Source organism: Scyliorhinus torazame, chromosome 2, assembly GCF_047496885.1.
Source record: "Scyliorhinus torazame isolate Kashiwa2021f chromosome 2, sScyTor2.1, whole genome shotgun sequence".
Classification (NCBI taxonomy): Eukaryota; Metazoa; Chordata; class Chondrichthyes; order Carcharhiniformes; family Scyliorhinidae; genus Scyliorhinus; species Scyliorhinus torazame.
This window is the reverse complement of record NC_092708.1, coordinates 330,650,457-330,891,667: the sequence shown is the minus strand read 5'-3', so window position 1 is coordinate 330,891,667 and position 241,211 is coordinate 330,650,457. Positions and strand designations below refer to the sequence as shown.

General features: G+C 48.8%; 1 protein-coding gene across 5 annotated transcripts; it reads left to right on the top strand.

The window, feature by feature from the left end:
• Nucleotides 1–119,480: 119,480 nt before the first annotated feature.
• Nucleotides 119,481–232,777, top strand: LOC140401808 (uncharacterized). Of its 5 annotated transcripts, none has more exons than XM_072489823.1 (6): nt 119,481–119,581; nt 130,548–131,924; nt 175,559–175,710; nt 189,648–189,774; nt 224,251–224,379; nt 229,963–232,777. In XM_072489823.1, exons 2-6 carry the CDS (start codon nt 131,031–131,033, stop codon nt 230,098–230,100), a joined length of 1,440 nt encoding a protein of 479 aa, XP_072345924.1. In that variant the 5' UTR covers nt 119,481–119,581; nt 130,548–131,030; the 3' UTR covers nt 230,101–232,777. The 5 variants fall into 5 exon arrangements, with proteins under 5 accessions (XP_072345924.1, XP_072345920.1, XP_072345923.1 ...); XM_072489819.1 differs by lacking the exon at nt 119,481–119,581 and adding an exon at nt 119,868–119,966; XM_072489822.1 differs by lacking the exon at nt 119,481–119,581 and adding an exon at nt 120,105–120,240.
• The last annotated feature ends 8,434 nt before the right edge of the window (nt 232,778–241,211 follow it).

Here is a 241,211-nt window from a genome sequence, read left to right as displayed (position 1 = left end):
GTCAGTCTTTAGCAAGATCCACTTTGACAGCAGACTGAATAGCAGTGTTGTGCAAAATACATTGTACAGGAACAATCTGGAAATCATTCCACAGCTGTACTGAATAGTAAGTCTTAATGTGTTGAGGCACAAAAGTATATCTTCAAACTACTCTTTTATTATGGGCCAGGGTTTAGAGAACCCCAAAGTGTATCATAGAGTTCACTTGACCCACAACTTTTAATAGATTGTGGTATGGGGAGCACACGGCCCACTCTACAGGTGTGGTACAACAGAAATGGAAAAGTATTTTTTAAAGCAAAACAATGTTTATTCTATGAACTCAAGTTAACCTTTTTAAAACATACAGTGAACATCTTAGCAACCATTAATTCATATACAACCCCCAAAGACTACTAAGTAATCATTTAAGCTTTCTTTTTAACATCCATACGACTTAAAAACAAAACCTTTAACAGAAGCACATCAGGTTAAAGTCACTACTGAAAACATTTACAATTCTGAATTCACCAAATGATCAAGAGACAGTCTTTTCATGGCAGAGAGATCAACAATACACCTGCTCTGTCTGGCTTCAGCTCCAACACTGAAAACGAAACTAAAACACACCCTGCAAAAACAGCCTAAAACAAAAGTAAAAAGCTGACAGACAGCCCAGCTCCACCCACTCTCTATCATCACAGCAGTAGTAAACACCCATTTCTTAAAGGTACTCTCACAAAAGATATTTATACACACACCCATTTATAAACACCCATTTCTTAAAGGTACTCTCACATGACACCTCCCCCCAAGAAAAAAATAAAAACCATCAACTTCAAGATGGTTTCATTCTTCACCTTTTCACTATCCTTTAAGAAATGCACAAAGTAAATATACTTTTTTCATTTAAAAAAACCCAACACACGCAAACAGGTATAATAATATAGTCCATTTTTTTCGTTCTTCTTCCTCCAACTGAAATCCTTCTCGATTGACAGTCTCTTTGAACAAGAAGGTCTCTGCACGATCCGTCCATTTCTCTACACCTCGGCATTCTCTTTAAAGTCAGATACTTTAGTTCAATCTGACCACAGAGTCCCTTGCAATTCTCCAACACATGAGCATTGATTATTACAGCCTTCAGGCCGTCAAATGCCTGTTGAAAGTCCGCTGTCCACTGGAATTTGTTACGCTTCTTGAGCAAGTCCATCAGTGGAGCAACCACACTGCTAAAATCCGGTACACATTTCCGGTAAATTCCACTTATACCAAGAAATCGCATTATTTCCCGTCATGTCGAGGGTATCGGAAACTCCCCAATAACTTTTGTTTTCACATCCCGTGGGACCATTCAACCCTGTCCAATTGTATGGCCAAGGAAAGTGACTTGCGCCTTTCGAAATTCACTTTTGGCTAGGTTTATCACCAAACCAGCCTCCTGAAGCCGATCGATTAACTCCATCAGATGTTTTAAATGTTCTGTCCATGTCTGGCTGAAAATTACCAGATCGTCGATGTATACCGCACAATTGGGTAATCCTGAAACAACTTTGTTAGTTAACCGTTGAAATGTGCGTTTTTCATGCCAAATGGCATAACTTTGAATTGGTATATACCATCTGGAGTCACAAAAGCTGAAATCTCCTTCGCCCTTTCGGATAAAGGTACCTGCCAGTAACCTTTAAGTAAATCCAGTTTGGAAATAAAAGCTGATTGTCCCACTTTCTCAATGCAATCCTACAAACGTGGTAGGATAAGAGTCCATTCTTGTAACTGCACTAACCTTTCTATAGTCCACACACAACCGTTGGGTACCATCTGGTTTTGGTACCATCAATGGGTGAGCTCCATTGGCTGCAACCCACTTCAATTATGCCATTTTTAAGCATGCACTCTCAATCTCTTTGTTAACCTGTGCCAATTTTAAAGGGTTAAGTCTATATGGATGTTGTTTGATTGGAACAGCATTTCCCACATCTACATCATGTATAGCCATTTTAGTACTTCCCAATTTATCACTACAAACTTGCCCACGTGATATCAATAACTCTTTCAGGTCAGTCCGTTTGTCCTCTGGAAGGTAACTCAACAATTTATCCCAATTTTTAACATCCTCGTTTTCCAATTTAATTTGAGGTATGTCAAATTCACAGTCATCTGGATTTGGTTCATCACTTTGAGTTAGAATCATTAAAACCTCCTCCTTTTTCTCTCCTTCCCTTTTAAGCATATTCACATGACACACTCGGTGAGTCTTCCTTCTATCTGGTGTTTTTACCACATAATTCACCTCACTTAATTTCCTTTCAATCTGATACGGTCCACAGAACCTAGCTTTTAAAGGCTCACCTACCACTGGTAACAATACTAAAACTTTATCTCCACTGGCAAAACTACGAACTTTGGATTTCTTGTCCGCTACCCGTTTCATCACATTTTAATCAATTTAAGTGGTCCTCTTACCTCATGACCAAAAATTAGTTCAAAAGGACTGAATTTGATTGACTCATTAGGTGCATCCCTAATTGCAAACAGTACAAATGGAATTCCTTTATCCCAATCCTCTGGATAATCTTGACAATAAGCCCTCAACATTGTCTTTAATGTCTGATGCCACCTTTCTAACGCTCCCTGCGATTCTGGGTTGATTTAACTTGTTTTATTCCTAAGCTATCCATAACTTCTTTGAATAATCTTGAGGTAAAACTTGATCCTTGATCCGATTGTATTGCTAAAGTCAATATTTTCCCGCTTCTGTAGTAGAAAGATTCAATACGCTCGTTAAGACAAAATAACAAGACTTTATTTACAAAACGACTGCATGCAGTAATGGCTGAAACTTGAAGTCAGAGAGCAGTCAGTGAAACTTGCTGATTCCTTCTCAAGTCCGCATTTTCACAGAGAATCAGCTCAATATTTATACATTATCATTATCAAGATTGCGTGACAACAGCGTAGTCAGGAATTTGATCGGAAATAGAAACGGAAGCAATGTCATAAAACAGACCTTTTTTGGTCGCATCACTCATATCATTATCTTGACCTTGGAGGGAACATTGAAAGGTCGGAGTAGAATTATTTCTTCCTGAACTTATCTTGTTTTATTCCTACGGCCCTGGGTTATGACGAGTTAATTTTATCAGGAGTTGCCAAGGTCCGGTATTTTGGAATGGCTTGACCTTCTCTGATCTTTTTCAGACTTCAAGTTATGCAGAGTTGGCCTTATCAGTCTTACAGTCTGAAATGATTAGGGCAGCATTTCTTACAGGGGTCTGGTGAACTGTGAGCATTCTTTACATGGGCCTGGTGTGCTGGAATGAGTAGTTCAGCCTTTCTTACATTGTATCAAACATTTTGACCAGTCTTCCCATTGACCAGTTTTCCCATCATGCCATTACTTAATTCGTACCATATCACATTCCCTCCTTTTGCCATATCATGACAACTAGTTAAATAGGTATATCCATGACTCGATTGAAAATGCATTTACACAAGCAACCAAGCAATCCTGTCCCTAGTAGCATTAGTAGTAGTAGAATGAAGGCCTTAAAGATCCAATCAAATAATCCGTGACCCAACCATCTAGCCAACCCGGTGGGTTATAGTCATGAAATTCACTGCCAATCTATTGAATTTGAGCAGCCTGTCTCTTAATATGGTCGGCCAGGTTAGTGATATTTTCAGAGCCATCTGGAATATAAGTACAGCACTCCTGACCTACGATAGCGCACGTTCCTCCCTGCAAGGCTAACAGATAATCCAAAGCCAGTCGATTTTGTAATGCCACGGTCCGGACAGCTACTAGCTCAACTGAGACCTCAGCCAATGCCTGTCCAGTTTCCCTGGCTTCTGCTGCCGTTACGTTCGCCAGTTGTTCCAATGCTGTGGCCCTGTGGATCAGTTTGTCGGATGCCTTGCCCGTTCTGTATAAGGGAAAGGCCATCATAAAGAACTGTTCCATTTTAGAAATCGTCCTTTTTGCTCGCGAGGGGGAGTGCTTAAGGGTGGGTAGGTGATGCATTTGAGGTACGACATATCCCAAAAAGCAGGATCCTGTCCAATCAATGGGGAGCCATGGATATGCTTTAGTGCCGCATATGAAATAGGTTCCATTATAGGCCATAAAATCATCAGCTAATGTCATCCAGGGGATTGGGGATATCTGTCCCCATGAAATGTCAGAGGTTATATTCCATACCCTGGACCAATCACAGTTAAACATGCCCTTGCTGGATATGCCTGGTACTGGTCCTTGCCAGTCAACTGTAAGGTTGCCCCATTAACTTTCCTTTCCCTGATTTATTAAAACACATGGAACCTTGAACATTATACGAGTGGACAGTGAGGGAGGGTGGAGTCAAGGCATGATTATAGGTAGGTTGATACGAAGCTATAAATTTAGTCATGTCATAGCCAGCAGATCTCCATATTTCCATATCCGCACTATCTTCCCTGCTCCCTGTTTGATTTTGTCGTAAAATCCATTCAACCGTCTCTGCGATATGAAAGGGGAGGATTGGAGAGGTATTCCTTCCCTCGAATGGACGGGGATGTGGGTACAAACCCAACACTTCCTTACATTCAATTTTTCGGCATAAAGATATGACATATATAAATAGGTATTAGAAGGCAGGTCGCGTTTAGTTCGTTTTTTTACTACCGAGTGGCCATTAAGGCTAAATAGTCCAGAGAGTCCAAAAATTATAATGAAGATCTTCATCCTGTGTTCTCGTCTGGGTTGGAAACTATCTTCTTGCAATCGGATAGATGTATCCAACTTGAACGTCCTTCAAGCTTGACGGAAGTCGGTGTAGTCAGCAGTACGAGGAAGGGTCCGCTCCAGCGTTGTCCTAGTTTCTTTCTGTCCCAGTTTTTCACCGACACGTGGTCTCCGGGTTTGATCACTGGATATCGAGGGACGGCTGTTCCTGCCGTGACTGGGCGATGTGCCTGTTTTACCTGTGAGTGGAGAAACTTCAGAGAAAGTATTAATTGCTTCAAATAGTTCTGCATTTGTTCCCCCATCACATGGAGGTCTACTCCCTCTATGGGTTTTTCATGGGCATCCCAGGGAGTCCTCATTGGCCGACCATAGACTATCTCTGCAGCTGACAGTCCGTCCGCAAATGGGGAGTTACTCGCATGCAAAACAGTGCCAAGGGTAATCCTTTCAGCCAATTTAACCCAGTTTCTTCAGTTAATTTAGATAATTTTTCTTTTAAAGTCCCGTTGGCTCTTTCCACAATTCCTGCTGCCTGCGGGTGATACACGCAGTGCAGTGCTGTTTAATTACAAGTGCTTCGCACAAGTCAGTATTGATCCGAGCTACAAAATGTGGTCCATTGTCTGAGCTCACCATTTTGGGTACCCCAAAACAAGGAATGACTTCCGTTAACAACAACTTCACCACCGTATGTGCCGTACAATTAGTGGTGGGGAAGGCTTCAATCCATTTACGAAACACATTGATTATTACGAAACAATATTTATAACACTGTGCTTTTGGCAATTCGATAATATCAAGCTGTATACAGGCAAAAGGGCCATCTGGCAAGGGAGTGGTTCCTGGAGGGCATTTAATGCCTTTACCCTTATTATGTTTCAGGCAAATAACGCATTGATCCAGCCGCGTTTGCGCTGCTGTATTCACATCTGGGTGCCACCAGGTTTTTAGGAGTAGCTGTACCATTCCCTCCTTGCCAAGATAGGTACAAGAATGCAAATAATCAATAAGTACCGGCAATAAAGAATTCGGAATACAAACTTGACCAACGGGAGTAAGCCAGAGGTCTCGTGTCAAGGAGTGTGAACACCCCATTGACTTCCGTAGTGTGCGCTCGGAATCAGAGGCGTCCCTCTGTAAATTTTGAACTTCAGTTATCTCTGGCATGCCCTTCATTCCTGGTACCTGGTTTAGAGCCTGATTAGCCCCACTGGGAACAATCAGAGAGGCTGATATAGCCGCAGTCTTAGCAGCCGAATCAGCACGGGCATTTCCTAATTGAACAGGAGTGTCCCCCTTTGTGTGCGCAGCACATTTAATAATTGCCAATTGATGGGGAAGCTGAATAGCATTGAGGAGATTTTTAACCCAAAGAGCAATTTGAATGGGAGTTCCTGCAGAGGTGAGAAAGCCTCGCTGTTGCCAGAGGCGGCCAAAACCGTGGGTCATGCCAAAGGCATACTAGAATCAGTGTAAACATTAGTACTTTTATCTGTGGCCAAAATACATGCTCGAGTAAGGGCGAATAGCTCGGCTTTATGTGCAGAGACAGGGGTCTGGAAGGCTGCTGCTTCCTGCACGTCAGTGTCGGTTACCACGGCATATCCCGACTGTGGGATGCCAGTGAGAGAAATGGAGGAACTGCCATCAACATAAAAAGTTAGATCTGGATTATCAATAGGCCGATCCGTTAAATCCGGGCGAGCGCGGTAAGGAAGTGATTCCGAAGCAAACAATCGTGTGGCGGGTCTGCAAGGTTATCGGGGGGCTATTCGAGGAACACAGCAGGATTTAAGGTAGAACAGTAATGAAAAGAGAGGTAGGGGTTTTGCAATAGTGAAACCTCATAGCGGCTCAAGCGCGCTTGAGTCAGATGCTGGGTTTGCTGAGATGTTAGGAGAGCCACAATAGATTGCGAGGTATGCACGTGTACTGGCTGGTGAAGGGTCAGATTAGAGGCTGCCTGTGCTAACAAATGGACAGCCGTAAGAATTTGGGTGCAGGGAGGTAGACCGCAAGCTACAGGATCCAATTTCGTAGAATAGTAGGCGACCGGGCGATGCCGGTCACCGTGTTCTTGTGTTAGAACACCAGTGGCACATTCATCAAGAACATTAACGTACAACTGAAAGGGTCTGTCATACATAGGTTGTCCTAGCGCTGGGGCAGTAGCGAGGGCGTTGTTGAGAGTAACAAAGGATTGTTTTGCTGAATCAGGAAGTTCAAACTTAAGAGGAGCATTTTGAGAGGAGTGCGGAGTTAAATCTTTAGTATGGACAGTAACATTCGGAATCCATTGTCTGCAAAAGTTCACCAATCCTAAAAAGGCTCGCACCTGCTTGGGCGATGTAGGAAATGGGGTCTGCAGTATAGAAGTAATGCGTTTCTGAGTAAGGGAGCGATCCTTAGCACTTATTAGGACACCCAAAGATTTGACCTGCTGTTGGCCTTTATGCGGGCGGGATCACATATCCCCATGAATGGAGACGGATGAGCAGCTAAACGGTGTCATGCTGGTTAGCGATGAAGTCAGGGCTGGCAAGGGGTAAATCATCAACGTATTGGATGATGGTGCTGTCACCAGGAGGTGATAATGTTGCTAACTGGGAGTGCAATGCTTGTGAGAAAAGGGTTGGAGAATGAATGAAGCCCTGTGGGAGCCTAGTCCAAGTGTATTGGTTGCCCCTAAATGTAAAGGCAAACAAATACTGTGATTCAGGGGCGAGGGGTATCGCAAAAAAGGCATGTTGTAAATCAACAAGGGTGAAAACAGTCGCTTCCGGTGGGACATTACTAAGGATTGTCGCCGGGTTTGGGACAATAGGATGTAAGGGTTCCACTATCTGATTAATACGTCGGAGGTCTTGGACCAAACGCCATTCGGATGGTCTTCCTATCTTAGGAACTGGAAGAATCGGGGTGTTACAGGGCGATTGGCATGGTACCACAATTCCCTGTTGAAGGAACGATTGAATCATGACCGAGACTCCTTCTTCAGCCTCGGGGCGCAAAGGGTACTGTGAAATCGAGGGCAAGGGCATGTCAGGTTTAACTTTAGTAACAACGGGAGGGACATTAGTGAGACCAACTTCATGTTTGGAGGCCGCCCATAAATCTGCGGGTAGTTTAGAAGTCGTAGATTGGACTGACCGATGGTGGTGCAGTGTGCCAATGAGGACAAATGGGCGTTGAAAATATTCTAAAGTGCCTGCGGGTAGGGTTGACTTCCATTAAAGAAAGGATCAGCTTGTCCTCGTAGTGCAACTGTCAGAAATCCCAAGGACTTGGCACTGTAGCCTTCGTTGACAGAAAGGGTCACGTGGGGTGACACAAGTCCCGACTGACGCCAGAGGCCGTGGGGTAATTTGACAAAAAAAAGGCAGTCCCTTCTTTTCCCTTAGCGAGGCCAACAAAGGAAACGGATTGTAGAGAACCGAGGGCGTCTTGGTAAATGCTCTCCAAATCAGGCGAGCATCCTGTATGATCGTAGCAAAGAGTCACATGTGGATCGGGAATATCTAAGGGAGGTGAAAAGTGTGAGGGATCAAAATCAACCGACCACCACTGTGGAGTAGTGAAAAGGGGAACATTTCGAAGCTGGGCCTGCAGGATAGCTGATATTGTAATGCCATTATCAAGGCAAACAATGTCCACCTGCAAGGGACACAGCAAGTCACGTCCGGCCAGGTTGACACCGAGGACGTGGGTAACCGTGAAAGGGAAGCAACATTCGTGGCCCTCAAATTGAACAGAGAGCGGCTTTGTAAGCGGATAAACAGCACCTTCCCCCATGAAACCAGCAATTTCCACATGCCTATCAGAAAGGGGAAAGCCATGTTTCTGAATTAATGTCCAGTCTAGCGTAGAATGAGTCGCGCCGGTGTCAATCAGGAAGGGGATAGGCACGCCCTCTATGTAAATCGTAGCGGTGGGCTCGTTAGAGTGGTCTGTTGAGAGGACCGGAAAGTTCGATCTGACTAGTTAGTAGGGGTTAGAGGTAGTGAAGGGAGTCTGCCGACGGGGTTGAAATCTACCTTGTCGTCGGGGTGCTGGACAATCCCTAGCGTAGTGGCCTGTACGTTGACAGTTGAAGTAAGTGACATTATAATTGGCAGGAGGACGACGCGGAGGAGCGCTGTCGAAATCCTCCATGTGTGGAGTGAAGGGGTAAGGGGCCTGTGAGCGGTAACCAAATTCAGGCGGGTCCGGGCAATCTGGGCGATAGTAATGTGAATCTGTCTGAGAGTTCTGACCTTTAGGAGCTCTTCTTTCAGAGGGACGTTGGACGAATTCGGATTTAATTCTGGGCGAAGTGTCTTTGTAACAGGTCTCACGATTACGGCCATTGCTCCAATAATAAGAAACAGCACGTTTCATTTGAGGTTTAGAATTGTCAGACCAGTCCATGTTATTAGTTTTAATACTGGATGCTACGCGGTCAGGCAAAACCTGCATTAATAGTGCATTAAACTGGGGAGACTGTTGCCTGCATTGAAAGCAATGTCCCCGGAGTAAAGAGTGTACGCGCCACAAAAGCGGTCAAAAAATTCTGGACCATCTTCCTTAGAAGTGGGGGTACATTCAAGGAGTTTGGCGATGTCAACGGGTTTACGGAGAGCCCGTTTTAGTGCGGGGAACATTAAAGTACGCTGATCGTCCTCCGTTTGGTGTGCGGCGCTGAAGGCCGTCCATGTGTCCCCATGAAGTCCTAATTCATTTTTCCATCTTTCCCCTAATTCTGGGGGAAGGGATGAATAAATCAGAGAATATTGATCACGTGCGGTAGCCCCGTACATGGTCGCAGTTCTCCTCAAAAACTCAGTGAACCCCTCTGGGTCACTTTGCAGGAGGAACATTGGGCCATGATCAAACATAGCTCATGGGGTTTAAAAGTCTGCCACACCTCAATGAATGGGTCGTCATTATCACCAGCGTGGGAGTTAATAACACTCCTAATGGGATAATTTGCGGGGGGGAGTTGGTGGCAGAAAAGTTTCCTCCTCCTTAGGTTGGAGTGATAAATCAAGAAGAGCCTGATTAACAGAGGTGAAGGGTTGTTCCATATTAAAGGCTTGCGTATGTGACCGAATGCGTGTTGCTACGGGGGATGCGTCAACAGGAATTTCATTGGCAGTGGGACCATAAGGGGGAGGCTGGACTTGGGACGGTGGAATTGTAGGATCGGGGAGTGCAGGATGAGGGTGGGGTCCAGGGGTCAAATCCTCTTCCTCTCCCGTATCACCTGAATAGGGAAACATCGGCATGTCAGAGCAACTGGGAGGATCCTCCTTTCGATTAATCTGATGGGCTAGCCCTACCTGCCTATTGGTTGGAGATTTTTTATTTTTGCTTTGTTGTTTATGCTTTCTATCCCAAAGCTCACATTCCAATTTTAAAGTCTCCCAATTTTTTGCTTTATCATCCACACAATCATCAATCCCTTTTCTGCGGGCGTTATCTCTCCAACTCATTAATAGTGATTGTTTGTGGCGTTTAGTGGACTGATTTTTACACTCTGAAATTAAAGATTTCCATTTGAAGCCGGCGTTTCTCTGCCAAATAATTTTCTCAGCAGGAATGCAATTATCGTAGTTCCAAATGCCCCCTAGTGGCCAAATATTGTTACCCAATTTATTGTTCAGCGCTGCAGATAATCTCCGGAAATTACGTTCTTGAGAAGGGTTTTCGGAACACATAAAAAATAAAGGGGAGTTGCCCCCGGTTTTGTCTAAACTCTGTCCCATAATGTCAGTAAAATGTGCCCCGGCAACAAAAAATTATCAAAAAACAAAATCCCTGGTACCAAATCAAATTGCAGGGTCCCTGACCCAAACTTAAACCTGTATAACAAGAGGTCTCTGACCTAAGGCTAACCACAATTGGGGTCCCTGACCCTAAGTACTCTACTAACAGTACAATTTAGATTCGAGCACCGTCACCTGTTTAGTTACTTCCGTCAGGGATGAGGGGTCGAACCACCATTCCGAGAGAGAGAGAGAGAGAGACCAAGGTTAATCTTACCTTGTGCCGGCGTCCGTCGCTTCCCTCCGGGTCGTGGCTCGATCACTTCTTCAGTCCCCCCACGGAATTCACTCAGGATATTGGTAACTGCTCGCTTGCGCCAAATGCTAAAGTAAATATTTTCCAGCTTCTGTAGTAGAAAGATTCAACACACTCGTTAAGACAAAATAATAAGACTTCATTTACAAAACGACTGCATGCAGTAATGGCTGAAAGTTGAAGTCAGAGAGCAGTCAGTGAAACTTGCTGATTCCTTCTCAAGTCCGCATTTTCACAGAGAATCAGCTCAATATTTATACATTATCATTATCAAGATTGCGTGACAACAGCATAGTCAGGAATTTTATCAGAAATAGAAACGGAAGCAATGTCATAAAACAGACCTTTTTTGGTCGCATCACTCATACCATTATCTTGTCCTTGGAGGGAACATTGAAAGGTCGGAGTAGAATTATTTCTTCCTGAACTTATCTTGTTTTATTCCTACGGCCCTGGGTTATGACGAGTTAGTTTTATCAGGAGTTGCCGAGGTCCGGTATTTTGGAATGGCTCGACCTTCGCTGATCTTTTCAGACTTCAAGTTATGCAGAGTTGGCCTTATCAGTCTTACAGTCTGAAATGGTTAGGGCAGCATTTCTTACAGGGGTCTGGTGAACTGTGAGCATTCTTTACATGGGCCTGGTGAGCTGGAATGAGTAGTTCAGCCTATCTTACATTGTATCAAACATTTTGACCAGTCTTCCCATTGACCAGTTTTCCCATCATGCCATTACTTAATTCGTACCATATCATAGTATTTCTCTGGGTAGTCCATATCTAGTAAAGAATTTAAGTAACTCCTTCACAATCTTTTTAGCTGTAATATTACGTCCTGGAATGGCCTCTGGAAACCTAGTAGACACATCCATTATAGTCAAAAGATATTGATTCCCACTTTTTGTTTTAGGAAGCGGTCCCACGCAATCAATTAGGACCCTTGTAAAAGGTTCCTCAAATGCTGGAATGGGTATGAAGGGCGCTGGTTTTATCACTGCTTGAGGTTTCCCTATCACTTGACATGTGTGACATGATTGACAAAATTTAACTACATCTTTATGTAGTCCAGGCCAATAAAAATCTTTTTGGATTTTAGCTTGAGTTTTCCTTATTCCCAAATGACCTCCCACTGGTACCTCATGTGCAACTCGCAACACCTCCTTTATATACCCTACCGGCAATACTACTTGATGAACTTCAGCACACTTTTCATCCGCCTGCATATGTAAAGGTCTCCATTTTCTCATCAAGACATCACTTTTATGGTAATAACACTCTGGTATACACTCAGATTCCTCTTCCGTATATGCTTTCTGATACATCCGTTTTATTTCTATATCTTTCTGTTGTAACTCAGTCAATTTTCCTGAACTAAAAATATCCGCCTCATCCTCCACCCGTTCTTGTTCTTTTTCAACCATCTGATCAAAAATCATTTCCGATAATGGCACTTCAACTTCACCTTCACTCTTTGATTTCTCCTCTTGTCTTAACCAGTGACTTTGCGACCTTATTACTACACAATCCGGAAAAATCCCAGGATATTCGTCCTTCAACACTTCAGTTGTCTGATTTTCCACTGGCTTATCAACCACAGTAGGCATCACTCCCACCTGCGATCCAGCTATATCATTACCCAAGATAAACTGTATTCCTGGACACGATCGTTTCTCTATTACTCCTACTACCACTTCACCACTCTTCACTGGACTTTCCAACCTTACTTTACATAATTGAACACTACTCCTCTCACCCTGAATTCCACATATTACCACCTTTTCTGGCAACATTCTTCCCAGACTACATAACTCCTCATCTCTTACCATTAAAGATTGACTAGCTCCCGTATCTCTTAAAATTGTGATTTATTTACCTGCTCCTCCTGATACACATGAGTAAACTTTACCCACACAAGTAAATTATTTAAAAGAGATCTGGCACCTTCTTATCAATCACCTCATGATCAGGCTGTACAATCTTTTGCACCTCCTTCGCTTCACTTGGGCTTTCCTTTACCACTTTAACAAACCCCACTGTCTTATCCTGTTTTACCACATCAGCCGTCCCAGTGTTTTTCTTCAACCACCAACACTGTGACTTTACGTGGCCTAGTTTATTACAGTGAAAACATTTGAAACTTTTCATATCTCTTCCACCCTCCTGGATTACTTTTTAATCTGAGGTACACTCTCCTTATGATCTCCCATCAGATCACCTTTACCTTTACCACTTAAGTATTTCTCATGTCCCCAGTTTCTATCCCTCACAGGCTGAAACTGATGTCGGAAACCAAGTTTCGATTTATGAACTAATTCATAACCATCTGCCATTTCTGCTGCTAATCTCGCAGTTTTAACCCTCTGCTCTTCCACACGAGTTCTCACTACATCAGGGATTGAATTTTTAAACTCTTCCAAAAGTATAATTTCTCTCAGAGCTTCATACATTTGGTCTATTTTCAAAGCCCTTATCCCCCTATCAAAATTACTCTGTTTGATCCTTTCAAACTCCATGTATGTTTGACGAAATTCTTTCCTTAAATTTCTAAACCTTTGACTGTATGCTTCAGGCACTAGTTCATATGCACCTAAGATGGATATTTTCACCTCCTCATACGTCCCAGATACCTCCTCCGGTAGTGATGCAAACACTTCACTAGCCCTACCTATCAGCTTTGTATGAATCAATAATACCCACACGTCCTGTGGTCATTTCGTTTGTTTAGCTACCTTCTCAAATGATATGAAAAAGGCTTCTAACTCCTTCATGTCAAATCTTGCCAATGCTTGGACATATTTAAAATAGATTCCCACCAAGCCTTCAACTGTGACGCTCTTTCCCACTATCCTCATCACTATCATCCAACTGTATGTTTCCCTTTACGTCTGCCAATTTTATCTGACTGTCATGTTTCATGGCCATTTTCCGAAGTTCAAACTCTCTCTCTTTATCTTTATCCCTGATCTGTATCTCCCTTTCTCTTTCTTTTTGTTCTGTTAGGGCTATTCTTTCGTTTCTCCTTTCTTCTCTCTCCTTTTCTTTTTCCTCTCTCTCTCTTTCTCTTTCTCTTTCCACTCTATCTCTTTCTCTTTCTTTTTCCGCTCTCTCTCTCGCTCTCTCTTTCTTTTTCCTCTCTTTCGTATTCAAGCTGCTTTAACTCTTTCTCATGTTACATTTGTTTAATTTGTAACTGAATGTTTGCCATTTCCAATGAGTCAAACTGTATCTCAGGCAACTTTAAATGCTTAGCCACCACCATAATTACCTCATCTTTTCACATTTTGTCAGGTAATGTTAACTGCAATGTTTTTGCCAAATCTAACAGTCTGCTTTTAGTCTCTGTCCGTAAGGTGACCGTCTCCACCCCCAAAAACTTCAGAGCCTCTGAAAGAGCCATTGTCCACAACACACTCCCTACTTAACTGAAATACCACACCTGAAAAGCAACCACAATATGCTCACCCCGCACTGTCTTTAAATTCACTAAGCCAATCCAATAGATATGCTTTTATCCCGGACGAGCCCCCAATTTGTTATGGGCCAGGGTTTAGAGAACCCCAAAGTGTATCATGGAGTTCACCTGACCCACAACGTTTAATAGATTGTGGTATGGGGAGCACATGGCCCACTCTATAGGTGTGGTACTACAGAAATGGAAAAGTATTTTTTAAAGCAAAACAATAATTATTCTATGAACTCAAGTTAACCTTTTTAAAACATACAGTGACATCTTAGCAACCATTAATTCAAATGCAACCCTCAAAGACTACAACACTAAGTAATCCTTTAAGCTTTCCTTTTAACATCCATACGACTTAAAAACAAAACTTTTAACAGAAGCACATCAGGTTAAAGTCACTACTGAAAACATTTATAATTCTGAATTCACCAAATGATCAAGAGACAGTCTTTTCATGGCAGAGAGATCATACGTACACCTGCTCTGACTGGCTTCAGCTCCAACACTGAAAACAAAACTAAAACATACCCTGCAGCAAACAGCCTAAAATGAAAGTAAAAAGCTGACAGACAGCCCAGCTCCACCCACTCTCTGACATCACTGCAGTAGTAAACACCCATTTCTTAAAGGTACTCTCACTACAGATATTTATATACACACCCATTTATAAACACCCATTTCTTAAAGGTACTCTCACATGACACTTTGTATGTCCTATTATCATACACTCAAGCACTTTCAGAATAAAAGGAAAAGCTTATTGACAATGGGTCGTATTTTGTCATCAGTGTGAAGCAAAAGGTGTTCCCCCGATCTCAAAGAAAACTGGTCACACCAACGAAGCCATGGGAAAGGTGCAGACTACATAACCAACTTGGACTTGCAAAACTCAAAACACTGCTACCAACATTAGATGCGATTCAGCAATTTAAAACAATTGCTAAATATTCCTCAGTGCGCTAAGAATTACATTCACAACCAATTTAAGATTGTCAGACGGACTCGAAGTGTGGTGCATTTCTGTGTACTGGACGCTACATATATTATATATTAATAAACAGGAACCTGACCTTTGCAGACAGAAAGAGCATGTACATACATTGCACCTGTTTCAGCTGAACAAAATAAGTGACAGCCATTCGCTGCCCCATTCCTCAGGGCAATGCTTTGACTAATCAGGGTCAAGCTGCCTGGTTTAAATTTCAAACAATGGCAGTTAACTGTTTGTCATCATCAACTGGTGCATTCTCCATGGCAACGCCACTATCAATCAGAGTCCACTTGCCAACCAATGAGTACCCTCTTCTCATATAGTATAAATTGTTGCTCTCCCCTTATATTGACATTCTTGCAAAGTGTCTTGATGAGTACAAGATGAAAAGCTTTGCCGTGTCTCTTTTTTCAGAAATACTCAAGATCTGTACTACCAAACGAAAATAACAAACGTTAATAGTAATTCCGAGCAAAATATCTTCATGAAACATAGGTATTCTTATGCCAGAAAAATGGTCAACAGATCAAGGTATTAGCAAACCTATATTTAATTCAAAGACATGGCCCTTGTTTAACCTATATTAAGATAAAGTTGAGTTCAAACCTTTTTGTTTATTCCTTTAAAGCTGCCCGTGGTCTTGAATTATACAGAGTGTTGTTAAAACAGATGTGGCTGTGTGAGCTGGACAAACTGAGCAGTTTTTCATGGAGACCGTTGATGTGATTACTCTGCGGCGGTTTTAGCTCTTAATCGTCTCACTCAGCAGACAGATTAAACTGGACTATTGAAATGTTAGCGAAGGTAGAAGCATAAAATTCTAATTCTAGTATTAGTAGTATTATCAACATCTTACAGGGAGTCCACACTAACATTTGGACCAGATTGTTTTCAGCGATAGAGGAGGCAGAAGGGGGGCAGAGTGGGATTTGCACATGTGCATTTGAAGGAGGCAGCTGCCTGCACTCATGTCTGATTTTGGTGAAGGAGGAGTGTGAATCACAATGTGCACAGCTTAGACCTGGTTAGGAGCAGGTTTGAACTTTTCAAATCTGTTTAGGTAGCTGAGGTGCCCTTTGCGAGGTACAAGGACCCCTCTGGAAATTGCTCAGTTGTACCAACTCCAAAGAGTAGGAGAGTGGGACTGCTGCGCTAGGCAGGGCATTTTTTTCTTTGCCCCTATTGACTCGACACCAAGGTGGCAGGAAAAACATTGTGCTTGAGAATTGCCCATTTCGCTTTGTGCCAAGGAAAAGACAAGGGCAGTATGGCACCTTCGCAAATAGGTGCTGGAGGCTAGTGGGAGGGCACCAGGTCAGGAGCTGGAGGCAGAGCTGCATGTCCCAGGAAGGAGGATATAGGGGAGAACAGCCAGATATCACCCTGTGGAAAGGGTCTAATGACCTGTTCTGAAGGTGTCCAAGATTAAGCTGGGAAGTGGTCACAGACATATGTCAAATGGTCCAATGACATTGAACTGCATTATTGCCCATGCCCTGCCAATGATCATAAAATATTATGGTGGAGCTCAATTGCTATGCTTCAGGCCCTTTTCTGGGCTCAGCAGGAGACTGGTATACCCCAGTTAGCAGCACACAACTGGACAAAGACAGACACCGATGCCCTGTTTGCTTGTAGAGAGAGCACGTTAAATTTCCCTGTTGATTTGGTGTCACAGATGCACAGAAAAATGGCTTTTTCTCAATTAGCAGGCTTCCCTCAGGCGCACTCAGTTTGCCATAAAGGCTCCACACCCGCATTCGGAAACCTTAGTCAGCCAAAGGTTCTTTCATTGCCTCAATGTTGAGTTAATTTGTAACAACAATAAGGTCCTCCTTTGTGGATGTACAAGTTAGATGCCAATGCTCCATGGCACTGAGGAGTTCCCACCTGCCTCAGCTATTTCAGTCACCTTTGCAGATCAGTGGTTTGCTTCTAGGTGACAAGGGCTACCCCTAACATCTTTAGGAATCCTCAAACTGAGTCCAAGCACAACTACAACGCATCAGGTTGAGAAGCAGTTTTATCACAGCAGCACAGATGGTGGCCTTGCCGCTGAGGCCCATGTCCCAGTTCCCATTCGGTGAGGTGAGTATGTGGAGTACAAAGAACAGTACAGCACAGGAACAGGCCCTTCGGCCCTCCAAGCCGATATCTGAGTGGAAGGTTCACTTAATCTGGCAGTGTGGATGAGGTCATTCATCTTTTTCCTGCACTGCAGGGCTGTCCTTTGGTAAATGCAGTTGCCACTCAACATCGAGGCTGTTGTGTTATGTAATTTGGAATAACACAAGCTGCCACTTGATGCAGTTTTGAGTAAAAGATGCTCCAGACTTTGATGTGAGTTCAATGTGTTTTATTGAACTATTAGCACAGTTCTCAATGAGTTCGACTCTGCTGATCTAAATGTAGTAACTCAGTCTAACTGAACCAGCCTTGCTCTAAGCCACGTGCTGGGGTGTGATGCTGAGGATACACCCTGTCTCACTCTGTAGATGTTGGTATGTGGAAAGAGGCGGGGTATGAGTGCCTCGTCCCTTTTATAGTGAGATACCACCCCTGAGTGTCCTGACTGCTCATTGGTCGTGTCCTATATTATGTGTTCATTAGCTGCATGTTTGCATATCATGACATCTCCTGTTTTTAAAAATGTTTTGTTGGCATATGTGAATGTATTTATATGCGAATGATCTACCCGAACAGTCATCGCGGGGCCGCCCCAGCACCTCGGATCATGCAGCCGGCTACCCACAACTCAGCGCGGTCACCCTGGACCAGTCGCGACCCAAGCACTTCCGGAGCTCCATGATGGCCGTCCAGGTTAACGGGCACGAGATGCCTTGCCTTTTCGACTCCAGGAGCACAAAGAGCTTCATTCACCCGGACATGGTAAGACGCTGCACGCTCCCAATTTTCGCGACGCAACAAACCATCTCCCTCGTCTCTCAATCACACTCTATGCAAATCCAAGGGTGCACTACTGCAACCCTAGCGATACAAAGCGCTGAGTACGCTAATTTTAAACTATATGTGCTCCCAGACCTCTGCGCTCCTCTCCTATTGGAACTTGACTTCCAATGTAACCTCAAGAGCCTTACTCTTAAGTTCGGGGGGCCCCTGCCCCCACTCACCATATGCAGCCTCGCGACCCTAAAAGTCAACCCCCCCCCCCCTCTCTTTGCAAACCTCACTGCCGACTGCAAGCCAGTCGCCACCAGAAGCAGGCGGTATAGCATGCAGGACAGGACGTTCATTAGGTCCGAGGCCCAGCGTCTCTTGCGGGAGGGAATCATCGAGGCCAGCAATAGCCCCTTGAGAGCTCAGGTGGTGGTCGTCAAGACTGGGGAAAAGTTCCGGACGGTAATTGATTACAGCCAAACCATTATCCGGTTTATGCAACTCGATGCCTACCCCCTTCCCCGGATTGCAGACATGGTAAATCAGATCGCACGCTACCGCGTGTTCTCCACGGTGGATCTGAAGTCTGCATACCACCAGCTCCCAATCCGCCCGGAGGACCGCCACTACACAGCTTTTGAGGCAGACGGCCGCCTTTTCCATTTCCTCCGGGTCCCCTTTGGCGTCACAAACGGGGTTTCGGTGTTCCAACGAGCAATGGACCGAATGGTGGACCAGTACGGGCTGCGGGCCACATTTTCGTACTTGGACAATGTCACCATCTGCGGCCATGATCAGCAGGACCACGACGCCAACCTCCACCGATTTCTCCAAACCGCCCAAAAAACTACCTCACCTACAACAAGGAGAAATGCATTTTCCGCACAACCAGACTAGCCATCCTCGGCTACGTCGTGGAGAACAGGGTCCTAGGGCATGACCCTGATCGTATGCGCCCCCTCCTGCAACACCCTCTCCCTCACTGTCCCAAGACCCTGAAGAGGTGCCTTGGATTCTTCTCCTATTACGCTCAGTGGGTCCCCCAGTATGTGGTCAAAGCCCGCCCACTAATTAAGGCCACCATTTTTCCACTGGCAACTTCAGCTGTATCAAGGCGGACATCGCCAAAGCTGCAATGCGCGCGGTGGACGAGTCCGCCCCCTTCCAGGTGGAGTGCGACGCCTCAGAGGTCGCTCTCACCACCACCCTCAACCAAGCAGGCAGACCGGTAGCGTATTTTTCACGCACCCTCACCACCTCTGAAAATCGACACTCCTCGGTCGAAAAAGAAGCCCAAGCCATCGTGGAAGCTGTACGCCACTGGAGGCACTACCTCGCTGGTAGGAGGTTTACCCTCGTCACCGACCAACGATCGGTAGCCTTCATGTTCGACAATACGCAGTGGGGCAAAATCAAGAACGATAAGATCTTGAGGTGGAGGATCGAACTCTCCACCTATAACTACGATATAGTATATCGCCCTGGGAAGCTCAACGAGCCCCCAGATGCCCTGTCCCGCGGCACATGCGTCAGCGCGCAAGATGACCGACTACGGGCCATCCACAATGACCGCTGCCACCCGGGGGTCACCCGGCTCGCCCATTATATCAAGGCACGCAACCTGCCCTACTCCACCGAGGAGGTCAGAGCTATGACCAGGGACTGCCAAATCTGTGCGAAGTGTAAACCGCACTTCTATCGACCGGATAAGGCCCACCTGGTAAAGGCATCTCGGCCCTTTGAACGCCTCAGTATCGATTTCAAAGGGCCCCTCCCCTCCAATAACCGCAATACATAGATGAGTTCTCCCGCTTCCCGTTTGTCATCCCCTGCCCCGATATGACCACTCCCATTGTCATTAAAGCCCTGCATAGTGTCTTCACCCTGTTTGGTTCCCCCAGTTATGTCCGCAGTGACCGGAGCTCGTCGTTCATGAGAGGCAAACTGCATCAGTACCTGCTGAGTAAGGGCATCGCCTCGAGCAGGACGACCAGTTATAGCCCCAGGGGAATCGGGCAGGTGGAGAGGGAGGACGCGACGGTCTGGAAGACCGTCCTACTGACCCTGCAGTCCAGGAATCTCCCAGTTTCTCGCTGGCAGGAGGTCCTCCCCGATGCGCTCCACTCTATCAGGTCCCTCCTTTGCACGGCCACAAACCAAACTCCTCATGACCGCTTGTTTGTTTTCCCGAGGGGAGCTACCTCAGGGGCCTTGCTTCCGTCCTGGCTGAAGACACCGGGACCAGTCCTCCTCCGTAAACACTTTCGGAGCCATAAGACCGACCCCCTGGTAGAGAGGGTCCAGCTCCTACACTCCAACCCACAATATGCTTATGTCGAACACCCCGATGGCCGACAAGATACCGTCTCTCTCCCAGACCTGGTGCCCGCAGGCTCCACCACCACCACCGGAGCCCCCACACTATATCCCGTCCAACCTACCATGTCCAGCGCCCCCACCCCTATATGGCTCCCGCACTCCCTCCCACCCGCCACACCAGTCCACAGGAATGAAGCTCCAGAAGAGCCACTCCTGGAGTCCACGCCCGTGCCCACACCGGGCCCACTTCCACAGCCACCCGGACTGGCTGCAACACCAGTGCTTCGGCGATCACAGCGCACGATCCGTGCGCCGGACTGGCTGAACCTATGAGCCCATCACCCCCGCCGGACTTCATTTTTTAACAGGGGGTGAATGTGTTGAATGTATAGTGCTAATAATTCACCAGTGCATTTGTATCATGTTCTGCTGTTGTGTTATGTTGTTAACCCTGTGGGCTCCACCTATGGGCCATTGTGTGGCTTCACCCACAGGGGGATATGCTGGGGCATGTACGGGCTCCACCCATGGCTCCTCCCCTTAAGAGGAAATATAAAGAGCAGTTGACCTGCAGGCAGTTCCCAGTATTGTACCAGTCACAGGCAGGCACTGTTCTAAGTTGATAAAAACCATTGTTTACTTCACCTCGTGTCTTTGATTGAATTGATGTCGCATCACTGTGCATATCTGGTTTCAGTGGGTGTCATCGCCCTTAATGCGTAGGCTACTGGTGCCCAGGATGATGTGTCATCTCGTTGAAGCAACACCGCACCGATGCCATCCTGACTCGCATCTGTGGATATCTTTGCCTCCCGGTCCGGGTCGAAGAATGCCAGGACTGGTGCAGTGGTGAGCTTGGCTTTCAGCTCCAGCCACTCTGTCTGGTGTGCCGCCTTCCACTCAAAGGCAGTTGACTTTTTCACCAGGTTGCATAGGGCCTGGTGTGTGTGGCCATATTTGGAATGAACTTGCCCAGAAAATTGACCATACCCAAGAAGCGCAGCACCGCCTTTTTGTCATCACCTCGATGGCCTTGATTTTGTCTGTGTCCGGGCGCACACCATGCTGTGAGACCTGGTCGCCTAGGGACTTGAGCGGCGCTGTGCCAAAACAACATTTGGACCTGTTTAACTTTAGGCCGTTGGCATGTACACGGCGGAATACTTTCTGGAGACGGGACACATGTTCTTCAGGGGTCGTGGACCATATGATGATGTCGTCCACGTACACACGAACCCCTTCAATGCCTTCCATCATCTCCTCCATGATGCGATGTAATATCTCCGATGCCGAGATGATGCCAAATGGCTTGCGATTGTAGCAGTATCTGCCAAAAGGCGTGTTGAAGGTGCAGAGCCTTCTGCTGGACTCTTCCAGCTGGATTTGCCAAAATCCCTGTGATGCATCCAATTTGGTGAAGAAGCGCGCGTGTGCCATCTCGCTCGTGAGTTCTTCCCGCTTCAGGATGGGGTAGTGTTCCCGCATGATATTCTTATTGAGATCCTTGGGATCAATGCAGATGCGCAGGTCCCCCGAAGGCTTCTTTATGCACACCATCGAGCTGACCCAGTCAGTCGGTTCGGTGACCTTGGATATGATGCCTTTTTGCTGAAGATCCTTGAGCTGTGCCTTCAGGCGCTCTCTCAGTGGAGCAGGGACTCGTCGTGGTGCGTGGACCACTGGCTTGGCATCAGGTCGTAGCAGAATCTTGTATCGATACGGCAGCGTGCCCATCCCGTTGAACACATCTGGATACTGGGCGAGGATGTCGTCGATGCCGGCCTGAAGATCCACATGGGAGGATGTCGTGGTGTAAACCCTTTGATCGAGGTTCAGCTGCTTGCAGGCGTGCACACCAAGTAGGGATGCCCTGTCCGGCTTAACAATTTCAAAGCGTAACCGTGCTTGTGTGTGTCAGTTGGATACGTGCAGATGGCAGGATCCCAGTGCCGTGATGGCATTCCCGTTGTAATCCAGGAGCTTGCAGGCTGCTGGAAGGACCATGAGGGGCTTCTTAATGCATCAGAGGTCTGCCTGTGAGAGGAGGTTGGCAGAGGCACCTGTGTCCAGCTTGAACTGGATGGGGCAGTGGTTGACCTTCATCACTGCTCGCCATTCGTCCTCGGAATCCACAGCTAGGATTGACTGGATTTGTGATGTGTCTGGTGTGGCATATTCACATGTTGTAATAATGCCAACACAGTACGCGTTATCCAGGCATTCATCACCTGGATCCGTTGCACTGCCAGGATCAGAATCCTGTGGGCGTTGATGCACACTCCGGATTCGCTGTCGTCGGAATTGGGAGCGCTGTCTCCTGACTGGTGGTGCAGATCTTCACAGGGCTGTATAGTGGCCTGGCTTCCCGCAGTTTAAACAGCATCTGCCACTTTCAGGGCAGTGTTTCTTTAAATGGGCGGGGCCACAGTTCGAACACGTCATGACGTCGGCGTCCTGACACTCCGTGCGTCGTTGCACATGCGCAGTGCGGGTCTCAGACATCTGCACCTGCGCAGTGCGGGTTTCGGCCGCTTCGTTATCACGTTCGCATCGCGCATGCGTCGGGCCCTGGGAAGAGCGCGCAAAATGGCCGCTTTCGTCAATGTTGAGGCGCTGCATCCGGGAGATGGCCTGCACACTCTCTGCCTCGTGGGAGGCTAGTTCATAATTTTCTGCGGTTTTGTACTGGAAATAGCGATTTTTAGCGTGCTCATGCACTGTGCATGTTTCAATCGCGACTGGCTTGATCTTCAGTAACTGCTCTCTCAGTGGATCAGAGTGAACTCCAAAAACGATTTGGTCTCTGACCATGGAGTCAGTGATATCACCGAAGTTGCAGGATTGCGCTAGCAGTCTAAGATTAGTTAAATATGAGCTTTACCTTGCAATCGCTGCTTGAATATGTAGCGCTCGAAGACTCCCCCTCTTTTTGAATAATGGAGTTATATTTGCTACCTTCCAGTCTAATGGGACTTTCCCCGAATCTGGAGAGTTACGGAAAATTCAAGCCAATGCATCAACTATCTCACCTGACATTTCTGTTAAGACTTTACAATGAAGTCCATCAGAACCTGGGTTCGTCTCAGCCCGCAGCTCCAACAATTTACTTAGTACCACTTCTCTGGTGACTGTAATTTACCTGCGTTTTGCCTGCTTCTGGGATGTTACTTATATTCTCTATGGTGAAGACTGATATAATACACCTGGTCAGAGTACTTCAGCTGCCAAGATCCTTACTCCTTTTTAATCAGCACAAGAAAATGCAACCAAACTCTGCGTGAAAGAGATATAACTAAAGTTCTAAACTAAAAACTAAAACCCTGATTGCAAATGAAGCCACATCTACGATCTACTCCCCTGGTCAAGGGTCTTGTTGACCCATTTTCTATTGTTTATTCACAGACAACTTGGTCTGATTACCTGCTACTGGCAAGCAAGTTGCTTTATCAGAAATCGCCTAGAGAAACCTAGTCCTTAAAGGGACCATTACCCCAGCAGAAAATATAGTTTTTTTCCCCAGTAGCACATGGGTCATCACACTGTCACAGAAAGTAAACATGGTAAAGCGTCCCACGTGGAAATGTGAATGGACACTTCACTTTCCCTTCCCAATCCCATATGGATTCCTGACAATGTTCCAATAAAGCCCAACACATTCTTCAAGCATAATCAGTGGGATGTTTCTCAATAATTGCATCCAAGTGACAATGAATGATAGAATATGCAAACAGAAAGAATCACCGTGGATCTCAATCCTGTAAAATGCACACAGCCAAAAAAATTCTTATTGTGTCTTTTGTCTTTTTAGATGCTGGATGGTGTAGCCATCTGGGATGGCCACGTCCCGATTACAAAATGGACACTTGCAAAGACTGCAGGGAAAATTGCACAATGCTAAGAAACAAGCAGGTGCAAGCTCTGTCTGTTGATTAGAACCTTAAATGCTCAGACAGGACAGAAACTACCAAACGATTTACATACTAATGGGCCATCTCCAGGGACAAAAGGGAAACATTTAGATACACAATGTTAGGACAGACTCCCCGGCGCCAACAGAAGCTAAGACAAAGCAGACTGACAGTCATCAGGACACGCCCAGCGATCAGGGAACCACCCCTCTATTGGAGGAAAATCGATACCGATGATTGGGAAAGACCCAATTAGTTGAGGCCAAGTTCAAGGCCCACCCAAAAGAGCGTGAACACCTTTGCAGTATAAGAGGTATCACCCAAGGGAGAATCTTTCTCCTTTGGCTTTGGCTCTCACCGAAGAGAGAGACCAGCCTAGCAGCTACGGCAGACCAAGTAAGTTCCAAGTCAACGCACGCTATGAGATAGACACTCCTAGTTGCTACTCTGTAAACAGCTCAACCCAGCAGCCTCAGAACCGAGCAACGGCCATTGTTCCTCTGACTGAGTGGGCGCCCGAAGCTAAGTATAGGCCTTAGTAATAGTGGTAGTTTAGTTTGTAGAGTTTATGCATGAGTAGATTTGACTGTGTAAATAAATGAGCATTGCTTTTGAACTTACTAACTGGTGTATCGAGTCATTGATCAGTATTCGGTTCTGAACCCTGTGGCGGTGTCGAAAGATACCTGACGACTCCTGAGCAAACATGATTAAATAGAGCTAAATTAAGAGCCAACCAAAAGTTAGCAACATTTACTGGCGACATCTGACGGGACTTGATTTAGAAGTAGCCTAACCACTCCGAGAGAACCCAAAATTTGAATTGAGAATCCAATTGGGAACAGAAAGAAAAACCACAAACGTCAAAACAGTACTGATCAAGCCTCTGAGATTCGGAAGTGTGTCAATGCATGCGTACTAACAGGGGTATAAGGTAAACCTGAGAGATTTTGTTGCGAAAAACTGTCGGGTGTTTTGTAGGTAGGAAATTAGCGTAAGCCGTACCCGTGTTTACATCACCGCTTTATCACCCCCTGTTCCATATTTGTTAGAGATCCTAGTAGAGAGAATGGTAATGAAGGCAATGGAATGCCTTATGAACCCCCAGGAATTCGAGGTCGCAGCGACCAGCAGTAGAGTAGGACAGTGTCCCGTTTGGGAAGAAGAGATCAGGAAATATCTCAAAGGGAAAGGGTGGCCCCCTTGGAGTGAATTCTGATAATGAGGAAACAAGACCCAGGAGTATAGGACATACTTGGTGGGAGAACCTGTCAGAGATCCACAAGAAGAGCTTGGGAAAAGCTCGCAAGCCGATGGCAATCGTGTCCTGTTTGGCACAATTGCGAGGCACAGAGGAGGTCGTTAGGATGCTCTGTAGAGAGATAGAGGAGAGAGACTGAACCAGTGAGGTAGACATGAGTGAGGTAGAGAAAGAGAACCGAGATCTGAAAGAGCAGTTAGCAGCAAGGACAGAGAGGTGGATGATGCCAAGAGGGCACATCAGTCTTGTCTTGCGCATTTGAACAGCTTTCAGACACAATACGATAAGGCCTACCAGGACACGCAGCGTGTGGTCTTGGTAAGACAAGAAACAGAACAGCAAATTGAGAAATTGCAGAAACAGTGCAATGATTTAAAAGCAGCCCTACGAGCACTCCATACTTCCACAACGGAACAAAGGCAGAGCTCCGTAGACCATGCAAAGTGCCGGAAGTAAATTGCAGAATTGCAATCTCTGCTGTCCGTGCAAAATGGCTTTCAAAGTACATTCGGATCCCAATTAGATCAAGAAAACGGCCCCGATTGGCAGGAATTGAACGAGGCTGCCCATAGATACGGACATGGAACATGTACGCAGGAAAAACCCCAGAAAAGGAAAGCGCCCCAACCCCCAACCGAACAGGCAGAACACACCCCCATGAATCCTGTGACCACACACCGCAGGGCCGCAGGAGAAGGAGAAGCAGACTTCCTTTACACAACCCCGTTAACCGTGACCCAATTACGGGATGCGTGTGGAAAAATTACACCGTTCCTTCCCACATCCGACCCCCACCAATTTTTCGCGAAAATCAGACAACAGGCAACCATGTACGGCCTGGACGAAAAGGAGCAAGTGAAGCTCACAACAGACACCATTACACTCAGCGGCTTTACAGGCCATTTACAACAGGGACACATCACAGCCCCTATAGCAATACAGATAGGGAACATCGCAACCAAGCACCCCGTAGTTTCAGTTGATCTGCCCCACACAGCAGAACATATCCTTGGGATCGATTTCATGAGCTCTCATAACCTTTCTTTCGACCCAGTGAACAAGTGTGTGTGGAAAATGGCAAAGGCAGCACGACCCCCGCCATGCTCACAGTAGGAGAATATGTAAATAGGATTAGCTCAGTAGGAGACTTCTGGTTCGACCCTCGAGCCATTAGTGCAGACAAACAGGTTAGGGCAGTCCTGCAGGAACACAAAGCAGCATTTGCACAGCACAAGCACGACTGTGGCAGTTTGACTGGCTTTGTGAACATTACAGGTCCCGACCCTAAACCCCAGAAGCAGTACGGATTTCCCCAGGAAGCAGAGGGAGAAATCTCCAGAGTAATAGAGAGTTTGTTGGATCAAGGCATACTCCGATCAGTAGGCTCCACAAACAATGCACCGATTTGGCCCGTCAGGAAACCGGATGGATCATGGCGACTGACCATTGATTACCGGGAACTGAACAAAGTAATCCCAGCAGCAGCCCCCACCGTAGCCACGAGTCCCGAGACCATGCTCAAACAGGGACTCCAGTCAAAAATAAATTCGGTTTTGGACATAAGTAACAGCTTTTGGTCCATTCCATTGGCTAAAGCATTGCCAGTACAAATCCACCTTTATATTCCAAGGACAACAATACACGTGGACGTGCCTTCCACAAGGCTTCCACAACTCCCCCTCCATTTTCCACCGAGAGCTGGCAAATGGATTAGCAAAATCTTCCCGCCCCGATTGTCCGGTCCAATGTGTAGACGACTTGTTACTACAGACAGACACAAAGGGAGAGCACATTTTGCTTCTCGCCGAACTCCTAGCACTCCTAAAAGAAATTGGTTGTAAAGTCAACCCCAAGAAGGCCTAGATTCTGAAAGAAAAAGTGATTTACTTGGGAACAGTGATCACTCATGGTAAACGCGAGATCGAGCACAAGAGAATTGACTCGTTCGTCAAATTGCCCCTTCCCCACAATGTCTCAGCCCTCCGGTCATTTTTAGGACTAGTTGGTTTCTGCCGAAACCATATTGACGGTTTTGCCACTAAAGCAGCGCCCCTTTCCGAACTTCTCAAGAAGCAGGCACCTTGGGAATGGCTTCCACAGCATACAGATGCAGTGGACGCTTTAAAAAGAGCACTCAGCACAGCCCCCGCACTACAGGTCCCAGATCCACATTCCCCGTACGCTATAGAGGTAGCAAGCATCAATGGAACCCTTTCGGCCGTGCTCCTCCAGGAACGCCACGACCAGTTATGCCCCGTAGCATACGCCTCACGCATGTTCGACCCCGTAGAGCAAGGATTTTCTGCCTGTGAAAGGCACCTGCTCGCAGTTTTTTGGGCAGTGTAATACTTCGCCTATATTACAGGACTCAACCCCATCACCATCTTCACAGAACACACACCGACACAGTTATTGTTAGACGGCCGACTTAAAGATGGCACAGTCAGCCAAATTCACGCAGCCCATTGGACCCTTCTTTTGCAGGGACGGGACATCACAGTAAAGAGAACCAAAACCCACACATTCCTTGCCGATAATCTGCAGTATGCAGGCACCCCTCACGAATATGAGATCATCACCACCAAACACAACACAGGCCCATTTATTCCCAAAACACCCCCCAGGAAAACAGGTAGTACACCCCAGAGACCCCAGCCCACAGACACGCGCGCAACCCTGAAGATATATGTGGATGGCTCATCCACAGTGTTAAACGGAAACAGAATTACCGGTTGCGGTATATATGTAGAGGACCCGCAGGGACACGCCCTAGATGAAATTTCCTTGAAGTTGCCAGGCCACTTAGACTCACAGGCAGCAGAGCTGGCAGCAATTGCGTATATTGTAGACCACCCAGACTCGTTCCCGACCCCAGCAGACATCTATTCAGCCAGCTTGTATGTCTGCAATAGTTTGACAGAGTTCCTACCACTCTGGGAAACAAGAAGATTTGTTTCCGCGGATGGTAAACACCTACCCTCAGCCTCATTACTCCACCATATCTTAGAGACAGCGAAGGATAGAAAATACGGAATAATTAAGGTTCGCAGTCATCACCATTCTTCCCCCCCTGGAAACGTTAAAACAGACGCCATAGCAAAGGCAGGCTCCAGGCATGGTTATTTTTGGAACCCCCCCAGAGAGCACCCCAGTACACGCAGTTCAGGTCTCACAGACCAACATTCAGGATTTAGCGAAGTCCCAGAAAGAGGACGAGAAACTCAGGGAACTTTTAAAGGGAACCTTCCCAGCCCCGTACGACAAGTTTAGAAACTCAATCATCACGCACGACGGTGTGATTTTAAAGGATGGCATTTATATAATTCCCAGCCAGGAGAGGAACCAAATCATTTGTCAATTCCATGACAATCATGGACACCAAGGAATTGAACCCACCCTAGCCCACCTCAGACCGCTTTGCTGGTGGTCTGATTTAAAAATCGATGTCACACTACGTAGAGAATTGTTTAATCTGTGCACAGAACAATCCGGACAGATATGCGAAAATGGCTCAACTTAGCAATACCCGCCCCGTTAATGGACCTTGGACAAATCTCCAGATCGATTATATAGGATCCCTAACCCCGTGCAGAAATGGTTACAAGTATGTGTTGGTGGTCATAGACATCTTCACAAAATGGGTGGAAGCATTTCCATCACAAACTAATACGGCCAAGACGACGGCTAAAATATTGACACACAACATCTTTACAAGATGGGGCCTCCCACGCAGTATAGAGTCCGATCAAGGATCCCATTTCACCGGACGTGTAATGAAAAACGTCCTCACGATTTTCGGAATTAGACAGAAGTTCCATATCGCATACCACCCCCAGTCAAGTGGTATTGTAGAATGAATGAATAGGACATTGAAAGCCACCCTCAGGAAAATGGTACAGCAAAATAATAGCACCTGGGATTCAGTACTCCCATTTGCTTTGATGTTTTTAAGAAACACAGTATCTACATCCACAGGATACACCCCCCCACACCCTCATGACCGGACGCCCCATGAAAGGCACTGAGTATTTACTAGGACTGGATTTGGCCAGCCCCGCAGTTACATCCCTCACACATGAAAACGCGGTCACACAACTAGTACAGAACATAAAGGCAGCCCAGCTCGCCGCAGCAGTGAGACTTGGAACCAGGAAGAAACAAAGCAAGGCCTGTTTCGACAAAACAGTACACGCCACTGAGTTTACAGTAGGGCAACAAGTTATGCTTTCCCTTTACAACCCCAGTTCATTCCTCTCCCCAAAATTTTCCGGACCGTACTCCATTTCGGACAAAGTCAGCCCCTCAGTATACAAAATAACCTATCCCAATGGTAAGTCTGCGTGGTTTCATATAAACCAGCTCAAGGCTTATGGCTCACAGATTAACCACACACACCACATCCTGCTCGCAGCAGCAGACAATCACGTCCCGCCCACAGATGAAGTATTCCTACCCTCCCCCAACAACTCCAGCCGCCCTCAGACACAACTTCAACTCCGCCCTCAGAGGCACAACTCCGCCTCTCCCTTCCCTCAACCAGCAGCGACAGCGACAGTGATAGCGATCACAATGACGACAGCCACAGCACACTGCGTTACGCCTACACCCCTGCACCAGGCCCCACTCCCAGCGATTCTGAGCATGATTCTACTGACTCATTTGAGATCACTTATATCAAAGCCCCTGAACGAGACTCACCGACCGACGATTACGGATTGAAGCATAGTAGCTCCAACCTCGACACATGATTCTGGCACCGAGACAATTCGTTCAGGCTCATCCGGAATGATGAGATGGACCCCAATTCGCCCCAAGCAGCTTTAGCACGGTTACTACAGACAAGAGTTTGGCAGCCTGGAGAAGATGATGACTTAGAGCCTTGTTAAAGGTACAAGTTTGTGACTTCCGGGTGCGGCGATGACCAGCTGAGTCGCACGTTTCGGCAGCTCCCGGTGGAACGGACTTTTGGGCTCTTGATAGGAGCCCCAATGGCAATTTTAACGGCTAAAAACACCGTGCGGTAAACCAGAAGGGTGTTCCCCCTGGACACGGATGGAAAAAGGAGAGGAAAGTGGCCGGATTGCAGCGGATCCTTTGGAACAACGGCAAGGAAGGCAAGCAGAAACCAAGATGGCGTCGGAAGGTGGCAGTTTCATATGGGGCCCTGAACAACAAGAGTTCTTGAAACGCTGCGTGGAGGAGATAAAAAAGGAAATGAAGAAAGAGTTGTTGGCCCCGATATTACAGGCGATTGAAGGGCTGAAAGAGGAACAAAAGACCTAGGAGCAGGAGCTTCGGGTCGTGAAGGCGAAAGCAGCAGAGAATGAGAACGATATACAGGGCCTGGTGGTGAAGTCGGAGATACAGGAGGCACACCAGAAACGATCTGTGGAGAGGTTGGAGGCACTGGAAAACAACGCAAGGAGGAACAACTTGAGGATTCTTGGCCTTCCTGAAGGTGTGGAGGGGGCGGACGTCGGGGCATATGTGAGCACGATGCTGCACTCGTTAATGGGAGCGGAGGCCCCGACGGGTCCGTTGGAGGTGGAGGGAGCATACCGAGTTATGGTGTGAGGATCGAGAGCAGGAGAAACTCCCAGAGCCATAGTGGTGAGATTCCTCCGTTTTAAGGATAGAGAAATGGTCCTTAGATGGGCGAAGAAAACTCGGTGTAGTAAATGGGAGAACGCGGTGATCCGCGTTTATCAAGATTGGAGTGCGGAGGTGGCGAGAAGGAGGGCGAGCTTTAATCGGGCCAAAGCAGTACTTCACAAAAAGAAGATAAAATTTGGAATGCTGCAACCGGCAAGACTGTGGGTCACATATCAAGGGAGGCACCACTACTTTGAAACGGCGGATGAAGCGTGGACTTTTATTGTAGAAGAAAAATTGGAATGATTGGATTATGAAAATGAACGTTTGGACAACGTGGTGGGGCGAATGGGGGGGGGGCGAAGAGGGGTTTTATGTTTTAATCCTGCGGTATGGTAACTTTTCTTTCTCCCACAGGTGGTGATGGGGGGAGGTGGGGAGGGAGAGGAGATGGGGCGTTGGCCATGGGAGGCGGGGCCGAGGGAGAGGCGCGGGCTTGGTTCCCGCGCTATGATAATTATGGCGGGAATAGAGAAGCAGGAAGGAGGGGGCGTCGCACGGTGCGAGCCGTGATCACGGGGGGAAGCCGAGGTCAGCCAGAGTTTGCTGACTTCTGGGAGCAACATGGGGGGAGTAATTACGCTAGCGGGGGGTCTAGCAGGGGGGGGGAGGGGGGAATTACTGGGTTGCTGCTGCTGGGGAAAGGGGGGAGTGGGTACGGGAAAGGATGGGCGGGGGGGCACCGTCTGGGAGAGATACAGCTGCGTGGGAACTGGGTGAGAAGCTGGAAAAAGATGATGGCTAACCGGCAAGGGGGGGGGGGGGTGGGAAGCCCCCCAACTCGGCTGATCACATGGAACGTGAGGGGGCTTAACGGGCCAATAAAGAGGGCACGAGTACTCGCACACCTTAAGAAACTTAAAGCAGATGTGGTTATGCTACAGGAAACGCACCTGAAACTGATAGACCAGGTTAGGTTGCGCAAAGGATGGGTGGGGCAGGTGTTCCATTCGGGGCTGGATGCGAAAAACAGGGGGGTGGCTATATTAGTGGGGAAGCGGGTAATGTTCGAGGCAAAGACTATAGTGGCGGATAACGGGGGCAGATACGTGATGGTGAGTGGCAAATTACAGGGAGAGATGGTGGTTTTGGTAAACGTGTATGCCCCGAACTGGGACGATGCCAACTTTATGAGGCGAATGCTAGGACGCATCCCAGACCTAGAGACCGGAAAGCTGATAATGGGGGGAGACTTTAACACGGTGTTGGAACCAAGGCTGGATAGGTCGAAGTCCAGGACTGGTAGGAGGCCGGCAGCAGCCAAGGTGCTTAAGGATTTTATGGAGCAGATGGGAGGGGTGGACCCGTGGAGATTCAGTAGACCTAGGAGTAAGGAGTTCTCGTTTTTCTCCTATGTCCATAAAGTCTATTCACGCATAGACTTTTTTGTGTTGGGTAGGGCATTGATCCCGAGGGTGAGGGGAACGGAATATACGGCTATAGCCATTTCGGATCATGCCCCACACTGGGTAGACTTGGAGATAGGGGAGGAAACAAGAGGGCGCCCACCCTGGAGAATGGACATGGGACTAATGGCGGATGAGGGGGTGTGCCTAAGGGTGAGGGGATGCATTGAAAAGTACTTGGAACTCAATGACAATGGGGAGGTTCAGGTGGGAGTGGTCTGGGAGGCGTTGAAGGCGGTGGTTAGGGGGGAGCTGATATCAATAAGGACACATAAAGGGAAGCAGGAGAGTAAGGAACGGGAGCGGTTGCTGCAAGAACTTTTGAGGGTGGATAGACAATATGCGGAAGCACCGGAGGAGGGACTGTACAGGGAAAGGCAAAGGCTGCATGTGGAATTTGACTTGCTGACTACAGGCACTGCAGAGGCACAATGGAGGAAGGCGCAGGGTGTACAGTATGAATATGGAGAGAAGGCGAGCAGATTGCTGGCACACCAATTGAGGAAAAGGGGAGCAGCGAGGGAAATAGGGGGGGTGAGGGACGAGGAAGGAGAGACGGAGCGGGGAGCGGAGAGAGTGAACGAAGTGTTCAAGACATTTTATAAAAAATTGTATGAAGCTCAACCCCCGGATGGGAGGGAGAGAATGATGGATTTTTTGGATCGGCTGGAAATTCCCAAGGTGGAAGAGCAGGAAAGGGTGGGACTGGGAGCACAGATCACGGTAGAAGAAGTGGTGAAAGGAATTAGGAACATGCAGACGGGAAAGGCCCCGGGACCGGACGGATTCCCAGTTGAATTTTACAGAAAATATTTGGACTTGCTCGCCCCGCTACTGACGAGGACCTTTAACGAGGAAAAGAAAAGGGGACAACTGCCCCCGACTATGTCAGAAGCAACGATATCGCTTCTCTTAAAGAAGGAAAAGGATCCGCTACAATGCGGGTCCTACAGACCAATTTCCCTCCTCAATGTGGATGCCAAGGTCCTGGCCAAGGTAATGGCAATGAGAATAGAGGAATGTGTCCCGGGGGTGGTTCATGAGGACCAAACTGGGTTTGTGAAGGGGAGACAGCTGAACACGAATATACGGAGGCTGTTAGGGGTAATGATGATGGCCCCACCAGAGGGTGAAACGGAGATAGTAGTGGCGATGGATGCCGAGAAAGCATTTGATAGAGTGGAATGGGATTATCTGTGGGAGGTGTTGAGGAGATTTGGGTTTGGAGAGGGGTATGTTAGATGGGTGCAGCTGTTGTATAGGGCCCCAGTGGCGAGTGTGGTCACGAATGGACGGGGATCGGCATATTTTCGGCTCCATAGAGGGACAAGGCAGGGATGTCCTTTGTCCCCATTACTGTTTGCACTGGCGATTCAGCCCCTGGCGATAGCGCTGAGAGGTTCCAAGAGATGGAGGGGAATACTTAGGGGAGGAGAAGAACACCGGGTATCTTTATATGCGGATGATCTGCTACTATATGTGGCGGATCCAGCGGAGGGGATGCCAGAAATAATGCGGATACTTGGGGAGTTTGGGGATTTTTCAGGGTATAAATTGAACATGGGGAAGAGTGAGCTGTTTGTGGTGCATCCAGGGGAGCAGAGTAGAGAAATAGAAGACCTACCGTTGAGGAAGGTAACAAGAGACTTTCGTTACCTGGGGATCCAGATAGCTAAGAATTGGGGCACATTGCACAGGCTAAATTTGACGCGGTTGGTGGAACAGATGGAGGAAGATTTCAAGAGATGGGATATGGTAGCATTGTCAATGGCAGGGAGGGTGCAGGCGGTTAAGATGGTGGTCCTCCCGAGATTCCTCTTTGTGTTTCAGTGCCTCCCGGTGGTGATCACGAAGGCTTTTTCAAAAGGATAGAAAAGAGTATCATGGGTTTTGTTTGGGCCGGGAAGACTCCGAGAGTGAGGAAGGGATTCTTACAGCGTAGTAGGGATAGGGGGGGGCTGGCACTACCGAGCCTAAGTGAGTATTATTGGGCCGCTAATATTTCAATGGTGAGTAAGTGGATGGGAGAGGAGGAAGGAGCGGCGTGGAAGAGATTAGAGAGGGCGTCCTGTAGGGGGACCAGCCTGCAGGCTATGGTGACAGCCCCATTGCCGTTCTCACCAAGGAACTATACCACGAGTCCGGTGGTGGTAGCTACACTGAAGATTTGGGGACAGTGGAGACGACATAGGGGAAAGACCGGAGCATTGTGGGGGGTCCCCGATAAGAAACAACCACAGGTTTGCCCCGGGGGGAATGGATGGGGGATATGGAATGTGGCAAAGAGCAGGTATAACGCAATTGAAAGATCTATTTGTGGATGGGAAGTTCGCGAGTCTGGGAGCGCTGACTGAGAAATATGGGTTGCCGCAAGGGAATGCATTCAGGTACATGCAATTGAGGGCTTTTGCGAGGCAACAGGTGAGGGAATTCCCGCAGCTTCCGACACAAGAGGTGCAGGACAGAGTCATCTCGAAGAAATGGGTGGGGGACGGTAAGGTGTCGGATATATATAGGGAAATGAGGGATGAAGGGGAGACTATGGTGGACGAACTAAAAGGGAAATGGGAAGAAGAGCTAGGGGAGGAGATCGAGGAGGGGCTGTGGGCAGATGCCCTAAACAGGGTAAACTCGTCGTCCTCGTGCGCCAGGCTAAGCCTGATTCAGTTTAAGGTATTACACAGGGCACATATGACTGGAACACGGCTCAGTAAATTTTTTGGGGTGGAGGATAGGTGTGCGAGGTGCTCGAGAAGCCCAGCGAATCATACCCATATGTTTTGGTCATGCCCGGCACTACAGGGGTTTTGGATGGGGGTGACAAAGGTGCTTTCGAAAGTAGTAGGAGTCCGGGTCGAACCAAGCTGGGGGTTGGCTATATTTGGGGTTGCACAAGAGCCGGGAGTGCAGGAGGCGAGAGAGGCCGATGTTTTGGCCTTTGCGTCCCTAGTAGCCCGGCGCAGGATATTGCTAATGTGGAAAGAAGCCAAGCCCCCGGGGGTGGAGACCTGGATAAATGATATGGCGGGGTTCATAAAGTTAGAGCGGATTAAGTTCGTCCTAAGGGGGTCGGCTCAAGGGTTTACCAGGCGGTGGCAACCGTTCGTCGAATATCTTGCGGAAAGATAGATGGGGGAAAAAAGAAGGCAGCAGCAGCAGCCCAGGACTTGGGGGGGTGGGGGGGGTGGGGGGGTGTGTGGCCTGAGACAAGGCAGTTGCCAATTAGGGCTAGTTTTTATTTTTGTTATTTAATATTTATTTATTTGTTGTTGTTTTCTTTTGTTCTTGTTTAAATAAAAAAAAGGTCATTATTATCTGTATTGTTATAATGTTGTGTAAAGGATGCACAATGTACTGTGTTGGTTGACCAAAAATTTTCAATAAAATATTATTTAAAAAAAAAAAAGGTACAAGTTTGTTCCAGACAATAGTTCAGAGGAACTAGTCTGTCTACAGAACCCAACTCATAGTTGCTCTCCTAATTCGAGAGGCAGCCCCCAGAATGACACATTCTTACCCGTTCTTGCCGGTTGCTCAGGCAGTGGAGAAACGGCATTGGTCCCCGCCCTGCCTGAGGACCCCCCTCTGGTCAGCTACGCTCGGGTAGAGCACATACGGCATTGATCAGCCTCCTACCCGGGGATTCCACCCATTTCTAACCCGTCGCGGCCCATACGCACCCCATTTTGGCTCGTTATGTTCAAAATTCTTTGTTTGGTTTAGGCAACCCTTAGGTTGCTTCCCTAGGCTATTCACATCCTCAAACACTGGGATGGTAAATCACACAGGCTGCGAGACGGCTCGCAGTACGGCAGTATTTTTCTTAGATGTCTAGTCCAAATACTCGGTTTTTTTTTAAAATGAGGGAGTCACAGATGGTGACCAATTATAAAGGGAAATTGGCAGTAAAGAGCAGACAGACAGACATACGAGATCTTAAGCAAGATAATAACAGAAATTATGCTTGTGTTCACAGAACTCCAGAAACCCAGGAACCCCAGAGGAAGACAAAGAAGTCCGAGAAAGATGAAGACAGCCTTCGTGTTCACATGGATCTTAGCGGGATCCCTTCAGTTGCGCGTGGACGCTACCCCCCTGACTCCTACCACACAAACCGTAAATGACTCTCACCCCTGTAATACACGGAACCCCGAGTTAACTAGCCCAGCGACAGCTAGTAATACCCCGACCTGGTGTGATAAGTTTATCACCTGGTTCTCACTCTCATATGTAGTCAAAGCACTCCTAGTGCTGGCGATACTTTGCAGTGTCGTGCAAACGTTTAGAGTCAGGAAATGGCGAAACAGAGCATATCGCTCTCGCACCCACCCGGTATACAGGTTTAGGTCCCCCATTTACGGATTTCACCAGACCCCTGAACCCATTGGGATGGATTAAAGAGCATCCATTTTGTTCAATGTTTTCAATGGAATAAAGAGATGTAAACTGAAATTTGTGTGCTGCTATTTTGTACAGTTTAAGATGTATAGATTATTTTTGAATTGTTTGTATTTTTGGATTGTTTAAATGAGGATAGTTTATTGAGAATAGTTAGAGGTTACAGTTTTTTTATTTTTCTGTAATGCATGTATTAATGTCATAGCGCCCCTTGAATTATTTTGATAATGAATGTATTTAAAATGGTTTAAGTAAAGTTGTGTTGCATAGGATAGGACAGTGTAGAGCCTAAGCATGGGTGCCCCGGGGATCAGAGGATGAAGACGCCATGGTAATGTGATCCTTCACGCTTCGTGTTGAGGATCACAAGGAGGGCGTGTAGCCATCTGGGATGGCCACGTCCCGATTATAAAATGGACACATGCAAAGACTGCAGGGAAAATTGGAGAATGCTAAGAAACAAGCAGGTGCAAGCTCTGTCTGTTGATTAGAACCTGAAACGCTCAGACAGGACAAAAACTACCAAACAATTTACATACTAATGGGCCATCTCCAGGGAAAAAAGGGAAACATTTAGATACACAATGTTAGGACAGACTCCCCGGCGCCAGCAGAATCTAAGACAAAGCAGACTGACAGTCACCAGGACACGCCCAGCGATCAGGGAACCATTCCTCTATTGGAGGAAAATCGATACCGATGATTGGGAAAGACCCAATTAGTTGAGGCCAAGACAAGGCCCGCCCAAAAGAGCGCAAAGCCCTTTGCAGTATAAGAGGTATCACCCAAGGGAGAATCTTTCTCCTTTGGCTTTGACTCTCACCGAAGAGAGAGACCAGCCTAGCAGCTGCACCAGACCAAGTAAGTCCCAAGTCAATGCACGCTACGAGATAGACGCTCCTAGTTGCTACCCTGTAAACAGCTCAACCCAGCAGCCTCAGAACCGAGCAACGGCCATTGTTCCTCCGACTGAGTGGGCGCCCGAAGCTAAGTATAGGCCTTAGTAACAGTGGTAGTTTAGTTTGTAGAGTTTATGCATGAGTAGATTTGACTGTGTGTAAATAGCATTGCTTTTGAATTTACTAACTGGTGTATCGAGTCATTGATCAGTATTCGGTTCTGAACCTTATGGCGGTGTCGAAAGATACCTGGCGACTCTTGAGCAAACGTAATTAAACAGAGCCAAATTAAAAGCCAACCAAAAGTTAGCAACAATGGCCGACTGCATATTTTCAGTGGCATTTGTAGTGTTCCTTCAGGAATCTGCTGTTGCTTTATTTTGTATTAATTGCTGGAATAAAATGTTCCTTTAGCAATTACAATTTCATAAACAACGAGCAGATTGTTATAAGTTCTCAGCTGATAATTCAAAAGCAGCTGGCCTGACTGATTCATTCTTGTTGTTTCATTTGCATGCTAGGCAGAGCACTGTACATGTTCTACTCCACCTGCTGGCAAAGAGAAAAATACCAGCTCTCAATCCACGTAAAGACAAAAACCAAACTTCTATTCATAAAACCATAAGACATAGGAGCAGAATTAGGCCACTTGGCCCATTGAGTCTGCTCCGCCATTCAATCATGGCTGATATTTTCTCAACCCCATTCTCTTGCCTTCTCCCCATAACCCCTGATCCCCTTATTAATCAAGAACCTGTCTATCTCTGTCTTAAAGACACTCAGTGAATTGGCCTCCACAGCCGTCTGGGGCAAAATGTTCCACAGATTCACCACCCTCTGGCTGAAGAAATTCCTCCTCATCTCTGTTTTAAAGGATCGTCCCTTTAATCTGAGATGGTGTCCTCTGGTTCTAGTTTTTCCTACAAGTGGAAACGACCTCTCCACGTCCACTCTATCCAGGCCTCGCAGTATCCTGTAAGTTTCACTAAGATCCCCACTCATCCTTCTAAACTCCCAACGAGTACAGACCCAGAGTCCTCAAACGTTCCTCATACGACAAGTTCTTCATTCTAGGGATCATTCTTGTGAACCGCCTCTGGACCCTTTCCAAGACCAGCACAGCCTTCCTTAGATACGGGGCCCAAACTGCTCACAATACTCCAAATGGGGTCTGACCAGAGCCTTATACAGCCTCAGAAGTACATCCCTGGTCTTGTATTCTAGCCACCTTGACATGGATGCTAACATTGCATTTGCCTTCTTAACTGCTGACTGAACCTGCACATTAACCTTAAGAGAATTGTGAATAAGGACTCCCAAGTCCCTTTGGGTTTCTGCTTTCCGAAGCATGTCCCAATTTAGAAAATAGTCTATGCCTGGATTCCTCCTTCCAAATTGCATGACCTCACACTTTTCCACATTGTATTTCATTTGTCACTTCATTGCCCACATGCCCTTCATGGTACATTGTGATTTACCATGTCCTCAGATCGTCCCAAAGCATGTCAGAATCCTGACACTTAGGCACCATTGTGCACAAGAATGACGTGCATCTCTGGAGCAGTTTTAGCATTGGAAACCATCCCAAGGCAGTTCAGAGGTGAGTTTAAAAAAATGTCACCAAACTTAAGAAGGAGCTTTTGGAAAGGTGACCTGCAGCGAGGTTAAGAGAGGTGTTAAAGGCTTCCGGGTGCGGCGATGACCAGCTGAGTCGCACGTTTCGGCAGCTCCCTGTGAAACGGACTTTTGGGCTCTTGATAGGAGCCCCAACGGCAATTTTAACGGCTGAAAACACCGTGCGGTAAACCAGAAGGGTGTTCCCCCTGGACACGGATGGAAAAAGGAGAGGAAAGTGGCCGGATTGCAGCGGATCCTTTGGAGCAGCGGCAAGGAAGGCAAGCAGAAACCAAGATGGCGTCGGAAGGTGGCAGTTTCATATGGGGCCCTGAACAACAAGAGTTTTTGAAACGCTGCGTGGAGGAGATAAAAAAGGAAATGAAGAAAGAGTTGTTGGCCCCGATACTACAGGCGATCGAAGGGCTAAAGGAGGAACAAAAGACCCAGGAGCAGGAGCTTCGGGTCGTGAAGGCGAAAGCAGCAGAGAATGAAAACGATATACAGGGCCTGGTGGTGAAGTCGGAGATACAGGAGACACACCAGAAACGATCTGTGGAGAGGTTGGAGGCACTGGAAAATAACGCAAGGAGGAACAACTTGAGGATTCTTGGCCTTCCTGAAGGTGTGGAGGGGGCGGACGTCGGGGCATATGTGAGCACGATGCTGCACTCGTTAATGGGAGTGGAGGCCCCGACGGGTCCGTTGGAGGTGGAGGGAGCATACCGAGTTATGGTGCGAGGATCGAGAGCAGGAGAAGCTCCCAGAGCCATAGTGGTGAGATTCCTCCGTTTTAAGGATAGAGAAATGGTCCTTAGATGGGCGAAGAAAACTCGGTGTAGTAAATGGGAGAACGCGGTGATCCGCGTCTATCAAGATTGGAGTGCGGAGGTGGCGAGAAGGAGGGCGAGCTTTAATCGGGCCAAAGCGGTACTTCACAAAAAAAAGATAAAGTTTGGAATGCTGCAACCGGCAAGACTGTGGGTCACATATCAAGGGAGGCACCACTACTTTGAGACGGCGGATGAAGCGTGGACTTTTATTGTAGAAGAAAAATTGGAATGATTGGACTACGAAAATGAACGTTTGGACAAAGTGGTGGGACGAGTGGGGGGGGGGGGGGGCGAAGAGGGATTGTATGATTAATCCTGCGGTATGGTAACTTTTCTTTCTCCCACAGGTGGTGATGGGGGAGGTGGGGAGGGAGAGGAGATGGGGCGTTGGCCATGGGAGGCGGGGCCGAGGGAGAGGCGCGGGCTTGGTTCCCGCGCTATGATAATTATGGCGGGAATAGAGAAGCAGGAAGGAGGGGGCGCCGCACGGGGCGAGCCGTGATCACGGGGGGAAGCCGAGGTCAGCCAGAGTTTGCTGACTTCTGGGAGCAACATGGGGGGAGTAATTACGCTAGCGGGGGGTCTAGCGGGGTGGGGGGGGAGGGGGGAATTACTGGGTTGCTGCTGCTGGGGAAAGGGGGGAGTGGGTACGGGAAAGGATGGGCGGGGGGCACCGTCTGGGAGAAATACAGCTGCGTGGGAACTGGGCGAGAAGCTGGAAAAAGATGATGGCTAACCGGCAAGGGGGGGGGTGGGAAGCCCCCCAACTCGGCTGATCACGTGGAACGTGAGGGGGCTTAACGGGCCGATAAAGAGGGCACGAGTACTCGCACACCTTAAGAAACTTAAAGCAGATGTGGTCATGTTACAGGAAACGCACCTGAAACTGATAGATCAGGTTAGGTTGCGCAAAGGATGGGTAGGGCAGGTGTTCCATTCGGGGCTGGATGCGAAAAACAGGGGGGTGGCTATATTAGTGGGGAAGCGGGTAATGTTCGAGGCAAAGACTATAGTGGCGGATAACGGGGGCAGATACGTGATGGTGAGTGGCAAATTACAGGGAGAGATGGTGGTGTTGGTAAACGTGTATGCCCCGAATTGGGACGATGCCAATTTTATGAGGCGAATGCTAGGACGCATCCCAGACCTAGAGACCGGAAAGCTGATAATGGGGGGAGACTTTAACACGGTGTTGGAACCAAGGCTGGATAGGTCGAAGTCCAGGACTGGTAGGAGGCCGGCAGCAGCCAAGGTGCTTAAGGATTTTATGGAGCAGATGGGAGGGGTGGACCCGTGGAGATTCAGTAGACCTAGGAGTAAGGAGTTCTCGTTTTTCTCCTATGTCCATAAAGTCTATTCACGCATAGACTTTTTTGTGTTGGGTAGGGCATTGATCCCGAGGGTGAGGGGAACGGAATATACGGCTATAGCCATTTCGGATCATGCCCCACACTGGGTAGACTTGGAGATAGGGGAGGAAACAAGAGGGCGTCCACCCTGGAGAATGGACATGGGACTAATGGCGGGTGAGGGGGTGTGCTTAAGGGTGAGGGGATGCATTGAAAAGTACTTGGAACTCAATGACAATGGGGAGGTTCAGGTGGGAGTGGTCTGGGAGGCGTTGAAGGCGGTGGTTAGGGGGGAGCTGATATCAATAAGGACACATAAAGGGAAGCAGGAGAGTAAGGAACGGGAGCGGTTGTTGCAAGAACTTTTGAGGGTGGACAGACAGTATGCGGAAGCACCGGAGGAGGGACTGTATAGGGAAAGGCAAAGGCTGCATGTGGAATTTGACTTGCTGACCACAGGCACTGCAGAGGCACAATGGAGGAAGGCGCAGGGTGTACAGTATGAATATGGAGAGAAGGCGAGCAGATTGCTGGCACACCAATTGAGGAAAAGGGGAGCAGCGAGGGAAATAGGGGGGGTGAGAGACGAAGATGGAGAGACGGAGCGGGGAGCGGAGAGAGTGAATGAAGTGTTTAAGACATTTTATAAAAAATTGTATGAAGCTCAACCCCCGGATGGGAGGGAGAGAATGATGGAGTTTTTGGATCGGCTGGAAATTCCCAAGGTGGAAGAGCAGGAAAGGATGGGATTGGGAGCACAGATCACGGTAGAAGAAGTGGTGAAAGGAATTAGGAACATGCAGACGGGAAAGGCCCCGGGACCGGACGGATTCCCAGTTGAATTTTACAGAAAATATTTGGACTTGCTCGCCCCGCTACTGACGAGGACCTTTAACGAGGCAAAGGAAAGGGGACAACTGCCCCCGACTATGTCAGAAGCAACGATATCGCTTCTTTTAAAGAAGGAAAAGGATCCGCTACAATGCGGGTCCTACAGACCAATCTCCCTCCTCAATGTAGATGCCAAGGTCTTGGCCAAGGTAATGGCAATGAGAATAGAGGAATGTGTCCCGGGGGTGGTTCATGAGGACCAAACTGGGTTTGTGAAGGGGAGACAGCTGAACACGAACATACGGAGGTTGTTAGGGGTAATGATGATGGCCCCACCAGAGGGTGAAACGGAGATAGTAGTGGCGATGGATGCCGAGAAAGCATTTGATAGAGTGGAGTGGGATTATCTGTGGGAGGTGTTGAGGAGATTTGGGTTCGGAGAGGGGTATGTTAGATGGGTGCAGCTGTTGTATAGGGCCCCAGTGGCGAGTGTGGTCACGAATGGACGGGGATCGGCATATTATCGGCTCCATAGAGGGACAAGGCAGGGATGTCCTCTGTCCCCATTACTGTTTGCACTGGCGATTGAGCCCCTGGCGATAGCGCTGAGAGGTTCCAAGGGATGGAGGGGAATACTTAGGGGAGGAGAAGAACACCGGGTATCTTTATATGCGGATGATCTGCTACTATATGTGGCGGATCCAGCGGAGGGGATGCCAGAAATAATGCGGATACTTGGGGAGTTTGGGGATTTTTCAGGGTATAAATTGAACATGGGGAAGAGTGAGCTGTTTGTGGTGCATCCAGGGGAGCAGAGTAGAGAAATAGAAGACCTACCGTTGAGGAAGGTAACAAGAGACTTTTGTTACCTGGGGATCCAGATAGCTAAGAATTGGGGCACATTGCACAGGCTAAATTTGACGCGGTTGGTGGAACAGATGGAGGAAGATTTCAAGAGATGGAATATGGTAGCATTGTCAATGGCAGGGAGGGTGCAGGCGGTTAAGATGGTGCTCCTCCCGAGATTCCTCTTTGTGTTTCAGTGTCTCCCGGTGGTGATCACGAAGGCTTTTTTCAAAAGGATAGAAAAGAGTATCATGGGTTTTGTTTGGGCCGGGAAGACTCCGAGAGTGAGGAAGGGATTCTTACAGCGTAGTAGGGATAGGGGGGGGCTGGCACTACCGAGCCTAAGTGAGTATTATTGGGCCGCTAATATTTCAATGGTGAGTAAGTGGATGGGAGAGGAGGAAGGAGCGGCGTGGAAGAGATTAGAGAGGGCGTCCTGTAGGGGGACCAGCCTGCAGGCTATGGTGACAGCCCCATTGCCGTTCTCACCAAGGAACTATACCACGAGTCCGGTGGTGGTAGCTACACTGAAGATTTGGGGACAGTGGAGACGACATAGGGGAAAGACCGGAGCACTGGGGGGGTCCCCGATAAGAAACAACCATAGGTTTGCCCCGGGGGGAATGGATGGGGGATATGGAATGTGGCAAAGAGCAGGTATAACGCAATTGAAAGATCTATTTGTGGATGGGAAGTTTGCGAGTCTGGGAGCGCTGACCGAGAAATATGGGTTGCCCCAAGGGAATGCATTCAGGTACATGCAATTGAGGGCTTTTGCGAGGCAACAGGTGAGGGAATTCCCGCAGCTCCCGACACAAGAGGTGCAGGACAGAGTCATCTCAAAGAAATGGGTGGGGGACGGTAAGGTGTCGGATATATATAGGGAAATGAGAGACGAAGGGGAGACTATGATGGACGAACTAAAAGGGAAATGGGAAGAAGAGCTAGGGGAGGAGATTGAGGAGGGGATGTGGGCAGATGCCCTAAACAGGGTAAACTCGTCGTCCTCGTGCGCCAGGCTAAGCCTGATTCAGTTTAAGGTATTACACAGGGCACATATGACTGGAACACGGCTCAGTAAATTTTTTGGGGTGGAGGATAGGTGTGCGAGGTGCTCGAGAAGCCCAGCGAATCATACCCATATGTTTTGGTCATGCCCGGCACTACAGGGGTTTTGGATGGGGGTGACAAAGGTGCTTTCGAAAGTAGTAGGAGTCCGGGTCGAACCAAGCTGGGGGTTGGCTATATTTGGGGTTGCACAAGAGCCGGGAGTGCAGGAGGCGAAAGAGGCCGATGTTTTGGCCTTTGCGTCCCTAGTAGCCCGGCGCAGAATATTGCTAATGTGGAAAGAAGCCAAGCCCCCGGGGGTGGAGACCTGGATAAATGATATGGCGGGGTTCATAAAGTTAGAGCGGATTAAGTTCGTCCTAAGGGGGTCGGCTCAAGGGTTTACTAGGCGGTGGCAACCGTTCGTCGAATATCTTGCGGAAAGATAGATAGGGGAGAACAAAGAAGGCAGCAGCAGCGGCCCAGGACTTGGGGGGGGGGGGAGGGATGGGGGGGGGGGTGTGGCCTGACACAAGGCAGTTGCCAATTAGGGCTAGTTTTTATTTTTTTTGTTATTTAATATTTATTTATTTGTTGTTGTTTTTGTTTAAACTTAAAAAGGTCATTATTATCTGTATTGTTACAATGTTGTGTAAAGGATGCACAATGTACTGTGTTGGTTGACCAAAAATTTTCAATAAAATATTATTTAAAAAAAAAAAGAGAGGTGTTAAAGAAGTCCTTAAAGGGGGAGAGGGATGTAGAGAGGCAAAAGAGCTGAAGGAAGGAATTCCAGAGAATGAGACCTCGGCAACTGATGGCACAGCCATCAGTTGATGGGAAATGGGTAGGATTACCTTCGAGGCTCGAGTCAGAGATTTGGAGAGTTCAGGTGGGGAGAAGGGGGCTTAGTGCTGGTGAAGATTAAAGGGAAGGGAAACTGAGGACAACTGAGCCCCCACAACTAGCAAACACATGAGTGACCAGATCATTTGTTTTATTTGACTGAGTAAGGATGGTTGACCAGGGCACCAGTAGAACTTTCTACTCTTCGCTGAATAATATCATCGGATCCTGTATGCCCACTTGAAGTCACATCTAGAATCGTTGAAGCGAGAATCATAGAATCCCGACATTGCAGAAGGAGGTCATTCAGCCCATCGTGTCTGCACCAATCCTCTGAAAGAGCACTCTACCTAGGCTCACTCCCCTGCTCTAACCCCGTAGCCTTACCTAACCTGCACATCGTTTTTCACAAAGGGGCAATTTAGCATGGCCAATCCACCTAACCAGCACATCTTTGGACTGTAGGAGGAAATGGAGCATCTGGAGGAAACCCACGAAGACATGGGGAGAATGTGCAAACTCCACACAATCACCCGAGGCCGGAATTGAACCCCGGTCCCTGATGCTGTGAGGCAGTAGTGCTAACCACTGTGCCACAGTGCTGTAATCTAAAAGATTGCATCTCAAAAATAAAGCATTCCTCAATATTGTATCAAAGTGTCAGCCTATGTTATGTGTTCAACTCCTGAAATGGGCTTTGAACTCATCATCTTCTGACTCTGTAATGAGTGACACCAATTGAGCACAGCAGATAGATCAGGAAGTAGCAGTACCTGGAAGGCAATATTTTCTCCATGTTCCACTCCCAAAATAGCTCTCGTTTCACTTTCAGCTCAACACATCCACCTGGCTGCTTTCCCCAACCCGATAGACACATTTATAAACCCTAAAATATAACTGCTGACATTTTACTGGTGAGCGATAATTCCTAAGTCATGCATCAGTCAGGCAAGAAAGAACATCAATACCACCCGCACTGCAAGTCATTGAAACATCTCTCCTCACCTAAGTAACTGACCTGTAGACAGTAAGCAGTAGTGATTGGTTGAAGGTTCGCACTGATCAATTTACTCTTACAAATTTTATGCCACAATTAATTTATGTTGTGACCATACTCAAAACTTGAAGTCAGCACTGGTAGGATATCTAATTCTTCAAGTTCTTTTAATAAGACTAATGTTGACAAACCATTCCTGACTGATACCAGTCTGCAATCCGGACACAGCCTAGAGGACAGCTATATTCTCTTGGGCAAGTGAGGGAGGAGAGAAATGGAGGGGGAGTTGTGGGTGGTGTTGAGAGAACTTAGAAGGCTTATTCCTAGTAGTTTCTTAATAAAATGTTCATCAGTTAGGTTCCTTTGTAATCATATATTTTGCATAATTGGGTTAATTCATGCTCATCCACTGATTCTTGGGAATGCTGATTACTGCCTACTTTTGATTCAGTCACTAGAAAATTTCAGGCAAAATCCTCCTATGTCCCCTCCAGCAGGCTCAATGACGGGTGGGTAGGAAGCCTTGTGGCACCGGGGTAGTGCCCCTATGGCTGGACCAGGGTTCAGATCTAACACCAGAATATGTTGGTCATGGAAGGAACGTTCAAAACGGTTCAGAGGCTGATAATCAGCTCAGAAATCCTTCCGCTCCTTTCCTCACTATTCCCCAAAGGGTAAGAAAATATATAAATGTGAAGATATGCGAACAACATCATTGGTGGGTGGGGGGAAGAATTCGGCAGGAGGCCCAAAAATCGGTTGCATGCTGGAGTGAATTTCCCACGGGATCTTCCACTGGGGCCCGGCATGGTGGATTGGGAAATCAACTAGAGGCTGGACTGAAACTGATTTGTATCCCACGCTCAATTCGCCGGTTTCCTATGGGAAAACCAATTTGGTCCAGAACTTGTCTGGAATAACATGGCATGCAGATGTTGGAATCACCTGAACAATGCCTGGAGCTGCCTCCAGAGTTCGGATTGGAGGTCACTGGCAACCCTGAACCGCCAGAACACCACAGCAGTGGGTGGGGAAGCATCAACAGGTACATCTTCCAGATTCATGAGGAGGCCCACCTTCCAGGAATGTTCCAGCAGATCCATCCTCATTTTCAGGAGGTCTTTCTTCAGTAGCGGTATAAGAACTTTGATTTACTGGAACTACGATTTATGGGGTTCACTTGTTTGCAATAACCCTCCAATCGTAAATCACACCAGGTTCTAGGGACTTAACCACATGACCAGAAAGAACACTTTAAATGGTGAATTCAGAATGTTTATTACCCATTAAAAAGGTTAGAAGTCAGAAAGATAAAAAGCATAGTGTCAATTAACAGTAATTAGAAGTAAGTAACAGTAATTAAAAGAAAGAGGAAAAAGATTAACTTTGAAAATTCAATCGACTTCTTACCGCCCTTCTCCGACTAGGGCATGAAGTGACAGGTGCAATTTAACAGGTTAAAAACACAGCCCCATTTTGGGCACGTTTAGCAGGGTGTTTCTTGGTGCCTGCAGTTTAAGAAAATAGCTACCATTGTGAGAAGTGTGATGGAAATTAATGCCGGGCTGCAGAGTAGTCCTGACTGGGATTGTACTTGCTAATACTTTACTTTTGGGAACAAGCCATTCATCTGACTCTCCTTTTCGGACTCCTCTGTGACTCCTACACTTCGTTACAAAAGTGGATTTAAGCAGTCTTGGTGATTGGCGGCTATGTGATCATACACGGTAGCACAGTGGTTAGCACAGTTGCTTCACAGCTCCAGGGTCCCAGGTTCGATTCCTGGCTTGGGTCACTGTCTGTGCGGAGCCTGCACGTCCTCCCCGTGTCTGCGTGGGTTTCCTCTGGGTGCTCCGGTTTCCTCCCACAGTCTAAAGGTCTGGAGGTTAGGTGGATTGGACGTGCTAAATTGCCCTTAGTGTCCAAAAAGGGGTTAGATGGGGTTACTGGGTTACGGGGATAGGATGGAGGTGTGACCTTAGGTAGGGTGATCTATCCATGGGCCAGTGCAGACTTGATGGACCGAATGGCCTCCTTCTGCACTGAAAATTCTATGTTTTAAAAATATTTTTATTAAGGTATTTGAGTCCCTCTCATGTGCCATCAATAACGACAGAGGACGAGTTGAGAGAGAAACTGTGACTAATTAGCTTAAAGATACCTGCTGGCTGCCGGCCCCAGACCGAAGGCAGGGCCGGAGGTTGGCCACCTTTATATCGGAGCCCGAGGGGAGGAGCCACAGGCGGAGCCAGCAGGAGCAAGCCCAGGCATGTTATATACAGCAGGTATAATACAATACGGTGGTTTACCACATCCTCCACATTAATAAGATCCGTCTCCAGGCTACCAGGGAGGCAAAGGCCAAGACGTCAGCCTCTTTCACCCCCTGAACTCCCGGCTCTTCCGACACTCCAAAGATCGCTACCTCCGGACTCGGCACCACCCGTGTTTTTAGCACCGTGGACATTGCCTTAGCAAAACCCTGCCAAAACCCTCTGAGCTTCGGGCATGCCCAAAACATTGGACCTGATTTGCTGGGCTTCCCGCGCACCTCGCACACCTATCCTCAACCCAGAAAAACTTAGTCATCCTAGCCGCTGTCATGTGTGCCCGGTGGACTACCTTAAATTGTATCAGGTTAAGCCTGGCACATGATGAGGAGGTATTAACCCTGCTTAGGGCGTCCACCCATAGACCCGCCTCTATCTCTCCTCCTAGCTCGTCCTCCCACTTGCCCTTAAGCTCCTCCCCTGGAGTTTCCTCCGCCTCCCAAAGTTCCTGGTAAATATCTGAAACCTTCCCCTCTCCCACCCAGGTACTGGAAACTACTCTATCCTGATCCCCCGTGACGGCAACAGCGGGAAGGCCGGAACCTGTTTTCTCAGGAAGTCTCACACCTGCAAATACCTAAAACCATTCCCTGCTGGCCATTCAAATTTATCTTCCAAGGCTTTCAAGCTGCGAAAGCTCCCATTTATAAATAGATCCCTCATCCTTCAAATTCCTGCCCTTTGCCATCTCCGGAACCCACAATCTAGCCTTCCCGGAACAAACCGATGATTATTATAAATCGGGGTCCAAACCGATACTCCCTCCACTCTCTTATATCTCCTCCATTTTACAGAGACGTGGCTGTAAGGGGATTTTACAGAATTTACAGTGCAGAAGGAGGCCATTCGGCCCATTGAATCTGCACCGGCTCTTGGAAAGAGCACCTACCCAAGGTCAACACCTCCACACTATCCCCATAACCCAGTAACCCCACCCAACACTAAGGGCAATTTTGGACACTAAGGGCAATTTATCATGGCCAATCCACCTATCCTGCACATCTTTGGACTGTGGGAGGAAACCGGAGCACCCGGAGGAAATCCCCGCAGACACGGGGAGGATGTGCAGACTCCGCACAAACAGTGACCCAAGCCGGAATCGAACCTGGGACCCTGGAGCTGTGAAGCAATTGTGCTATCCACAATGCTACCGTGCTGCCCATTGCCCCCAGATTCTCAGAGCCGCCACCACCACCGGACTTGTGGAGTATCGGGCCGGCGAGAACGGAAGAGGTGCTGTTATCAGTGCTCCCAAACTGTGTCTTTACATGACGCCACCTCCATCCGCTCCCACACTGACCCCTCCCCCACTACCCACTTCCTAATCATGGTTATATTAACTGCCCAGTAGTAATTGCAGAAGTACAGCAGCACCAACCCCCCCCCCCCCCTCCCCCCTTCACTCGCGAGGTTTTACCCGCCCTCACAAAGCCCGAAACAACGTTATTCACCCGCTTGAAAAGAGCCTTTGGGATGAAGATGGGGAGGCACTGAAAGACAAACAGAAATCTGGGGAGGACCGTCATTTTCACGGTCTGTATCCTCCCCGCCAGTGATAGCGGGAGCATGTCCCAACTCTTAAAGTCCCCGTCCATTTGTTCTACCAGCCGGGATAGGTTTAACTTGTGCAGTGCCTCCCATTCCCGGGCCACCTGGATTCCCAGATGCCGAAAGCTCTTTCCTACCATTCTAAGCGGCAGCTCTCCCAGTCTCTTCTCCTGTCCTCTTGTCTGGATCGCAAACATCTCGCTTTTCCCCATGTTCAATTTATACCCCAAAAAATTGCCAAATTCCCTCAGGATTCACATTACTTCCCCCATCCCCTCCAACGGGTCTGAAATATACAAGAGCAGATCATCTGCGTAAAGCGAGATACGATGCTCCCCACCCCCCACCCCCACCCACCCCCGCCAACGAACCCGCCCTTTCCAGTTCCTAGAGGTTCTTAACGCCATGGCCAACGGCTCTGTGGCCAGAGCAAACAGTAACGGGGAGAGGGGGCACCCTTGCCTCGTCCCTCGGTGTAGTTTAAAGTACCTCAACCTCAGCCGGTTCGTACGCACACTCACTACTGGTGCCTGATAGAGCAACCGCACCCAGTCAATAAAGCCCTCACCAAACCCAAACCTTCCCAGCGCCTCCCACAGGTAATTCCACTCCACCCGATCAAAAGCCTTCTGCGCATCCATCGTTACCACCACCTCCGCCTCCTCTCCTTCTGAGGGCATCATAATAACATTCAAAAGCCTTCGAACATTGGCCTGTAGTTGCCTGCCCTTTAAAGATCCTGTCTGGTCTTCCCCTATCACCCCCGGGACACAGTCCTCTATCCTTGTGGCCAGTATCTTAGCCAGCAGTTTGGCGTCCACATTCAGTAGAGAACTTGGCCTGTAGGAACCGCATTGCTCCGGATCCTTCTCCCGTTTCAGGATCAATGAAATTGAGGCCTGCAATATTGTTGGGGGGACAACTCCCTTCTCTCTTGCTTCATTAAATGTCCTCACCAGCAGTGGGCTCAATATCTCTGAAAACTTCTTATAGAATTCCATCGAGTAGCCGTCAGGCCCCGGGGTCTTGCCCGACTGCATGCCCTCCAGCCCCTTGATTATTTCCTCAATCTCAATTGGGGCTTCCAGCCCTTCCACCAGATCCTCATCTACCCTTGGAAACCTCAACTGATCCAAAAACTGCCTCAGCCCTCCACCCAGCCAGGGGTTTCGACTCATATAATTTATTATAGAAGTCATTAAACACCTCGTTCACCCCTGCTGGGTCCAGGACAGTATTCCTGCCTCTACTCTTTACTTTACCTATCTCCCTGGCCGCCTCCCTTTTCCTGAGCTGGTGCGCCAACATTCTGCTTACCTTCTCTCCGTACTCATAAATCGCCCCCTTGCCTTCCTCAACTGTTCCACTGCTTTCCCTGTGGTCAACAGCCCAAACTCCGTCTGAAACATCCGTCACTCCCTCAGTAGCCCCACGTTCAGGGCCTCCAAGTATTTCCTGTCCACCTGGAGTATCTCCTCCACTAATCTATCCCACTCAATCCATTCCACCTTTTCTCTGTGGGCCCGAGATTAATTCCCCTCTGCCCACTGCCTTCAAAGCTTCCCAAACCGTCGCTGCGGAGACCTCCCCCGTATCATTTGTTTCCAGGTAGTTCTGGATGGACTTGTTAACCCACCCACAGATCGCTTCATCTGCTAGCAACCCCACATCCAGACTCCACAGCTGGCATTGCCCTCTCTCCACACTAACCCGTAGATCCACCCAATGCGGAGCATAAACCGACACTGCGATTGCCGAGTACTCAGTATCCACCACCTCCGGTATTAGCGCCTGCTCAGGACAAAAAAGTTGATGCGAGAGTATACCTTGTGGACATGTGAGAAAAAGAAAAACTCCTTCTCCCTTGGCCGTGCAAACCTCCATGGGTCTACTCCTCCCATCTGTTCCATAAAACCCTTCAATTCCTTTGCCACAGCCGGCCTCCTCCCTGTCCTGGATTTTGACCGGTCCAATTCCGGATCATTGACTGTGTTGAAGTCCCCTCCCATAATCAGGTTATGTGACTCTAAGTCTGGGATCTCACCTAACACCCGCCTCATAAATTCCACATCATCCCAATTCGGAGAATATATGTTCACGAGTACCACCCGCACCCCCTCCAGCTTCCCACTCACCATTATGTACCTACCCCCCCATGTCTGACACGATTCTCCCTGCCTCGAATGCCACTTGTTTGTTGATCAAGATCGCTACCCCCCTAGTCTTTGAGTCCAGTCCTGAGTGGAATACTTGGCTAACCCACACCTTTCTCAATCTAGTCTGGTCTGTAACCTTTAGCTGTGTCTCTTGCAGCATTGCCAGGTCCACCTTCAGGCCCCTCAAATGCGCAAACACGCAAGCCCTCTTGACCGGCCCATTCAGCCCTCTGACATTCCATGTAATCAGCCTGGTCGGGGGACTTCCAGCACCCCCCCCCCCCACCACCACCACCCTCCCTGCCGACTAGCCATCACCCTTTTTAGGCCAGCCTCTGGCTCGCGCCCTTCGCCTCCTCGAGCCCCCCCTTGGGCATTCGCCATTCCTGACCTCCCATTTGTCCCCTAGTTACAGTTCCTCCCCTGTCAGCAAGGCGGCTCCCCCCCCCCCCCCGCTCCCTCCCCCCCTAGCAACAACACTAGAAACCCAACCCCCGAAGTCAAGCTCCAGCTTAACACCTGCTCACCCCCCACTGCACTTCCAAGAGTCAGCTGACCCACGCTGACTTGATAGCGCACGCTCCTGGCACCAAGCAGTCTTTCTCCCCATTGTTCTCTCCCCTCTCCCCCCACTTGAACAAGCATATTAAAAGCATCACATTCCCCAGTGAACAAACATCAGGGGGAAAAACAGTGAAGAAACAGCCACTTTAGAAAATAAAAAGACCCAAAAAACAGAACCAGCCCCAAAGACCATCCCCCCTCTCATTTTTTGAAGCAGGTGGAGCTCCAATTTCAGATTCAGATCACGTTTCCACTATAACTGCTGATGCAAAACATAACCACTTCACAATTATATTGCTGTCCAGAGGGTGTAGCCTAATTCAGCCCTTGTGAAATACACGCACCGATGTAAACTGATGGGGGCGATGGCAAATTCAAACACAGCCTTCAAAATGGATTTCCAAAAATATGTGTTGTGGAATAAAAATGGCAGAAAGAAATTGAAAGAGTGAGTGAGCGGGACCAACTGCATCGCCATTACAAAAAACCGGTGCAGACCAGGTGAGCCATACGACCTCCTTCCCTGCCTTGTATTCCACAATTCTAGGGTCGTAATTTCACAATTTGCCACTGGAGTCCAAAACCTATTGCATCAGACCATGCTCTCTCTGACCATACTCTCTCTTCCGATAATCTCTCTGACTATGCTCTCCCTTTCTATAATCTCAATGACTATATTCTCTCTTCCCTGTAATCTCGCTGACTATAATCTCTCCGTCTACACTCTCTCTTCCTATAATCTCTCTGACTATAATCTCTCTTCCTACAGGGCAGCACGGTGGCGCAGTGGGTTAGCCTTGCTGCCTCACGGCGCCGAGGTCCCAGGTACGATCCCGGTTCTGGGTCACTGTCCGTGTGGAGTTTGCACATTCTCTCCCTGTTTGTGTGGGTTTCACCCCCACAGCCCAAAGATGTGCAGGCTAGGTGGATTGGCCACGCTAAATTGCCCCTTAATTGGAAAAAATGATTTGGGTACTCTAAATTAAAAAAAAAATCTCTCTTCCTATAATATCTCTGACAATAATCTCTCTGACTATAATCTCTCTTCCTATAATCTCACTGAATATGGCCTCCCTTCCTTTAATCTCTCTTCCTATAATCTCCCTGACTATGCTCTCCCTTCATATAATCTCTCTGACTATGCTCTCTCTTCCTATAATCTCCATGACTATAATCTCACTTCCTATAATCTCTCTGACTATAATCTCACTTCCTATAATGTCTCTGACTATGCTCTCCCTTCCTATAATCTCTCGGACTATATTCTCTCTTCTCTGTAATCTCTCTGACTATAATCTCCCTTATTACAATCTCTCTGACTATGCTCTCTCTTCCTATAATCTCTCTGACTATAATCTCTCTGACTATAATCTCTCTGACTATACTGTCTCTGTCTGTAATCTCTCTGACTATAATCTCTCTGACTATACTCTCTCTGACTATACTCTCTCTGTCTATACTCTCTCTGACTATACACTCTCTGACTATAATCTCTCTGTCGAAACTCTCTCTGACTACTGTCATGATATTCAGGTAAACATCATAGCACATACATACTGATGGACAGATCAACGGACCAATCAACACACACTCAACACCACAGCCAATCACAGGAAAGAGCATACACAGTACAAAACAGGGAACATGACACTTCCTGAGCATTCCAGCAGGAGACAGCTCAGGGCACAGAGCTCATAGCAAGCCACTCAGACACACACCATGTGCTGAGTGCCACTACAAGATAGTATTAGGAATAGGTCCACAGATTCTAGGGTTATGATCGAACCTCAGTAACCAGTTTACCACTGTAAATAAATGTTAGCAATAAAACTGAGTTGTACCATTCACATCCGTGTTGGTTCGGCTGTGTAGCAGAATACCCAACACATCATAGTATCAGGAGTAACTGTGGGACCTACCTACGGATCCTCCGGAATCTGCCATCCTGCGCCATGGACACCGTCAGCACACCGCAGACGCTACAAGTCGCTGGAAACTCGGTGTTAATTGGAAGCTGTTCAAACAGCGCATCCAGCTCTTCCTGGAAGCCAACGAAAAGGAGAGTGCTTCAGACACCAGAAAGATTGCCATCCTCCTCTCCGCGGCAGGTCAACATGCCATCCATGTCTACAGCTCCCTGGTGTTCGCGGAAGGTGAGGACAAGACCAAGTACAAGACGGTCCTTCTCAAACTCGACCAACACTTCAACGTCGAGGTCAACGGGAGTTTCGAGAGGTATCTCTTCCAGCAGCGCCTGCAAGGTAAGGATGAGCCCTTTCAGTCATTTCTCACGCACCTCCGTATCCTCGCGCAGTCCTGCGGTTACGACACCACCTCCGATTCCATGATGCGGGACCAGAACGTTTTTGGGGTCACCTCGGGCACCCTACGCCAGCAGCTCTTAAAAATAAAAGGCCTCACCCTAGCCTCCGCAATCGAAGCCTGTGTCCTTCATGAGAAGGACTAGCCGCTACTCCCAATTTCAGGCGGCCGAATCGGCGCGGCAGGGGTCCTACGCGGCCGGATCGGCGAGGCAGGGGTCCTACGCGGCCGAATCGGCGCGGCAGGGGTCCTACAAAGCCAAACGGGTCCAGGCGATCAAGTTTCTCCCGGCACGCGGCCCGGACGAGGGCGGCCATTTCGCGTGCTTTTCGAGGCCTCCCGCGTTTGTGCGTGCCAAAAATGACATCGACACAGAGGGACGTGATGCGCAGGCGTGCTCGATGCAAGACCGAGCTGCGCATGCGCGGTGGTGCAACGAACGCCATGACATCACGACGTGCGGCAACTGCGGAGCCGCACATTTAAAGCGGCAATGTCCCGCAAGAAACCGACAATGCCTCCGCTGTGGCAAGATGGGCCACTACGCTGTCTGCTGTCGAGCAGCTCAACCTGCTAATGTTCCCCAATTCCGACAACCTCGCAGGGACGTGCGGACCATTCAGCCTCCTCACTACGAGTCGTGCCCAGACGATATCCAGACCAGTGACACAGACGACCGGGACGCCTTCCGTGTTGCGGTCATTGATGGGAACCGGATGTCTCCAGCCAGGACCCACCAGCCGTTGCAAGTGAACACTGTCAATCCGGGTGATGAATGGTGTGCCACCCTAACGGTCAACCCGAATTCGTCGCCCACCTACTAGACTGGACTTATGAGCCTGTTTGTACATTGAACTCATAATACCACTGGGTTAATATGTTTCTGTTCTTCCTTGTCGTTACAGGAGTTCATTTTTGTCGTTCAACATTTCCCTGTTCTTTGTTTATGGTACAACCTCATTGTTATGTCGCACCCGACATCGCCCCTTGTATATAGTTTAGCCCCATGTACATGCTGCAGATATTGCACACACACACATCCAGCTGCACTCAGTACACATCTCTATTTATAACCACATAGGCACATGTTTTTGTACAAAAGGGGGAATGTCATGATATTCAGGTAAACATCTTGGCACATACATACTGATGGACAGATCAACGGACAAATCAACACACACAACACCACAGCCAATCACAGGAAAGAGCAGACACAGTACAAAACAGGGAACATGACACTTCCTGAGCATTCCAGCAGGAGACAGCTCAGGGCACAGAGCTCATAGCAAGCCACTTAGACACACACCATGTGCTGAGTGCCACTACAAGATAGTATTAGGAATAGATCCACAGATTCTAGGGTTATGATCGAACCTCAGTAACCAGTTTACCACTGGAAATAAATGTTAGCAATAAGACTGAGTCGTACCATTCAGGACCGTGTTGGTTCGCCTGTGTAGGAGGGTACCCAACACATCAACTACAATCTGCTGTCTGTACTGTCTCTGTCTGTATCAGTGCTGGGACCTTTGCTCTTTGTAGTATATATAAATGATTTGGAGGAAAATGTAACTGGTCTGATTAGTAGGTTTGCAGACGACACAAAGGTTGGTGGAATTGCGGATAGTGATGAGGACTGTCTGAGGATACAGCAGGATTTAGATTGTCTGGAGACTTGGGCGGAGAGATGGCAGATGGAGTTTAATCCGGACAAATGTGAGGTAATGCATTTTGGAAGGTCTAATGCAGGTAGGGAATATACAGTGAATGGTAGAACCCTCAAGAGTATTGAAAGTCAAAGAGATCTAGGAGTACAGGTCCACAGGTCATTGAAAGGGGCAACACAGGTGGAGAAGGTAGTCAAGAAGGCATACGGCATGCTTGCCTTCATTGGCCGGGGCATTGAGTATAAGAATTGGCAAGTCATGTTGCAGCTGTATAGAACCTTAGTTAGGCCACACTTGGAGTATAGTGTTCAATTCTGGTCGCCACACTACCAGAAGGATGTGGAGGCTTTAGGGAGGGTGCAGAAGAGATTTACCAGAATGTTGCCTGGTATGGAGGGCATAAGCTATGAGGAGCGATTGAATAAACTCGGTTTGTTCTCACTGGAACGAAGGAGGTTGAGGGGCAACCTGATAGAGGTATACAAAATTATGAGGGGCATAGACAGAGTGGATAGTCAGAGGCTTTTCCCCAGGGTAGAGGGGTCAATTACTAGGGGGCATAGGTTTAAGGTGAGAGGGGCAAGGTTTAGAGTAGATGTACGAGGCAAGTTTTTTACGCAGAGGGTAGTGGGTACCTGGAACTCGCTACCGGAGCAGGTAGTGGAAGCAGGGACGATAGGGACATTTAAGGGGCATCTTGACAAATATATGAATAGGATGGGAATAGAAGGATACGGACCCAGGAAGTGTAGAAGATTGTAGTTTAGTCGGGCAGTATGGTCGGCACGGGCTTGGAGGGCCGAAGGGCCTGTTCCTGTGCTGTACATTTCTTTGTTCTTTGTTCTTTGTACTCTCTCTGACTATAATTTCTCTGACTATACTCTCTCTGACTGTACTCTCACTGACTACACTCTCTCTGACTATACTCTCTCTGACTATAATCTCTCTGTCTATACTGTCTCTGACTATAAACTCACTGACTATACTCTCTCTGACTATACTCTCTCAGACTATGCTCTCTCTGACTATACTCTCACTGACTATACTTTCCTTGACTATACTCTCTCTGACTATACTCTCACTGACTATACTCTCACTGACTATAATCTCTCTGACTATACTCTCTCTGATGATCCGCTCACTGACTATACTCTCACTGACTATAATCTCTCCGACTATACTCTCTCTGACAATACTCTCTCTGACTATAATCTCTCTGACTATACTCTCACTGACTATAATCTCTCTGACTATACTCTCTCTGACTATACTCTCACTGACTATACTCTCACTGACTATAATCTCTCTGACTATACTCTCACTGACTATACTCTCTCTGACTATACTCTCACTGACTATACTCTCTCTGATTATACTCTCACTGACTATACTCTCTCTGACTATAATCTAACTGACTATACTCTCACTGACTATACTCTCTCTGACTATACTCTCACTGACTATACTCTCTCTGACTATACTCTCTCTGACTATACTCTCACTGACTATAATCTCACTGACTATACTCTCTCTCACTATACTCGCTCTGACAATATTCTCACTGACTATACTCTCTCTGACTATATTCTCTCTGACTATACTCTCTCTGACTATACTCTCACTGACTATACTCGCTCTGACTATACTTTCACTGACTATACTCTCACTGACTATAATCTCTCTGACTATACTCTCACTGACTATAATCTCTCTGACTATACTCTCTCTGACTATACTCTCTGTGACTATACTCTCTCTGACTATACTCTCACTGACTATAATCTCTCTGACTATACTCTCTCTGACTATACTCCCTCTGACTATAATCTCACTGACTATACTCTCTCTGACTATACTCTCACTGACTATACTCTCACTGACTATACTCTCTCTGACTATACTCTCTCTGACTATACTCTCACTGACTATACTCCCACTGACTATACTCTCTCTGACTATATTCTCTCTGACTACACTCTCACTGACTATACTCTCACTGACTATACTCTCTCTGACTATACTCTCACTGACTATACTCTCACTGACTATACTCTCTCTGACTATACTCTCTCTGACTATACTCTCACTGACTGTGCTCTCACTGACTATACTCTCACTGACTATACTCTCTCTGACTATACTCTCACTGACTATACTCTCTCTGACTATAATCTAACTGACTATACTCTCTCTGACTATACTCTCTCTGACTATACTCTCTCTGACTATACTCTCATTGACTATACTCTCACTGACTATACTCTCACTGACTATACTCTCACTGACAATACTCTCTCTGACTATACTCTCTCTGACTATACTCTCACTGACTATACTCTCACTGACTATACTCTCTCTGACTATACTCTCTCTGACTATACTCTCTCTGACTATAATCTCACTGACTATACTCTCACTGACTATACTCTCTCTGACTATACTCTCACTGACTATACTCTCACTGACAATACTCTCTCTGACTATACACTCTCTGACTATACTCTCACTGACTATACTCTCTCTGACTATACTCTCACTGACTATACTCTCTCTGACTATACTCTCACTGACTATACTCTCTCTGACTATAATCTCACTGACTATACTCTCACTGACTATACTCTCTCTGACTATAATCTCACTGACTATACTCTCTCTGACTATACTCTCACTGACTATACTCTCACTGTCTATACTCTCACTCACTATACTCTCTCTGACTATACTCTCTCTGACTATACTCTCACTGACTATACTCTCACTGTCTATACTCTCACTGACTATACTCTCACTGACTATAATCTCACTGACTATACTCTCACTGACTATACTCTCTCTGACCATACTCTCTCTGACTATACGCTCATTGACTATACTCTCACTGACTATACTCTCTCTGACTATAATCTAACTGACTATACTCTCACTGACTATACTCTCTCTGTCTATACTCTCACTGACTATACACTCCCTGACTATACTCTCTCTGACTATACTCTCAATGACTATAATCTCATCGACTATACTCTCTCTGACTATACTCGCTCTGACAATATTCTCACTGACTATACTCTCTCTGACTATATTCTCTCTGACTATACTCTCTCTGACTATACTCTCACTGACTATACTCTCACTGACTATACTCTCTCTGACTATACTCTCACTGACTATACTCTCACTGACTATAATCTCTCTGACTATACTCTCACTGACCATAATCTCTCTGACTATACTCTCTCTGACTATACTCTCTGTGACTATACTCTCTCTGACTATACTCTCACTGACTATAATCTCTCTGACTATACTCTCTCTGACTATACTCTCTCTGACTATAATCTCACTGACTATACTCTCTCTGACTATACTCTCTCTGACTATACTCTCACTGACTATAATCTCACTGACTATACTCTCTCTCACTATACTCGCTCTGACAATATTCTCACTGACTATACTCTCTCTGACTATATTCTCTCTGACTATACTCTCTCTGACTGTACTCTCACTGACTATACTCTCTCTGACTATACTCTCACTGACTATACTCTCACTGACTATAATCTCTCTGACTGTACTCTCACTGACTATAATCTCTCTGACTATACTCTCTCTGACTATCCTCTCTGTGACTATACTCTCTCTGACTATACTCTCACTGACTATAATCTCTCTGACTATACTCTCTCTGACTATACTCTCTCTGACTATAATCTCACTGACTATACTCTCTCTGACTATACTCGCACTGACTATACTCTCACTGACTATACTCTCTCTGACTATACTCCCACTGACTATACTCTCTCTGACTATATTCTCTCTGACTATACTCTCACTGACTATACTCTCACTGACTATACTCTCTCTGACTATACTCTCACTGACTATACTCTCACTGACTATACTCTCTCTGACTATACTCTCTCTGACTATACTCTCATTGACTATACTCTCACTGACTATACTCTCTCTGACTATAATCTAACTGATTATACTCTCTCTGACTATACTCTCTCTGACTATACTCTCTCTGACTATACTCTCACTGCCTATACTCTCACTGACAATACTCTCTCTGACTATACTCTCTCTGACTATACTCTCACTGACTATACTCTCATTGACTATACTCTCACTGACTATACTCTCACTGACTATACTCTCTCTGACTATACTCTCACTGACTATACTCTCACTGACTATACTCTCACTGACAATACTCTCTCTGACTATACTCTCTCTGACTATACTCTCACTGACTATACTCTCTCTGACGATACTCTCACTGACTATACTCTCTCTGACTATACTCTCACTGACTATACTCTCTCTGACTATAATCTCACTGACTATACTCTCTCTGACTATACTCTCACTGACTATACTCTCACTGTCTATACTCTCACTCACTATAATCTCACTGACTACACTCTCTCTGACTATACTCTCTCTGACTATACTCTCACTGACTATACTCTCACTGTCTATACTCTCACTGACTATACTCTCACTGACTATAATCTCACTGACTATATTCTCACTGACTATACTCTCTCTGACCATACTCTCTCTGACTATACTCTCACTGACTATACTCTCTCTGACTATACTCTCATTGACTATACTCTCACTGACTATACTCTCTCTGACTATAATCTAACTGACTATACTCTCACTGACTATACTCTCTCTGACTATACTCTCACTGACTATACTCTCTCTGACTATACTCTCTCTGACTATACTCTCAATGACTATAATCTCACTGACTATACTCTCTCTCACTATACTCGCTCTGACAATATTCTCACTGAATATACTCTCTCTGACTATATTCTCTCTGACTATACTCTCTCTGACTATACTCTCACTGACTATACTCTCACTGACTATACTCTCTCTGACTATACTCTCACTGACTATAATCTCTCTGACTATACTCTCACTGACTATAATCTCTCTGACTATACTCTCACTGACTATAATCTCTCTGATTATACTCTCTCTGACTATACTCTCTCTGACTATAATCTCACTGACTATACTCTCTCTGACTATACTCTCACTGACTATACTCTCTCTGACTATACTCTCACTGACTATACTCTCTCAGACTATGCTCTCACTGACTATACTCCCACTGACTATACTCTCTCTGACTATATTCTCTCTGACTATACTCTCACTGACTATACTCTCACTGACTATACTCTCTCTGACTATAATCTCACTGACTATACTCTCACTGACTATACTCTCACTGACTATAATCTCACTGACTGTACTCTCTCTGACTATACTCTCTCTGACTATAATCTCACTGACTATACTCTCACTGACTAAAACTCACTGACTATACTCTCGCTGACTATACTCTCACTGATTATACACTCACTGACTATACTCTCTCTGACTATAATCTCACTGACTATACTCTCACTGACTATACTCTCACTGACTATACTCTCGCTGACGAGACTCTCGCTGACTATACTCTCACTGATTATACTCTCACTGACTATACTCTCACTGACTATAATCTCTCTGACTATACTCTCACTGACTATACTCTGACTATACTCTCTCTGACTATACTCTCTCTGACTATACTCTCACTGACTATACTCTCTCTGACTATACTCTCTCTGACTATACTCTCACTGACTATACTCTCTCTGACTATACTCTCACTGACTATATTCTGACTATACTCTCTCTGACTATACTCTCACTGACTATACTCTGACTATACTCTCTCTGACTATACTCTCACTGACTATACTCTCGCTGATTATACTCTCACTGACTATACTCTCTCTGACTATACTCTCACTGACTATAATCTCTCTGACTATACTCTCTCTGACTATACTCTCACTGACTATAGTCTCTCTGACTATACTCTCACTGACTATACTCTCTCTGACTATGCTCTCTCTGACTATACTCTCTCTGACTGTACTCTCACTGACTATACTCTCACTGACTATTCTCTCTCTGACTATACTCTCACTGACTATACTCTCACTGACTATACTCTCACTGACTATACTCTCTCTGACTATAATCTCACTGACTATACTCTCACTGACTATACTCTCTCTGACTATACTCTCTCTGACTATACTGTCTCTGACTATACTCTCATTGACTATACTCTCTCTGACTATACTCTCTCTGACTATACTCTCACTGACTAAAATCTCACTGACTATACTCTCACTGACTATACTGTCTCTGACTATACTCTCTCTGACTATACTCTCTCTGACTATACTCTCTCTGACAATACTCTCACTCAATATACTCTCACTGACTATACTCTCTCTGACTATACTCTCACTGACTATACTCTCACTGACTATAGCCTCTCTGACTATACTCTCTCTGACTATACTCTCACTGATTATACTCTGACTATACTCTCATTGACTATAATTTCATTGACTATACTCTCTCTGATTATACTCTCACTGACTATACTCTCACTGATTATACTCTCACTCACTGTACTCTCACTGACTATAATCTCTCTGACTATACTCTCATTGACTATACTCTCACTGACTATACTCTCTCTGACTATAATCTCTCTGACTATAATCTCTCTGACTATACTCTCACTGACTATACTCTCACTGACTATAATCTCTCTGACTATACTCTCACTGACTATACTCTCACTGACTATAATCTCTCTGACTATAATCTCTCTGACTATACTCTCTCTGACTATACTCTCGCTGACTATACTCTCGCTGACTATACTCTCATTGACTATACTCTCTCTGACTATACTCTCACTGACTATACTCTCTCTGACTATAATCTCACTGACTATACTCTCACTGACTATACTCACACTGACTATACTCTCTCTGACTATACTCTCACTGACCATACTCTCGCTGACTATACTCTCATTGACTGTACTCTCTCTGACTATACTCTCACTGACTATACTCACTCTGACTATACTCTCACTGACTATACTCTCTCTGACTATAATCTCACTGATTATACTCTCACTGAATATACTCTCACTGACTATACTCTCATTGACTATACTCTCACTGACTATACTCTCACTGACTATATTCTCATTGACTATATTCTCTCTGACTATACTCTCACTGACTATACTCTCACTGACTATACTCTCTCTGACTATAATCTCACTGACTATACTCTCACTGACTATACTCTCACTGACTATACTCTCACTGACTAAAACTCACTGACTATACTCTCACTGACTATAATCTCACTGACTATTCTCTCTGACTATACTCTCTCTGACTATCATCTCTCTAACTATACTCTCACTGACTATACTCTCACGGACTATACTCTCACTGACTATACTCTCTCTGACTCTACTCTCTCTGACTCTACTCTCTCTGACTCTACTCTCTCTGACTATACTCTCACTGACTATACTCTCTCTGACTATCATCTCTCTAACTATACTCTCACTGACTATACTCTCACTGACTATACTCTCTCTGACTCTACTCTCTCTGACTCTACTCTCTCTGACTCTACTCTCTCTGACTCTACTCTCTCTGACTATACTCTCACTGACTATACTCTCTCTGACTATACTCTCACTGACTATACTCTCACTGACTATACTCTCTCTGACTATACTCTCACTGATTATACTCTCACTGACTATACTCTCTCTGACTATACTCTCACTGACTATACTCTCACTGACTATACTCTCGCTGACCATACTCTCTCTGACTATAATCTCTGTGACTATACTCTCACTGACTATACTCTCTCTGACTATACTCTCTCTGACTATACTCTCACTACCTATACTCTCTCTGACTATACTCTCTCTGACTATACTGTCTCTGACTATACTCTCTCTGACTATAATCTCACTGACTATACTCTCACTGACTATACTCTCACTGACTATACTCTGACTATACTCTCTCTGACTATACTCTCACTGACTATAATCTCTCTGACTATACTCTCACTGACTGTACTCTGACTATACTCTCTCTGACTATACTCTCTCTGACTATACACTCTCTGACTATACTCTCTCTGACTATACTCTCTCTGACTATACTCTGACTATACTCTCTCTGACTATACTCTCTCTGACTATACTCTCACTGACTATACTCTGACTATACTCTCATTGACTATACTCTCACTGACTATACTCTCTCTGACTATACTCTCTCTGACTATACTCTCTCTGACTAAAATCTCTCTGGCTATACTCTGACTATACTCTCTCTGACTATAATCTCTCTGACTATACTCACACTGACTATACTCTCTCTGACTATACTCTCACTGACCATACTCTCGCTGACTATACTCTCATTGACTGTACTCTCTCTGACTATACTCTCACTGACTATACTCACTCTGACTATACTCTCACTGACTATACTCTCTCTGACTATAATCTCACTGATTATACTCTCACTGAATATACTCTCACTGACTATACTCTCATTGACTATACTCTCACTGACTATACTCTCACTGACTATATTCTCATTGACTATATTCTCTCTGACTATACTCTCACTGACTATACTCTCACTGACTATACTCTCTCTGACTATAATCTCACTGACTATACTCTCACTGACTATACTCTCACTGACTATACTCTCGCTGACTATACTCTCACTGATTATACTCTCACTGACTATACTCTCACTGACTATACTCTCACTGACTAAAACTCACTGACTATACTCTCACTGACTATAATCTCACTGACTATTCTCTCTGACTATACTCTCTCTGACTATCATCTCTCTAACTATACTCTCACTGACTATACTCTCACTGACTATACTCTCACTGACTATACTCTCTCTGACTCTACTCTCTCTGACTCTACTCTCTCTGACTCTACTCTCTCTGACTCTACTCTCTCTGACTATACTCTCACTGACTATACTCTCTCTGACTATCATCTCTCTAACTATACTCTCACTGACTATACTCTCACTGACTATACTCTCACTGACTATACTCTCTCTGACTATACTCTCTCTGGCTCTACTCTCTCTGACTCTACTCTCTCTGACTCTACTCTCTCTGACTCTACTCTCTCTGACTATACTCTCACTGACTATACTCTCTCTGACTATACTCTCACTGACTATACTCTCACTGACTATACTCTCTCTGACTATACTCTCACTGATTATACTCTCACTGACTATACTCTCTCTGACTATACTCTCACTGACTATACTCTCTCTGACTATACTCTCTCTGACTATACTCTCACTGACTATACTCTGACTATACTCTCATTGACGATACTCTCACTGACTATACTCTCTCTGACTATACTCTCTCTGACTATACTCTGACTATACTCTCTCTGACTATACTCTCTCTGACTATACTCTCTCTGACTAAAATCTCTCTGGCTATACTTTGACTATACTCTCTCTGACTATAATCTCTCTGACTATACTCTCTCTGACAATAGTCTCTCTGACTATACTCTCTCTGACTATACTCTCTCTGACTATACTCTCTCTGACTATACTCTGACTATACTCTCTCTGACTATACTCTCACTGACTATAATCTCTCTGACTATACTCTCACTGACTATACTCTGACTATACTCTCTCTGACTTTACTCTCTCTGACTAAAATCTCTCTGGCTATACTCTGACTATACTCTCTCTGACTATAATCTCTCTGACTATACTCTCTCTGACTATAGTCTCTCTGACTATACTCTCTCTGACTATACTCTCACTGATTATACTCTCTCTGACTATACTCTCACTGACTATACTCTCACTGACTATACTCTCACTGACTATACTCTCTCTGACTATACTCTCACTGACTATACTCTCGCTGACCATACTCTCTCTGACTATAATCTCTGTGACTATACTCTCACTGACTATACTCTCTCTGACTATACTCTCTCTGACTATACTCTCACTACCTATACTCTCTCTGACTACTCTCTCTGACTATACTGTCTTTGACTATACTCTCTCTGACTATAATCTCACTGACTATACTCTCACTGACTATACTCTCACTGACTATACTCTCACTGACTATACTCTGACTATACTCTCTCTGACTATACGCTCACCGACTATACTCTGACTATACTCTCTCTGACTATAATCTCTCTGACTATACTCTCACTGACGATACTCTCACTGACTATACTCTCTCTGTCTATACTCTCACTGACAATACTCTCTCTGACTATAATCTCTCTGACTATACTCTCACTGACTATACTCTCACTGACTATACTCTCACTGACTATACTCTCTCTGACTATACTCTCACTGACTATACTCTGACTGACTATACTCTGACTATACTCTCTCTGACTATACTCTCCCTGACTATACACTCTCTGACTATACTCTCTCTGACTATACTCTCTCTGACTATACTCTCTCTGACTATACTCTCTCTGACTATACTCTGACTATACTCTCTCTGACTATACTCTCACTGACTATAATCTCTCTGACTATACTCTCACTGACTATACTCTGACTATACTCTCTCTGACTATACTCTCTCTGACTATACACTCTCTGACTATACTCTCTCTGACTATACTCTCTCTGACTATACTCTCTCTGACTATACTCTGACTATACTCTCTCTGACTATACTCTCTCTGACTATACTCTCACTGACTATACTCTCACTGACTATACTCTGACTGTACTCTCATTGACTATACTCTCACTGACTATACTCTCTCTGACTATACTCTCTCTGACTATACTCTCTCTGACTATACTCTCTCTGGCTATACTCTGACTATACTCTCTCTGACTATAATCTCTCTGACTATAATCTCTCTGACTATAATCTCTCTGACTATAATCTCTCTGACTATACTCTCACTGACTATACTCTCTCTGACTATACTCTCACTGACTATACTCTCACTGACTATACTCTCACTGACTATAATCTCTCTGACTATAATCTCTCTGACTATACTCTCTCTGACTATACTCTCACTGACTATACTCTCGCTGACTATACTCTGACTATACTCTCTCTGACTATACTCTCTCTGACTATACTCTCTCTGACTATACTCTCTCTGACTATAATCTCTCTGACTATACTCTCACTGACTATACTCTCACTGACTATACACTCTCTGACTATGCTCTCTCTGACTATACTCTCTCTGACTATACTCTCTCTGACTATACTCTGACTATACTCTCTCTGACTATACTCTCTCTGACTATACTCTCACTGACTATACTCTGACTGTACTCTCATTGACTATACTCTCACTGACTATACTCTCTCTGACTATACTCTCTCTGACTATACTCTGTCTGACTAAAATCTCTCTGGCTATACTCTGACTATACTCTCTCTGACTATAATCTCTCTGACTATACTCTCTCTGACTATACTCTCACTGACTATACTCTCACTGACTATAATCTCTCTGACTATACTCTCACTGACTATACTCTCACTGACTATACTCTCACTGACTATAATCTCTCTGACTATACTCTCTCTGACTATACTCTCACTGACTATACTCTCGCTGACTATACTCTCATTGACTATACTCTCTCTGACTATACTCTCACTGACTATACTCTCTCTGACTATAATCTCACTGACTATACTCTCACTGACTATACTCACACTGACTATACTCTCTCTGACTATACTCTCACTGACCATACTCTCGCTGACCATACTCTCATTGACTGTACTCTCTCTGACTATACTCTCACTGACTATACTCACTCTGACTATACTCTCACTGACTATACTCTCTCTGACTATAATCTCACTGATTATACTCTCACTGAATATACTCTCACTGACTATACTCTCATTGACTATACTCTCACTGACTATACTCTCACTGACTATATTCTCATTGACTATATTCTCTCTGACTATACTCTCACTGACTATACTCTCACTGACTATACTCTCTCTGACTATAATCTCACTGACTATACTCTCACTGACTATACTCTCACTGACTATACTCTCGCTGACCATACTCTCACTGATTATACTCTCACTGACTATACTCTCACTGACTATACTCTCACTGACTAAAACTCACTGACTATACTCTCACTGACTATAACCTCACTGACTATTCTCTCTGACTATACTCTCTCTGACTATCATCTCTCTAACTATACTCTCACTGACTATACTCTCACTGACTATACTCTCACTGACTATACTCTCTCTGACTCTACTCTCTCTGACTCTACTCTCTCTGACTCTACTCTCTCTGACTCTACTCTCTCTGACTCTACTCTCACTGACTATACTCTCACTGACTATACTCTCACTGACTATACTCTCTCTGACTATACTCTCACTGACTATACTCTCTCTGACTATACTCTCTCTGACTATACTCTCTCTGACTATACTCTCGCTGATTATACTCTCACTGACTATACTCTCTCTGACTATAATCTCTCTGACTATACTCTCACTGACTATACTCTCTCTGACTATACTCTCTCTGACTATACTCTCTCTGACTATACTCTCTCTGACTATACTCTCACTGATTATACTCTCTCTGACTATACTCTCTCTGACTATACTCTCACTGACTATACTCTCACTGACTATACTCTCACTGACTATACTCTCTCTGACTATACTCTCTCTGACTATACTCTCACTGATTATACTCTCACTGATTATACTCTCACTGACTATACTCTCTCTGACTATACTCTCACTGACTATACTCTCACTGACTATACTCTCGCTGACCATACTCTCTCTGACTATAATCTCTGTGACTATACTCTCACTGACTATACTCTCTCTGACTATACTCTCTCTGACTATACTCTCACTACCTATACTCTCTCTGACTATACTCTCTCTGACTATACTGTCTCTGACTATACTCTCTCTGACTATAATCTCACTGACTATACTCTCACTGACTATACTCTCACTGACTATACTCTGACTATACTCTCTCTGACTATACTCTCACTGACTATACTCTGACTATACTCTCTCTGACTATAATCTCTCTGACTATACTCTCACTGACGATACTCTCACTGACTATACTCTCACTGACTATACTCTCACTGACTATACTCTCACTGACTATACTCTCTCTGACTATAATCTCACTGACTATACTCTCACTGACTATATTCTCACTGACTATACTCTCACTGACTAAAACTCACTGACTATACTCTCACTGACTATAATCTCACTGACTATACTCTCTGACTATACTCTCTCTGACTATCATCTCTCTGACTATACTCTCTCTGACTATACTCTGACTATACTCTCTCTGACTTTTCTCTCTCTGACTATACTCTCACTGACTATACTCTCACTGACTATACTCTGACTGTACTCTCATTGACTATACTCTCACTGACTATACTCTCTCTGACTATACTCTCTCTGACTATACTCTCTCTGACTATACTCTCTCTGGCTATACTCTGACTATACTCTCTCTGACTATAATCTCTCTGACTATAATCTCTCTGACTATAATCTCTCTGACTATAATCTCTCTGACTATACTCTCACTGACTATACTCTCACTGACTATAATCTCTCTGACTATACTCTCACTGACTATACTCTCACTGACTATAATTTCTCTGACTATAATCTCTCTGACTATACTCTCTCTGACTATACTCTCACTGACTATACTCTCGCTGACTATACTCTGACTATACTCTCTCTGACTATACTCTCTCTGACTATACTCTCTCTGACTATACTCTCACTGACTATAATCTCTCTGACTATACTCTCTCTGACTATACTCTGACTATACTCTCTCTGACTATACTCTCTCTGACTATACTCTCACTGACTATACTCTGACTGTACTCTCATTGACTATACTCTCACTGACTATACTCTCTCTGACTATACTCTCTCTGACTATACTCTCTCTGACTAAAATCTCTCTGGCTATACTCTGACTATACTCTCTCTGACTATAATCTCTCTGACTATACTCTCTCTGACTATACTCTCACTGACTATACTCTCACTGACTATAATCTCTCTGACTATACTCTCACTGACTATACTCTCACTGACTATAATCTCTCTGACTATAATCTCTCTGACTATACTCTCTCTGACTATACTCTCACTGACTATACTCTCGCTGACTATACTCTCATTGACTATACTCTCTCTGACTATACTCTCACTGACTATACTCTCTCTGACTATAATCTCACTGACTATACTCTCACTGACTATACTCACACTGACTATACTCTCTCTGACTATACTCTCACTGACCATACTCTCGCTGACCATACTCTCATTGACTGTACTCTCTCTGACTATACTCTCACTGACTATACTCACTCTGACTATACTCTCACTGACTATACTCTCTCTGACTATAATCTCACTGATTATACTCTCACTGAATATACTCTCACTGACTATACTCTCATTGACTATACTCTCACTGACTATACTCTCACTGACTATATTCTCATTGACTATATTCTCTCTGACTATACTCTCACTGACTATACTCTCACTGACTATACTCTCTCTGACTATAATCTCACTGACTATACTCTCACTGACTATACTCTCACTGACTATACTCTCGCTGACCATACTCTCACTGATTATACTCTCACTGACTATACTCTCACTGACTATACTCTCACTGACTAAAACTCACTGACTATACTCTCACTGACTATAACCTCACTGACTATTCTCTCTGACTATACTCTCTCTGACTATCATCTCTCTAACTATACTCTCACTGACTATACTCTCACTGACTATACTCTCACTGACTATACTCTCTCTGACTCTACTCTCTCTGACTCTACTCTCTCTGACTCTACTCTCTCTGACTCTACTCTCACTGACTATACTCTCACTGACTATACTCTCACTGACTATACTCTCTCTGACTATACTCTCTCTGACTATACTCTCACTGACTATACTCTCTCTGACTATACTCTCTCTGACTATACTCTCTCTGACTATACTCTCGCTGATTATACTCTCACTGACTATACTCTCTCTGACTATAATCTCTCTGACTATACTCTCACTGACTATACTCTCTCTGACTATACTCTCTCTGACTATACTCTCTCTGACTATACGCTCACTGACTATACTCTCTCTGACTATACTCTCTCTGACTATACTCTCACTGATTATACTCTCTCTGACTATACTCTCTCTGACTATACTCTCACTGACTATACTCTCACTGACTATACTCTCACTGACTATACTCTCTCTGACTATACTCTCTCTGACTATACTCTCACTGATTATACTCTCACTGATTATACTCTCACTGATTATACTCTCACTGACTATACTCTCTCTGACTATACTCTCACTGACTATACTCTCACTGACTATACTCTCGCTGACCATACTCTCTCTGACTATAATCTCTGTGACTATACTCTCACTGACTATACTCTCTCTGACTATACTCTCTCTGACTATACTCTCACTACCTATACTCTCTCTGACTATACTCTCTCTGACTATACTGTCTCTGACTATACTCTCTCTGACTATAATCTCACTGACTATACTCTCACTGACTATACTCTCACTGACTATACTCTGACTATACTTTCTCTGACTATACTCTCACTGACTATACTCTGACTATACTCTCTCTGACTATAATCTCTCTGACTATACTCTCACTGACGATACTCTCACTGACTATACTCTCACTGACTCTACTCTCACTGACTATACTCTCTCTGACTATAATCTCACTGACTATACTCTCACTGACTATACTCTCACTGACTATACTCTCACTGACTAAAACTCACTGACTATACTCTCACTGACTATAATCTCACTGACTATTCTCTCTGACTATACTCTCTCTGACTATCATCTCTCTAACTATACTCTCACTGACTATACTCTCACTGACTATACTCTCTCTGACTCTACTCTCTCTGACTCTACTCTCTCTGACTCTACTCTCTCTGACTATACTCTCACTGACTGTACTCTCTCTGACTATCATCTCTCTAACTATACTCTCACTGACTATACTCTCACTGACTATACTCTCTCTGACTCTACTCTCTCTGACTCTACTCTCTCTGACTCTACTCTCTCTGACTCTACTCTCTCTGACTATACTCTCACTGACTATACTCTCTCTGACTATACTCTCACTGACTATACTCTCTCTGACTATACTCTCACTGATTATACTCTCACTGACTATACTCTCTCTGACTATACTCTCACTGACTATACTCTCACTGACTATACTCTCGCTGACCATACTCTCTCTGACTATAATCTCTGTGACTATACTCTCACTGACTATACTCTCTCTGACTATACTCTCTCTGACTATACTCTCACTACCTATACTCTCTCTGACTATACTCTCTCTGACTATACTGTCTCTGACTATACTCTCTCTGACTATAATCTCACTGACTATACTCTCACTGACTATACTCTCACTGACTATACTCTGACTATACTCTCTCTGACTATACTCTCACTGACTATAATCTCTCTGACTATACTCTCACTGACTGTACTCTGACTATACTCTCTCTGACTATACTCTCTCTGACTATACACTCTCTGACTATACACTCTCTGACTATACTCTCTCTGACTATACTCTCTCTGACTATACTCTGACTATACTCTCTCTGACTATACTCTCTCTGACTATACTCTCACTGACTATACTCTGACTATACTCTCATTGACTATACTCTCACTGACTATACTCTCTCTGACTATACTCTCTCTGACTATACTCTCTCTGACTATACTCTCTCTGACTAAAATCTCTCTGGCTATACTCTGACTATACTCTCTCTGACTATAATCTCTCTGACTATACTCTCTCTGACTATAGTCTTTCTGACTATACTCTCTCTGACTATAATCTCACTGACTATACTCTCACTGACTATACTCACACTGACTATACTCTCTCTGACTATACTCTCACTGACCATACTCTCGCTGACTATACTCTCATTGACTGTACTCTCTCTGACTATACTCTCACTGACTATACTCACTCTGACTATACTCTCACTGACTATACTCTCTCTGACTATAATCTCACTGATTATACTCTCACTGAATATACTCTCACTGACTATACTCTCATTGACTATACTCTCACTGACTATACTCTCACTGACTATATTCTCATTGACTATATTCTCTCTGACTATACTCTCACTGACTATACTCTCACTGACTATACTCTCTCTGACTATAATCTCACTGACTATACTCTCACTGACTATACTCTCACTGACTATACTCTCGCTGACTATACTCTCGCTGACTATACTCTCACTGATTATACTCTCACTGACTATACTCTCACTGACTATACTCTCACTGACTAAAACTCACTGACTATACTCTCACTGACTATAATCTCACTGACTATTCTCTCTGACTATACTCTCTCTGACTATCATCTCTCTAACTATACTCTCACTGACTATACTCTCACTGACTATACTCTCACTGACTATACTCTCTCTGACTCTACTCTCTCTGACTCTACTCTCTCTGACTCTACTCTCTCTGACTCTACTCTCTCTGACTATACTCTCACTGACTATACTCTCTCTGACTATCATCTCTCTAACTATACTCTCACTGACTATACTCTCACTGACTATACTCTCACTGACTATACTCTCTCTGACTATACTCTCTCTGGCTCTACTCTCTCTGACTCTACTCTCTCTGACTCTACTCTCTCTGACTATACTCTCACTGACTATACTCTCTCTGACTATACTCTCACTGACTATACTCTCACTGACTATACTCTCTCTGACTATACTCTCACTGATTATACTCTCACTGACTATACTCTCTCTGACTATACTCTCACTGACTATACTCTCACTGACTATACTCTCGCTGACTGTACTCTGACTATACTCTCTCTGACTATACTCTCTCTGACTATACACTCTCTGACTATACTCTCTCTGACTATACTCTCTCTGACTATACTCTCTCTGACTATACTCTCTCTGACTATACTCTCACTGACTATACTCTGACTATACTCTCATTGACGATACTCTCACTGACTATACTCTCTCTGACTATACTCTCTCTGACTATACTCTGACTATACTCTCTCTGACTATACTCTCTCTGACTATACTCTCTCTGACTAAAATCTCTCTGGCTATACTCTGACTATACTCTCTCTGACTATAATCTCTCTGACTATACTCTCTCTGACAATAGTCTCTCTGACTATACTCTCTCTGACTATACTCTCTCTGACTATACTCTCTCTGACTATACTCTGACTATACTCTCTCTGACTATACTCTCACTGACTATAATCTCTCTGACTATACTCTCACTGACAATACTCTGACTATACTCTCTCTGACTATACTCTCTCTGACTAAAATCTCTCTGGCTATACTCTGACTATACTCTCTCTGACTATAATCTCTCTGACTATACTCTCTCTGACTATAGTCTCTCTGACTATACTCTCTCTGACTATACTCTCACTGATTATACTCTCTCTGACTATACTCTCACTGACTATACTCTCACTGACTATACTCTCACTGACTATACTCTCTCTGACTATACTCTCACTGACTATACTCTCGCTGACCATACTCTCTCTGACTATAATCTCTGTGACTATACTCTCACTGACTATACTCTCTCTGACTATACTCTCTCTGACTATACTCTCACTACCTATACTCTCTCTGACTACTCTCTCTGACTATACTGTCTCTCACTATACTCTCTCTGACTATAATCTCACTGACTATACTCTCACTGACTATACTCTCACTGACTATACTCTCACTGACTATACTCTGACTATACTCTCTCTGACTATACTCTCACCGACTATACTCTGACTATACTCTCTCTGACTATAATCTCTCTGACTATACTCTCACTGACGATACTCTCACTGACTATACTCTCTCTGTCTATACTCTCACTGACAATACTCTCTCTGACTATAATCTCTCTGACTATAATCTCACTGACTATACTCTCACTGACTATACTCTCACTGACTATACTCTCACTGACTATACTCTCTCTGACTATACTCTCACTGACTATACTCTGACTGACTATACTCTGACTATACTCTCTCTGACTATACTCTCCCTGACTATACACTCTCTGACTATACTCTCTCTGACTATACTCTCTCTGACTATACTCTCTCTGACTATACTCTCTCTGACTATACTCTGACTATACTCTCTCTGACTATACTCTCACTGACTATAATCTCTCTGACTATACTCTCACTGACTATACTCTGACTATACTCTCTCTGACTATACTCTCTCTGACTATACACTCTCTGACTATACTCTCTCTGACTATACTCTCTCTAACTATACTCTCTCTGACTATACTCTGACTATACTCTCTCTGACTATACTCTCTCTGACTATACTCTCACTGACTATACTCTCACTGACTATACTCTGACTGTACTCTCATTGACTATACTCTCACTGACTATACTCTCTCTGACTATACTCTCTCTGACTATACTCTCTCTGACTATACTCTCTCTGGCTATACTCTGACTATACTCTCTCTGACTATAATCTCTCTGACTATAATCTCTCTGACTATAATCTCTCTGACTATAATCTCTCTGACTATACTCTCACTGACTATACTCTCACTGACTATAATCTCTCTGACTATACTCTCACTGACTATACTCTCACTGACTATAATCTCTCTGACTATAATCTCTCTGACTATACTCTCTCTGACTATACTCTCACTGACTATACTCTCGCTGACTATACTCTGACTATACTCTCTCTGACTATACTCTCTCTGACTATACTCTCTCTGACTATACTCTCACTGACTATAATCTCTCTGACTATACTCTCACTGACTATACTCTCACTGACTATACACTCTCTGACTATACTCTCTCTGACTATACTCTCTCTGACTATACTCTCTCTGACTATACTCTGACTATACTCTCTCTGACTATACTCTCTCTGACTATACTCTCTCTGACTATACTCTCACTGACTATACTCTGACTGTACTCTCATTGACTATACTCTCACTGACTATACTCTCTCTGACTATACTCTCTCTGACTATACTCTCTCTGACTAAAATCTCTCTGGCTATACTCTGACTATACTCTCTCTGACTATAATCTCTCTGACTATACTCTCTCTGACTATACTCTCACTGACTATACTCTCACTGACTATAATCTCTCTGACTATACTCTCACTGACTATACTCTCACTGACTATAATCTCTCTGACTATAATCTCTCTGACTATACTCTCTCTGACTATACTCTCACTGACTATACTCTCGCTGACTATACTCTCATTGACTATACTCTCTCTGACTATACTCTCACTGACTAAAATCTCTCTGACTATAATCTCACTGACTATACTCTGACTGTACTCTCATTGACTATACTCTCACTGACTATACTCTCTCTGACTATACTCTCTCTGACTATACTCTCTCTGACTAAAATCTCTCTGGCTATACTCTGACTATACTCTCTCTGACTATAATCTCTCTGACTATACTCTCTCTGACTATACTCTCACTGACTATACTCTCACTGACTATAATCTCTCTGACTATACTCTCACTGACTATACTCTCACTGACTATAATCTCTCTGACTATAATCTCTCTGACTATACTCTCTCTGACTATACTCTCACTGACTATACTCTCGCTGACTATACTCTCATTGACTATACTCTCTCTGACTATACTCTCACTGACTATACTCTCTCTGACTATAATCTCACTGACTATACTCTCACTGACTATACTCACACTGACTATACTCTCTCTGACTATACTCTCACTGACCATACTCTCGCTGACCGTACTCTCATTGACTGTACTCTCTCTGACTATACTCTCACTGACTATACTCACTCTGACTATACTCTCACTGACTATACTCTCTCTGACTATAATCTCACTGATTATACTCTCACTGAATATACTCTCACTGACTATACTCTCATTGACTATACTCTCACTGACTATACTCTCACTGACTATATTCTCATTGACTATATTCTCTCTGACTATACTCTCACTGACTATACTCTCACTGACTATACTCTCACTGACTATACTCTCACTGACTATACTCTCACTGACTATACTCTCACTGACTATACTCTCACTGACTATACTCTCGCTGACCATACTCTCACTGATTATACTCTCACTGACTATACTCTCACTGACTATACTCTCACTGACTAAAACTCACTGACTATACTCTCACTGACTATAACCTCACTGACTATTCTCTCTGACTATACTCTCTCTGACTATCATCTCTCTAACTATACTCTCACTGACTATACTCTCACTGACTATACTCTCACTGACTATACTCTCTCTGACTCTACTCTCTCTGACTCTACTCTCTCTGACTCTACTCTCTCTGACTCTACTCTCTCTGACTCTACTCTCTCTGACTATACGCTCACTGACTATACTCTCTCTGACTATACTCTCTCTGACTATACTCTCACTGATTATACTCTCTCTGACTATACTCTCTCTGACTATACTCTCACTGACTATACTCTCACTGACTATACTCTCACTGACTATACTCTCTCTGACTATACTCTCTCTGACTATACTCTCACTGATTATACTCTCACTGACTATACTCTCTCTGACTATACTCTCACTGACTATACTCTCACTGACTATACTCTCGCTGACCATACTCTCTCTGACTATAATCTCTGTGACTATACTCTCACTGACTATACTCTCTCTGACTATACTCTCTCTGACTATACTCTCACTACCTATACTCTCTCTGACTATACTCTCTCTGACTATACTGTCTCTGACTATACTCTCTCTGACTATAATCTCACTGACTATACTCTCACTGACTATACTCTCACTGACTATACTCTGACTATACTCTCTCTGACTATACTCTCACTGACTATACTCTGACTATACTCTCTCTGACTATAATCTCTCTGACTATACTCTCACTGACGATACTCTCACTGACTATACTCTCTCTGTCTATACTCTCACTGACTATACTCTCTCTGACTATAATCTCTCTGACTATAATCTCACTGACTATACTCTCACTGACTATTCTCTCACTGACTATACTCTCACTGACTATACTCTCTCTGACTATACTCTCACTGACTATACTCTCACTGACTATACTCTGACTATACTCTCTCTGACTATACTCTCCCTGACTATACACTCTCTGACTATACTCTCTCTGACTATACTCTCTCTGACTATACACTCTCTGACTATACTCTCACTGACTATAATCTCTCTGACTATACTCTCACTGACTATAATCTCTCTGACTATACTCTCACTGACTATAATCTCTCTGACTATACTCTCACTGACTATACTCTCACTGACTATACTCTCTCTGACTATACTCTCTCTGACTATACTCTCACTGATTATACTCTCTCTGACTATACTCTCACTGACTATACTCTCACTGACTATACTCTCGCTGACCATACTCTCTCTGACTATAATCTCTGTGACTATACTCTCACTGACTATACTCTCTCTGACTATACTCTCTCTGACTATACTCTCACTACCTATACTCTCTCTGACTATACTCTCTCTGACTATACTGTCTCTGACTATACTCTCTCTGACTATAATCTCACTGACTATACTCTCACTGACTATACTCTCACTGACTATACTCTGACTATACTCTCTCTGACTATACTCTCACTGACTATACTCTGACTATACTCTCTCTGACTATAATCTCTCTGACTATACTCTCACTGACGATACTCTCACTGACTATACTCTCTCTGTCTATACTCTCACTGACTATACTCTCTCTGACTATAATCTCTCTGACTATAATCTCACTGACTATACTCTCACTGACTATTCTCTCACTGACTATACTCTCACTGACTATACTCTCTCTGACTATACTCTCTCTGACTATACTCTCACTGACTATACTCTCACTGACTATACTCTGACTATACTCTCTCTGACTATACTCTCCCTGACTATACACTCTCTGACTATACTCTCTCTGACTATACTCTCTCTGACTATACTCTCTCTGACTATACACTCTCTGACTATACTCTCACTGACTATAATCTCTCTGACTATACTCTCACTGACTATAATCTCTCTGACTATACTCTCACTGACTATAATCTCTCTGACTATACTCTCACTGACTATACTCTGACTATACTCTCTCTGACTATACTCTCTCTGACTATACTCTCTCTGACTATACTCTGACTATACTCTCTCTGACTATACTCTCTCTGACTATACTCTCACTGACTATACTCTGACTGTACTCTCATTGACTATACTCTCACTGACTATACTCTCTCTGACTATACTCTCTCTGACTATACTCTCTCTGACTAAAATCTCTCTGGCTATACTCTGACTATACTCTCTCTGACTATAATCTCTCTGACTATACTCTCTCTGACTATAGTCTCTCTGACTATACTCTCTCTGACTATAATCTCTCTGACTATACTCTGACTATACTCTCTCTGACTATACTCTCTCTGACTATAATCTCTCTGACTATACTCTCTAACTGGCTAATTAAACACAAAATAAAGCACAAAGCTGGTCAGAGTATGTACAGGATTGATCAGAACTGTTACTCCTTATTAAAACTCGCTTTGAAATAATCTCCAACAGTACGATGGAAATAAGACATAGGGGCCTTGGACTAGTCTCATTGGCAAGCACATCTGTTGTTATGCACATTGTATCGCACCGAACCATTCACCTAATGAGCTGTTTTCCCATTTCTGAAAACAATTGCAAAATCTTGATTGAATAAAAATGTTCAAAGATTAATTGCAGGGGGCTCATGATTTCAGGCCTTTTGGGAAATGCTGCAACAATAGCGATTTCCTGTTTGTTTGCACGTCCTGATGTGAGGCTGAAGATAAGATAAGTTAATCAGCACGACTCAACTATGTGAACAGTGACTTGAGAAGTGAATTTTAATATTGGTAACTGACAATCTGAAAAGACCTGGTGAGGTCCCGACAGCGCCACGAGTAAATTAGCCGGTGCTGCCTACAATGCAAGAGGAGGTGGAAGACCCATGAATCTCCGGAGCAGAGTAAGACTGGGGTCTTGGGCAGGGACGGTTTGGGCAGGTCAGGGAGGGTAGGTGGATGGGTGGGCTGTGGGTGGTTAGGGTAGGAAGAATGGCAAACCGTGTAGGAAGAAAGAGGGGAGTGCGTTAAATCCGATTGGCAAAGCATAGGCCCCAAAGATCGAAACCCCCTCTTCCTTCCCACGCTTTGAAGAACTTGTTTTAAAATCAGCTGCCATCAAGCTGCCCATGTCAAACCTTCTATGATGCCAAAGGTCAAAGGCTCAGTAACAAGCCTAATTTCTCCTTCACAATTAATTTAAATATGATGGGCCGGCTGCCAGGCTCATTGCTTGCCCACCCCCATATTATGAGGGTGAGCTCAGGGTGGGTGAGAAGGTGGTGGGGTGGGCACCTGCTCTTTATTTGTGCCCCGCCCAAAACACACTCAGTGGGGGGCACGTTAAATACAGCCCAAGATAGAAAAATATCAGGCATTCAAATGTCTTTGTGATTATAGCCCAATTGCATATTCCTTTTCAATTCATTGTTAGTCTACCAGAATAATTTAATATTTGTGAATCATTTGGGAACACGTTGGGCGAGATTCTGCGCAAATCGTCGGGGCGGGAAAAAACAGCGCACACCCTGGCGGGAACCACTCCAGCTTCGAGCAGCCCCAAAGATGCGGAATCCTCCTTCGGGGGCTGGGACGGCGCTGGAGTGGTTTGCGCCGCGCCGCGCCACGCCAACCGGTGCCAAAGGGCCTCCACCTGCCGGCGCGAGTTGGCGCATGCGCGGGGGCGCCAGCGTTTGCTGGCGTCATCCCCACGCATGCGCGGGGGGGTTCATCTCCGCGTCGGCCATCGCGGATTGGTACAAGACTGACGCGGAGGAATAGAGTGCCCCCATGGCACAGGCCCGCCCGCGGATCGGTGGGCCCCGTACATCGGGCCAGGCCACCGTGGGAGCACCCCCCTGGGCCGGATAGCCCGCACCCCCCCCCCCCACACCCGAGGACCCCGGAGGCCGCCCACGGAGCTGGGTCCCGCCGGTAGGGACCAACCTTGATTCACGCCGGCGGGACCCTCGTTAAACGGGCGGGATGTCGACCCCATCGCGGCCCGGAGAATTCGGGACCATTGCGTCGCGCCGGTCCCCGCCATTCTCCGAGGCGGGCGGCGCGATTCACGCCGGCGCGATATTTGGGGGGGCAGGAGAATTTGTAGGACGGCGGGGGCGGGATTCACGCCGACCCCCGGCGATTCTCCGACCCGGTGGGGGGGTCGGAGAATCCCGCCCACTGTCTTCTGACCCTGCAGCCTTTTTTAAGTGAAAAGTTAAGCGAATGCAATAGAAAAGCATATACTTTTATCAAATCATTTGCAAGGTTTTTTAATCGCACAATCAATTCCTGTTAGCATCGACAAACTAGATTTGTTAAAGTGTAAATTTTATAATGTAGATTCATCTTTAAATGTACTGCTGCAGAAATAAGGCAATGTTTACGGAAAAGTACATTGCAGCGGAATGGAGTTACAATGTTTTAACCACTTTCTCGGTTATTTTTCCATGTGTTAACGTGAGAAATACTGCATCATTGCATTGCACAGGAAAAGATTTATTCGAATGTATGCAACTTCATTTATATAGCGCCTCTAATGCAGTTACACATCCTAAGGTGCTTCACAGGAGCAGCATCAAACAAATTTGGGCTGATGGGGAATCAGAGGTCTGGATGGGCAGGATCATGGAGAGTTGTGAAAACAAGGGATGATCATTTTAAAATCGAGGCCAGACCAGGTGCCAACATCGTCCAACGGGCACAGGAATGATGGGTGAACAGGACGTGGAGTGCTATTCAGCTACCGCATTGCGCCCGATTTGGCGCCTGCGAGACCTCGAAAGGACACCCTTTAGGGTTGGTTTCCACAAACTTGGACCAGGGGTGATGGCACCTCAGGGGTCTCACAGTACAGGTGGTGGGGGACAGGGTAGGGTGATACCCTGGCACCCAGGCACAGATAGGGTGCCTGGGTGGGAATGCCAGGGTGCCAGGCTGGAACTGCCAGGGGCCAAGCTCGGAGGGGCTCGGAGAGCCTTGCCCATGTCGGGTTTCAGGAGCTCCATATTGGGGGAGTGAGGGGGGGCAGAAAGTGGGGGGGGGGCTGAAACGGGGTGGGTGCAGAGATCGGGGCTGCCAGTCAATATGGCGCCCTGACCTGTGAGGAGCAATTCCCGGAATTCGACTAAAGTGTGGCCTTGGCGGGGAGAAACTCCCCGGAGCCCAAAAAAACAGGAAAATGCCAGTGAATAGCGACATGAATCTTGACGCAGCAGCCGCCGAGAGACACCCCGCCATACATACCCAAAGCCAGACTTAGTTTTAAGTCCGCTGAATGATGCACGATCAATTGTACAAAGACTCGGGTTGAATACAACTGTGGCTTTATTGCAGTAAGATGTGTGGCCTCCCACAGCAGCTGGTGAAATGGCTGCTGAATAGAGGACACGTATATTTATACTCCTCCTACTGGGCGGTGCCAGCAGGCAGGGGCTACCGGCGAACCTGTAGTACAGGTCCTGCCTTACATCACCTAATACAGGTGTAACATTCACCCCCTGTTAAAAAAGAGTCCGGCGGGGGCGGTGGAGAACTATATACAGTAGTGAATTTATGTACAGTGTTTTATTAGGAGAGAAAAAAAATGTCTTTTGAAAGTCCGGTGCCAGTTAGAGATTCAACCGGTCTGGTGCCGTGACGTTCCGCTGGGAGCGACTAACGGTGGCGGCGATGTCGATGCTGGCGACGTCGGTGCCGGCCTGATGTCGGGTGACCCCGGGAGCGTGCCAAAATCCTCTTCATCCTCTTGCGTGGGCAGGGGAAGGAGGGATGGTCCTGGTGGGGTTAATCTTGGGAGCGCCGGGGGAGGAGAGGGTGGCACCGGGCCGGGGAAGTGGAACCTGCTGGTGCCAGCTCCCTGAGGGAGACAATACCTTGGCGGCCGTCGGGGTACGCCAGCTGGGGGTTGGCATGGAGCAAGTGCACCCTATCCACCAATGGGTCTGTCTTGTGGAGTCGGACGTGCTATGGAGCAGGACCGGTCGTGGAGCTGCGAGCCAAGTCAGGAGCGACACCTCGGAAGTGGACTTCTTGGGGAAGGCAAAACGACGTTCATGGGGTGTGTTATTCGTAGCGGTGCACAGTAGTGACCGGATGGAGTGTAGTGCATCAGGGAGGACCTCCTGCCAGCGAGAGGCTGGAAGGTTCCTGGACCGTAGGGCCAGTTGGACGGCCCTCCAAACCGTCCCGTTCTCCCTCTCTACCTGTCCGTTTCCCCGGGGGTTATAGCTGGTCGTCCTGCTGGAGGCTATACCCCTGCTGAGCAAGAACTGACGCAGCTCATCACTCATGAATGAAGATCCCCTGTGACAGTGGATGTAGGCGGGGAAGCCAAACAGAGTAAGATGGTGCTGAGGGCCTTGATGACGGGGACAGACGTCATATCTGGGCATGGGATGGCGAAGGGGAATCTGGAGTACTCATCGACCACACTGAGAATATACGTGTTACGGTCGGCGGAGGGGAGGGGCCCTTTGAAATCCACGCTGAGGCGTTCAAAGGGGCGGGAGGCTTTCACCAGACACACACGGTCCGGCTGGTAGAAGTGCGGCTTGCACTCCGCACAGACCTGGCAGTGCCTGGTGACTGTCCGTACTTCCTCGACGGAGTAGGGCAGATTGCGAGCCTTGACAAGATGGTACAACCGTGTGACCCCCGGGTGACGAAGGCTGTCATGTGGGGCCTGGAGTCGATCTACTTGTGCGCTGGCACATGTACCTCAGGATAGGGCGTCTGGGGGCTCGTTGAGTTTGCCAGGGCGATACTTAATCTCGTAATTATAGGTGGAGGGCTCGATTCTCCACCGCAAGATTTTATCATTTTTGATCTTACCCCGCTGCGTGTTGTTGAACATGAAGGCTACCGACCGTTGGTCAGTGAGGAGAGTGAATCTCCTGCCGGCCAGGTAATGCCTCCAATGCCGCACAGCTTCAACGGTAGCTTGGGCCTCTTTTTCGACGGACGAGTGCCGAATTTCCGAGGCATGAAAGTGCGGGAAAAGAATGCCATGAGTCTGCCTGCCTGGTTGAGGGTGGCGGCAAGTGTGACGTCTGATGCATCGCTTTCTACTTGGAAGGGCAGTGTCTCGTCTGCTGCGTGCATCCCGCCTTTGGCGATGTCTGCTCTGATACGGGCGAAGGACTGTTGTGTCTCGGCTGTAAGGGGGAATTGGGTGGACTGAATGAGTGGGCGGGCCTTGTCCGTGTAGTTTGGGACCCACTGGGTGTAGTAGGAGAAGAACCCCAGGCAGCGTTTGAGGGCCTTGGGGCAGTGGGGGAGGGAAAGCTCCATGAGAGGGCGCATGCGGTCGGGACCGGGCCCCAGAAATCCTCATAGCCGAGGATGGCTAGGCGGGTTGTGCTGAACACGCACTTCTCCTTGTTGTAGGTGAGTTTGAGGAGAGTGGCGGTGCGGAGGAATTTAGCAAGGTTGGCATCGCGGTCCTGCTGATCATGTCTGCAGATGGTGATGTTGTCTAGGCACGGAAAGGTGGCCCGCAAACCATACCGATCGACCATTCGGTCAATCTCCCTTTGGAAGACCGAGACTCCGTTAGTGACGCCGAAGGGAACCCTGAGGAAGTGACAGGGATGTCCTCGAAAGCAGTGTATGGACGGTCCGATTTACGAATGGGGAGCTGGTGGTAGGCGGATTTTAGGTCTTTCGTTGAGAAGACCCGATACTGCGCAATCTGATTGACCATATCAGATATGCGTGGGAGGGGGTACATGTCGAGCTGCATGTACCGATTGATGGTCTGGCTGTAGTCCACGACCATTCTGTGCTTCTCCCCAGTTTTAACAACTACCACTTAAGCTCTCCAGGGGCTGTTGCTGGCCTCGATGATGCCTTCCCGAAGCAGCCGCTGGACCTCGGACCTGATGAAGGTCTTGTCCTGGGTGCTGTACCGTCTGCTCCTGGTGGCAACGGGTTTGCAATCCAAAGTTAGATTGGCAAAGAGTGAGTGTGGGTCGCCCTTTAGGGTCGCGAGGCCACACACAGTGAGGGGTGGTAGGGGCCTGCCGAATTTGAGGGTGAGGCTCTGGAGATTGCACTGGAAGTCCAGGCCTAGTAGTAGTGAAGCGCAGAGATTAGGAAGGCGTAGAGGTGGAAGCCTCTGAATTATACGTCCTGGACGATGAGAGTGACCGTGCAGAACCCCCGGATCAGGACGGAATGGGATTCGGAGGCCAGGGAGATTCTTTAATTGGCAGGGTGGACCATGAGGGAGCAGCGTCTTACCGTATCCGGTGGATGAAGCTTTCGGTGCTCCCGGAGTCCAGCAGGCAAAAGGTTACGTGGCCGTTGATTTTCACCGCAGTCGAGGCGGTGGCCAGGTTGTGTGGACGAGACTGGTCGAGCGTCATTGAGGCGAGCTGCGGTTGGTCGTCACTGGCGTCCGAAGATGGAGAGCGTGGGGGGCCCATGTCGCGGAATGTTGTCGACGTCCATGCCCCGTGGGGAAGACAAGATGGCGGCGCCTGAAGATCCTGCTGGGGACAAAATGGCGGCGCATATGGGCCGCACGTTGCAGGGCTGGACAAGATGGCGGCACCCATGGGCCGCCTGTTGCGGGGGCTGGACAAGATGGCGGTGCCCATGGGCCACACGTGGACTGTGGGGGGGGGGGAAGATGGCAGCGCCCCCTAGCCACTCGCGGCCCCGGGAGGTGAAGATGGCGGTGCCCACTGGCCGCGCGTGATCCGGGACGAAGATGGCGGCGCCCATTGTGTGTGGGTCAGGGGGGAGGGGCGATAGCGGCGACTGCGCGGGCCTGGCACACCGCGGCGATATGGCCCTTTTTGCTGCAAGCCTTGCAAATGGCAGCGCGGGCCAGGCAGCGTTGGAGAGGGTGCTTCTGCTGGCCGCAGAAGTAACATCGGGGACCACCGGGGTGCGTGGATTGGCGTGTGGCGCAGGTGTACTGGCTGGGTAAAGCCCCGGCTTGGGCGGCCATTTGTGGGGTCCACGAGGGACAGGAGGGGTGGGCCGCACGGCCGGAGGGATAGGCCTGAGCATTACGTGAGGCGACTGTCATGGAGAGTGCTAGCTTCTTAGTCCCCGCTACGTTGAGCGTGGCCCCTTCAAGCAGCCTTTGGCGAATGAGGTCTCACCCAATCCCTGTTACAAAAGCATCGCGCATAAGAAGGTTAGAATGTTCGGTGGCCGTAACAGCCTGACAGTCACAGTCCCGGACGAGTGGGATTAGGGCCCACTAGAAGTCTTCTATGGACTCACCAGGGAGTTGAGAGCGAGTGGCGAGTACGTGCCTGGCGAAGAGAGTGTTCGCTTTCTGTGCGTAGTTTTCTTTGAGGAGCACGATGGCGTCCGCGTAGTTCGGGGCGTCCTGGATCAGCGGAAACACGCTGGAGCTCAACCTTGAGTAGAGGATCTGTATCTTCTGAGCCTCCGTCAGAGGGGTGGTCGCTGAGTTGATATAGGCCTCGAAGCAGATTAGCCAGTGATTAAAGTCCTTTCTGTTGTCGCTAGACCGCGGATCCAGCTGCAGGCGATCTGGTTTGATTCGGAGGTCCATCTTCTAGAAAATCTTACTGCAATAAATTGATGCACGACTCAGGTTGGATACAACTGTGGCTTTATTGCAGTAAGATGTGTGGCCTCCCACAGCAGCTGGTGAAATGGCTGCTGAATAGAGGACACGCGTATTTATACTCCTCCTACTGGGCGGAGCCAGCAGGCAGGGGCTACCGGCGAACCTGTAGTACAGGTCCTACCTTACATCACCTAATACAGGTGTAACAGTGATTTACCACACTGAATCATGCCCATGGTGTGAGTTTGGCAGCCGAGTTTAGGATGAGCCCAATATCACAGAGAGTGGAAGGTAGGAGGCCACCTCGGGAGCACTGGATTTCTGAACTCTAGATGTAAAGAAAAAGCACAGATGAGAGTTTTAGCAGCAGAAAAGCTGAGACGGGAGCAGAGGTGGGTGATTTTTGTTTTCTTTATTCGTTCATTGGATGTGGGCTTTGCTGGCCAGCATTTGTTGCCCATACCTGAGGGCACTTAAGAGTCATTGTTGTGGGTCTGGAGTCCATGTAGGCCAGACCAGGTAAGGATGGCAGATTCCCTTCCTAAAGGAAATCAGTGAACCAGATTTTTACAACAATCGACAATGGTTTCATGGTCGTCATTAGACTTTTAATTTCAGATTTTTAATGAATTCTAATTCCACCATCTGCCCTGGTGGGATTTGAACCCATGTCCCCAGAGCATCATCCTGGGTCTCTGGATTACTAGTCCAGTGGCAATACTAGTGTGCCACTGCCTCACCATGTAATGGTGCAGAAGCAGAGGTGGGTGATGGTGCAGAGTTGGAAGGAGGTGAGTATTATCATGGAGTAAATATGGTATTCGGAGGTTTACCTTTGGGTCTAAGATGGTCTGTTTGAGCCTCAGACTGTGGCCAGGGAGAGAGATGAAGTTAAAGGCTTGGCAGTACAGTTTTCTGGTACAAGCAGTGCCCATTTTGTTTTTCAAAATGAATTTCATTCAGCAATAATCTGTTGCTTAGTTTATGTGTGGATGATGCCACCTGCAGGTTGAGATGTGTATCACTGTTTGCAAAACGCATCCAAATGTATTGGTGTCTTTAACAGTCTTTGCAACCCATTCAATTCATCTAGTTGAGGTTTCTCTGGGGTGCGCCTCATAAATCAGTATACATTACACTTTTATATGATAGTATTTGCTTCATTTTGGTACAGTATTGTATACAAAACTGCTGACACATTATACTCATTTATGGGAAACCTTAGCTGAAGCATTGAGATCTGATGTAAATCTGATGGTAAATGTTCTCTTCCAATTTATGAGGTGGAGCAGTTTTTACTGGGGAAACTATGGAAAATGCCCTCATTGGCATCATTTCCAAGAGTACAAAGAGTTTTCACCGTACCACTGAGAACTGTAAGTGTCAGACAGTTAATTCCAGAGTAAAAGCAAAGTCTGTATGATGTAAGATCGTTCCAAGGTCTATTCCAAGGATTTCACAACCTCCTACATTAGTTGCAGGCATGCAAACATTTCCTTGTAATCTTCAAATTCACAAAAGACTAAGAAATATAATTCCCGGTATAGGATTTTCTATATTGGTAATGGAATGCAAGCATGTTTCTTAACATTGACAATAAATGAAGAGAGAACTTTAGCTACTGTTCTGGGTATTTCATTGAAAGCTCAGATAATGATTAACTATGTGGATCACATTTAAGCTTAGCATTTACCTCTGCATAATATTGCAATGTATGTTAGACGTTTTAGTTGCTGTGATATGAAGAGTCTAAAGTTCTGTTCCTTTTTCACAAACACACATTTATTTCATTCCAACAGCCTTTGCATCATTTAATCCATATACACATTTGTTCAACTTCCAGAGTACCCCTTCTGTGTTAGCTGCTTCTTTAGGAGGACAGAGAAAAATGTCTCTCTGGAGCTGATGCCCCAGCAAAAAGGCAGCTTTTATATCTATAGATTTGCATTCCCATGCCTTTGTGGCTAATGGAGCCAAGAAGATCTTTAAAATAACCTTTCCTGCTGTAGGTGAATCTACCCTTAAATCCTGATCTTCTAAGTTTTCTTCAAATCCCCTTCCCACAAGCCTGGCCTTTGCCTTATAAGTTCCATCTGGAAGAATCTTTTCCGTGCAAATCCATCTGTGGGATAGAGCTCTTTGTCCCCTATCCAGTACTTCCGTGTATACTCCAAATTCACTCCAACTATCCAATTCTTGCTGTTTAGCTTCTTTGATAACTTTTTCATCTCATTTATTTGAAGCCACCAAAATCTCACGTGCATGTGGGCTTCTACTCCTATTAGTATTCGTAATCTTACTCATGTTCCGAGATCTTGATAAACTACGTCCCCTCTCCTATCTGGTATCTCGTTCTGTACTGCTACTGCTTGATCTTTCCCTTCTACTGTGGGATGTCCTTTCAATAGTTCTCGACCTTTTCCTGCGGACCTGTTCACTATCCGATGTACTATCTGAACTGGCACTGCGTTTCTGTGCCCTCTATTTTTGAACTTTGTTTTCCCAATCCATTGTCTTGGCTCCTTCCCCTGAATGCTGTACATTCAACCAATATTTATACTTTCCAGTGGCCTTCCCTGCTCTACTAATAACAGTTGCATCCTTCCATTGACTAGACCCTTCAGGCAAGTATGTCACTTTTGTACCAACTTTTGGCAGTTGCCCTTTTGGAAAAATGGCCTGTTCTAATTCATCAGAAGTGTTGTGTTCCTCCACAGAAACCCTGTCTATATCAGTTAATTGGTCCTCATAGTTCTGTAACACATGCGTACCAGATGACTCTGGTTCCTCGTCATGTCTGTCTGTTCTGTCTAAATTTGAAAATTTGTAATCTGTACCCATTATCCTTGATGAATGTACCCTAACAGTTTGATTACCATGTTGCAAAATAATTGTTTTGCCATCTATGCCTATGATCTTCCCTGGGCCTTTCCATTCATTAGAATTGTCTCTCTTATAGTATACCATGCCTCCTTGCTGAAAAACGGAATCTGATGGCCATACGTTATGTCTTAAAGCTCTGCGAATTCTTTCAGAGACTTCTGCTTCAGAGACTAAATGCTATGTAATGCATTTAAATGTTCAGCAAAACCAGAGCTAATTGTAGTCCCCTCCCAAGCTGGAGGCTGGTCATCCAAGATGGACGGAATTTTAGGATTTCTACCAAACACTAATTGATAAAGACTATAGCCCCCAACCATCTGCAATGAATTCATTGCATGTACTGCCCATGCTAAAGCTGAATTTAGCCTGCAATTTGGTCGATCTGCCAAAATTTTCCGAAGCATGTCATCAATGACAGCATGATTTATTTCACAGACACCATTACTAAATGGGCTTTCTGCAGCCGTATTCATAACTCTGATATTCATGTTTTCACACATATCCCTAAACTCATCATTAGCAAATTCTCCCCCATTGTCCGTAAGGAATTTTGCCGGTGGACCCATTCCTGTCCCTATCCATTTTTCCACGATTTGATCCAGAATTACTCTCTTTTCTTTACTTCGTACAATCGTTGATTGACTAAATCTGGTTGCTAAATCTACAAAATGCAAAATAAATATATTATTTGCTTTATCCCAGATCTTAAGGTCCATGGCCACAATGTCGTTAAAATCACTGGCCAAAGGTAGGATTACTATCGGTCGTGCTGGTGTCCTTCTGTACTTCCTACAAACTTCACAGCGGTCACTAACCTGTTCTATCAGTTTAGTATAGTCATCATCCCTTACCCCTGCATCCTTTAATAAATTTTTCAGCCTCCGAGACAGATGTGCAAATTGCCTATGCAGTTTTAATACCACAAGCTTTTTATCAGCTAAAGTCCCATTTTCAACTGCCATTAACACATCCTTAACCACTCTACTTGAAATATTATTTGTCAGTAATGGAATACAATAGTGTCCCGACTGTGTAAATTGTAAGTCCACCGTCTTTCCAAAAACTGTTGCCTTATCCTGTTCCATATCCAGTTTCATGTGTGCTTTCTTCATCGACGGTCTACTCAGAAGCAAAGATATCTCACTTGATACAAAACCGTGCTAATGAAATGATTCACTCTGGCAATATTGCAAGGGATCACCACTCTTTTCAGCGACTTCAGAGTATTATCATCCCCAAACCTGAAACTTGTGGAACTTTCAAATTCCTTAACCTTGTTACGATTTTCAGCATTCAAAGAGTCCAGGTAACATTTTAACCAGTCAATTCCACACACAGTAGATGTGCAGCCACTGTCCAATACAGCACAGTTGAAGGATTCTGCAACCAACACCCTCATTACCGGCATAAAACTGCTTGTCAATAGGACAATGCCTTCTTTCTGGTCACTATCTTTTTCCTCTTCTGACTCTTCTGTGTCATGTGTCGCTTCAAACACTCTATTATAATGTGTTGGACAGTTGAGAGCATAATGGTATTGAGAGTCACATCGGAAACATTGATTTATCATACCCCGGGCATTTCTGGGGTTCATCTTCCTATTGTAGGTTCTAACTGGGTTTCTGTCTTCATAATTTCCTTGTCTCGGTCTCCTTCTATAGTCTTGAGCCCTGTTCATAGCCATACGATTTCACCATCCTGTTAGTAGTGTATCTTCCATATTCTGCCTTATTGCAGGCTGACCTATTTGGGTCATCAGAGCCATCGGAATCGAATGTTTCCCCAGAAACTTTTGTAAAGCTTTTGTCATCTGTTCGAATAAGGTGTCCTTATCAGTAAACTGAACTCCTGTCAAAACCAGGAGCCTATCCATGTTGCTCACTCTAGCAGTTAAGTAATTTAAAGGCCAACACAGACTGTGGAAATTCCAGGTTGTGTTTCTGTAGCCTTTTATATAGTCTGCCAAATTCCATTATGTAGTCTTCCATGGAGATATCCTCCATTTTCCGGAACTTATCAAAACCCGACCATGCTTCATACGCACTTAACAAGTCATCTTTCTTATAAATCTGATCCATATAATGTAATAAAGTCTCCAGACCTTCTTCTGAGTCTAACTCTTCCAATTCCAGCTCAGAAAACACTTTGTTTTGGATTTTACTGCCATATGGTAGAGAAAGAGCCAATGCCATACCTTGTTTTCTCTTTCCCAAAGCAGTTACCTTAGTCCACATAACTACTGCACTTCTCAATTGGTCGTACGATTCCCTTTCAGAAAGTAAGGGAGGATAGTCATATCCAGCCATCTTTCTTCTCGGTTCAGCCATATATCCCTTTTTTTTTCTTCTTTTCTCACTCATTCCTTGGTTCGATCTGGAAAAGTTGTATCTTTCAACCCTTCACATTTACACAGCAACCATCCTCTGCTACCAATTGTTAGACGTTTTAGTTACTGTGATATGAAGAGTCTAAAGTTCTGTTCCTTTTTCACAAACACCCATTTATTTAATTCCAACAGCCTTTGCACAAAACTCTCACTATACATCACCTGACAGGGGCCATCTGAAGCCCCTTTACATATCAGTGTCAATTAATGGATACTTAACATAAATGAGACAACTAATTGCAATGTCTCTTAACCCATTACTTAACAATGTAAACTGTCAAAGATGGATTTCACCAACATTCATAGTTCTGAATACACTTCTTAAAGTTTTATAGAAACATGTAAAAGTTGGAAAGTCTTACAACAGTACAGGGCATTGCTCAGACTGCTCCTCGAGCACTGTGTACAATTTCAGTCGCCTTACTCAGACTTGCATTGAAAGCAGATCAGAGAAAATTCAAAGAATCATAGAATTCCTACAGCACAGAAGGAGGCCATTCGGCCCATTGAGTGCACTGACCCACCGAAAGAGCACCCAGCTAGGCCCATTCCCCTGTCCCATCCCCGTAACCCCAGCAAACATTGGGCACTGGGGGGCCATTCTATCATGGCCAATCCAGCTAACCTGCACTTCTTTGGACTGTAGGAGGAAACCGGAACACCTGGCGGAAACCCACGCAGCCATGGAGAAAAAGTGCAAACTCCACACAGTAAGTCACTCGTGCTGGAATTGAACCTGGGTCCCTGGCGCCATGAGGCAGCAGTGATAACCACTGTGCTATCATAGCGCCCCAAATCGCTAGACTGACCCTTGAGATGAAGGGATTGTCTTATGAAAAAAGGTTGAGCTGGTTGTGCCTATCCTTTCTGGAGTTTAGAAGAATAAGAGATGACATTTTGCAAACATTTTAGAATCTGAGGATTTATGGTTCCCTACTGGGGAGAGATAAAACGAGGGGTCATAGTTTCAAAATAAGGGGTTTCCCATTGAAGTCAAATATGGGGAGGAAACTTCTTCTCTCAGAGAATCGTTCGTGTGTGGGATTCTCTTCCTCATTGAGGAGTGGAGGCTGAGTCATTGAATATATTCAAGGCTGAATTAGACAGGCTTTCGATTGACAGCTGAGTCAAGGGTTAAGGACGGTAGGCAGGAATGTGGAATTAAGGCCACAAACAGATCAGCCAGAGCAGGTACGAGGCCGAATAGCCTATTCCTGCTGTTATGTTCTAATACTAATGCTTTGGTTCCCCAAAGTTGCCTGTCTTGTAATTGGCGAACACTAAGGGAAATTTTATAGAATTGAAAAACTTGGAGCAAAACAAATGACCGCAGGATTTCCACAAAGGTTTTCAATGTAACCAAACTGAAAGTTCCTCCAGTTGAGAGCAGTCCATTACATATTAATGTAAATTCACAATCTTAACTGCTAGAAATTAACAAGTTTAAAGGCCGGTTTCTCCTCAGTCAATAAGCAGTGGAAAATGACATTGAACTTAGAAGACACACAATGAAAACTTATATTGTTGCTGAATTTTGTGCGAACAGTACGATTGCTTCAATTTTCATATCTCAGATTGAACAGCAAGAATTTCTGAGTTCTAAGCAGCATGTCAGCAATGCAAGGCAACATAATAATTGGCAAATGATTTCTGAAAATGTTAATAAAGTGTCTAAAATTGCACACATTGCCATGAGCTGACGCAAATAGATGACTGATCTTCAACATGTTGCAAGACAAAATGTGTTTTTTGCAACAGGAAATAAACTACACTTTACATCAATTTTCCGAAGGTAAACTGCTAATATAGGACCCAACAAAATGGAAGCATAATGTATTTTTTCTTAATTTGGACATTTGTTCATTCATTCTTGAGATGCAAGCATTGTTGCCCATCCCTAATTACCCTTGAAAGGTGGTGATGAGCTCTTAAAACACTGCAGTCCATCTGGTGTATCCGCTGTCCTGCTTTATGACCCAGCACGAGAGTACAGCAATATAGCTCCAATTCAGAATGATGTGCTGCTTGGGGCAACACTTGCATGTGACAGTGTTCCCAAGCGACTGCCAAAAGTGTTTGATATGTGTGCAACATAACCCAGGCAGACCCATTAAGATTCATATGTCCCAGCAACGTAGACCGAGGGGCCCTGGGAGCAGATACAAACGGATTTCACAGGACCCCTTCCGCCAAGCCAGGGAAAACACTACTATCGGGTTATTATTGATCAATTCACTAGATGGGTAGAAGCCTTCCCCACACAAGACTGCTCTGCCACAACAGGTCAAATAATGTTGGAGATGTGATTCCCCGGTGGGGAATACCATTACAGATGGAGTTGGATCATCAGGGCATATATTTTATTGGGTGATTGCTTAAAGAGTATGGAAGTGGCTAGGAATAAAGCAAGGATTCCATAATCCCTACCATCCAGGACATTAAAGAAAGCATTGGCTAAGGCTAATCAGATCACAGGGTGAGGCTGAGCAGATTTACAGCCCAGTGTCTTGATGGGACTCACGCCAACAGGCAGTAGGATGACTGGATTTAACCCCCTATGAGTTAATGGCCGGAAGGGCTTTAAGATTGCCAGGGGGTGTATTGAAGGATGGCGAAGAAATTGATGTAAAGATGAGAGAGAGAATGAAACAGTTTGTGCGTGAGCTGAACAAGCAGCTGAATAGGCTGAGACAGGAGATCCGAGGCCAGCAGGACTACAACAGAACACGCTGAAGTACCCAGATAATGGTTACGGTCACACCTGACAAACTGGGGTTCGCATCCAAATGGATAGGACCGTATGTGGATATTATTACCAGCGATACATACAATTGTGTGGACATTAGGGTTAGTGGGTGCTGGAAGCAGTGGTCACAATTAAAGTGCTTTATGAAGTGATTCTGTTTTACAGAATCTAACCTCAGTCAACCATTAACAACTGGGATGGTTATCATCTTAATTTACAGACTGTCAATTGCCATATTGAGGGACTTGTCTGTAAAATCCAGACACATCGACCAGTTTATTATTCAAGCGTTTTACCCAGATGCTCTTATTTACGAAATGAGCAAAAGACAAACACAAGTCGGGGGAAAAAAAGAATTGGATACTCTAAATTTATTAAGAATTGTTAATTCAACCCAAGTTTGTTTTATTTATTTTTTCTTTGTTATTCCTTTTTTTTAAATTCCCAATTAAGGGGCAATTCTGCGTTGAGGCTTCACTGGGGAGGTTCCCTGGATACCCCCTCCTTATTCCCCTCTTTGTACCCTTCTAAAAGCTTCTCTGGCCCTCAGCCAATGGGATCACTGGGTGGGGTCACAACACCCAATGGAGTTGTCGATTGCCAACTCTGCAGGACACCAGGGATTCCCCCCAGAGGTCCATCCTCAGGTGCATTGTCTCCACGTAACCGAATCCCATATAAGGTGATCTAGGTGCCAGAAAGTCTGGCTTCATCTGGGAAATCCACAACAATTGAACCATTTGAATGTGGCCGATTATCTTCCGATGCCCTGTTTACAGGACAAGCCAAGACTTGCCCCGGCTGTCTGCCTCTGTCCAGTGTTTCTGAACTTGGCTGTTAGAGTTCCCATCAGGCCTATCTGTGGTTCTGACGTGGTTTTAATTTAAAGTGTTCAATTTTATGTTGGGCCTAAAATTCAGGCCATTGGTCATTTTACCACAGTCCCTCCTCCTGATCCAGTGAGCATTGGCGAACTGGACCACACAACTTTAACCAAGGTCCCGGACAGGTAAAGTCTCAGGCAAAATATTCTAATCTCTAACCCAATATATATATATTTCAAAGACATCATAAATAAAATACAAAATTAAACTGCTTATGTACAAAATAGAGAATACAGATAAATACAAAACAAAACTGGATCACAGTTTCCACATCCAAGTACTGCATTAGTAGTTCCTTCTCCAGATTGTGTTAATCCGATCTTCCTGTTGTGGGTCCTTTGTTTTGTGGGTCTGTGTCCTCATGTCCAATCCAATGCGAAGAGTCCCAAGGAGCACACCACAAGTGCGTAATACATTCTGAAAAGATATCAGGGTAATATCTGTTATTATTCCCCAATGTCTGATTCCTTCTTCCTTCTCACCAAATGCTGGCTCACGCTCTTACTGATCCCCTTTTGCCCCAGAATCTGAGGTGGCCAGGCATCCATGTTTAATTCAGCCCCCTACTGGGGGCGATGTGCTGCATGGTTAATACCACAATGCAGAGTTGCACCACCGGACGTTGCGTGGCGCGTACGAGAAGAGAAGATGGCAGAGGTTTGCAGAATTTGAAGAGTGCAGGATGATAATGGTTATCTAGGAGTATGTTGGTTGCTGGTGGTTACCAATCATACTGTATCATAAGGTGGCATGCTGGTTAATGATACTAATCATATTTGGGTGATGACACTGCAGGTGGAAGCTCGTGGAGGTTTATACTGACCTCCCACAATAACAGGCAGCGAGCTTCAATAAAAATCAAGGGAAAGAAGACAAGGGGCCTGTTCAGGGGAAAACAAATACTGTAAATTTCATTTACAGTTAGGGACTGTAGGGTCCCTGTATTCTTGCTGAGGTGATCTGTTTGAGTGGGTGGGCACTGGCTACCTGGGTCCTGCTTTTCCACTGCCTCTCTGTCGGAGCGCTGTACCAGGCGCCTCCGTGGATCCCTGCACGAGGTGCCCTTGAGTGTACGTGGCTTGATCACGACTTGTTTCTTTCTCCTTCGGGACATGGCGGAGTCTTGCGTCTGGGGTCTGTGGGGGTGGAATTGACAGCAAGGGGTCAGCATCCGGACCCTGGGGGTGAGGGTGGGGGGTTGCTCCCTCAATTCACCTCTACTGGTGATTGTTGTTTCGGGAGTGAAAGGTCTTCATTTGGTTCACATGGTACTATCCGACATTCCCAGAATCCATCAGTACCCGATAAACAGATGGGCTCGCCTTATCTACCACCGGATAAATCCAGCCCTAGCAGGGGTTCGGTCCGTCTCATGGGTCGCCCTGTCGCAAGCACGTGGGGGGTGAACCTGGTGGAATCGGAAACTGGGTTCTACACTATCATGAGCACAAATGGCAGGCCTTTGACCCAAATATGATTATCCTGCCGGACGGTCTTACAAAGAATTTTTTGAAGGTGCGGTTCACCGTTTCCACTATCCCGCTAGATTAAGGGGGATACACAAAATGAATTTTTGTTTGATTCCAAACAACCTCATTACCTTGCACAGTTAGGGACTGTAGGGTCCCTGTATTCTTGCTGAGGTGATCTGTTTGAGTGGGTGGGCACTGGCTACCTGGGACCTGCTTTTCCACTGCCTCTCTGTCGGAGCGCTGTACCAGGCGCCTCCGTGGATCCCTGCACGAGGTGCCCTTGAGTGTACGTGGCTTGATCACGACTTGTTTCTTTCTCCTTCGGGACATGGCGGAGTCTTGCGTCTGGGGTCTGTGGGGGTGGAATTGGCAGCAAGGGGTCAGCATCCGGACCCTGGGGGTGAGTCGAGTGCTGAATCTATACTATGAGGCAGACCCCACCTGGTGGAGATTTGCTGCACTGGGATATCTGCTGTATTGGTTCGAGGGGGGAGGCTTCGAGCCACTTACTAAAAGCGTCAATGACGACCAGGGTGTATTTGTAACATCCCGTGCCAGGCAGTGGGGGACCGATATAATCAATCTACAGATTTATCCAGGGGCCTTCTACGCGTCGGGTGTGCCTCAGTTCTCCCTTGTGGTTATACTTGTCGGAATTGTTTTGGGCACAGACTATGCAGTTTTAGACGTAATGCCGCAAGTCTTTATCTATGTCTGGCCACCAGCACAATCCCTTAATTCACTCACACATGGCCCCTGCCCCTTGGTGGCCCTGGACGTTGTGGTTTTGATGAATAATTCTGGTGCGGCTCCTATCCTTTAAGGACTAGCCCGTCCTTTACTGTAATTGTAACCCACCACTTATCAAAGGAAGCGGGGTGTGCTCCTTCCTGACTCTGTTTCAGGCCCTGGTCGCTGCTCTGAGCCTGTTTAAGGACTCCGACCTTAGTCTGCCTTACCGCCACGGCATTGATCCATTCGGTAAGAGGGGGTTGCCATGGTTCCCCCTTCCAGGCGCTCTGCTTGGCCAAATCATCTGCCTTTTTGTTCCCAATTGGGGAAGTTCTGTGATGGGTCTTAATGTTAATGATGCCGTACTTACGGCCTTGGGCAGTCTGCAAAATAAATTTAAGTATGGGTGCAGTCGGTAAAGGTTTCCCATCTGCCGAGATGAATCCTCTAGATCCCAAAGTGGCAGGAAGTCAGTTAAACTATTGCAGACATACATGCTGTCTGAGCTGTCCAAGTTTATGCCTGCCAGTGCGGGGAACTGGTCAAGGTAGCTGAAAGTGTAAGCTATGGCCGCTAGCTCTGCAGCCTGGGCGCTCATCTAAATGGGAAGTTTTAAGGCTAGCGGCCTCAGCGGCTTGCCTTACCAACCGGTCTTCAATGTGGATGCCTCACTCTGTCTTTCTGTTCCCGTCCTCCACCATAGAGGATCCATCTGCAAATATTTTTAGGGCCTGTTTGTTTGCTTCCTTGGATCCTGCCCCTTTTGTTTTGCCACAAATGGGGTCATTTATTGCTGTTACTGGCACTCATGAGGTTCCCCTCTGTAGCTGAAGTTGACAGCGAGGAAGGTGGAGGCTCGAATACGCTTTACCGCGATGTTGTGGTCCTGGAGCATGAGGGTCCAGTACGCTATACGGTTTTGACTAACCGTTTTTAATCCGACCATCCAACAATAACTCTATGGGGGTGTGCTCCATGAGAATGGTCAACGGATTTAGGCCAAAGATGTAATTGAAATGTTGTACCGCCCAGACAACCACTGAAAGGTGCTTTTCACACACTGAGAAACCCTGTTCGACTGGGGTTAGGATCCAGGAGGCAAAGGCCACCAGCCCAAGCCCCCGGCGCTCCTGCAGATGCACGGCTGCAAGTGTGTCAGTGGCTGCTACGTCTAGCGCAAAGGGGAAGTCTGGGTTAGGTACTTGCAGTGCTGGGGCCTGTTTTAGCTCCGAGACAGCCTGTGTGTGGTGCTCGGTCCACTCTCACGGGTATCTTTCTTTACGAGGTCTGAAAGGGGGGCGGCTTTGATGGCAAAACCGTTGATGTGGTTTTGGCAGTACCCCACCAAGCCTGGAAAGGAGCTCACGTCCCTTGGCAGGGGAAGGCGTGTTACCAACTTGATCTGCTTCCTTTTCACTTTCTGCTTCTCCTCGGTCACTGCTGTCCCCAAGTACAAGATCTGGGCTTTCTTGGGGTTTATTTGAGGCTTAGTGTAGTGAGGAGGTTCAGCAGTTCTTTTAACAGCTTAAAATCTTCCCCCCTAGTTTCAGTCTGGAGGAGGAGATCGTCCATCCTCTGCACCAAACATTCGGGCTTTGAAAACCCTTCCAGACCCTTTGAAAGTCTCTGGTGAAATATGGAGAGTGAGTTATGAAAGCCCTGTGGCAGACACGTCCAAGTACATTGCTGTCCCTGAAAGGTGAAGGTAAACTTATCCTGGCATTGTCGGTCTAGGGGGATTGACTAGAAGCCATTGCTGATGTCCAGCACCGTTTGGTGTGTGGGGCCTGCCTCATCTTGGCTTCGGGGCTGTGGAAAATCAGTCAGCCAAGTCTGTCAAGACATGTCACCACTGATGTCAGTTTATCCTGCTACTGTTTTTTTAAATGAACGGTGTGCAATGCCAGGTGCAGGAATTATAACAGCCAAAAGTACAGGAATTAAAACAGGAACAAGAATCCAACCAGGATTCACAAGAGGATTCCTTACACCACCTATATGAAAGCATTCTGTAATCTCTCTTTATTTAAATAACATTCTGTTCTTCTACTCTCTCTATCAAAGTGGACAACCTCACATTTTCCTACATTAAACTCCATCTGCCAGATTTTAGCCCATTCACTCAATCTATCTATATAAGTTTTAGACTGTTTTTTGTCCTCCTCACCACTTGCGTTCCTGCTTATCTTTATATCACCAACAAATCTGGTTATGGTACACTCTTTCCCTTCATTTAAGTTGCTGATAGATTGTAAATAATTGAGTTCCCAGCACTGATCCCCCAGCACCCCACTGGTTCCAGTTTGGTAACCTGAAAATGACCCATTATCCCAACTTTGCTTTCTGTTAGTTAACTAATCCTCTATCCATGCTAATATAACACCATGAACTGTTATCTTGTGTAGTCATGAAACCATTTACGTGCCTTTTGGAAATCCAAATACAATATATTTGCAGGTTACGCTTTATGTATCCTGCTTGTCACATCTTCAAAGAACTCTAATAATGTGTCAAACACTATTTCCCTTTCATGATTGAATTGTGATTTTCAAATGTCCTGTTATTACTTCCTTAATATTGGATTCCAAAATTTCCCACTGTCAGATGTTAGACCTACTAGCCTATTGTTACCGAATTGCTGTCTCTCTCCTTTCTTGAACAGGGGAGTTACAATTAGTACTGCACTTGACGTGCTAACCTTGAATTTTATGCTGAAATCCTGCAGTTGGACATAACCCACAACCTTCTGACTGAGAGGCATGAGCACTACCAAGTGCCACAGCTACTTTGTCATCTTTCGTTCAATAAATTACTGAGTTAAAATCTAAAATGCGATGAAACTCAACCATTTTTAGGACATAGAAGAAAATCCCCGTGACAGCATAATAGATTGAGTGGCTTTAGTACGTAGAGAAAACATTTCTGTATTGAAAATCTATTGAGGTAGCAGGCCATAAGAAGCTGAGACACGGGCAGCACGGTGGCCTAGTGGTTAGCACAGCTGCCTCATGGCACTGAGGACCCGGGTTCGATCCCGGCCCCGGGTCACTGTCCGTGTGGGGTTTACACATTCTCCCCGTGTCTGCGTGGGTCTCACCCCCACAACCCAAAAGATGTGCAGGATAGGTGGATTGGCCAAACTAAATTGCCCCATAATTGAAAAAAAAAGAATTAAGCACTCTAAATTTATTTTTATTTAATTTTAAATTTAAAAATTCAGTTGATAACCCCAAAATGCACATATTAAAATGTGTCACTAATGCTTTCTGTAAATTGGAGGGAAGTGAATGGTGACCTGGTGAAAATGCACACCTCAGGGCAAGGCAGGAATGAGGAATGCTTTGTTGTGGATGCATGATCTCATTGCTGCCACTGTCAATGAATGGAACCTTTTTGACAGATCATTCAAAGTATTTGGCACAGATCAATTACACATGCCATCTTATTCAATTCCAATACTCCCCAGGTAATTGATATCCTGAGAACGTGATTCTTGACTGATAGCTAAGTCTGTGATGAAGAAATGGATCAGGCCTGTAAACAGGCAAGACCAAGGAACCTTTGTCATTTTTGATTGTTAACTATGTGGCTAGGGGTCTCTCGTCACATCTTTTTGAGAAACCTGTGTTCAATTCATCACATTGGCGAAGACTGTGCAAAGTTAGTGATTTCATTGTTTCATTAAACTTTAATGTCTTTGAAAGCCAACCCAAGGAACCGCATCTTTGCTGTTTTTGATATATCATGAAAAATAATGAGGTTTATAAATGACTGTGAATAAATAGTTTTGTACTGATTACATTCATTTACTTGTTTTGTGCTAAAAAAAACGTTATTTGGTGATCGATTGCCTCAGCATCATCTTAGTAAGAGACACTCGACAGGAGGAGGGGCACATAGGTTCACTAGGATAATGGACTTCTCGATGGTACAACTGCATGCACGTGACTCTGCGCACAACTTCACACCGCCGCCCCCCCCCCCCCCCCCCCCCCCCCACACACACACACACACACACATGTTAATGAGTATACAGCACCTGCAAGAGCTACCAATCAGTCCTCCTCCTCCCCCTCCTGAAATGGCCTCTGGATCCCAGGCAATAGTAGCTGGGCTCTATAATTTGGAAAGCGTGGCCCACCACCATAAACATAGAAACTGTCCTGAGTCTCTACTGGAGACAGCCCTCCTGAATGACCTGAGCAATGACATTACTGCTTTAGGAGAATGGTTTTAGAAGACCAATGGCTTTAGGAGACCAATTGCTTCTTCCACATGTTGTAGGTCGCTCCATAACGTTCGCTGAAATCCAGTGACCTGGAATGGTGGGTTGATGGAAGGGAACCATGAGCCGAGTGTGGAGTAAGTAGCCCTTGTCATCAAGTAACCATTCTGTTGCCTCTGTTGAAGGCCTGAAAACAGTGGGAAGTACTGGCTGTCACAGGATATAAGCATTGTGGGTGTTGCCAGGATAGCGGGCGTTCACTTAGATAGATTTTGTATAGTGGTCACACATCGACTGTACCTTGGCAAAGTGGTGGCCCTTGCCATTACAGTATCACTCCCCTTTGACACAAGGAACCAACAGAGCATTTGAAGGTGCCCTCCACCATCAAGAAGCCCCCTAGTTTGGCAAACCGAAATGTATTTTCATCCTGGTCTTCCTCCGGAAGAAACGTAGGAAGTCACCTCTCCTTCTGTAGAGTGTCCCTGTGATCTCCTATATACTCTTGAGAATGATGAATTGCGACTTCCGGGTGCGGCGATGACCAGCTAAGTCGCACGTTTCGGCAGCTCCCGTTGGAACGGACTTTTGGGCTCTTAATAGGAGCCCCAACGGCAATTTAAACGGCCAAAAACACTGTGCGGTAAACCAGAAGGGAATTCCCCCGGACACGCATGGATAAGAGAGAGGATAGCGGCCGGATTGCGGAGGATCCTCTGGAGCAGCGGCAAGGAAGGGAAGCTCAAAGCAAGATGGCGTCGGAAGGTGGCCGCTTGTTATGGGGCCCGGACCAACAAGAGTTCTTGCGGCGCTGTGTGGAAGAGCTGAAAAAGGAGTTGAAGAAGGAGCTGTTGGCCCCGATATTACAGACGATTGAAGGGCTAAAGGAGGAGCAGAGGATCCAAGAGCTGGAGCTTCGGGTCGTGAAGGCAAAGGCTGCTGAAAACGAAGACGAAATACAGGGCCTGGTGGTGAAGGCAGAGACGCACGAGGCACAGCACAAAAGGTGTGTGGAAAGGTTGGAAGTACTGGAGAATAACTCGAGGTGGAAGAATCTAAGGGTTCTGGGTCTTCCCAAAGGCGCAGAAGGGGCGGACGTCGGGACATATGTGAGCACGATGCTTCACTCGCTAATGGGATCGGAGGCCCCGACGGGCCCTTTGGAGGTGGAGGGAGCTTATCGAGTTTTGGCGCGAAGACCGAGGGCTGGAGAAATACCTCGAGCTATAGTGGTGAGGTTTCTCCGCTATAATGACAGAGAGACGGTCCTCAGATGGGCGAAGAAAACTCGGAGCTGTAGGTGGGAGAACGCGGTGATCCGCGTATACCAGGATTGGGGTGCGGAGGTGGCGAGAAGGAGGGCAAGCTTTAATCGGGCTAAGGCGGTGCTTCACAAAAAGATCCAGTTTGGAATGTTGCAACCGGCGAGATTGTGGGTCACACACCAAGGGAAGCGCCACTACTTTGAGACAGCAGAAGAGGCGTTGACATTCATTGTGGACGAGAAGCTGGAATAGTCTGGCGAGAGAAAGAACTTTTGGGACAAAGTGGTGGGGTGATTATGTGGGGCGAGAAAAAGGGAGGGGGGGGGGATGTTTTTTTTTCTTCAATTTGTTAGTTTTGCGATCCTGTAACTTTTCTCTCTTCCCCATGTTTGGGGGTGGGGGGAGTATGAGGAACTGTGGGCGCCGGCCATTAGGGGCGGGGCCGAGTGGGAAACGCGGGCTTTATTCCCGCGCTATGGTAATTATGGCGGGAACAGGGACACAGGAAGGAGGGGGCCTCGCACAGTGGGGGCCGAGGACAAGGGGGAAGCCGAGGTCAGCCAGAGTTCGCTGACTTCTGGGAGCAACATGGGGGGTGCAACTACACTAGAGGGGGATCTAGCGGAGGGGGGGAGGGGGGGTTAACTGGGTTGCTGCTGCTAAGGAGAAGGGGAGCTGTTATGGGATGGGGTGGTCGAGGCGGGAGGGCGCCGTCGGGGGGATATACGGGTATGTGGGAACCGGGTGAGGAGCTGGGTTAAAAAATGGGATGGCTAGTCGACAAGGGGAGGGTAAAGAGCCCCCCAACCCGGCTGATCACGTGGAACGTGAGAGGTCTGAACGGGCCGATTAAAAGGGCACGGGTACTCGCACGCCTAAAGAAATTAAAGGCAGATGTGGTTATGTTGCAGGAGACGCATCTGAAACTGATAGACAAGGCCAGACTACGTAAAGGATGGGTGGGGCAGGTGTTTCATTCGGGTTTAGAACAGGGGGTGGCTATTTTAGTGGGGAAACGGGTACTGTTTGAGGCAAAGACCATAGTGGCGGATAGTGGGGGTAGATATGTGATGGTGAGTGGCAGATTGCAAGGGGAGGCGGTGGTTCTGGTGAACGTATATGCCCCGAACTGGAATGATGCAGATTTTATGAGGCGTATGTTGGGACGTATCCCGGTCCTGGAGGCGGGAAAGTTGGTAATGGGGGGAGACTTCAATACGGTGCTTGATCCAGGGCAGGACCGGTCGAGGTCCAGGACCGGGAGGAGGCCGGCAGCGGCCAGGGTGCTCAAGGACTTCATGGAACAGATGGGAGGGGTAGACCCCTGGAGATTTAGTCGGCCTAGGAGTAAGGAGTTCTCATTTTTCTCCCATGTTCACAAAGTATACTCACGGATAGACTTTTTTGTCTTGGAAAGGGCACTGATTCCGAAGGTGACAGGGACGGAATATACGGCCATAGCCATTTCGGACCACGCTCCACATTGGGTAGACCTGGAGGTAGGAGAGGAAAAAGAACAGCACCCACTCTGGAGAATGGATATGGGCTTATTGGCGGATGAGGGGATATGTTTAAGGGTGAGGGGGTGCATCGAAATGTACTTGGAGCTTAATGACAATGGAGAGGTTCAGGTGGGAGTGGTCTGGGAGGCGTTGAAGGCAGTGGTTAGAGGGGAACTGATATCCATAAGGGCACATAAAGGGAAGCAAGAGGGTAAAGAAAGGGAGCGATTGCTGAAAGAACTTTTGAGGGTGGACAGGCAATATGCGGAGGCACCGGAGGAGGGACTGTACAGGGAAAGACAAAGGCTACATGTGGAATTTGACCTGCTGACCACGGGTAAGGCAGAGGCACAGTGGAGGAGGGCACAGGGTGTACAGTATAAGTATGGAGAGAAGGCGAGTCGGCTACTGGCCCACCAATTGAGGAAGAGGGGAGCAGCGAGGGAGATAGGTGGGGTGAGAGATGAGGAGGGAGAGATGGAACGGGGAGCGGAGAGAGTGAACGGGGTGTTCAAGGCATTCTATGAGAGGTTATATAAGGCTCAGCCCCCGGAAGGGAAAGAGGGAATGATGCATTTCCTGGATCAGCTGGAATTCCCTAAGGTGGAGGAGCAGGAGGGGGCGGGACTGGGAGCACAGATTGAGATGGAGGAGGTGGTAAAAGGGATTGGGAGCATGCTGGCGGGGAAGGCCCCGGGACCGGACGGATTCCCGGTGGAATTTTATAAGAAGTATATGGACCTACTGGCCCCGCTTTTGACGAGCACCTTTAATGAGACCAGGGAAAGGGGGCAGCTGCCCCCGACTATGTCGGAGGCAACGATATCGCTACTTTTGAAGAAGGAAAAAGACCCGCAGCAGTGTGGGTCCTACAGGCCCATTTCCCTTTTAAATGTAGATGCTAAGCTCCTGGCTAAGGTGATGGCGACGAGTATAGAGGACTGGTCCCGGGGGTGGTCCACGAGGATCAAACTGGGTTCGTTAAGGGGAGACAGCTGAACACGAACATACGGAGGTTGCTAGGGATAATGATGATGCCCCCACCAGAGGGGGAGGCGGAGATAGTGGTGGCGATGGACTCCGAGAAAGCATTCGACAGAGTGGAGTGGGATTATCTGTGGGAGGTGCTGAGGAGATTTGGTTTTGGAGAAGGGTATATCGGATGGGTACAGCTGCTGTATAGGGCCCCGGTGGCAAGCGTGGTCACGAACAGACAGAGGTCTGACTATTTCCGTCTTCATAGAGGGACGAGGCAGGGGTGCCCCCTGTCTCCGTTACTGTTTGCATTGGCGATTGCGCCCCTGGCTATAGCACTGAGGGGCTCCAGGAAGTGGAGGGGAGTACTCAGGGGAGGAGAAGAGCACCGGGTATCCTTGTATGCAGATGATTTATCGCTGTATGTTGCGGACCCAGTGGAGGGGATGCCTGAGATAATGCAGACACTCAGGGAGTTTGGGGAATTTTCGGGGTATAAATTGAATATGGGGAAGAGTGAGTTGTTTGTGGTGCATCCGGGGGAGCAGAGCAGGGGAATAGATGACTTACCGCTGAGGAAGGTAACAAGAGATTTCCGGTACTTAGGGATTCAGATAGCCAGGAGTTGGGGAACCTTACATAGGCTTAATTTAACAAGATTGGTGGAACAGATGGAGGAGGATTTCAAGAGATGGGACATGGTGCCCCTGTCACTGGTGGGTAGGGTGCAGGCGGTCAAAATGGTAGTCCTCCCGAGATTCCTTTTTGTGTTTCAGTGTCTTCCGGTGATGGTCACGAAGGCTTTTTTCAAGAGAATTGAGAAAAGTGTCATGAGTTTTGTGTGGGCCGGGAAGACCCCGAGAGTGAGGAGGGGGTTCTTGCAGCGTAGCAGGGATAGGGGGGGGCTGGCACTACCGAGCCTAAGTGAATACTATTGGGCCGCCAATATCTCAATGGTGTGTAAGTGGATGGGAGAAGGGGAGGGAGCGGCGTGGAAGAGATTGGAGACGGCGTCCTGCAAAGGAACCAGCCTACAAGCAATGGTGACGGCACCGTTGCCGTTCTCCCCGAAGAAATACACCACAAGTCCAGTGGTGGTGGCAACACTAAAAATTTGGGGGCAGTGGAGACAACATAGGGGAAGGACGGGAGCCTCGGTGCGGTCCCCGATAAGAAATAACCATAGGTTTGTCCCGGGGAGAATAGATGGGGGATTTGGAGCATGGCAGAGAGCTGGGGTTGTGCAACTGAGAGATCTGTTCGTAGACGGGACGTTTGCGAGTCTGGGAGCGCTGACGGAAAAATATGGGTTGTCCCAAGGGAATGCATTTCGGTACATGCAACTGAGGGCTTTTGCGAGGCAACAGGTGAGGGAATTCCCGCAGCTCCCGACGCAGGAGATTCAAGATAGAGTGATCTCAGGGACATGGGTGGGGGATGGTAGGGTGTCGGATATATACAGGGAAATGAGGGACGAGGGGGAGATCATGGTGGATGAGCTGAAGGGGAAATGGGAAGAAGAGCTGGAGGAAGAGATTGAGGAGGGGCTGTGGGCTGATGCCCTACGTAGGGTAAACTCGTCGTCCTCGTGCGCCAGGCTAAGCCTGATACAATTCAAGGTTTTACACAGGGCGCATATGACTGGAGCAAGGCTCAGTAAATTTTTCGGGGTAGAGGATAGGTGTGGGAGATGCTCGAGAAGCCCAGCAAGCCACACCCACATGTTTTGGTCATGTCCGGCACTACAGGGGTTCTGGGTGGGGGTGGCAAAGGTGCTTTCGAAGGTGCTGGGGATCCGGGTCGAGCCAGGCTGGGGGTTGGCTATATTCGGGGTTGCAGAAGAGCCGGGAGTGCAGGAGGCGAAAGAGGCTGATGTCTTGGCCTTTGCGTCCCTAGTAGCCCGGCGAAGGATATTGCTTATGTGGAAGGAAGCCAAACCCCCGGGCGTGGAGACCTGGATAAATGACATGGCAGGGTTTATAAAACTAGAACGGATAAAGTTTGCACTAAGGGGTTCGGCTCAAGGGTTCACCAGGCGGTGGCAACCGTTCATTGACTACCTCGCAGAACGATAAAGGAAATGGGAAGGTAACAGCAGCAACCCTGGGGGGGGGGGGGGGGGCGGGCGGATCCTCAGGGGTGTTTTTGTATAGATATTTGTATTAGGCTATGTATATTGGATTGTTTGATTTTATTTTTGGAGAGTTATTATTTTTGATATGGCAGTTGCCATTTAGTTTATATATTATTTATTTATTAAAAACGGCCACTGTTATTTATACTGTTTTACTGTTGTAAAAAGGAAAACCTTTGTATTGTTTTGTTTGGCCAAAAAAAATTTGAATAAAATATATTTTTTTTAAAAAGAGAATGATGAATTGCAACATATTTCTCAAGTCTCCAGCTCCCGTCTGGAAGGAAGCAGTTGCATCGAGCAAGAGAGCGATGGAGATCTCCCCGGCCACTGAGGATCATCCTCAAACTGGTTTATCTTTCATGAGATGTGGGTGGTGCTGGCAAGGTCAGTATTTGTTGCCCATCCCTAATTGCCATGCCATTCCAAAACAAAGTTATGACCAACTACATTGCTGTGGTCTGTAGTCACATGTATGCCAGACCAGGTAAGGACAACAGATTTCCTTCCCTAATTATTGAACCAGATGGGGTTTTTACAACAAGCGATAATGGTTTCGTGGTCACATTTACTGAGACTAGCTTTTACTTCCAGATTTATAAATTGAATTGAACCTCCACCAACATTAGCCTGGGCCTGTGGATTACTAGTCTGGTGACATTACCACTGTCTCCAGATCATCATAAAGGAGTTGACGCTCCCACTACACTCTTCTCAGCGAAGCATAACCACCTAAGGCACTGCTCCTGATTGATCCCAATGTGGGACTGGTACTCCCAGAAACCCCTCATGGCACACGACCTTCAAGAGAGCCCTCCTCTCCTCCATCCTCACAAAGGCTTGCCTATCGGCCTCCTCCACTGCATGTTCTGCTCATTTGGAGAGCAAGTAGCCCCATTACCTATATGCAAGGCAATGTTGCCTTTCTGAGGGGGTCAGCAGAAACCTCCAAACTCACTAAAGAATTCATCATCGCGCTTCCACAAATGTTACCTCAGCACAAGTAAGTCAAAAGCACCATTTTAGTGGAACTTTAAATAGCCCAAGTCTATGGACCATTTTGCTCCCAGCTATTATTATGCTGAAGGAGTGAATTTGGAGGAGGTTTTCTGCGCAATCATTGGCCAATGTTAGTATCCATGCATCGCATAAGCAGCCCGTTGACATTAGTGACCCAACGATCAGACACATTCAGTGACTTTGAATGTGCTCAGGGACACACCTGAGTCCGCTACACCAGTTAACCTCACTATGCGGCCTCAACAGAAAGCAGCCAGGGTCACAATTCAGCAGGCAGGCGTGCAAAGCACCGCTAGAAACGTCTCTCCGCATATGGGACGGGATTCTCCGACCCCCCCCGCCGGGTCAGAGAATCGCCGGGGGGCGGCGTGAATCCCACCCCCGCTGGCTGCCGAATTCTCCGGTCCCTCAAAAATCCCATCAACGTGAATCGCACCGCCCGCCTCGGAGAATGGCGAGAGTGGAGCGACACTCCCTCGGGGTGCCCGATGCCCCCGAGCCTCTACATGGGTCGGGGATGCGAACGGACCGAGCATCCGGTGCCCCCCCGACACCAGCCACTGCCAGTCCTGGAGGCCCCCCCTGGTATCAACAAGGGTCTGCAAGTCTGCAGCCATGGAGCTCAGGGAGTTGGCCATCCCTGTCTGGGGGAAGCCAGCCAGCACCTGGGCAATGGCACCAATGCCCTCAGCGATGGCCCGCTGAGACTGGGCCATTGCCTGCTGGGACTGCGCCATGGCCTGCTGAGACTGGGCCATGGCGTTGAGCGCCTCTGCGATCTGCTGCTGGCTCTGGCTCATGGCTTCCTGTGAGAGGGTAGCCATGTCCTGGGCCACGGATGCCGCCCGCACGGAACGCCCCAGGCCTTGCACACTGCGACCCATGTCTGACACCGTTGCACTCATTGCCTCCACTGCGGACGCCACCCGTGCGGTTTCGGCCTGGGTGGCAGGCATGACCGGCACCACTACCTGCTCATGCACACGGGTGGACTCCTCCACCTGCGCCTGCAGCCGCCGCAAGCCGGCCATCACCCCCTTCGATCGTCCCTTGGTCCGTGACTGCATCGGGTCTATGGGTAGGTGTGGTAACTCCAGGAACCCGGGACTTGTCTGGCCGGCAGATGGTTGCTTGCGCCAGGCTGCCCTCCGACCACCCGGCCCCTCAGCTGCTCCTGCCTCCACCTGCTGTACCGGGACGGCTGTGTTGTGCACATCAGTTAGTGTCCCAGATGCCTCATCGCTAAAGTGCCCAACCGAGGTGAGTGTCGCTGCGATGGTGGAGGAGATAGCAGTGGCGTAGTGCCGTGCTCCTCATCCGACCCGAAGTCCAGGGTCCCCTGGAGTGGTGATTCTTGTCCATCCGTCCCGTGTGTGGTTGTCGTGTGCATCAGTGTCCTGTGCGACGGTGCCCTGTGCGTCGGTGTCCTGTGTGTCGCTGTCCTGGGCGTCGGTGTCCTGTGCGTCACTGTCCTGTGCGTCGGTGTCCTGTGCGTCGGTGTCCTGGGCGTCGGTGTCCTGGGCGTCGGTGTCCTGGGCGTCGGTGTCCTGTGCGTCGGTGTCCTGGGCGTCGGTGTCCTGGGCGTCGGTGTCCTGGGCGTCGGTGTCAGTGTCCTGGGCGTCAGTGTCCTGTGCGTCGGTGTGTGTGCGTCGGTGTCCTGTTCGTCGGTGTCCTGTGCGTCGGTGTCCTGTGCGTCGGTGTCCTGTGCGTCGGTGTCCTGTGCGTCGGTGTCCTGTGCGTCGGTGTCCTGTGCGTCGGTGTCCTGTGCGTCGGTGTCCTGTGCGTCGGTGTCCTGTGCGTCGGTGTCCTGTGCGTCGGTGTCCTGTGCGTCGGTGTCCTGTGCGTCGGTGTCCTGTGCGTCGGTGTCCTGAGCGTCGGTGTCCTGTGCGTCGGTGTCCTGTGCGTCGGTGTCCTGTGCGTCGGTGTCCTGTGCGTCGGTGTCCTGTGCGTCGGTGTCGTGTGCGTCGGTGTCCTGGGCGTCGGTGTCCTGGGCGTCGGTGTCCTGGGCGTCGGTGTCCTGTGCGTCGGTGTCCTGTGCGTCGGTGTCCTGTGCGTCGGTGTCCTGTGCGTCGGTGTCCTGTGCGTCGGTGTCCTGTGCGTCGGTGACCTGTGCGTCGGTGTCCTGGGCGTCGGTGTCCTGGGCGTCGGTGTCCTGGGCGTCGGTGTCCTGTGCGTCGGTGTCCTGGGCGTCGGTGTCCTGTGCGTCGGTGTCCTGTGCGTCGGTGTCCTGGGCGTCGGTGTCCTGTGCGTCGGTGTCCTGGGCGTCGGTGTCCTGTGCGTCGGTGTCCTGTGCGTCGGTGTCCTGTGCGTCAGTGTCCTGGGCGTCGGTGTCCTGTGCGTCGGTGTCCTGTGCGTCGGTGTCCTGTGCGTCGGTGTCCTGTGCGTCAGTGTCCTGGGCGTCAGTGTCCTGTGCGTCGGTGTCCTGTGCGTCGGTGTCCTGTGCGTCGGTGTCCTGTGCGTCAGTGTCCTGGGCGTCAGTGTCCTGTGCGTCCGTGTCCTGTGCGTCGGTGTCCTGTGCGTCGGTGTCCTGTGCGTCGGTGTCCTGTGCGTCGGTGTCCTGGGCGTCGGTGTCCTGTGTGTCAGTGTCCTGTGCGTCGGTGTCCTGTGCGTCGGTGTCCTGTGCGTCGGTGTCCTGTGCGTCGGTGTCCTGTGAGTCGGTGTCCTGTGAGTCGGTGTCCTGTGCGTCGGTGCCCTGTGCGTCGGTGCCCTGTGCGTCGGTGTCCTGTGCGTCGGTGTCCTGTGCGTCAGTGTCCTGGGCGTCAGTGTCCTGTGCGTCAGTGTCCTGTGCGTCAGTGTCCTGTGCGTCGGTGTCCTGTGCGTCGGTGTCCTGTGCGTCGGTGTCCTGTGCGTCGGTGTCCTGGGCGTCGGTGTCAGTGTCCTGGGCGTCAGTGTCCTGTGCGTCGGTGTCCTGTGCGTCGGTGTCCTGTGCGTCGGTGTCCTGTGTGTCAGTGTCCTGTGCGTCAGTGTCCTGTGCGTCGGTGTCCTGTGCGTCGGTGTCCTGTGAGTCGGTGTCCTGTGCGTCGGTGCCCTGTGCGTCGGTGTCCTGTGTGTCGGTGTCCTGTGCGTCAGTGTCCTGGGCGTCAGTGTCCTGTGCGTCAGTGTCCTGTGCGTCAGTGTCCTGTGCGTCGGTGTCCTGTGCGTCGGTGTCCTGTGCGTCGGTGTCCTGTGCGTCGGTGCACTGTGCGTCGGTGCACTGTGCGTCGGTGTCCTGTGCGTCAGTGTCCTGTGCGTCGGTGTCCTGTGCGTCGGTGTCCTGTGCGTCGGTGTCCTGGGCGTCGGTGTCAGTGTCCTGGGCGTCAGTGTCCTGTGCGTCGGTGTCCAGTGCGTCGGTGTCCTGTGCGTCGGTGTCCTGTGCGTCGGTGTCCTGTGTGTCGGTGTCCTGTGCGTCGGTGTCCTGTGCGTCGGTGTCCTGTGCGTCGGTGTCCAGTGCGTCGGTGTCCTGTGTGTCGGTGTCCAGTGTGTCAGTGTCCTGTGCGTCGGTGTCCAGTGCGTCGGTGTCCTGTGAGTCGGTGTCCTGTGAGTCGGTGTCCTGTGTGTCAGTGTCCTGTGCGTCGGTGTCCTGTGCGTCGGTGTCCTGTGCGTCGGTGTCCTGTGCGTCGGTGTCCTGTGCGTCGGTGTCCTGTGAGTCGGTGTCCTGTGAGTCGGTGTCCTGAGCGTCGGTGTCCTGTGCGTCGGTGTCCTGTGAGTCGGTGTCCTGTGAGTCGGTGTCCTGTGAGTCGGTGTCCTGTGAGTCGGTGTCCTGTGCGTCGGTGTCCTGTGAGTCGGTGTCCTGTGGGTCGGTGTCCTGTGCGTCAGTGTCCTGTGTGTCGGTGTCCTGTGCGCCGGTGTCCTGTGCGTCGGTGTCCTGTGCGTCGGTGTCCTGTGCGTCGGTGTCCTGTGAGTCGGTGTCCTGTGAGTCGGTGTCCTGTGCCTCGGTGTCCTGTGCGTCGGTGTCCTGTGCGTCGGTGTCCTGTGCGTCGGTGTCCTGTGCGTCGGTGTCCTGTGCGTCGGTGTCCTGTGAGTCGGTGTCCTGTGAGTCGGTGTCCTGTGAGTCGGTGTCCTGTGCGTCGGTGTCCTGTGAGTAGGTGTCCTGTGCGTCGGTGTCCTGTGCGTCGGTGTCCTGTGCGTCGGTGTCCTGGGTGTCGGTGTCCTGTGCGTCGGTGTCCTGTGCGTCAGTGTCCTGGGCGTCAGTGTCCTGTGCGTCAGTGTCCTGTGCGTCAGTGTCCTGGGCGTCGGTGTCCTGTGCGTCAGTGTCCTGGGCGTCAGTGTCCTGTGCGTCGGTGTCCTGTGCGTCAGTGTCCTGTGCGTCAGTGTCCTGTGCGTCAGTGTCCTGGGCGTCGGTGTCAGTGTCCTGGGCGTCAGTGTCAGTGTCCTGGGCGTCAGTGTCCTGTGCGTCGGTGTCCTGTGCGTCGGTGTCCTGGGCGTCGGTGTCCTGTGCGTCGGTGTCCTGTGCGTCGATGTCCTGTGCGTCGGTGACCTGTGCGTCGGTGTCCTGTGCGTCGGTGTCCTGGGCGTCGGTGTCCTGTGCGTCGGTGTCCTGTGCGTCGGTGTCCTGTGCGTCGGTGTCCTGTGCGTCGGTGTCCTGTGCGTCGGTGTCCTGTGCGTCGGTGACCTGTGCGTCAGTGTCCTGGGCGTCGGTGTCCTGTGCGTCAGTGTCCTGGGCGTCGGTGTCCTGTGCGTCGGTGTCCTGTGTGTCAGTGTCCTGTGCGTCAGTGTCCTGTGCGTCGGTGTCCTGTGCGTCGGTGTCCTGTGTGTCAGTGTCCTGTGTGTCAGTGTCCTGTGTGTCAGTGTCCTGTGCGTCAGTGTCCTGGGCGTCGGTGTCCTGTGCGTCGGTGTCCTGTGTGTCAGTGTCCTGTGCGTCGGTCCTGTGTGTCAGTGTCCTGGGCGTCAGTGTCCTGTGCGTCAGTGTCCTGGGCGTCGGTGTCCTGTGCGTCGGTGTCCTGTGTGTCAGTGTCCTGTGCGTCAGTGTCCTGTGCGTCGGTGTCCTGGGCGTCGGTGTCAGTGTCCTGGGCGTCGGTGTCCTGGGCGTCAGTGTCCTGGGCGTCGGTGTCCTGGGCGTCAGTGTCAGTGTCCTGGGCGTCGGTGTCCTGGGCGTCAGTGTCCTGGGCGTCGGTGTCCTGGGCGTCAGTGTCCTGGGCGTCGGTGTCCTGTGCGTCAGTGTCCTGGGCGTCAGTGTCCTGTGCGTCAGTGTCCTGTGCGTCAGTGTCCTGGGCGTCGGCGTCCTGTGCGTCGGTGTCCTATGCGTCGGTGTCCTGGGCGTCGGTGTCCTGTGCGTCGGTGTCCTGTGCGTCAGTGTCCTGTGCGTCAGTGTCCTGTGTCCTGTGCGCCAGTGTCCTGTGAGTCGGTGTCCTGTGCGTCGGTGTCCAGCGCGTCGGTGTCCTGTGCGTCAGTGTCCTGTGCGTCGGTGTCCTGTGCGTCGGTGTCCTGTGCGTCGGTGTCCTGTGCGTCGGTGTCCTGTGCGTCGGTGTCCTGTGTGTCAGTGTCCTGTGCGTCGGTGTCCTGTGCGTCGGTGTCCTGGGCGTCGGTGTCCTGTGTGTCAGTGTCCTGTGCGTCGGTGTCCTGTGCGTCAGTGTCCTGTGAGTCGGTGTCCTGTGTGTCAGTGTCCTGTGCGTCGGTGTCCTGTGCGTCGGTGTCCTGTGCGTCGGTGTCCTGTGCGTCGGTGTCCAGTGCGTCGGTGTCCTGTGAGTCGGTGTCCTGTGAGTCGGTGTCCTGTGTGTCGGTGTCCTGTGAGTCGGTGTCCTGTGAGTCGGTGTCCTGTGTGTCGGTGTCCTGTGAGTCGGTGTCCTGTGAGTTGGTGTCCTGTGCGTCGGTGTCCAGTGCGTCGGTGTCCTGTGTGTCAGTGTCCTGTGCGTCGGTGTCCTGTGCGTCGGTGTCCTGTGCGTCGGTGTCCTGTGCGTCGGTGTCCTGGGCGTCAGTGTCCTGTGCGTCAGTGTCCTGTGCGTCGGTGTCCTGTGCGTCGGTGTCCTGTGCGTCAGTGTCCTGGGCGTCGGTGTCCTGTGCGTCGGTGTCCTGTGTGTCAGTGTCCTGTGCGTCGGTGTCCTGTGCGTCAGTGTCCTGGGCGTCGGTGTCCTGTGCGTCAGTGTCCTGGGCGTCAGTGTCCTGGGCGTCGGTGTCCTGTGCGTCAGTGTCCTGTGCGTCAGTGTCCTGTGCGTCGGTGTCCTGGGCGTCGGTGTCAGTGTCCTGGGCGTCGGTGTCCTGGGCGTCAGTGTCCTGGGCGTCGGTGTCCTGGGCGTCAGTGTCCTGGGCGTCGGTGTCCTGTGCGTCAGTGTCCTGGGCGTCAGTGTCCTGTGCGTCAGTGTCCTGTGCGTCAGTGTCCTGGGCGTCGGTGTCCTGGGCGTCAGTGTCCTGTGCGTCGGTGTCCTGTGCGTCAGTGTCCTGTGCGTCAGTGTCCTGTGCGTCAGTGTCCTGGGCGTCGGTGTCAGTGTCCTGGGCGTCAGTGTCAGTGTCCTGGGCGTCAGTGTCCTGTGCGTCGGTGTCCTGTGCGTCGGTGTCCTGGGCGTCGGTGTCCTGTGCGTCGGTGTCCTGTGCGTCGATGTCCTGTGCGTCGGTGACCTGTGCGTCGGTGTCCTGTGCGTCGGTGTCCTGGGCGTCGGTGTCCTGGGCGTCGGTGTCCTGTGCGTCGGTGTCCTGTGCGTCGGTGTCCTGTGCGTCGGTGTCCTGTGCGTCGGTGTCCTGTGCGTCGGTGACCTGTGCGTCAGTGTCCTGGGCGTCGGTGTCCTGTGCGTCAGTGTCCTGGGCGTCGGTGTCCTGTGCGTCGGTGTCCTGTGTGTCAGTGTCCTGTGCGTCAGTGTCCTGTGCGTCGGTGTCCTGTGCGTCGGTGTCCTGTGTGTCAGTGTCCTGTGTGTCAGTGTCCTGTGTGTCAGTGTCCTGTGCGTCAGTGTCCTGGGCGTCGGTGTCCTGTGCGTCGGTGTCCTGTGTGTCAGTGTCCTGTGCGTCGGTCCTGTGTGTCAGTGTCCTGGGCGTCAGTGTCCTGTGCGTCAGTGTCCTGGGCGTCGGTGTCCTGTGCGTCGGTGTCCTGTGTGTCAGTGTCCTGTGCGTCAGTGTCCTGTGCGTCGGTGTCCTGGGCGTCGGTGTCAGTGTCCTGGGCGTCGGTGTCCTGGGCGTCAGTGTCCTGGGCGTCGGTGTCCTGGGCGTCAGTGTCAGTGTCCTGGGCGTCGGTGTCCTGGGCGTCAGTGTCCTGGGCGTCGGTGTCCTGGGCGTCAGTGTCCTGGGCGTCGGTGTCCTGTGCGTCAGTGTCCTGGGCGTCAGTGTCCTGTGCGTCAGTGTCCTGTGCGTCAGTGTCCTGGGCGTCGGTGTCCTGTGCGTCAGTGTCCTGGGCGTCAGTGTCCTGGGCGTCAGTGTCCTGTGCGTCGGTGTCCTGTGCGTCAGTGTCCTGGGCGTCGGTGTCCTGGGCGTCAGTGTCCTGGGCGTCAGTGTCCTGTGCGTCAGTGTCCTGGGCGTCGGTGTCCTGGGCGTCAGTGTCCTGTGCGTCGGTGTCCTGTGCGTCGGTGTCCTGGGCGTCGGTGTCAGTGTCCTGGGCGTCGGTGTCCTGGGCGTCAGTGTCCTGGGCGTCGGTGTCCTGGGCGTCAGTGTCCTGGGTGGGTGTGACCTGGGTAGGTGTGTGCTGGGTAGGTGTGTCCTGGGTCAGCTGCGACGGGGGCCTGTTCCCGTGGCTGCCCCCCTCATCACTGGGTCTGGCCCGCCTGCGTCTCCGCACTCGCGCTAGATGGGGCGTCGTCTCCCTGGTGTTCCGGGTCTGTCCGTGGCTCGTGGCCGTCCTGGATCTTCCTGGGGGCGTCATATGCCTGATGGGACGAGTCTGTCTCTGGCTCGTGGTCACCGGGGATGGGTGGGTCGACGTTTGGTCCTGCAATACACAATACAGCATGCATGGTTAGACACGCAGATGGGGATATGGGGGAAGGGGGATATGGGGGAAGGGGGATATGGGGAAAAGGATATGGGGATAAGGGGGAAGGGGATATGGGGGAAGAGGGATAAGGGGGATATGGGGGAAGGGGGAAAGGGGGCAGGCAGTGGGGGGTCTCACTTGGTGGTCTCACTTGGTGGTGCGCCCCCGACCGCTGCATCCGCAACCGCCGGGTCCTCGGGTCCGCCTGCAAGTTCCAGGGCCCACTCTTCATGGATGGTGAGTGGTCGCAATTCGGGTGGACCCCCTCCGGTCCTCTCACACTCCCGGTTGTTGTGAGCGTGCTTCTCCTGTGGGGGGCGGGAGGGTGGCAGGGATAAAGGGCAACAGTGTTAGGCAAACGTATACATGCGGACCAGCGGTTGTGTGTATGTTGGCAGAGGTTCACAACCCATCCTGCCACTGCAGCCTGAATGGGTGGGTGCAGCCATGTCAGTTGCACCTAGGGCTGTGCCGCACATCGGAGGTGGGGGGGGGGGGGGGGGGTACTCAACCTGGCTGCCCTGACAAGGTCATTGATCTTCTTATGACACTAGACGCCTGTCCTTACTGTCACAGCCACGGCACTGACGGTCTCTGCCACCTCCCTCCACAAGCGCCGGCTGAGGCTTGGTGCGACCCTGAGGGGTACAGGGCCTCCCGCCTCTGCGTCCAGGAGCACCTCGATGTCCCGCTCCTGGAACCTCGGCGCTGCGCGGCGGGCGGCCATTTTGACGGGTCTCCGGGGTCTCCTCTGCTGCGACGCGGGGGGGGGGGGGGAGGGGTGTCCTTTGTGCTGCGACGCCTCACGGCGTCACTGACGGCACGCGCGTCCGTGACGGGTGACGCCGTCACGAATGGCGTCACGCCGCTGCTAGCCCTTTCCCAGCTGGAGAATTCGCGACGTTCCGGGGGATCCGACGCCAGTCATTCACGCCGTTTTTGCCGCCGGGTTCGGGCCATCGCACTGATTCACGGAGAATCCCGCCCATGAACTCTGTCACCTTTGTCTCAATGGTAACACATATTGATGCATTGCATAATACTGTTGGGGTTTACCTCCGCTATTTTAATTCGCACCTGCCATCAGCAGCATATTATGTGTGTATGTCACAGACAAGACTGTTAAGGCAAGTAGTTTAGATGCATATGGACGCATTGATCTAAAGCTGGGTATTTGAAGCAGTATATGGACAGGGAGAGGTGGACACATTTTACAGTCATTGTCACACATCCATGTTCTGGATAATTCAGAAATAAACACCTTTAAGCAATCAAATGCATACTTATGAAAAATAAATACTTAGTGGATAAGTTTACAAGTGTGTCAATGAGTGAATGCCACATACTGGTATACCACCCCTCCCCTCCCCCCCTAATTCTGCAGACGTGCAGTAGTATAGAAGCGAGCAAGAAACGTGCAAGAAGCGAGTTGCCCTATCACCTGAGCTGGGTTCAGCAAACCTACCTACAGGCCAGAGGGAAAGGAAAGGCCGGGTCAGAGGGAAAGGAAAGGACGGGGCAGTGGGAAAGGAAAGGCAGTGGGTAAAGCTGTGTTGCAGCATTGCTGCAGAGATGCATCAAGTGCCACTCAACGGATACATGCCACAAAGCAAGATGCCGGAAATACCCAGCAGGTCAGGTAGCATCCGTGGAGAGGTAATAAAACCTTTTGGTCTTGAAAACCTGTGACTCCCAATCAATTGCACGCAACCCATTGCGGCATAAGAGCGAAATCGGTTGCGACTGGTGGAAAACCTGAAACAGAAAATGGTGGAAACACTCTTCAGACCTGAGAAAGAGAGTCTGCGCTGAGATCAGGTCATCCACCTGAGACCAGCTTCCTATTGCCTGGCAATGCTTTTGTGTGAGACTCCAGGCAATGTGTGAGGAGCAGCAGCTCCCTGCTGTCCAGGCGCTCAGAGGGGTTGGGCTGGGTGACGTGTGTAACAAATCCCGGAGTGGAGTTGCTGGAGGCGGACTGCTGATAAACTGTGTATCTCCCGGCTCTTTCCTGGGGAGCGGTGGAGTCGTCCGGTCACAGGTACCATGTAGCTCACAGGCTGGCACAGAGGGGAGGAGGGGGCGCAAAGCAGAGGATGGCATGGGGATTGGGCTGTTCTCCGGGGTTTGTTTCTGTGTGCTCTTCAGTTTTCCAGGCTGAAGGGTCTGCCGGCTCCGCCTGTGCTGGTCCCAGTGCAGGGGCTGCCTGCTGAGCAAGTTCCCGAGCTCCCGCACAGCACCTCTCTCCCTCGCGGGATGCTGGGGTTAAACACAGATCGGCGAACTTTAACTAGTGGAAGCGGCACCGGAAAAATGTAGGGGTTGAATTTATGCAAAAAGAGCTCAATCATAAATTCCTTATTTTTTTCAAGAGTTGAGGTGCTTCTAATCAGCTCACGTTTAACCGGATAATACGGGCACTTCGTTTCAAATAAGTGGGAATTTTACCAGGTCTGTTTTAAGCACTGGCTGGAAAGGTGTGTACTTGTTACATGTCCATTCTTAACAGAGATTTGAAGCAGCGCACAGCAGCATTGGGAGAGAGATTTGTCTTCACTCTGGGGAATTCTTCCTCGAGGGGGTTTGTTAATCTGCCATCATTTCACCCCTGTCGGCATGAATGTGTTTTCTTTCAACTTTATAAGGTAATAGCAGATTGTGAAATTGAACTGATAAACGGTTGTCACTTCCGGGTGTGAGGTGATCCTAATCCTGGACCGATAAGTGCATTCATATCTTGTTTTGCACTGCTGTTTGTAACAATCCTCGTCTCCCAAGATCTAAGAGGTTTTAAGTCAATGCCTGTAATTCTATCAGTTATCATTGGTGAATGAATATCAGTGCAATGTTCTTGGAAATGTCCGATTTAAAAATACAGTAACACTAGTATAGTAAATTGCTAATGAAGAGGTTTCAGTGTTTTCAACGAGGTGTATGTCAAGGATTGAATGTAGCATTTTGCAAATTAAAAATCAAGAAGGTTCAGCAGAAACGTTTGCAAGCTCATGTACCTGTTGTTATCTCATTTTTGTTATACTGGAGCCCAGTCTAGGATGGTGACACAGGTTGAAAGTTTGTCCAGTCTTTTTTTGGCAGAGTTGGGATCGGGCTGGGAGAGAGTGTGTGTGTGTGTGGGGGGGGGGGGGGGGGGAGAAAGGTGGTGATTGATAACAACAAATTAATGACAGCAAATGGGGGAAAACTTTAAATATCTGGGATTTATGTGAAAGTTAGCAGGAGACACTTGTATGCAAAGGAAACCAGATAATATTTTTTGATGATCGTCTTCTCAATCGTTTCTGTTGCATTCCAAAAATAAATGCTGAGGAATTTTTAAAAATAGAAAACGGTGTTACCAAAGTTTGCATGACGAGATTTACCGGTTCAATTCGAAGGTGGAAATAAGATTTATTGTCAAACCTCGAGTGCTATTTGTAAATACAGTACTTACAAAAAGAAAGATTTGACTTTTTTTCCAATGAAAGTAAAACCACCCAAACTTGTGGGAGGATGGTTAGATCTGAAAAATAGGTTAAGGTGCAAATGAGCAGGAAGCATATACAATATTTTAAAGACGACTTTTAAATTCAATTTTTTTAAAGAAAAGTTTTGCCCAGTGCTGAACCTTTTAGAAATATTCTTACTGAAGTTTCTGAACGTTTCCCTCATTTAGTGTGTAAATTACAATCCAGAAGCTTTGGAGTTTATTTTTCTAAGATGCCTTTCATATTTGGCAATTGTTTCATCCAGCTTGTGTAGTCAACTTAGTCATTTATTTTGCTTTCTTTAGTGCAGCTGTCCCACCCTACCAATAAGGTATTTACTAAAAAATACTGCTTCCAAATACCACAATATATTTGAGATTGTCACAAATTTCAGAATCAGAAATAGGCTCAAGCTTAGAATTAGGGTGAACAGACTGTTTTAATTTAACTAGTTTACACAGCGAGAGAGACTATATGGATTGGGAGACTGATAGATTTAGATGTTTGGCAAGAGTGGGCAATTGAAAGTAGTGCATTTTGGGATGAGCCAAATGAGCAGCGATATTTTCCACAGATCTGCGGTTATTAAATTAATTATGTGAGCTTATTTTGAAGTGAGAGCAAAGTCTGCTTTTTTTTAAACATTTAACTTTTAGAAACTTCCTGTTGATGTTCACATACATGGGCATAATCTCTGCCTTGCCTCTTAATCTTTTTAGTAAGTTTGAGTAAATCATCGCCTTCTTGTCTGATAATCAATCTAAACACAATTAGTATAAATCCTCAAAAATGTCAATGTCAGTTGCACATTTTTCTATTTGTTCATTCTTTGCATTGGAATTTGATAACAAGTGTATTCCATATTGAATTTGTGAATCCTCTGGTTGTTCAGGGAGTAATGGGTGATGTCTTCCCTTAAAATAGCCTGACTATTGAATATTTTGAATTCGTAACACCCTTGTGCCATGCATTTCACTGAAGCCAAATTGCAACATTGACCAGCTGGAAAGGTTCCTCTGCCAACTTTGCCCAGTGTTTGAACACTGGAGGAGGGATCTTCGACTTCACCGGGAGCAGTTGTTTCTGGTTACCTTAAACTTGCGTAATTCACCGGTCAAAATAGCTGTTGGCTGTGAACTTTGTCATGCAACAAGTTTCCAAGGGCTCAAAGGTGACATGTGAACATAATGTTGTGATCATTAAAACAAGAGCAGAATACTGTGGATGCTGGAAATCTGAAATTAAAAACAGGAAATGATGGGAAAACACAGCAGATCTGGCAGCATCTGTGGAGGTGAAACCGAGCTGTAGGACGGGTCCCGCATCCCGTTGACAGCAGCCTTCGTCGCCGGGAAACCTGTGCGCCGGCGTGGGACTGAATTTCCTGCCAGTCATGAGACTTCCGGGTGCGGCGATGACCAGCTGAGTCGCACATTTCGGCAGCTCCCTGTGAAACGGACTTTTGGGCTCTTGATAGGAGCCCCAACGGCAATTTTGACGGCTAAAAACACTGTGCGGTAAACCAGAAGGGAATCCCCCCTGGATACGGATGGAAAAAGGAGGGGGAAGTGGCCAGATTGCAGTGGATCCTTTAGAACAGCGGCAAGGAAGGCAAGCAAAAACCAAGATGGCGTCGGAAGGTGGCAGTTTAACATGGGGCCCTGAACAACAAGAGTTCTTGAAATGCTGTGTGGAAGAGATCAAAAAGGAAATGAAGAAAGAGCTGTTGGCCCCGATACTACAGGCGATCGAAGGGCTAAAGGAGGAACAAAAGACCCAGGAGCGGGAGCTTCGGGTCGTGAAGGCAAAGGCAGCCGAGAATGAGGACGATATACAGGGCCTGGTGGTGAAGACGGAGACGCAGGAGGCACATCAGAAACTATGTGTGGAAAGGTTGGAGGCACTGGAAAACAACGCAAGGAGGAACAACCTGAGGATTCTTGGTCTTCCTGAAGGTGTGGAGGGAGCGGATGTCGGGGCATATGTGAGCACGATGCTGCACTCGTTAATGGGAGCGGAGGCCCCGGCAGGTCCGTTGGAGGTGGAGGGAGCATACCGAGTGATGGCGCGAGGACCGAGAGCAGGAGAAATTCCCAGAGCCATAGTGGTGAGATTCCTCCATTTTAAGGATAGAGAAATGGTCCTTAGATGGGCGAAGAAAACTCGGAGTAGTAAATGGGAGAAAGCGGTGATCCGCGTTTATCAAGACTGGAGTGCGGAGGTGGCGAGAAGGAGGGCGAGCTTTAATCGGGCCAAGGCAGTGCTTCATAAAAAGAAGATAAAATTTGGAATGCTGCAACCGGCAAGACTGTGGGTCACATATCGAGAGAGGCACCACTACTTTGAGACGGCGGATGAAGCGTGGACTTTTATTGTGGAAGAAAAACTGGAATGAGCGGGTTATTAAAAAGAACGTTCGAACAAAGTGGTGGGGCGAATGTGGGGGGCAAAGAGGGGGGTTAAAAAGGGGGGAAAGAGGAGTTTTATGTACTAATCCTGCGATGTGGTAACTTTTCTCTCTCCCACAGGTGGTGATGGGGGGAGGAGGGGAGGTGGAGGAGATGGGGCGTTGGCCATTGGGGGCGGGGCCAAGGGAGAAGCACGGGCTTGGTTCCCGCGCTATGATAATCATGGCGAGAATAGAGAAGCAGGAAGGAGGGGGCGTCGCACGGTGCGAGCCGAGGTCACGGGGGGAAGCCGAGGTCAGCCAGAGTTTGCTGACTTCTGGGAGCAACATGGGGGGAGTAATTACGCTAGCGGGGGATCTAGCGGGGGGGGTGGGAGGGGGGAATTACTGGGTTGCTGCTGCTGGGGAGAGGGGGGAGCTGGTATGGGAGAGGATGGGCGGGGGGGCACCGCCTGGGGAGATACAGCTGCGTGGGAACCGGGTGAGGAGCTGGAAAAAGGTGATGGCTAATCGACAAGGGGGGGGGGGTAGGAAGCCCCCCAACTCGGCTGATCACGTGGAACGTGAGAGGGCTGAACGGGCCGATCAAGAGGGCACGGGTACTCGCACACCTTAAGAAACTTTAGGCAGATGTGGTTATGTTACAGGAAACGCACCTGAAACTGATAGACCAGGTTAGGCTACGCAAAGGATGGGTGGGGCAGGTGTTCCATTCGGGGCTAGATGCGAAAAACAGGGGGGTGGCTATATTAGTGGGGAAGCGGGTAATGTTCGAGGCAAAGACTATAGTGGCGGATAACGGGGGCAGATACGTGATGGTGAGTGGCAAACTACAGGGGGAGACGGTGGTTTTGGTAAACGTATATGCCCCGAACTGGGATGATGCCAATTTTATGAGGCGGATGCTAGGACGCATTCCGGACCTAGAGATGGGAAAGCTGATAATGGGGGGAGATTTTAATACGGTGTTGGAACCAGGGCTGGATAGGTCGAAGTCCAGGACTGGAAGGAGGCCGGCAGCAGCCAAGGTACTTAAAGATTTTATGGAGCAGATGGGAGGTGTAGACCCGTGGAGATTTAGCAGACCTAGGAGTAAGGAGTTCTCGTTTTTCTCCTATGTCCATAAAGTCTACTCGCGAATAGACTTTTTTGTGCTGGGTAGGGCATTGATCCCGAAGGTGAGGGGAACGGAGTATACGGCTATAGCCATTTCGGATCACGCTCCACACTGGGTGGACTTGGAGATAGGGGAGGAAACAGGAGGGCGCCCACCCTGGAGAATGGACATGGGACTAATGGCAGATGAGGGGGGGTGTCTAAGGGTGAGGGGGTGCATTGAAAAGTACTTGGAACTCAATGATAATGGGGAGGTCCAGGTGGGAGTGGTCTGGGAGGCGTTGAAGGCGGTGGTTAGAGGGGAGCTGATATCAATAAGGGCACATAAAGGGAAGCAGGAGAGTAAGGAACGGGAGCGGTTGCTGCAAGAACTTTTGAGGGTGGACAGACAATATGCGGAAGCACCGGAGGAGGGACTGTACAGGGAAAGGCAAAGGCTACATGTAGAATTTGACTTGCTGACTACAGGCACTGCAGAGGCACAATGGAGGAAGGCACAGGGTGTACAGTACGAATATGGGGAGAAGGCGAGCAGGTTGCTGGCACACCAATTGAGGAAAAGGGGAGCAGCGAGGGAAATAGGGGGAGTGAGGGATGAGGAAGGAGAGGGGGAGCGGAGAGAGTGAATGGAGTGTTCAAGACATTTTATAAAAAATTATATGAAGCTCAACCCCCGGATGGGAGGGAGAGAATGATGGGCTTCTTGGATCGGCTGGAATTTCCCAAGGTGGAAGAGCAGGAAAGGGTGGGACTGGGAGCACAGATCGAGGTAGAAGAAGTGGTGAAAGGAATTAGGAGCATGCAGGCGGGAAAGGCCCCGGGACCGGATGGATTCCCAGTCAAATTCTATAGAAAATATGTGGACTTGCTCGCCCCGGTACTGACGAGGACCTTTAATGAGGCAAAGGAAAGGGGACAACTGCCCCCGACTATGTCTGAAGCAACGATATCGCTTCTCTTAAAGAAGGAAAAGGACCCGCTACAATGCGGGTCCTATAGACCTATTTCCCTCCTAAATGTAGATGCTAAGGTCCTGGCCAAGGTAATGGCAATGAGAATAGAGGAATGTGTCCCGGGGGTGGTCCACGAGGACCAAACTGGGTTTGTGAAGGGGAGACAGCTGAACACGAATATACGGAGGTTGTTAGGGGTAATGATGATGGCCCCACCAGAGGGAGAAACGGAGATAGTAGTGGCGATGGATGCCGAGAAAGCATTTGATAGAGTGGAGTGGGATTATTTGTGGGAGGTGTTGAGGAGATTTGGTTTTGGAGAGGGGTATGTTAGATGGGTGCAGCTGTTGTATAGGACCCCAGTGGCGAGCGTGGTCACGAATGGACGGGGATCTGCATATTTTCGGCTCCATAGAGGGACAAGGCAGGGATACCCTCTGTCCCCATTATTGTTTGCACTGGCGATTGAGCCCCTGGCGATAGCGTTGAGGGGTTCCAAGAAGTGGAGGGGAGTACTTAGGGGAGGAGAAGAGCACCGGGTATCTTTGTATGCGGACGATTTGCTACTATACGTGGCGGACCCGGCGGAGGGGATGCCAGAAATAATGCAGATACTTGGGGAGTTTGGGGATTTTTCAGGGTATAAATTGAACATGGGGAAAAGTGAGTTGTTTGTGGTGCATCCAGGGGAGCAGAGTAGAGAAATAGAGGACCTACCGTTGAGGAAGGTAACAAGGGACTTTCGTTACCTGGGGATCCAGATAGCTAAGAATTGGGGCACATTGCATAGGTTAAATTTAACGCGGTTGGTGGAACAGATGGAGGAGGATTTCAAGAGATGGGATATGGTATCCCTGTCAATGGCAGGGAGGGTGCAGGCGGTTAAGATGGTGGTCCTCCCGAGATTCCTCTTTGTGTTTCAGTGCCTCCCGGTGGTGATTACGAAGGCTTTTTTTAAAAGGATTGAAAAGAGCATCATGGGTTTTGTGTGGGCCGGGAAGACCCCGAGAGTGAGGAAGGGATTCTTACAGCGTAGCAGGGATAGGGGGGGGCTGGCACTACCGAGCCTAAGTGAGTATTATTGGGCCGCTAATATTTCAATGGTGAGTAAGTGGATGGGAGAGGAGGAGGGAGCGGCGTGGAAGAGATTAGAGAGGGCGTCCTGTAGGGGGACTAGCCTACAGGCTATGGTGACAGCCCCATTGCCGTTCTCACCGAGGAACTACCCCACAAGCCCGGTGGTGGTGGCTACACTGAAGATTTGGGGACAGTGGAGACGGCATAGGGGAAAGACTGGAGCCTTGGGGGGGTCCCCGATAAGAAGCAACCATAGGTTTGCCCCGGGGGGAATGGATGGGGATATGGAATGTGGCAAAGAGCAGGAATAACGCAACTGAAAGATCTGTTTGTGGATGGGAAGTTCGCGAGTCTGGGAGCGCTGACCGAGAAATATGGGTTGCCCCAAGGGAATGCATTCAGGTATATGCAACTGAGGGCTTTTGCGAGGCAACAGGTGAGGGAATTCCCGCAGCTCCCGACACAAGAGGTGCAGGACAGAGTGATCTCAAAGACATGGGTGGGGGATGGTAAGGTGTCAGATATGTATAGGGAAATGAGGGACGAAGGGGAGACTATGGTAGATGAACTAAAAGGGAAATGGGAAGAAGAGCTGGTGGAGGAGATCGAGGAGGGGCTGTGGGCAGATGCCCTAAGCAGGGTAAACTCGTCGTCCACGTGTGCCAGGCTAAGCCTGATTCAGTTTAAGGTATTACACAGGGCACATATGACTGGAGCACGGCTCAGTAAATTTTTTGGGGTGGAGGATAGGTGTGCGAGGTGCTCGAAAAGCCCAGCGAATCATACCCATATGTTTTGGTCATGCCCGGCACTACAGGGGTTTTGGATGGGGGTGACAAAGGTGCTTTCAAAAGTAGTAGGAGTCCGGGTCGAACCAAGCTGGGGGTTGGCTATATTTGGGGTTGCACAAGAGCCGGGAGTGCAGGGGGCGAGAGAGGCCGATGTTTTGGCCTTTGCGTCCCTAGTAGCCCGGCGCAGGATATTGCTAATGTGGAAAGAAGCCAAGCCCCCGGGGGTGGAGAACTGGATAAATGACATGGCGGGGTTTATAAAGCTAGAGCGGATTAAGTTCGTCCTAAGGGGGTCGGCTCAAGGGTTCACCAGGCGGTGGCAACCGTTCGTTGAATACCTCGCAGAAAGATAGACGGAATGGGAAAAAGAAGGCAGCAGCAGCAGCCCAGGATCGGGGGCGGGGGGGGGGGTGGAGGAGGAACCAGAAGGACTCTCAGGGTTAATATATACTGTATAGTATGTATAGGTCGTTGCTACAGATAATTATATATTGGACTGTTAAATTATATTTTTGGAGAGTGTTACTTGTGACAAGGCAGTTGCCAATTAGGGCTAGTTTTCATTTTTGTTATTTATTATTTATTCATTTTTTGTTTATAAAATAGGTCATTGTTATTTGTGTTGTTATAATATTGTGTAAAGGATGCACAATGTACTGTGTTGGTTGACCAAAAATTTTCAATAAAATATTTAATAAAAAAAAAAAGAATTTCCTGCCAGTGTGAACAGATGGTAAATCTCACCCATAAAGACTCGAAATGTTAACTTTCCACAGTTGCTGCAGACCTTCTGTGTTTTTCCAGCATTTCCTGTTTTTGTGTTGACATCATTGTTCTGGTCAACTCAAGATACTGTTAGGACACAACTCAAATACTCCAATTAATATAATAATCTTTATTATTGTCATAAGTAAGCTGACATTAACACTTCAATGAAGTTACTGTGAAAATCCCCTAGTCACCACACTCCGGTGCCTGTTCGGGTACACTGAGGGAGAACTCCGAATGCCCCGTTCACCTAACAGCACGTCTTTCAGGACTTGTAAGGGGAAACCGGAGGAAACCCACGCAGACACTGAGAGAACATGCAGTCTCCGCACAGACAGTGACCCAAGCCGGGTATCGAACCTGGGACCCTGGTGCTGTGAAGCCACAGTGATAACCACTGTGCTACCATCCCGCCTTTAAAAATTGACTAAATTAATTTAAAGATTTTTAAAGATCTATCCTACTGGGTGTTATGCAACATCAATGCAACTTTTAAATATTCATATTGTTTCTTCCAAATTCAAAAATAATTCATTTTTTAAAATATCGATTTAACCTGGTAGCAACACTCTTACCTCTAGTCAGAAGATCATGGATTTAAGTCCAGCTCATTTGTAGTGGTAAGGGATTGTCAGAGGTGCTGCCATTCAGATGAGAAGTTAAACCAAGGTCTTGTTTTCCTTTGCCACTGACTGAATGTGAAAGATCCCACAGTATCACTGTTAAAGAAAAGTGTGGAGTCTTTCCAATGCCCTAGTTAACATACCTCCTTCAGCCAACACCAATAAACCAAGTTTTCTGGTCATTTATTCATCTGCTTTCTTACTGCCACTTTCTATTCTCTTTTTTTCTTACTTTTCAACTCCTTTTTTCTAAAATAGTAGAATGGGAAGCATATTGAATAGAAGTATTTGAAGGACGGAACAGTGGTTAACACTGCTGCCTCGCGGCGCTGAGGACCTGGGTTCGATCCCGACCCTGGGTCACTGTCCGTGTGGAGTTTGCATATTCTCCCCGTGTTTGCTTGGGTCTCACCCCCACAACCCAAAGATGTGCAGAGTAGGTGGATTATCCACGCTAAGTTGTCCCTTAATTGGAAAAAAAAAAGAATTGGGCACTTTAAATTTATTTAAAAATCTTGAGGTTAAATCACTGGTAATACTTCCATGCCAATAGTGGGAGTATTACAAATAATCTCAATACCCCAAGATAGGGAAATCATAGAATAGAATCTACAGTGGATAAGGAGGCCATTTGGCCCATTGAGTTTGCACCGACACTCTAAAATAGCACCCTAACTATGTCTACTCCCCCCACCCTATATCCGTAACCCCACCTAGCCTGCACATCTTTGGACACTAAGAGGCAATGTAGCATGGTCAACCCACTTTAACTGCACATCTTTGGACTGAGGGAGATACTGGAGCACCCAGAGGAAACCCACGCAGACATGAGGAGAAAATACAAACTCCACACGGACAGACACCCAAGGCCGGAATTGAACCTAGATCCCTGGCACTGTGAGGCAGCAGTGCCACCCACTGTGCGACCCCAAAATCATCCCAAGTTTGTATTCCTATTTTGTTTCACAAAGTTCCCTGTTGGAAAATGTTGTGGGCAGCCAGCAAGAATGATTAGGTGTGATTTTGATGTGTCTTATGGATGTACCACAGGCTGATTCATCATCTTTTGGTGCTGAAACTTATACAGGAACAGAGGAGGAAACTAGTGTTTACTTATTGGCAAACTACAGAGTCTCCGCACAAATACAGTTTTCTAAACCTTTCTTTACATTCATTTTTGAGATATGGGCTTTCATAAACCAACATTTATTGTCCTTCCCTTGTTACCCCTGAGAAAGTTGTTGAGAGCTGCCCTCCTTGAACTGCTGTTAGATTGTTTAATAAGCCAGAATTGACGTTGGTCTGGGTATAGAAGTATTTTGTGTACTTCCATAATACCATGCCTGATCTAACAAATATGCAAAGAATGTTTCACTTTGTTATTTTTCATTTCTTTTCACAGACTGCAGGAGACAACTGGCACAACTGCTGAAGGTCAAATGAAAACAACACTAGCCACGATGGGAATACAACCCAATCTATGAAAGCATAAACTCCAAAATAAAGTTAAATGTCTGTTCAAAATTTGCAAATGTGGCTTGCAAATTAATACAAAAATTTCCATGGTATGCAAACTGCAATGCAGTTCAGTAAACAAAGACTGACCTATTTTCCTTTTTAAATCAATTTCATTGGTAACTTTAAACTGAGATACGTGAAGTGAAGTGTATTGAGTGGCACGGAAGCGAGAAACAGAAGAGTAATGGAAGTAGTTTTCCATTTTTACTTCAGAACTATTCAATCCTTTGTGAATTATTTTTGAATTATCTTTGTACGCCTCCATGGTAGTACTGTCATCAACCATGTGCTATCGACATGATCACTGGCGTTACAGATTATCAAGAAAGATTGCCAGCAGTACATTTGCAACAGGAAGAAAATGTAAATGCAAATAACTTTTCCCCAGAACATGGCAGAATGCTTCATGAGACTGACTGGCATAACTGGAAATGTGGAAGCTTCTATCCCTTTGGATGATTGTGGATTAGATGTGAACCAGAATTGTTTGGAGCCACAAGATCTTGGTGAAGTTGTCAAAATCCAAAGAGAGACAACCGTACTGGAAATTCATAAATCTTTCAATTCAGAAGCACTAAATCCCAGTGATTCAATTAATGCCAACCCAACAGGCTACATGGGGGATCCTATTAATGACATGAAGCATAACTTAAATGGAGCTGATTTAGTGGGTGTGAGAGAGGGTACACAGCATAATTCTTCAACAAATGAATCAACATTTGCATCAAAAGATGAAGAAGGCAATGAGTTATGGAGTGACTTTGCAGGTTACAGTAAAACCTCTCAATTTTGTGGTACTTTTCGTGAATTGTCTTTGAGGGAGAAGGATGATTTTTCTGGGAAAAGTTTCTGGGAGCAGAGCTCCATTAAAGGCAGCTTCACGAATCATCACTTTCCAATCCAACGCCATAAATCTTCAAATCGCAAATGTGAAAATGAATTGAACGCCTCCGTTTCAGTTACCGATGTTTGTATTCCAAAGATCAGCATGTCAAAATTAAACGTTTCTGAGAAGGCTGAAGAGGAACTACTTAGAGGCCACAATCCAGGCCAGTCTGCAGCTTTTGTTGATTACAGCTTCACTGATTCTGCAGTAAATGGGACAACTTTTGAAAGGAATGGCCAGTTAGTTGGCGACACACTTCAGACTGATTGTACTGAAACTGAATTTTCAGGCTTTGGTGCAACTGAAGCTTTGTGCCCTATGAACTCTCCGTTTTCAGAAAACCAGGAGATCCTCTCTGCAAGTTCAGCTCTGAAGGTTAGTCTTACAAGTTCTTTTGTAAACAAATGATCATCAAGATAATGGCTTGGGAGAATTGCTGAGGTTTAACCTTTGGAGAATTGAATTAATTACTGGTAGAAAGTAAACATTGAAAATGTTGGAAACACTCATCAAGTCAGGCAAAATCTGTAAAGGAAGGAAAACAGCCTGATGTGGCTTTAAGTTAATTATTTCTTCAGGTTTCCAACATATTTGCAAAAGTGTGTTTTGATTAGTTGCAAAGACAACGTTAAGCTGAGGAATGACTCAACTTTAACCTTTCATTTTGCTTCTTATATGATCTGACCCCAAAATATTTCAACCAGGATATCATCTGTATTTGCCATGTTTAGCAGAAGTCCCCCCAAAAATCTACTGAAACAAAACAATGAGGCAATATAAAAACTGATATTGGAAGAGATGTTGATGGTGAAACTCCTGGAGTGAGTTGCAAGGCTATAATCGCCAGTTTATCTGGAGAAAGGAAGTTAAATTACAAATTCATATCTGTTAACTGATATCTTGTACAGTTGAGATCTTTATTTTCTTCTGAATTTGCTGCAATATTGCCAAAAAATATGCACTGCAAAGGGAGAAGAAATAGATTGTTTCTTTGTCATTTATGTAGCTTTTTTTTATCGCCACTTAGTGTGATTTAGGAATTTAGCATATTCTGGGCAACAGACTAATGATGGCAAAACCCATATATTGAAAGATTGGTTAAGTGAATGGGGGTGACAAAAATGTAAATGCTGGATTTACATTTAAGTACTGAACCTTTCCTCGAAGTTTAGTGTAAGAATAGAAAACATGGAAAAGTGCTGAGGAGCAATTTTCCGCATAAGGGAGTGTGTGAAATGTCAAATCAAGGTGACGCCAAGGTTACAAACCACCCCAGCTGTATAATATTACTAAGTAGGAGAGGATTGAACACCTGCTCCCCAGTTCTCAAAAAACAATGATGAGAGGAGAACAATTTCAATTTGAGGCTCCTATTGTTTCTAATTTACATAAATTAGGATTGGATATGAACTTCATGGAGGTTGGAGGGTAGAAAGCTGGGCAGGAGAGCATTGTGATAGAACATACAGTGCAGAAGGAGGCCATTCGGCCCATCGTGTCTGCACCGACCCACTTAAGCCCTCACTTCCCCCCCCTATCCCTGTAACCCAATAACCCCTCCTAACCTTTTTGCTCACTAAGGGCAATTTATCATGGCCAATCTACCTAACCTGCACGTCTTTGGATAGTCAATTCAGAAGATAAAAGTATGTTTGAGGATTTTGGCAACAGGTGGGCAATTTTTGGAGATGATTTGGGGTTGGAAACATAGATTGGGGTCAAATAAACCATCAAAGTTGCAAACAGTCTGGTTTACCCTTTGAAATGGTCAGGGAGAGAGATGGGGATATAGAGTTCGTTGAGGGATGGGGGACATGGAGTTCATGGCAGGCCCTGATTCTATGGATTCACTCTTTACAAAAGTTTAAATGTAGGAAGCTCACCTTCTACAAGTCTGAATGTCTAAGAACAGGGAGGCAATGGAGCATTCAAGAGAACCAGGGAATGGTGGAAAATAGAATTGAGTATCATTCTGTGAAATTTAATCCTATTCTTTGGAAGGAACAAAATATAGATGGGGAAGGGTCAAGGATTGATCCATAGGAATTCCAGAGGTAATGGCATGGTGTCCAAAGTGAAGCCATTAATAGAAATGCTATGGTTATGATCGAATACTGAAGGGTAGAACTAAGCAAGGGCAGTTCCATTGAATTGGGCAAAGAAAGAAAGGCAATGGAGATGGACAGCATGGTGGCACAGTGGTTAGCACTGATGCCTCACAGCGCCAGGGACCCTAGATCACTTCTAGCCTTGGGTGACTGCGTGGAGTTTGTACCTTAGAATTTACCTGAGAAGGAGGCCATTCGGCCCATCGAGTCTACACCGGCCCCTGAAAGAGCGCCCTACCTAAGCCCATACCTCGACCCTATCCCCCTGACCCAGCAACCCCACCTAACTTTTGGACACTACGGGGCAATTTAGCGTGACCAATCCACCTAACCTCTACATCTTTGGACTGTGGGAGGAAACCGGAGCACCCGGAAGAAACCCACACAGACACGTGCAGACTCCGCATAGACAATGACCCAAGCAGGGAATCGATCCCGGGTGCCTGACACTGTGAAGCAACAGTGCTAACGACTGTGCTACCTTTTCCCCGTGTCTGAGTGAGTTTCCTCCGGGTACTCCGGTTTCCTCCCACAGTACAAAGGTGTGCGGGTTAGGTGGATTGGCCGTGATAGATTGCCCCCTGGTGGGGTTACGGGTATAGGGTGGGGGTTTGGGCCTAGGTGGGTTACTCTTTCAGAGGGTCGGTGCAGACACGATGGGCTGAATGGCCTCCTTCTGCACTGCAGGGATTCTATAATAATATTCTATGATAAGATTGTGTGGCCAACCCAGTCAGAGGCTGCAGGAAGATCCCCTCAGCCGCAGAAAAATACTTTTCACTGTACTTCGGTACATGTGACAATAAATCAAATCAGAAAGAGAAGAGAATGTGCACCTTGTCACAATCACGTGATACCATTGGTAAACTTGATTTGGGCCATTTCAGTGCTGTGGTACCTATTGAGCGATTCAATAAAGTCACAAGAAAAGGAGATTGATGTTGAGATTATTAGTTTAGAAGGATGAAGCAGTCCAGGATGAGATTTTTTTCTTTGCAGAGGCAATAGTTCTGAAAGATGTAGGTTCACTGCGTGTACAGGTATAGCCATTTACAATGTATGTTAACACGGGGGAAACGGGAAGGGAAATTGGTTGGTCAGCATTTTAGTGAGAATGGAGTGACAAGAGCAAGAGGTGGATCTAATGGTTATGATTAACTGAATGAGGACATGAAGGAAAATAGAGGAGAAATTATGGAGTTTGGAATTGGAGAAAAAGGCAGCTTTAGGAGATTTACTGCTTATTGAGGTAAGAGGGAGAGGCAGGAGGTCTCAATCTCAATGACAAAGCCAGTAAGTAAGAAAGAAAACAGGGTTTAAGGAAATGGTCGACAGTGGAGAAAAGAAGCAACTTTACTTTCCAGACTGATTTTTAGAGTAGTGAGTGGACAAATCAGTTGCGCACAAGATGTGGTCAAGCTTGTTTCACGCTCTTGACAGAATGAAATTGGGCTCTATATCAGGGGTGATGGCCAGGGTGGGAGAAAGTAGTGGTTTTACTGGGAGCAAGGATAGCAAAAGGCCAAGTGAGGATGTGGTTGAGCAAATTGACAGCTGCAGGAGTATTGTTGTGAATGAAAGGCCAAGGCTACACTGTTTGTTTGGAGTTTAAAAGTGCAGCTGTTGTGATTTTTGTGGAGGGTTTTTCCAGTGATGAATGTAAAAGGGAACTGCGTTGTAAAGCTATATTGGGATACAATTGCTGAGATACAAAATGAGGTGATCGTAACGTATTTATTTTGTTCTGCTCACGAATATGTTGTTAAGCTTGGAAATATTCTCATTTTTGAGTTAACTGAAGAATTGTGTTTCATTTTACATCCTTCCTACCTTCACTGAAAGATGTTTATTCTTGCTAAAGGTGGTGTGATATATGTCCGTATCACGTTTAACTTCTGACTTTTTAAAATTTCCATTATGGGATGCCTCATCCTGCGTTTGCGTCCTTGCCCGTCCTGCCCATCTATGGTAAGGGGCTGGTTTGGCACAGTGGGCTAAACAGCTGGCTTGCAAAGCAGAACAAGGCCAGCAGCGCAGTTTCAATTCCCGTACCGGCCTCCCCAAACAGGTGCCGGAATGTGGCGACTAGGGGCTTTTCACAGTCACTTCATTTGAAGCCTACTTGAGGCAATAAGCGATTTTCATTTTACTCAATCTCTGTCAGGGATAGGATGATGCTTTCATCACAACCATCAGACTGGAATTGCATCTTTAGCTTAAACCACTTTAGCATCAGGCAGATGCATTCATCAACTAGAGGAAGACAGCACTGCCTGGTTATGTGATTAAGCCATTTCAAGGGCACCAAATCAGGTGGACTTTCAATCATCTGATGAAGAATAGAGAGAAAGCACCATAACCCAGGGGGCAGAGATTCATCTCGGATGCTGGTGCATAACAATCAAGTATTGAATTGTCTGCCTGCTTATACATACCCCCTGATATTTAGTTTTATTGCAGTCAATGGATTAAATATTCGATGCAGTATATACCGGGCAGCTAATTTGATATTGTCCGTTTTCCTCCACCGCCTGAGATTAATTTCTGCCCTTGTACTTTTTAAAAATTCATTTACATGATGTGGGTGTCGCTGGTTAGGCCAGCATTTATTGGCCATCCCTGGTTGCCCTTCAGAAGGTGGTGGTGAGTTGCCTTCTTGAACCGCTGCAGTCCCTGCGGTGTAGGTACACCCACAGTGCTGTTAGGGAGGGAGTTCCAGGATGTTGTCCCAGCGACAGTGAAGGAACAGCGATATGTTTCCAAGTCAGGTTGGTGAGTGACTTGGAGAACCTCCAGGTGGTGGGGATCCCGGGTATCTGCTGCCCTTGTCCTTCTACATGGCAGCGGTCATGGATTTGGAAGGTGTGCCTAAGGAATCTTGGTGAGTTACTGCAGTGCATCTTGTAGATGGTACACACGGCTGCCACTGTTCGGCGGTGGTGGAGGGTATGAATGTTTGTGTAGGGGGAGTAATCGGGGGGCTGCTTTGTCCTGGATGGTGTCAAGTTTCTTGAGTGTTGTTGGAGCTGTGCTCATCCAGGCAAGTGGGGAGTATTCCATCTCACTCCTGACTTGTGCCTTGTAGATGGTGGACAGGCTTTGGGGGGGGGGATCAGGAGGTGAGTTGCTTGCCGTAGGATTGTTAGCCTTTGACCTGCCCTGGTTGCTACAGTATTAATGTGGCTAGTCCAGTTCAGCTTCTGATCAGTGGTAACCTCCAGGATGTTGATTGTGGGGAATTCCGCAATGGCAATGCCACTGAATGTCAAGGGGCGGTGGTTAGATCCTCTCTCCACCTTGTAGCCTAAACCTTGTTAGCAACAGCCGAGGCTGTGGAAACTATGTTGCCATTGTATGTCCCTCAAGTTCTTTGGAACAAGATTGCAGGTTTTACCTCAGTACTATGTACTATTTAATATTAAGAGTTTCAAACAAGTTTAAACTAAACTGTTACGAGTTGTGCTCTGGCAGACATCTGTGTGCCTGATGAAGTGTTAGTAAATTGGATAGTTTTGAACTTGCTGTTGCACAGCTCTAGGTATTTTGTACATATAGTTAGGTTATTTTATACCTTGGATGAGATTTTTACCGAAACGCCAGTTTCACCATATAATATTCCGTACAGAATTCAGTCCCAAAAATACAGTTAAAATGTCCCCACTGAGTGCTGGGGTCAGTTTATGTGCTTGTATCAATCGTGCTGCCCTGCTGACAATCCAAATGCACATAAAAAGCTTTCATGCCTGTAATTAAAATTTGGAATCGGGCATTGATTTGATTTATTTAATGTATCATTTTTTTCAGATGATAGGTTTGTTTCACTTCCATCATCTTTCACCTGGACTGGTGTGTCACAAATCGTTCAGCCAATGATCATGCTGTTATTCTGCCTTCTATTTATATCAAGACATTGTGTGCCTTGTTTTACCTTGGGCTGTCATTGCTTTTCTTTTCTGAATGTCATCTTCTTGCACCTCCTCAGTCCTGCATTGTTGCCTTACAGCCTTTTGGTTTGCCTCGGGCTAACTCTATGATCTACCTTTCTAATACGTACGCTAAGTTCTGCTGGATGCTCCCGCTAAATTAATTGAAATGTTTTTTTAAAAATTGAATGATCTATTTTTGCTCTCGGGGTGATACTCTTAATTCAAGATTGCTACCAGCATTGTTTTCAATCTTTTTTTTTTAAAGAATCTTTTTTTAATATATAAATTTAGAGTACCCAATTCTTTTTTTTCCAATAAAGGGGCAATTTAGTGTGGCCATTCCACCTACCCTGCACATCTTTGGGTTGTGGGGGTGAGACCTACGCAGACACTTGGAGAATGTGCAAACTCCACGCGCACAGTGACCCGGGGCCGGGATCGAATCTGGGTCCTCGGTGCTGTGAGGCAGCAGTGCTAACCACTGCGCCACCGTGCTGCCACTGGTTTTCAATCTTTAACCCGATATTTCTCTCTTGCTACAACCTCATGCAAGATGTTACTCCTGACAAATTAAAGTTTGACCGTAAGTATACAATATACAGTATTATTACCCAGGGATTGAACAGTAACCCTTATTAATGTTCTCATGACCTCCTGGACTTCAGAATTTGAAGGATAAACAACCGAGAGTGTGATTTTTGGTTATGGTTATAAACTAAAGGTTTGTTAATAATAAATCACCAGCAGGTTGGAACATTGCAGCAACTTGCACCATTTTTCTGCAACTCAACCTCCTTTCTTAACAAATAGAACCAATGTGTCGGGGTACGGGGAAAAGGCTGCGGAATGGCATTAAGTCATGATGCTCGTTTGGAGATCCGATGCAGATACTAAGGGCAAATTGGCCACCTTCTGCGTCGTAACAATTCCAATTCTGTGACAAATGATGCGGCACTTGGGTTAGTCATCTTGCTGTCACTCTTCAGAGTGAGGATTTATAATGACCCATGAGACTTACCACCATCACAAGCTGGGGGGCAAGAAGAATTTAGATGAAAGATTTTCTCAAAATATACACGAATATGACACTGTCAATCAGCCTTGCCACTTTGGATGTTATGTTGAACCTTTTCCAGCTATGATAGCTGAGTTAATTGAGTTCAAACCCCATGCAATCCCAGGGCAAAATACTGATGTCACTCATAACTGGGTTCAAATAAATAAAGCTGACCTCCCACATCAGGCAAACAGGGTGACTAACTATCGTCTTTCCAGAGGCATTTGACTGATAATTATACAGAAGGTTACCAGGAAGTGTTTCTGGCGCAATCAACAGTAATGGCTTCACAAATAAAATATCTTCACAGTATAAGTCCTCTGGACTTCAGAAATTGCTGGAGTACAGCAACTTCTTGCCCTTGTAAATTCACTGCATTTATATTGAGGAAGTGCACTTATTGCTAAGGTTCAGTTGAAGTTGGCTGCTGCTGATGTTGCAAGGTCTTTTTGGCAGCATTGCTCAGCAATCGGGTTAAACTTCGGAGGGTAATAAAGATACGGCTGTCATTAGAGCCTGAAGGCCTGAAGTATTGTGACTACCACTAAATTAAATACCAGTTTGTACTAGAATGCAGAAAAGTATAGGCACTAGTATACATTTGAGGAATAACTATTCATGAAGGCCCTGCCTTCTCAACCTTGCCCCTCACCTAAGGTGTGGTGATCCTCCGGTTAAACCACCACCAATCAGCTCTTCCCCCTCAAAGAGGAAAGCAGCCTATGGTCATCTGGAACTATGGCGACTTTACCTTCAGTTAAACACGGTGCCTACCATTTTTCTGTAACAGTACAGGACTCTTGTGGGACATCTTCAACTTTATTTGATTCTTCTAAATATTCTTTCAGGAGCAATTTTCAGAAACTAATTAACACAAAGCAGATCAGCGATTTACAAAAGTTGAACATGTTCATTTTGTTTTGAATAGTTGTCACATCTTTGTCACATCAACAGCCGCACCCGTAAGCAGATATCATATTCCTAATTATTGGGAGCATGCCTAAACCTGCCCAGGATCTAGGTCAGTGATGTTGCAATACCCTTACTCTGTATTCGCTACTGGATTCCCCTCTGCAACAGGGAGGCTGAATATATACACTATTACCAGGAGAACACTTGAGCTGTGAGTGAGCAAAAGTGTTTGATGTGCATAAGACAACATTTATTTTCTCTCTGGACATCATCTGTAAGAGATCATAAACTACCTCCGTGTATAGAAACCTTAAGGTGTAGAAGGAGGCCATTCGGCCCATCGAGTCTGCACTGACCCTCTGATAGAGCACCCTACCGAGGCCCACTCCCCAGCCTTATTCACATAACCTAACCTGCGCACCCTTGGACACTTAAGGGGCAATTTAGCACGACCAATCCACCTAACCTGAAAATTTTTGGACTGTGTGGGAGGAAACTGGAGCACTCGGAGGAAACCCACGCAGACACAGGGCGGAAGTGTAAACTCCACACAAAGTCACCCAAGGCTGGAATTGAACCCGGGGGCGAAATTCTCCGTTATCGGCGCGATGTCCGCCGACCGGCGCCAAAAACGGCGCAAATCCCACCTGCATCACGCCGCCCCAAACGTCGCTAAGTCTCCAGCTCGGAATGGGCTAGCAGCGACGTGACGCTATCCGCGCTGGCTCACGTGGTTCACGCCGTGAGGCGTGACGGCTCAAAAGACGCGCTGCTCCCCCACCCGACCAGAACACCCGACCGGATGGCCGCCCGCCGCTCAGCCCCGAGGTTCCAGTCTCCTGACATTGAGGCGCTCCTGGACGCAGTGGAGCAGAGGAGGGGAGGCCCTGTATCCCGGGCACGGCCGCAGAGTTGCCCCACGCCACAGCCGGCGTCTGTGGAGGGAGGTGGCAGAGGCCGTCAGCGCTGTGGCCCTGACATCACGGACAGGCACCCAGTGCCACAAGAAGGTGAACAACCTCGTCAGAGCAGCCAGGGTGAGCCCCCCCCCGCCCCGCCCGATATCCATATTCCCCCCTCCCCCATATCCCCCCTCCCCCATATCCCCCCTCCCCCATATCCCCCCTTCCCCCCCCCCCCATATCCCCCCTCCCACATTTCCCCAAGTGAATCCAGCCCTAACCTTAACCTCTGCAATACACACGCAGCCGATGGCATGCATTCATATACCTGTCTAACACTGTTGCCTTTTACCCCTGCCACCACCCCCCACAGGAGAAACGCGCACACACCAGGGAGCATGTGAGGACTGGAGGAGGCCCAGCTGATGAGAGGCCACTGACCGAACATGAGGGAAGGGCCCTGGAACTGGCTGGCGGACCTGAGGACCGGGAGGTTGCTGATGCAGAGGTCGGGGGCCCACCAGCAAGTGAGCCACCGACCGCCCGTCCCCATATCCCCCCTCCCGCATATCCCCCCTTCCCCATATCCCCCCTACCCCATATCACCTGATCACTGCCTGCGTGTCTTACCATGCATGCTTCATTGTGTATCGCAGGAGCAAACGTCGAGGCACCCATCCCCACAGATGCAGACCGCCCGCATGATGCCCCTCGGAGACCACGGGAGACGGAGAGACCCGGACCCTCCGTCATGCGACGCCCGCACGATGCCCCTCGGAGACCACGGGAGACGGAGAGACCCGGACCCTCCGTCATGCGACGCCCGCACGATGCCCCTCGGAGACCACGGGAGACGGAGAGACCCGGACCCTCTGGCATGCGACGCCCACACGATGCCCCTCGGAGACCACGGGAGACGGAGAGACCCAGACCCTCTGGCATGCGACGCCCGCATGATGCCCCTCGGAGACCACGGGAGACGGAGAGACCCGGACCCTCTGGCATGCGACGCCCGCAGGATGTCCCTTGGAGACCACGGGAGACGGAGAGACCTGGAGCAACAGGGAGGCGGCGCCCCCGTCTCATGCGGGTGCGGCGACGCAGGCGTGTGCCACCCAGCAACGAGAGGGGCAGCCACAGGCCCCGTCACAGCCGAGCCAGGACACCCCTACCCGGGACACCCCTACCCGGGACACCCCTACCCGGGACACCCCTACCCGGGACACCCCTACCCGGGACACCCCTACCCGGGACACCCCTACCCGGGACACCCCTACCCGGGACACCCCTACCCGGGACACCCCTACCCGGGACACCACTACCCAGGAAACTGAAATACCGGACAGTGACACAGATTGGATGGGCGGAGACGAACCCCCACCCCAAAGTGCCATGGACTCAGAGTGGGACGAAGAGCACGACACAACGCCACTGCTGTCACCAACACCCTCCACCATCGCAGAGACGCTCACCTCGGTTGGGCACTTTAGTGATGAGGCATCTGGTACACTCACTGGTGCGCACAACACAGCCGTCCCGGTACAGCAGATGGAGGTAGGAGCAGCAGAGGGGCCGGGCGGTCGGAGGGCAGCCCAGCCCAAGCGAACATCTGCCGCCCAGATGGATCCCGGGTTCCTGGAGTTACCACACCCACCCATAGGTCCGATGCAACCACCGAACCGGAGACGAGCGAAGAGGGTGACGGCCGGCTTGCGGCGGCTGCAGTCGCAGGTGGAGGAGTCCACCCGCGTCCAGGAGCTGGCAGTGGTGCCGATCATGCGTGCCACCCAGGCCGACACCGCACGGGTGGCGTCCGCGGTGGAGGCAATGGGTGCGACGGTGTCAGACATGGGGAGCGGTTTGCGAGGCCTGGGGCTTTCCGTGCAGGCGGCGTCTGTGGCCCAGGACATGGCTGCCCTCTCACAGGAGGCCATGAGCCAGCGCCAGCGGCAGATGGCAGAGGGGCTCAACTCTGTGGCACAGTCTCTGCAGGCCATGGCCCAGTCTCAGCAGGCCATCGCTGAGGGCATCGGCGCCATTGCCCATGTGCTAGCCGGAGTCGCACAGTCACAGACATGGATTGCCAACTCCCTGAGCTCCATGGCTGCAAACCTGCAGACCCTTGTCGATACCAGCACGGGCCTCCAGGACTGGCAGTGCCAGATGTCGGGGGGGCGTCGGATGGCCAGTCCGTTCACATCCCCCACCCATGTAGAGGCCTGGGGGCCATCGGGCACCCCGAGGGAGGAGGTGGTGCTGGGGCTTGTTCCGGGTCCCATTGTAGGGGAGGTCCCGGAACACCTCAACACCTCGGGCTCCCCACCTTCCGTCCCAGGTGCATCGGGTGGGCAACGGGCAGGACAGGCTGGCAGCTCGCCATCCCAGTCGCCCAGGCCGCAGCCTGGCCCATCTAGGCCAGGACGCCCCAGGAAACGGCCGCCAAAGGGATCCCATGTCAGAGGGCAGGAATCACAGGAGTCCGCCTCCAGTTCTGCTGTACCGTCTGGGGAACCACGTAGGCGTAGTCAAAGGGCCTGTAAGGCCAAACAATTAGACATTGAGTAAGTTGGCACGGGTGCAGGGCACAGATGAGTTTTAGGGGCTAGGGCACGTGCATGAACTCCTTTTGTTATTAAAGTCAATGTTACACCTACAGAAGCTGCCTTTGTGCTCTGTCCAAAGCGTGCGGGGGTGTCATGTACGTTGAGCGCAAGTGTGTGTGTGAGGGGTGGTCTTACCTCAGCCCCAGGTGAGTCTGCCCCCTTCCCCCTGGGCCGCCATCAACATCCCCCCGGGCAGAGGACGGGACCGTGCGCTGCAGTGTCACAGCCGCATGCAGGGATGGTCCGGGTGGATGGTGGTACTGTGGCCATGGGTGAGACATAGTCCAACGATGTGGAGCCAGGAGCTCATCGCAGGGCGGGTTGTCATCATCCTCCATGGCCTGCAATAGACACGCGTCCACCCGCAACTGTGTGAGCCCGGCCCGTTGTGCCGCAGGTGGATCGGCAATGGGGGGGGTGGTGTGCATGCGGGTGGGGTGGGTGGGGTTGGGGAAGGGGGGTGAGGGTGCTGGATGGGTGGGGAGTGTGGGTGGTCGGGTGTTGCCATGGTGTGCGGTCTGTGGCCATACTACCCGATTCCCACGCCCATCTAGTCAGTGAAGCGGGCGTCTATCAGCCTGTCCCGTGCCCGCTGGCCCAGCCGGTAACGGTGGACAGCCACCCGCCCATGTCGAGCCCATCTGCCCTGACCATTGCCCCCATCCCCCTCATCTGGGGAGGACTGCGCCTCTTCCTGCTGCTCCTCCACTCCGCCGTCCTCTGCCTGCGGCACATCGCCCCTCTGCTGGGCTATATTGTGCAGGACCCAGCACACCACAATGATGCGGCCGACCCTATCTGACCGATACTGGAGGGCGCCCCCAGAGAGGTCCAGGCACCTGAAACGCATCTTCAGCACGCCAAAGCACCTCTCTATCACTCCCCTTGTTGCTACATGGGCATCATTGTAGCGGTTCCCCGCCTCATTGCGTGGACTCCGTATAGGCGTCATCAGCCACGATCACAATGGGTAGCCCCTGTCGCCCAGCAACCAGCCCCTCAGCCGGGGATGGCGTCCCTCGTACATGCCGGTGATGTATGACTGCGACAACACGTATGAGTCGTGTACACTGCCCGGGTAACGGGCGCAGACGTGCAGGATCATCATGCGGTGGTCACAGACCACCTGTATGTTCATCGAATAGGTCCCCTTCCTATTGGTGAACACGGCCCTGTTATCTGCAGGTGGCCGCACGGCGACGTGCATCCCATCAATCGCGCCCTGGACCATGGGGAACCCGGCCACGGCAGAGAAGCCCACGGCCCGGGCATCTTGGCTGGCCCGGTCCACAGGGAAGCAGATGTAGCGGTGCGCCATGGCATATAGGGCGTCTGTCACTGCCCGTTGCATAAAAGTTCAGGGCCACCGTAACCTTGACGGACACGGGGAGAGGGTGTCCCCCGCCAGTGCCACGCGGTGACAGGTTCGCCAGCAGGTGGCAGATGTGTGCCACAGTTTCCCGGCTCATCCGGAGTCTCCTCCTGCATTCCCGGTCCGTGAGGTCCTGGTTTGACAGCCGGGGCCGGTACACACGGGGCGTCCTCAGGTGCCTCCGTTGCCGTGGGGCCGCGACGTCCTCCTCCCCCTCCTCGTCGTGTCGGTCAGGTGTCCCTCCAGCCTGGTGGGCTGCCGCCTGCCCCTCTGCGGCAGCCTGCGCCGCCTCTCTGGCACGCTCCTCCTCCTCCTCATCCAGGGCAACATAGACATTAGCGGCTGCCTCCACGGCGGCCAACATCGCTGGCTGACCGGAAAACATGACGGCCTGTGTGGGGGGGGACGGACAACATGTCATCATTGCCCATACCCCCTCCTCCCCCACCCCCCCCCCCCAGCCAGGCGGCATGGACCGCATGGGTCCGACTGTTGGCGGCTGGCACCTGGCCAGGTGTACCAACTCACTTGCCCTCGCACCCCCCCCCCTCCCCGGCATGGACCCCCCCCCCCGGCATGGACACCCCCCCCCCTCCCCGGACCCCCTCCCTGGCACGGACCCCCCCCCCCCCCCCCCGTCATCCTCCCCGGCACAGACCCCCCCCCCCCCCATCCTCCTCCCCGGCACGGACCCCCCGTCCCCCTCCCTGGCAGTCATCCTCCCGTCCCCGGCACTCTTTCCCCCCCCCTCCCGGCACTCCCCCGGAGCCCAGCCCACTCTAACCACCCCCCCCCCCCCCCCCCCCCGCTGCACAAACACACACACACAACCCTACACACACCTCTCCCCCACACATTCAGACTGTGGCCACGCCATCGCCTCTCCAGCGGCCAACCCCCCAGGCCGTCACCCACCTCCACGTTGGTCGGCGTCGACCGTGAGCACTGGGTGACGCCAATTAATAGGTGGTTTGATTTACGCCGACGTGACCCGTGATCACGTCGGCGGGACTTCGGCCCATCCGGACGTGAGAATATCGGCAGCCCCGAAATCCATTGCCTTGCGCCCACCCGTGCCATTCTCCAAGGTGTGCGGCGCCATTGACGCCCCGCCGACTTTTCTCCCTTCGGAGAATTTGGCGGGCGACGGGGGTGGGATTCACGACGGCCCACGGCGATTCTCCGACCCCCCATCTCGCCACGGGTCCCTGGCACTGCGAGGCAGCACGGTGAAAATATTTTGTTTTTTCCAGGGCTCTTTGCCTAACTTAATTTGGGTGGAGAGCTGCTTTTTGATTTGGGGCTACTTGCGTTTTCTTAGATTCCTTTTCATAATCACTATACGTGACGCTATTTTAGCACAGACACACATTTTTATCCATTGCCCTCCCCTCCTCCCTTCCCAAGTATGGGCTGTTGGTTGCTTTTTCATTTCATTGTGAGTTGGTGTTGGCTCTCACTCTCTCTCTCTGGCTTGTTGCTGGGGCCTTGTCGGTTGCAGTCGATGGAATAATCAGATGTCACTCCGAGCGCTGCTTCCCACTCCCCACCGCCGTGACAATGCGAGTGGAGGGGGTGCAACGCCTCAGTTTGAAACACGTCCAGGGATTTCCCTCCTCCTCTGCAGGATTGCCAGGAAAGTGCCGATCTATAAATCGCCGCGGTGTTTACTGTCGAGGGAAGACGAAGGTTGTTTTTTAATTTAATTTTCCATGAGGTATATCAAAAGCAGGCGGAGTGAAACTGGGGAGGAGAGGTCGGCTGGGCTGGGAGAATCGTAGCTGGCAGCCCAGAACTAAAACCCTGACTACTTTACAGATCAATGCCTTCCTGGGAGGGGGAGAGAGCCACCAGCAGCTCACGGTGAAATGAAAATAACGCAAGCAACAGACAGCCCAGACTGAATATGGAGAGAAGCAGAGGGAGGGCAGTGCATGTAGATGCAAATCAGCAGCACCCACACTTCAGCCCAGCCCCGGGGTTGGGCGAGTGCAGAGACCCTGGGGTGGGGTTAACACTGGATACATTGCATTGGATACACAACGCAAGGAGCAGAAATACAGCCACATTTGAAGCAGCCAATCCCCTTCCCGGCCAGAGTTGCAGCTCCACAAGTGGCGAATTGTATAAAAACTGGGGAGGTTAAAGTGTATGAATGAGGGCGACCTTTCTTTAAATATTTTACACCACATGCCATTGATTTTTCGCAGACCATTTCTGAGGATTCGAAGGCGAATCTGCCCATCTCTTTCCCACCCCCCGTGTATTTTGAACTCTGGTTTGACACAGAACTTAAACAGCATCTGACTACAAAACTGAAACGTTTACTCCATAAATCCGACCTAAAACCTTTTGAATTTGCACAACTGGCTGTGACTATATTTCTCGCAATTCATAAGTTATAGGAGCAGAATTAGGTCAGTTGGCCCATTGGGTCTGCTCTGTCATTTGATCATCGCTGATATGTTCCTCATCCCCAGTCTCCTGCCATCTCCCCATAACTCCTGATCCCCTTGTAAATCAAGAAATCCCCTTATTGATCATGAATACCATATTTGTGTTTGGGGTGCTGTTACCTACAGGGCTACAGACCAAGAGCTGGATGGTGAAATCAGCCAGAGTAGTTCTTTCTTAACACGTGAACCAGGAGTAGGCAATTTAGCCTCTCGAGCCCGCTCCACCGTTCAATATGATCATGGCTGATCTCATCCTGGTCTTAACTCCACCGCCCTGCCCATTCTCCATAACCCTTCAACCCATTACCAATTTAAAAATCTCTCCTCTCTTCCTTACATTTACTCACTGTCTCACTCTGGGGCAGTGAATTCCACAGATTCACAACCTTTTGAGAGAGGTTGGGCTGGATTCTCTGCACCGCGGCGCTGAAATCACGGCCAGTTCGGGGGCGGAGAATCCATTTTCCCACAAGGAATTGGGACCGGCACCGGTTCCCCGATTCCGCGGGCCCCGAAAAGCGGCATACTACCGCGCCGCCCGGGACCTACATGGGGCAATTGCCAGAGGCCCGCTCCGCCATTCTCCACCCCCGACCGGCCGATGTCCCGACGGCGTGGATCTAATGTGTGATGTACCATCAGTTACACACGAGGCAAGTTGTAGAAAAATAAGTAATGGTTTTAATACTCTAAGATGTAGCTTGTCTGCTGCTGAAACCAGACTGGAGACAGGGCTACAGATCAGTCAACTATATACAACACCCAGTGGGGGGGAGCCACGGAAGAACAACAATATATAACACAGTGAGTAACAATGGAACAAACAGTAACAGAGAATATATACAGTGCTGTAAGTAACAGTGGACCAACAGCGGAACTACAATAACAGTGGTTCACCACATTCACCCCCTGTTTTTAAAAAAAAAAGTCCAGCGGGGGTGAAGCAAACTTATAGATTAAGTCTATCAGGAGCTTTAACCGTCCGCTGTGATCTCCTCAGTCCCTGCTGTGGTGTGGGCACTGGTGTCGAGACCTGCGACTCCGGGAGCGTGTCGTCCTCGGCTTCTTCCAGAAGTGTCGACAGAGAGGGAGATGGTGTAGGCGCAGGGGCGATGGTAATGGAGGCAGACTGTGGAGGGTCGGGTGGGGAACCGACGGGTGCCAGGTCCCGGAGGGAGACTGTGTCCTGCCGCCCGTCCTGATGTGCCACGTAGACATAATGTGGGTTAGCGTGGAGATGCATAACCCGCTCGACCAGGGGATCGGTTTTGTGGTTCCTCACATGCTTCCGGAGAAGGACAGGCCCTGTGGCTGTCAGCCAGGATGGGAGCGAGACCCCTGAGGTGGACTTCCTAGGGAAGACAAACATACATCCGTGATGGGTCTCGTTGGTGGCAGTACACAGAAGCGACCAGATAGAGTGGAGCGCATCGGAGAGGATCTCCTGCCAGTGGGAGACTTCTAGACCGTAGGGCCAGGAGGACGGCCTTCCAGACCGTCGCGTTCTCCCTCTCCACCTGTCCGTTTCCCCGGGGGTTGTAGCTGATAGTCCTGCTTGAGGCGATGCCCTTGCTGAGCAGGAACTGTCGCAGCTCATCACTCATGAACGAGGAGCCCCGATCACTGTGGATGTAGGTGGGGAAACCGAACAAGGTGAAGAGACTGTGCAGGGCCTTGATGATGGTGGCAGAGGTCATGTCAGGGCATGGGATGGCGAAGGGAAAACATGAGTACTCATCAACGATGTTGAGGAAGTACACGTTACGGTCGGTGGAGGGGAGGGGCCCTTTGAAATCAATGCTAAGGCGCTCAAAGGGGCGAGAGGCCTTTACCAGGTGCACTCTGTCTGGCCGATAGAAGTGCGGTTTGCACTCCGCGCAGACCTGGCAGTTCCTGGTCATGGTCCTGACCTCCTCGATGCAGTAAGGCAGGTTGCGGGCCTTGATAAAATTTTTTTAATGTGTGACCCCCGGTGACAGAGGTCGTTGTGGAGGGCCCGAAGTCTGTCTACTTGTGCGCTGGCACATGTACCGTGGGACAGGGCATCTGGGGACTCATTGAGCTTCCCTGGACGATACAAGATGTCGTAATTGTAGGTGGAGAGTTTGATCCTCCACCTTAGAATCTTGTCGTTCTTGATCTTGCCTCGCTGTGTATTATTGAACATGAAGGCAACCGACCGTTGGTTAGTGAGGAGAGTGAATCGCCTACTGGCCAGGTAATGCCTCCAATGTCGCACAGCTTCCACAATGACTTGGGCTTCTTTCTTGACGGAGGACTGTCGAATTTCGGAGCTCTGGAGGGTATGGGAGAAGGCCACGGGTCTGCTTGCCTGATTGAGGGTAGCGGCCAGAGCAAAATCAGACGCATCGCTCTCCACCTGCAACGGGATGGCCTCGTCCACAGCGTGCATCGTGGCCTTGGCAATGTCTGCCTAGATGCGGTTGAAGGCTAGGCGGGCCTCAGCTGACAGGGGAAAAAGGGTGGATTTGATGAGTGGGCGGGCCTTGTCTGCATAGGTGGGGTCCCACTGGGCATAGTATGAGAAGAACCCCAGGCATCGGGCACATGCGGTCGGGATCGGGCCCTAGGACTCCGTCTTCCACAACGTAGCTGAGGATGGCTAGGCGGGTCGTGCGGAAAACGCACTTCTTCTTATTATACGTAAGATTAAGGAGCTTGGCGGTGTGAAGGAAATGCTGGAGGTTAACGTCATGGTCCTGCTGGTCAGGGCCGCAGATGGTTCATCATCCAGATACGGGAACGTGGCCCGCAGCCCGTACTGGTCAACCATTCGGTCCATCTCCCGTTGGAAGACCGAGACCCCATTGGTGACGCCGAAAGGGACCCTGAGGAAGTGGTAGAGGCGGCCATCTGCCTCGAAGGCAGTGTATTGGCAGTCCTCCGGGCGGATAGGGAGCTGGTGGTACGCGGACTTCAAGTCTACCGTGGAGAAGACTCGGTACTGCGCAATCTGGTTGACCATGTCAGATATGTGGAAAAGGGGGTATGCATCGAGCTGCTTGTACCAGTTGATCGTCTGACTGTAGTCGACGACCATCCGGAGCTTCTCCCCAGTCTTGACGACCACCACTTGGGCTCTCCAGGGGCTGGTACTGGCGTCTATGATCCCTTTCTGCAGGAGTCGCTGGACCTCTGACCTGATAAAGGCCCTGTCCCAGGCACTGTATCGTCTGCTCCTGGTGACGACGGGCTTACAGTCCGGGGTGAGGTTAGCGAAGAGCGGGGGTGGGGCGACCTTAAGGGTCGCGAGGCTACAGACAGTGAGAGTGGGCAGGGGTCCACCGAATGTTAAGGTCAGGCTTCGGAGATGGCATTGGAAGTCTAGGCCTAATAAAAGGGGAGTGCAGAGATAGGGGAGGACGTAGAGTTTAAAGTTAACATACTCTACGCCACGTATCGCAAGAGCTGTGACACAGTACCCCCAGACCTCAACAGAGTGGGATCCAGAAGCCAGGGAGATTGTCTGGGACGCAGGAAACATTCTGAGGGAGCAGCGTCTTACTGTATCCAGATGGATGAAGCTGTCCGTGCTCCCGGAGTCGAATAAGCAGGTCATCTCGTGCCCGTTGATCCGGACGGTCATCATGGAGGTCTTGAGATGACGGGGCCGGGACTGGTCGAGGGTGACGGAGGCGAGCTGCGGAAGGTGGTAGCGGGTGGCGTCGAAGATGGCGGCCCCCACTAGACGCACGTGGCGGGTCGCATAGAAGATGGCGGCCAAAATGGCAGCCCCCACGAGTTGCACGTGGCGAGTCGCGTCGGAGGTGGTGAACAAGATGGCGGACTCCACGGGTCGCATGAGGCGGATGACGGGGCGGTCCCGACAGGCAAGATACCACACAGCGGGATTTGGACGTTTTAGGCCGGGCCTGGCAGACCTTTGCAAAGTGGCCCTTCTTACCGCACTCGCTGCAGGTCGCGTTCCGAGCTGGGCAGCGTTGTCTGGAGTGCTGACCCTGGCCGCAGAAGTAGCAGGACGGTCCCCCGGAGTTGGCGGGCTGCCGCGCGGCACAGGCTTGTGACATCCCCGGATCTGGTGATGGCTGCGCCCAGGACGCCCACAAGGATGCCGCGTGGCCGGGCGTGAAGGCATCCATATTCTGGAAGGCCACTTCCAGGGAGTTTGTGAGCCGCACCGTGTCGTTTAGGTCGAGGGTATGCCCTTCGAGCAGGCGCTGACGGATGTAGTCAGACCTAACGCCGGCCACATAGGCGTCCCGGATCAGGAGCTCGGTATGTTGAACTGTCGTTACTGCCTGGCAGCTACAATTCCGGGCGAGTACCTGCAGGTCACGCAGGAACACAGCCAAAGATTCTCCTGGGCGCTGACGCCTCATGGCGAGGAGGTGCCGGGCGTACACCTCGTTAACCCCCTCACGTACTGCCCTTTGAGGAGTGTAATCGCCTCGTCATACGTGGCCACGTCTGTGATCAGGGTAAATATTCGGTGGCTCACCCGGGCGTTGAGGACCCGAAGCTTGTGCTCCCCTGAGACGATGGCAGTGAAAGAGTCGAGGTAGGCCTCAAAACAGCTGAGCCAATGCTGGAAGATTGCGGTGGCATCGGCTGCCTCTGGGTCCAGGTCCAATCGCTCAGGCTTGAGTGACTTATCCGTCGTACTATCTCAGAGTATTAAATTGATGCACCATCAGTTACACACGAGGCAAGTTGTAGGAAACAAAGTAATGGTTTTAATACTCTAAGATGTAGCCTGTCTGCTGCTGAACCCAGACTGGAGACAGGGCTACAGATCAGTCAACTATATACAACACCCAGTGGGAGGCGGAGCCACGGAAGAACAACAATATATAACACAGTGAGTAACAATGGAACAAACAGTAACAGAGAATATATACAGCGCTGTAAGTAACAGTAGAACTACAATGTGGTCCAGCCGGTCGGGATACTAGTGTGGCGGCTGTAGACTCAGTCCGCGGCCGCCCTGGTCGGGGGCGGGCCGATCGGAGGGCATAGGGGGGCCCGATAAGCGACCGGTAAATGTTTGTGCGGACGTTGAGGGTCGGGCGCACGGCCAATCGGGGCGGTTTCGTTTTTGAGTCCAGCTCCGTGCTCCGAGTCCGCCACGGAGCACGGCGAGGCCGCTGGAGGCCGCAGCTGTGCGCAGCCTCCGACCCGGAAGTGTGGGGGCCCGTATCTGCTGCAAAAGCTGCGAGATCTACGCCGGGTCCATGCTAGCCCCCTGCAGGGCTAGGAATTTGTGGCCATTTCGCACCAGTTTTTCTGGCATGAAACTCCACCGTTTTGACGTCGGCGTGGCGACATGCTCCCAATAATGGAGAATCCAGCCCGTAGTTTCTCCTCGTCTCGGTTTTAAATTTGCTACCCCTTATTCCAAGACTACGACCTCTCGTTTTAGAATGCCCCACAGGTGGAACCATCCGCTCCACATCTACATTATCCATGCCTTTTTATCATCTTGTATACCTCAATTTGATCTCCCCTTATTCTTCTAAACTCTAGAGCGTATAGGCTTTAACTGCTCAATCTCTCTTCATACTACAAACCTCTCATCTCTGGATTCAACGTAGTGAACCTCCTCTGAACTGCCTCCAATGATTGGGTGAATAGCCATTCATTAGTATTGACCGCTTTGGCAATGAGGAATACGTCTGCTGCTGAATGTGAGCGCTACAACCAAATACACCACCGGTCCGATTGTGTGACTGGGGCAGGAGATGCCCTGATGCTGTGATGCAGTAGTTAGCAGGGTGCCTCACAGCGCCAGGGACCCGGGTTTGATTCCAACTTTGGGTGACTGTGGAGTTTTCACTTTCTCCCCGTGTGTGCGTGGGTTTCCTCCGGGTGCTCCGGTTTCCTCCCACAGTCCAAAGATGTGCAGCTGAGGTGGAGTTATGGGGATAGGGTTGGGGAGTGGGCATAGGTAGCATGCTCTTTCAGAGGGTCGGTGCAGACCCGATGGGTTGAATGGCCTCCTTCTGCACCAGGAATTCTACTATTCTATGTAGGATGCAATGCAATTAAGTCAGTGGGTGGAATTTTCCCAAGATTTGGCTTAAGTTTCAGTTGCGGTGCAAAAATCAATGCTGACCCCAGTGGCGTAATCTCGACCGCAATTTTTAGACACCTGCTGAAAAAACGTTTCCCCAATGAAAAACGAACCGCATGATTTTCCTGCCCCAGGGGTAATCTGAACAGTTTGATCAAGGGGGTGCTGCATTTCAACAGCACCACAGCACTCGGTCTCAGTCAAGCCAAGAGGCTGGCAGCCAAGAAGCCAGCTCCCCCACTTCACTGAGGCATCCTCACAAGAATGTTGGATGCTGTGGAGGTGGAAAGGGCGACAATCTACCTTCGTGCTGAGAGGAGACCCTCCAGCAAGGTCACAAACCCCGCCCGGAAGGTTCTGGTGAGTGGCAGCACCCTCCACAAGAGGACCGAGGTACAATGCCAGGAAGAAAAATGAACAACGTCCTCAGGGTAAGTGCTTCATGTCTCCTCTCACCACTCCCCCTTTCAGTCCCCCCTCCCCATGCCATTTAACCGGGCCCCACCACCCGACCTCCTAAGGTACTCCCTTCCTCACAATTCATCCCTGCTCACACGCAGTGCCCCCACATGCCAGGTATCATCGCCATCTCACCCAGCAGGCGGCCTGCTCCCATCATCCCCATTTGTCTCCCTGCAGGATAAGCTTGCTCACAACTGCCGTGAGCGAGCGGAGATGGGCGGGGCAGATGGCTGAGCAGAGGCTCCTGATTCCCTGTGAGGAGAGAGCAGTGGAGCTCGCAGGGGACTAACAAGAGCAGGCCTGTGCTGGGAGCAAGGTGGGCCAGAGGGAGCAAAGTGAGGAGCCTCTTCACTTTAATCCAGCTGCCAAACCCATGTTAGTTCTGTGCGTCCCAGACCTGTGCCCTGGCCATATAGTAATGCCATGTCCCTTCCCTTGGAGGAAAATTACCCGGTCAGAATGGCTTGTCCACAAACCACGATCCACCGCCATCCCTCGATACAAGCTCTGAGGAGATGCCGGAGGCGGACACAGATAATGTGTGACAGCTATCACCCACACCCTCCGCCAGCGCAGAGTCGCGCACACTTCAGTGGGCGATCGTAGCAGGCAGCTTCTGGGTGACTATCTGATGAGCACCACACTGCTGCTGATGTACACCGGGCGGGGGCAGGAACGTCCCAGGGATGGGACAGTTAGAGGTCTGCTGGATCCCAGGACTCAGCTGTGCCCCGACCAGGTGCTGCTGTGCCTCTGGCATCGTTCACCCCTCAGCTGCTGAGATGCAGAGGCGGGAATACCAGGAAGGGGTATTAGTGACACTCCTGCGACTGCAAGACCGACTGGAGGAGTGCCAAACCTTCTCTCGCAGAGGATTGTGCCGGCGATGGGAGGCACCCAGACCAACACTGCCAGGATGGCGGTCACAGTGGAAAGCCTTGTGCCTGAAGTCAGATGCATGATGGGAGATAATAATAATCTTCATTGTCACAAGTAGCTTACGTTAACACTGCAATGAAGTTACCGTAAAAAGCCCCCAGTCGCCACATTCGGGCGCCGGTTCGGGTACACAGGGAGAATTCAGAATGTCCAAATGACCTAACCTGCACATCTTTGGACTGTGGGAGGAAACTGGAGCACCCGGAGGAAACCCACGCTGATATGGGGAGAACGTGCAGACTCCGCACAGACAGTGACCCAAACCGGGAATCAAACCTGGGACCTTGGTGCTGTGGAGCAACAGTGCTAACCACTGTGCTACCGTGCCAACCAGATGTCCGAACAGTGGCTCAGTCCCTGAGCACCATGGCTGACGGCTTCAACTGCATGGTGCAGACACTGGTGGGCATCCATGATTGCCTGTGCCAGAGGACGGCGGTGCTTTTGGATCTTGTTATAACCTGCCCGAGTCCTATTGGCTGGAGACAATCCCATGGTTCTTGGGGAGTAGGAGCTTCCCCAATGAAGGGGGGGCGGGGCAATCACTAGTAATTGCAGCTGTATCAATAGAGTTGGCCAGTGTGGTACCGGCTAGAGAAGGAAGCAGTGGTGAACTACTGCTACTGTGTACATATTGTTTAGGAATAAAGTTACTTCCTGTTTGACTCTACAAACTTGCACTGGATTCTCCGTGGCCCTCACAAAAGATCTCTCTCCAGATGCCCCTCTCTCCCATGGAGTGACCCAGGGACCCACGAGGAAGCAGGAGGATTCGTTGGAGCACAGCCTGGCGCCTTCCACGCAAGAGACCCGGGGACTGACCAGGCAAACTGACTCCCTCCTTCTAGAGCCCGGCACACCTCAAGCACAGCAGACAGAACAGGGTGACGCCCGAAAGTAGGCCGTGGCCCTCGAAATCTCGGCCCTCCAGAGGACGCCCGCCAAAGGCATCTCAGTCATCAAAGCGTGGAGGACAGCAGCCATCTCCGCCTCAGATGTGCATCCTGGGGACTCAGCTAGACATAGTGTGAGGGTACAAAAGGTTAAGGAATTATAGGTTCACAACATGGGCATGGGTGACATTAGGCTCAAGAATCTCTGGGACGCTGTCAACTGTGTAAATTTGGGACGTCACTGTGTTGAATATTATAGCTCTCCACCACTTTAACGCCTCAGAAGCTAATGTTTCTTCCTAATGGCATGGAGCGTCTCACCATCGGGACACAGTTGTTCTCACTGTGCCTCCATTCTCTCCAAAAGATGAGGGCCTCTCCTTGCGACTGTTTCCTTCACAGTGACATGGCTCACTCATGGTGCAGGGAACCCTAAACCCTCACCCCTAATACCCCTCCAAAGCATCAGGACAGAAGAATGTAGTGCTCAACCTCACTTGGACATGAGCCATGAAGTCAGCATGCTGGCAGCAGAAAAAGACAGGAGTCAGACATACGCAGTACCTCTGAGGAGAATCACCCTCCTACATTGACTGGGCAGCAGGTATTCTAGGACTCCCCATCCCAACTCCCTGATTAGTGAGTGATCGGCCATCTTCATCCGCTAGTCACAGAGGGGTGCTGTCCTGGGGAGGCACCAAGTTGTCCACTGAACTAGTCGTCTCCATGAACCAGGAAACGATGAGGGCGTCCTCAACCCTCTTGCTCATGCGCACCCTCGACCCGCCTAGCCTCCATCCTCGGCTTACTCTTCAGGCTCTTCCTCAGTACCCTCCTGCACATCCACCTTGTGCGAGGATACATGGCGCTCCTCAAGGTCATCATCTGGAAGCTCTTCACACCGTGGCAGAGCTAGGTTGTGGAGGGTGCAGCAGACAACAACAATAGGTGATTTGGAGTTGGGGACCAAGTCAAATGTGTCAAAGTTCACAGATGAGTGGTGGAGTAAAGTGTGCAGAGGACACTGAAAGTCTGCAGGGGGATACAAATGGATTACGTGAGTGGGCAAGGGTCTGGCTGATGGAGTACAATGGCGGTAATTGTGAGGTCATGCATTTTGGTATGAATAACAGAAAAATGGACTATTAATTAAATTGTAAAAAAATGCAGTGTGCTACTGTGCAGAGGGCCCTGGGTGTCCTTGTGCATGAATCGCAAAAAGTTGGTTTGCAGGTGCAGCAGGTAATTAAGAAGGCAAATGGAATTTTGTCCTTCATTGCTAGAGGGGTGGAGTTTAAAAACAAGGAAGTTATGTTGCAACTGTATAGGGTGTTGGTGAGGCCACACCTGGAATACTGTGTACAGTTTTAGTCTCCTTACCTGAGAAAGGATGTACTGGCACTGGGGGCGTGCAGAGGAGATTCACTAGGTTGATTCCGGAGTTGAGAGGATTTGCTTATGAGGAAACACTGAGTAGACTGGGACTATACTCATTGGAATTTAGAAGAATATGGGGGGATCGGAAAGAAACATATAACATTATGAAGGGAATAGTTTAGATAGCAGGAAGGTTGTTTTCACTGGCGGGTGAAACTGGAACTAGGGGGCATAGCCTCAAAATAAGGGGGACAGATTTAGGACTGAGTTGAGGAGGAACCTCTTCGCCCAAAAGGTTGTAAATCTGTGGAATTCCCTGCCCAGTGAAACAGTTGAGGCTACCCAGTTGAATGTTTTTAAGGCAAAGATAGATAGTGCGATAAGATTTCCTTAGTCAGCAGGAGTCTCCATCAGCACATGTGTCTGAGTGCCCCATGAAGGATATGGGAGTTTGGTATACCCTGGAGCATCTTTGGTGCCTTCATGCTTCCTGTGAGACTGATACAGCCTGCGGCCTCCTGGTCCTGATCTCGTGTGTCTCTCCGAGTGCCGCCGGATGTTGCTGTTGGAGTCCATCCTCTTCCAACGCTGCAATCAATAAAATTGCCAGCTACACTGAGGGACAAGTTGGTGTTGCAGCTACTGATCCCCTGATTAATTGGCCTCCCTGACCTGGGAGCAGCCAGTCCAGGAACATCGCCGGCAGCAATCGCACACACAAAGCTCTGGTGCTCTCTCGTCACTAGAATGGGGCTGTCCCTTGGATTTCCCTCACCCATTCATAGAACATAGAATATACAGTGCAGAAGGAGGCCACTAGGCCCATCGAGTCCGCACCGACCCACTTAAGCTCTCACTTCCACCCTATCCCCTTAACCCAATAACCTCTCCTAACCGTTTTGGACACTAAGGGCAAATTAGTATGGCCAATCCACCTAACCTGCACATCTTTGGACTGTGGGAGGAAACCGGAGCATCCGGAGGAAACCCACGCAGACACGAGGAGAACGTGCAGACTCCTCACAGACAGTGACCCAGCGGGGAATCGAACCTGGGACCCTGGCGCTGTGAAGCCACAGTGCTATCCATTTGTGCTACCGTGCTGATGCACTCAGACCCGCATCTGGCCTTCAGTCTGGGTGTCCCCTCCCTCAATCTTGAGACCACAGATGGAGATATATTCAGTCATTGTGATTGGCCGTGGACATTTCACCCTGGGGACAAAGCTTCTGACTATCCACTCTGTCCATGCCCCTCATAGTTTTGTAGACTTTTCTGGAAGAAGCAGAGAGGCTGCAGGAGGACCTGGACAGGCTCGGAGAGTGGGCAACAAAGTGGCAGATGGAATACACTTTTGTAAGAAGAACAGAGGCACAGACTATTTTCTGAATGGGAAAAGGCTTCAGAAATCAGAAGCACAAAGGGACTTAGGAGTCCTACTTGAAGATTCACTTAAGGTTAACATGAAGATTCAGTTGGCAGATGCTACGTTCGAGAGGGCTAGAATACAAGACTAGGGATGTACTGTTGAGGCAGTATAAGGCTCTGGTCAGACCCCACTTGGGAATATTGGGCCCCGTATCTAAGGAAGGATGTGCTGGCCTTGGAGAGGGTCCAGAGAAGGTTCACAAGAATGATCCCCAGCATGAAGGACATGTCATATTAGGAGCAGTTGAGGACACTGGGTCTGTACTCAATGGTGTTTAGAAGGATGAAGGGGGAGCTCATTGAAACTTACAGAATACTGAGAGCCTAGATAGGCTGAATGAGGAGAGGATATTTCCACTAGTAGGAGAAACTAGAACCCGAGGGCACAGCCTCAGACTGAAGGGACGATCCTTTAAAACTGAAATGAAGAGGAATTTCTTCAGCCAGAGAGTGGTGAATCTGTGGAACTCTTTGCTGCAGAAGGCTGTGGAGGCCAAATCACCGAGTGTCTTTAAGACAGAGATAGATAGGTTCTTGATTCATAAGGGAATCTGGGGTTATGGGGAGAAGGCAGGAGAATGGGGATGAGAAACATCTCAGCCATGATTGAATGGTGGAACAGACTCAATGGGCCGAATGGCCTAATTCTGCTCCTGTGACTTATGGTGTTAATAAAACATAGACAACGATGTGAAACAATACAAATCTACAATAAGATGCATATATGTGAATGCGAGAAGCAATGGAAATCAAATGCAGGACATTGTGGCAGAATTGAATGACAATGATTTGCAGAAGTCTCTCATTCTAGAAGGTGGAAATGAATTTAATATTCCAAATATAATTTTTGCATTATTTTCTCGAATAAACGGCACAGATAAGGTCAGCATGTGTTACCTTTTGAAAAGGTAATTTATTGTGGCACCTTAATGAACCACTAATGTCAATTGTTGTGAAGTTACTCAAACAATCCTATTAGAGTTCCAGAATTTGGACCCAGTGATAATGAAGGGACGGTGATATATGTGCAATTGTAGGAAGTATACTACAGCCACAGTCTTAAGGGTAAAGGAGGGAGTGGCTGTTTAAGCTCACGGATGGGATGTCAATGAAGCAGAGAGCTTTGTTGTGGATAATGTTGAGCTTCATGTGTTGCAGCTGGACTCTGACCAATCAAAAGCGTCCCATCACCATCCTAACATGTGTCTTGTAGGTGGTGGAGATGGTGACTGCCTAGCACTTAGGTAGTGTAAATGTCACATGCCACTTGATATCCCAAACCTGGGTGTTGCCCTGGTCTTGCTGTACACAGAGATAAACTGCCCCAAATTGAGAATGGAGCAGAGTACTATACGATCATAAGTAAACTTCTGATCGGGCTAAATTCTCCGGTATCGGCGCGATGACCGGCGACTGGCGCCCAAAACGGCGCAAATCAGTCGGGCATCGCGCCGCCCCAAAGGTGCGGAATGCTCCGCATCTTTGGGGGCCGAGCCCCAACCTTAAGGGGCTAGGCCCGCGCCGGACTAATTTCCGCCCCGCCAGCTGGCAGAAAAGGCCTTTGGTGCTCCGCCAGCTGGCGCGGAAATGACATCTCCGGGCGGCACATGCGCGGGTGCGCCGTCAGCGGCCGCTGACTGCATTCCCGCGCATGCGCAGTGGAGGGAGTCTCTTCTGCCTCCGCCATGGTGGAGACCGTGGCGAAGGCGGAAGGGAAAGAGTGCCCCCACGGCACAGGCCCGCCCGCGGATCGGTGGGGCCGATCGCAGGCCAGGTCACCGTGGGGGCACCCTCCCGGGGCCAGATCGCCCCGCGCCCCACCCCCCAAGACCCCAGAGCCCGCCCACGCCGCCTTGTCCCACCGGTAAGGTAGGTGGTTTAATCTACGCCGGCGGGACAGGCATTTTAGCAGCGGGACTTCGGCCCATTCGGGCCGGAGAATCGCGGGGGCCCGCCAACCGGCGCGGCGCGATTCCCGTCCCCGCTGAATATCCGGTGGTGGAGACCCCCCCCCCCGGCGGGGGGTCGGAGAATCTCGCCCCTTGTTCTGAAAGAGGGTCTTTGCTGCATGATCTTCCACTGTTTCATCAGTGCCCAGGACTGAGATGACTAGGAACCACATTCATTATCATTTGTGTGAAATATCACTCTAGCTACTGAAACACTTTCCTTTTGATCCCCACTGACTTCAGTTATACTGAGGTTGGAGCTATATCCTGTCTAATGCTGCCTTGATGTCTAGGGCAGTCACTTACCTCACATCTGCAATTCAGGTCTTATGTACAAGTTTGGATCAATGCTGTAGTGCAGTGTTCTTTGCAGTGGTTCTTACAAAACTAACACTGGGCATTGCTGAATAAGTGCCACTTGATAGCATTCTTGTTGACTTATACCATCACTTTTCTGGCGAATAAGAGATTAGAATCATACAGCACAGAAGGAGCCCATTCAGCATCTCTTGCTTGTAGCAACTCTTTGGAAGAGCTGTCCAGTTAAAAGCATTGGAGATTAGGTAATGGCTTTCTTATTGTCTGCAAGTTGTGCAAGGAAACGGTTTGAATCCGTGATTTAATAACATATCAGTCGCCTCATCGTTCCAACAGCTCGGGCATGATCTGTGAGGAAAATTTTAACATTGGATGTAGGCCTTTTGACTCCTTGAGCCTGTCCCCCACAATAAGATTATGGATGATCTTCTCTGCCAGTTGCACCTTCCCACAATATATTAATCTCCCTTCATTTTCTAAATATTCAAACATCTATCAATCTCTGACTTGAATATACTCAATGTTGTAACTTTGAGTCCACAACTCCGGTGGAGGAGCTCAAGGGCAAGTGGGAGGACGAGCTAGGGGGAGAGACAGAGGCAGGTCTGTGGGCGGATGCCCTAAGCAGGGTTAATACATCCTCATCATGTGCCAGGCTTAGCCTGATACAATTTAAGGTAGTCCACCGGGCACACATGACGGTGGCCCGGATGAGCAAGTTTTTTGGGGTAGACGACGGGTGCGCGGGAAACCTAGCAAATCATATCCACATGCCCAAAGCTTCAAGGATTTTGGCAGGGTTTCGCTAGGGTGATGTCCACGGTACTCAAAACCTGGGTGGTGCCGAGTCCAGAGGTGGCGATCTTTGGAGTGTCGGAAGAGCCGGGAGTACAGGGGGCGAAAGAGGCCGACGTTTTGGCCTTTGCCTCACCGATAGCCCGGAGACGGATCTTATTATAGTGGAGGGACTCAAAGTCTCTAAGTGTAGAGTCCTAGGTTAGTGACATGGCTGGGTTTCTCAGTCTCGAGAAAATAAAGTTCGCCTTAAGAGCATCAATGTTAGGGTTCACCCGGAGGTGGCAGCCGTTCGTCGACTTTCTCGGGGGAAATTAAAATGTCAGCAGAAGCACAGTGCCAAGGGGGGGAGGGGAGCAGGCTGTTGTTTTATGGTTGGGGGGGGGGGGGGCAGGCTGTTGTTTTATGGTTGGGGGGGGGGCAGGCGGTTGTTTTATGGTTGGGGGGGGGAAAGGCTGTTGTTTTATGGTTGGGGGGGGGCAGGCTGTTGCTTTATGGTTGGGGGGGGCAGGCTGTTGTTTTATGGTTGGGGGGGGCAGGCTGTTGTTTTATGGTTGGGGGGGGGCAGGCTGTTGTTTTATGGTTGGGGGGGCAGGCTGTTGTTTTATGGTTGGGGTGTGTGAAGATTGTGATGGGGTGGAAATGTTTATTGTACCATGTTGATGTCACTGTCATTGTTATTATTATAAAAAGTGCAAATACCCTAATAAAAATATTTTTTTAAAATTTTTTTGAGCCCACAAATAAGGGGCAGGATTCTACGAGCCGAAATCGTGATTGGCGCGGGAGCGGAGAAAAGGTATTGATGCCGAAATCCGGCGCAACTCCGCTCCCTCAATTCTCCGGTCCCCAGAGAATCGCCACGAAACACGCCTGCACGGTCTACACGGCACAGGTGAGGGGCCATTGACAGAGGCCCCTGCGGCGATTCTCCGAGAACAACTGGCCGAGTTCCCAACTGCGTGGTTCTAACCACGTTTTGCCTGTCGGGAATGGCCGGTGGCGGCTGCCTCCCTGGTGGGGGGGGCGGGGGGGATCCTTCACCGGGGGGGGGGTCTCACACATGGCCAGGCAAGCGGCACCGACCGTGGGCGTGCATGATCTTGGGGGGGGGGGGGGGGGGGGGGGCTACTTCGTCCATCATGGTCCGCGGTGTGAGTCGTAAGTCCGCCATGTCGCATGGGGCCGCCGCCGCCGTGCACATGCGCGGACTCCCGACCGGAAGCGCAGGGCCCCGTATCCGAAACCAGAGCTGCGAGAAGCACTCCGGGGCTCTGCCAGCCCCCTGCAGGTTGGAGAATCACTCTGGACTTTCCTTAAGAAAGGAACATGGGACATAGCCCCATTATTGAAGAATCCTGCCCAAGGTAGTTGAATGCGTTGCTAATAGAAGGATCTACTTTATATAAATAAATAGCAAAGTTTAACAAAGAAGAAGTAACAATGAAAAACTGGGACACTGGAACAAGTCTGAGCTTGCAGGACTCTCTTGCAGTCTGAAGCCCTGCCCAAAGCCCAAACATGCTCTGAAGGAAGAAAGGATTATAACAACCCACTATAACACCCTCTATAACACCCTCTATAACACTCAATATAACACTCAATGACTTGAGCATCCACAATTCTCAACCTCCCAAGTAAAAAATATTTCTCCTCTCCTCAGTCCGAAATGGCTGAGACTGTGAACCCTAGTTCTAGGGTCCACAGCGAGGCGGAACATTCTCCTGGCATCTACACTCACAAGCCTCTTATCAATTTCATATGTTTCAATGAGATCAGCTTCTAAACTCTGGACTGAGAAGAAATGCCTCATTTTAGATTTGGATTTGTTGTCACTTGTACCGAGGTACAAGTGAAAAGTATTGTTCTGCGGGCAGTCCAGGCAGATCGTTCCAGCCACGAAAAACATAGGATATACGATAAATACACAACGTAAAAAGTGCAGAGGTCCCCTGCAGTCATCTCCCTCCAAAACTGGTATACCGTTTTGGATGCTGTTGGGGGAAATGGCTCACCAGGGGAAGCCAGCAGCAGCCAGGTTCATGGCTCCGTGGTTGGCTCTGCTGCACAGGAGGGCAGGAAAAAGAGTGGTAGAGCTATAGTGATAGGGGATTCGATTGTAAGGGGAGTAGACAGGCGTTTCTGCGGACGCAAACGAGACTCCAGGAAGGTATGTTGCCTCCCAGGTGCAAGGGTCCTGGATGTCTCTGAGCGGCTGCAGGACATTCTGAAGGGGGAGGGTGAACAGCGAGCTGTCGTGCATATAAGCACCAACGATATAGGTAAAAAATGGGGCGAGGTCCTCCATGCTGAATTTAGGGAGTTAAGGGCTAAATTAAAAAGGAGGGCCTCAAAGGTAGTAATCTCGGGATTACTACCAGTGCCACGTGCTAATCAGAGTAGGAATGACAGGATAGACAGGATGAATGCGTACCTTGTGCAGGATTGAGGGTTTCAGATTTTTGGGACATTGGAACCGGTTCTGTGAGAGGCAGGACCATTACAAATCGGAGGGCCTACACCTGGGCAGGACTGGAACCAACGTCCTAGGGAGGTTGTTTGCTAGCACTGTTGGGGAGGGTTTAAACTAATGTGGCAGGGGGTTGTGAACCAATACAGGATTTTAGAGGGTAGTAAAGAAGGGATAGAGACAAAAGCCAGAAAGGAGAAAAGTGGAAGGCAGAGAAAGAGATTGAACTGCATTTATTTCAATGCAAGAGGCCTAACGGGAAAGGCAGATGAATTCAGGGCATGGATATGTATATTGGATTGGGATTGCATATCTACTGAAACCGCAGGTTAAAATTCTAATTTGGGACAAGCCAATTTTGGTGGTATTAGGCAGGAACTTTCAAAAGTAGATTGGGGGAGCCTGATAACAGGCAAGGGGACAGCTGATAAGTGGGAGTCTTTCAAAAAGGTATTAACTAGGGTTCAGGGTGAGCACATTCCTCTTAGAGTGAAGGGTAAAGCTGGTAGAAGTAGGGAACCCTGGATGACTCGGGATATTGAGGCCATGGTCAAAAGGAAGAAGGAGGCATATGACATGCATAGGCAGCTGAGATCAAGTGGATACCTTGAAGAGTATAGGGCTTGTCGGAGTAGAGTTAAGAGAGAAATCGAGAGTGCAAAAAGTGGACATGAGATTGTCTTGGCAGATAAGGCAAAAGAAAATCCAAAGAGCTTTTACAGATACTTTAAGGGCAAAAGAGTGAATAGGGAGAGGGTAGGGCCTCGTAAGGATAAACAGAGGGTCATCTATGTGCGGATCCACAAGGGATGGGAGAGGTCCTGAAGGGCTATAGGGATAAGCCCGGGAACTACCGACCGGTGAGTCTTACTTCTGTAGTGGGTAAGTTGTTGGAAAGTATTCTGAGGGACCGGATCTGCAGGCATTTAGACAGGCAAGGGCTAATTAGGGAAAGTCAACATGGCTTTGTAAGAGGAAAGTCATGTCTCACGACTTTGATTGAGTTTTTTTAAGGGGTAACCAAGAAGGTAGATGAGGACAGTGTGGTTGACGTTGTATACATGGACTTTAGCAAGGCCTTTGACAAGGTACCGCTTGGTAGGTTGTTGCAAAAGGTTAAATCTAAGGGAATCCAGGGTGAGGTAGCCAATTGGATACAAAATTGGTTTGGCGATCGAAGCCAAAGGGTGGTTGTGGAGGGTTGTTTTTCAAATTGGAGGCCTGTGACCAGCGGTGTGCCTCGGGGATTGGTGCTGTTATTTGTTATATATATTAATGATTTGGATGAGAATGTAGGAGGCATGGTTAGTAAGTTTGCAGATGACACCAGGATTAGTGGCATAGTGGATAGTGAAGGTTATATAAGATTGCAACAGGACCTTGACCAATTGGGCCAGTGGGCCGATGAATGGCAGATGGAGTTTAATTTTGATAAATGTGAGGTGATGCATTTTGGTAGATCAAATCAGGGCAGGACCTATTCAGTTAATGGTAGGGAGTTGGGGACAGTTACAGAACAAAGAAATACAGGTTCATAGCTCCTTAAAGGTGGAGTCGCAGGTGGACAGGGTGGTGAAGAAGGCATTCAGCATGCTAGGTTTTATTGGTCAAAATATTGAATACAGGAGTTGGAACGTCTTTTTGAAGTTGTACAAGACTTTGGTAAGATCACACATGGAATACTGTGTTCAGTTCTGGTCACGCTATTATAGGAAGGCTTTAAACTAGTTCAGCAGGGGCTTGGGAACCTGAATTGTAGCTCCAGTATACAGGAGGTTGAGAGTAGTGAGGTCATGAGTAAGGTTTCAAAGTTGCAGGAGTGTACCGGCAGGGAGGAAGGTGGTTTAAAGTGTCTTCTTCAATGCCAGGAGCATCCGGAATAAGGTGGGTGAACTTGCGGCATGGGTTGGTACCTGGGACTTCGATGTTGTGGCCATTTCGGAGACATGGATAGAGCAGGGACAGGAATGGTTGTTGCAGGTGCCGGGGTTTAGATTTTCAGAAAGCTCGGGGAAGGTGGTAAAAAAGGGGGAGGGGTGGCATTGTTAGTCAAGGACAGTATTACGGTGGCAGAAAGGACGTTTGATGAGGACTCGTCTACTGAGGTAGTATGGGCTGAGGTTAGAAACAGGAAAAGGAGAGGTCACCCTGTTCGGGGTTTTCTATAGGCCTCCGAAAAGTTCCAGAGATGTAGAGGAAAGGATTGCAAAGATGATTCTGGATAGGAGCAAAAGCAACAGGGTAGTTGTTATGGGGAACTTTAACTTTCCAAATATTGACTGGAAACGCTATAGTTCGAGTACTTTAGATGAGTCCGTTTTTGTCCGATGTGTGCAGGAGGGTTTTCTGACACAGTATGTAGATAGGCCAATGAGAGGCGAGGCCATATTGGATTTGGTACTGGGTAATGACCCAGGACAGGTGTTAGATTTGGAGGCACTTTGGTGATAGTGACCACAATTCCATTACGTTTACTTTAGTGATGGAAAGGGATAGGTATATTCCGCAGGGCAAGATTTATATCTGGGGGAAAGGCAATTATGATGCGATGAGGCATGACTTAGGATGCATCGGATGAAGAGGAAAACTGCAGGGGATGGGCACAATGGAAATGTGGAACTTGTTCAAGGAACAGCTACTGCGTGTCCTTGATAAGTATGTACCTGTCAGGCAGGGAGGAAGTGGTCGAGCAAGGGAACCATGGTTTACTAAAGCAGTCAAAACACTTGTCAAGAGAAAGAAGGAGGCTTATGTAAAGATGAGACATGAAGGTTCAGTTAGGGCGCTCGAGAGTTACAAGTTCACTAGGAAGGACCTAAAGAGAGAGCTAACAAGAGCCAGGAGGGGACATGAGAAGTCTTTGGCAGGTAGGATCAAAGATAACCCTAAAGCTTTCTATAGATATGTCAGGAATAAACGAATGACTAGGGTAAGAGTAGGGCCAGTCAAGGACAGTAGTGGGAAGTTGTGCTTGGAGTCCGAGGAGATAGGAGAGGTGCTAAACGAATATTTTTCATCAGTATTCACACAGGAAAAAGACAATGTTGTCGAGGAGAATACTGAGATTCAGGCCACTAGACTAGAGGGCTTGAGGTTCATAAGGAGGAGGTGTTAGCAATTCTGGAAAGTGTGAAAATAGGTACGTCCCCTGGGCCGATGGGATTTATCCTAGGATTCTCTGGGAAGCTAGGGAGGAGATTGTAGAGCCTTTGGCTTTGATCTTTAAGTCACCTTTGTCTACAGGAATAGTGCCAGAAGACTGGAGGATAGCAAATGTTGTCCCCTTGTTCAAGAAGGGGAGTAGAGACAACCCCGGTAACTATAGACCAGTGAGCCTTACTTCTGTTGTAGGCAAAATCTTGGAACGGTTTATAAGAGATAGGATGTATAATCATCTGGAAAGGAATAATTTGATTAGAGATAGTCAACACGGTTTTGTGAAGGGTAGGTCATGCCTCAAACCTTATTGAGTTCTTTGAGAAGGTGACCAAACAGGTGGGTGAGGGTAAAGCAGTTGATGTGGTGTATATGGATTTCAGTAAAACGTTTGATAAGGTTCTGTTGCTCTTATTAGCCTTAGTTTATTTAGTTCTGATTACGTCACCTTTGCTCATGAGTCGGCAGGTATCTTTCTGATACCGCCACGTGGTTCAAGCTCAAGTTATGATTAATAAGTCAGCACACCGCTTAGTAAGATTGAAATCAACGGTCATTTATTATATACAACAAGTAATGTTTACACAATAATCCTACTATCTATATAGAAACCTATCACTACTGGCCAATACTTAACTTTAGGAAGAGCCCACGAATGGAAACGAATGGCTTATCAAATCTGATCTGGCCCGCGGGATTCAAAAGGCTGATACAGGTCGATGGCTAGGAGTCTTTATCAGATAGCGATCGCTGGATTCAAACTTACAATTGCTGGTTGATATTCTTGCGAAGGTCTTGAGCAGGCGAAGAAGGGAGAGAGAGAGAGATCTGAACTTGGCCCCTCACTTTATAGGGCCCAGGGGCTTCCCGCCTCCCGGGGCGGCCCTTGACCCTGAGTCCCAAGTGATTGGACTTGTTCCCAATCACTGGGTTCAATACGTCCAATTGCGAGGCGATTCCCCGGTCGGGGGGTGGTCGTTCACCTGCCTTTGTTTCGGCCACTGCAGGCGCCGACAGGTCTGGCCCGGTATTCAATTGCTAATATGTTGCAATTGTTCCCGGGGATAGCCGATTAAACTGCAGATGTCTGGGTTGATGGGCTGTTAATAGTCCTGAGTCTCAGCCCCCCAACCCGGTTGATCACGTGGAATGTGAGAGGGCTGAACGGGCCGATTAAGAGGGCACGGGTACTCGCACACCTAAAGAAACTTAAGGCAGATGTGGTTATGCTTCAGGAGACGCATCTGAAGCTGACAGACCAGGTTAGACTGCGCAAAGGATGGGTGGGGCAGGTGTTTCATTCGGGGCTAGATGCAAAAAACAGGGGGGTGGCCATACTAGTGGGAAGCGGGTAATGTTTGAGGCAAAGACTATAGTGGCGGATAGTGGGGGCAGATACGTGATGGTGAGTGGCAAACTGCAAGGGGAGGCGGTGGTATTAGTGAACGTGTATGCCCCGAACTGGGATGATGCCAATTTTATGAGGCGTATGTTAGGACGAATCCCGGACCTAGAAGTGGGGAAGTTGATAATGGGTGGAGACTTTAATACGGTGCTGGACCCAGGGCTGGACAGATCGAGGTCCAGGACCGGAAGGAGGCCGGCTGCAGCTAGGGTACTTAAGGATTTTATGGTACAGATGGGAGGAGTAGATCCCTGGAGATTTAGTAGACCTAGGAGTAAGGAGTTTTCGTTTTTCTCCTATGTACACAAAGTATTATCACGAATAGATTTTTTTGTTTTGGGAAGGGCACTGATCCCAAAGGTGACGGGGACGGAGTACACGGCTATAGCCATCTCGGATCATGCTCCACATTGGGTGGACCTGGAGATAGGGGAAGAAAAACAACAGCTTCCACCCTGGAGAATGGACATGGGATTATTGGCAGATGAGGGGGTGTGTTTAAGGGTGAGGCGGTGTATTGAAAGGTACTTGGAAGTTAATGATAATGGGGAGTTACAGGTGGGAGTGGTCTGGGAGGCACTGAAGGCAGTGGTTAGAGGGGAGCTGATATCTATTAGGGCACATAAAGGAAAGCAGGAGAGTAGGGAAAGGGAGCGGTTGCTGAAAGAACTGCTGAGGGTGGACAGACAATACGCGGAGGCACCGGAGGAGGGACTATACAGGGAAAGGCAAAGGCTACATGTAGAATTTGACTTGTTGACTACGGGTAAGGCAGAGGCACAATGGAGGAAGGCACAGAGTGTACAGTACGAATATGAGGAGAAGGCGAGTAGGTTGTTGGCCCACCAACTGAGGAAAAGGGGAGCAGCGAGGGAGATAGGGGGGGTGAGAGATGAGGAGGGAGAGATGGAGCGGGGAGCGGAGAGAGTGAATGGAGTGTTCAAGGCATTTTATGAAAGATTATATGAAGCGCAGCCCCTGGACGGGAAGGAGGGAATGATCTGCTTTCTGGATCAGCTGGAATTTCCTAAGGTGGAGGAACAGGAGAGAGTGGGGCTGGGAGCACAGATTGAGACGGAGGAAGTAGTGAAAGCATGTAGGCGGGGAAGGCCCCGGGTCCAGACCAATTCCCAGTTGAATTCTATAAGAAATATTTGGACTTGCTGGCCCCGCTACTGATGAGAACCTTTAATGAGGCGAGGGAAAGGGGGCAGCTGCCCCCGACTATATCAGAGGCAACGATATCGCTCCTCATAAAGAAGGAAAAAGACCTGCTGCAATGCGGGTCATACAGGCCCATTTCCCTCCTGAATGTGGATGCTAAGATTCTGGCCAAGGTGATGGCAATGAGGATAGAGGATTGTGTCCCTGGGGTGGTCCATGAGGACCAAACTGGGTTTGTGAAGGGGAGACAGCTAAATACAAATATACGGAGGCTGCTAGGGGTAATGATCATGCCCCCACCAGAGGGGGAAGCGGAGATAGTGGTGGCGATGGATGCCGAGAAAGCATTTGATAGAGTGGAGTGGGATTATTTGTGGGAGGTGCTGAGGAGATTTGGCTTTGGGGACGGGTATATCAGGTGGATACAGTTGCTGTATAGGGCCCCGATGGCGAGCGTGATCACGAATGGACGGGGGTCTGACAATTTCGGCTCCATAGAGGGACGAGGCAGGGATGTCCTCTATCCCCGTTATTGTTTGCATTGGCGATTGAACCCCTGGCCATAGCACTGAGGGGTTCCAGGAAGTGGAGAGGAGTACTTAGGGTGGGAGAAGAACACCGGGTATCTTTGTACGCGGATGATTTGTTGCTATATGTGGCGGACCCGGCGGAGGGGATGCCAGAGATAATGCGGATACTTGGGGAGTTTGGGGATTTTTCAGGGTATAAACTGAACATGGGGAAAAGTGAGCTATTTGTGGTGCATCCGGGGGAACAGAGCAGAGAGATAGAGGATTTACAGTTGAGGAAGGTAACAAGGGACTTCCGGTACCTGGGGATCCAGATAGCCAAGAATTGGGGTACATTACATAGGCTTAATTTAACACGGTTGGTGGAACAGATGGAGGAGGATTTCAAGAGATGGGACATGGTGTCCCTGTCATTGGCAGGTAGGGTGCAGGCGGTTAAAATGGTGGTCCTCCCGAGATTCCTTTTTGTGTTCCAGTGCCTCCCGGTGGTGATCACGAAGGCTTTTTTCAAAAGAATTGAGAAGAGCATTGAGTTTTGTGTGGGCTGGGAAGACCCCGAGAGTGAGGCGGGGATTCTTGCAGCGTAGTAGGGACAGGGGGGGACTGGCACTACCGAGCCTAAATGAGTACTACTGGGCTGCCAATGTTTCAATGGTGTGTAAGTGGATGGGAGAAGGGGAGGGAGCGGCGTGGAAGAGATTGGAGAGGGCGTCCTGCAGGGGGACCAGCCTGCAAGCAATGGTGACGGCGCCGCTGCCGTTCTCACCAAAGAAATACACCACAAGCCCGGTGGTGGTGGCTACATTGAAAATTTGGGGGCAGTGGAGACGGCATAGGGGAGGGACGGGAGCTTCGGTGCGGTCCCCGATAAGAAACAATCATAGGTTCGTTCCGGGGAGAATGGATGGGGGATTTGGAGCATGGCAAAGAGCTGGGGTAGTACAATTTGAGAGATCTATTTGTAGATGGGACGTTTGCAAGTCTGGGAGCGCTGACGGAGAAATATGGGTTGCCCCAAGGGAATGCATTTCGGTATATGCAATTGAGGGCTTTTGCGAGCAACAGGTGAGGGAATTCCCGCAGCTCCTGACGCAGGAAGTGCAGGATAGAGTGATCTCAGAGACATGGGTGGGGGACGGTAAGGTGGCGGACATATACAGGGAGATGAGGGACGAGGGGGAGATCATGGTAGATGAGCTGAAAGGGAAATGGGAAGAAGAACTGGGGGAGGAGATTGAGGAGGGGCTGTGGGCTGATGCCCTACGTAGGGTAAACTCATCGTCCTCGTGTGCCAGGCTAAGCCTGATACAATTTAAGGTGCTACACAGGGCGCATATGACTGGAGCACGGCTTAGTAAATTTTTGGGGGTAGAGGATAGGTGTGCGAGATGCTCGAGAGGCCCAGCGAATCACACCCACATGTTCTGGTCATGCCCGGCACTACAGGGGTTCTGGGTGGGGGTGGCAAAGGTGCTTTCGAAAGTGGTGGGGGTCCGGGTCGAACCAAGCTGGGGGTTGGCTATATTTGGGGTTGCAGAAGAGCCGGGAGTGCAGGAGGCGAGAGAGGCTGACGTGTTGGCCTTTGCGTCCCTTGTAGCCCGGCGCAGGATATTGGTAATATGGAAGGAAGCCAAACCCCCGGGGGTGGAGACCTGGATAAACGATATGGCAGGATTCATAAAGTTAGAACGGATTAAGTTCGTGTTAAGGGGTTCGGCTCAGGGGTTCACCAGGCGGTGGCAACCGTTCGTCGACTACCTCACAGAAAGATAGAGGGAATGGAAAAGAAGTAGATAACAGCAGCAACCCAGGGGGGAGGGGGGGGGGAGGAATCGGATGGATTCTCAGGGATGTTATTGTATATGTATAGGTATTTGGTATATGTAATTGTATATTGGATTGTCGGATTGTATTCTTGGAGAGTATTTATTTTGGACAAGGCAGTTGCCATTTAATTTTGTTTTCTGTTTTTGTTTATATATTACTTACTTATTTGCTTAAAACTGGCCCCGGTTATTTATATTGCTTTATTGTTGTGTAAAAGAAACACTACGTATTGTTATGTTTGGCCAAAAAACTTGAATAAAATATATATATTTTTTTTTTCAATAGTCCTGAGTATCGATCTGGGCCGACTTCCCCAGAGCCGAATATGATATTCTGCCTGCAGCTGTCCATTTGTGTCCTGTTGCCTGCTTTTCCCATCAGCCTTTTCGGTTAACCATTTTAAATCGGGTTTTGGCTAAATTAATAGGGAAGCAGCCATTTTACGTGGCTACAGTTCCCCACGGTAGGCTACTGCAGAAAATACGGAAGTATGGGATTCAGGGAGATTTAGCAGTTTGGATCAGAAATTGGCAAGCTGGAAGAAGACAAAGGGTGGTGGTTGATGGGAAGTGTTCAGACTGGAGTCCAGTTACTAGTGGTGTACCACAAGGATCTGTTTTGGGGCCACTGCTGTTTGTCATTTTTATAAATGACCTGGAGGAGGGTGTAGAAGGATGGGTGAGTAAATTTGCAGATGACACTAAAGTCGGTGGAGTTGTGGACAGTGTGGAAGGATGTTACAAGTTACAGAGGGACATAGATAAGCTGCAGCGCTGGGCTGAGAGGTGGCAAATGGAGTTTAATGCAGAAAAGTGTGAGGTGATTCATTTTGGAAGGAATAACAGGAAGACAGAGTACTGGGCTAATGGTAAGATCCTTGGTCGTGTGGATGGGCAGAGAGGCCCATCCTTGGCAGTGTGGATGGCCTTTCCTCCAGATATAACTCTCGGTGTCCATGTACATAGATCCCTGAAAGTTGCCACCCAGGTTGAGAGGGTTGTTAAGAAGGCGTACGGTGTGTTAGCTTTTATTGGTAGAGGGATTGAGTTTCGGAGCCATGAGGTCATGTTACAGCTGTACAAAACTCTGGTGCGGCCTCATTTGGAGTATTGCGTGCAATTCTGGTCACCGCATTATAGGAAGGATGTGGAAGCATTGGAAAGGGTGCAGAGGAGATTTACCAGAATGTTGCCTGGTATGGAGGGAAAATCTTATGAGGAAAGGCTGAGGGACTTGAGGCTGTTTTCATTAAGAGAAAAGAAGGTTAAGAGGTGACTTAATTGAGGCATACAAGATGATCAGAGGATTGGATAGGGTGGACAGTGAGAGCCTTTTTCCTCGGATGGTGATGTCTAGCACGAGGGGACATAGCTTTAAGTTGACGGGAGATAGATATAAGACTGATGTCAGAGGTAGGTTCTTTACTCAGAGAGTAGTAAGGGCGTGGAATGCCCTGCCTGCAACAGTAGTGGACTCGCCAGAACTAAGGGCATTCAAATTGTCATTGGATAGACATATGGACGATAAGGGAATAGTGTAGATGGGCTTTAGAGTGGTTTCACGGGTCGGCGCAACATCGAGGGCCGAAGGGCCTGTACTGCGCTGCAATGTTCTATGTGCTATGGTCTATTGTTAAACTAGAAAGAGTGCAGAAAAGATTTACGAAGATGCTACCAGGACTTGATGGTCTGAGTTATAAGGAGAGGCTGGATAGCCTCCAGGGACTTTGTTCCCTGAAGCATAGGAGGCTTAGGGTTGATCTTATAGAGGTCAATAAAATAATGAGGAGCGTCGATAAGATAGATAGTCAACATCTTTTCCCAAAGGTAGAGGAGAGAGATACAAAAGGGACTAGAGGGGAACTTTCTTCACACACAGCGGGTGAGCATCTAGAACAGGCTGCCACAGGCAGTGATAAAGGTGGGTACAATTTTGTCCTTTAAAAAAGTTAGACAGTTAAATGGGCAGGATGGGTATAGAGGGATATGGGCCAAATGCAGGCAAGTGGGACTGGCTTAGCGATAGAAACTGGGTGGCTTGGACAAGCTGGGCCGATGGGCCTGTTTCCATGCTGTAAACATCTATGACTCTATCACTCTATAAATACATAGACATAAACATCGGGCGATATATAGGGAGTGTAGTGCTACAACTGTAGAGAAGATGCGTAGAAAGATCAATGAGTCCATAAGAGTGTCATTCGGGAGTCTGGTAACAGTGGGGAAGAAGCTGTTTTTGAATCTGTTAGTGTGTGTTCTCAGACTTTTGTATCTCCTGCCCGATGGAAGAGGTTAGAAGAGAGAACAATCTGGGTGGGAGGGGTCTTTGATTATGCTGCCTGCTTTTACTCAGCCCCTTCTCCAGAGACAATCCCCTTATCCCTGGAATCGGCCCAGTGAATCCCTTTCCATCTCCCTTCAATTTAAAATCCACGCATTCAGCTTTAATTATTTCCAAATCCTTTCAATGGAATAATGGACAGCAATCTCAAAAGATAACCACAACAAGGTATGACCTTGGTGAAAGAAATGGGTTTTAAAGGAGAAGAGGGAACCAGAAGGGCAAAGGAGAATTTTCAATTGGAGGCTTTGGTGGACTGGGAACTAGTGAAGGCCAGGATTATGCAGGGCAACATTTTGATGATGGGCAAAATATCAGCATCATGGTTTCAGAAGAGTTGATGTCTAAGGGGGTTGGAGGATGGAAGGTCATTGAAGGGAAAGTTGAATTGGTTTGAGTCTGGAGGTGACAGAAATGGTGGCTTCAGCAGCAAATTAGCCGAGAGAGGAATGAAGGCAGCCAATGGGGAATGGGGCCTGAAGTTCCGCATGAGGTTGAATAGGACATGGAGGTTGAATACAATCTGGTTCAGCCCGGCAGCGATAAGCGAGATGTTTTCCTGAACTCAGTTGAAAGATACTGTGGCTCACTGTGCTCTGAATATCAGATCAGCTGGCTAACAGCACCAAGCCAATTGGAGGGGTCAGGAAATATTGTGGGAAGGCAGACTGACTGAGCGTCAGTGTGCATTTGGAAGTTGGCACGCATATCCAAGTATCGCCATATCGATCAGCAAGAGTCGAGAATACATTCTTGAGGGATTACAGCAGTAATGGTGCTGGGGGCAAAGTACAGATGCATTCTGCTTGCCATTGGATAGGTATGAATGGAACCAGATGAGGGTGGTCCCAACAAATAGAGGCTTACTAGGGTGCAGATGAAGCCCAGCTCTACCTCTCCTCCACCTCTCTGGATCCCTCCGCTGCCATGATCAAACTGTAGTGCTCTGAACAAGGCACATTCACACCAGTGCTAGTTGCTTAGGCACAGAATAGATAATCAAGTGATGGAGGTAATGCAGAGAAGAACCATAAGGCCTACTGCCTAATATGCAGGTTTTAAGGAAGAACTGGTGAGCTTGATTTTATTTTTATTTTTAACCTGCACAGAGAGTGTCTGAGAGGTGATCTGATAGAAGACAATTACACACAGCAAACTCCCCACAGCAAACTCCCCACATAGCAAACTCCCACAAACAGAAATGTAATACTGACCAGTAAATCATTTATTTGTGACCTTAAATATTGGCCAGCACAATGCCCCTGCTCTTTATCAGATTAGTGTCATGGGGATAGTTTACATTCAGATGGGGCCTGGGTTTCATTCAAAAGATGACACTTCTGACCATGAGGCACTTCCTCAGTTCTACACTGGAGTGTCAAGCTGGATTTAAGCCCTGGAATGAGACTTGAACCTAAAACGTTGGTGAAAAGGAGGCTAGTGTGCTATCAACTGAGCCGCGCTGACACGCACAAATAAGATGGGCTGAATAGACTTTCTTGTTAATTATCATGTGACCTTGGAAAACGTGAAAGAATATTGCAGCTGAAATATCTTAATTCCTTTAGGCCGATACAAGGGATCTCTTGGAAAAGGTTTTCCTGGACTCGTTTCCATCTGAACCTATGAAACATTCCTTTGAAGACATCCCAACGCTAGACAAACTGCTCCAGGTAAATGGAGAAGAAAGTGATGCCAATAAAGCAAAGACATTAATCAGGTAATTGAACATTACAGTAATAAGTTTTGTGAGAGCAGTTGTGAAACAAAAGGTTTGTAGCCTCACTGCGTAAGAACAATACAATCTATCAGCTTGGCTTGGTGTTAGCAGTACCGTATATGACCATAAGATGTAGGACCAGAAGTAGCCCATTTAGCCCATCATGACTGATCTGATGTAATAATCCTCAACTCCTCTCTCCCACCTTATTCCCATAATCCTCTATTCCCTTACTGATTAAAAATCTGTCTATCTCGACCTTGAACATACTTAACGACCCATCCGCAAACTTAGCAGTAAGTAGTACATTCACTTCCCTCTCCCCAAATCATGAATGTATATTGTAAATAATTGTGGCTCCAGCACTGATCACCGTGGCACAGGTTGCCATCCTGAAAATGCCGCTCTTAACGTAACTTTCTGTCTTCTATTAGCCAAACCTCTATCCATGCTAATACCAATCCTCAACACCATGGGCTCATATATCTTATTAAGTAGCCTTTTGTGCAGTGCTTTATGGTCTGTGAGGCAAACCACGCTCCAGGATTTGAGCATATAGCCTCGCACGCTTTAACATCTTCTTTGGTCAGCTGGACAACTTTGACAACATTCCGGCACACACTGGGACTCATCAAGTGACGGCAAAAAACAATACAAGTTGGAGACAACAATATTATCTAATGATGGAACATTTCTGTTCGAACAAGTCTCTCGGATGTCTTAATTAACTGAATGGGAAACTCGATGGGGCAAATTCCCCTCCTATGCTGGTGCTATTTTATGATCCGTTGCTCTTTCTGCAGTTACCTCTTGTCACAAAAATATTGCAACAGACAAACACAGATTCTCAAAATTGTACAGCTTTGTTCTCTCAAATGGAAGGCAAGTCAGTGTCTAATGCTGAGCCAGATAGGAAAAGTGCAATACCGGGGTCATGTCATCGCTGAAATCCAAGCTGCCACCTGTCAAATTGATGAGAATGGAATCTATACAAAGCTGCTTGTGTAAACTCCTAATCTGGAACACTTTAATTACCTGTTGATGGCTGATTGCAGGGCATCAGCAAAAGATCAATTATCTCCTTGGAGGTTGTTGTCAACAGATAATTAAAGAACTGGAGTTTAATAATCTGCAGGAAAACTCCAGTAAAGATACAATTCTTGTCAATAATAGGCATTGAACTAGGGTGGCATGGTGGCGCAGTGGCTAGCACTGCTGCCTACACCACTGAGGTCCTGGGTTTGATCCCAGCCCCGGGTCACTGTCTGTGTGGAGTTTGCATCTTCTCCCCGTGTCTGTGTGGTCCCACCCCACAACCCAAACAAAATGTGCAGGGTAGGTGTAATGACTATGCTAAATTGCCCCTTAATTGGAAAAACAAGATTTGGATACTCTAAATTTATATAATAAAACAGAACTAGGCATTGAACTAAACTGTAGGTCTGGAAGTGTCCAAACTATAGTCTGCAGGTTTTCATGATTAGGTCCATAAAGTCCATTGGCAAAAAAAAAATCTGGAATTGAAAGCTAATCTCGGTAATAGCAACCACAAAACTATCATCCATTTTCATTTAAAAACCCATCTGGTTCACGAAATGTCCTTTTAGGAAAGTGAAATCTGGCCGACATGTGACATCAGATTCACAGCAGCGTGATCGGCTCTTAAATGCCCTCAAGGACAGTTGGGGAAGGGCAACAAATGCTGGGTTTGCCCATGTCCCATTAACGAAAAAAATAAAATGAATAATTAGTTTGTGTGAGGAGGTTACAAGGCACCTGAGACATCTGGGTGTTGAAAGCTGCAACTCCAAACCAGCTGTTGGGCCACAGCCCTCCACTAATTCAAAACAAAATTGATCTAATGAGAAATATGTCCTTGTACTCCAAACTCTGTGGTTAGCACCATTTATACTTTTTAAAAAGTAGTAGCATTAAGCTTATAATAGCTGCCATCGCCCCCTAGTTCTAGATTCCCCCCACCAAGGGAAACTTTCTGACCGCACCTACCCTGCCGAGTCTCCTCAGAATATTGCGTCAGTAAGACCACCTCTTATTCTTCTAAACTCCAGCAAGCATAGGCCCAACCTTTCTTCATAAGACAACCCTTTCACCCCAGTAGTGAATCTTCTCTGAAAGCTTCCAGTGCAAAACCCCTCGAGTAAGGAGTCCAAAACTGTGCACATTACTCCCAAGTGTGGTCTCACCTATGTGCTGTGCAGCTGTGGCAAGACTTCCCTACTTTTATACTCCATCCCGCTTGCAATAAAAGCCAACATTCTTAATTCTTTGCTGCAGCTGCATGCTGCCTTTTAGTGATTCATGTACAAGGACAACCAGGTCCCTCTACCTCAGAATTCTGCAGTCTCTCTCCATTTAAATGATACAGCCTCGCTTTTTCCCATGTTATATAGAATATAGAACAATACAGCGCAGTACAGGCCCTTCGGCCCACGATGTTGCACCGAAACAATAGCCATCTAACCTACACTATGCCATTATCATCCATATGTTTATCCAATAAACTTTTAAATGCCCTCAACGTTGGCGAGTTCACTACTGTAGCAGGTAGGGCATTCCACGGCCTCACTACTCTTTGCGTAAAGAACCTACCCCTGACCTCTGTCCTATATCTATTACCCCTCAGTTTAAGGCTATGTCCCCTCGTGCTAGCCATTTCCATCCGCGGGAGAAGGCTCTCACTGTCCACCCTATCCAACCCCCTGATCATTTTGTATGCCTCTATTAAGTCTCCTCTTAACCTTCTTCTCTCTAACGAAAACAACCTCACGTCCATCAGCCTTTCCTCATAAGATTTTCCCTCCATACCAGGCAACATCCTGGTAAATCTCCTCTGCACCCGTTCCAAAGCCTCCACGTCCTTCCTATAATGCGGTGACCAGAACTGTACGCAATACTCCAAATGCGGCCGTACCAGAGTTCTGTACAGCTGCAACATGACCTCCTGACTCCGGAACTCAATCCTTCTACCAATAAAGGCCAACACGCCATAGGCCTTCTTCACCACCCTATCAACCTGGGTGGCAACTTTCAGGGATCTATGTACATGGACACCTAGATCCCTCTGCTCATCCACACTTTCAAGAACTTTTCCATTAGCCAAATATTCCACATTCCTGTTTTTCCTTCCAAAGTGAATCACCTCACACTTCTCTACATTAAACTCCATTTGCCACCTCTCAGCCCAGCACTGCAGCTTATCTATATCCCTCTGTAACCTGCTACTTCCTTCCACACTATCGACAACACCACCGACTTTAGTATCGTCTGCAAATTTACTCACCCACCCTTCTGCGCCTTCCTCTAGGTCATTGATAAAAATGACAAACAGCAACGGCCCCAGAACAGATCCTTGTGGTACTCCACTTGTGACAGAACTCCATTCTGAACATTTCCCATCAACCACCACCCTCTGTCTTCTTTCAGCTAGCCAATTTCTGATCCACATCTCTAAATCACCCTCAATCCCCAGCCTCCGTATTTTCTGCAATAGCCTACCGTGGGGAACCTTATCAAACGCTTTGCTGAAATCCATATACACCACATCAACTGCTCTACCCTCGTCTACCTGTTCAGTCACCTTCTCAAAGAACTCAATAAGGTTTGTGAGGCATGACCTACCCTTCACAAAGCCATGCTGACTATCCCTGATCATATTATTCCTATCTAGATGATTATAAATCTTGTCTCTTATAATCCCCTCCAAGACTTTACCCACTACAGACGTGAGGCTCACCGGTCTATAGTTGCCGGGGTTGTCTCTGCTCCCCTTTTTGAACAAAGGGACCACATTTGCTATCCTCCAGTCCTCTGGCACTATTCCTGTATCCAATGATGACATAAAAATCAAAGCCAATGGTCCAGCAATCTCTTCCCTGGCCTCCCAGAGAATCCTAGGATAAATCCCATCAGGTCCCGGGGACTTATCTATTTTCAGCCTGTCCAGAATTGCCAACACCTCTTCCCTACGTACCTCAATGCCATCTAATCTATTTACCTGGAGCTCAGCATTCTCCTCCACAACATTATCTTTTTCCTGAGTGAATACTGACGAAAAATATTCATTTAGTATCTCGCCTATCTCTTCAGACTCTACACGCAACTTCCCATCCCTGTCCTTGACTGGTCCTACTCTTTCTCTAGTCATTCGCTTATTCCTGACATACCTATAGAAAGCTTTTGGGTTTTCCTTGATCCTTCCTGCCAAATACTTCTCATGTCCCCTCCTTGCTCGTCTTAGCTCTCTCTTTGGATCCTTCCTCGCTACCTTGTAACTATCCATCGCCCCAACTGAAACTTCACACCTCATCTTCACATAGGCCTCCTTCTTCCTCTTAACAAGAGATTCCACTTCTTTGGTAAACCACGGTTCCCTCGCTCGGCACCTTCCTCCCTGCCTGACAGGTACATACTTATCAAGAACACGCAGTAGCTGATCCTTGAACAAGCTCCACTTATCCAGTGTGTCCAACACTTGCAGCCTACTTCTCCACCTTATCCCCCCCAAGTCACGTCTAATGGCATCATAATTTCCCTTCCCCCAGCTATAACTCTTGCCCTGCGGTGTATACTTATCCCTTTCCATCCTTAACGTAAACGTCACCGAATTGTGGTCACTGTCCCCAAAGTGCTCACCTACCTCCAAATCCAACACCTGGCCTGGTTCATTACCCAAAACCAAATCCAATGTGGCCTCGCCTCTTGTTGGCCTGTCAACAAACTGTGTCAGGAAACCCTCCTGCACACACTGTACAAAAAACGACCCATCTAATGTACTCGAACTATATCTTTTCCAGTCAATATTTGGAAAGTTAAAGTCTCCCATAATAACTACCCTGTTACTTTCGCTCTTATCCAGGATCATCCTCGCCATCCTTTCCTCTACATCCCTAGAACTATTTGGAGGCCTATAGAAGACTCCCAACAGTGTGACCTCTCCTTTCATGTTTCTAACCTCAGCCCATACTACCTCGGAAGATGAGTCCCCATCTAGCATCCTCTCCGCCACCGTAATACTGCTCTTGACTAGCAGCGCCACACCTCCCCCTCTTTTGCCTCCTTCTCTGAGCTTACTAAAACACCTAAACCCCGGAACCTGCAACATCCATTCCTGTCCCTGCTCTATCCATGTCTCCGAAATGGCCACAACATCGAAGTCCCAGGTACCAACCCATGCTGCCAGTTCCCCTACCTTATTTCGTATACTCCTGGCATTGAAGTAGACACACTTCAAACCACCTACCTGAACACTGGCCCCCTCCTGCGACGTCAAATCTGAGCTCCTGACCTCTATACTCTCATTCTCACTTACCCTAAAACTACAATCCAGGTTCCCATGCCCCTGCTGCATTAGTTTAAACCCCCCCAAAGAGCACTAACAAATCTCCCCCCCAGGATATTTGTGCCCCGCAGGTTCAGATGTAGACCATCCTGTCTGTAGAGGTCCCACCTTCCCCAGAAAGAGCCCCAGTTATCCAGAAATCTGAATCCCTCCCGCCTGCACCATCCCTGTAGCCACGTGTTTAATTGCTCTCTCTCCCTATTCCTCATCTCACTTATCACGTGGCACGGGCAACAACCCAGAGATAACAACTCTGTTTGTTCTAGTTCTGAGCTTCCATCCTAGCTCCCTGAAAGCCTGCCTGACATCCTTATCCCCTTTCCTACCTATGTCGTTAGTGCCAATGTGGACCACGACTTGGGGCTGCTCCCCCTCCCCCTTAAGGACCCGGAAAACACGATCCGAGACATCACGTACCCTTGCACCTGGGAGGCAACATACCAAACGTGAGTCTCTCACGCTCCCACAAAATCTCCTATCTGTGCCCCTGACTATAGAGTCCCCAATTACTAATGCTCTGCTCCTCTCCCCCCTTCCCTTCTGAGCAACAGGGACAGACTCTGTGCCAGAGGCCCGTACCCCATGGCTTACCCCTGGTAAGTCCCCCCCCCCACAAGTATCCAAAGCGGTATACTTGTTTCTCAGGGGAACGACCGCAGGGGATCCCTGCACTGACTGTTTTTTCCCTGTCCCTCTTACAGTTACCCATCTATCTCCAATCTTTGGTGTAACTAATTCCCTGAAGCTGCTATCTATGACCCCCTCTGCCTCCCGAATGATCCGAAGTTCTTCCAACTCCAGCTCCAGTTCCCTAACTCGGTCTTGGAGGAGCTGGAGATGGCAGCACTTCCTGCAGGTAAAATCAGCAGGGACACTAACGGCATCCCTCACCTCAAACATCCTGCAGGAGGAACATTGCACTCCCTTCCCTGCCATTCCTCTAACTTTCTACCAAGATCTGGCTAACAACTAAATTAAATTTTTTATATATTAAAAAAAAAAAAATTATTAATAACAATAATAAAATATGGTACTTACCTCACATCAAAGGGTTTTATTATTAGGTTAGAGGAGGAGGGCGGGTGGGAGACACTACACGTGTAGTGTCTCGGGTTTCCTCTCCACCAGAATTTATTGGTGAGGGTCTTCCCAGAAGTCCGCGGGTCGACTTCCTGTTCCCACCTTAAACACTAGAATTTTTTTAAAAAAATTTTAAAGGAGAAACTTACCTCCCAGAAATCACTTCCGCACTGCCCCCGCTGAAATGGACTAGCCTGCTCCGCTCCTGCTGAAATCGACTTGGCCTGCAAGGTAAGTAAGTTGTTAATCTGAACTCACCTCACCACAGACAGCGACCTTTTAAACGGTCCCCTCTGCCTCGCAGCCCCCGCGCTTTTTCAAAATTCCCGCGCTGATTCTAAGGTCCCAGCTCTCACTCCTGAACTCAACAGCTGACCTGCAAGGTAAGCAAGTTAATCTGTACTCACCTCACCACAGACAGCGACCTTTTAAACGGTCCCCTCTGCCTCGCAGCCCCCGCGCTTTTTCAAAATTCCCGCGCTGATTCTAAGGTCCCAGCTCTCACTCCCGAACTCAACAGCTGACCTGCAAGGTAAGCAAGTTAATCTGTACTCAAGCAAGTTAATCTTATACTCCATCTACCAAATTTTCACCCACTCACTTAACCTTAGGGGCTGGTTTAGCACAGTGGGCTAAACAGCTGGTTTGTAAAGCAGAACAAGGCAGCAGCGCGGGTTCAATTCCTGTACTGGCCTTCCCGAACAGGCGCCGGAAGGTGGCGACTAGGGGCTTTTCACAGTAACTTCATTGAAGGCTACTTGTGACAATAAGCTATTATTATTACCATTACCTTCTAGATCCCTTTGTATCCTCCTCACAACTTGCTTTCCTACCTATCTTTGCATCATCAGCAAATTTAGCTACAATACAGCCGGTCCCTTCACCAAGTCATTAATATAGATTCTAAATAGTTAATAGTTTAATGGCGCCAGTGCTGATGCCTGCAACACTCCACTAGTTACAATTTGCCAAACTGAAAATGACCCATTTTATCCTGCCTCGGTTTCCTTTAATTAGCCACGCCTCTATTATTGCTAATATATCACCCCAACATCACAAGCTCTTATCTTGTGCAGTAGCCTTTCACGTGACACATTATCAAATGCCTTTGGAAATCAAAATACATTACATCTACTGGTTCCCTTTATCCACCCTGTTTTTTTGCATCCTCAAAGAATTCTAATAAATTTGTCAAAGGTGATTTCTCTGTCACAAAACATGTTGATTCTGCCTGATTGACAAGTGTCCTGCTAGTACCTTCTTAATAATGAACTCCAGCATTTACCCAATGACAGATGTTAGACTAACTGGCTGTAGTTTCCTACTTCGTCTCCCAGCTCTATCTTGTACAGTACATTTGCAGCTTTCCAACTTGTTGGGACCATTCCAAAATCTAGAGTTACAACCAATTTATCCACTACCTTTGCAGTCACGTCCTTTAAAACCCGAGGGTGCAGACCATCAGGTCCAGGGGACTTGTCAACCTTTAGTCCCATTAGTTTTCCGAATAATTATTCGCTCGTGATCAAGATTGTTGCTCCTTCCCTTTTGCCTCTTGATTTTCTATTATCCCTGGGATACTTTCTGTTTCTTTTCCTGTGAAAACCGATGCAAAATATTTGTTCAAGGGGCGGGATTCTTCAAAACGGTGGCTAAGTGTTGATGCTGGCGTAAACACCTAGTGTTTCACGCCGGCGTCAACGGACCTCTTGGCCCAGCGATTCCGTGGCCCACGGTGCCAGAGTGCTCCACGCAGCTCCGGCTGCCGATACGCGGCCCTGCACTTTGCGGGTGCCGGCCCACGCATACGCTTGGCGGCCGCTTCTGCGCCGGACCCGCACGACATGGCGGACCCACACAGCGGGCCAGCACGGAAGAAGGTAGGCCCCCCCCCAGATCATGCCCGCCTGCCGATTGGTGGCGCCCGATGGCGGGCCTGGCTGTCGTGGAGCCCCCGACCCCTGGAGACTGATGCCCCCGCCCCCCAGCAGGATGGCACCACAGCGGCGACGCCGAGCTGCCATCGGGTGGAACCATACGTGAACCACGCCGGCGGGAACTCGGCTGGTCGACCATGGAGCATCGCCTCTTTCAACGGCCCCCGACTGGCGGCGATTCTCCGGTTGCCGGAGGTTCGTGTCCTGGCGTCGGACCGATCGCGGATCTGACGTCCCATTCTCCGCCCCCCCGCCAAACGCGATTTCGGCGCGGAGGCTCGGAGAATCCCGGCCAAGGTCTCTTCCATTTCCTTATTTCCCATTCTTAATTCCCCAGCCTCATCCCAAAGGCACCTATACTTAAGCCACTCTTACTTTTAATACTCTCGCAGAAGCTTTAACTAGCTCCATAAATGTCTGCCACTGTTTTTCAGACTCACAGAATTGTTATCCTGAAGAAGTAGGCGGCCATTTGGCCCATTGTGTCTGCACCAACTTTCCAAATGAACGTTGTGACTCAGTGCCATTTCCTGCCCTTTTCCTTTACTCCTACACATTATTTAAAATGAAACAACCATCTAATGCCCCTTAAATGCTTCGAGTGAACCTGCCCCCACCATAATCCCAGGAAGTTCAATTCAAACAACTCACTGTATGAAAAAGATTTTCTCAAATCACATTTGTCCCCTTTGAAAATCATTTTAAATTGGTGTCCTCTTGTTCTCAACCCTTTTACGAGCTGGAACAGTTTCTCCATATCTGCTCTGTCAAACCCCTCATGATTTCGAACACCTCTGTCAAATCTCCCCTTGGCCGTCTCCTCTCCAAGGAGGACAGTACCAACGTTTCCAATCTTACCCACGCTTCCAATCCATCTTCATAACTGCAGTTTCTCCTCCCTGGAACTATTTTTGGAAAACTCTTCTGCACTCCTTCCCAAAGTGTGACGCCCAGAACGATACACCATATTCCAGCTCGGGTCTAGTTATTCTTACCATTTAACCTAATTTTCTCATTTCACTGGGGGGGGGGGGCAGCATGGTAGCACAGTGGTTAGCACAGTTGCTTCACAGCTCCAGGGTCCCAGGTTCGGTTCCCGGCTTGGGTCACTGTCTGTGTGGAGTCTATACATTCTCCCTGCGTCTGCATGGGTTTCCTCCGGGTGCTCCGGTTTCCTCCCACAGTCCAAGGATGTGCAGGTTAGGTGGATTGGCCATGATAAATTGCCCTTAGTGTCCAAAAAGGTTAGGTGGGGTTACTGGGTTATGGGGAATAGAGTGGAGGTGTGGGCTTAAGTAGGGTGCTCTTTTCAAGAACCGGTGCAGATGCGATGGGCCAAATGGCCTCCTTCTGCACTGTAAATTCTATGATGACTTTAGCTAACTCCTGACTCTATACCCTTGTAATTGCCTTTATTTCAGATTAAGATGCTAGTTTCAGATTAAATTTCTCACACTCAAAACTAGACATGAAATTTTATCATGTTATGATCATTCTTGCCAACCGGATCTTTTATTATGAGGTCCTTAATTAATCCTGTCTCACACCACTTTTACCAGGTCCAAAATAGGCTTTTCCCTGGTTGGTTCCAGAAAGTAACTGACCAAAATACATGCCATGAACCCATCCTCCAAGCTACTTTTGTCAATTTGATTCATCCAATCTACATGAAGAGTAAACTCTCTCGCGATTATTACAATACCTTTCTTACAAGCCCCGATTATTTATTGATGTATACGGTGTCCTGTGATGTACCGACTATCAGGGGACCTGTAAACCACTTTCCTTTGCTATTTTTAATCCCCACCCACAATGATTCAACATTTTGATCCCTAAACCAAGATCAATTCTCACTATTGTATTGATCTCAGCCTTTATTAACAAAGTCACCCACCTCATTTTATTTTGTTCCTGTTCTTCCAAAATGTCAAATACCCTTGATGCCTACCTGTGACACCAATAAAGATGATTATTATTATAATATTCAGGTCCCAGCCCAGTCTCTATAATTGCTCTCATATGATACTCATTTCTTTCTGTTTGCGCTTTCAATTTATCCACATTGCCACAAATCCTGTGTGCATTCAGATAAACAACCTTCGGTTCGGTCTTTTTTTTAACCACTTTTCTCCACCTTATTTCCTGTTGCACTGTTATGTTTTGCGCTCTGACCCTTCCTGTTACGTTCAGGCTTCCATACTCCCATCACCACCCTGCACAATTACCAGTCCATTATTTTAACCGTCTAAATTTCTCCTCAGAGGTCCCCTTGGCTTCTCCCCCCCCCTCCCCCCCCCCCCCCCACCCCACAACACCCCACTATTTAGTTTAAATCCCTTTCTCAAGCCCTAGTTATATGTTTCACCAGTACACTGGTCCCAGCACGGTTTAGGTGAAGACATTCCCAATATATGGTTCCTCTTTCCCCAGTACTGGTGCCCTGCCCCATGAATCAAAATCTATTTCTCTCACACCCACCCTCCTCCTCAGCCCCACCCTCCTCCTCAGCCCCACCTTCACCCCCACCCTCCTCCTCAGCCCCACCCTCCTCCTCAGCCCCACCCGCCTCCTCCTCAGACCCACAGTCTTCCTCACTCCCACCCTCCTCCTCCTCCTCCCCCTCCCCCCTTCCTCCCCCTCTCCTCCTCCCCCTCCTCCCCCTCCTCCCCCTCCTCCCCCTCCCCCTCCTCCACCCCCTCCCCCTCCCCCCTCCTCCTCCCCACCCCCCCCCCTCCCCCCCTCGTCACCCCCACCCTCCTCCTCACCCCCACCCTCCTCCTCACCCCCACCCTCCTCCTCACCCCCACCCTCCTCCTCACCCCCACCCTCCTCCACCCTCCTCAACCCCTCCTTCTCCTCCCCATCTCCTCCTCCTGCTCACCCCCTCCTCCTTCTCCTTGTCCTCACCCCCTCCTCCTCCTCCTCACCCTCCTCCTCCTCACCCCCAGCCTCCTCTTACTCCTCACCCCCACCCTCCTCCTCCTCACCCCCACCCTCCTCACCCCCACCCTCCTCCTCCTCACCCCCACCCTCCTCCTCCTCACCCCCACCCTCCTCCTCACCACCCTCCTCCTCACCCCCACCCTCCTCCTCACCCCCACCCTCCTCCTCACCCCCACCCTCCTCCTCACCCCCACCCTCCTCCTCACCCCCACCCTCTTCCTCACTCCCACCCTCTTCCTCACTCCCACCCTCTTCCTCACTCCCACCCTCCTCCTCACTCCCACCCTCCCCCTCCTCCCTCTCCCCCTCCTCCCTCTCCCCCTCCTCCCTCTCCCCCTCCTCCCTCTCCCCCTCCTCCTCCTCCTCCCCCTCCTCCTCCCCCTCCCCTCCTCCCCCTCCTCCTCCCCCTCCCCTCCTCCTCCCCTCCCCCTCCTCCTCACCCCCACCCTCCTCCTCACCCCCACCCTCCTCCTCACCCCCACCCTCCTCCTCACCCCCACCCTCCTCCACCCTCCTCACCCCCTCCTTCTCCTCCTCATCTCCTCCTCCTCCTCACCCCCTCCACCTCCCCCTCACCCTCAGCCTCCTCCTACTCCTCACCCCCAGCCTCCTCTTACTCCTCACCCCCCACCCTCCTCCTCCTCACCCCCCACCCTCCTCCTTCTCACCCCCAGCCTCCTCTTACTCCTCACCCCCACCCTCCTCCTCCTCACCCCCACCCTCCTACTCCTCACCCCCACCCTCCTCCTCCTCACCCCCCTCCTCCTCCTCACCCCCACCCTCCTACTCCTCACCCCCACCCTCCTCCTTCTCCTCACCCCCACCATCCTCCTCCTCTGACCCAACCCCACCATCCTCCTCCTCTGACCCAACCCCATCATCCTCCTCCTCGGCCCCACCCCCACCGTCCTCCTCCTCCTCCTTCCTCTGACCACTCCCTACTCCGTTGTCCATAATGACGTTGCAGGTGAAACACTAGAACTGCACATGCATGGCGTTGGCAACAAATACAGCCATTTCATTATTAATCTGCTAATCCGAGGCATCCTATTACTACTGTTTCTATTACCTGTTAAATACATACTGTCTGTCTGGAAGACATGTCGTCCAATCACTCAAATGAGAACAAATTAAGTGAAAAGATGCCCTAGGCCTTAAACGCACAATAAACTGACAACAGCTGGACCTGTAACAGTGCCTCTTACCTGACATGTGAAGTATCTGATCGACTATTTATCAGTCCAGGTTCGACAGAATTAAATCGACAAATGCAGCTCAGTTCCATGACTGACTCACTTTGCTCCCATAACTATAAGGCCAAAACTCTAACTTACTGTGTGGAAATTATTCTGTGGAAAATATACAGAGACATTTTGTTCTAATTAAAAATATATATATTTTGTTTGTGTGATTATGAAGCCATGCTGACAGGATCCTGTCTAGAGCCCGCCCCTCAGATGGTGATGATGGGTCATCTGTTTGAATTGCTGCCATGTTTGGGTGATGCTTCCACTGTGTGTTGTAGGGAATTCCAGAATTTTGATCTGATGCCGATGAAGAAACAGTGCTTATGTATCCAAAAATAGCTTTAAGGTTGGAGTTCAAGCATCTGAATTCCCATCGTGTACGGAATGTGTGAGATTCTCTCCCAATGGACTGCCAAGACAACACATTTAAAAAGCAGTGCTGACTTCAGTCAACAGTGAATTTGATTCTCACAGAAACTCCTGGAACACAAAGTTCTCTTGGGCTCCTAGAACAGAGCCTGCCCTTTCCCTGCTCCCAGTCTTTTGTCTCATGTGTCTCTCTGATCGTTTTATATGTCCTGTCTCTTGAGTCTCTCCCTTTCTGCTGCCCCTGCGGCTCCTATTCGAGTTTTGCCGTGTTGAATGTGGAATTTGCTTCCAGCTCGCGTTGTTAAACCACAAACTTTTGGATGTTTTTTTTTTAATGGCAGCACACCACTACATCCGGCATCAATCTGTCCTAATTCCTCATTTAACCCACAAAAGGAGACTGCTCACAGTTCAGCTGGCAAGCTCGTCGAGGATGGCATGGGTTCCACTCAAAAATCCACCGTGAATTGGGCAGCATCAAGATTTAATCTTTGCATTGCAAAACAAGTGACAGAGCTGCAGAGGAACAGAAGGGTACAGAAAGACATACAAAACAGCCATTAAACACCATGGGATAAAAGATTAGGGCAGAAAAAGAGCAGGCTGATCGTCAAGAAGCCAGAGAGAACTTTGTGTTCTGAGAGGTTTTACAAGAATCTAATCTCCCATTAACTGAAGTCAGCACAGTTTTTTAAGTGAGTTTTCTTGGCCATCGGTTCGGGGATAATCTTACACACCAGCACAGGATGGTAGTTCAAATGTTTAAGCACCAACCTTTAAACCTATTTTTGGATACGCAACACTGTTCCTTTAGCAGCACTGCGTTGGAATTCCACACCTAACATCACCATGCAAAGTCACATTCTGTCAATGTTTGTCCAGCAAATTTAATTGAGGAGGACTGTTTGAGCGAACGGTCTTCTCGCTGTGCCGGTTAAATGCCAAACACACAAGAGTACAAAATGATCTTGTGTATCTCTTCGTATTGTTGTTCTGTTTCAGTCCTGAATTCTCAAGTACATGGGAAGTCGTTCAAGATTTAAATAAAGCGTATTTACGATCCAGCTGGAATGTATCACATGTCCGACAGAAGCTCCTTTCAACACTGGGAATCGACCAAAATCAAAAGGCAAGATTATTCTGTGCAACTCATTTATATATATTATACCAATACGTTATCTAGCAAATGAAGTTCACAATACGTCTTTCAATAGTTCAACTCTAAATACTTAGGTGCATTCAGCAAGGTTCTAGCACTTGAATCATATCTGTGACTCATAGCTGTAATATATGGTTAGTCACTGAATGAATCCTCCCACCACAGATTTTAAAGACATGAAGATAACTGGTTTGACTAGAGTGTGTGGCGTTGATCCCTGTGCCTGATTAATTGAAATCAATAAATATATATTAACGTAACTAACACTAAGAAGATAAACATTTGTATTTCTGTAGTACTTTTCAAATCTGCAAGACATCCCAAAGAGCATAACAACCAATTAATATTTTTTAAAGTGTAATCACTTTGACAATGTGAGAAAAATAGTCGGCAGTTCCCACAAGCAATAATGAGATAAATATCCAGATCATTCATTTCGATGGTGTTCAAAATGGTGGCTACAAAAACAGGAGCAATCCCATGTCCTGCGATTTTTAAAAAAATATCCACCAGGCTCTTGGTTTAATGTATCATGCAATGCATGGCTCCTCAGAGAGTTGGAGATGGTTTGTACAAGTCTCTGGAGTCAGGCTGGAACATACAATCTTATGACTAGGAAGTAAAAGACTCAGAGGTAAAAACCAAGGTTCAGAGAGAGGGAAACGATGAACACACACTTTTTGGGCGGAACCTTACCGTATTTTTCCAAGTGCCGGTTCTGGTGAGAAAACCGGTGAGAATCCCGCCGATGTCGACAACGGGAAAACTCACCGAATATTGAGCCCTTTTAACAATTTATTTATTCTTCCTACGTGATTCACACCGCTTCCACTCACCTCCCACGCAGGCCAGACATCATCACCACCTGGCCCAGCAGGACTCCCGCCTATACTCTCCCCATCTGTCTCCTTGCAGGACAAACCTGAGCACAACTGGCATGAGTGGGTAGTGCTTGCCAGAGTCATGCCTGAGCGGAGATGCCCAATGCACTTTGAGGAGAGAGCATTCGAGCTGGCTGGCGATGAGCAGGACCACCTGTGCAGAGGTCGAAGTGAGCGCAGCAGCCAAAAGTGAGAACCATCAAGACGAGCAGCCATGGAGGGATGTCGGAGCCCAGGACTCTGCTGAGACCCTGGATGATAATATGGTCATACCAGAGCTGGAACTGCAAGGGCAGAGTCGTGAGCATCAGGAAGGGATTACAGTATCGCTGTTCAGATCTTAAGGTCAACTGGAGGAGTCCCATCGCCTTCTGTCTGGGGAGATTGTCCCGTGACTCCCAACGCGCCTCTCACGCCACCTGGACTCACAGGTCTTCCGACACTCCAAAAATCGCCACCTCTGGACTCGGTACCACCCTTACCTTGAACACCCTGGACATGACATCTGCAAATCCCTGCCAGAATCCCCTGAGCTTCGGGCATGCCCAAACCATGTGGACATGATTTGCGGGCCTCCCTGCATATCACCACACCTGTCCTCTACCCAAAAAAACCTGCTCATCCGAGCCACCGTCATGTGTGCCCGGTGGACCACCTTGAATTGTATCAGGCTGAGCCTGGCACATGACGAGGACGTATTGACTCTGCTCAGAGCAGCCTCCCACAGACCCGCCTCTACCTCCCCTCCCAACTCATCTTCCCATTTACGCTTTGTCTCCCTTATCTGGGTTTCCTCCACGAGTTCTTTGTAAATTTCTGATACCTTCCCCTCCCCCACCCCGTTCTAGAAACTACCTTACTCTGTATCTCCTGTGGCGGAAGGAGCGGAAAAGTAAAAACCCGCCTTCGCACAAAATCCCTTATCTGGAGATATCGGGAGCCATTCCCTCCCGGCAATTCAAACTTCACTTCCAGCCTCTCAGTACCCGCTCTCTGCCAACTCCGAAACCCCCCATCCATCACCCTGGCACAAACCGGTGATTACCACAAATTGGAGCCCACACCGACGCTCCCCTATGCTTCCGCCATTGCCCCAGGGCCGCCACTACCACTGGGCTTGTGGAGTACCAGGCTGGCGAGAATGGCAGAGGTGCCATTACCAATGCCCCCAAACTTGTGCCCTTACACCATGCCACCTCCACCCGCTCCCACACTGACCCCTCGCCAACCACCCACTTCCTAATCATGGATATATTTGCCACCCAGAAGTAGTTCCTAAAATTCGGCAGTGTCAGCCCTCCCTCCCCTCATCTCCGCTCCAGCAACACTTTCTTTACTCACAGAGTTTTACCCGCCCATACAAACACACATCTCATCCTGTTCACCCGCTTAAAATAGGCCATTGGTATAAAAATAGGGAGCCACTGAAAAACAAACAAAAATTTCAGGAGTACCGTTATCTTTGCGGTCTGTACTTTCCCCGCCAGTGACAACGGGAGTATGTCCCACCTCTGGAAGTCCTCCTTCATTTCCTCCACTAATCGACCCAGATTTAATTTGTGTAACTGCTCCCAACTCCTTGCCACCTGAATACCCAGGTAATGGAAACTCCCTCCCACTATCTTAAACGGCATCTCCTCCTGTCCTCTTGCCTGGATCACACAAACCTCACTTTTCCTCATATTCAATTTGTACCCTGAGAACTGGCCAAATTCCCCTAAGATCCGTATAATCTCCCCCATTCTACTAACGGGTCAGAAATATGGGAGGGGGTCGTCTGCATATAGCGAGACCCTGTGTTCCACCCCACCCCCAGTCTAACCCCTTCCAGTCCCTTGACGCTCTCAGTGCCATCATCAATGGCTCTATAGCCAAGGCAAACAATAGTGGGGAGAGGGGACAACCCTGCCTCGTCCCCCGGTGCAGTCTAAAATAATCTGAGCTCTCCCGGTCCGCACGCTCGCCATCGGTGCCTGGTACAGCAACCGAACCCAGTCAATGGAGCCCTGCCCAAACCTGAACCGCCCCAGGAGCTCCCACAAATAAATCCATTCCACCCGATTGAAGGCCTCTTCCACGTCCATAGCGACCACCACATCTGCCTCCCTCCCCTCAGAGGGCATCATGATCACATCCAGGAGCCTTCTAACATTGGCCGTTAACTGCCTACCCTTCCCCTATCACCCCCGGAACACAGTCCGCTATCCTCGAGGCCAGGATTTTGGCCAGCAATTTGGCATCAGCATTTAATAGGGAGATTGGTCTGTCTGACCCACATTGCTCTGTGTCCTTCTCCCTCTTCAGGATCAATGAAATCGAGGCCTGTGACATTGTTGGGGGAAGAACACCCGCTCCCTTGCCTCATTAAATGCCCTCACCAGCAGCGGGCCCAGCATCCCAGAGAACTTCTTATAAAATTCCACTGGGTAGCCATCTGGTCCAGGGGCCTTGCCCGACTGCATGGCCTCCAATCCCTCTAGTATTTCTTCAGTCCTGATCGGGGCTCCCAGCCCTTCCACCAACTCAACCTCGGAAACGTCAACCTTTCCAAGAACTGTCTCATCCCCTCCACCCCAGCTGGAGGCTCCGACTCATACAACCGACTGTAAAAATCCTTCAGCACCCCATTCACCCCCGCTGGGTCCATTATCATGTTTCCTCCTCTGTCCTTCACTCTTCCTATCTCCCTGGCCGCCTCCCTTTTCCTTAACTAGCATCCTACCGGCCTTCTCACCAGAACGCTGAGGATTCTTCACAGTGCCCTGACCCTCAGCCCTCATCGCATTTGGGACAGCCAGCCATGCGCTTCCTCCTATGTGAACACCTTTCCACTGAGCCCCACTACCTCCCCTGTCACACAATAGTCACACCCCCACAGTTGTCCCTCAACTCCACCTGAATGAAGTGCCTTGACCCTGGAGATTCTCCACAGTCCTCAACCCAACCCCCAAATGGGAGGTCCTAGGGCAGTCTTGGGGGCAACGCTTCCAACTATTATAGTCAACATAAATAACCACTTAAACTAAATCAAATAAACTGAGGGACAAACGGGGCACCAATCAGTGTCACACTCATGTATTGCAATGCTGACTTAATTGGTACAATTGATTAGCCAAGAAAGGGTCAGGGAGCTGATCAGGCTCCTGGTTTCTCCCGGTGGCAGGCGAGGCACACCCGATTTGTGTGAAGACTGCAATTAGCATGTCAACTTTATCCTTAGAGGGCACCCTCATTCTCGCAGCTCATATGGGCTGCAGATGAACAAGACTTCCAACTGGAACAGTCAGCCATCCACCTAAACCCTAGTCCCCATCAGCATAACCTATATAACCAGTGGTCTTGAACTTCCGTACACCTCATGGCCTCTGCCTGACTGCGGGGTCCATTATCACTGCAGTCATTCGCCCCCCTCCTGTGTGAGGGTCTTCAGGCCTCTGGAAAATACCCTTTCTCAGAGTCCCCACTCTGCCCATGCAGTTTGGGCTCTCATGGACGCCACCCAAGAACCTCACAGTTGCCCCCTATGGATTCACCAGCCCCTACCCATTTTCCAGCTGCCACTCTGGAAGAACTCCTCAGCGGTTATATTGCCACAAGCCCAGCAAAGAAGACACGGGGAGTGCGTTCAGCCGCCAGACCCCTTTACCCGAGATGCCGAGACTAAACCCCCCCCCCCCCCCCACACCCGGGTTGAACCTCCCTGGATGCCCCACGTCCTCTTCACTACCCCCCTTTGGCACTGGCACCCTGGATGGTAATGGCGACTCGAGCATTCATCTCCGCTATCCCCTCTGGAGGCGAGGTCGCCAGGTTCTCGTTTTTATATTTCTCATCACGCTGCCGCCAGGGGGGGCCTGGAAAATCCGAAATCTCGATCTTGCCGGAGAGAATTGCGTTTTCTGATTCTCGCCGAATTCTCTGCCCCTTCGCCATTCTGACTGACGGTTAACGTGGACTCAAAATTGCTCCCTTTAGTTTGTTTGTAAAAATAACTATTATCATACGTTTGAAACCTCATCACTAACAAAACTGAAATATGTTACCCGCTTAACAATTGCTAATTATTGAGGATATGCACAAGATGGTAGTCCAGTTCTGCCATTCCTAAACAAGTAAATCCATAAACATAAAGGAGATTAGCAGGTACTCGGATAGAAAGGTCAAAGCGAGCATATGACAATGCTAAACTTGCTTGTAGGTCTGATCACTGTGACTAGTCTTGTGAAAAATTTGAATACAAGAAGATTGGAGCTAATTTATGAGATTTAACTTGGAGCTGTCATTTTATGTTAAATAAAGTGCCATCTTTAATGCACCAATGATCTTCAGCAGCATCCTGGGGATTTGACCTTTCATTCCTGGAGACTCCTGGAAAATCCCGGAAAGTTGGCAACCACCTGCGATATGTTAATAAAGTCAGGAATTAGGAAAGTACGTATGCCAGCACCGATGGTTGGCCAGTGTGGCAGCTCCATGAACTTTGCTTATTGTGGACAGGATACAGCACAAGCATTCAATAAATTGAACAACAAAGACGAGTAGTATGACAGCTGAATATGACAGCAAGATTCAGCTACCAGTGGAGGAGTAAAGTGGGGGTGGGTAGAGACATGGACAATAGGCAGAGGAAAAAATGAGATGGTACGGCTGAAGGAGTTTGGAGATTGAAAAGATAATTGGGAAGGAGCAATATACATGCAAAATTGAGAATTCAAAATTGGAGGTGCTAGAGTATTGGGAGACAGTGTTGTGAAGGACAGGGGTGACGAGCTGGAGTGAAGTTTGTTGCTGGATTTAGTATTGATCACAATCTTTGGAGGGTTTACAGAATGGGGAGGAATAGTGGCTAAACAGGTGGGCATTGAAATAGTTGAGTGTGCCACATGTTTTGGGCCTATGCGAAGGTGGAGGCATTTTGACGGGGGTTCGCTGGGTGAAGGTGGTCCTGAGTCTAGAATTGGCAATTTTGATAAAGGCTAGAGACTCCGTGGCCATGGGGAAAGACAATGGGTTGCATGTTGCAGAGACAACAGGAATCTCGGCACCGGCTGGAGCTGGCAAGATCCTGATGCCTTCTCTTTACAAATCGGCCCACCGCATCTTGTGCCACTCGGCCATTTGACATGCCAGCAGCGAGCCTTTTCCAGGGACCAAAGGTCTCGGGGGCAGAAGTCCCGCCTGCCGAGAGCTGCCAACCAATCAAAGGTTGGTAGCTGTTCTGAACTCAGCAGTTCCACCGGGGAGTTGGTGGCAACTGCTGGTACTATACCCAGTGAGGCCTCCGATTAAAGAGGGAACCAGGCGACTTCCAGTTGCGGCGATGCGGAGCTAAGCCGCACGTTTCGGCAGCTCCCACGATTACGGACTTTCGGGCTCTCCAGAGGAGCCCCAACGGAAATTTTTCGAAGACGTCCCGTGTGGGAAGGTGAGAGCAAGGCCCCCCTTCACTGTATATGGAACGGACAAGAAGTGGAACGGCTAAAAAAGTGGCGTTGGAGCAGCGAGGGAAGCAAGGGACAAAAAACAAGATGGCGGCGGCCGGAGATAAAGTGGAATGCGGGCCGGAGCTGCAAGAGTTTATCAAGCGCTGTTTTGAGGAGCTGCGGAAAGAGATGCTGTCGGCGATCGAAGGATTGGGAATGATCCAGAAGGCCCAGGAGGTAAAGATCCAGGAGGTGCAGAAAAAAGTCGATGAGAACGAGGATGAGATCTTGGGCCTGGCGGTGAAGTTGGAGGCGCACGAGGCGCTGCACAAAAGGTGGGCGGAAAGATTCGAAGACATGGAGAACAGGTCGAGGAGAAAGAATCTTCGGATCCTGGGTCTCCCTGAAGGAGTGGAGGGGGCCGATGCCGGGGCATATGCGAGCACGATGCTCGAGTCGCTGATGGGTGCGGAGGCCCCTCCGAGGTCTCTGGAGCTGGATGGGGCACATCGGGTGCTGGCGAGGAGGCCGAAGGCCAACGAGCCGCCAAGGGCGATTGTGGTGAGGTTTCACCGTTTCACGGACAGAGAGAGGGTCTTGAGATGGGCCAAGAAAGAGCAGAGCAGCAGCTGGGAGAATGCGGAGATCCGAATCTACCCGGACTGGAGCACGGAGGTAGCAAAGAGGAGAGCGGGTTTCAACCGGGCCAAGGCGGTGCTGCATCGGAAGAGAGTGAGATTCGGAATGCTGCAGCCAGCGCGATTGTGGGTCACATTCCAGGATCAACATCACTACTTTGAAACGCCTGAGGAGGCTTGGACCTTTATTCAAACTGAAAAGTTGGACTCAAACTGAGGGTTTGTGGGGGTGGGGGGGGGATGTTGGATGTTTGTTGTACATAGGGTGTTAATCACGCGCAGGAAATGTTCCACGGGTTGGGAGATTGTTGGGGATGGGTAAAGGGATCGGGTGAGAAGACTGTGCGAGAAGGTGGGCGCCGGTGCTGGAGGGAGGGGAGGCTCTGGGATGGGGGAAATGAGATACGGCCGCGACAGGAGCTGTGCCAGAGGGGGCGGGGCAGGCTCAGGAAAGCGCGGGCTTTTTCCCACGCTAGGGAAGGATGGCCGGGGGGGGGGGGGGGAAGTGGAGGAGCGCACACTGATTGTTGGGGAGGGGAGATTCCCACACGGTGGGGGGGGTCAATGGGACGGCTGGGGAAGCCGGGGTCAGCAGGAGTCAGCTGACTTACGGGAGTGTTATGGGGGGAGCAAAAGAGCTAGACTCGGGTCTGGCGGGGGGGGGGGGGGGGGGGGGGGGAATAGGGTTGCTGCTGCACTGGCCGAGGGGGAATTGGACACAGAAGAGGTGGTCGGGGCAGGGGTCCCCCGTCTGGGGGACTGGAGGGTGAGAGTGGCGGGGGCACGGGACTGGCCTAGAAAAAGTGATGGCTAGTCGGGGGGGGGGGGGGGGGGGGGCAATCCGGCTGATAACATAGGGACTGAAGGCTGACGTGGTCATGCTCCAGGAGACACATTTGAAGGTGGCAGACCAGGTCAGGTTAAGAAAGGGATGGGTAGGACAGGTATTCCACTCGGGGCTGGATGCGAAGAACAGAGGGGTGGCAATATTGGTGGGGAAGCGGGTGTCGTTTGAGGCCAAGAATATTGTAGTGGACAATGGAGGTCGATATGTGATGGTGAGCGGTAGGTTGCAGGGGACGTGGGTGGTATTGGTAAGTGTATACGCCCCGAACTGGGACGATGCTGGATTCATGAAGCGTATGTTGGGGCGCATTCCGGACCTGGAGGTAGGAAGCTTGATAATGGGCGGGGATTTCAACACGGTGTTGGACCCAGCACTGGATCGCTCCAGATCTAGGACCGGAAAGAGGCCGGCTGCGGCCAAGGTGCTTAGGGGGTTTATGGACCAGATGGGACGAGTGGATCTGTGGAGGTTTGCCAGGCCGCAGGCCAGGGAATCTTCTTTTTTCTCCCACGTGCACAAAGCCTACTCCCGGATAGATTTTTTTTGTTCTGGGCAGGGCGCTGATCCCGAAAGTGGAGGGAACGGAGTATTCGGCCATAGCCATTTCAGATCACGCCCCGCACTGGGTGGAACTGGAGTTGGGAGAGGAGAGGGACCAACGCCCGTTGTGGCGGTTGGATGTGGGACTGCTGGCAGATGAGGCGGTGTGCGGGAGGGTGAGGGGGTGCATTGAAAGGTACTTGGAGGCCAACGACAACGGGGAGGTGCAGGTGGGGGTAGTATGGGAGGCGCTGAAGGCGGTGGTCAGGGGAGAGTTAATCTCCATCAGGGCTCATAGGGAGAAGAGAGAGGGCAGGGAAAGGGAGAGGTTCGTGGGGGAGATCTTAAGAGTGGACAGGAGATACGCAGAGGCCCCTGAAGAGGGACTACTTAGGGAAAGGCGAAATCTCCAGACGGAGTTCGACCTGTTGACCACAGGGAAGGCAGAGGCACAGTGGAGGAAGGCGCAGGGGGCGACCTACGAGTATGGGGAAAAGGCTAGTCGGATGTTAGCACACCAGCTCCGTAAGAGGATGGCAGCGAGGGAGATAGGTGGAGTCAAGGATGGAAGGGGAGCTACGGTGCGGAGTGCGAGGAAAGTAAACGAGGCATTCAAGGCCTTCTATGAAGAGCTGTACAGATCCCAGCCCCCAGCGGGGGAAGAGGGGATGCGACGATTCTTGGACCAACTGAGGTTCCCGAGGGTGGAGGAGCAGGAGGTGGCTGGTTTGGGGGCACCAATTGGGTTGGAGGAGCTGATTAAAGGTCTGGGGAGTATGCAGGCAGGGAAGGCCCCGGGACTGGATGGGTTCCCGGTTGAGTTCTATAGGAAGTACGTACACCTGTTAGACCCATTGCTGGTGAGGACTTTTAATGAAGCAAGGGAGGGAGGGACCCTGCCCCCGACAATGTCTGAGGCGACGATCTCTTTGATCCTGAAGCGGGATAAGGACCCACTGCAATGTGGGTCGTACAGGCCAATCTCGCTCCTCAACGTGGATGCTAAGTTGCTGGCAAAAGTGCTGGCTACGAGGATCGAGGACTGTGTCCCGGGGGTGATTCACGAGGACCTGATGGGATTTGTAAAGTGCAGGCAGCTAAACACCAATGTGCGGCGGCTCCTAAACGTGATAATGATGCCATCGGTGGAGGGAGAGGCGGAGATAGTGGCAGCTATGGACGTGGAGAAGGCCTTTGACCGAGTAGAGTGGGAGTACCTCTGGGAAGTGCTGCGGAGGTTTGGGTTCGGGGGAGGGTTTATTAGTTGGGTTAAGCTCCTATACAGAGCCCCGGTGGCGAGTGTGGTTACAAATCGGCGGAGGTCGGAGTATTTTCGGCTTAATCGTGGGACGAGGCAGGGGTGCCCCCTGTCCCTCCTGTTGTTTGCATTAGCAATTGAACCCTTGGCCATGTCATTAAGGGAGTCTATGAAATGGAGGGGGGGGTGGTCCGAGGGGGAGAGGAGCATCGAGTGTCGCTTTATGCAGACGACCTGTTGTTTTATGTGGCGGATCCAGTGGAGGGGATGGTGGAGGTCATGCAGACTCTAAGGGAGTTTGGGGATTTTTCGGGCTATAAGCTTAATGTAGGGAAGAGTGAGCTCTTTGTAGTACAGGCAGGAGACCAGGAAAGGGGGATAGACGATCTACCATTGAGGAGGGCGGAAAGGAGCTTTCGGTACTTGGGGATCCAAATAGCTAGGAGTTGGGGGGGGCCTACATAAACTTCATTTGACGAGGCTGGTGGAGCAGATGGAGGAGGACTTCAAACGATGGGACATGTTGCCGCTCTCCCTAGCGGGTAGAGTGCAGTCGGTCAAAATGATGGTCCTCCCGAGGTTTCTTTTTGTGTTCCAGTGTCTTCCAATCGTGATCACCAAGGCCCCGAGGGTAAGGAGGGGGTTTCTGGAGCGCAGTAGGGACCGAGGAGGGTTGGCGCTGCCGAATCTGGGTGGCTACTACTGGGCAGCCAATGTGGCGATGATCCGTAAGTGGGTGATGGAGGGAGAGGGAGCGGCATGGAAGAAGTTGGAGATGGCGTCCTGCAAAGGAACGAGCCTGGGGGCGCTGGTGATGGCACCGCTGCCGCTCTCGCCGACAAGGTACACCACGAGTCCGGTGGTGGTGACAACGCTAAAGGTCTGGGGCCAGTGGAGACGGCACAGGGGTGCAATGGGAGCCTCGGTGTGGTCCCCGATCAGGGGTAACCATCGGTTTGTCCCGGGGAGGATGGACGGGGGTTTCAGAGCTGGCATCGAGCAGGGATCAGAAGAATGGGGGACCTGTTCATCGATAGGACGTTGTGAGCTTAGGGGCACTGGAGGAGAGGTTTGGGCTACCCCCGGGAAATGCTTTCAGGTACATGCAAGTGAGGGCGTTTGTGAGGCGACAGGTGAGGGAATTCCCGTTGCTCCCGGCACAGGAGATTCAAGACCGGGTGATTTCGGGTGTATGGGTCGGAGAGGGCAAGGTGTCGGCGATATACCAGGAGACGAAAGAGGGAGAGGCTTTGGTAGAGGAGCTGAAGGGTAAATGGGAGGAGGAGCTGGGGGAGGAGATTGAAGAGGGTCTGTGGGCTGATGCCCTAAGTAGGGTTAATTCCTCTTCCTCGTGTGCCAGGCTTAGCCTGATACAGTTTAAGGTTATTCACAGAGCGCATATGACGGGGGCGAGGCTGAGTAGGTTCTTTGGGGTGGAGGACAGATGTGGGAGGTGCTCAGGAAGTCCGGCGAACCATGTCCATATGTTTTGGTCATGCCCGGCACTGGAGAGGTTCTGGAGGGGAGTGGCGGGAACAGTATCTAAGGTGGTGAAAGTCCGGGTCAAGCCAAGCTGGGGGCTAGCAATATTCGGAGTAGTGGACGAACCGGGAGTGCAGGAGGCGAAAGAGGCCGGCATTCTGGTCTTTGCGTCCCTAGTAGCCCGGCGAAGGATCTTGCTAATGTGGAAGGAGGCGAAGCCCCCCAGCGTGGAGGCCTGGATAAACGACATGGCTGGGTTCATAAAGCTGGAGAGGATAAAGTTTGCCTTGAGAGGGTCTGCGCAGGGGTTCTACAGGCGGTGGCAACCGTACCTAGACCATCTCGCGGAGGGTTAGATGAAGGTCGGTCAGCAGCAGCAGCAGCAACCCGGGGGGGGAGGGGGGGATATCTTTCGTTTGGGGGGGGGCGGTAGGAGGGAGGGGGAAGGGGGGTTTATTTGGGGGCATTTGAGCAAAAAAATACATGAATGATCCGGCAAACTGACATGTACGGGAGGAATCCAATGTACAAAGCTCTGTATCATATCGATTTACCATGTTCATGTCTTGCTATGTGAGCTTTCTTTCTTTTTGTTACCGGGGGGGGGGAGGGCCTGCCTGTCACAGACCTAACCGGGGTGGAGGCCGGAAGGTGGTAAGGTGACCACCCAACCCCCGCCCACCTGATTAAATACCCCTTCCACCAAACTCACAACACGGCAGGCACAATATTCCAGCCAATGGTCCAGTTTTCTGGTATTTAGATGGAGGAAGTTGTAAACTATCCAAGATGATTATTGGACAAGTAGTCTGACAGCACAGTCAGTCAAAAGATTGAGAGCTCATTGGTTGGATGTGGAGCCAATATTTGCAGCTGATCGTGCCCAGGGTAGCATAGAGATGAATCAATAGTGGGTCAACGATGGACCTATGGGAATCTCCCACGGTATAATAATAATACTCTTTATTATCACAAGTAGGCTTACATTAATACGGCAATGAAGTTACTGTGAAAATCCCCTAGTCGCCGCACTCCGGCACCTGTTCGGGTACACTGGGGGAGAATTCAGAATGTCCAAATTACCTAACAGCATGTCATTCGGGACTTGTAGGAGGAAACCGGAGCACCCGCAGGAAACCCACGCAGACACAGGGAGTACGTGCAGACTCCACACAGCCAGTGACCCAAACTGGGATTCTGCCGCTGTGAAGCAACAGTGCTAACCACTATGCTACCGTGCAGTAGTTGTGTGTAGATGAGAAGAGGGGCAATATAAAGAAAGCAGAAAATTAAAAATGCTATCCTAAAGAACATGAACTATCTCATAATTTGAATTAGACAACCTTGAATTAAAAGCGTATCATACTTGTTTGAATGAAACAGATTTAATTTTACCCGACTGAATTGTCGTTTAACAATTGACTTGCACATCCTATTTAAACTACATATATTCATTGATAAATATTCTATTTAAGCACATCTGGTTTGTTTCTTTAGTTAAAAATACTTGATTTATATTGTAATTACCATAATTTTAATTTACGGCATGTTTCCAAAATCAAATTGCAGTGAGATACAGAATAGCTTTAATACATCAATCTCCACTAGGTGGTGCTGTGCAGCAGTAAAGCAAGAGATTTATCATCTGAGACAAACCAAGTTGTTGCTTAAATGTCTCTATAAATGGTTAAGAATTAAACAAAACTAAGTAGATCTATTCATGGAAGTAGGGATTAAAATATAGCAGGTTCATATTTCTAAAACAATTCTCTTTAAAGTGATTTGATAGACCAAACATTTTTTTTAATAAATGTTTTTTATTGGGTTTTTTAACAAAGTATATTTACCATTATGTACACAGAATAATATATATATTATATTAATATATCAAGGATCAAGGAGCCAGAAGCCGGGTGGGTGCGCGCGGAGGAGGCCTCCTGCAAGGGGACCTCCCTCCGGGCCCTCGCCAGGCAGCACTCCCATCCCCATCCAAAAAACACTCCAGCAGCCCGGTGGTAATAGCCACCCTCCAGTGCTGGAACCAACTACGGCAGCAATTTGGCCTGACCAAAATGTCGGACAAAGCTCCCATCTGTAACAACCATAGGTTCACACCAGCACTGACTGACACCACCTTCAAAAAAGTGGGGACAGGACGGAGGGACACTGACAGTCAGGGACCTATACACCGACGGCAGGATCGCAACACTGGGCGAACTGACAGAGAAATTCCAGCTAGCTAGGGGGAACGAGCTAAGGTATCTGCAACTCAAAAACTTCCTCCGAAAGGAGACAGGGACACACCCACAACCGCCACGACAGACATTACAGGAAGAACTACTGGACGCAAGCATACTAGTTAAAGGAAACTGTAGTGACATGTACGACCGACTGGTAGAAAGGGCCGACACCGTACTGGACGCAGCAAGAAAGAAATGGGAGGAGGACCTGGGGATTGAGATTGGGTGGGGACTCTGGAGCGAAGCACTGCATAGGGTCAACTCCACCTCCACGTGCGCAAGGCTCAGCCTGATGCAACTAAAAGTGGTACATAGAGCCCACTTAACAAGAACCCGTATGAGTAGGTTCTTCCTGGAGGTGGAGGATGGATGTGAACGGTGCCAAGGAGGCCCGGCCAACCACGCCCACATGTTCTGGTCTTGCCCCAGACTTGCGAGGTACTGGACAGCCTTCTTCGAGGCAATGTACAAAATGGTGGGGATGAGGGTGGAGCCAGCCCAAACATTTTTAAGATTTAGTTTAAGTATCCTAGCTACAAAATAACTGTGACAGAGGTGGATTTACACTTTCTGGGCCCGGTGCTCTCTCACACCCCATCTCCCCACCATGGCTTTCGCCCAGCCCCTCACCTCGCTGTTGCTGGCTGGCCTGTCCTCCTCAACCCTGGGGATCAAGTCGCCCCTCGCCTGCTCGGCAGCTGCCTATCCCAACCAGCTGGCTCAGCAGCTCGTGGCTTTAGCCAGGCCTTGGTGCAACGTCTTACTGTCGCTGGCTGTCCTGTCCTCCTCAGCCCGAGGGATCAAGACACCCCTTGTCTGCTCCCCACGCTGCTCGAGGGCTGATGACCAGCTGGTTCACAGCTTTCGCCCTGCCCCGTTGTTGCTGGCTGGCCTGCCATCAGCCCTGGGTCGAGAAACCTGATGGCTGTGCCTTTTACCGCATAAGTAATACACAAGATCTTCCCACCCTTAAGGGGACTCGACCAATCAGAGCCTGATGTCTTTCTGCATTGCCTACTGATAGGCTGTTGGAACAATGCCAAGTTATCAGGTTCTGATTGGTGCCCACAGACATCGGTCGGCGTGGGGTTCCCCCTTTGGTCAGGGCCCTGTGCCCAGGCACTTTGTGTTCCATTGTAAATCCGCTTCTGATTTTGAAGTAGGGTCAAAGGATTCATAGAATCATAGAATTTACAGTGCAGAAGGAGACCAATCGGCCCATCGAGTCTACATCGGCCCCTGAAAGTGCACCCGACCTAAGTCCACACCTCCACCCCATCCCCGTAACCCACCAACCCCACCTAACCTTTGGACACTACGGGGCAATTTAGCATAGCCAATCCACCTAACCTGCACATATTTGGACTGAGGGAGGAAACCAGAGCACCCGGAGGAAACCCAGGCAGAGATGGGAGGACATGCAGACTCCGCAAAGCCAGTGACCCAAGCCGGGAATCAAACCCAGGTCCCTGGCGCTGAGAAGCAACAGTGCTAACCACTGTGTTACTGTATAATATGAATAGCTTTCCTTTTTATATGATCATATTTCAGTGTTCCACTTGAGACCACCAAAAAATACTGGGACAGTCCTAATATTGACCAGAAATCACTAAAAGACATGCTATCAGAGCACTGAGAAGCTTCACTGGTATGTCAGTACCAAATACTAAGGAGAGGACAACAAACTGGGCAATGTCTCATAACACTGTTCTCAACACAAGATTAGCAGAGTGGTTTTAAACATTTATGCCTCACTCTAAATACAAGTCCCAAGTCATGCAAGAAGCTGCACAATACCAATGTAACCTGGCTTTCTGGAAAGCACATCATTGCTCGGTGCACCAAATCAGCCAGCTAGATCCAACAATCTCGTCCCCATTTTAAGAGATTCATTTAAGAGACATCATTTAATCTCCCAGCTGATCCCTGTCCTGCTCAAACACTGCCATTTGTGCTTGTCATAGAATTTACAGTGCAGAAGGAGGCCATTCAGCCCATCGAGTCTGCACCGGCTCTTGGAAAAAGCACCCCACCCAAGGTCAACACCTCCACCCTATCCCCATAACCCAGTAACCCCACCCAACGCTAAGGGCAATTTTGGACACGAAGGGCAATTTATCATGGCCAATCCACCTAACCTGCACATCTTTGGACTGTGGGAGGAAACCGGATCACCCGGAGGAAACCCACACAGACACTGGGAGGATGTGCAGACTCCGCACAGACAGTGACCCAAGTCGGAATCGAACCTGAGACCCTGGAGCTGTGAAGCAATTGTGCTATCCACAATGCTACCGTGCTGCCCCTAGATGCCTCTCCAGACACCACCAAGGCAATCACAGTAATAGATCAAGAAAGATCCCACCTAATGCTTTTCGCACCTAGTTCTCAATGCAGACTACTAGTTATTGACGAAGATCTGGACTTCCAGGTTGCTCCGTGTAAATCAAATTGTTTTCCAGAATCATAGAATGGTCACAACACAGAAGGGGGCTATTTGACCTGTCGTTTCTGTGCCGGATCTCTGAAAGGACAATGTACCTAGTGCCAATTCTGTTGCCCTTTTCCCCCTCACCCTGCAAATTGTTCCTTTACAGATAATGATCCAATTCCCTTTCGAAAGTCTCTGCCTCCTCCACACTCTCAGGCAATGTATCCAGGTCCTGGCTACTCACTAAATGAACAAAAATGCCCTCTGTTTACTTCCACCAATGGAAACTGTTTCTCCCAACCTACTCAATCCAAACCCCCTCGTGATTCTGAATACCTCTATCAGATTTCTTCTCAACCTTCTATTCTCCACGGAAAACAGTCCCATCTTCTCCAACTTTATCCTAAATTGCATGCTTCTGTGAGGTGTGCCCCTATTGGTAAAGCCCAGGATGCCGTATGGTTTATTACCCGCCCCCTCATTCTTTCCAGCCACCTTCAGTGATTTGTGCACATGTACATCCTTGTCCATCTGCTCATGCACCCCTTTTAGAAAGCTAGCCTTTATTTTATACTGTCTCTCTGCATTATACAAGATTACTTTGAAGAATTGCACCAGGTCATTTATTCACTGCAACCCACATTGCAATAGCACCAATATTCCTGCTCTAATAGTTTCCCTGGACACCAGAACGGAATTCAGTTAATAAGAATTGACATTTTCCCCCTCACAACATTCAAGAGTATATCTTTTTTTTCCAATTAGGGGCAATTTAGTGTGGCCAATCCACCTATCCTGCACATCTTTCTGGGTTGTGGGGGTGAGACCCACACAGACAGAGGGAGAATGTACCAACTCCACACGAACAGTGACCTGGGACCGGGATTAAACCGGGTCCTCGGTGTCTTGAGGCAGCAGTGTTAACCACTGTCCGGTGACGAGGATGTGCTGAGAAGTCGCGCATCAGATGGCTCTCCTCCCAGGAACCTGAAAAATAGGGGGCGTGATTCTCCACGTCAAAATCGCGATCGGCACAGGGGCGGAGAATGGGCGTCGATGCCGAAATCCAGCGCGATGCCGCTCCCGCGATTCTCCGGTCCCCGGAGAATCGCCCTGAATCGCACGTGCGGTCTACGCAGCGCAGGTAGGGGGCCATTGACAGAGACCCCCGCGGTGATTCTCCATGTGTAACTGGCCTAGTTCCCGATGGAATGATTCTCTCATGGCCCCACCCATCGGGAACTCAGCGTGGCGGCTGCGGACTCAGTCCTTCACCGGGGGGAGGCCTCAGGGACGGCCAGGCTATCGATCGAGGGCCATCGATTTGCAGGTGCACGCAACCTCGGGGTGCCTATCAGTGGTGTGGGTCCACCATGGCACGCGGGATGGCCGACGCAGGCTGTCGCCGTGCTCATGCGCGGACCCCCAACCGGAAGTGCAAGGCCCGTATCGGCAGCCGGAGCTGCGAGGACTACTTCAGGAAAGTCCAGAGTGATTCACCCGCGTTTTCACGCTCGAGTGGGGACATAGCCCCATTATTGGAGAATCCCGCTCAGGCTCTTTGCGCCCAAAAAAACTGACACCAAAAAACATCCCCACACCACTACCAACAACACAAGAGAAAAAACATGCCAAATACAGCCATTTCAGAGGACGTGTGGAAACCAGGAGTGGAAAAAGCCTGGACAAACAAATGACCGAACTGGCTGACCCACGAGGCAGTGAGACCCGGGCCTGGCCAAAGTGAGAGAGACCAGGCTGCCGCATGAGAAGGTTCCCCCGCCCCCCCAACACCAGGGAACGGGTGGAGGATGTTTCTCTCAAGAGAATTGAGAGAACATTGTGAGGAAACAAAATCGGACATCCAAGCTGCAGTGAGGGGTGCGGTTGCCGAAGCTATGGTGACCACGCAGGTGGCCCTGGACAAGGTGGAAAGGCGACTGGAAGCCCAGGAGTAAACGGTCAAGGAGCTGGAGAAAGCTGCAACAGACCAGGGGGACTGGATTGTTGCCCTGGAGAAAAAGGTGGCAAGGCTGGTCGCGACGCAGGGGAATTTGAAGGGGAAAATTCAAGACCAGGAGAACCTGTCGCAGTGTCAAAACCTACGAATCGTGGGCCTGCCGGAGGGGATCGAAGGTAGGAACCCCAGAGACTATTTTGGGCAACCTGGTGGGAAGGGACAGCTTCCTCAAACTGAGCAAAAGCGAGATCTCTCCAGTGAACCCACAAGGGAGAGGGACAGAGTTGGAGGGGTTGCCATTTAAACAATCCTGACACAAATTCCACTATCTGGGGATCCAAAATTGCTCAAGACTGGACAGGGATCCACAAGTGGAACCTGACCAGTTTGATGGAGGAAGTAAAAGAAGACCTGCAGAGATGGAACACACTCCCACTCTCCCTGGCAGGAAAAGTGCAGTCGTCAAGATTAATGTACTGCCCAGGTTCCTCTTCCTGTTTAGATCCATCCCGATCTGCATGCCCAGGCCTTTTTTAACTCACTGGACACACTGGTTATGGCGTTTGTTTGGGGAGGAAAGAACGCAAATATCCCAAAGAGAGTACTGCAGAGAACGAGATCCACGGGGGGCCTAGCCCTCCCAAACCTGCAATATTACCACTGGGCAGCAACTGCAGAGAGATTAAATGGTTGGATAAAGGAGCCAGAAGCCGGGAGGATGCATTAAGGTACTTGTATATCAAATCTTTCCTACAAAGGGAAACGAGGATATAACCTTGACCACCACGACAATCACTGCTAGAGGACCTGCTGGACGCAGACATCCTAGGGAAAGGGAACTATAGCTATATGTATGGTCGACTGCTAAGGGGGGCAAACACCCAACTGGACGATATGAGAGAGAAGTGGGAGGAGGACTTGGGGTTTGAAATAGAGTGGGGACTCTGGAGCAAAGCACTGCACAGGGTCAACTCCACCGCCACATGCGCAAGGCTAAGCCTAATGCAATTAAAAGTGGTACACAAGAGCCCACTTTATTTATTTTTTTTAAATTTAGAGTATCACATTTTTTTTTCCAATTTTAGGGGCAATTTAGCGTGGCCAATCCACTTGACCTGCACATCTTTGAGTTGTGGGGGTGAAACCCACGCCGACATTGGGAGAATGTGCAAATTCCACACAGACAGTGACCCAGGGCCGGGAATCGAACCCGGGTCCTCCCCGCCGCAGTCCCAGTGCTAACCACTGCGCCACATGCCGGCCCTCACAGCCCACTTAACCAAAACCCGAATGAACAGATTCTTCCCAGAGGTGGAGGACAAATGCGACAGTGCCAAGGAGGCCCGGCCAACCACGCCCTCATGTTCTGGTCTTGCCCCAGACTTGGTCAGTTTTGAACAGCCTTCTTTGAGGTAATGTAGGGGTGAGGGTGGAGCCATGCCCAAGAATGGCAGTCTTCGGGGTACCAGAACAGCCAGATCTCTTCATGAGGAGTAGGGCCAACATCCTTGCGGGAAGGAAAAGAGGAGGGGGAGCAGGGGAAACAGCCAGAGTCGAAAACCTACTGGAGAACGAAAAACAGGAAATTGTAACCACCACTGTAAATTCTGCAAGAAGAACGATGTAAATCATAGAAACTGACCAATGTGTAAATATTTTTCTTTATCCTCTGTCTCCTAATGTTTGTCCACGCTTATCTTTGTTTTGTACACCACAAAAATCTCAATAAAAACATTTTTTTTAAAAGCAGTGCCAACCACTGCGCCACCGTGCCACCCAAGAGTACATCTTTAACCAATGTATGCTGAGGTAAATGAAAATTCTGTCTTCACACTTTGCTAATTGCCCTGAGTTTCTCGCAATCCCCTTCCATCAAAAGACTGTCCTGTTTGCACATTGATCTGGTTGCCGAGTCCCTGAGAGAACCAATCTCGACATCTACCAAGTATAAACCAAAGGAACTGTGCAGAAAATCTCTCCAGGTGCTGACAACTTATCACTGTATGTAATGAATTGCCCTCTATCTATCAAAGCTTGAGCAAATTGGATACATGTAAGTATTCCTGAACAGGGAGCATGTCCTCATGCAGGATTTCCTCTTGCACATATGAGAGTTCTAACGTTTGGCATAATCAGGAAATGGCTTCGGATTTCTGTGCATATTACATCAAGTCATCCTGTCAAATGGCGATCAGATTCCTGGCTCTTCCTCCTCCCTCCCCCAAACGTCCCACAAAACAGCGATGAGAAGGTTATTTGTTTTTGGCGCTGTGAATGTTATATTAGTTGTGTGTAACAACTTTTGTGGTTAAGGATGCCTAGGCTGTTGATTTTAAATAGGCTTTGCAGTGGAAATGAATGGTGAGGCTTATTATTTTCATTCATTCTTGGGATGTGAACTTCTCTGACGAAGCCAGCATTTCTTACTCATCCCAAATTACCATTTAGAAGGTTGTGTTGAGCCACCTTCTTGAACTGCTGCAGTCCATCTGGTGTAGGTCCACTCACAAAGCTCTTGGGGAAAGTTGTTCCTGAATTTTGGCCCAGAGACAGTGAGGGAACGGTGTCCCACGTCAGGATGTTGTGTGGCTTGGAGGGGAACTTGCAGCTGGCTGTGCATCCATGCATCTGCTGCCCTTGTCCTTCTAGATGGTAGAGGTTTGGGGTCTGGATGGAATCGCCTTGGCGAATTGCTACAGTGCATTTTGTAGATGGGATGCTGGCCAAGTGTGCTGCTTTGATGGTATCTTTAGTCTGGTTTCTTCAGTTATGTTGGAGCTGCATATATTCAGTCCAGTGGAGAGTATTCTATCACGCTCCTGACTTGTGCCTTGCAAATGGTGAATGGGCTTTTGGGTGTCTGGAGGTGAGTTAATCATTACAGGATTCCCAGCCACTGACCTGCTCTCATAGCCAGGATATTTGTATAGCTAGTCTAGAACAAAGAAATGTACAGCACAGGAACAGGCCCTTCGGCCCTCCAAGCCCGTGCCGACCATGCTGCCCGACTAAACTACAATCTTCAAAACTTCCTGGGTCCGTATCCCTCTATTCCCATCCTATTCATGTATTTGTCAAGATGCCCCTTAAATGTCACTATCGTCCCTGCTTCCACCACCTCCTCCGGTAGCGAGTTCCAGGCACCCACTACCCTCTGCGTAAAAAACTTGCCTCGTACATCTACTCTAAACCTTGCCCCTCTCACCTTAAACCTATGCCCCCTAGTAATTGACCCCTCTACCCTGGGGAAAAGCCTCTGACTATCCACTCTGTCTATGCCCTTCATAATTTTGTATACCTCTATCAGGTCTCCCCTCAACCTCCTTCGTTCCAGTGAGAACAAACCGAGTTTATTCAACCGCTCCTCATAGCTAATGCCCTCCATACCAGGCAACATTCTGGTAAATCTCTTCTGCACCCTCTCTAAAGCCTCCACATCCTTCTGGTAGTGTGGCGACCAGAATTGAACACTATACTCCAAGTGTGGCCTAACTAAGGTTCTATACAGCTGCAACATGACTTGCCAATTCTTATACTCAATGCCCCGGCCAATGAAGGCAAGCATGCCGTATGCCTTCTTGACTACCTTCTCCACCTGTGTTGCCCCTTTCAATGACCTGTGGACCTGTACTCCTAGATCTCTTTGACTTTCAATATTCTTGAGGGTTCTACCATTCACTGTATATTCCCTACCTACATTAGACCTTCCAAAATGCATTACCTCACATTTGTCCGGATTAAACTCCATCTGCCATCTCTCCGCCCAAGTCTCCAAACAATCTAAATCCTGCTGTATCCTCCGACAGTCCTCATCGCTATCCGCAATTCACCAACCTTTGTGTCGTCTGCAAACTTACTAATCAGACCAGTTACATTTTCCTCCAAATCATTTATATATACTACAAAGAGCAAAGGTCCCAGCACTGATCCCTGTGGAACACCACTGGTCACAGCCCTCCAATGAGAAAAGCATCCTTCCATTGCTACTCTCTGCCTTCTATGGCCTAGCCAGTTCTGTATCCACCTTGCCAGCTCACCCCTGATCCCGTGTGACTTCACCTTTTGTACTAGTCTACCATGAGGGACCTTGTCAAAGGCCTTACTGAAGTCCATATAGACAACATCCACTGCCCTACTTGCATCAATCATCTTAGTGACCTCCTCGAAAAACTCTATCAAGTTAGTGAGACACGACCTCCCCTTCACAAAACCGTGCTGCCTCTCACTAATACGTCCATTTGCTTCCAAATGGGAGTAGATCCTCTCTCAAAGAATTCTCTCCAGTAATTTCCCTACCACTGAAGTAAGGCTCACTGGCCTGTAGTTCCCGGGATTATCCTTGCTACCCTTCTTAAACAGAGGAACAACATTGGCTATTCTCCAGTCTTCCGGGACATCCCCTGAAGACAGCGAGGATCCAAAGATTTCTGTCAAGGCCTCAGCAATTTCCTCTCCAGCCTCCTTCAGTATTCAGGGGTAGATCCCATCAGGCCCCGGGGACTTATCTACCTTAATATTTTTTAAGACACCCAACACCTCGTCTTTTTGGATCTCAATGTGACCCAGGCTATCTACACACCCTTCTCCAGACTCAACACCTACCAATTTCTTCTCTTTGGTGAATACTGATGCAAAGTATTCATTTAGTACCTCGCCCATTTCCTCTGGCTCCACACATAGATTCCCTTGCCTATCCTCCAGTGGGCCAACCCTTTCCCTGGCTACCCTCTTGCTTTTTATGTACGTGTAAAAAGCCTTGGGATTTTCCTTAACCCTATTTGCCAATGACTTTTCGTGACCCCTTCTAGCCCTCCTGACTCCTTGCTTAAGTTCCTTCCTACTTTCCTTATATTCCACGCAGGCTTCGTCTGTTCCCAGCCTTTTAGCCCTGACAAATGCCTCCTTTTTCTTTTTGACGAGGCCTATAATATCTCTCGTCATCCAAGGTTCCCGAAAATTGTCGTATTTATCCTTCTTCCTCACAGGAACATGCCGGTCCTGAATTCCTTTCAACTGCCACTTGAAAGCCTCCCACATGTCAGATGTTGATTTACCCTCAAACATCCGCCCCCAATCTATGTTCTTCAGTTCCCGCCTAATATTGTTATAATTAGCCTTCCCCCAATTTAGCACATTCATCCTAGGACCACTCTTATCCTTGTCCACCAGTACTTTAAAACTTACTGAATTGTGGTCACTGTTGCCAAAATGCTCCCCTACTGAAACTTCTACCACCTGGCCGGGCTCATTCCCCAATACCAGGTCCAGTACCGCCCCTTCCTTAGTTGGACTGTCTACATATTGTTTTAAGAAGCCCTCCTGGATGCTCCTTACAAACTCCGCCCCGTCTAAGACCCTGGCACTAAGTGAGTCCCAGTCAATATTGGGGAAGTTGAAGTCTCCCATCACCACAACCCTGTTGTTTTTACTCTTTTCCAAAATCTGTCTACCTATCTGCTCCTCTATCTCCCGCTGGCTGTTGGGAGGCCTGTAGTAAACCCCCAACATTGTGACTGCACCCTTCTTATTCCTGATCTCTACCCATATAGCCTCACTGCCCTCTGAGGTGTCCTCTCACAGTACAGCTGTGATATTCTCCCGAACCAGTAGCGCAACTCCGCCTCCCCTTTTACATCCCCCTCTATCCCGCCTGAAACATCTAAATCCTGGAACGTTTAGCTGCCAATCCTGCCCTTCCCTCAACCAGGTCTCTGTAATGGCAACAACATCATAATTCCAAGTACTAATCCAAGCTCTAAGTTCATCTGCCTTACCCGTAATACTTCTTGCATTAAAACATATGCACTTCAGGCCACCAGACCCGCTGTGTTCAGCAACTTCTCCCTGTCTGCTCTGCCTCAGAGCCACACTGTCCCTATTCCCTAGTTCTCCCTCAATGCTCTCACCTTCTGACCTATTGCTCCCGTGCCCACCCCCCTGCCATACTAGTTTAAACCCTCCCGTGTGACACTAGCAAACCTCGCGGCCAGGATATTTATGCCTCTCCGGTTTAGATGCAACCCGTCCTTCTTATACAGGTCACACCTGCCCCGGAAGAGCTCCCAGTGGTCCAGATAATGGAAACCCTCCCTCCTACACCAGCTGTTTAGCCACGTGTTTAGCTGCTCTATCTTCCTATTTCTAGCCTCACTGGCACGTGGCACAGGGAGTAATCCCGAGATTACAACCCTCGAGGTCCTGTCTTTTAACTTTCTGCCTAGCTCCCTGAACTCCTGCTGCAGGACCTCATGCCCCTTCCTGCCTATGTCGTTAGTACCAATATGTACAACGACCTCTGCCTGTTTGCCCTCCCCCTTCAGGATGCCCTCTACCCGTTCGGAGACATCCTTGTCCCTGGCACCAGGGAGGCAACATACTATCCTGGAGTCTCACGTCCACAGAAGCGCCTATCTGTGCCCCTGACTATAGAGTCCCCTATTACTATTACTCTTCTGCGCTTTGACCCTCCCTTCTGAACATCAGAGCCAGCCGTGGTGCCACTGCTCTGGCTACTGCTGTTTTCCCCTGATAGGCTATCCCCCCCGACAGTATCCAAAGGGGTATATCTGTTCGAGAGGGGGACAACCACAGGGGATTCCTGCACTGACTGCCTGCCCTTTCTGGTGGTCACCCATTTCTCTGCCTGCACCTTGGGTGTGACCACATTTACATAACTGCGATCTATGACGCTTTCCGCCACCTACATGCTCCTAAGTGCATCCAATTGCTGCTCCAGTTGGGTGCACTTTCTGCAGATGAAGCCATCCGGGACGCTGGAAGCCTCCCGGACCTGCCACATCTCACAGTCAGAGCACAGCACCCCTCTAACTGACATTGCGTCAATTAATTAAAATTAAAATTAAAAAATATTTTTTAATATATTTTTTTTAAATTTCAAAGTTACTGTTAACTATCTGTTTCCTAGCACTAGATTTCTAATAGAAATGCGAAAGCTAAATATAGTACTCTCCGATCTCTGGCTTAGATATCCCTCTAAATTATAATTAAGTAATTATGTTTAATTAGTTACCAATGCTCAATTTTTTTTTTAATTTAGTGTAGAATCCCAACCAGCCACTCAGGCCACAGCTTTTCTGTGATGTCACTTCAGTTTCCCCCCGACACACACACAATTTGAAAAAGGTACAACAGTAAAAATGAGTAAAAATCACTTACTTACCTTCTTAGTGTTAATAATAAAATATGGTACTTACCTCACACCAATGGGTCTTATTATTAGGTTAGAGGAGGAGGGCGGGTGGGAGACACTACACGTGTAGTGTCTCGAGTTTCCTCTCCACCAGAATTTATTGGTGAGGGTCTTCCCAGAAGTCCGCGGGTCGAACTTCCTGTTCCCGCCTTAAATACTAAAATATTTTTTAAAAACAGAAAAGAGGGACCGAAAACGGGACCAGGTAAGTGTTTTTAAAGGACAGACTTACCTCCCAGCAATCACTTCCGCACTGCCCCCGCTGAAATTGACTCACCAGCTCTTCTCCCGCCGAAATCGACTGGCCTGCCCCTGCAAAGACAAGTGTTTTTAAAGGACAGACTTACCTCCCAGCAATCACTTCCGCACTGCCCCCGCTGAAATTGACTCACCAGCTCTTCTCCCGCCGAAATCGACTGGCCTGCCCCTGCAAAGACAAGACTAGTTAAGTTTCTAGTCAATGGCAACCCCAGGATGTTGAAGTGGAGGATGCAGGGATAGTAATGTCATAGACTTGTCAGAGGAAGATGGTTATAATCTCTCTTGTTGGAGGCGGTCATTGCCTGTGGGCTGATGGTACTTGCCTCTTATCAGTCCAAGCCTTGCTGCATGCAAGCACAGAATGCTTTGATATCCGAGGAGTTGCGAATGGTACTAAATATTCTTGTAATCATCAGCGAACATCCCCATTCTTGATCTCATGATGGAGGAGGATTCATTAATGGAGCAGCTAAAGGTGGGGCAGCACGGTGGCACAGTGGTTAGCACTACCGCCTCACAGCGTCAGCGGCCCGGGTTCAATTCCAGTCTTGGGTGACTGTCTGTGTGGAGTTTGTACGTTCTCCCCGTCTCTGCATGGGTTTCCTCCAACAGTCCAAAGATGGGCCGGTTAGGTGGATTGGTCATGCTAAATTGCCCATAGTGTCCAAAAGGTTAGGGATGCAGGGATAGGGTGGGGGTGTGGGCCTTGGTGGGCTGCTCATTCGGAGGGTCAGTGTAGGCTCAATTGGCTGAAAGGCCTCCATCTGCACCATAGAGATTCTATGATTCTATGTCTGGGCCCATGACACTACCCTAAGGACCTCCTGCAGCAAAGTCGTGGGGCACTGGTAATTGAGGTCCAACAATCACAACCTGAGGAAGGAGCTGCACTCCAAAAGCTAGTGATTCGAAACAAACCGGTTGGACTTTAACCTGGTGTTGTAAGACTTCTTATAGATTGTGACAGAGCTCAGTACAAAAAGTTACTGCTTGACCATTCCAGTCTGAGTATGCTATTAGCAGTGTGGTGAGTTTTAATTACTACCGAATAATCTCGCAGGTACTGAAAATGAACTTTTACAAGTGTGAAATTTAATTCCTTCAGCTTTTAATTCATGTTTAAGATTAAAAATTTTTTAACTTCTACTTTGTATTTGGGGCGGGATTCTCTCAGCCTGGGGCCGGGCCGGAGAATCCCCGCAACCGGCGCGAATCACGCGCATGGTTGGCGCGGTGTTGGTCGGGGGCCGCTCTACTCGGCCCCGCGTCGATTCTCGGCCCGGGATGGGCCGAGCGGCAGTCGTAAAAAAAAAAAACGAGTCCCGCCGGCACCGTCCACACCTCTCAGCCAGTGGGAACTCGGCGTAGAAGGGTCAGGGGGGCGGCCTGTGGGGGGATATGGGGGGGGGGGGGTCCGACCCCGGGGGTGGCCTCCGATGTGGCCTAGCCCACGATCGGCGGGCCGGCCTCTCTGGCTGGGGGCCTCTTTTCTTCCACGCCAGCCCCTGTAGCCCTGCGCCATGTTGCGTCGGGGCCGGCGCGTTGAAGGGAGCCACTGCGCGTGCACGCATCGGCGTAGGTGCCACTGCGCATGCGCGGATCCCGCGGCACCCGGTTCATGACAGGATCAGCAGCTGGAGTGGCGTGAACCGCTCCAGTGCCGTGCTGGCCCCCTGTTGGGTCCAGAATTGCTGATCCTGAGGCCGTGTTGACGCCGTCGAGAAACGTGATGGCGTTTCCGACGGCGTCAACACTTAGCTTCAGGATCACAGAATCCCGCCCTTGATCTCCATTCTTTCTTAATCCAAACTTTCTTGCCGTCTCTTTTATTTCACTTTATCTACCCAATTCACCATTGACTTCACTATTCGAACTGACAATTTTTGCTTTAGACGCCGCTGCCCATTAATGATTACTCAGGCTGTGTAAGGATCTACATGGTTGTTTGTCTAGTTCACACAGGTCCCAGATGCACCACACCAGTTAGATATCCTGCTGACAACAACGTCCTGTGCAAAACCCCATTTAAAAAAAAAAATCAAGGGCGCATTCCCACCTCACAGTAATGTCCAGTGTGACAAAGTCTACTTTTGTTTATTTGACCTTTTGAGTTTCCAGCTGAATTTAGTCCCTTGTAACCGAAGAATAATGCAATGAATCTTGTCTTCACTCAATAAAACATATTGCTTCAGGTTAATTGTCATAATTAAATATTGTATATTGTTCATTCACTAACTTTAATAACCAATACCTTCTCAAAATCCTTTGTATATTTATGAACAAAGATCTGTTAGTGCCAGTTGTTAATACAATAAATTATAAGTAATTGTTGTTAATACTATACATGATACCTTGCTAATAATGCCCTAATTGGCTGAGACTTCACAGCACAAGTTTAACCAATCTTACAACACCTGGGGCGAAATTCTCTGACCCCCCGCCGGGGGCTGGCGTGAATCCCGCCCCCGCTGGTTGCCGAAGTCTCCGGCACCGGAGATTCGGCGGGGGCGGGAGTCGCGCCGCGCCGGTTGGCGGGCCCCCCACCTCGATTTTCCGACCCGGATAGGCCGAAGTCCCGCCGCTAAAATGCCTGTCCCGCCGGCGTAAATTAAATCACCTACCTTACCGGCGGGACAAGGCGGCGCGGGCAGTCTCCGGGGTCCTGGGGGAGGCGCGGGGCGATCTGGCCCCGGGGGGTGCCCCCACGGTGGCCTGGCCCGCATTAGGGGTCCACCGATCCACGGGCGGGCCTGTGCCGTGGGGGCACTCTTTCCCTTCCGCCTCCGCCACGGTCTCCACCATGGCGGAGGCGGAAGAGACTCCCTCCACTGCGCATGCGTGGGAAGCTGTCAGCGGCCGCTAATGCTCCCGCGCATGCGCCGCCCGGAGATGTCATTTCCGCGCCAGCTGGCGAGGCATCAAAGGCCTTTTCCGCCAGCTGGCGGGGCGTAAATTTGTCCGGCGCTGACCTAGCCCCTCAAGGTTGGGGCTCGGCCCCCAAAGATGCGGAGCACTCCACACCTTTGGGGCGGCGCGATGCCCGTCTGATTTGCGCCCTTTTGGGCGCCAGTCGGCAGACATCGCGCCGTTTCCGGAGAATTTCGCCCCAGGTTAAAGTCCAACAGGTTTGTTTCGAATCACTAGCTTTCGGAGTCCTGCTGCTTCCTCAGGTGAATGAGGAGGTAGGTTCCAGAAGCATATGCATGGAATACAATATGGAAAAGTGTGAGGTTAAGCGCTTTGGAAGGAGAAATGGAGGCACAGTCAAAGAAAAAGGGCCAGCACAGTAGCATTATGGATAGCACAATTGCTTCACAGCTCCAGGGTCCCAGGTTCGATTCCGGCTTGGGTCACTGTCTGTGCGGAGTCTGCACATCCTCCCCGTGTCTGCGTGGGTTTCCTCCGGGTGCTCCGGTTTCCTCCCACAGTCCAAAGATGTGCAGGTTAGGTGGATTGGCCATGATAAATTGCCCTTAGTGTCCAAAATTCCCCTTCGTGTTGGGTTGGGTTACTGGGCTATGGGGATAGGGTGGAGGTGTTGACCTAGGGTAGGGTGCTCCTTCCAAGAGCTGGTGCAGACTCGATGGGCCGAATGGCCTCCTTCTGCACTGTAAATTCTATGATAATCTATGATGATATATATAGACAGAGTCAAAGATGCAAGACGATACTTTCAATGCAAGTCTTTGCAGGTCCAAACGGAGCAACTGGAGAGAGGGATAACCACAGGTTAAAGAGAAGTGAATTGTCTCAAGCCAGGATAGTTGGTAGGATTTTGCAAGCCCAGGTCAGATGGTGAGGGGGGTGAATGTAATGCGACATGTGCTGTATTATTCTGATCACATTTTGACAATTTTGGAATTATTTAAGCAATGTTAAGGGCGCGATCTATCGGCTTTGTTGCACCCGACATGGGACGCGGTGGGGCTGGTAAATCTCGTGAGAGGCCTCTCGTGACATTTACGATATTTGTTACGCCTCGTGAAACCTAACGAGATCTTGCGAGGCGTCCCGATCTGGAATCAAGATTTGTATATTAAAGCGAGTAGTTAGCTTCACTTGAATAATGTGCCTGTACCGGAGGTACCCAAGGGAAGGGATCGAACGGCCTCGCCTCGGAGACCCTGAGGGGGCGCCGTTTAGCATTTTGTTTCCACAAACGTGGACTGGCACTGGGGGGGGGGGGGGTTTAGGCGATTGGGGACCTTGGGTGATCGGGCTCTGGGCAGGGTAGTATCCTGGTGCCCTTGATGCCACCCAGGCACTGTGGCACTGCCAGCCTGGCAGCCCCACCCAGGTACCACACTGCCAGGATGTCCAGGTGGCACTGCCAGCATGGCCAGGGCATTGCCAGGCTGGCAGTGCCAATATGCCTAGGTGGCATCTTTCCTGTGATAGGGATTGGGCCCCGGGGTCCACTGCCCTTATGAGATGGGGTGCGTGGGCCTCGAGAGCCACGTAATTGGTGAGTTAGGGGGGCCTGGGCCGCAGTGCGGGGTTCAGATCTCTTCCTGCGCTGGAGAGCTGAGTTAGTTAGTGCAGGAAATGAGCCTGTGTGGCCTCAGTGGGGCCATCCTCGCCGAGGCCCAAAAATAGCCGGGTCGTTCTCGATGCTGCAAGCGCCGGGAAACACCTGGCTAAACAAGCCCAAAACAGGACTCCGTTCCTTTTCCATTAAATCGCACCCAGAACGTTTTACGGCACAGAAAGTGGCTGTTGGCCCATCGTGTTTGTCCAGCAATCAACACCTATCTGTGCTAATCTGAATTTTCAGCACTTGGTCCGCAGCCTTGTATGCTATAGCATTTCCAGTGCTCATTTCTCAGCTAAATGCTCCTTAAATGTTGCGAGGGTTCCCGCCTCGACCACCCTGTCAGGCAGCGAGTTCCAGATTTCCCACCCCCCTTTGGGTGAAAAAGGTTTTCCTCAAATCCCCTCTAAATCTCTTACCGTCAATCTATGCCACCTGGTCATTGACCTCTCTATTAACAGGAAATGTTTCTTCCTACCTACGCTACCAAAGTCCCTCATAATTTTACACACCTCAATCAGGCCCACCCCCTCCCCCTCTCAGCCTTCTCTGCTCAATGTAAAACAACCCTAGCCTATCCAGTCTCTCTTCATAGCTGTAACGCTCCGGCCCAGGCAACATCCTGGTGAATCTTCTCTGCGCCCTCTCACTACACTCACTTCCTTTCTATAGTGAGGTGACCAGAACTGTACACAGTACTCCAGTTGTGGCCTAACCAGCATTTTACCCAGCTCCATCATAACCACCCTGCTCTTATATTCTGTGCCACAGTTTATAAAGGCAAGTACCCCATATGCCTTTCCAACAACCTTATCTACCTGTCCTGCTGCTTTCAAGGATCTTTGGACAATGCACCCCAAGGTCCCTCTGACCCTCTGTATTTCCCAGCATCCTACCGTTCATTGTGTATCCCCTTGCCTTGTTAGTCTTCCCAAGCATCATCTCACACTTTTCAGGGTTAAATTCCATCTGCCAGTGCTCTGCCCACATGACCAGCTCATCTATATCATCCTGTAATCCAAGTCTTTCCACCTCGCTATTTATCACACCACCAATGTTCCCTGCGGAACCCCACTGGATACACTCTTCGAGTCACAGGAACAACTTTCGACCATCATCATCTGCCTCCTGCCATAAAGCCAATTTTGGATCCCATCGGCTCTCACCTTTTTTCTTAAAACAGTATTTTTATTCAAAGAAGTTTCAACGGCCGGTCCAACACCCCGAATATGGGTTCTAGGGGACCGGGTTCCACATCCACATGTATGACCCCCGAGATTTACTGAACACCGTCCTCCAAAACCTTTCCAGCTTCGGGCAGGATCAAAACAGATGCACATGGTTCGCAGGGACCCTCCCACATCGTTCACAGACATCCTCCACCCCCTCGAACAGCTGGCTCATTCTAGAATTTGGAAGGTGCGCCCTGTACACGACTTTCAGCTGTATCAGTCCCAGCCTCGCACACGAGGTTGAGACGTTTACCCTCCGTGGCACCTCACACCACAATCCCTCCTCCAGCGCCACCCCCAACTCTTCCTCCCACTTCAACTTAACCCCCCCCCCCATCCTCCTCCAAAATCCTTCCATAAATCGCCAAGACGAATGCCCCTGTCCAACGTCTCCACACTGACTGCACCGCCTCCAGCAACGAGGAGGCAGGCGCTATCGGGAAGGTCGGGAAGAAGTTCCTCACAAAATTCCGTACTTGCATATACCTGAAACTTCGTACCGCACCAATCCAAACCTCTTGCGCAGCTCCTCCAGCCTCACAAATTGCCTTCCCAGAAACAGATCCTTCATTTCCTTAATCCGCCCTCTCTTCCCATCCCCCTCTCCTCCCTTAGCCACCCAAATAAACAAGATCAGCCTGTCCACCCTCTAAACACGCCTTGGGCAAAAACATCGGCAGGCACCGAAACAAGAACAAGATTCACGGCAAAATATTCACCGTTACTGCCTGTACCCGGCCCGCCAACGACAGAGGGAGATTGTCCCACCTTAGCAGGTCAGTCTTCAACCTTCCCACCAAGCTCGTGACATTAAACCTCCTAAACCCTGCCCAATCCCGGGGGCCACCTGCACCTCCAGGTACCTAAAGTGAGACACCACCAGACAAAATGGCAGCTCCCCCCCCCCCCCCCCCCCCCCTCCCCACTCCCAAATACTCACTTTTCCCTAAATTCATTTTGTACTTTGAAAATGCCCCAAATCTCTGGAGCAAACCCATTATTCTCCCCACCAAGAAGCTTGGCTCTGAAATGAACAGTAACAAGTCATCTGCAAATAAAGACACCCTGTATTCCATCGCTCCCCCACAACCCCAAGCTCCTCAGTGCCATGGCCAAGGGTTCTATGGCCATGCAAACAGAAGGGGGTACATGGGGTATCCATGTCTCCTAGCCCAACGCAAAATACCCTTAGTTCATAGTATTTGTGCACACGCCTGCCATTGGCTCCTTATATAACAGCTGCACCCACGCCATAAACTTCGGTCCAATCGCAAATTTCTCCAATATCGCCATCAAACAATTCCACTCCAATGCCACCACCACCTCTGTCTCCCTTCCCTCTGCCAGAGAAAGCACCAAATTCAACAGCTTTCACATATTCGAGGATAACTGCCTTCCCTTCACAAACCCTGTCTGATCCTCCCCAATCGCCTTCAGAAGGCACCCCTTCAACCGTAACTGCAACACCTTTGCCAATATCTTGGCATCTACATTCAGCAGTGATTTGGGCCCATACGACCCACACTCCACCAGATCCTTATCCTACATAAGCAACAAGGAGATGGAGGCCTGCCCCATTGTCCGCGGCAAGACACCTCTGTACATCGTGTCCTCAAGCACTCCCACCATCAATGGCGCCAACCTATCCTTAAATATTTTCTAAAATTCGACCGGGAACCCTTCAGGCTCCGCTGCCTTCCCTGCCTGCCTCCTCCCAATCGCCACCTTCATCTCCTCCTCCCCCACCGGCTCCTCCAACCCTGTCCTCTCCGCCTCCCCCAACCTCAGACATTCTAGCCCACCTAAAGACGCCCTCATCTCCCACTCCTCCTCCGGTGGCTCCGTCTTATACAAGTCCCTATAAAACTCCTCAAACACCTTATTAATCTGTTCCAGAGCCACCACCAACTCCCACGTATTGTCCCGCACCCGAACTATCTCCCTGGCGCAGCCTCCCTTGGGAGCTGGCCTATCAACATACACCCTGCCTTCTCCCCGTACTCATAGACAGCCCCCCTCGCCCTTGTCAACTGACCTACCACTCTCCCTGTGGACAATAAGTCAAACCTCGCCTGCAACTCCTTCCTCTTAGCCAGGAGATCCGGGTTCTGGTCCCCCGTGTACCATCCACCTCCAAAATCTCTTATATCAGTCATTGGCATTTCTCCCTCTCCTCCCTATCCACCTTGACCTTAAACGAGATCACCTCTCTTCTTACTACCGCCTTCAAAGCCTCCCAGGCCACCAAACATGAGACCTCCCCCGTGCAATTGAACCCCACATACTCCTCAAAACCCCACATACTCCTCAATCGTGTTCTCCATCTTGTCACAGAAGCTCCGATCCGCCAAAACCCCAAACAACGCATCTGGCTCACCCACCCCTTCCTAAACCACACCTGGTTCTTCACCCTCAAATGGGTCTCCTGTAGCATCACCACATCAGCTTTTAAACTCTTCAAGTGTGCAAAAACTCTCACTCTCTTCACCGATCCCCCATAATCCCCTTTGTTCCACGTCACCATTCTGACCGGGGGTCTCTCATCTCTCCCCCCCCGCCCCCTGCCCATCTGGCAAGGTCCACCCCATCCTTTTGTTGGGCTCTTACCTTCTTGACCAGTCTCCCTTGTTAAAAGCCTCACTGAAATCCATGTAGGTTACGTCAACTGCACTGCCCTCATCTACACACATACTTACCTCCTCGAAAAATTCAGTCAAATGTGTTAGACGTGATAGCCCCTGACAAAGCCATGCTGCTTATCTTTGATTAGTCTTTGCCTCTCCAAGTGGAGATTAATTCTGTCCCTCAGAACTCTTCCAATAATTTCCCTACCACTGATGATTCATTGGCCTGTAATTACCTGATTTTTCCCTAATTCCCTTTTTGAGTAATGAATCTAGTTAGCACTGTTTGCAGTGTGGGAATGAACAACTCTTGGCAGTGTTTCATTTTAACTTTGAAATGCTGCCTCCAAAGTATTGATCTTGGTGAAACATTCTTTACATAGCCCAATAAAACGGCAAAGTACTTTCTGTGCACATTTTTTTAATGTATTTTACTTTCCATCACATTTATTTCAGCATTATATATTGCTATGTGACTAGAGGAATTTGCCAATGCTTTATTTCTTTTGGTTCCAAAATGGTAAATTTGTGAAAAATCTTCATTTACCGATGTAACGCTGTGGGAGGTTGGTTAGCTCAGTTTGCTGGATGGCTGGTTTGTGATGCAGAGCGACGCCAGGAGTGCGGATTCAATTCCCATACTGTCTGAAGTTATCCTGCAGGCCCTGCCATCTCAACCTTGCCCCTCGCCTGAGATTAGAACTCCTCTGGTCAGTTCTCTCTCTCAAAGGGGAGAAAAGCCTATGGTCCCTGGGACTTGGCTATACACTATCATAAAATCATAACCCTAAACCTACTCTGTTCCCTAACAACTGATATTGATTTTAAGCACTTGATTTATTTTTGTATAGATTGACTTACATTTCTCCCCCCTTTTTTGTTATGTAGGACGTTGGACAACCTGACCTCCAGTTTCTAGAAGACACGATGGCCTGCTGTTCTGACCGAGAGATCAGTGCATTGCCAAAAGTTACTACTGTGTCTGAAAATGGCACCAAGGCACTAATCCAAACCAGGGTAAAAGAAATAATATGTACAGAGTAGTTAGCAAATTTGAAAAATTGTGTTTTTTAATAGATATATATAAAATTTAAAACTTGCTCCAAGCAAAGTTTATGGGTGGAATTTTACCCTTTTTTTGGCAGCAGATGGGGAAAACAGCATTGAAGCCGCTGGCACCAACGATGGCTTTCTCCGCCATATTGTTAGGGACATTGAGAAAAGACACTTCAAAGAGCTGGTCCCACATTACACTGAGCCCCCCATGCCAGTAACTTAGTTTTTAAAAGATAGAAATGCCACCCACCCGGTGCACAAAGGTTCACTTGGAAACACCCCCCCCCCCCACCTGTATTTTCTGGACCTTCAGAGGGAAGACATTAAAATACTTTATGGATTTAAATTTATGTTAAAGAGTTTAGATGGAGCTGTTTAAAGTCCTGTATTCATTACAGTACATGCAAATTTTCACCCATTTATTTATTTGACTAGAATTAGGGTTGCACGGTGGCGCAATGGTTAGCACTGCGTTTACGCCGCTGAGGGCCCGGGTTTGATCCCGGCCCCGGGTCACTATCTAAGTGGAGTTTGCACATTCTCAATGTGGCTGCGTGGGTTTCACTCCCACAAGCCAAAGATGTGCAGATTAGGTGGATTGGCCACGCTAAATTGCCCCTTAATTGGAAAAAAATGATTGGGTACTGTAAATTTATTTTTAAAAAGACTAGAATGATGGAATTCCTACAGTGCAGCAGGAGGCTATTCAGCCCATTGATTCTGCACCGACCCTCCGAAAGAGCACCCTAACCTAAGCCCACACCCCCACCCTATCCACATACCCCCAGCTAACCTTTGGAAACTAAGGGGCAACTTTAATAATCTTTATTAGTGTCACAAGTAGGCTTACATTAACACTGCAATAAAGTTAGAGGTTGGAGTGGCAGAGGGTAATAGATGAGATGTTGGAGGTAGATAGGAGTTATGTAGAGGATGGGGACCCAGCAAAGCTGGAAAAGAGGAAGGAACTACAGGCGAGCTTCGACCGACTGTCCATCAGGAAGCTGGTGCGCCAACTGAGAGGAGCAAGGGGTGCAGTTTATGAACATGGAGATAGGGCGGGGCATCTGTCAGCAGGTCAGCTCCGGAGGGAAGCAGCGGCAAGGGAAATTGTGCAGGTGAGGGATAGGGCAGGGAAGTTGGTGGTGGCTCCAGATCTGATTAACAAGGTTTTTGAGGAATTTTATGAGAGGTTGTACAGGTCAGAACCACCCGGGGGAGACCTTGAGATGCAGGAATTTCTAGATGGGTTGGAGTACCCGAGGTTAGGGGAGGGGGACAGGGCTACATTAGAAGGAGCGATAGTGGAGCAGGAGATAAAAGATGCTATTGGGAGGATGCAGTCGGGGAAGGTGGCAGGGCCTTCTGGTTTCTGGTGGAATATTATAAAAAATTCAAGGATAAGCTGGCACCCCTGATGGTGGGGATGTTTGAGGAGGCGATAGGGAAGGGGATGTTGCCACAAGCCTTGGGGCAGGCATCGATTTCCCTGGTGCTAATAAAAGATACGGATCCGACGGAGTGTGGGTCGTTTAGGCCCATATCACTTCTGAATGTGGACGCAAAAGTATTGGCGAAGGTACTGGCGGGTAGGCTGGAGGAGGGCCTCCCGAAGGTGATAGGTGAAGATCAGACGGGGTTCGTGAGAGGGAGGCAGCTCTTTTCAAACATTAGAAGGGTATTGAACGTTGTTATGGCACCGGCAGAGGGGAAAGAACAAGTGGTTGTGGCATTGGACGCTGAGAAGGCATTTGATCGGGTAGAATGGGGGTACCTGATGGCAGTTCTGGAGCGGTTTGGGATTGGACCAAGATTTGTGGACTGGGTAAAGCTATTATATAAGGAGCCGAGGGCAAGTGTCCGCACAAATAACATCCGCTCGGGATACTTTTCTCTCCACCGTGGGAATAGGCAGGCATGCCCAATGTCCCCCCTGCTGTTTGCACTCGCGACTGAGCCGTTGGCCATCGCATTAAGAAGTTTAGGGGTATGGAAAGGAATGGTGCGGGGGGGGGGGGGGAATAGAGCATAGGGTGTCCTTATATGCCGATGACTTGCTGTTATACGTGTCGAACCGAGTGTGTCGATAGGGGGAATATTGGAGCTGCTTCTGTTGGGTCTTTCTCGGGGTACAAACTGAATCTAGACAAGAGTGAGTATTTTGTGGTATCTCGGCCGGGTGCGGGGGCAGGGATGGGGGGGCTGCCATTCCGTAGAGCAGGGACTCACTTTAGGTACCTGGGGGTGCAGGTTGCCTGGGAGTGGTGGAGGCGGGGGGGGGGGGGGGGGGGGGGCTCCGCAGGTACAACATTTCTAGTTTGGTGGGGAGAGTGAAAGCTGATCTGGCAAGGTGGGATGGTCTCGCTCTGTCACTGGCGGGTCGGGTACAGGCGGTTAAAATGAATGTGTTGACACGATTTCTGTTTATTTTTCAATGCCTGCCGATTTTCCTGCCAAAGGCTTTTTTCAGAGAGATTGAGGGAAGGATTACGTTGTTCATATGGGGAGGGAAGGTGGCCAGAGTTAGAAAGGTGCTGCTACAGCAGGGAAGGCAGGCAGGGGGTTTGGGTCTTCCGAACCTGATGTATTACTACTGGGCGGCGAATGTCGAGAAGGTGCGGAGCTGGGTCTCAGGGGTTGATTCCCAGTGGGTCAGAATGGAGGAGAGTTTGTGCAGGGGGTCGGGGCTGAAGGCACTTGCAACAGCGCCGCTCCCGATAGCCCCGGGGAAATACTCAGGGAGTCCGGTAATAATAGCTTCATTGAGAATTTGGAGGCAGTTTCGCCAACACTTCGGGTTGGGGGCAGGGTCAAGGGAAATGCCGATTCGGGGGAACCACCGATTTGAGCCAGGGAGGTGGGATGGAAATTTTCGGAAATGGGAGGAGAAGGGGATTAAGACACTAAAAGATTTGTTTCCTAGGGGTCGATTTGCAGGATTGAAGGAGCTGGAAGCGAACTATGGGCTGGAGCAGGGGGAAATGTTAAGATGCATGCAGGTTCGAGGTTTTGCCAGAAAGGAGTTACAGAACTTCCCGGAGGAGCCGGCCTCCACATTGCTGGAGGAGGTGCTGACGACAAGGGGACTGGAGAAGGGGGTAGTGTCAGCGGTCTACGGAGCTATTTTGGAGGAGGAGAAGGCACCACTGGAAGGGATCAAAGCAAAGTGGGAGGAAGAGCTGGGAGAGGATATGGAGGAGGGGTTCTGGTGTGAGGTGCTCAGGAGAGTGAATGCCTCTGATACAGCTGAAGGTGGTATACAGAGCACACCACACGAGGGTGAGGATGAGCCGATTCTTTGAAGGAGTAGAAGATGTGTGTGAACGTTGTTGGGGGGGGGGGGGGGGGCCCGCTAATCACATTCATATGTTTTGGTCCTGTCCAAAGCTAGAGGATTACTGGAAGGAGGTTTTTAGGGTAATTTCTAAAGCCGGCCCCCGGGAGGCCATATTCGGGGTGTCGGACCAGCCAGGGTTGGAAATGGTCGGAGGCAGATGTTGTAGCCTTCGCCGCGTTGAGCGCCCGAAGGCAGATCCTGATGGGATGGAGAGCAACCTCTCTACCCTGTGCCCTGGCATGACGGGGGGACCTGTTGGAATTCTTGACTCTTGAGAAGGTTAAGTTTGTACTGAGGGGAAGGATGGAGAGATTCTACAATTCATGGGCATTATTCATTATGCACTTTCAAGAACTGGATAACATTGAACATTAGTTGGGGGGGGGGGGGGGGGGCGATGGGTGTTAATGGTGGCCATGGGTGATTCCTGATTCCTTTTTTTCATTTGTTTATGTGAATATGTGAGTGAATGTTTTGGGTTTGGTGGGAGGATGGGATCATTGTTATTGATATGGGGATTGACATATTTGTTACTGATTATTGTTTATTACTGATTAATGTTTATTGTTGGTGGGTGTAAATTTGGAAGAAAATGCAAAAAAGAGTAGAATAAATAAATATTTTTTTTAAAAAACACTGCAATGAAGTTACTGTGAAAATCCCCTAGTCGCCACACGCCGGCGCCTGTTTGGGTACACAGAGGGAGAATTCAGAATGTCCAATTCACCTACCAAGCTTGTCTTTCGGGACTTGTGGGAGGAAACGGAGCACCCGAAGTAAACCCACGCAGACACAGGGAGAACGTGCAGACTCCGCATAGTGACCCAAGCCGGGAATCAAAACCAGGTCCCTGTCGCTGTGAACAACAGTGCTAACCACTGTGCTACCGTGTCACCCATTTAGCATGGCCAACCCACTTAACCTGCACATCTTTGTTTGCTCTCTGGGCATCACCTGAACTATTCAAATATGTCAAAACCTTTTTCTTTTTCTTTTGGAAGATGTTGGGTGGGTTGGTAGTAGCAATGATAGCACAAGTTCAGTCTCTGATCCAGAGGGTTGACAAGTTTGAGATGCAATAGGTTTGTTTGGAATCACTAGCTTTCGGAGTGCAGCTCCTTCCTCTGCACTCACCTGAGGAAGGAGCAGCGCTCCGAAAGCTAGTGATTCCAAACAAACCTGTTGGACTTTAACCTGGTGTTGTAAGACTTCTGACTGTGCTCACCCCAGTCCAACACCGGCATCTCCACATCAAAGCTTGAGATGGCAAAAGGAGACTTGCGCATACCCTATTCAGCTGGGAAGGGTGGGGAAATCGGTCATCTGCTTATTGTTTCATTCCACATTGCTGACAACCCACATTTGCTGGTAGCCCATGAAAAGGGGAGAATACAGAAAGGATTCATACCTTTATATCGAGAAGGAATATATCGCCGTCCTCATACAGTTTGCTTTCCCACCTTATGATTGAAAACCCCTCTATTGTATTGAATGCATGAATGTTGGTTATTTCACTTCTATATTCACTCCGTTATGCTTCATGTTGTAATCCATTTAAATGGACATGGATCTGCATTCCTAGAACATTAAACATACCAGGTTTTTAAAATTGATTTCCTGTCCATCAGTGCAGTCATTTGCGCAGCATGCTTTCCCCAGGTGGTAACTTCCTGACTTTGCTTGTGTTGTGTTAATCAGATGAGGCATCTCCTTGGAGGGAGGGAAGAAATTCCAGAATGAAGAAATCAAATAGCAATTACCTCAGGGCAAGGTGGAAGGAGAATTCTCTGCAAAGTGCGGAGTCTGCACATCCTCCCCGTTTGTGCGTGGGTTTCCTCCGGGTGCTCCGGTTTCCTCCCACAGTCCAAAGATGTGCAGGTTAGGTGGATTGGCCATGATAAATTGCCTTAGTGTCCAAAATTGTCCTTGGTGTTGGGTGGGGTTACTGTGTTATGGGGATAGGGTGGAGGTGTTGACCTTGGGTGGGGTGCTCTTTCCAAGAGCCGGTGCAGACTCGATGGGCCGAATGGCCTCCTTCTGCACTGTATATTCTACATTCTACTAAGTACATTTGTTTGAAACGTGAATTACCATATCTGAAAAATTAAAGTCGGTCTTACAGTAAATGTCAACATTTCAGTGCTGTACATTGTAACGCACCTGTTGAATGAATTATATCAATCAGCTTTTATTTTGTTTGATTACAGATCCCTGTAACCCCATTCCCAAGAACTGGCCGAAGTTTTACACATCGACTGGAGACTGTATTTATCCAATGGTTGCGGATGAATGGAAATAGAGTCCAAGGGGTCCCAAGGATCAAGGAAAAATCATTGTTTTTGTGACCCACAATTTTAAATGTTCATATTTCATACTTTTCCCACTAGTTCTTCACTAACTCCAATTTGTTTCAAACAATTTATCTAAATTTTTAACTTTTTATATCGTATGATCATTCAGCACCACATTTTAAATTCAGTGTACGTAACATTTCAAAATTTATCAGAAATTAGTTACAGCACAGGTATTTTAAAGCAAGTATAATATACGAACATACACGCAAAGAATTAGGAGCAAGAGTAGGCCGTTCGGCCTGTCGAGCCTGCTCTGTCATTCAGTACGATCATGGCTGATTTGATTGTGGCCTCGATTCCACATTCTGCCTACCTCCCAATATAATCTTTGAATTTAACAGATTGCCTATAATATTGAAGTTTTTTAAAAGTCTTAATTTTCGGGATGTTGATGTCACTTGCATAGCTGACCTTTATTGTACATCCCTCACTGCTCTGAGAAGGTTGGGACTCTTTTCCTGAACCACAGAAGGCAGATTTATACTAACTGACTAACTTACAAAGGTCACTCCTGAGAGTAGCTAATTGTCAATGTTGGTGTGGGATCTGGAGTCACGCACAAGCCAGCTTTCCTTCCTAAAAGGACATTGACAGAGGCGGGTTTACAGTTTGTGGGTCCCCGCGCTCACCTTCATTTCTGGGGCCTCCCCTCCGCAGCCTCACATCCTTCCTGACCCCACCGAGCCTCACCCCACAGAACACAAAGGCAGTAGCCACAAATATACACAAATGGATCACTGCCTTTATAAAAAACTGTAACATGTTTGTACGAATAATTGCCGATTTGAAATTCAAGCTTACCTCTTGTCAGAATGACGGTAAAGGTGGTCAAGATTGCGATATGCGAATGTTGAGGCGAGCAAACATGGAACGTGATGAGCAACGAGATCGAAAAATCAGCCAACTACATCACTGCAGCAGAGCAGTGCAGGAGCAAATACTTTAATCAACAGGATGCAAACACTGCCATTCAGTGCACTGCACTGTAAATTCTATTTATGATTCTATTCTATATTTCAGAGTCTCATTCAGTTTCAAAAATAAAAATGAACTCCTTACTTCCTCTCACAAAATCAAAGAAGTTATCACCTTCAATTTTCTGCGTTTTCTGACTGCCAGGTTGATAGTGTCGCTTCATATTGCTGAAGAAGCTGGCCTTGATTTTAATGAAATGTTTGAACGAGCAGGCACTTCCACAGTCAATCCCACGTTTTTATCACTTTCAATTCCAGCTCTGCAAAAATTGTATTCATCTTTTAACTATGAAGCTGTGATTCTGGATTTCAAACAACACTCACCCTCCTCCTCTCCTGCCCATTCCCCTTTACAAACTCTCTCTCCCCGTGGACCACCAACCCCATCACAAGCCCCTCCCTCCCTCCAAAATACAACCCGGCCCACAAATCCCCATCCCATTACAGGCTCCCACCCCCCCCCCCCCCCCCCCCCCCCCCCCCCACACCCATTCCTACTCACCTTGTTCGCCTAGGTTCTTCAAGGCAGTCTCCTGCCTCACTCGTCTCCTCATGGCTAAGGCTTGATTTTGGCACCTCGCTGTTGCTGGCCTGCCCTGGTCGAGTCACAAACCTGCTCGCCTTGCCAACACGGCAGCTGACTTCACCTTGGGGGTAGCTTGATTTTGGCGCCTCGCTGTTGCTGGCCTGCCCTGGTCCAGTCGCAAACCTGCTCGCTTTGCTTGCTCCTATCAGTGGCTGACCTCATCTCGTGGTGGCTTTCTGCACCTCACACCATGCTGTTGCTGGCCTGCCCTGGGTCGAGTCGCAAACCTGCTTGCCTCTTGCAAGAACGATAAAAGCTCTCCTTGCCTTGTTCCCCGTGGAGTTAAACCGTTCGTACGGCCCGGACCAGCATTTTCCCGCTCTTTCAGACTCACCAGTCTTTTCACTCTGCATTTGCCTGCTATTTGAGCCTATCAGCAAATGCAGAGAAACAGACTTTGATTGGTTGCCCAGTGCATCGGCCGGTGCGGAGCCCCCCATTGGTTGGGGCCCTGTGCCTAGTCACGGCGTGTTTCATTGTAAATCCACCTCTGGACATTGGTGATCTGGCTGGTGTTTTCCCAACAATCCAACAGCTATATGGTTGCCTTTCTTGATATTTATTTGCAGATATTTGAAAACTGTCGTCAAATTCGCAGCTGCAATGGTGGCATTTGAATTTGTGTTTGCTGAGTTATCCATTCAGTTTCTGTATATGTAGGTTAATAACATAGACATTACACTACTGTACCCCCCCCCATAAGTGTTTTGGGGCTTGATTTAATATGTGACACTACTCCTTTGCAATTGTAAAGTGGAGATTATCAATGCAAATGGAGTTTAGGTGCATATGAATGCATAATTAGAAGTATAACTCAGGAGAATACCCAACACAATAAAACTGTGAGGTATGAGGCCCCCTCTGCGGATGGTGACTCTTCAAAGATTTTGAGTTTCTGCAGAGCGGACTCCAGCCTTAATGGACCAAAGTGCAGATTCATTCTCTTATCAATGTCGACTTAGAGAACTTTGAGCAGTGAATATTTACAGGTATTTCCTATACTTTGGTTTAAGTTACTGCTGTACTAATAAACATTTGTAATTACAACAATTGCCATGTAAAGTCACTTGGTGCAATAGAAATAAAAGCAGAAGTGCTGATCTGTTTAGCTTCTACGCGTAATGAATGAGTTCCTCGACCATAGCTATTGTTGAATTACACAAATACGATTCAAATCTCAGTATTGATTTAATAGTTACAAAATACATGTTTATTTTTCCGTGATTATATTGTCTGTGTGTAGGTCACTGTTAATTAGTCCTGAGTCTACTGATTCAGATTTAAATTCAGCTCCTGCTTAAACACATCAACTGTACTAAGACATTTTGCCGTTCCCTAATTTGCAAATATTGGCAAGTTCAATTTCTGGTCACGGATTTCAATGGAAAAATTTTATTTTTGTATAAGGTCCTTGAATCATCTCGTTTAAAATAAATTTAGAGTGCCAATTCATTTTTTCCAATTGGGCAATTTAGCATGGCCAATCCACCTACCCTGCACATCTTTGTGGGGGTGAGACACACGCAGACATGGGGAGGATGTGGAAACTCCACACGGACAGTGACCCAGGACTGGGATCGAACCCGGGTCATCAGCGCCGTGAGGCAGCAGTGCTATCCACTGCGCCACCGTGTCCTTAAATCATCTCTATTTGTATTATTCCCATCAATTATGGGGTAATATTTGTGCTTAACAAATTTCTGGTATAATTTGTGACATGAGAACATACTTTACAAGGGTGCGAGTAGGCAGCAAATGTTACTACAGCTTTTTGAGTACACAAAACATTTCCGCACATTTCTACTGCAACACATGCATAAAACTGTTCACTATTGACATTGGAGTGTCTGTGAGAAAAGAACCAATTGATAGACTGCTGATTTATTTCTAGCATTAGAAATGTAATGGTGTACCCTGTAAATTTTCAGCATTGCTGGATAGAGAAGAAAATTTGCATTATTTAAATATGAAAATGCCCTCCTAAATTGACATTTTTGCATGGAATAAAATTGGATATGGTATAATTCTGGAGAACATGGTGGTTCTGTTGTCGACCAGGATCCAGAGTTTTAGCTGGGCCAGACATATGGGTGGCACAGTAGCACAGTGGTTAGCACTGTTGCTTCATAGCGCCAGGGTCCCAGGTTCAATTCCTGGCTTGGGTCACTCTTTATGCAGAGTCTGCATGTACTCTCTGTGTCTGCGTAGGTTTCCTCCAGGTGCTCCGGTTTCCTCCCACAAGCCCCAAAAGACGTACTTGTTGGGTGAATTGGACATTCTGAATTCCCCCTCAGTGTACCCGAACAGGCGCTGTAGTGTGACGACTAGGGGATTTTCACAGTAACTTCATTGCAGTGTTAATGTAGGCCTGCTTGTGACACTAATAAAGATTATTATTATATAAATACTCAGGGTACAAGAGCAGGTCACAGATTGGATTTTCTGCAGCAATTTACCTCCTTCCCACATCGACAAGGCACAAGTTGGGAGTGTGATGGAATACTCTCCGCTTGCCTGGATGAGTTCAAGTCCATCAACACCCAAACTCAACACTATCCAGGACAAAGCATCCTGCTTGATTGGCACCCCATCTGCCAACTTAAACATTAGCTCCATCCACCACTGACATCATGGCTGCAGTCTATACCATCTATCAGATGCACTGCAACAACTTGCCAAGGCTCCTTGAACAGCACCTTCCACATCTACGACCTCTATCACCTAGAAGAACAAAAGGCAGCAGGAGCATGGGAACATCACCATCTGCAACTAACCCCCCTCCAACACCTCCCCAAAGTCACTTGCCATCTTCACTTGGAGTTCTCCTGACTTGTGCCTTGTAGATGATGGAATTTGGGGAGTCAGGAAGTGAATTAATCCCCTCAGGATTCCTAGCCTCTGACCTGCTCTTGCAGGCACAATATTTATGTGGCTGGTACAGTTCAGTTTCTAGTGAATGGTAACTCCCAAGATATTAATAGTGGTGTATTCAGCAAAGGTAAGGGATGTCAAGGTGAGATGGTAGGGTTCTCTTGTTGACATTATCTGGCACTTATGTGGCAAAAGTGTTATTTGCCACTTGTCGGCCCAGGCCTGAACGTTGTCCAGGTCTTGCTACATATGGCATAGACTGCTTCTATATCCGAGGAATCACAAATGGTGCTGAACATTGTGCAACCAACAACAAACATCTCCACATCTGACCTTATTGATGGAAGGAAGGTCATTGATGAAGCTGTCGAAGATGGTTGGGGCGACTTCCGGATGCGGAGCTAAGCCGCACGAGTCGTCAGCTCCCGCTACCACGGACTTTCGGGCTCGCTAGAGGAGCCCCAACGGAACTTTGTTCGACAAAAAACCCGTGGGGAAGGGAAGAGAAGGTCCCCCTCCAACGCCTATGAAACAGACCCGAAGTGCAACGGCCAGAAATGTGGCACTGGAGCAACGGGAGAAGCAGGGTAAAAAAAACAAAATGGCGGCAGCCAGGGACAAAGGGGAGCTGCAGGAATTCATCAAGCACTGCTTCGAAGAGCAGCGCGAGGAGATGCGCAAGGAGATGCTGGCACCTATGCTTCGGCAATGAAGGACTCGGGATCACCCAGAAGGCCCACGAGGTTAAGATCCAGGAGGTAGAGAAAAGAGTCAGCCAGAATGAGGACGAGCTCTTGGGCCTGGCGGTGAGAGTGGAGCAGCACAAGGCGCTACACAAGAGGTGGGCAGGAAGACTCGAAGACCTGGAGAACAGGTCGAGGAGAAAGAATCTGCGGATCCTGGGGTCTTCCCTGAAGGAGTGGAGGGGGCTGATGCCGGGGCATACGTGAGCACGATGCTTGGGGCGATGATGGGCGCGGAGGCCCCTTCGAGGTCGCTGGAGTTGGACGGGGCACACCGGTGCTGGCGAGGAAGCCCCAGGCAAATGAGCCGTCAAGGGTGATGGTGGTGAGATTTCACCGGTTCACGGACAGAGAGTTGGTCCTGAAATGGGCCAAGAAGGAGCGGAGCAGTAAGTGGATAATGCGGAGATCCGAATATACCCGGACTGGAGCACGGAGGTTGCAAAGCAGAGAGCGGGTTTCAACCGGGCCAAAGCGGTGTTGCAGCGGAAAGGAGTGAAATTCGGAATGCTGCAGCCAGCGCGACTGTGGGTCACATACAAGGGCCAACACTATTACTTCGAAACGCCTGAAGAGGCGTGGACCTTTATACAAACCGAAAAATTGGACTCTGAGGGTTTGGGAGGGTGGGGGGGATGTTTGAGGTTTGATGTGTGATGGTTGTTGTATATAGGGGGTCAATCACGTGCAGGAAATGTTATATGGGCTGGGGGAGAGAGACAAGGCCACGACAGGAGCTGCGCCAGAGGGGGCGGAGTGGGCTGTGGAAAGCGCAGGGTTTCTCCCGTGCGCGGGGAAGGGGAACGAAGGAACGCATATGGATTGGGAGACTCCCACACAGGAAGGTCAATGGGACGGCGGGGGAAGCAGGGGTCAGCAGGTGTCAGCTGACTTACGGGAGTGACATGGGGGAGCAAAAAAGCTAGACAGGGGTCTAGGGGGGGGGAGGGTCGCTGCTGCACTGGCCGAAAAGGAATGGGACACAGAGAAGGTGGTCGAGACGGGGGCCCCCCCCCCCCGTCTGGGGGACTGGAGGGTGAGAGAGGCAGTGGACACGGAACTGGCCCAGAAATGGAGATGGCTAGTCAGCAGGGGGAAGGGGGGGGGGGGTGAGAGGGTGAGAGCCCCTCCAATCTACTGATAACGTGGAACGTGAGGGGGCTGAATGGGCCGGTGAAGAGGGCGCGAGGTGTTCGTGCACTTAAAGGGGCTGAAGGCGGACATGGTCATGCTCCAAGAGACTCTCCTGAAGGTGGCAGACAGGTCAGGTTAAGAAAGGGATGCGTAGTACAGGTATTCCACTCGGGACTGGACGCGAAGAATAGAGGGGTGGCAATATTAGTGGGAAAGCGGGTGTCATTTGAGGCCAAGACTTGAGGTGGACAATGGAGGGCGATATGTAATGGTGAGCGGTAGGCTGCAAGGGACGTGGGTGGTGTTGGTAAACGTATACGCCCCGAACGGGGATGATGCAGGATTCATGAAGCGCATGTTGGGGCGCATTCCGGACCTGGAGAAAAGAGTACTGATAATGGGAGGGGACTTCAATACAGTGTTGGATCCAGCACTGGACCGCTTCAAATCAAGGACTGGAAAGAGGCCGGCGGCGGCTAAGGTACTTAGGAGGTTTATGGGTCAGATGGGGGGAGTGGACCCATGGCGGTTTGCAAGGCCGCAGGTCAGGGAATTTTCTTTCTTTTCCCATGTACACAAAGCCTACTCCCGGATAGATTTCTTTGTTCTGGGCAGGGCGCTGATCCGAGGGTGGAGGGGATGGAGTATTCGGCCATAGCCGTTTCGGACCATGCCCCGCACTGGGTGGAACTGGAGCTGGGAGAGGAGAGGGACCAACGCCCGCTGTGGCGGCTGGATGTGGGACTGCTGGCGGACGAGGTTGGTGTGTGGGAAGGTGAGGGAGTGTATCGAAAGGTACTTGGAGGCCAACGACAACGGGGAGGTGCGGGTAGGGGTGGTATGGGAGGCGTTGAAGGCGGTGGACAGGGGAGAGCAAATCTCCATTAGGGCTCATAGGGAGAAGACAGAGGGCATGGAAAGGGAGAGGTTAGTGGGGGAGATTTTGAGAGTGGACAGGAGATACGCAGAGGCCTCGGAGGAAAGATTACTTGGGGAAAGACGACGGCTCCAGACGGAGTTTGACCTGTTGACCACAGGGAAGGCGGAGACACAGTGGAGGAAAGGGCAGGGGGAGACCTACGAGTCGGAACGTTTGCGAGCCTAGGGGCACTGGAGGAGAAGTTTGAGTTACCCCTGGGAAATGCCTTTAGATATATGCAGGTGAGGACTTTTGTGAGGCGACAGGTGAGGGAATTCCGTTGCTCCCGGCACAAGAAATTCAAGACAAAGTGATCTCGGGTGTATGGGTCGGGGAGGGCAAGGTGTCGGAAATACACCAGGAGTTGAAAGAAGAGGGGGAAGCGCTGGTAGAAGAGTTGAAGGGTAAATGGGAGGAGGAGCTGGGGGAAGGAGATCGTGGAAGGTCTGTGGGCTGACGCCCTGGTAGGGTTAATTCCTCCTCCTCGTGTGCCAGGCTCAGCCTGATACAATTAAGGTGGTCCACAGAGTGCACTTGACGGGGGCGAGGCTGAGTAGGTTCTTTGGGGTGGAGGACAGATGTGGAAGGTGCTCAGGGAGCCCGGCAAACCATGTCCACATGTTTTGGTCATGCCCGGCACTGGAGAGGTTCTGGAGGGGAGTGGCGGGAACAATATCTCAGGTGGTGAAAGTCCGGGTCAAGCCAAGCTGGGGCTAGCAATATTGGAGTAGTGGATGAGCCGGGAGTGCAGGAGGCGAAAGAGGCCGGCATTCTGGCCTTTGCGTCCCTAGTAGCCCGGCGAAGGGTCTTGCTAATGTGGAAGGAGGGCGGAGCCCCCCAGCATGGAGGCCTGGATAAACGATATGGCTGGGTTTATAAAGTTGGAGAGGATTAAGTTTGCCTTGAGAGGGTCTGCGCAGGGGTTCTACAGGCGGTGGCAACCGTTCCTAGACTATCTTGCGGAGCGTTAGAGGAAGATCGGTCAGCAGCAGCAGCAACCTGGGGGGATGGGGGGGGGACGCCCTGGGAGGGGAGGGGGGAGGGGATGGGGGGGGAAGGGGGGACTGCCTGGGAGGGTGGATGAGCAAGTGATAACATGAAGGGTTGGGGAAACTGGCACGTACGGGTGAGGGCCAGTGTACAAAGACATGTAAATATATCATTTTGCCATGTACATATCTTGCTCTGCGCGATTTCTCGTTATTTTATTGCGGGGGGGGGGTTATTGTTTTTAAGGGAGAAAAATTGTGTTAAAAAACTTTAATAAATATATTTTTTTTAAAAGGAGATGGTTGGGGCGAGGACACTATCCTGAGGAACTCCTGCAGTGATGTCCTGGGACAGTGATGATTGACCTCCAACAACTACAACCATCTTCCTTTGTACCATGTCTGTCCCATCCATCTTTCCCCCTTATTCCCATTGACTCCAGCTTGCTGGGGCTGCTTGAAGCTATACTTGGTCAAATGCTGCCTTGATGTCAAGGGCAGTAACTCTCACCTCACCGAGAGCTCAACTCTCCTATCAGTTCAGGAACTGAGTGGGCCTGGCGGAACCCAAACGGAGTATCGCTGATCAAATTATTGTTTTGCAAGTGCCGCTCAATAGCACTTGATACCTTCCATCACTTTGCTGTGAACAAGAGGAGACAGAAGGGGTGGTAATTGCCAGGTTGGATTTATCCTGTATGCTGGTAATCAAGAAGGCTAAGGGGACTTCCGGTGGCGGCTATGAAGGAGTAGGTAGCACATTTGGTGGCTCCCGCTTGGGTCGGACATTTGGACCTTTTCCCCCGATTTTTCGTTGGATCTGATGCGGAAAATTGATGGTGGATGCAATTGTGAAGAGAAATCCTACATCAGTGCATGGAGAGGTGGACCAGGAGTGCTCGCAAAGGAAGAAATAGGCGAACAGAGAAGGCTTGGGCTGAGGCTGCTGTGGGAGAAAGCATGGCAAACAACCGGAGTCCTGGCTTGACGACCCAGCGGTCGACGGGTGACACGACGACAATAGGTGGGAAAATGGCTGGCGCCATGGGCGGGGGCCACCAAGCTAGCTGGGCGGGCTAGCTCACAGAAGCACAGTTGGGGGTGAGCAGATGTTATGCTTGTTGAAGGGGGTGGTTTGCATAGTGCTGTTACTGGGGGGGGGGGGGGGGAATGTTCTGCTGATGAGGGAGGGACTGTTGCTGAGGGACAATAGGGAGGTCGGGGACGGAGGCTGCCTGGGAGCAGGCCGGTGGATGCGTGGGGCATGAGCTGGGAGACTGGCCCAAGAAAGGTGATGGCTGATCGGCAGAGGGGGGGGGGGGGGGGGGGACGAGAAGCCCTCCAACCAGGCTGATCACAAGGAACGGAAGAGGCCAATGGGCCGGTTTGAGGGCACGCGTGTTCACGCATTTGAGGGGACTGAAGGTGGACATGGCAATGTTGCAGGAGACGCACCTTAGAGTAACTGACCAGGTCAGATTAAGGAAGGGATGGGTCGGACAGGTTTTCCACTCGGGGCTGGACTCTTAAGGCTAGAGGGGTCGCGATCCTGATTCACAAGCGAGTGTCATTCGAGGCGGGAAGAATAGTTGCGGATGTGGGAGACAGTTACATCATGGTTAGTGGGAAGCTGGAAGGGCAGCCGGTGGCACTCGTGAATGTGTACGTGCCAAATTGGGATGATGTGGAGTTCATAAGGAGGATGTTGGGGAAGATCCCGGACCTGGATGCGCATAAGTTGGTCATGGGGGGGGGGGGGACGACTTCAACACAGTCATTGACCCAGGGCTAGACCGGAAGGACAGGCAGGGTGCCAGCAATGGCAAAGGAGCTAAAGGGGTTTATGGAGCATATGGGGGGTGGACCCATGGAGATTTGGGCGGCCGAGAGTGAAGGAGTTTTCCTTCTACTCACACGTGCATAAAATGTACTCCCGGATTGACTTTTTTTATCTTGAATAGGGCTTTACTGATGGGGGTAGTGGACACTGACTACTCAGCAATCACAGTCTCAGATCATGCCCCGCACTGGGTTGACCTACAGGTGAGCAAGGAAGGTGGCCAACACCTGCACTGGAGGCTGGACGTGGGACGTTTAGCAGATGAGGAGGTGTGTGGGCGGCTGAGGAAATGTATCCAGAACTACCTGGAAGTTAACAACACGGGGGAAGTCTCAGCTGCAATAGTCTGGGAGGCGCTGAAGGCGGTGGTTAGAGGGGAGCTGATCTCGATACGAGCCCGCAGGGAGAAGGTAGACTGAACAGAGACGGATTGATTGATAAGGGAAATACTACAGGTCGACAGGGGTTATGCGGAGGCCCCAGAGGCAGGTCTTCTAAGGGAACGACGGAGGCTACAGGCGGAGTTTGGCTTGTTAACTACACGGAAGGTGCTGGAGCAGCTGAGGAAGGTGAGGGGGGCGATGTATGAATATGGAGAGAAGGCCAGTAGAATGCTTGCGCAGCAGCTCCAGAAAGAGGGAGGCAGCCAGGGAGATTGGGAAAGTAAGGGTGAGGGATGGGAACCTGGTTGGAGATTCAGCAGGGGTTAATAAGGCGTTTAAGGAGTTTTACAGTAGGCTGTATGAGTCGGAACCCCCAGCTGGGCCGGAGGAGATGAGGCAATTCTTCGGGAGGCTGAAGTTCCCGAAGGTTGACGAAGAGTTGGTAGAAGGGCTGGGGGCCCCGATCAGGTTGGAAGAGATAGCAGAAGGGCTGAAGGCCATGCAGTCGGGTAAAGCCCCGGGACCGGACGGGTACCCAGTGGAGTTTTACAAAAGCTTTGCTGGGATACTAGGGTCACTGCTGATGAGGACATTTAATGAGGCAAGGGAGACAGGGGGGCATCCCCCGACGATGTCACAGGCCACTATCTCACTGATCCTGAA

Excerpts from the sequence above, each read along its gene's own strand:
- LOC140401808 (XM_072489823.1), top strand. The coding sequence starts at position 131,031 with ATGCAAATAACTTTTCCCCAGAACATGGCAGAATGCTTCATGAGACTG. Across the intron at positions 131,925-175,558 it reads CTGCAAGTTCAGCTCTGAAG|GCCGATACAAGGGATCTCTT; the intron begins GTTAGTCTTACA and ends TAATTCCTTTAG. Across the intron at positions 189,775-224,250 it reads GAATCGACCAAAATCAAAAG|GACGTTGGACAACCTGACCT; the intron begins GCAAGATTATTC and ends TTTGTTATGTAG.